Source organism: Pongo pygmaeus, chromosome 1 (genome assembly GCF_028885625.2).
Source record: "Pongo pygmaeus isolate AG05252 chromosome 1, NHGRI_mPonPyg2-v2.0_pri, whole genome shotgun sequence".
Taxonomy (NCBI): Eukaryota; Metazoa; Chordata; class Mammalia; order Primates; family Hominidae; genus Pongo; species Pongo pygmaeus.
In genome coordinates this window covers 187175487-187437217 of record NC_072373.2, presented here as the reverse complement: position 1 = coordinate 187437217, position 261731 = coordinate 187175487, and the positions used below count along the sequence as shown (strand labels likewise).

Genomic DNA, 261731 nt, shown 5'->3' with positions numbered 1-261731 from the left:
AGCTTGGAGAGAGGGCCTGCCCTCAGCTCTTCTGATGACTGGGTCACCTGCAGAATGACTCCCCCAAGTTGAACCCCAGCCTCTCCAAAGGAATCCTGAGTTGTTCCTGAGGTCCCTACCTGAGCTGCAAGGTGATGGAGGCTGAGAAGGAAATAGAGAATCCCGATTCTCAGTCCAGGGGTTGTTCCACTGTAGATACATTTACACCCAAGATAATCCCTGCTAGATTCCTGTCTGCTACTGAGTTACAAAAGTAATCCATATTCATCAAGAAAATTAACAAACACTGAAAAGTAGAACAAAGAAACAAAATCACACTTTAGTTCCATACAGTAAAGGACATTTTCATTTTGACTTCTTGATGTTTCTCTCTAATTTTTTTCTATGCCAGAATGATACTGTTTGTTTTTCTCTTGCCTGGTTGATATCACATTTTAGATTCAACTTTACTGTGACAGATTCTAGTTGGTTGGTCCCCTTCCTTGCCAACAGAACCATGTTCTTGCTAACATTTGTTTGGGACAGTCAATCCATCATAAACAATCTAAGCCCAAATGAAAACCCTGTTTCTCCCTTGCCCAGACCCCCAGTCAGCAAGGGCGATATTGAACCTGATCCCATCCAGTGAGACTTAAGAACTCCTCTAAGGAGTTTTTGTGAATGTAATTTGTTTTCCTGACATAAGAGATAGAGAGACTGTGATACAGTCCCATCCCTCAGACCATCTTTCTCCCACTGTGAATACAGATGTAATGTCTGGAGTTGGGCAAGCTCTCTTTACATCATGAGAAAGAGGCTGAGATTCACAGTGGTCTCCCACTAACATTATTCAACTGTGAACAAACACAACTAGTCATTTATCTCAAGACTTCTTGTTATGTGAAAAAAATAATTCCTGTATACATGAACCATGATTAGTTGGGTTTTCTGTTCTTTTTGCAGGCCAATTCTAATGGATCAATTGTTCTGCCTTTTTAAAGACTTAATATTATATAGTAAGCAATTTATCATCCACTTACATATCCTTTATAACCATTATTTTCAAGGAATTGTTAGCCTATTGTTGGACATGTAGCTTTGATACCATTTTTTTCTATTAAATATGGTACCTAATTGGATAGCACTACAATGTAGCAAGCTTTCCTGGTATAAAAAAATTACCAAGTTGAGTTAGAGTTATAAAATATAGAGGTAGCAGTTTCAGACTTTGTTACCAACCAGGATGAAGTAACAGGCATCAGAATTAACCCCACCCCCCCACACACATCTGTAATGACTACAAATCTTTAAAACAATGTGAAATAATATTATTTGAGACATTGGACATCAAGCAGCAAGAGACAGTGATCTATGAGACATCAGAAACCAGTGAGTTGAACGCCACCATTTCCCCAAGTTACTGCTTAGAAAGAGTGACCAGGCTGTGCCATGGGTACTGAGGACATGGAGGAGGCCAGTGATGTCCAGGGTTGAGGAGATAGAGTTGAGAGTTCAGGGAGGCCAAGGTGGCTCTCTGAAGAGTTCACAGAGCAGGGCACTGGGGAAATGAGAGCTCTACAAAGAAAGAGCTCCAGAGATCTGCACAGAGTCTCACCCGAGTCTTTAGCTGAGTATTGATCAGAGCATTTGTGTAAGGAAATGGCCAGAGGATGGGGAAGGGAGGAAGCAAATGAGTACAGGGGGAAATAACAAGTGACAGGATTAGAGGGAACAAACCTCAGAGCTCGTATAGGGCCATAGATAATTCCTGTTCCCACTAGCCAGACTAAATGCTGCTCTGGTCTCACATAACAAAACTTAATCAGATAGTTGTAGATATTCGGCATTATTTCTGAGGGCTCTGTTCTGTTCCATTGATCTATATCTCTATTTTGGTACCAGTACCATGCTGTTTTGGTTACTGTAGCCTTGTAGTATAGTTTGAAGTCAGGTAGCATGATGCCTCCAGCTTTGTTCTTTTGGCTTAAGATTGACTTGGTGATGCAGGCTCTTTTTTGGTTCCATATGAACTTTAAAGTAGTTTTTTCCAATTCTGTGAAGAAAGTCATTGGTAGCTTGATGGGGATGGCATTGAATCTATAAATTACCTTGGGCAGTATGGCCATTTTCATGATATTGATTCTTCCTACCCATGAGCATGGAATGTTCTTCCATTTGTTTGTATCCTTTCTTATTTCCTTGAGCAGTGGTTTGTAGTTCTCCTTGAAGAGGTCCTTCACGTCCCTTGTAAGTTGGATTCCTAGGTATTTTATTCTCTTTGAAGCAATTGTGAATGGGAGTTCACTCATGATTTGGCTCTCTGTCTGTTATTGGTGTATAAGAATGCTTGTGATTTTTGTACATTGATTTTGTATCCTGAGACTTTGCTGAAGTTGCTTATCAGCTTGAGGAGATTTTGGGCTGAGATGATGGGGTTTTCTAAATATACAATCATGTCATCTGCAAACGGGGACAATTTGACTTCCTCTTTTCCTAATTGAATGCCCTTTATTTCCTTCTCCTGCCTGATTGCCCTGGCCAGAACTTCCAACACTATGTTGAATAGGAGTGGTGAGAGAGGGCATCCCTGTCTTGTGCCAGTTTTCAAAGGGAATGCTTCCAGTTTTTGCCCATTCAGTATGATACTAGCTGTGGGTTTGTCATAGATAGCTCTTATTATTTTGAGATATGTCCCATCAATATCTAATTTATTGAGAGTTTTTAGCATAAAGCGTTGTTGAATTTTGTCAAAGGCCTTTTCTGCATCTATTGAGATAATCATGTAGTTTTTGTCTTTGGTTCTGTTTACATGCTGGATTACATTTATTGATTTGCGTATATTGAACCAGCCTTGCATCCCAAGGATGAAGCCCACTTGATCATGGTGGATAAGCTTTTTGATGTGCTGCTGGATTTGGTTTGCCAGTATTTTATTGAGAACTTTTGCATCAGTGTTCATCAAGGATATTGGTCTAAAATTCTCTGACAAACCTGAGAAAAACAAGCAATGGGGAAAGGATTCCCTATTTAATAAATGGTGCTGGGAAAACTGGCTAGCCATATGGAGAAGGCTGAAACTGGATCCCTTCCTTACACCTTATACAAAAATTAATTCAAGATGGATTAAAGACTTAAACGTTAGACCTAAAACCATAAAAACCCTAGAAGAAAACCTAGGCATTACCATGCAGGACATAGGCATGGGCAAGGACTTCATGTCTAAAACATCAAAAGCAGTGGCAACAAAAGCCAAAATTGACAAATGGGATCTAATTAAACTAAAGAGCTTCTGCACAGCAAAAGAAACTACCATCAGAGTGAACAGGCAACCTACAAAATGGGAGAAAATTTTCACAACCTACTCATCTGACAAAGGGCTAATATCCAGAATCTACAATGAACTCAAACAAATTTACAAGAAAAAAACAAACAACTCCATCAAAAAGTGGGCAAAGGATATGAACAGACACTTCTCAAAAGAAGACATTTATGCAGCCAAAAAACACATGAAAAAATGCTCATCATCACTGGCCATCAGAGAAATGCAAATCAAAACCACAATTAGATATCATCTCACACCAGTTAGAATGGCAATCATTAAAAAGTCAGGAAACAACAGGTGCTGGAGAGGATGTGGAGAAATAGGAACACTTTTACACTGTTGGTGGGACTGTAAACTAGTTCAACCCTTGTGGAAGTCAGTGTGGTGATTCCTCAGGGATCTAGAACTAGAAATACCATTTGACCCAGCCATCCCATTACTGGGTATATACCCAAAGGACTATAAATCATGCTGCTGTAAAGACACATGCACACGTATGTTTATTGCGGCACTATTCACAATAGCAAAGACTTGGAACCAACCCAAATGTCTAACAATGATAGACTGGATTAAGAAAATGTGGCACATGTACACCATGGAATACTATGCAGCCATAAAAAAGGATGAGTTCATGTTTTTTGTAGGGACATGGATGAAATTGGAAACCATCATTCTCAGTAAACTATCGCAAGAACAAAAAACCAAACACTGCATATTCTCACTCATAGGTGGGAATTGAACAATGAGAACACATGGACACAGGAAGGGGAACATCACACTCTGGGGACTGTTGTGGGGTGGGGGGAAGGGGGAGGGATAGCTTTAGGAGATACACCTAATGCTAAATGACGAGTTAATGGGTGCAGCACACCAGCATGGCACATGTATACATATGTAACTAACCTGCACATTGTGCACACGTACCCTAAAACTTAAAGTATAATAATAATAATAATAAAACAAAAAAAAAAAACAAAACTTAAACGCAAAACTCAAAAGGGTCAAAATGTTTACAAGTAACTGAACTGCATTCCAGAAAAATGCTCAAGAGTATTTATTAGGAATCAAAAATAAAATATCCAACACAGTTGGGTCAACAAAGTAAGATTCAAATGTCTGACACCCAATAAAAAATTACCAGGAATGCCATAAAACAAAATTATACAACTCATAATGAGGAGAAAAATAATTTGGTTAAAACTGACTCAGAAATACACAGATCAATAAGAATAAGTAGATAAGGACATTAAATGGTTATTATATCTATATTCCATATGTTTAAGAAGCTGCAGGAAAGATCAAGCACAATAACAAGAAACATGAAAAATATAAATCTAAGACTTAAATATAATTATAAAACTATATAGAGATGAAAACTATAATGTGTTATATGAAAAATACACTGGGTAAGATTAACAGTAGATTGGACATTACTGAAGAAAAGATTAACAAACATAATAATATAACAAAACCAACCAAAACAAAACACACAGAAAAAAGACTTTTGAAAAGTGAATAGAGCATCAGTGAGATGTGGGACAATTTCAAATGGCCTAAAATGTTTAATAAAAGTTATCAAAATAAAATATACAAAAAACCAGAAAAATATTTGAAAAAATAAAGGCTAAAAATTGTCCAAATATGATTAAAACTATAAGTCCATAGATCAAAGAAAAGTTCAATGAAAAATAAACATGAAGAAAATTCTAACAAGACCTGTCATAAGAAAATTGCTTGAAATCAGTGTTAGTCTTAAAAGAAGCCAGAAAAAGATACTACATATAGAGAATCAAAGATCAGAATAACAGCCAACTTCTCATCAATGACAAGGGAAGCAAAAAAACCATGGAACAATGTCTTTAAGGTTCTGAAAGGAAGAAAACAAACCTGTAAACAAAAAACAAACCTGTCAAACAAGAAGATTTTACCCAGAAAAAATATCTTTCAAATATCAAGGTGAAAAAAAGAATTTTTCAGACATTGAAAGCTGAAAAACAATGACAGAAATATATCTAGTTAATCTCCAAATATTGGAAACTAAAGCACACTTCTAAAAAACCTGTGAGGCAAAGGAAAACAAAAAATTAGAAATTATTTGGAGCCAATGAAAATGAAAACACAATATATCAAAATTTGTGAGATATATTAAAGCAGTACTTAGTGAGAAATTTATAGCACTAAAATGTCTATATTAAGAAAAGAAGCACTTTGGGAGGCCAAGGCGGGCAGATCACGAGGTCAGGAGATTGAGACTATGCTGGCTAACACGGTGAAACCCCATCTCTACTAAAAATACAAAAAATTAGCCAGGCGTGGTGGTGGGTGCCTGTAGTCCCAGCTACTCAGGAGGCTGAGGCAGGAGAATGGCGTGAACCCGGGAGGCGGAGCTTGCAGTGAGCCGAGATCACGCCACTGCACTCCAGCCTGGGCGAAAGTGCCAGAATCTGTCAAAAAAAAAAAAAAAGAAAAAGAAAAAAGATCTCATAGCAATTATCTCTGCTTCCGCCTTAAGAACTAGATAAAGGGCCCAATTAAACTCAAAGTAAGAAGAAAAAAGGAAATAGCAGATATTAGAAAATCAATGAAGTGGAACATAGAAAAACAATATAGAAAACCAATGAAACCAAAGGCTAATATTTTTGGAGGTTTTTAGAAGGTAAATAATATTGACAATGCTATAGCCCAACTGATCAGGAAAAAAAATAGAAGACACAAATTTCCAATAAGAAGGGTAAGATCAGTATAAATTCTATAGATATTTAAAGAATAAGGGAATGTTGTGAACAACTTTATTTCAATAAATTAGAAACAGATAAAATGGACAAATTCATTGAAAGGTGTTAGCTAACAAAGCTCATTTGAAAAGAAATAGATAAACTGAATAGACATATATCTATTTTAAAGATTGAATGTGTGGTTAAAACCCTTCCACAAGAGGAGCAGGCAGCAATCTTTGCTGTTCTGCAGCCTCCACTGGTGATACCCAGGCAAATAGGGTCTGGAGTGGACCTCTAGAAAACTCCAGCAGACCTGCAGAAGAGGGGCCTGACTGTTAGAAGGAAAACTAACAAACAGAAAGCCATAGCATCAACATCAGCAAAAAGGATGACCACACAAAAACCCCATCTGAAGGTCACCAACATCAAAGACCAAGGGTAGGTAAATCCATGAAGGTGAGGAAAAACCAGTGAAAAAAAGCCTGAAAATTCCCAAAACCAGAATCCCTCTTCTCCTCCAAAGGATCACAACTCCTCGCCAGCAAGGACACAAAACTGGATGGAAAATGAGTTTGACGAGTTGACAGAAGTAGGCTTCAGAAGATGGGTAATAACAAACTCCTCCAAGCTAAAGGAGCATGTTCTAACCCAATGCAAGAAAGCTAAGAACCTTGATAAAAGGTTATAGGAATTGCTAACTAGAATAGCCAGTTTAGAGAAGAATATAAATGACCTGATGGAGCTGAAAAACACAGCACGAGAACTTTATGAAGCATACACAAGTATCAATAGCCAAATTGATCAAGCAGAAGAAAGGATATCAGAGATCGACAATCAACTTACTGAAATAAAACGTGAAGACAAGATTAGAGAAAAAAGAATAAAAAGGAAAGAACAAAGCCAACAAGAAATATGGGTCTATGTGAAAAGACCAAACCTATATTTTATTAGTGTACCTGAAAGTGATGGGGAGAATGGAACCAAGTTGGAAAACACGCTTCAGGATATTATCCAGGAGAACTTCCCCAACCTAGCAAGATAGGCCAACATTCAAATTCAGGAAATACAGAGAACACCATAAAGATACTTCTTGAGAAGAGCAACCCCAAGACACATAATTGTCAGAGTCTCCAAGGTTGAAATGCAGAAAAAAATGTTAAGGGCAGCCAGAGAGAAAGGTTGGATTACCCACAAAGGGAAGCCCATTAGACTAATAGTGGATCTCTCTGCAGAAACCCTACAAGCCAGAAGAGAGTGGGGTCCAGTGGATATTCTTAAAGAAAAGAATTTTCAACCCAGAATTTCATATCCAGCCAAACTAAGCTTCATAAGTGAAGGAGAAATAAAATCCTTCACAGACAAGCAAATGCTGAGGGATTTTTTTCACCACCAGGCCTGCCTTACAAGAGCTCCTGAAGGAAGCACTAAATATTGAAATGAAAAACGAGTATGAGCCACTGTGAAAACATGCCAAAATGTAAAGACCATCGACACTATGAAGAAACTGCATCAACTAATGGGCAAAATATCCAGCTAGCATCATAATGATGGGATCGAACTCACAATAACAATATTAACCTTAAATGTAAATGGGTTAATGCCCCAGTTAAAAGATACAGACTGGCAAATTGGATAAAGAGTAAAGACCCATTGGTGTGCTGTATTCAGGAGACACATCTCACACGCAAAGACACATACACGCTCAAAATGAAGGGATGGAAGAATATTTACCAAGCAAATGGAAAGCAAAAACAAAAAAAAAAGCAGGGGTTGCAATCTTAGTCTCTGATGAAACAGACTTTAAACCAATAAAGATAAAAAAAGACAAAGAAGGGCATTACATAATGGTAATGGGATCAATGCAACAAAAAGAGCTAACTATCCTAAATATATATCTACCCAATACAGGAGCACCCAGATTCATAAAGCAAGTTCTTAGAGACCTACAAAGAGACTTAGACTCACACACAATAATAGTGGGAGAATTTAACACCCCACTGTCAATATTAGACAGGTCAATGGGACAGGGAATTAACAAGGATATTCAGGACTTGAACTCAGCTCTAGTCCAAGTGGACCTAATAGACATCTACAGAACTCTCCACCCCAAACCAACAGAATATACATTCTTACATAGCACTTCTTCTGAAATTGACCACATAATTGGAAGTAAAACACTCCTAAGCAAATGCAAAAAAAAAAAAAATGGAAATCATAACAGTCTGTCAGACCACAGTGCAATCAGATTAGAACTCAGGATTAAGGAACTCACTCAAAACCACACAACTACATGGAAACTGAACAACCTGCTCCTGAATTACTACTGGGTAAATAACGAAAATAAGGCAGAAATAAATAAGTTCTTTGAAACCAATGAGAACAAAGACACAATGTAACAGAATCTCTGGGACACAGCTAAAGCAGTGTTTAGTGGGCAATTAATAGCACTGAATGCCCACAGAAGAAAGCAGGAAAGATCTAAAATTGACACCCTAACCTCACAATGAAAAGAACTAGAGAACCAAGAGCAAATAAATTCAAAAGCTAGCAGAAGACAAGAAATAACTGAGATCAGAGCAGAACTGAAGGACATAGACACACACAAAACCCTTAAAAAAAATCAATGAATGCAGGAGCTGGTTTTTTGAAAAGATTAACAAAATAGACCACTAGCCAGACTAATAAAGAAGAAAAGAGAGAAGAATCAAATAGACACAATAAAAAATGATAAAGAGGAGATCACCACTGATCCCACAGAAATACAAACTACATCAGAGAATACTGTAAACACTTCTATGAAAATAAACTAGAAAATCAAGAAGAAATGGATAAATTCTTGGACACATAGACTCTCCCAAGACTAAGCCAAGAAGAAGTCAATCCCTGAATAGACCAATAACAAGTTCTGAAATTGAGGCAGTAATTAGAAGCCTATCAACCAAAAAAAAAAAAAAAAAAAAAAAAGCCCAGAACCAGAGGGATTCAAAGCTAAATTCTACCAGAGGTACAAAGAGGAGATGTTAACATTCCTTCTGAATCTATTCCAAACAATAGAAAAAGTGGGACTCCTCCCTAACTCATTTTATGAGACCAGCATCATCCTGATACCAAAACCTGGCAGAGACACAACAAAAAAAGAAAATTTCAGGCCAATATCCCTGATAAACATCAATGCGAAAATCTTCAATAAAATACTGGCAAACCAAATCCACCAGCACATCAAAAAGCTTATCTACCATGATCAAGTCGGCTTCATCCCTGGGATGCAAGGATTGTTCAACATATGCAAATCAATAAATGTAATCTATCACATAAGCAGAACCAATGACAAAAACAACAAGATTATCTCAAAAGATGCAGAAAAGGCCTTTGATAAAATTCAACACTCCTTCCTGCTAAAAAACACTCAATAAACTAGGTATTGATGGAACATATCTCAAAATAATAATAGATATTTATGACAAACCCACAGCAAATATCATACTGAATGGGAAAAAGCTGGAAGCATTCCTTTTGAAAACCAGCACAACACAAGGATGCCCTCTCTCACCATTCCTGCTCAACATAGTATTAGAAGTTCTGGCCAGGGCAATCAGGCAAGAGAAAGAAATAAAGTGTATTCAAATAGGAAGGGAGGAAGTCAAATTATCTCTGTTTGCAGGTGACATGATTGCGTATTTAGAAAACCCCACTGTCTCAGCCCAAAAACTCCTTAAGGTGATAAGCAACTTCAGCAAAATCTCAGGATACAAAATCAATGTGAAAAAATCACAAGCATTCCTATACAGCAATAATAGGCAAACAGAGAGCCAAATCATGAGTGAACTCCCATTCAAAATTGCTACAAAGAGAATAAAATACTTAGGAATACAACTTACAAGGAATGTGAAGGACCTTTTCAAGGAGAACTACAAACCACTGCTCAAGGAAATAAGAAAGGATGCAAACAAATGGAAAAGCATTCCATGCTCATGGATAGGAAGAACCAATATCGTGAAAATGGCCATGCTGCCCAAAGTTATTTATAGATTCAATACTATTCCCATCAAGCTACCATTGACTTTCTTCACAGAATTATAAAAAACTACTTTAAATTTCATATGGAACCAAAAAAGAGCTTGCATAGCCAAAACAATACTAAGCAAAAAGAACAAAGCTGGAGGCATCATGCTACCTGACTTCAAACTATACCACAAGAGTACAGTAACAAAACAGTATGGTACTCATACCAAAACACATATATAGACCAATGGAACAGAACAGAGTCCTCAGAAATAACACCACACATCTACAACCATCTGATCTTTGACAAACCTAACAAAAATAAGCAATGGGGAAAGGATTCCCTATTTAATAAATGGTGTTTGGAAAATTGGCTAGCCATATGCAGAAAACTGAAACTGGACCCCTTCCCTACACCTTACACAAAAATTAATTCAAGATGAATTAAAGATTTAAACATAAGACCTAACACCATAAAAGCCCTAGAAGAAAACCTAGGCAATACCATTCAGGACATAGGCATGGGCAAAGACTTCATGACTAAAACACCAAAAGCAATGGCAACAAAAGCCAAAATTCACAAATGGGATCTAATTAAACTAAAGATCTTCTGCATAGCAAAAGAAACTATCATCAGAATGAACAGGCAACCTACAGAATGGGAGAAAATTTTTGCAATCTATATATCTGACAAAGGGCTAATATCCAGAATCTACAAGGAACTTAAACAAATTTACAAGAAAAAAAAAAACCCCATCAAAAAGTGGCAAAGGATATGAACAGACACTTTTCAAAAGAAGACACTTATGTGGCCAAGAAACATATGAAAAAGAGCTCATCAACACTGGTCATTAGAGAAATGCAAATCAAAACCATAATGAGATACCATCTCATGCCAGTTAGAATGGCGATCACTAAAAAGTCAGGAAACAACAGATGCTGGTGAGGATGTGGAGAAATAGAAATGCTTTTACACTGTTGGTGGGAGTGTAAATTAGTTCAACCATTGTGGAAGACAGTGTGGCGATTCCTCAAGGACCTACAACCAGAAATACCATTTGACCCAGCCATCCCATTACTAGTATACCCAAAGGATTATAAATCATTCTACATAAAGACACATGCACACGTATGTTTATTGCAACACTATTCACAACAGCAAAGACTTGAAATCAACCCAAATGCCCATCAATGACAGACTGGATAAAGAAAATGTGACACATATACACCGTGGAATACTATGCAGCAATAAAAAAGGATGAGTTTATGTCCTTTGCAGGGGCATGGATGAAGCTGGAAACCATCATTCTCAGCGAACTAACACGAACAGAAAACCAAAGACTGCATGTTCTCACTCATAAGTGGAAGCTGAACAATGAGAACATACGGGCACAGAGAGGCGAACATCACACACTGGGGCCTGTCAGGGGTTGGGGGGCAAGGGGAGGGATAGCATTAGGAGAAATGCCTAATGTAGATGATGGGTTGATGGGTTCAGCAAACCACCGTGGTACATGTACACCTATGGACATGTACCATGTCCATACATGGTTCGCGTCCGAACGTACAAACCTGCACGTTCGGCACATGTATCCCAGAACTTAAAGTATAATAAAATAAGATAAAAAACCTTTCCACAAGGGACGATCTAGTACAGATGGATTAACTTGTGAATTCTACCAATCATTTAAGGAAGACATACTCAAAGTCTGCACAAAGTTTTCTAGAAAATGTAAGTTGCAGGAATAGTTCCTAACTCATTTTGTGAGCACCACCACTCTGATACCAAAAAAACCCCCATAAGATATTACAAGAAAAGAAAACTATAGGTCCATATCCCTCATGAACACAGACGCACACATTCTTTACATAATTTTAACAAATTGAGTCCCACTACAACCTGGCCAAGTGTTAGATGAAGAGAAACTAAGTTGAGAGGCAGAGAAGTATGCCGTAATAGCAGATCTAGGTTTCAGCCTCATCTGGACCATTCCCTAGAAATGTAACCTCAGAGAATCAGGATGATGATGATGATTATTATTACTATTATTTCTCTCATTTGTTGAGCGCATACTATGTTCATAGTTTTTGATGCATCTCACTTAATACTCAGATCATGTAAAGTTTATACTATTGTCCTAATTTTACAGTTTAAGAAACTGAGACTTAGGAAGATTAAGTAACTCACCTGAGTAACTAGTAGAGCTCTCATGAAAATTGAACCCAAATCAGGATAAAAAGAGCTAACAACTACTGAATGCCTGCCCTAGTTCTGCCTGGCGTATTAGACATGTACCATCTTTTAAAACTCTTTACCTGCTTACCAAAAAAAAAAAAAAAACTCTACCTGCTTACTTATTTATGGATATGCAGCCCATAAACAAACATTAAATCTCTGTTTGGACATTAAATCTGTGTTTCAGATCACAGGCATGCCAGATTCAAGAATCTTATCTTTTAGAAAGGAAGGCAATTACCACCACACATGCACAGCTGTCTCTTCCCACTTGCCTGAGATGTGAGTGTCCTGGACAGGGAACCTCTGCTGGGGATCCAGGTATCAGACTCTGGCCCCTACTCCAGGTGTCCCAGCTTCCCACTGGGGAAGAACTGGGCTGACCTTCAATACCTGCTCACCTATGACTGTTTGGATAGAACCTGTCATTGACTGAGTCATTTTATTTACCAGAACCCGTGCTAAGCACCATACACACATCTTCTTAACCCTCATAGCATTGTTTTTGGTTCTAAACATGGTGAGTGAGGCTCAAGGAGGGAAGGTGATTTGTCCAACATCATATGGGTGGGAAGTGGTGAAGTCAGCATTCAATTCCCAATCTGTCTGACGTTTTTTCTCTTTGTCTCATAACAAAGAATGGCTCTGTGTCTTCTGGAGTTTAAGAAGCTAAGTCTAGGGAAGGGAATGATGTATGGAACAGATAAATAGTTAAGAGAGAAAACATATTAAAGCACAAACTATATCGTGCAATATCTACTGTAAGTGCCCATGGATAGGCCCATCCATGTCAGATAGCTACCAGCTTATGGAGACCATATAATGGAGAGCATATAGGAGACCACATAACGTCCAAACTCAGACACATTTTGAGAGTGAAGGGAAATGTTTAAAATAATCACAGGTGTTAATTGACCTATAGCAGGACTGGGTCATAAAAACTAAAATAAGAGATCACCCTACCCAAATCCTGTTCTTGACTTCATATTCTAGAGACACAGGCCCTGTCCTGCTGTCTTTCCACAGCTGGGGCCAGGGACAAAAGTCCGTGTTGCCTGGATATAAGCGTTACATCTCTGGGGACCTAAGTACTAAGCAGTCTCAAGCCCATACTCTAAGATAGCATCCAGTCCTGCTAGGCTGCACGCATGTCCTACTTTTTGCTCCAATTATATTCACAGGTCTGCCTTGGCCTTTGCCTTGGGGATGTCCATCAAGATGATTTGCTCTTGCCGGGACCCATCCCAGTTACCAGGACCCATCCAATTCTGCCCCTCAGTTTCCATCCAGTGACCCAGGTCCCACTACTGCACAGACACCTTTGACCCAGATTCCTCATCACTGACCTCTACCAGGATAAAAGTACTTCTCGTTGGCTTTAAGTCCCCAGTACCCAAATTGGATTTCACCTTGCCCCAAACTTCACTTTCATCACCACATTCTTCAGAATTTAAATCCTATGGTTATTATCAAAAAGAAGCAAGATAACAAGTATTGGCAAGGATATGGAGAAGGCAACACTTGTGTACGGTTGCCTTAAAAAGGAAGCAGATCCTGTTATTTGCAACAACACAGATGAACCTGGAGGACATTATGTTAAGTAAGCCATGCACAGAAAGACAAATTCCACATGATCTCACTTATATGTGAAATCCAAAAAGGTTGAACTCATAGAAGTAGAGAGTAGAATGCCAGGGCTGTTTGGGTAAGGGGTGAGGAGGGCAGAATGGGGCAGATATTGGTCAAAGGATACAAAGTTTTAGTTAGACAGGAAGAATAAGTTCAAGAGATCAATTGCATGCCATGGTGAGGATAGGTTAATAACAATGTATTGTATATTTGAAAATTACTAACAGAGTACTTTTTAGTGTTCTTGCCACAAAGAAATGTGAGTTAATACATATGTTAATTAGCTCAATTTAACCATTCAACAATGTATACATATTTCAAAACATCATGTTGTACACCATAAAATAATTTTTATTTGTGAATTAAAAATTAATGTTTAAAAATAAATTTTAAAAAATAATTTGAATTTTACCTTGCTGCAATGGGTCGTCTGTCACAGTTGATCAATGCCTCCCATCCATGAGGCAGGTTCTTTTCCAATAAGCCCTGTCTTGCAGCAGTTAATGAGACGAAGCCAGTCTCTTGCCTTTCTCTCTTGGAATTCTAGAAAGACTCAACAGAGCACTCAGTTGGGGAGAGTGTCCTCCAAGTGGATCAGAGGTAGGCTGCATAGCTGCCCTGGACCTTTGACCATCTGGCTCCTACACTTAGTTGTATAATAATTCTACAGCCTGACTATACGCACCCTCTGAACCAGCATTACACCTCTGTCATAGAAATACTGCAGTGGAATCATTTGGAATCTGACAGATCTAAGTTCAAATTTTGGATATACAGTTTATCTGCTGCTTGTTGTGTGCAGCATCAATTAAGTATGAACCACTTAATTCTCTTAACCTCTCTGAGCCTTCTGTTCTATCAGATGACATATTGACTGTGTCGTGAGGTTTAATAACATTGCGTGTAGTACCCAGTGTGTCATCTGATAAGAGAGGGTGTTCGATAGTAGGTAGCCATTGTTATTGTAATAGATTTGGTAGCATTTATACCACAGTGAGATGTGTGGACTTGAGTAGACATCTAAGGAAAATAGTCAGTCTTCAATAAATGGTAGTTACAGGACACTAGTAAACATGAGTAGCATTTGTATAACAATAGCTCCCCCTTACCAGTGGTTTTAGTACCTGTAGTCAACCATGGCCCAAAAATATTAAATGGAAAATTCCAGAAATAAACAATTCATAAGTTTTAAATTGCACGCCATTCTGAGATTTCATTTCAGCAGGAAATCTCGTGCTGTCCTGCTCCGTCCCACCCAGGACACAAATCATCCTTTGTCCAACGTATCTGCACTGTCTGCACTACCTGGCTGTTAGTCACTCAGTAGGCATCTTGGCTACAGATCGACTGTGGTGGTATCGCTGTGCTTATATTCAAGGTCAGTAGCAGCCTAAAGCTATGCTATAATGTCTACATCATCCACCTCATTTCCTCTCATCACATAGGCATTTTATCGTCTCACATGGTCACAAGAAGATGAGTACAGTGTAGTAAGATATTTAGAGGGAGACCACATTCACGTTATGTTTACTACAGCATATTGTTATAATTATTCTCTTTTATTATTATTAGTTGCTGTTAATCTCTTACTGTGCCTAATTTAGAAATTAAACTTCATCATAGGTGTGTGTGTGTAGGAAAAAGTGTGGTGTATATAGAGTTTTTTACTGTCTGTGGTTTCAGGCATCCACTGGGTGTCTCGGAACATATCTGCCATGGATAAGGGGGCCCTACTGTATCTGTATCCAAGCCTTAGTTTTCTCTCTATTGGGTGTGTGGCCTTGGATAAGATGCTGAGGATGTAAAAGGCACACAAAACTGGGAGGAAACAAAGCACGTCTTATTGTGATAGTGTTATCACCGTGTCACACAGGGATGTGGCCACTCAACCACAGGACCCGTCCCTCTTCTAAGTCTCAGTGGGAAAAAATTTCACTCCCCAGTGAGAACTTCAGAAAGATACCCAGCTCACCAGCTACAAGCCCGAAATGTCCTGGGAGCATTAAACTTTCTGGCTGTTTATTGCATCCAGCTCAGGGGTTCTGTGCTGCATTTACCACATGGACAGGGAATCCCCAGGGCTTTTCAGGGGCTAGAAATCTACTCTCCAACCCCATTCTGATACAAAGAGGACCCCTTGATCTGCCAGCTGCTGCAAACTAATATGGAGAGATATGAAAGAGACATGGCCTCTGCCTTCAGCTAGGCGGGGAAGACAATATGCACATAAAATAAACAAGGCTGGACCGGTCAGGTAAGGAGGAAGCAAAGCCAAGCTGGACCTGGAAGGGTGGGAGCTGAGGCAGCAGAAAGGATTAGAGAAGGCATTGCCAACAGAGGAACAGCTAGAGCAGGAGTCGGTGGCTTGCATGGCAAGCACTGAGGAAGCCAGCTGGCATGGAGGATCTGTGGCTCCGAGATGGGGGATCCCAGCTGCCCAGCTAGCATGGATTATCTGTGGCTCTGAGATGGGGGATCCCAGCTGCCCAGATGAGGATCCCTTTGGTGGTCATGTGTTAGCATGATGGCTCAGAACTCTCACAGAGATAAATGGAGAGTTGCACAGACTTGAAAATTGGTTAGAACCAGATTGGGAAAGGCCTGGAGTTCCAGTCTAAGGCGATGTGAGATGAGGAATGATAGCTGAGACAGTATCTGCTGGTGGAGGTGATGAAGGGAGGCCCGCAGAAGGCCTCTGCATGAGTCCAGGTCTGGGGTGTGGATTGGGGGAAAGGAGGAGGTGGGCACCTCCTAGTTCTCAGCCCTCATCATCCTGGTGCCAGGGTTTGCTATCCTCACTGCTGACCAGTTCTTATCTCTTGAAAAGTTTTCCCTCCCAATGTCCAAGACCCTGAGCTGCCCTAGGTCTCCTCTAACCTTCACAGACATTCCATATCTGGAACATTTTTCTCTTTCATCCAGTTATTGGTGCTCCTTAAAGCACAGAACATGCATCTGACACTGTCATCTTTTGCCCATTCAGCCTCAGTCAATTTTTCCAGCTTCCTCACCTTCACTGTCACTCGTGGCTGTCAGCCCTAATGATCATGTTTTCAGCCCTGTCATTTGGAAGCTCAGACGCTTGACAATGCAACTGTACCTACTCTCTCCTCTCTCCACTCCTCCTTCCACCCAGCTTCCCAGGATCTAAATTGCTTCCACTTATTGAGCACTTCCTATAAACCAGGTATATTTCATGGAATCTTCACTATGGAGGAGATACTACCCCCATTTTACACACGAAGGACCTGGGAGGCTAAATGACTTGGGAGTAGGTGAAGAGGCTTAAGTGAGAGGCTGTGTGACTTGGGAATAGGAGAAGAGGCCACTAGACTCCAGAGTGCTGATGCCTGAGAGTAGGCTCTAGGCATTCTCCAATGCTTTGGACATATCTCTAGCTCCCACAGTAAGTCTCCTGCCAACACAATCCTGCTGAGCTCAGCCCACCTCTTGGTGCTCAGGCACTGATGCAATCATGAATCTCTAGCCTGGTGTTCCTGGTATCAAAGAACATCAGAGCTGGAAGGACCCTCTGGAATCCAACAGCTTCATTTTTCTAAATGAGACTCTGAAGCTCAGAGAAGGATATGGAGTTACCCAAGATCCCACAGAAAATCAGAGGCAGAGGCAAGATTAGTCCTGAGTTCTGATTTCCAGACTCTTCCCACTTATACTAAGCCCTTTTATTTGCCAAGTGATTTATATTTTGCAAAATGTCTTGACATACAGTATATCATAAGTTTCTTGCCATAATCCTGTGCCTAGATGTTCCATCTCTGTTTAACAGATGGGGAGACTGAGGCCAATGGAAGTGAAGGGACTTGCCCAGGGTCAAGCAGCTGGGTGAGTGACAACCATGGACACCCAGGAAGAGCTGAGTTAAAAATGTGGTCATGAAGTGGCAGTTGTAAGGATTCAACATAAAATTTCAGTTATATCCAAGTACAAGAAACAAAGCCCAGATAGGCCTCAGGGAAAGTGGGAATAGCAAGCCAGGAACCAGGGTCCCTGTCTTGGGTGCTCAGGGCTGTGAGAGCTCTCCCCTCTGCTGCCCAGCACGTCTTTTTTTTTTTTTTTTTTTTTTTTTTTTACTTAAAGAATTATATTATTTTATTCTTTAATACTTACTTTCACTCTCAAAGCAGTCCCTAATTTATACCTTATTTTATTTTATTTTTTATTATTTTTTTTTCTTTTATTATTATTATTATTATTATTATTATACTTTAGGTTTTATGGTACATGTGCGCAATGTGCAGGTAAGTTACATATGTATACATGTGCCATGCTGGTGCGCTGCACCCACCAACTCGTCATCTAGCATTAGGTATATCTCCCAATGCTATCCCTCCCCCCTCCCCCCACCCCACAACAGTCCCCAGAGTGTGATGTTCCCCTTCCTGTGTCCATGCAGCACGTCTTTTATAATCTCTGGAAGACCTTCATTTTCTTCTCCTCCATCACCTCAGCCGCCCTGTGACCTTGGGTTGCCACCACACTACCTCTGGTTGACAGTACCCTAAGCCCCCACAGTCATAATTAGATTTTCAGCAGAGGCATCTACTCACTCCAGGTTGGGACACGTGTGCACTCATGGTAGAACTCAGGAGTGGCTGGGTTACCTGCCACAAACACGGCTACCTAATGCCTTATTTTCTATGATGAGGGTGGTTCCCAGAGAAGGCCCTGTGGGTAGTTGGGCATCCTGTACTGCATTACAGGCATGAATCCAGATCTGATATGTTACCCAGTGCCACAGCTGCCCTGGTTTCCTTGTCCTTTTCATCCAACTCAACAAAAGTTTGACCTAATCTGTGCAAGTTACTGTGCATGGTGCTGTGTGTAGCTCAGCTTCTGTCAATCCTGGCCTTCCTTTCCCAAGGCTAGGGACAGAACGGGGAAGTCCTTGTCTCTCCTTAATAGGCAGATCACCATGCAGAGCCTTGGCAAGAAAAACCACAGCTCTGTGTCTGAGTTCATCCTCCTTGGCTTCTCCAGTGAGGCACAGGTCGGAATGGCCCTGTTTGCCTTCTTCCTCCTCCTCTACCTCATCACTCTTCTGGGCAATGGACTCATTGTCATGCTGATCTACCTGGACTCACACCTCCACATGCCCATGTACTTTTTTCTCAGTGTCCTTTCTCTGGTGGACATGAGCTATGTCACTACCACTGTGTCCCAGATGTTGGTTAATATGGTGTGTCCAAGGAGGACTATCTCCTGGGGAGCTTGTGAAGCCCAGAAGTTCATCTTCTTGGTCCTGGGCATTGCTGAGTGTGTCCTCTATGCCATTATGGCCTATGACAGGTATGTTGCCATTTGCTTCCCCCTTCACTATACCCTACTCATGAGCCATTCCATTTGTATCAAGATGGTCATTGTCTGTTGGTCCATTGGCATCACTGGGGCCCTGATCTACACTGTCTTCACCATGCATCTACCTTATTGTGGCCCCTACAAGATAAACCACTTCTTCTGTGAGGTCCCTGCTGTCCTGAAGTTGGCCTGTGCAGACACATCTGTTAATGACAAGCTGGACTTCATCTTGGATTTCATCTGCTTTTGGTCCCACTGTCCCTCATCCTAGCCTCTTACGTCCACATCTTTATCTCCATCTTCAGAATCCGCTCAGCACAGGGGAGGCTCAAGTCCTTCTCCACATGTGCTTCCCACGTCACCATGGTCACCATGTTCTATGGGCCAGCCATCATCATGTACATGAGGCCCGGTTCCTGGTATGACCCGGAGCTGGACAAGAAGCTAGCTCTGTTCTACAATGTTGTCTCTGCCGTCCTCAATCCCATCATCTACAGCCTTAGGAACAAGGATGTAAAGGAGGCCTTTCTGAAAATACTTAGAGTCAGAAGGACAGCTTAATGACTCCGGATGTTTCAGAGTTGTCCATAGTCATGGGCAGACTGGATGGGCTCATTTGGTATCATACAGGTACCCCAGTTCTGACCAACCTGAGTCTTCCTGCAGCTGTGAGCAGCCAGAAGAGGGTGTGGCCACACCTAACCTGGAAGTCCTCTATCATTGGTTGAAAAATTTTCAGCTCCCACCACCCAAAGACTCAGTTGAGCATTGAAGGCAAAGGATTTCTTTACAGAGACTATGTCCTTGCGGTTCATGGCCATTGTTTTTCCTGGGTTCTTTCCTTACCTCTGGAAGTTTATGTCAGTTCAGCCTGATGGCACTCACGTGTTTAACATGCACACGTGCTCTTTCACAGTGTGAAAATGACATAAAGAGTCATTTGGGGTGAAAACTACATAAAGAGCAGGCAGATTATGCAGGGACATAGTCTTGCATTACTGTCCAAAAAACACAAGTAATATTTAGCATTGCTTTTTGCACTAGGTGCTTATAAAATCAGAGCTAGAGTTATTTTAGACATATATGTATAACAATATGGCTAATAACTAGTCTAGTCTGCTCTGGGCTTAGCTTGTAGAACTGACTCTTACCTGATCCGTTTAAAATTTACATTTTAAATCTCATTTTGGGGGGCAAAAGATTTGCATAGACATTTCTCAAAAGAAGGCATACAGATGACAAACAGGCATATGAAAAGGTGCTCAACATCACGGATCTTCAGAGAAATGCACATCAAAGCTACAATGAGATATCATCTCACCCCAGTTCAAATGGCTTTTATCCAAAAGATAGGCAATAACAAATGCTGGTGAGGATGTGGAGAAAAGGAAACCCTCAAACACTGTTGGTGGGAATGTAAATTAGTGCAACCACTATGGAGAACAGTTTGGAGGTTTCTGAAAAAATTAAAAATAGGGCTACCATATGGTCCAGCAAGCAACCCCACTGCTGGGTCTATACCCCAAAGAAAAGAAATCAGTGTATTGAAGAGATATCTGAACTCCCATGTTTGTTGCTGCACTATTCACAATGGCCAAGATTTGGAAGCAACCTAAATGTCCACCAACAGATGAATGGATAAAGAAAATGTGGTACCTATATGCAATGGAGTACTATTCAGCCATAAAAAAAGAATGAGGTTCTGTCATTTGCAACAACGTGGATGGAACTGGAGCTTATTATGTTAAGCGAAATAAGGCAGGCACAGAAAGACAAACTTTACATGTTCTCACTTATCTATGGGATCTAAAAAATCAAAACAATTGAACTCATGGAAGTAGAGAATAGAAGGATGGTTACCAGAGGTTAGGAAAGGTAGGGGGATGGGAGGGAGTAGGAGAGGAGGTGGGAGTGGTTAATGATTACAAAAAAAATAGAAAGAATAAATAAGACACAGTGTTTGATAGCACAATAGGGAGACTATAATTAATAATAATTAATTATACATTTAAAAATAACTAAAAGAATATAATTGGATTGTTTACAAAACAAAGGACAAATGCTTGAGAGGATAGATACCCCATTTTCCATGATGTGATTATTATGGATTGCTTGCCTGTACCAAAATATGTCATGTACCCCATAAATATATCCCCCTACTATGTACCCATAAAAACTAAAAATTAAAAAATCTAAAAATTAAATAAATAAATGTCATTTTTATTTGAGAAAACAGATACAGGTTGATTATCCCTTATCAGATATACCTGGAGCCAGAAGCATTTCAGATTTTGATTTTTTTCAGATTTTGGAATATTTGTATTACACTTACTGGTTCAGCATCCCTAATCCGAAAATCTGAAATCTGAATACTCCAATGAGGATTCCTTAGATCATCAAGTCGGCACTCAAAAGATTTCAGATTTTGGAGGATTTCAGATTTTGGATTTTTGGATTAGGGATACTCAATCTGTATATACATTTCATAAAAGAAAAATATATGTGTGCATTATGCATATCTATATGCATATATCAATAGATAGATACAGAGATAAATAAGAGATACAGAAACAGAGGTTATAGAAAATTATATGACAAAGATTTCATTTTCCTCCACCTAAAAGAAACACTTGTTAATATTTTGCCATGTTTAGCCTGTCTTTTTTGCTTTATTTTTAAAAAAGGATTAAATAATAACAGATAAAGTTGAAGGGCCCTTTGAACATCTCGAACTCCCCCGAATTAACCACAATTACATCCATGAGTAATGCACAGAATTGTTCCTGTGTGTGTTTAAATTTTTTAAGTGGTAGCATGATGTCAGTATAACTCAGAAAAATTTTTTACTCAACTTCATGTTTCTGACATCTACTCATTTGATAATTATAGGGGTAGCTCATTCTCTTTAATAAGCATTTGAGCTTATTTCATTTATCCAATTTCCTATTGTTGAATATTTGTTTTTTCCAGGTTTTCACTATTTAAATAATTCTACAACAAATGTCTTTGGGCATTTCTCCATATGTACATGTTTTTTTAAAATCATAGAAGTAGACTTTGCAGACTTCAGAATCAAAGAAATTTCTAATTTATTAGATACTCCCAAATGATGTTTCCATGTAGTTATACCAACTACACCTCTCATCCTCACCAATGCTTGACATTGTTTATCTATCTCAAGCATTCTAATCTGTCTACCCATCTCATAGATGAAACCTGGCACCATTATTTATTGTTTCATTTGCAATTCCCTTGTTGCTAGAGAGTTTAACATCTTTTCATGAGATGTTGTTAGTATTGTGTAGTGCAGCGGGCTCTGGAGTCAGACTGCAGGGTTTCAATTACAGTTCTATTCTTTATCAACTCAGTGACGATGGGCAAGTAGCCTAACTTCTGTGAGTCTCAGCTTCCTCATCTGTAAATGGAAAGAAAATAGTGTATACATGAGACGGTTGTTAGAAGGAGTAAATGATATAATACATGTAAAGCACTTTCTGTATTGAATAACAAATACTAAGTGCTCAATGAATAAGATATTGTCTTTTCTTAATCTGTAGTTTGTTATACATTTTGGACATTAATTTTTTGTCTATTATATACATTGAAAATATCTTTTATAAGTCTATTACCGCTTTTCTTTATGCAAAAGTAATACATGTTTTAAAACATCTTTATGTTTTAAAATTTTATAAAACAGAAATGAACAAAAAGAAGAAAATAAAAATCATCCATTACCTTAGACCTGGAGATAATTACTAACATTCCAGTGTTGGCCGGGTGCTGTGGCTCCCGCCTGTAATCCTAACATTTTGGGAGACTGAGGCTGGCAGGTTGCTTGAGCCCAGGAGTTTGAAACCAGCCTGAGACACATGATGAAACCCCATCTCTACAAAAAATGAAAAATTAGTTGTACGTAGTGACATGCTCCCAGCTACTAGGAGGGCTGAGGTGGGAGGATCATCTGAGCTTGGGGAGGTTGAGGCTACAGTGAGCTGTGATCATGCCACTGCATTCCAGCCTCGGTGACAGAGCAAAACCTCATCTCAAAAAACAAAAAAACCCCCACATATTCCAGTGTCTGTTCTAGGGTTTAAGTTTTTAAAATCCTTTTATTGACATTTTTGAAGAAATGTACATAACATTCTTAAACAATTTATTTGTTTTCAAGAATTTTGAACTGAATTATACAGTATGTATTCTTCTATAACTTGCAATAGTCACCCATCAATAGGTTTTTTAACATTTATTTATGTTTATTTATTTTCACCACTGAAGAGTATTCTTTACACTTACTAAAGGTGAATAGAATATAATAGAATAGACTAGACAAGAATAGAATAGACTAGAATAGAATAGAATAATGACTTTTGATTAATAGAATTCTTAATTTAATGCAGATGAACTTATGAATCTTTTCCTTTATCATTATTAAGTGAACAAATGCCAAAGACTTTACTGAGCTCATCAATTCATGAAGGAGCCAACAAGGTGTTAGGACTGGTTTCAAGCAAGAATCTAAATTATAGAGATTTATATTCTCTGCTGAACAAACTTCATTTGCATTGTGATTAGTAGGAATCATTTGCATTGCTATTAGCATATTCCATTGCATTGCATATGCTATTATAGAGTTCCATAGCTATTCTATAACTTAACAGCTATACCTGCAGAGTTGTAAAATGTCTTAGTCCTTAGACAGTCAATCAAAGGCACGCACTTTGGCTGCCTATCAGATAATCCCCAGAGTATTTGCTAGACCACACCCAGCACTACACTGAGAGGGCACTAAGTAATTAATCCCTTTTGCTTTTTCCGCAAGTCATAGCTGCTCTTTTTCTGACAATAGTCCCTCTTGTGATCTTAATCTTCAAAGATTATTTTTGATCACAGAAAGACTGGTATCATTATGTTTGGCCTTATTGTTTATATAGGTGTAACAAGAATGTTAACCATATAGGCTTTTATGAGCTTGCTTTGCCAATCTAGAGACATGCAGTATTGAGCAACTTCTAAAGCCAAAGAATTAACCTCTGGTCTGAGAGTTTTCATGAAGAATCTCAAATTAGACTCTGAAAATCCACTGTTATTTGCTATATCCCCAAATTCACTAAGGTTCTCACTGGCCAAGAAGTGATTCTCTTTTTTCTTTTCTTTCCTTTTTTTTTTTTTTTTTTTTTTTTTTAACCTTGAAGCTCTAGCTCAAAGAAAGGAAGTGGTTTTCTTTACCACCTCTAAGTTCGGGATCTTGCAAGCCAAATAAAAGGCCAGTTTTCCTGGGAAGGCTTTTTAGAGATTGGCCTACAAGTACACTTAACCCTGATTAAAAGATGTTAATTCTCAAATACGACCTTGGCCATATATTTCATTTGACCAATATATCTGGGGTAAAAAGAAAACTGTTTCTATTGAACATGTGCTAATAACTATGTTGCTATAAAAAGTAAGGAGACTAACGAGCTTCTGAATGCTGATGGGTTAATAAGAATCAGATACAAGTTTAAAATGTTTCATTTTAGTTACAAAAATAGGATCTACTTAATTAGTGTTAGAGATAGCTTGAGAGAAGAAAGGGATTTTTCATATATTCATAAAAAATAGAACATTAAAATAATAGCAACAACGATCTAAACAAATAACCTCATTGTTTCATTCAACTCCACATAATTAACTCTGGCTCTGCTAAGTCTGGGTCAGCAGTCAATATCATGGAATCTGCATGATATTAGGCCGAAAAAGAGTCACGGGAATCCTGACTCAGTCCACTCAGCACATCTGGAAATTTGCCTAAGAGATACCAGCTTGGAATCCTGTAATCAAGCATCTATTTTTGAAAGAGCAAATGTTCAGAGTACCTTGTAAGTCCTTTCTATGAGGCTCTGAGACTATTGTTCTTTGTTGAAGACACAAATTCTGGCCTGTAGCTTATAACCAAGCCTCTAGGCAAGCATCAGAGAGAACAGATGCTATCTGTAAATGACAAAGACTGAATGGATGTCGTTAATTTACTACAGTAGCATATTATATCAGAATGGAGGGGAGTAAAGTTCTCTTTTGCAGTACAGTGCATAATTATTTCATAAAGGTTTGATCAATGTTTCCTTCATGGCTAAAAACAATATTATGGGCAGTAAGGGCACAGACAAATCCTAGGGGCCTTCTCATGCAGCATACAATTTCTGGAATATTTACATTAATTACGCTTTATTTGTACAAACTTAATGTAGGGAAAGCTAGAAGTTTCTTCTGATTGGATGATCATTATAGTTCTTATAATAGTGTTGAACCAAATAAGAAATATAGAACACACCAATCAGATCTAATTATTTCTGCCATCTCTATTTTTATGATGTGAAAAAATAAATCTTTATGATTTTCCAGGGACATTCTGGGAAATCTCAGATAGTTTTTGGTGAAGAGATACCCTGAGATTATTTCATTTTTCTAAGTTTAAGATCTGATCTTGGGAAGGTAAAAATCAACATTTTATCATGTGCATATGAGAGGCTCAAAGGTACCTGAGAATTAGTACTTGGTGACCTATTCTAATCAAAGTGTCAATAAAATGTTTCAGAATGGACATAGAAGAAGGCAACATGATTATAAATTACCTTAGCTCTTTAACAGTGAATCTTTGTTCCATGTTGGTTTGTTTTTAATGTTCAAAGACATGAGCAAGATAACATACCACACAGCAAATTATTCTGGTAAGATGCAGAATCACTGCTCTTTGGGCAGCTTAGATGGAAAGTAAACTGTAACCTTTACTACCCTTGTTAGAATGGCGATCATTAAAAAGTCAGGAAACAACAGATGACTGAAAATGTGGCACATATACACCATGGAATACTATGCAGCCATAAAAAAGGATGAGTTCATGTCCTTTGCAGGGACATAGATGAAGCTGGAAACCATCATTCTCAGCAAACTAACACAGGAGCAGAAAACCAAACACTGCATGTTCTCACTCATAAGTGGAAGTTGAACAATGAGAACACATGGACACAGGGAGGGGAACATCACACACCAGGGCCGGTCAGGGGGTGGCGGCTAAGGGAGGGATAGCATTAGGAGAAATACCTAATGTAGATGGCAGGTTGATGTGTGCAGCAAACCACCATGGCACGTGTATATCTATGTAACAAACCTGCACATTCTGCACATGTATCCCAGAACTTAAAGTATAATAATAATTTTTAAAAGTCATAATAAAAGCAAAAAACAATACAAAAATTAGCTGGGCGTGCTGGCACACATCTGTAATCCCAGCTACTTGGGAGGCTGAGGCAGGGGAATTGCATGTACCCAGGAAGGGGAGGTTGCAGTGAGCCAAGATCACCTCATTGCACTCCAGCCTGGCCAACAGAGCAAGACTGCATTTCAAAAAAAAAAAAAAGAAGAAGAAATGTGGATGTTTATCTTCAAGGCTCAATTTAATGTTCAAATTGCCTTAAAACTCTATTTTACATATCAATCTCACCATTAATTAAATAGTGTTAATTGTTAATGCAAAAAAAAATAAAAACAAACATAACTACCTCTCCTGGATTTCCCAGGGCAGCATTGATTTGGGTAATTATATTCTTTTACATAACAGTAAGATATTTTGTTACATGTACATTAGAATGAATTTAATTTTTATGCTTTCATAAACTCATATTTTTATTTGTTCTTTCATACTCTGCCTTCTTCCAGAAAAGAGTCGAAGCAGCTATTTTTTCATATGAATGAATTTGCTGATCAGAAAAAAAGTCCTTCATCAAACCATTTATCTGGATCTTTAGCTAGGGAGTTATATTTGCCACCTTTATGGGATTTGGAAGAGTGTGACCCTTAGGGAGCAAGTTGCAGGGCTGGGAATGGGCTATGGACATAAGCCAGCAGCCAGCCTACCATGGGGCCTCTGCACAGCTGCAGGGAGCTTTCGGGGACTGGAGATTTAGCTGAGAGCCCCTGACCTAGCCGAACCTAGAATTCCATACCTGTTCTCCTTGAATCCTATCCTCTCTGGGATGCTATGCCCCAGGTATAACTTCTCTCAAGCTCTGTTCACATTAGACTTCCTTCATATCCTTCAAATGCACCATTTGTTCATTTATTCCCTCAATATTGATTGAATGCTTTCTCTTTGTCAAGCCCTGTGCTGGACACTAGAAACATGACATAAATGACACCATCACTGTCCTCACGCAGCATAAAGGGGGAAATTCAGGGCCATCTTCTTTCCTTCCTCTGCTTCTTTGCATACTCTCTTTCCTGTACAAGGATTGCCTTTCTGTCTTCATCTATCAAACTTCTATTCATCTTTCAAAACCCAGCTCAAATAACCCCTCTTCCCAGAACCCTCAGGGAAGAAGCATCAGTGGGACTGTTCTCTGTGTCACTACAGAATCTTGTGTGTGCCCTTACCCAGTCCTGTAGGCCACTTGCACCCATCTTCATCCCCCCAGTCAGTCCTCAAGCTCATCATGGGCAGAGCCAGGGACCAAGTCTTATTCAACTTTTGTCTCCAGTGACCCATAATGTCTGATACAACATTGGCAGTTATGAGTGTTTACAGAGCAATTGATCAGTTGGTGAAACCATGGCACAAACAGAGGGGAAAAGGACGAACAATTGTGGGGGGTTGTCATGAAGGAAAAGCTGGTAGGTCAGCATGGAGTACCAGGGAGGAGTTGTGCGGGGCATGAGAGCAGCTGACTGCAGAGGAAGGCACACCCAGGTTATCAAGGTTATCGAGGGAAGGCTTCACAGATTAGGGAACACTGAGGTGCTGCGGTCAGGATTAGGTGAGGGTTTTGAGCATAGTTTTGAGCATACATAAATGTTTTCCAGGCTGCATACTGTGCAGGGCGTCCTGGGCTGAGGAAGCAGCATGAGGCAGAGCATCTACAAGTGGTTCTGGCTGCGTGGTGTCAAAGAACTGCAGGAAGGGAGTCTGGAGAGCCGGGCACAAGTCAGCTCAGGGAGGGCTTGGGTGTGCCCTTCCCCAGTCCTGTAGGTCACTTGCTCCCATCTTCATCCCCCCAGCCAGGCCTCAAGCTCATCTACACTGAATATAATTAACATATCACATACTATTTAACTGGGAGAGTTGGAGTTGCAGTTGACTGATAAAATATTATAGTTAATATAGTCATTTAAACATTTACTAATTTTCATTTTGTAGAGGTCCTATTTTTGAGCCTATCATCTTTTTTCAGGTCTCCAACATGTCTGTAGACTATGGAAGCTCAAGGACTCCGGACACTTTGTCTTCAGTGCCTAATAGATCGAACAGTCCCGGGGATGCCACCTGGCAGGGGGAGAGGACAATTTCATGACCATTGTCACCCAAGACCTGCCAAGGAGTCTCATTTTTATCCCCCTGGGAAAGGAGGAGCAGCTGAGGAAAGATCTGCCCTGGGGCCCTCTCTGAGCCTCTGCCCCAGCTGAGCCTCACGCTCCCCAGCCTGACCTGGGCCCTGGGGGAGGGCATGGCCTGAGTGTCCCTGGGGAGTGAGCCGAGGCTGCTGCAGGAACTGTCCTGGCAGGGGCATGGGGCTAACTGCCACTTAGGAGTGCCTTCTGAGTCTGAGGGGACTGTGACCCCCCTTCCCTGCAGGGTTATAAGCTCATGACAGCAGTGTCCCCTGGCATTCTGGGGAGCAAGTAAGGCTGCTGGCTGCCCCTAGGCACCAACATTGCCATTGGGAGCTCTGAGAAGGAGCCCAGGCTGGTCTGCTGTTTCCGCTTGCTGCCAGCCCTCTGCCTCTCTGCCTCCATCTCTTTCCCACATCCATGTGAGTGTGTGCCTGGCTGCCTGTGTCTACTTCTCTTCCTTTCTCTGTGTTCTCCTATTTCTTTCTCTTTCTCTGGGCCTATTATTATCTGTCTGTCTCTCTTTTCCTTGCTTTCCATCTCTCCATCTGTCTCTTTCTGCCTCTGTTTCTGTTGACTGTCTCTGTGTGTCTCTGTTTCCAAAGTCTTGTCCCATCTCTCCCTCCTCTTCCTGTATCTCCGGCTCTGAGGTTCTTCTGCTAGGTCTTCAGTTCATTCCTTTCACCTTTCTTTCTTCCTTGACCTCTCTGTTTTTTGCGTCTCTCAACCTCTGGATTTGCCCTCAGCACTGTCCTTCTCTAGCCATCCCTAATCTCTCCTCTTCCCCTTATCCTCTATTATCTACAAGGCTTTTCCCCTTGCAGCATTGCTCTGGGTCTCCTGCTGGAGCCTCCCCCACCGTCGTGTCTTGGTTTCCCCCTCTCTGCCCAGCTCCCCCCTAATCCAACCTCCCATCCGCCTGCTCTTGGGCTCCTCTTCCAGCCCTCTCTCCCTGGAAGACTGGGTTGGCACTGCCTGTCCCCACTGCCCCATGTCTGATCACTCAGGTCTGATCACTCCGGCCTCTCTGGTCTCTACTGGGCTGTTTGCTGGTCCACCTGCTCTTTTTTTTTCTTTGAGACAGAGTCTCATTCTGTCACCAGGCTGCAGTGCAGTGGTGCAATCTTGGATCATTGCAACCTCCACCTCCTCGGTTCAAGTGATTCTCCTGCCTCAGCCTCCTGAGTAGCTGTGACTACAGGCACACACCACCACTCCCAGCTAGTTTTTTGTATTTTAGTATAGACGGGGTTTCACCATGTTGGCCGGAATGGTTTCGATCTCTTGACTTTGTGATCCACCCACCTCGGCCTCCCAAAGTGCTGGGATTACAGGCGTGAGCCACCACGCCCGGCCCCGCCTGCCCTTTTTGCAGCTCCACCTCTCCTCCTCGTCCCTCTCATAGGCCTCACACCTGCATCTCAGCATCGCAGACATGCTTCCCTGCCTCCTGGCTCCTGGCCTCCTCTCCTCTTGCTCCCTTGCCTGGTTTGATTCCTCTGACAGCCTCCCAGGAGGTCTCAATGTCTCTATGCCTGCTTCCTTTGTCTTTTCCCCTCTTCTAGGATTCTTAGAATGAACATTCTCCCATCGTCTGCCAGTCCTGGGCTCCCGGGTACTTCTCTTCCTGTTCCTCAGGTGTTTTCAGCATCTCCTTCTCTCTCTCCTGTCTGTGCCCTCAGGGTCTGGTTCTCTGTGCCTCTCTCTGACTCGTCTTCTTGGGTATGTCTCTCTTCCTGAAGAGACCCCTCCATCTTTTTTTCATCAATCATATCAATCATTCTCTGCCTTTTGTTTTTTCTTTCTAGTTTTACTTGTTTCTTCTCTGGCCATTCTTGGCCTTGCAGGTCTGTGCTGATACTGGGGGATGGTGTGTGTGTGTTGCAGGGGGTGGAGGGGGTGGGGAAGAAGGGCTGGCAAAAGGGGAAGTGAAGAGAAACATACATCTTCAGAACCTGACAGAATCAGATATTATTGCAACCAGTCTCCTGTTTTTGCAGATAAGGAATGACTAACTGGCTCAGAGTCATGGCCAGTAAATAGCAGAAGTGAGAATTCAAAACCAGCTGCCTTTAGTCTTTTATCTCCTGGTCAGTGCTGCTGGAGAAGAGATATGACAGGAGGAGAGAAATATAAGGATTCAAAGTAAGAAAAAAAAACATTTTTCTCTGATTTCCATTACACCCTAGCAATGGACCAAGGCTGGCAACCCCAACCCACACCAACCCTGGCCAACCAGGAGCTAGAGGCTCACCCACTACCAGGACCTTGCACACATAATCTGTTTCTGTTTTCTCATCGCCAACAGGTCATCATCAAACCCAGCTGTGACGGAGTCAGAACCTGAAGCTCAGAGAGGCCAAGCAACTGGCCCTAAGACATACAGCAAGGAAAGTGAGAGTAGAAACCTGTTTCTAGGCTCTGCTCTGGAGGACAGTGCAAACCCACCAAAGGGCAAGGAGTCCTGGGGGCCAGGGACCTGACACCCACATCTTCTCTGCTTCCTCTGCCCTCAGCCTGCAGGCACAAGCTGGAGGTAAGAACTGGGTGGCTTCTCATTATCCTTGCTTAAGGACCCCACAACTTGGGAGCTGATGTGGTTTGCAGCATCAGACTCTTCTGTCCCTAGCTCCATGTCTGGGCTCTCGGCTCATCTGGGAGCAGCACTTGGCACTGCAGACCCTGGGCTGGAGGTCAATCCACTTGGACGCTCTCCCTGCTCAGACACTCTCAGGCTGGACGACCTTAAGCCAATTGCTTCGCCTCTCTGGGCTTTGGTAAAAAGAAAGGTTTGCATTATTGGTTATCAAATTAAGTCTTTTAACTCATAAGAGGAGTTCCAGGGAACCATGTTTTTCTGCATGAGGGTGAGTAGGTGGGTTTTTCTGCTCCTGCAGAACTTTGTCTTTGACAAAAAAGTTCAAGGGCTTTAAAAAGGTTGAAAATGTATAACTCTGAAATTGTTAAGACTACAGGCCCCGCTCCCCAATGCCCACCCTTCCCACTGTGCAGGTCTGTTCTCAAGGAGTGGCCACTCTAGAGGACAGGATCCCCTCAGCCAGGCACGCCTCCTGGCTGTTCTTTATTTTTTATTACAAGTAACTCATGTTTATTATGAAAAATTCAGAAAGTCTTGTGAATTTTAACAAACAAATATCATCTATAAATCTAATCCTCCAGAAATGACCATTGTTAAAATTTTGATATATTTATTTCCAATTTTTTGTCTATGCACGTAAATCTTTACAGTATTAGGATCGGGTTATATATTATTTCATTTCCTGCTTTCTAAACTTAATAGTCTATTAGAGCATTTCCTCACAGTAGGGATTCTTAGAGCAAAGTGACCAGAAGGAACCCTTAGAAATACTGGGGAAAACATTGAACTCCTTAGAGCAGATCAGACGAGGGCCTATATTACTTCAAATCTGCATGTTAAAGAGACAAGAGTTATCCCCGTGAGACTGAAAGGCTTGGAAACCTTAGGTTATGCTTGAGAGTTCTGTGAATCACCAAAAAATAAACATTCACCTACAGTTTCTCCTCAGTGGTTTGATAGCTTTTTTTTTTTAACTCTTTAACATATTTAGAATTTGTCTTGATACACTACGTGAAATAATAACCCAAATCGTTAATTAATTGTCTGAGTAACATTTGTTGACTAACTCTTTCTTGCCCCTCTGACTTACAATAGCATCTTCATCCTAGGGTAAGGTCTACTGCTGAGTTCTCTATTCTGTCCCATTGTTCTATCTGTCTAGTTCTTGCCTCATACTACATTTTTATTTTGTGGTTTTATTTATATGTTTAAACCTTTGGAAGGCTGTCTACCTTTAGAGTTATCAGATAAAATACAGATGCCCAGTTAAATTTTAATTCATTTCCTTGGCTATAGTCACCCCATTATTCTCTCATGAGCTTTTGAATTGCATTATCAAGGTCTCACAAGTTGAGAGAAATCTGTGAAGCCAGAGTACCAAAGAGGGTACCTGTCAGAAATGGGTAAGGAGGTAGCTAAGATATTCCATCCCAGTGGAGTACATGCACTTAGTCATGCATTGCCAACTCTTCCCAATCAATTGCCCTTTCACAAAACTCTAGACTTTGTGGATTTACTTTTGCACAGTTTCCCATCATCCCTAGAATTTTGAATATATTAGGAGTAAAACATAAATTTTTCTGAGTCATAAAATCAGAAAAACAATGAATATTGAAAGGTAAACCCAGTCATAGGGAAAATTTTAAATTCTCAGTATGTTCATTGTCTCCAACAAGGCAAAACCAATTTATTGGCACCACATCAACAGTGTGAAGGAGAGAGTCTTTGAAGTATTTCTAATTAAGAATGTATGAAAAATTAACATTAATTGTACAATTTATGCATTCTTAATTTAAGATTTTGTCCTCTTTGTATGGTGTACTGGGATTATTATTTTTATTTTGGTAGTTCTGAATATTGTTTACAGGACTATCCTCAATGTATCCAAGATCTTTCTTTGACTACAAAATATCTTGCCCCTATATTTTAGAAAAATAACCTTCTCAGTTGAGGAGATAATGTTATAGTGATCATTTTGGTTAAAATTGTTGAATGAATGGCATAATTAATGAACAACATTTACGTTCACTCACCAAAAAAAGCTAAATCTTAAATATCAACTCTAATCATTTGCCTGCACAGCATTGACTGGAATGCCCAAGATTATCCTTAGCCCTAATGCTAACACTGAGAGCAAATGATGACTATAATAGTCTGAACTCTGATCCTAATCTTAATTCACACAAGACTTAGGAAACTCTGAAGTCCCAAAGGAACAGAATATGGGATGAGTACAGTACAGAGAAAACAAGGCTGTATCAGGAGAGAAAAAACAGATGCCTACAGGCCGGAATAGAACACAGCCTCTATGCTGCCCTGACCTGGCTCTCACCCCTTTAATCAATATGACCCTCCACCAAATCCTGAACCAAATCCCAACATCACTCAAACTCCAATTGGAACAGAGCTCTTGGCACCTCCACCTGCCAATCCAAAGCTTCCTGATACTGTTAAGAAATGTAAATGAAATAATGAGTGTGACAATTCCTTACACACCCTTGGCACAGACACTCAATCAATGATATATCCTAAAAACTCTTTAAACAGGCAGATCACAATGCAGGAGCTCAACCAGTCCACTGTAACAGAATTCATTCTAGTGGGCTTCACCCCTAACCCCAGGACCAGTCCTCTGCTCTTCACCTTCTTCTTCATCTTTTACCTGCTGATTCTCATGAGCAACAGCCTCCTCATCACCCTCATTTACCAGGACTTACACCTGCACACACCCATGTACTTTTTCATCAGTGTCCTCTCCCTGCTGGACATGTGCTATACCACCACCACCATGCCCCAGATGCTGGTGCACATTCTCAGCAAGAAGAGGGCCATCTCTTTTGCTAGATGTGTGGCCCAGATGTACATCTTCCTCCTCTTTGGGGTCACTGAGTCCTGGCTTTTCTCCATCATGTCCGTGGACAGGTACATGGCCATCTGCCACCCTCTCAGGTACAACGTCATCATGAGCCACTGGGTGTGTCTCCTCATGGTGGGTATCTGTGCAGCCTATGGTGTGCTGGGTAGCCTGTGCTATACTTTCTTTGCTATGCGCCTGCCCTATTGTGGGCCTAATGAGATTGACCACTACTTTTGCGAGGTTCCTGCAGTTCTGAAGCTGGCCTGTGCAGACACATCCCTCAATGACCTGGTGGACTTCATTACAGGCTTCAATGTCATTGTGGTCCCGCTCTCCCTGGTTGTCATAGTCTATGCCAATATCTTTGCCACCATAATGAAGATCTGCTCAGCCCAGGGACGAATCAAAGCCTTTTCCACCTGTGCCTCCCACATCACCGTGGTCACCATGTTTGCCATTCCATGTATCATCATGTACATGGGCCCTGGCTATGGCTCCTTATCAAGCAGTGGCAAGAAAATGGCCCTTTTCTATAACATTGCCACATCCTTCCTCAATCCTGTCATTTACAGTCTAAGGAACAAAGATGTGAAAAAATCTTTTTCCAAATGGATGGGATGGAGCAGGTCCCCAGAGTAAGACTTTAAAGCTAAATATCTTGGAAGCTGAGCAAAGCAGTACTTGCAGTCACCAATTCCCCAGGGACTCTTCCATGAGACCTAGTAGAGCTGGACTCTTCATCCTTGCCCAAGTGAGAGATGAACAAGGTGCTTGGACATTTGCAATAACTATGATGATGTTGTTCGAGACAGAGATAATTGTGAAAGTAAAGTGCAGTGGTTAAGAACCTGGACTTTAGTGCCAGACAGACCAGGATGGCAGACTCAGTTTCACCAATTAGTAGGTATGTGAATTTCTGCAAGTCATTTAACTATTCTGAGGTCTGTGATTCTTTTTTACAGGGAAGTTGTAATGAATACATGAAATAATATGTAAAATGTGCTTAGTACAGAGCCTGACATGTAGTAACCTTTCAACAAATGTTAGTTTTAATTTTTAAAATTTACTACTCAGGAATGAATCATCAACCAGTCATCAACCATGATCCTCCAGGGCTGTGTAAGTGACTGGAGACCTAGACAGTAAAGGAAAAAGAGGGAAAAGTGGAAGAAAGGGAAACTCAAAAACTGAAAAGTAGAGAATCTTAGGATAAGAAGGAGACTTGAGAAGGAGGAAAGGAACCTTTATCTACCCACTTACCAACTATGCCTTTTAGAGCATCTGAAGTTGATTGAAATCACCTTGGGGAAGGGGTGTTTTGTAACAGTGTTTTATTTCTGTGCTTTTGAAAAACAATTTATACCTCTTGATTTTCCTTTTTCTCTTATTTTTAATAAAGTCTCTTCTGGAAAACTAGAGCCTTTCTTGGGTGACATCAAGGAAAAGGGATCCTGTCCACGTAAGGATGAGGAAAATTAGAGAGAGGAGAGTGGGCATAGTGTTACCACCAGACGCAAAGTCTAGAGAGAGGTAAAAACTTAATAGGAAGTTTTAGCTCCATTCTCCCTTGTTTGGAAGGCCCTTCCCTCCAAACTCTGCTTATTCCTCATAGAATCTTTAAAAACCCCATGAGAACCAGGGTCCATGCCAAGGGTACAGTTTCCCAGTGTTCTCAAAAGTATTACCCTACCTGCATGCCTAGGAGCCTCAGTGTTGCCTATATAATAAAGCAAAACTAAAATGCAGGTGACAAAACAGGGCATAAAATTGCAACATACTTAACAGACATACGGTAAACATCATCAACATAGAAAAGGCTCTTCCAAGTTGGTGAGAAAAATACAAGCATCTCAGAAAATCGACAATAGATAAGAACAGTTTGTTTTAAAAAATCCAGATCATTAATAGGCATATGGGGAAATTGCACGAAAGCAGTCATCAAGAAATGCAAATTAAAATATCAACATCATCTTTTTACCTTTGAAACTGTCAGAGTTTTTAAACAGAGGTGTCAGAGGTGGCCAGAATACAATGAAATATGAACTTTATAGATTGTTAGTGGGAGTACAAATCATCTTTTTGTAAGACAATTTGTCTTTATGTATTAAGAACCTTAAATATTTTTATGCCCTTCAACCGAATAATACCACTTTTAGGATATTTTTGGAAATAGATATCAGAAGCTCAGAAAAAGTAACACAGTGATTTTTTTTTTTTTTTGAGACGGAGTGTCACTCTTGTTGCCCAGGCTGGAGTACAATGGCAAATCTTGGCTCACTGCAACCTCCGCCTCCTGAGTTCAGGCAATTCTCCTACCTCAGCTTCCTGAGTAGCTGGGATTACAGTCAAGCAGCACGACGCCTGGCTAATTTTGTATTTGTAGTAGAGACGGGATTTCTCCATGTTGGTCAGGCTGGTCTCGAACTCCCGACCTCAGGTGATCCACCCCACTCAGCCTCCCAAAGTGCTGGGATTACAGGCATGAGCCACTGCACCTGGTCCAACACGATGATTTTTATTGTTATTTTTGATAGGGAAAACTTGGAACCAATTGAAAACACTTCTATAATAGTGATTCATTTAAATATGTTATAGTATGATCACATAATAGTATACTATGTAGCCATTGAAAATATATTTTATAAACATATTTAATAATGAAAATGCTCATAACATGATGTTCAGTGAATAAAAGCGGGAAACAGCTGGTGAACAGCAGATTGTGATCACACCATTAACAGCTGCAAATGCCTTTTCACCCTTGGAATCAGACATCAAAGTTTTTAACTGGGAGAGAGGGCCACTAAGTCAACACATCACTGCACACGCATGCGCGCGTGCACACACACACACATACACACACACTACTCAAACTATGAAACTTAGTTAATAATAATGTATCAATATTGCTTTATCAATTATAACAAACTTACCACACTAAAGCAAGATATTAACAACAGGGGAAACTATGTGTGAGATGGTGGGGCGGGCTTGAGGAGGAGGAATATTTGGGAAGTCTGTACTTTACATGCAATTTTTCTGTAAACCTAACACTACTGTAAAAAAATTAATTAATTTAAAAGAGGTCAAACGAAAATACTAGAAATAAAAACCATAGTATTAGAAGTGAAAAATATCCAGAATTTACAAGGAACCTAAATAAATTTACAAGAAAAGAACCCCATCAAAAAGCAGGCAAAGGATATGAACAGACACTTCTCAAAAGAAGACATTTACGTGGCCAGCAAACATATGAAAAAAGCTAACATCACTGATCATTAGAGAAATGCAAATCAAAACCACAATGAGATACCATCTCATGCCAGTCAGAATGGTGATTATTAAGAAGCCAAGAAACAACAGATGCTGGCGAAGCTGTGGAGAAATAGGAACGCTTTTACATTGTTGGTGGGAATGTAAATTAATTTAACCATTGTGGAAGACAGTATGGCGATTCCTCAAGGATCTAGAACCAGAAATACCATTAGACCCAGCAATCCTATTACTGGGTATATACCCAAAGGAATATAAATCATTCTACTATAAAGACACTGCACACATAAGTTTATTGCAAAACTATTTACAATAGCAACGTCATGGAAACAACTCAAATGCCCATCAATGATAGACTGGATTAAAAAAATGTGGTATATATACACACCATGGAATACTATGCAGCCATAAAAAGGAATGAGGTCATGTCCTTTGCAGGGACATGAGTGAAGCTAGAAGCCATCATCCTCAGCAAACTAACACAGGAACAGAAAACCAAACACCACATGTTCTAACTCATAAGTGGGAGTTGAACAATGAGAACACATGGACACAGGGAGTGGGACAACACATACCAGGGCCTGTTGGGGGGTGGGGGTTGAGTGGGGGGTACTTAGAGGACAGGTCAATAGGTGCAGCAAACCACCATGGCACACGTATACCTATGGAACAAACCTGCACGTTCTGCACATGGATCCCAGAACTTAAAGTAAAATAAATAAATAAGAATAATTTATTTTACTGACCTATCAGCAAAAGAATACAACAGAGGAAAGACTCAAACTCTAAGATAGGTCAGTAGAAATCATTCACTGAAACACTTAAGGAAAAAAGGAAGGAAAAAGAGAAGAGAACATTCAAGAGTGTGGGACAATGTCAATTGATCTAACATGCATGTAATTGGAGTCAGAGAAGGAAAACTGAGGGAAAAAACAAGGTGGAAAAAATATTTGAAGAAATGATGACTAAAAATGTTCCAAAATTAATAAAAGATTATAAGCCACACATCAAAGAAGCCAAGAGAACGCTAAGCATAGCAAACAAATAAAAACACACTTAGGCCCATTATAGTCAAAATGCTGAAAACCTCAGGTAAAAAAATTCATTTTGATGGTAGCCAAAGTGAGGGGTGGGGAATCTTACTTATAAAGCAATAAAAAATGACAGTGGATAGATCAAAAAATTACACAAGCCTGAAGACAATAGAGCTTCATCTTTAAAGTGCCATACAAGAGGGGGAAAAGAAAACCTTGGAAGTCCAGAATTCTACACACAACAAAGATATCTTTCAAAAATGCAGGAGAAATGACTTTTTCAGAAAAGAAAAACAAGCTGAGATTGACTGTCAGCAGAATTGCACTGTGAGAAACGTTAGAGGAAGTTATTCAAGGGAAGGCTTATGTATAAGACAACATAGAAGCCTGAATCTACACAAGAAATGAACAGCCATGACATATAAAATAGTTCTTATGTTTAATCTCTTTAGATAAAACTAAGTGACTGCCTACAGCAAAATTGTAACAATATATTGTGAAATTTATAATTATGTAGAAGTAAAATCTATGACCTGATGTACGGCAGAGACAAAGGATAAGAGGGAAGAAATGAAAGTATACTGTGTAGGAATCTTGCTCTATACATGAAGTGCTACGACATTTGTTGAGGGAGACTGTGATGAGCTAAAGGGGTATATTGTCAACCTTAGAGTAACCACTAAAAGAAAAAAGGTGCAGCTAATAAGCTAATGTTGGAGATAAAATGGAATCATAAAAATGCTCAATCTAAAAGGAGGCAGAATGGCTTCTCAGTCTTTTGGCTAAGCTCAAGTAGAAGAGGAGGCAGAAAAGGTGGAGGGAGGGACAAAAGGAAAGAAAACAGATGAGACAAATAGCAAACAAGTAGCAAGATGACAGAGATTTAAACCAAATTATATCAATAATTGCACTATAGGAAAATGGACCAAACACTTCAGTTAGAGGCAGAAATTGTCAGATTGGGTGTTTTTTAAAAAGCAGGGTCCAACTATATTCTATCTATAATAAACTCACTTAAAATATAACTGGCTAAAAGTAAAAGGATGGACAATGAAACATCATGTAAGCACTAATCAAAAGAAAATTGGAGTTGCTTTATTAATATCAGACATAGCCAACTTCAGGATGAGGACTATTAGCAGGAATAGAGAGGGACATTATGCAATGATGAAGAAGTAAATTTATCAACAAGAAATAATAGTCCTGAATTTTAATGCACCTAAAACAGAGCTTCAGAATGCATGAAGAAAAAAAAAAACTGATACAATTAAAAGGAGAAACAGAAATAGCCACAATTATTGCAGGATACTTCAACACTCCTCTCTCAGGAGCCAGTAGAACAAGCAGACAAATTTGGGGAATTCACAAATATTTGGAAGTTAACACACTCCTTAATAACTAACAGGTCAAAGAAGAAATCACAAGAAAAATTAGAAAATATTTGGAAATGAATGAAGCACAACACACCAAAATTAATGAAATATGGAAAAAGCATTCTCAGGCCGGGTGCGGTGGCTCACGCCTATAATCCCAGCACTTTGGGAGGCCAAGGTGGGCAGATCACCCGAGGTCAGGAGTTCGAGATGAGCCTGACCAACATGGAGATACCCCATCTCTACTAAAAATACAAAATTAGCCGAGTGTGGTGGCACATGCCTATAATCCCAGCTACTAGGGAGGGTGAGGCAAGAAAATCGCTTGAACCTGGGAGGCGAAGGTTGCAGTGAGCCAAGATCGTGCCATTGCACTCCAGCCTGGGCAACAAGAGCAAAACTCCGTCTCAAAAAAAAAAAAAAAAAGAAAAAAAGAAAAAGCAATTCTCAGCAGAAAATATAGCTGCAAATGCCTATTTTTTTTATAAAACACTCAAATCTGGAACCAAATATTCTGCCTAAAGAAACCATAGCAAAAGGGAAAACTAAACCCAAAGTAAGATTAAGGAAGGAAATACAATACAGAATAGAATGAGCTTAAATGAAGTAAAGAATTGAAAAAAATTAAGAAAATCTGTAAAACCAAAAATTGTTTCTTGAAAAAAAATCTTCAAAATTCACAATCCTTAAACTAAAAGAAAAGACTCAAATTACTAGAATAAAAGGACATTACTACTTACCTTACAGATAAAAAGGATTATAAGGGAATACTTTTAATAACTGTATGCCAAAAAAACTATATGAAATAGACAAATTCCTAGAAAGATATAAACTACTGAAACTGACTAAAGAAGAAATGGGAAATCTAAGTAGACCAATAACAAGTAAAGATATTTAATCCGTAATTTTTAGAAACTTCCCACAAAGAAAAGCCAGATATCTTCACTGATGAATTTTACCAAACATTTAAAGAAGAATTAATACCAATTATTCTCAAGCTCTTCAAAAAAAAAAAAAAAAATGGAAGAGGTAGAAGACTTCCCAACTCATTTGATGAGGCCAAGATTTTTCTAACACCAAATATATCACAAGGAAAGAAATCTACAACAATATTTCTTTTGAATATAGATGTAAAATTATCAACAAAATATAATCCAACAACATATAAAAAGAATTATGTACCATGACCAAGTGGGATTTATCCCATAATGCAAGGTTGATTCAACACAGAAAAATCAATCAATGTAATACACCATATTAACAGAATAAAGGACAGAAACCACAAGGTCATCTCAACACATTTAGAAAAGCATTTGGCAAAATCCAACTGTGATGATTACTTTTAGGTATCAACTTGACTCAATTAAGGATATTTAGATGTCTGGTAAAGCATTATTTTGGGGTGTGTTTGTAAGGGTGTTTCCAGAGGAGATTGGCATGTGAGTCAGTGGACTCAGTGGGGAAGATTCATTTTCAATGTGGGCAATAGACTTGAGGGTCCAGATAGAACAGAGGCAGAGAAAAGTCAAATTTGCTTTCTTTCCTGGAGCTGAGGACCCCTTCTTCTCCTAACTTTGGACATCAGAGTGTCAGGTTACCTGGCCTTTGAGCTCCAGGATTTGCATCAGTGTACCTCTGGGTTCTCAGGCCTTCAGTCTCAGACTGAGTTGCACCATTGGCTTCCCTAGTTCTAAGGCTTTCAGACTTGGACCGAGTCATGCTGACAGCATCCCTGGGTCTGTAGCTCTCAGATGACCTATCGCAGGACTTCTCAGCCTCTACAATTGCACAAGTCAACTTCCCTAATAAATTCCCTCTCACCTATCTATCTGTGTATGCATGTATCTATCCATCCATCCATCCATCCTATTGGGTTTGTTTCTCTGGATTCTGGAGAACCCTAGTACACCAGCCCCCCTCATGATGAAAACACTTGGCAAACTAGAAGTAGAAGGAAATGTCCTCAACTTAATAAAGCACATTTACAAAAACCCCACTGCTAACTTCATACTTAATGGTGAAAGACTGGATGCTTTCCTTATAAGGAAATATCTTATCAGTAATAAGATAAAGATGTGCATGCTTGCCACATTTATTCAAAATTGTATCAGAAGTTCTAGCCTTGGCAATTAAGCAAGAAAAAACATAAAAGACATCAGATCATAACAAAAAAATAAAACTAAATCTATTTGTAGCTGACAATATACAGTATATAGAATCCTAAGGAATTTTCACATACAAACAGCTATTAGTGCCACACTAAATGAGTTCAGCAAGGTTGCAGGCTACAAGACCAATACACAAAAATCGATAATATTTATATACACTAGCAATGAATAGTCTGAAAATGAAATTAACAAAACAGTTCCATTTTATTATAGCACCAAAAACAATAAAACCTTAGGAAAATTTTTAACAAAAGTAGTGTCAAAATTGTACATTTAAAACTGTAAAACATCATTGAAAGAAATTAGAGAAGACCTAAATAAATAGAGACATCCCATGTTCATGGATTGAAAAGCATAATATTATTAAGATAACAATACTCCCAAATCAATCTGCAAATTCAACCTATCAAAATCCTAGGTGGCTTCTTTGAAGAAATTGACAAAGTTTTCCTAAAACTCATCTGGAAATGCAAGGGACTAAGATTAGTCAAAATAACTTTAAAAAGGAAGAACAAAGTTGGGGGATTCACACCTCCCGCTTTCAAAACTTTCTACAAAGCTACAGTAATTAAAACTGTCTGGTATTAGCATAAAGGCAGACAAAAAATAAAGGGAATAGAATTGAGAGTACATAAGTGAACCATTTTATTTTGGTCAATTGATTTTTGACAAGGGTGTCAAGACAATTAAATAGGGAAACAATAATTTTTTCAATAAATCAAATAGTGCTAGGACAACTGGATGCCCACAAGCAAAAGCATGAGTTTGGACCCCTAATTCTAACCACATACAAAAATAGATCAAAGACCCAAGTGTAAGAGCCAAAAAATATGTAACTCTTAGAAGATAACACATGTGTATATGTTCATGATCATGGATTAGGCAATGATACCTAAATCCCAAGCAACAAATAAAAAAATAGATAAATTAGACTTCAAAATTAAAAACTTCTGTACTTCAAAGAATACTTTTAATAAAATGGTGAGACATTCTACAGAATGGGAGAGAATATTTGCAAATCATATATCTGATGAGGGAGTTGTATCTAAAATATTTAAGAAAAATTACAGCACAACAATAAAAAGACAACTCAATTTTTTAAATGGGCTAATTATTTGAACAGAAATGTCTCCAAAGAAGGTATACAAAGGGCCAATATGCACATAAAAGATGCTTAACATTGCAGATCCTCAACGTAATAGTCATTAAGGAAATGTCAATCAAAACTACCGTGAGCTATCACTTCATACCCACTAGGATGGCTATAACAAAAAGACAGACAATATCATGTTGTATACCTTGAATATATGAAATATTTATTTGTCAATATTCCTCAATAAAGCTGGATTAAATAAATATATAAGACAACAACAAATGTTAGTGAGGCTGTGGAGAAACCAGAAGACTTACAGTTTGCTTGTTGGAATGTAAAATTGTGCTGTCACTTTGGAAAACAGTTTGGCAATTTCTCAAAAATTAAATATAGGTTTTCATGTGCCCCAACAATTTCACTGCTAGGTATATACTCAAGAGAGAAAAAACATATGTTTACACAAAAGAATTGTACATGATGTTTATAGCAGCGGTATTTATAATAGCCAAAAATTACAAATCTAATTGTTTATCAACTAATAAATGAATAAATAAAATGTGATATATCCATACAATGTAATGTGATTCAGCTATGAAAAGGAATGAAGGCTACGTACATGCTACAACATGAAACACTTTGAAAACATCATGCAAGGTGAAACAAGCCAGACACAAATAGTCACATGTTGTATGATTCTATTTCTATGAAATCTACAAAATAGGTAAGCCATAGAGACAGCGTATACACTGGTAGTTCCAAGAATCAGGGAAGGAGGGAATGAGGAACTAATGGGTAAGGATTTCCTTCTGCAGCAATAAAAATATTCTGGAATAAGATAGTGATAATTGTGCACAACCTTGTGAATATATTTAAAAAGCCACTGGATTGTGCATTTCAAAAGGGCAAATTTTATTGTTTGAAGATTATACCGAAAAAATGGTTACAAATCTTTCAGATAAAAACATTTATGAAAAAACAAACATGGATAAGCAAGAGAAACACTAAAAACTTAAAGCTTATCATAACATGCAACAGAATCAAGAAGAACTATATTAGTTATACCAATTAAGGTAATTAGACAAAAAATACACATAAATGTTTCTCGAATTGAGTCACAGAACAAGTAGTAGTGAAATTAGACCATTAAGGTTCACTCTTAAACTGAAATCAGTTTCTCAATCTTTATTGCCATGACTCAATGGGCGAAGTTTGTATGAATATTGGAGAGTCAACCAAAATATCTATTACATTAGTAGATATCCCAAAAAAATCAAAGAAAAACTATCATACATGCAAGATTGCTTGATGAGGTGGACAGCAAAATAAAATGTTGAATGGTGTAGTCACTTTGGAAAACAGTTTGGCAGTTTCTCAAAAAGTTAAACAGGTGGTGGGCAAGCTGGCCACATAGGAAGAACTCCAGTCAGTAGCTCCCAATGATTTCAACACAGAAGGCAGGTGATGTCTGCATTTCCAACTGAGGTACCTGGCTCATCTCATTGGGACTGGTTAGACAGTGGGTGCAGACCACAGAGGGTGAGCCGAAGCACAGTGGGGCATCGCCTCAACCAGGAAGCACAAGGGATTAGGGAACTCCCTCCCCTAGCCAAGTTAAGCCATGAGGGACTGTGCCGTGAGGAATGGTGCATTCCAGCCAAGATACTGTGCTTTTCATATGGTTTTCACAACCCGAAAACCAGGAGATTCCTTCGGGTGCCTACACCACCAGGGCCCTGGGTTAAAAGCACAAAGCAGGGTGGCCATTTGGGCAGACACTGAGCTAGCTGCAGGATTTTTCCATACCCCAGTGGTGCCTGGAATGCCAGTGAAACAGAACCACTCACTCCCCTGGAAAGGGGTATGAAGCCAGGGAGCCAAGTAATCTAGCTCAGTGGATCCCACCCCCATGGAGCCCAGCAAGCTAAGATCCACTGGCTTGAAATTCTCGCTGCCAGCCCAGCAGTCTGAAGCTGACCTGGGATGCTTGAGCTTGGTGCAGGTAGCGGCGGCCGCCATTACTGAGGCTTGAGTAGGTGGTTTTTCCCTAAAAGTGTAAACAAAGCATCCAGGAATTTCAAACTGGGCGGAGTCAACCACAGCTCAGCAAAGCTGCTGTAGCCAGACTGCCTCTCTAGATTCCTCCTTTCTGGGCAGGGCATCTCTGAAATAAAGGCAGCAGCCACAGTCAGGGGCTTATAGATAAAACTCCCATCTCTCTGGGACAGAGCACCTGGGGGAAGGGGCAGCTGTGGGCACAGCTTCAGCAGACTTAACGTTCCTGCCTGCTGGCTCTGAAGAGAGCAGTGGCTCTCCCAGCACTGCGCTCAAGTTCTGCTAAGGGACAGACTGCCTCCTCAAGTGGGTCCCTGACCCCCATGCCTCCTGACTGGGAGACACCTCCAAGTGGAGTTGACAAACACCTCATACAGGAGAGCTCCAGCTGGCATCTGTCAGGTACCCATCTGGGATGAAGCTTCCAGAGAAAGAAACAGGCAAAAATCTTTGCTGTTCTGCAGCCTCCACTGGTGATACTCAGGCAAACATGGTCTGAAGTGGACCTCCAGCAAACTCCAGCAGACCTGCAGTAGAGGGGCCTGACTGTTAGAAGAAAAACTAACAAACAGAAAGGAATTGCATCAACACCAACAAAAAGGATATCCACACAAAAACCCCATCCGAAGGTCACCAACATCAAAGACCAAAGATAGATAAATCCAGGAAGATGAGGAAAAACCAGCACAAAAAGGCTGAAAATTCCAAAAACCAGAAGGCCTCTTCTCCTCCAAAGGATCACAATTCCTCGCCAGCAAGGGAAGAAAACTGGACAGAGAATGAGTTTAATGAATTGACAGAAGTAGGCTTCAGAAGCTGGGTAATAAAAAACTCCTCTAAACTAAAAAAAAGCATGTTCTAACCCAACGCAAGGAAGCTAAGAACCTAGAAAAATGGTTAGAGGAAATGCTAACTAGAATAACTGTTTAGAAAAGAACATAAATGACATGATGGAGCTGAAAAACACAGCACGAGAACTTTGTGAAGCATACACAAGTATCAACAGCTGAATAAATCAAGTGGAAGAAAGGATATCAGAGATTGAAGATCAACTCATTGAAATAAAGTGTGAAGACAAGAATAGAGAAAAAAGAATGAAAAGGAATGAACAAAGCCTGCAAGAAATATGGGACTATGTGAAAAGACCAAACCTACGTTTGATTGGTGTGTCTGAAAGTGATGGGGAGAATGGAACCAAGCTGGAAAACACTCTTCAGGATGTTATCCAGGAGAACTTCCCCAACCTAGCAAGACAGGCCAACATTCAAATTTAGGAAATACAGAGAACACCACAAGGATACTCCTTGAGAAGAGCAACCCCAAGACACATAATCGTCAGATTCACCAAGGTTGAAATGAAGCAAAAAATGTTAAGGGCAACAAGAGAGAAAGGTCAAGTTACCCACAAAAGGAAGCCCATTAGACTAACAGTGGACCTCTCTGCAGAAACCCTATAAGCCAGAAGAGAGTGGGGGCCAATATTCAATATTGTTAAGGAAAATAATTTTCAACCCAGAATTTCATATCCAGTCAAACTGAGCTTCATAAGCAAAGGAGAAATAAATTCCTTTACAGACAAGCAAATGCTGAGAGATTTTGTCACCACCAGGCCTGCCTTACAAGAGCTCCTGAAGGAAGCACTAAATATGGAAAGGAAACACCAGTACCAGCCACTGCAAAAACATGCCAAATTGTAAAGCCCATTGACACTATGAAGAACCTGCATCGACTAATGGGCAAAATAACCAGCTAGCATCATAATGACAAGATCAAATTCACACATAAGAATATTAACCTTAAATGTAAATGAGCTAAATGCCCCAATTAAAAGATATAAACTGGCAAATTGGATAAAGAGTCAAGACTCATCAGTGTGCTATATTCAGGAGACCCATCTCATGTGCAAAGACACACATAGGTTCAAAATAAAAGGATGGAAGAGTATTTACTAAGTAAATGGAAAGCGAAAAAAAAGCAGGGGTTGCACTCCTAGTCTCTGATAAAACAAACTTTAAACCAGCAAAGATCAGAAAAGACAAAGAAGGGCATTACATAATGACAAAGGGATCAATGCAACAAGATGAGCCAATTATCCTAAATATATATGCACCCAACACAGAAGCACCCAGACTCATAAAGCAAGTCCCTAGAGACCTACAAAGAGACTTAGACTCCTACACAATAATAGTGTGACACTTTAACACCCCACTGTGAATATTAGACAGATCAACGAGACAGAAAATGAAAAAGGATATCAAGGACTTGAACTCAGCTCTGGACCAAGCAGAACTAATAGACATCTACAGAACTCTCCACCTCAAATCAACAGAATATACATTCTTCTCAGCACCACAATGCACTTATTCAAAAATTGACCACATAATTGGAAGTAAAACACCCCTCAGCAAATGCAAAAGAACAGAAATCATAACAAAGAGTTTCCTCAGACCACAGTGCAGTCAAATTAGAACTCAGGATTAAGAAACTCACTCAAAACCACACAACTACATGGAAACTGAACAACCTGCTCCTGAATGACTACTGGGTACATAACAGTTAAGGCAGAAATAAATAAGTTATTTGAAACCAATGAGAACAAAGACACAATGTACCAGAATCTCTGGGACACAGCCAAAGCAGTGTTTAGAGGGAAATTTAAAGCACTAAATGCCCACAAGAGAAAGCAGGAAAGATCTAAAATCAACACCCTAACATTACAATTAAAAGAACTAGAGAAGCAAGAGCAAACAAATTCAAAGGCTAGCAGAAGACAAGAAATAACTAAGATCACAGAAGAAACGAAGGAGCTAGAGATACAAAAGCCCCTTCAAAAAAATCAATGAATCCAGGAGCTGGTTTTTTTGAAAACATTAACAAAATAGATAGACTGCTAGCCAGACTAATAAGAAAAGAGAGATAAATCAGATAGAAACATTAAAAAATGATAAAGAGGAGATCACCACTGATCCCACAGAAATACAAACTACCATCAGAGAATACTATAAACACCTCTATGCAAATAGACTAGAAAATCTAGAAGAAATGGGTAAATTCCTGAACACATATACCCACCCAAGACTAAACCAGGAAGAAGTTGAATCCCTGAATAGACCAATAACAAGTTCTGAAATTGAGGCAGTAATTAATAGCCTATCAACCAAAAAAAAAAAAAAAGCCCAGGACCAGATGGATTCACAGCCAAATTCTACCAGAGGTACAAAGAGGAGCTGGTACCATTCCTTCTAAAACTATTCCAAACAATGGAAAAAGAGAAACTCCCTCCTAACTCATTTTATGAGGCCAGCGTCATCCTGATACCAAAACCTGGCAGAGACACAACAAAAAAAGAAAATTTCAGGCCAATATCCCTGATGAACATGATGCAAAAATCCTCAATAAAATACTGGCAAACTGAATCCAGCAGCATATCAAAAAGCTTATCCACCATGATCAATTCGGCTTCATCCCTGGGATGAAAGGCAGGTTTAGCATATGCAAATCAATAAATGTAATCCATCACATAAACAGAACCAATGACAAAAACCACATGATCATCTCAAAAGATGCAGAAAAGGCCTTCTGTAAAATTCAACACCTCTTCATGCTAAAAACTCTCAATAAACTAGGTATTGATGGAACTTTTATCAATATAATAAGAGCTATTTATGACAAACCCACAGCCAATATCATACTGAATGGGCAAAAACTGGAAGCATTCCTTTTGAAAACTGGCACAAGACAAGAATGCCGTCTCTCACCACTCCTATTCAACATACTATTGGAAGTTCTGGCCGGGGCAATCAGGCAAGAGAAAGAAATAAAGCATATTCAAACAGGAAGAGAGGAAGTCAAATTGTCTCTGTTTGCAGTTGACATGATTGTATATTTAGAAAACCCCATCGTCTCAGCCCAAAATCTCCTTCAGCTGATAAGCAACTCCAGCAAAGTCTCAGGATACAAAATCAATATGCAAAAATCACAAGCATTCCTATACAGCAATAATAGACAAACAGAGAGCCAACTCATGAGTAACCTCCCATTGAAAATTGCTATAAAGAGAATAAAATACCTAGGAATACAACTTACAAGGAATGTGAAGGACATCTTCAAGGAGAACTACAAACCACTGCTCAAGGAAACAAGAGAGGACACAAACAAATGGAAAAACATTCCATGCTCCTGGATAGGAAGAATCAATATTGTGAAAATGGTCATACTGCCCAAAGTAATTGATAGATTGAATACTATCCCCATCAAGCTACCATTGACTTTCTTCACAGAATTAGAAAAAACTGGCAAGGCACAGTGTCACGCCTGTAATCCCAGCACTTTGGGAGGCCAAGGCGGGCAGATCATGAGGTCAGGAGATTCAGACCATCCTGGCTAATATGGTGAAACCCCATCTCTATTAAAAATACAAAAAATTAGCCGGGCGTGGTGGTGGGCACCTGCAATCCCAGCTACTCGGAAGGCTGGGGCAGGAGAATGGCATGAACCTGGGAGGCAGAGCTTGCAGTGAGCCAAGTTTGTGCCACCGCACTCCAGCCTGGGTGACAGAGTGAGACTCTGTCTCACAAAAAAAAAGAAAAAACTACTTTAAATTTCATATGGAACCAGAAAAAAGCCCGTATAGCCAAGACAATCCTAAGCAAAAGGAACAAAGCTGGAGGCATCACACTACCTGACTTCAACTATACTACAAGTCTACAGTAACCAAAACAGCATGGTACTGGTACCAAAACAGAGATATAGAGCAATGGAACAGAACAGATGCCTCAGAAATAACACCACACATCTACAACCATCTGATCTTTGACAAACCTGACAAAAACAAGAAATGGGGAACGGATTCCCTGTTTAATAAATGGTATTGGGAAAACTGGCTAGCCATATGCAGAAAACTGAAACTGGACCCCTTCCTTACACCTTATACAAAAATTAACTCAAGATGGATTAAAGACTTAAACATAAGATCTAAAACCATAAAAACCCTAGAAGAAAACCTAGGCAATACCATTCAGGACATAGGATGGGTAAAGACTTCATGACTAAACCACCAAAAGCAATGGCAACAAAAGCCAAAATTGACAAATGGGATCTAATTAAACTAAAGAGCTTCTATACAGCAAAAGAAACTATCATCAGAGTGAACAGGCAACCTACAGAATGGGAGAAAATTTTTGCAATCTATCCATCTGACAAAGGGCTAATATCCAGAATCTACAAGGAACTTAAACAAATTTGCAAGAAAAAAACAAACAACCCCATCAAAAAGTGGGCAAAGGATATGAACAGACACTTCTCAAAAGAAGACATTCATGTGGCCAACGAACATATGAAAAAAGCTCATCATCACTGGTCATTACAGAAATGCAAATCAAAACCACAGTGAGATAGCATCTCACACCAGTTAGAATGGCAATCATTAAAAAGTCAGGAAACAACAGATGCTGGAGAGGATGTGGAGAAATAGGGACGCTTTTACATTGTTGGCAGGATTGTAAATTAGTTTAACCATTGTGGAAGACAGTGTGGTGATTCCTCAAGGTTCTAGAACTAGAAATACCATTTGACCCAACAATCCTATTACTGGGTATATACCCAAAGGAATATAAATCATTCTACTGTTAAGACACATGCACACATATGATTATTGCAGCACTATTCACAATAGCAAAGACACGGAACCAACCCAAATGCCCATCAATGATAGACTGGATAAAGAAAATGTGGCACATATACACCATGGAATACTATGCAGCCATAAAAAGGATGAGTTCATGTCCTTTGCAGGGACATGGATGAGCTGGAAACCATCATTCTCAGCAAACTAACATAGGAACAGAAAACCAAACACCGCATGTTCTCACTCATAAGTGGGAGTTGAACAATGAGAACACATGGACACAGGGAGAGGAACATCACACACCGGGGCCTGTCTGGGGATTGGGGGCTAGGGGAGGGATAGCATTAGGAGAAATACCTAATGCAGAGGACTGGCTGATGGGTGCAGCAAACCACCATGGTATGTGTATACCTAGGTAACAAACCTGCACGTTCTGCACATGTATCCCAGAACTTAAAATATAATAATAATAATAAAAAGTTAAACATAGGCTTCTGTGTGCCCCAATAATTCCACTGCTAGGTATGTAGTAGTAATATATAATAACTACAAATACTAACAAGTAAAAATTCTCATACCTGAAAGACAGATTATCAGTATATAAGTGTGTAGATTGAGATAATTTCCTTTCAGCACATTGAAGATATTACTTTATTCTCTACTGGATTCTACCATTGGTGCTGTGAAGATAGCAGTTAGTTCTATTTGCCATTCCTTTATAGGTAAAATGCCTTTTCTCTCTGGCTGCTTATAAGATCTTGTGTTTTTCTTTTTTGATCTGAAATTACAATTATGATATCTAGGTATGGATTTTATTTTCATCTTGCTTGGTATTTATTGAAATTCCTGGGAGTTTATCATAATCCCAAAATACACAATCCCAAACACCATTATCCCGAATGCTGAAACCCGGAAAGATCAAAATCCTAAAGCCTAAAACCCTGAAAATCACAATCCTGAAATATCAAAATCTTGAAAATATAATACTTATTTAAAAGATGCAATAACATTTTTTAAAGGGGATTTATTTGCAAAACATAGAAACACAACAGAACACTTCATAGACCACTTTACACGATAAAATAGGCAATAATATAACCTACATATTTTTGTAAGCATAAACATTCAGATATAGCAACGATGGTCACACAGTATAAAAGTTATGAGCAGAGAATCGTATTTATAAAGAAATAGGTCAAAAGGAAAAGTGTATAAATGCGTATCACTATGTTTGGTAATTGTGTGTGCCCAGCTTTACAACTGCAATCATCTGAAACACCTTGATGAACAACCTAAGCTGTTTGGTTTAGAGATGGGGTCTTACTTGGTTGCCCCAGGCTGGAGTGCAGTGGCATTAATAGTTCACTGTAGCCTCAAACTCCTGGGCTCAAGTGATTCTCTCACCTCAGCCTCCTGAGTAGCTGGGACTACAGCACACACCACCATGCCCAGCTATTTTTTCCCTATTTTTTTAGAGGTGAATCTAGCTACAACAACCTAAGTTTTTTTATGAGATCAATCAAAACCACCACCATGGGTCACCATCACATATGCAGTTGTCCAAAGAGCCAAGATCTTGAGAAATTTTATCTTTCAAAAATGCAGATGCACAAAAAGAACGTCCCTTCATTTATTAAGTTTCAATGTTTTTACATTTGTGCACAATGCTTATACACAAAGTCAACCTTGTGATGATGCACTTTTGTGGAATCAAATTTACAAAGAAGCTGGGTGTGGTGGCTCACACCTGCAATCCCAGCACTTTGGGAAGCCAAGGCAGGTGGATTGCTTGAGCTCAGAAGTTCAAGACCAGCCTGGGCAACATAATGAAACTTCATCTCTACAAAAAATGTAAAAATTAGCTGGGCATGGTGGTGCGCACCTATAGTCCCAGCTACTCAGAAGGCTGAGATGGCAGGATCGTATGAGGCTGGGACATCAAGGCTGCAGTGAGCCAAGATTGCACCACTGACTCCAGCCTAGGCAATAGAGTGAGACCCTGTATTGAAAAAAAAAAAAAAAAAAAAGTAAAAAGAGAAAAAAATTTGCAAAGAATGCATAAAACAAATTAGCTCTAAGTTTCTATACAATTTATGCCTTTTGTATTGGAAATAATGCAAAGAAAATTCTACAAATGAAAAAAGCGTATTATGGGAATAGATTGTGGGCAACTGTACAGAGATAGTTCACTGGAGCTGGCTACTTTTTACAATCATTAACTATTTCGAAGTCTTGCATCATGATGAATAGATGGGATTTTTTTTATTCTTTTAGAACATACCTTGCCTCAGACAGTAAGTTCACATTCATTTTCTACATGGTGCTATTTTTTGAAATTCTTCTATGATTTGATATATACTGACATGAGCATTTCCTATAAAATTTTCAAATCTTCTGTTTAGGAATTTTGCTCTTTCAAGATTTCAGCATTTCAACCTTTGGGATTGTGTCTTTCGGGATTATGATCCAAACCCGAAATGCTATTCCCAAATAATAATATCATCAATATGGCTAGACTATTCTGAGCCATATATCTTCAAATATTACCCCTTTTCCATTCCATTTATTCTTATCTTCTGGATCTCCAATTAGCTATGTGTTAGATCTTCTCAAATCTTTTCTATTTTCTACCTCTTTGTTCTTCTACATAATTTGAAGTTCATTAAATATATCTTCAAGTTTGTCAGTCTTTATTCAACCACATCTAATTGTTGCTTAATCTATCTATTTAGTTTATTTTGATTATTTTCTACCTGGTTCTTTAAAAAATCTTCTTGATCACTTATTATAGGGTCTCATTCCTTATGCATATTTTAAAGCTTCTATTTCCTATTCTGTATTAGATATTTTCAGTGTCTAAAATCTGTAATATGTTTCAACTATCTCATGTTTCTGGTTTTTCTTCACATATGGTGTGTTGTTTCTTGTATGTTTCGTAATTTTTTTTTACTCTGAGCTGCTCATTTTTACTTGACCTTGAGCTGTGAAAATTCTTTAAGGTCAGGATTGAAAGCTGAATTTCTCCAGAGAGAGTTTGCATTTGTTTCAACCAGTTGCCTGGAGAGGGAGGTACTACCAATCTGTTACCACTTTACTTTATTGAGACTGTCTTAATTCATGCAGGTGGTAAAAATTTGGACTTCAAACCCTCTTAAGGCTGAGATTTTGCAAAAACAAACATGTCAGGGAGATATGTTTGTCTTCCTAGTGCCACTTCAAATGGGCAAGATTTTCTGTTGTCTCCTATATAGAAGGGTTTGTTTCTTGTTCACTCTTAAAATGTAAGTGTAGTTCTTCAGGGTTGAAGTTTTGCATGCAGATCTTCCATTGCATTTCCCATATTTAACAAGCCCTGATTTTGTCTCCTGTCCTCCGCACTCCACGCAGTTATAGAAGCAGCATTTCAAGGTCTCCTGGGTTTGGCAGGCACTCCATGGTGAAAGCCAGCTTTGGCATTTTGTTGTCTCTCAGGGATCCTTCTTACATAGTATGTACAGGCCCTCTCTAGGTACTTGGGATACAGAAATAAATGACATTGTTTCTGCACTGGCGAGCTCACAGTCTAAAGGGAGAGGTGGCCGTATAAGCAAAAAATTAAAATAATTCATTAGTGGAGGATTGCACAGGGTACTGTAGAAAGCCAGAGGGAGGAATTGTGCCTGAGAAAGGTCAGGAAGGGTTTCCTGGAAGAAGAGACATTCAGTTGGGTCTTGAAGGATAAATAGGAGTTGTTTACATGAAGAAAGGAAGAGAGAATATCTCATTAGCAGGAGCAGTATCTGCAGAACTGAGGTAGCCTAGCCTGATCACAAACCACTTGCCTACCTGCTCACTGTTATGTGGTGTTTATGACTATTGTCCAGTCCCCTCCCAATTTGTTCCCCACCTATCTTGCCCAGATCCCATCCTCATCCAGCCTTTGGGTCTTGCCTTTGTGGTTTCTATCTGTGTTTAGCTCTCCTCTGAACTCCATGTGTGTGCTCTAGACTTCTCTGGTGCTGGAACTGTGGTCTTTCCCTATGATGTGCAAATTGGCTTGGTCCTCAGGTGCCTGGCATCTGTGTTGCTGAGGGAAAGAAAGTCCACACTAGATGCTTCAGCAATCCCTCAACCAAGCCAGTACTGATCATACTAACGCATGAAAGAAAACAGAATGTTCTGAGGAGAATTATTACCCCAGTATATTCAAAAAGTGGCATGCAGCGAGGGGTAAGAGACATGTCTGGAATGTCTGGAGAAGGCTTCCAATCACTTCCAGGGCCTTGCTAACTAACCAAGGTGACGGATCATGCAGTACAGAGCGAAGAGACCTGTGATTAGACTTAGGAAACCTGAGTAAAGTCTTGGCTCCAACACTGGGCTTTCATCACTTATAGGATAAAGTCTGAACTCCTTAGCCTGATATTGCAGCTTTTTGTTATTTGATAATAATGTATCTATCCTATTTTTTTCTTCTCATACTTCAACCCGCACACTTTTGCTCCAGCTACTTTGGACAACTTGACCATCTGCAGATATATTTTCTTCTTTCACATTTCTGGGTCTTGGAATCTTTCTGTGCATGTGTCCCCAGGATTTCCTCCTCCTAGCCTTGTAAGTCCAATTTTAATGCCCACTAAAAGATCACCTTGCTAGTGAAGACTTTCTGAATTCCCCTGCTTTTTTCCCCTCAACAAGGTGAGCTGCCCCCTGTTAACCACTTCTATGGTAATTTACATATCTTTTGTCTTACCCATGAAGCTGTGAATTCTTTAAAAATGGGAGACATAGGTTTTTCATTTTAATATTCAGCTCCTAGTGCTAGCTTATACATAGAGGACTCTCAATAAATGTTCATTGAATACTATGCATGCTGTCATATATGTGAATATAAATTTAAAACATTTTCAGATGTTGTGGGGACACAGATAATTCACTTCCCATATAAAGCCTCTGGGTAAAAAAATACTACGAGGTAAAATATAGCCGACCAAAACTGAATGCAAGAGGAGGCCATTCACCAAAAATTGACCATGAATTAAGCCATAATAAAACCATTTTTAATTTTCCCCCCAAAAAGACACATGCAGGCTGCATTCATTGAATACAATGCAATAAAATTAGACATTAACAACTAAGATGTAATCAAAGTATATGCTTGGAAATTTAAAAGCAATATTAGAAATTACTTGGGTCAAATAGAAAATCAAAATGGAAATTACAAACCGTGTATCAATGAATAACAATGAATGACCATTTCATACAAAGACAGGTAGATTGAAGCTAAAGACACACTCAGGGGAAATTTTATAGACTTCAATGCACCTACCAGAAAAAATAACTTTTTTAAAAAACTAAAAATAAATGCAGTACGCTTAAATGTAATAACAACTATTTAAAAACAATTAAATACTGACAAAATAAAATAGAATAAAAGTAAATGCATAAATTAATGAAATAGAAAAAAGAGGCCTGGTACAGTGGCTCATGCCTGTAGTCCCAGCACTTTGGGAGTCCAAGGTGGGCAGATTATTTGCGGTCAGAAGTTTAACACTAGCCTGGCCAACATGGTGAAACCCCATCTCTACTAACAATACAAAAGTTAGCCGGGAGTGGTAGCAGCGCCTGTGATCCTGGCTACTCGAGAGGCTGAGGCACGAGAATCGCTTGAACCCGGGAGGCAGAGGTTGTAGTGAGCCCAGACTGTGCCACTTCACTCCAGCCTAGACAACAGAGCAAGACTGTGTCTCAAAAAATAAAAAATTAACAAATAAAGACCTGGAGTCAATAGAAAGGAAGGTCTGGGTTACGACGATAAGGGGCTGTGGAGACCAAATTTTTTTTTATCATGCAGATGAAGTTTCCAGGTAACAGACTTCAGACAGAATGGATTGTAAATATTTCTCATCAACTTAAAGAGTCTGTTCTATCAGTAATTCCAAAGGGAGGAGGATATAATAAGGCATGGCTGACACCCGTCCCCCCTCACAGCCTGAATCAATCTTTCAGGTTAGCCTTGGAATGCCTTTGCTGAGTGGAGAGGTCCATTCAGATGGTTAGGGGAGGAGCTTAGAATCTTATTTTTGGTTTACAATACATGATACACAAAAGAGATTTATATACACTCATATACACTTTATATATCGTATATATGTAAATATATACGATATATACTGCATAAATGATACATTCAGAACATATAAATAATTAAAAAAACAAAACTGATAGAAAAAGTGGAAAAGTGATGTGAACAGGTAATTCACAAAAAATAAAAAATTATTATGACCAATATAAGTTTGAAAAAATGCCCAACTTCATTAGTAATCAGTGAAATTCAAATTAAAGATGTTAATTCACCCATTAGACTGGCCAAAAAAATTTTAAATGATTGCAGTGATATGAGAAAATGAATATCTTCATAGTTTTTTAAAAGTATACTTTAAGTTCTGGGGTACATGTGCACAACGTGCAGGTTTGTTACATAGGTATACATGTGACATATTGGTTTGCTGCACCCATCAACTCGTCATTTACATTAAGTATTTCTCCTAATGCTATCCCTCCCCCACCCCCGAACAGACCCCAGTGTGTGATGTTCCCCGCCCTGTGTCCATGTGTTCTCATTGTTCACCTCCCACTTATGAATGAGAACATGCAGTGTTTGGTTTTCTCTTCCTGCGTTACTTTGCTGAGAATGATGGTTTCCAGTTTCATCCATGTCCCTGAAAAGGACATGAACTCATCCTTTTTATGGCTGCATAGTATTCCATGGTGTATATGTGCCACATTTTCTTTATCCAGTCTATCACTAATGGGCATTTGGGTTGGTTCCAAGTCTTTGCTATTGTAAATAGTGTTGCAATAAACATATGTGTGCATGTGTCTTTATAGTAGCATGATTTATAATCCTTTGGGTGTATACTCAGTAATGGGATTGCTGGGTCAAATGGTATTTCTAGTTCTAGATCCTTGAGGAATTGCCACACTGTGTTCCACAGTGGTTGAACTAATTTACACTCCCACCAACAGTGGAAAGGCTTTCCTATTTCTCCACATCCTCTCCAGCGTCTGTTGCTTCCTGACTTTTTAATGATTGCCATTTTAACTGGCATGAGATGGTATCTCATTGTGGTTTTGATTTGCATTTCTCTAATGACCATTCTTTTTTTTTTTTTTTTTTTTTTTTTGAGACGGAGTCTCCCTCTGTCGCCCAGGCTGGAGTGCAGTGGCACAATCTCGGCTCACTGCAAGCTCTGCCTCCCAGGTTCACGCCATTCTATACTGCCTCAGCCTCCTGAGTAGCTGGGACTACAGGTGCCCGCCACAATGCCCGGCTAATTTTTTGTATTTTTAGTAGAGATGGTGTTTCACTGTTTTAGCCAGGCTGGTCTCAATCTCCTGACCTTGTGATCCTCCTGCCTCAGCCTCCCAAAGTGCTGGGGTTACAGGTGTGAACCACCGTACCTGGCCTCTAATGACCATTCTTGATGGGACTTTAAATTGAATAGTGCCGTTTTGGAAGCATCCATTAAAAGTTAGTGCATATATATATATATGTTTGACCTAGCAATAAAAATTTGTATTATTGTTATGTTATGTTATGATGTCATTATATCCTCTACCTTAGAAAAAAGAAACAGAAAAAATCATATTTCTTTATATTCACACAAGTAATGTTAAAGCATATTTTTTTAAAGTGTGGAAGCAGACTTAACCTCTGGTGTGAGGACTAGTGTTGAAGAGAGGATCAAGGAAAACCTTTACTTATTTGTATTTGAATGTTTATAATGAGCATATTAATGGCTACTCGTGTAATTAGAAAAAAAATAAAAGAAATCACAAATAAAAGCACTTAAAACTTGAGAGGTTTCTGATGCAGCCAGGATGTACTAGCCCTTGCACTGTCACTTAAAAACCAGAAAAGCCAACCTTGAAGGCTCCTAATAGCACTGATCTTCAGTGACTGGTTTGCATGTCAAGGATAGCTGAAGGTGGATTAAAAACTTCTCAGGCAGACACATAATCACCTGAATTCAGGGACCTGCCTTAGAATTGTGTATGTCACTTTGCAGTCATAATCACAGGCCCCAGGCTTTGAGCTGCTGAGAATCTCCCACAAGCTCTGCATTAGGCTGACACTTCCCAGGAGGATGTAAGAACTGCCAATTATACAGAGAGCTACGCTCTGTAATACCTTGACAGTCTCCACTGCTTCTCTTTCCTCCTCCTGCTATGAGGTTCTAAGTTTATTTCCCAGTTACTGGGGGCCACTTCTGGGTCCGTCTGCCTCAGGAGTCTTCCCTCCTGGCTGTGGCCCAATTAAGCCACAGTTGAGTTGCTCAGAAGTGAGAATTCCTGGGAGGCTTGTTAAGTTCAGTGCTTCAGAAAATGGAAGAAACATCATTAAGAATTTCGGCTTAATAGGCAGCTGGGCCAACGCCAGCTGCAAAGCAGAAAAAGTATAAGTGACTCAGTGTCCCTCAGAGGCATCCAAAAAAACTTGTTTTAACTTTTACCTAATTCTATCCCAAGTGTGTACACTAGCTACGAAGCACATACCCAAGACACCTTCACTTTCCCCACCACTATCACTCTGTTATTTTCATCATGTATCATTACAACCTCATCACCCATCAGTATTCTCATCATCGCTTTGATTCACCGTCATCCCAGAACTATCATCCTTTTCCTATTACATTATCATTCTCAGTATTATCACCAACTCATCATTTAACCATTATTATCATCATCAGTATTATAATCACCCCCATTATCATTGCAAACACCATCATTCAGCTGCACCATTTCACCACTCCCACGGCCACAACCATAATATACGTCTGTAGTTCCTGAGAACAGAAAAACGTTCTGAAGATTCTAAGAAAAAGCCCTTATTTGAAAGGCAGACAACAAAAGTATTTTTAAATAGATTTTCTTTTATTTCAATCAGGTGCAAGAGTAAGAAGGTAATAGACTGAGATAAGAAATTAAATGAAGAAATACAATGAAATAAAATTTGACAAAATGGTCAATATATAAACTAAACTGGAGAGAATAAACAGAAAAATGGACCTTGCATAAACATTAAAATCTTCTCAGAATGCAAGGGAAAAGAAGGAAAATTTTGATAATTACAGAATGGAGGATGAGTTACATAGATCCAACCTGTAAGTATTAAAGAATGTCTAAAGAAGAAAACAGTAAATGGATCAGAGGGTCAGAGTAAGTGGATCCAGAGGTATAATATATAGGAAAATGCTTTCTGAATTTCCAAAGAAATACTCTGAAGATTGAAACGCCCCACTATATTCCAGGCAAAATTAGTAAAAAGATCTACACCTGCATGCATTCTCTTCTGATACTCTCTTAACCACACTTCCGCTAGAATAATCCATTCAAATCACAAGTCTTAGAACATCATTCCCAGGTTCAAATGCTTTAATCTCTTTCCAGAGCTGTTAATATAAAGGACTAAATTCCTACGTGGCCCACAAGGCCCATGGTTGGCCTTGCATTTCTGCACCTGCTCTCCCTTGCTTTCTGCCCGACTGGACCTTCTTTCTGTTCCTTGCACAGGCATGCTCCTTCTAGCAACAGGAACTTGGCATATGTTGTTGCCTCCCCCCAGGAATGCTGTCATCCTCCCCCACGAATTTCCTCTGGTCAACTCCTATTTTAGAATCTCATACAACACTTCCACAAGGAAACCCTCCCAGACCTCTCTAACGAGGCTAAGCATACCTACTATATGCTCGTGTAGCACCATGCACCTTTCTACTTTAGTACTTCCAACAAGTAGGTTTATGTTTATTTATAGGACTCTTTGATTACTATCTGCCTCCCACTCAGAGTATAACCCCCACAGGGGTAGGGACCAAGGAGCCAAGTTAAGTTTCCAAGCAGGTCACACACTGCCAAATCCCGTATTAAACACATACATCCTTGCAACACCAAATCAGGAAGTTCTACTGCTGGCTGTCCACTGTTGCCCTTTCTCCTCTTTCTTCTTTCACGGGCCTCTCCAGTCAGCCTTTGCCTTAAGAATTCTCCAGGTGTGTGGGAGACATCAGACTCATTTATCCCCAAAATTCCAAAGGACACATCAAAACGTCCCAAGCCCTCCTGGTGCACCTGTCCAATGTCATCATGGGGCAAAGGTGGGGAGGAGACCTAGAGGACAGCCCAGGAGGGAAAAAGCCACTTTACTCTCTCCCTACAATAAGACTACATTTTCCTGTTTAAAGAACCTCCCTTTCACATTTCAAGTCTTTTCTTGTAGTCTATAGGTATGTGATAATGGAGTCATGGTCACAGTGTTGGTTTGTGTCTAGCAACGTGTTGAGGCTCTTTTAAAAAGTAAAGATGTAAAGATCTCAAGGTCTTTTGAGATAACAGGAAAAGTCCCAGTCAACATCCTGTGTGATCATATTCCTGAAAGACTGGAAGATAGGAATATGAAAAGGGGATCAACCACGATTCCACTTCCCTAAAACCAATGGCTTTTTCTTTTCAGTGTATTTTCTTCCACTATTTTATCAAGTACTGCTTTTCTCCACTTCATTTTACATCACATGCATTGTTCCAAGTTACTCCACACTGAATACACCTATCTTAAATGGATGCATAATATGATGCATGGTTTCACAAAACTTTATTGTGTAATCAATACTGAAATGAACTTCTTCGCAGATGTAGGATTTTCCATTTTTGTACAAATTCCTAAGGGGTGATTTCTAAAATTGATGTTATAGACTATGTTGGCAACTGATTTTGCTAGCCAACATCCATTCTCACTGCTTCTAGTAACAGGACTCTGAAGCTTTCCTCTGCTGAAGTTTCCTCTGCTGAAGCTTAGAAAAGCCCAGAAATTCCAACACACTATTTTGTGTGGTTAAAATAAAAGGATGATCAAAGTATGAAGCACATAGTTTATTGCCATACAAAAATTTCCTTTGTTCACAATGCTTAAAGATGGGGAGAATAATTAGAACAAATTTCACTGGGAATACACTTGACAGATGAAGTACATTAACCACATAGTGAATGAGTTCCAATTTTGTTACAGTCTAATTATTAAAGTCTAGTTGGTCAATTAGGATGACAACAGGCTTCTGTGGAAAGAAAACTCTAATTGAAGTTTAGGGAGTGCCTTTATATGGCTTGAGCAACACAGTGGAAATCTGTGACATTTATATTCCCTAGACATGAGAGGGCAGTGCCAGTGTTGACTGGTGAGGCTTCAGAGATTAACTCAAAGGCTAACATGGTTTGGCCCTGTTGCAGCCTGAGCTGTAGGTCTTTGCAGAAGCAGCCGACAGAGTGTAGCCCTGCCACGGCCTAAATTCTCAAAGTGTCTGTCAAACTCTTAGGTTATATGTACTTTGGAACCCAGCAGCTGAAGTCTGTAACTCACCTATGAGGTCTCATAGGTGTGATGTGTTATGTAACATTCTCAGAGGGAAGGGAAGTACACTCCAAGTTCTTACCACAGTAAAACATATATCACTCATGTAGCAAACTATGTGTTTGAAATCATTTCAAAGCTACATAACACACATCGAATACTTCTGTCAAATGTCCACATAGACTATCATGTCATCAAAGAAGAGACTCCTTTTTTCCCCAACAGATGCCTCTTTTTCCTTTTTCTTGCCTTATAGAACTGGCTAGATTCTCCAGCACAACATTGAATAAAAATGGTGAGTGCAGATATTCTTGTCTTGTTCTTGATCTTAGGACAAAATCATTCATGCCTTTCACCATTAAATGTAATTTTAGCTGTATAATTTTCATAGATACCCTTTATCAGGTTCAGGAAGTTCCTTCTATTCCCTCTTAGCTGAGAGTTTTTATCAGGAATGGTTGTTGGATTTTGTCAATGCTTCTCCTTCATCTATTGAGATCAATCATGTGGTTTTTAGTTTGTTAATATGGTCAAATACAGTAATTGATTTTGGGATGTCAAATGAACTTTGTGTTCCTGCAATAAATCCTACTTGGTCATGATGTATTATTTTAAAAATATATTGTTAGATTTGATTTGCTGATTTTTAAAGAATTTGTGCATCTATGTTCTTAAGGAACATTGGTCTATAGTTTTCTCTTCTCGTAATGTCTGTTTGGTTTTGCTATCAGGGTAGTGCTAGCCTTGTAGAATGGGTAGAGAAGTATTCTCTTCAATATTCTGGAACAGTCTGTGTAGAACTGAAATTGTTTTCTCATTAAATGTTTGGTAGAATTCACCAGTGAAGCTATCTGGGCTGGAGTTTTCTTTGTGAGAAGGTCTCTTTAAAAATTTAATTTATTTAATAAATAAAGAACTGTTCAAGTTATCTATTTCTTCTTGAGTGAACTTTGGTTCTTTGAGAACTATTCATTGATCTTTTTTCCTTGTTTACTGTTTACTGCTTTATTGATTTGCACTCTAATTTTTATTATTTCATTTCTTCTGCTTATTTTTCATTTCATCTGCTCTTCTTTTTCCAGTTTCTTAAAGTGGTTAAGAATGTTGCTTAAGTACTGCTTGAGCAACATTCCACAAATTTTGATATGTTATGTTTTCAATTTTTATTCAGCTCAAAATACTTTCTAATTTTCTACTTTTTAGAAGTCTGTTATTTAGTTTCCAAATATTTGGGGATTCCTGTTAGCCTTTGTTATTGATTCCCAATTTAATTTGCAGTCAGAGAACATACTCTTCTGAAAGGAAAATAAAATCTTGGCACCTCAAATTCACTATGCCAAAAGGGAAAAATTAACCTTGGAAGCTGAGTCATGAAAGAAAGCAAAATGCTTGCTTTTTCTTTTGTTCCTAAACTGATAGCTACAGCTAGAAGGCCACATGTGGGAGCCTCCCTCACCCCCACAATGTAGATTAACAGCTTATCTTCACAGGCAAAGGACAAAAAGAAATCATCTTCCACTCACCCCAGGAATGCAAGTTTGACTGCTTCCTCTACTCTATGTTTATTTTATGTAAAGTGCAGATTTACTGAGCAGAAGACAAATACATAACTGACTGTTCCCTCTACCCCTCCTTTTGTAGTGCAACATGTGGATTCAGTGAGCCTAAGCAAAGCCTTGAAAGAATGTGACCATACCCTCCCTCTTTTTTTTTATTTTTCCCCTTTCCCCTCCTGCCTACTTTTCCCCATTTAAATATTTAACCCTTCAAAATCCTATTTGGAAAAAAGTACAGGTCACAGATCCTACAATCCTACTGTGGCTTGTGTCTCTTTTTCTGAGGCACATCTTCAACCTTGGAAAAATAAACTTTTAAATTGATTGAGACTTGCCTCAGTGATTTTCTTTGGTCTATACTCTGTATCACTTGAATACTTTTCAATTGAAGACATGCTTTATAATCCAGAGTATGGACTATTTTGGCCAGATGTTTTCTATATACTGGAAAGAAATGTTTATTCTGCTGTTGTTGAATGGCATGTTCTATAAATCTCAATTACATCAAGTTGGTTGATAGTGTTGATGTCTTCTATATCTCTGTGGATTTTCCATTTGTTCTAGTGATTATTGAGAGAAAGGTATTGATATATCTGCCTATAATTCTGGATTTATCTACTTCTCTTTGGAGATTTCTCCATTTTTGCTTCATGTATTTTGAAGCCCCTACTCACCAGCATGGTCTTCCTGAGCCCCTCCAAGAGTGATCTCACCACCAGCCCATCCACCCCTACCCCAAGGTCAACAACAGTGTCAGTAGTTGGCCTACAGGGGACCCATTGTGTGCATGTCATTAGGGAAACTCTGGGACCACCTGCCTAACTCCTTGCGCATTTCCAACCACCCTTACTCCGTGTCTCCCAGACAACCAGACTGGGGCAAGTGTTGGGAAGATGGAGACACAGGAATGATCAGGGTGGGAAAGAGACTCCTCCCCCTCCTCCAGTAGGCGCTGCTTCCAGCCCAGACTGGTGTGTGTGGTTGTAGGGCAGAAGGGGGTGTAGGGCCAGACCTGAATCCATCTATGAGGAAAAGTAAGCCTGTAGGCTCAGGTTTCCACTCCACCCTGAAGTTTGGCAGGGTAAGGCAGATGGAACTCCTCTAGCTTCTCCAGTGCTATGAGCTGCCTCATTTCTGAGAGAGAGGTAGGACTTGTGAGTCAGTGCTTCAGGTGTCCCCATGTCACTACCAGACTGCTCATGGCCACCAAATTCTTCCAGCAGCCTTAGGCTGGGAGAAGAGGCAGTCAGGGTGACTACTGAAGGCATTAAGTGTTGGAGGGCTGTGCAACTCCCCGCCCCTTGACCCACTCTCTTCCCTTTGGCTTTGCAAAGGAAAACCTCCTTGTTTCTCACCTTTTCTTACCTTCTGGTGAGGGAGAGAGGCCTTACATTTCTTCTCACTGCTTCTCACAAGTTATCCAAGCCCAGAAGTGTTACTAGAAAGGGGACCGGATCCAGACCCCAAGAGAGGATTCTTGGATCTCATGCAAAAAAAGAATTCAGGGCAAGTCCACAGAGTAAAGTGAAAGTAAGTCTATAATGAAAGTGAAGGAATAGAAGGATGGCCTCTCCTCCATAGACAGAGCAGCCCTGCAGGTTGCTGGTTGCCCATTTGTATGGTTATTTCTTGATTATATGCTAAACAAGGGGTAAATAATTCTGGCCTGCCTTTTTTAGATCATATCGGGTAACTTCCTGTCGTTGCCATGGCATTTGTAAACTGTCATGGCACTGGTGGGAGTGTAGTAGTGAGGATGACCAGAGGTCATTATCATTGCCATCGTGGTTTTGGTGGGTTTTAGACGGCTTCTTTACTGCAACCTGTTTTATCAGCAAGGTCTTTATGACCTGTGCCTTGTGCCGACCTCCTGTCTCATCCTGTGACTAAGAATGCCTTAACCTTCTGGGAATGCAGCCCAGCAGGTCTCTGCCTTATTTTACCCATCCCCTACACAAGATGGAGTTGCTCTGGTTCAAACATCTCTGACAAAAGCACTCTCAATATCTGACTACCCCCTCCATTAACAAGAACAAATAAATAAACTAAAACCATAATAAAACATCAATAATCTGGTGTCTAGGAGAAATTTAGCTGTTGTACACCATTTGTTATGATGAAACTCCTCCAGCTTCTCCAAATGCTGTGAGCCATCTCACGTCTGAAGGTCAGATAGAACCTGTGACTCAGGTACCTCAGGTGTCCAAGTGTCACTACCAGATTGCCCTTGACCACCAGATTCTTTTAGCAGCCTTGGGGTGGGGGAGTGGACAGTGAAGGTGACTGTTGCAAGCATTAAGTGTTGGAGTGCTATACCGCTTCCATCCTCTCCAGCCCCTCTGTTCCCCATGATTTGTTTCTCCTGGAGTGAATGCACTCAGAGGACCTTAAGAGCAAGGTCTTAAAATATGTGCAACACATACAAGCTTTTCGAAGAACAATTATTCAGAATACATACAGAACTCTTACAAATCAGCAAGCTAGTAGAAAATAATTTAGAGATAGAAACAGGCACTTAGTACAAAAGGACACACAAGTCACCAATAAATAGGCAATGGTCCTGGGACTTCCTGCTCACTGTACCTGCACCAACAGCCTGACTGGGCCAGGCTTTCCACTGGTGCAGTTCTCATACCTGTCACTGCCAAGAATGGCTCTTTTCGAAGTAAGGCTGCTGAGTCTGGGAGCATCAAGAGTGGAAGGGAAAGCACGGGCTTGCTATAGCCATGTTTCAGAGCAAAGAGCACAGACTGGGGTTTGGGCACTGATGAGTCTGTCAGAGTTTATTATGGTTTTGCCAATTACTTTTCCCCTTGGGCTTTAGCGTCCCTATTTATCTGATGGAAGAGTGGGATGAAATCAGAGTTGTTACCTGATATTCAACACATGGATTCTATTTAATTTGGCCAGCACCGTCACTCTCCTTCTCACTCTCACTGTCTCAAATAGGATTGGCTGTCAACATTTAAATATCAAGATTTCGGAGCCAGGCACGGTGGCTCACGCCTGTGATCCCAGCACTTTGGCAAGCCGAGGTGGGTGGATCACGAGGTCAGGAGATCGAAACACAGTGAAACCCCGTCTCTACTAAAAATACAAAAAAAAAAAAAAATTAAATTAAATATCAAGCTTTCTGGCTTCTCTTGAAGAATTAGGTGATGGGCCCACATTTCCACACTAAAACAACTGTCCAGAACTGCGTAGGAGGCCGTGTCTATTAGGCTGGATCAGAAATCTTGCCCAAGCAACACCCCTGCTGCCTCCCTCAGCATGAACCTCGGTATGAAGACAGAGACAATGTTATGTGTTCATCCCATAGGTTCTTCCCAGGCATTTCCCGACCCCGTAGGGTTAGCATTGGTTGGCAAAAACCATGTGACAGAGATTTGCCGATGGCAATGTGAGGCAGTAAAGAGATGGTGTAAATTCTCTGTGTATTCTTACATTGTGTGGTTGGAAGCTAGAAACCTCTGAGAGGACAGACTGGCAAGAAAGAACCAGCTGACATCCCCAAGTGATCACTACAGGACAGCTGCCAAGAAAAGCTCGCTGACTCCTCTGAGCCCCAAATAGAAGCAAAAAACAAAGCTTGGTTGCGTTAAGCCACTGATATGCAGGGGTTATCTGTTACCATGGTAGAGCTTGTCCTCTACCGATGACTGATGAAATGGATCATAACAATAGTAGCAAATATTCATTGAGCACTTCCTGATTTGAATGCCTAGTCATTGGGCTAAATACTTTACATATAATACCTTAGTTAGTCTTAATAATTATTCTATCTGATAGGTACTATTATTTTACCCTTTTTAGATAAGAGGTTTAGAGATGTTAAGTCATATACTTGAGTTCATAGTAAGTGAGAGTTAGGCAGTCTGATGCCAAAACTTTCGCTACACCCCTCTCTTTTTTCTATTGTATATTGTCTTGTTGAGTCTGTCTTTCTCTGTAAAAAAAGGCAATGATAACCTCAACTTTAACAGTCAGATATTAGTTGTGCAAAGAGATAGTCTGGGTTAATTTTAAATTATTTGGATCAGTTTGAAGTTACGTGGAGAAATTGGCAATGGTTTAATCTACTTGAACCAGTCTATACCAGATAAGTATAGTTAGAATTAATTTGAGCTGGATTCTGCTAGTGTAGACATTCTGGAACACCCTTGGATTTTTGCTAATCCTTTAACAGAGATATTATTGCCTGTTAGATAGTAATTATTATGTTAAGAAAATGTAATTATATTCTTAGGTTACTGAAGAATTTAATCAGAAATAATTAAATGTTTCAAAAATCATGTGGGCATCTCTAACACCGCTAGCATAGCAAAACCTCCTGCCCAAAACCTCCTTCCAGTCACTACCTCCTCCATCTTTTCCAAAGGAAAGACTTATCCTGACTTAACATGCCATAGTGTGGGCAAAGGATTACCCAGGTGCCGAGGCAAGAGACTGAAGGCACAAACTGTTGCAGTATAATAAGGAAAATAGTTAGAATAAGAACAGTTATAATACAAATTAGACATAGAGATGATCATAGACATTATCAATCATTAGTATCAACATTATTAGTCATTAGCTTTTAATATTACTCTTTGTTGTATTACTAATACAACCAAGGAATAACCAGCGGGTATAGGGTCAGGTGCCAACGGGACATTTTGAGAAGTGACCTAGAAGGCAAGAGGTGAGCCCTCTGTCACGCCTGCATAAGGGCCGTTTGAGGGTTCCTTGGTCAAGCAGTAATGCCAGTGCCTGGGAAGGCACTCGTTACTTAGCAGACCATGAAAGGGAGTCTCCCTTTCCTTGGAGAAGTCAGGGAACACTCTGCTCTACCAGCTTCTTGTGGGAGGCTGGATATTATCCAGGCCTGCCCGCAGTCATCCGGAGGCCTAAACCCCTCCCTGTGGTGCTGTGCTTCAGTAGTCATGCTCCTTGTCCACTTTCATGTTCCTCCCATACTCCCGGTTCCTCTTTGAAGTTCTTAGTAGACAGTGGCAGAAGAAATAGTGAAAGTCTTAAAATCTTTGATCTTTCTTATAAGTGCATAGAAGAAAATGCTGACATATACTGCCTTCCCTCTCTGCTTTGGCTACCTAAAAGCGAAGGGCCCCCTGTCCCATGATCACGTGACTTGCTTGACCTTATCAATCACCTGGACGACTCACCCTCCTTACCCTGCCCCCTTGTCTTGTATGCAATAAATATCAGCACACCCAGCTATTTGGGGCCACTACCAGTCTCCACGTCTTGGTGGTAGTGGTCCCCCGGGCCCAGCTGTTTTCTCTTTATCTCTTTGTCTTGTGTCTTTATTTCTTACAATCTCTCATCTCTGCACACGGGGAGAACACCCGCAAAGCCCTGTAGGGCTGGACCCTACACCATAGATTAGTTTTGCTTAGCTTTAAACGTTTTATAAATGGAATTACACAGGATGCATTATTGTGCCTGAATTCATTCAACACTATGTATGCCAGATTTACCCATATTATTGTATGTAGCTGTATTATTCATATATTTGTATTGCTGTATAATATTCCAGTGTATGAATATGCCATAATTTATTTATCCATTACATTGTCATTGAATATTTGGTTGTTTCCAGTTTGGGTTTATTACAAATAATGCTGCCATGAACCTCTTTCATATCTTTAATTATACTTGTGTAACCATTTCTTTAATACATATAGATAGGCATGAAATTACTGGATTATACAATACATGCATACTCTTCTTTAGTACATAATGTTAAACATTTTCCAAAGTGGTTCTACCAATCTACATACCCAGCATCAGGGTATAAGAGCTCCAGTTTCTCCATAATCTTGCCAGTATTTGGTATTGACCATCTTTTTAATTTTAGCCATTCTGATGTGTCTGTAGTATTAACTCATTGTGGTTTTAATGTGTATTTTCCTGAACATCCATGAGGCTGAGCACCTTTTTGTATATTATTGGTCATTTTGCTCTCCTCTTTCATGAAGTACCTTTTCAAGTCTCTTACTATTTTTCTACTGGAGTGTGTATTTTTGTATTTATTTATAGGAGTTCTTTTATATATTACTGATAAGATCCCTTTTTATATTTGTGGATTTTCTTTTTACATTGTATGGTGTGGCTCTATCATAATTTACCTATTTTTATTTATAATTATTTAGATTGCTTTCAATGTTTTTATTCCAACAACTTCTATGAATTGAGTATTGTGGGTATTGTTTAGGATAGAGTATTTAGTATCAATCTGTTAGGTTTTATGAAATATTTTTTCAACAGCATTCAGCACCATATGAAAGGCAAATGGCTGGGATCAGCCAGGTTGAGTTTTTCTTTCCAGGAAAGTGAGATTAAAAAATATAATACCACAAGATAATTGATAATATTGGTTTTCAAAAAGTCATTGAAATTATAAAATTGATAAGGTCAATCACATGACTTGCTTGACCTTATCAATCACCTGGGCTACTCACCATCCTTACCCTACCCCTTGTCTTGTATGCAATAAATATCAGTGCGCCTAGCTATTCCGGGCCGCTACCAGAATAGCGCACCCAGCTATTCAGCACTATTGACTCTGAACTATGTAAGGAGGGAAGTAAAGACAGCATGGGAATTAGAGTTACTAGATATAGAGAAAGAAAGGATGGTGGGCTGGAGGCCAAGTGAATTGGGAGGAATAGAGTGATTACACTGTAAGGACAGGAAGTCATGGTCAGAGAACAGTATATCTGAATATGTGGTTTCAGAAGTGGGACAATTCTTCAGTAATGAGAAGGACCAGATATGCCCATAAGTGGCTGAAGTAGAAGGGAAGTGGTGAATTTTGGTGAAAATTTGCAAACCATGCATCTGACAACAGGTTATATCCAAAATATACAAGGAAATCAAACAACTCAATAGCAACAAAACAAAACAAACACCAAATAATTTAATTTAAAAGTGGGCAAAAGACCAAAATAGACATTTCTCAAAAGAACACATATATATGGCCAACAGGTATATGAAAAAAGTGCTCAACATCACTAATCATCACGGAAATGTGAATCAAAACTACAGTGTGATATCACCTCACCCCAAATAGAATGAGTATTATCAAAAAGGTGAAAATGACAAATGCTTGTGTGGATATGGAGAAAACGGAATGCTTACACACTGTTTTGGTGGGAGTGTAAACTAGTACAACCATTATGGAAGACAGTATAGAGTTTCCACAAATACATTAAAAGTAGAAGTATCATATGATTCAGAAATCCCACTACTGGGTATTGATCCAAAGAAAATCAATATGTCAAAGGGAAATCTGCACTCCCATGTTTCCTGGAGCCTTATTCACAATAGCCAAGCTATGAAATTATCCTAAAAGTCCATCAATGCATGAATGAATAAAGAAAAGGTAGTACATATGCACAATAGAATAAAATTTAGTCATTAAAAAAAGCATGACACCTTGTTATTTGCAGCAATGTAGATGAACCTATAGGGCATTACGTTAAGTGAACTTAGAGGACATCACATTAAGTGAAAAAGCCAGGAACAGAAAGACAAATACCACATGATCTCACTCATTTGTGGGCTCTAAAAAAAGTCAATCTCATAAAAGTACAGAACGGAATAGTGGTTGCTAGAGGAGAAATGGGGAGAGATTGGTGAAAGAGTACAAAATTACAGATAGAAGAAATAAGTTGTGGTGTTCTAGTCCACGTTAGAGGGACTATTGTATATTTCAAGACAACTAAAAGAGTCTTTTTGATATTTGCACCAAGAAGAAATAAGTGAGGTGATGTATTTGTTACATATACTGATTTGATCATTACACAATGTACACAAGTATTAAAATATCACACTGTACCCCATAAATATGTGCAATTCTTATGTGTCAAAAATCAAACTTTTACAAAATACAGAATGTGTTATAAGTAAAACACACACACACACACACACACACAAGAGAGACCAGAAAATTGAATCAGGCCATCTAAATGGACACTGAAGTCACTCAGTGTGATGAACTCAAGAATAAGACTTCGAGACAATTGTAACAATGTTAATAGGAAAAGAGAGAAAGAGAGTGTCCAGGAGATGTTAGGGGACAGTGCAGGGAAATGGTGATGTATAGCACAAGCTTTAAGGAGCAAGAGGTTTTCTTTTTTTTTCTTTAAACATTCCTCCACTGGGAGTTCAGACCCACTGCCCATCTCCCTAGCACCTGCTGCTCTGTGTTCCTCCACAGGCCCCTCAGGTCACTCAGCATCCTCAGCATTGGGCAGGTCACTGCTTGGCTCAGCAGGGACATGGGGAAGGGTCCTGAGCTTTATAACCCTTGGGCACTGTAGTGGGGAAGTGGCCATGGGCTGGGGCACCATTGCTGGTTTTCAGTGTTCATGCTGAATTTATCAAAGTTTAACAACATACCTTATACCAGCAATTCAAGTCTATTTATATGTAAATATGCATATTATATTTATTCATCATATATTGCTGCATCGTTTATACAAATAACAATACAACTGACATCTAAAATATTATATATTTAATAAATAAATTCGATATTACAAATACATATATACATATACACATAATGTTGTATTTTTTTTTTAACTTTTAGGCTCTGGAGTGCATGTGCAGGTTTGTTATATAGGTAAACTGCATGTCACAGGGGTTTAGTGTACTAATTATTTGCCACCCAGCTAATAAGCACAGTACACCATAGGTAGTGTTTCAATCCTCTCTCTCCTCTCACGACCCTCAAGTACACATGTAGGAGCAAGAGATTTCTAGTAAGAAGAGAGGAATAATGGTTTGAAAGGAATCAAAAGGAGCAAAGAGAACCTATACACCACATTCCCACCCTGAAGTACTTAGAGTTTCAGAGAATAAGTAGAGTCTCTACCTGAAATACACAGGAAGCAATGTCCTCAAGGGAAATCCAAGTTACATTGAAAGCCAGGAGAAGCACGGAACTGTCCATAAAGAAGCAGTCTAAGGAAATAGGGAAGTTTGCTAATCATGCAGCTGAACTTCCATAGAGTACAACTGAAAGTAAGGGAGGAAAAGGGTGTTGGGTCAAGAAAGAACAATCAGAATATTATGGTGATAAAAATACCAGAGAGAATAAGTGAGCAAAGGGACTTATGATTTGGATGGTGATCAAAGAAACCAGGAACCGTCAGCAGAGGGAGTTGCTTCATCAGACTAAAGAAAGGGGGAGGGTGCACTCTCCTTAGTCATCTGACATGAAGACAGGCATCTCAGGTAGTGAGCAAGGAACTCCAAATCTAGTCGTTAGTCACTCAGGAGTGGGCAGTCATCCTGCCAGTTTCAGCCCTACGTTTATGGTTCCAGTTAAGAGTAAGTCATCAAACCAAGGGAACACAGGAACCAAGATGGTACGCTCCAAAAAGTTCAGTTCTGCTCTGAAGCGCCCCCTACAGGATCCTGTTCAGAGACGCAGGAGGAGGGAAAGCTGCTGGTCTGGGCTTTGCGCCATTCTGTGCTCCCTCCTACCTGCCCTCTTCTTTTGGCCCAAGTTCTAGTCCCATCTGCTTTGTCACCCCCTGCCCACCTAAGGGAATTCCTTCTCTGGTCTTCGCCGTCCTCATGGTAAAATGAACATGACATCTCTAATCACACATATCTATCCAGTGATGTAAATCTATCCAGTGACGTAAATATCTATCCAGTGATTTCTTCCCATTTTCCCAATTCCTGCTTCAGCACTGCTCACCTAGGCTCCAGCCCTCTAAATCTATCCTAGCCCTTTGGTCGATCTTTGCCTACTGAGGGCAAAACTACATAGCATCCCAACAACAAGGATTAATACTACAGCCCCATTTCTTCTCTTTGCCATTTCCTATGACAACTCTTAAACCTAAAAAATGGTACCATTTCCCTGATTGGTGGGACCTGCTCACTAGACCAAAAGGGATGTGTATGTACATTTCATAATGGGCATTCAGTTATGGGATGATGTGAGGGCTGTGTGTGAGATAAATCCTGGAGTTGATCTGGCCACATCCCAATGACTCATTTGGACTCATTTGGACAAGCAACTAGAGCTCGCATTTGAAAGAACAACAAGCAAGCTACCTCAAATTTCTCTTTCTCAACCCATGAGTTCACCTTTTCTGTTCCTTAATGCTCTCATCATCCAGCCCTCCTTTCTGCCGTTTTTCCTCAGTGTTCAAGCCTGCATCCTAGTCTCCTGTGCCGTCCCACTTTTTCAGGGTTCTGCCCTATCTGTTACCCCTCTCCGAATAAAGTCAGCCCCACCCACTACCCTACTGTAAGGATCTGCCCAGCTCTTCCTCTGTCGGTTTTAAACCGTGCATCTGCTGCCACCATGCTCATCAGGGTCCCAATTTCCATTACTCCCCTGCCTTTCCCCCTGCTCCTCCTCCTAGCCCTTGTTTCTAATCCCCTGTACTCTAGCTCCCACTCCCAGTCGAGCCACCCCCAACCAGCCATGACAATTCACAACTGTCATCCTGGAGAGATGGTTTCCCTCCTGCTGGGACAGTTCTGGGGCAGTTCAGAATTGCCAGGACTGTGGATTCCCAGCAGCTTGGCCTGGTGGACACATGGAATGCAAGACAACAGCAAACCCACCTTCAGCCTTGGTAAGTGACAGGACCCCTTTTCCATGACCAGATCCTGGTTACCTTGCTACTATTTCTATTTTGTTTCCATTCCCATCTGGGCAATCCTCTTCAGATGCCAGAGATTTCCTTTTTTTTTGACAGTTTGCTCCTTTCCTCTCATGCCTGGTCAGCCAGCCTGCATGAGGTTCTTTACGCTTGAGACTGGCTTCTCCATGGAACTTTGTCTGTAGTCACAGAGCAAACTGCAGGGCCAGTGACAGAGAATGAAGGGGAGAGTGAAGAGTGGAACACATCTAATGTGTTCTCTGGAGGGTAAGTCTTGTCTATCTGCCCTGAGTTCAAGTGAGTGCAACCCCTGAGAATCACACATAGGGCACAAGGTCCCTGCTTTATATAGACGGGGACTCAGGTTTCTTTCTGTTTCTCTTGGTCTGGTTCCTCCCAGATGCCATTTTCTTCATCCTAGGATTCCAGGACCATCCCAAGGACTTTCTGCCCTTGAGAAATGTCTCCTGCAAAAAGGGGAGGGTCCCTCCATTGTGCTGTCATCAAAGCTCTGAGGGTTGAGCCTCATGCTCAGTCAGTGCTTCTACTTCAGAATGGGAAAGGTAGCAGTCTAGAAGGCAAGAATGTGTCCAGATCCTGAGCAGATGATAGCATCAGATGAACACATGACATTAAGAAGTGCTCTCCTCAAACTGAGGTCTAGATTCAATATAATCTCAATAAAAATCCAAAAAGATATTTTTAGGGAACTTGACAAGCTCATTATAATTTATATGGACATACAAAGGGCCAAGAAGAGGCAAGACTCTCTTGAGAAGACATCCTTCCCTACCAGATATTACAATTTGTTACATAAATTATGGTAATTAAGATAGTGTAGTGCTGTTGCAAGCTTAGACAACCAGACCAATGGCACAAAATAGAGTCCAGAAATGGACTTGCACATATGGGGACACTTTCTTTATGGCCACAGTAGCATAGCAGACCAGTGAGGAAGGACTATCTCTTCAATAAGTTGGTGGTGGGTCAACTGGATACAAGTTTGGAAAGAAAAAATTAAGCTGGAGTCCTACCTCACACTGCACTCGAAAACCAATTTCAGATGGAATACAGATCTCACTGAGAAAGGGTAAAACAACAAATCCTCTTAAATATTAATAGCTCTGCCCACATATGGCCATGGAGCTCTTGAGATGTGTTATGAAGTATAAAATCTGCACTGGATTTTAAACATTAGTAGGACAAAACAATGTAAAATATCTCAATAATTTTTATATTCAAACATTGAATCATTGACAAATTGGATATACTGAGTTAAATATCACATTATTAAAATTAGCTTTATCTAATTCTTGCTCGCTTAATGCAGATACTAGAATATTTTAAACTACATGAGTGGCTCAGCTCATACTTTTATTGAACAGCACTGCTCTAAAAAGTAATATAAAAATAACCTCAGGTCATCAAATTAGAAAAAGATGTCTTAAATGAAAATTAAGAAGCAATAATCATAAAGGAAAAGACTAATATATTTGACTACGTTTAACTTTTGGTGTCCAGAAGACACCATTAACAGACTAAAATGGCAAGCCACACAGAGGGAAAATAAATTTGCAGCATGTACAGCCCTCAAAGTAATATATTAATAACTCCAACAAATTGATAAAGATAAACGATCCAATTAAAAATTTTGTTCAACACTGTGTCCCAGACTAAACCCATTCTGCAATTCACATTGGGTCCTGAGCGGATGAATGGATGGATGAATGAATGAAGTACTGAGTGAAGAAGAGCACAGTCTTCAGTCAGTATTTAGGTGCTTACTAAAACTAGGGGTGGCTTCTTTCTTTATGCTAGACCTACTTTTGATTCTTTTTTTATTTTATTTTTTTAGACGGAGTCTCACTCTGTCCCCCAGGCTGGAGTGCAGTGGTGCAATCTTGGCTCACTGCAACCTCCGCCTCCCAGGTTCAAGCGATTCTCCTGCCTCAGCCTCCCGAGTAGCTGGGATTACAGGCATGTGCCATCACGCCTGGCTAATTTTGTATTTTTGGTAGAGATGGAGTTTCACCATGTTGGTCAAGCTGGTCTCGAACTCCTGACCTCAGGTGATCCACCTGCCTCAGCCTCCCAAAGTGCTGGGATTACAGGCGTGAGCCACTGTGCCCGGCGATTCTTTTAAAATAAACTACATTATTTAAGGTATCTAGCAGACTCAAATTCATAGAAACAAAAGTGAAATGTCAGCGGCTGGAGAGAAGGGAAAAGGGAAACTTGTTGTTTAATGGGTGTGAAAAAGTTCTGGAGATTGGTTTCACATAGTTTGCATATACTTAATACTACTGTACTGTAATACTTAAAAATGGCTAAGATGGTAAAATTATATTATGTGCATTTTAAACACAAACATTAAAAATAAACAAACTATAAAGTCAACAATTTCCTTAATTAGGAAAGGTTTATTCTGTCAATATTATCACATTGGTAATCTTGGCCACACTGGCCAGAACGTTTTCTCAGAGAGGAAACCTCCGGTTTTTTGGTGAGGTTTTGATTCTGGGCATCTGCTTTAAGGTGGGAGAGGTTTCCGACTCCTTCCAAAAGTTTTTTTAGGAAATGATTGGCCAAGGTGAGGTCCAATCATCTGTCCCTTACCTCCTGGGTCTGCCCCTTGCCAGGAAGCCCTTTCCTGGCGGTATCCAGGGGACCTTCTAGTAACCAGCCGGGCCTGAGAAGCTGGGGCAGGTGAGTACAGTGCCAGAAAAGGGCGGGGCGCTAAATAAGATCCCGACCGGCGAGCGCGGGGCGGGGCGATGCAGGCAGGGGAAGGGGCTGGCGGAGTGAGACCCGCCCCGACCGGGCAGCACTACCCGAGCGCTGCTGCCTGGAGACCGCGGGACGCCGTTGCCTGGAGACAGCGGGACGCCGTTGCCTGGAGACAGCGGGGACGCGCTGCCTGGAGACTGCGGAAGGCCCAGGCAAGAGGGCGCGGGGCAGCCCAAGGCCATGGCGGGACACCCAAGAGAGAAGGTGATTCCAGATGAGGTCCATCAGAACCAGATCTTGCGGGAACTGTACCTCAAGGAGCTACGAACCCAGAAACTCTACACGCAGTATCACGTGAATCCCCTCCGCAAGAGTGAGAGGCATGGCGGGGTGGGGGAAGGGCGAGACCGGGAGGGCGCCGGGGAAGGAGGAGCCCTCTGGGCTGCGGGGGTGGGAACGCGGTCCCAGCAAAAACTCTTTCCCCAGCACCCGCCCCCTTTTCTAGATTTCAGGAACCATGACTTTGGAGAGGCCACATCATATCAGATTATTCGCTGTATTAAAGTTCATGCGCAACACGATTAAATCTTTTCTTTGTAGAAGAAAAAAGTTGTATGGCTTTTTATGATTTTACTTTTGAAATAATTATATTTTGCAGGCTGTTTGTGTTTTGTTTTTGTTTGTATTTTGGGTTGTTTTTAACAAGTGAAAGGTTTTTCTTCAGGCTTCTGATATTGTCATTCGGAAAGTTCTGGGGTGCCCCCTGATAAAACATCCCTACCCTTCAATCTTGTCACTGTGCACTCTCCTTGGGCAGTTTGTTCTGTCCTGTCACACCACCTTCCCCTGAATGCCACTGGGCCTGAAATGGAGCTTCAGATCCACACGCCCAACCACCTCACAGCTCCCCTCCCTGGACAACCCACAGGCACCTCACACCCAGCAGAAGGAAAGCCAGGCTCATTCCCACCTTACCCACTCTCTGCTGCTCCAGAATACCCTGTCTCTGCAAAAGGCCACGGATGATTCACTCTCATGATCAGAATCATTCACTGTCATCATCTAATGATCTCGTGATCATTAAAAGCCTCGGAGTCCTCCTCAAGGTCTCTCTCCCTCCCTCCACACACTTAAAAAAAGGCACAAGTCCTGTTTATTAACATTCCTCTCCCCTGACCCACTTGTTCCTGCTTCAGTGAAAGACACCATCATGCATATGGATTCCTCTCTGCCTCTGCTCAGGTACTCTCATGCTCTAAGTAGCACCTCAAACAGCCTCTGCCTGCACCCTCACTCCTGAAGCCTCTGCAGGGCCCTAGTCCTTGCTGCCTGGATTGGTCTGATGGGCTCCCAATTCCTTATTCTCTTTCCCTCCAAGCTAGCCCCTCCGACCAAACCCCTACACCTTTGCTAGCTTAGCACTATGCTAGGAGGACAATTAGATCACATCATTCCCACCTAAAATCCTTCTCATAGCCTCTGAGGTAAAGTTTAAATCAATCAGGACATAAGGCGCATTGGATCTGGCTCTGGTTCCTGCCAGCTTCATCCCATACTCCTCTCCCCCACTTTACCCTGCTCCTTTAAGAAATACTTTGGTGCCTACTCTGCACCAGCCATTGCTGACGAATCCCCCACACACTCCTTTCCCCCCTGCCATTTCTAAATGAATGGATTTCCTAAATGCGTCATGTCATTTCCCACTTTACCTGCATAAACATTGTTGCTTCTTCCTGAATGCCTCTCCCAGCTCTGTGCCTAATAAGTAAAGTCCACTTTGTTGCCTGGGTCTATAGAGAAAATGTACTGTCTTCACTTTCCTTCGAACTAACTTGGTTTTCTTCTGGAGTCCCCAACAACTAGTTTCAGGAAAGCAAATTAGTGTCCAAAGCCGTTCAAACTGGGTCCATTCCAACAATGGAAATAATCTCTTCAGGCAACCTTCAAGCTCTCTAGGGAAAATGCTGCCTCCCAGCTCATGTCCCTTGAGCATGTGAGCCATTGGAATAAAGTTAGAAAATATTACAACTTGTATTGATTACTTTTATTTATAAAGATAGAAATGTTATTTGCTACTATACTGATAATAGTCCATAAAAACTATATAATTATACATATTTTAAGGGCGCATGCTCTAAAGTTCTTTTACTGATAGGAGTTTGAGACAAGCAGCTTGGAGACCACTGGTTTCTACTGGTGTCTGCTCATTTTCCACTAGTCTCCATCCAGCTCACTCCACTGGAGCCCCTCTGGCTCTCTTGACGTTTCTCAAACTCTCCAGGCTCACGCTCATATGCTTCCCACACACACAGCACACTCCCTCACTTCATTCAAAACTCTGCTCATGTGTATCTCCCTAGAGATACATCACCCACACCCCAGCCCTAACGCCAACTCTCCATCCACGTAACCTGCTTTACTGTTCTCCATCACACTTACATTTGCCGGGTGATATATGTATGTTTATTGTCTGTCACCATAAATAGAGTAAAAGCTCAGGGGGCGCAGGAGCCAGCTCTGTCTTGTTTACAGCCTGTTCTTCAGTGCACAGTAATTATGAGCTGAGTGGATGAATGTGGGTGCTGCTCCTCTGTTACCATGTGCCCTCCTGGGCATAGATCACTGCCTGGCAAACCTCTTTGGCCTTCCCCATAAGCCAGCACTGTCCAAGAGAATTCATCAGTGATGAAAATGTTCTCTGTCTTGGTTGTAGTCAAAACTGTAGCCATCAACCGCATGCAGCTATTGAGCACTCGAAGTGTGACTAACGTGGCTAAGGAACTGAAGTGTTCATTGTAATTAATTTTAGTTATTCAAATTCAAGGAGCCACATGTGGCTGATGACCACCATTCTGGGCAGTGCCACTCTAGATTGTGAGGTTCTTGAGGGCCTTATCCAATCGTGTATTATCCTAGCACCCAGGATAATACCTGGCATGTACCAGATACTCAGTGAGTGCCAAATGGGTGCCCTGTTTAAGGTGGACCTTAGAGAGGGCAGGGAACTCATGTTTTAATCTGAACTTGTGATGCTGTTTTTTTTTTTTCTAGTTCATACAGTCACCATGAAGCCCATGTCTTGGCATGATAACCTGGAGGAACCTGCAGATGGTAAGTCCTGGGCTTTGAAATGCCATTGAGATAGAGCCCAGAGAGGCAGGCTGGCTGGAGAGACCTCTCAGGGTCGTGATATCTCGGAGCAAGCATCAGAGTCCTCTGCTTTGATCCTGGAAATGGGACTCATACAAACCAAGCTCAAAAAAGATGGATACTCAGATAGTCTGTGGCAGATAGAATAAAAAAAATAAAAATTTGTTTTAAATAAAATTTTTAAAAGATGGACATATTCAATTATAACTGTCAAGCCAATTAATGTTCCTACTGGCTTAACATTGCCTTCACTCATTCGTCAAACATGTAGATGTTATAAGCACAAGTTCTGAAGCTGTACTAACTCAGTTCAAATCCTGGTTCTGCTACTCATTGACTGTAACATTGGGCAAGTTGTTTTTTTTTTACCTCTCTTAGCCTATTTCTCAGGATTGATGTGAGGATTAAACAAAACAATGCCAGTGCATAGAACAGTAGCTGGTACATGGTCCTCAGGAAATATTAGTCCCATGATTATTTTCATTATTAGGTAATCTCTATGGTGGGGCTGGGTGGAGGGATCTCAGAGCATAATGAAGAAGAAGAGAAGTAGACTTGGAAATAAGCAGACAAGTAAAGAGGGACCATGACTGATGTGAGAACAGCATAGGAAACAGGTGCCTCCGTCAGGCAGTGGAGTTCTGGGAAAACCTCTTGGAGGAGGTGACCACAGGGTGAGGTGGAGAAGATTGTGGAAGGACATTCCGAGTTCTATAGAAAGTTACAGAAATGAGAAACATGACTACAATTAGTTTGGCATGGCCACAACATACAGGTGGAGAAAGGGCCCTATTTGGGAGTGAGTGAGGAGAGATATTTGGTGGAAAACCTGATCCCTCTTAGAAAGCTTTTCTTCTTCCCCTCTACCTTCCATGAGCAAAATTTGGTGGACAGATGACCGTGGCTGGGATGGGAAGTGGGGGAGCAGAGACTCTCAGAGCATTATGAAGGAGGCAGATAAGTCAATAGACTAATAGAGAGGGCATCATCACAGGCAGTAAGGTGTTATCTGTAGTGCACTCTCCTGACTAGGGTAAAGGGTGCAAGCTGAGAACCTGTAGCATAAGGAATAGAATAGGAAATGAGGGTCCTGAAAGCCAGGCAGGAGTTAGTTGCTCTCTCTCTTATATTAAGGATTTGCCAGCCCAGTGTCAGTCCTTTGAATCACCTTCTTTGATTTCATTCCCAGCCATCTTGCTGAGATAGACATTTTCCTCCCGTTTCACAGATGAGTACAGTGTGGCCCAGAGAAGTGATGCCACCCAACAAGCCAGTAGTAGCACTGACTCCAAAGCCCAGGTTCATTCCATTGTCCGCCTGCCTCTCTCCAGTGGAGACTTGATAGGGCAGAAGAACTATGGAGCTGCAAATCCTTCTGGTGTCGGCAGCCATACTTATTTCAATATACAAAGATTTGACCTCACTTCTTACAACCTTGCTCCTCACTCTCTGTTGTGCTACACTGGCTGAACTCGCTCATGCCTCGGGGCCTTTGCTCTTGCTGCCTGCGGTGTGCTCTTCCTCTGCCTCTTCCCAGGGCTGGCTCCTACTTGGCAACCAGAGAGGCCTTCTCTCGCCGCCCCATCTACAGCAGCTGCCCTTGCCTGCACATGACCCTTCACCTATTCCTTTCTTCACAGCGCGTATCCCTGTCTGCCACCATCACGTCATTTTGTAAACCTGAATACTGTGTCCTCTGCCCCATCTAGACCATGAGCTCTAGGAGAGCAGGGACCATGCTGTCCCTCAGCACTCTGCCCAGCACCCGGAAGCATGCCTGGCACAGAGTTTGAGCTCACCACATATTTGTTGAAAGATGAGTGGAGAGACCAGACACCCTGGTCTTGAGACTGAGGCAAACCTCCGAGGCCCAGATGCTCTGCCTGAAAGGAACAATGTGGATGCAGGAAAGGGCACAGGACCAACCTCTGGTCCCAAAGCCTGACTCCTTCATAACTCATACCTCATCTCCCAGCCAGGTTTCTGAATCTCATTCACCATGCTGCCGAGGGACCAAGGAAGAGGTACCCAGAGACACAGACTGAAAACCAGGAAGTTGGATGGGACTTAGAGCCCTTGGTAAGCGTGGCTCCTTCCTCAGGAAACACGAGGAAACACAGCGGCAATGTAGGTGGTGACCGTAGAATAGAGCAGGGGGCCAGACATGCCTGGGCTTGAACCTGGCTACCTCTTACCAGCTGGGTAAGTTACTAAGCTCTCTTATGACTCAGTTTAATCGTTGTAAAATGGAGCTAATACAATACCTATCTCATAAGCTTGTTATGAGGATGAAACGAGGTGATATTTGTGCAGTACCTGGAACAGTGCCTGGCACATGGTAAACACTGTGTTATAAAGGTACTGACAACAGATACCTGAGTCAGCTCCATCAGCTATCAGCAAGGTGGTCTTGGGTGTGCCACTCAATATCTCTGAGTTCTGCTTCCTTATCCATAAAAAATGGACATGTGGCTGAGCATAGTGGCTCACGCCTGTAATCCCAGCACTTTGGGAGGCCAAGGCAGGCGGATCACCTGAGGTCAGGAGTTTGAGACCAGCCTGGCCAACATGGCGAAACCCCATCTCTACTACAAATACAAAAATTAGCTGGGCATGGTGTCGCACGTTTGTAGTCCCAGCTACTGGGGAGGCTGAGGCAGGAGAATCACTTGAACCCAGGAGGCGGAGTTTGCAGTGGGCCGAGATCACACCATTGCACTCCAGCTTTGGTGACAGAGTGAGACTCTGTCTCAAAAAAAATATTAATTTTAAAAATATACAAATAAATAACATTTTTTAAAATTAAAAAAATAAAAATTTAAAAAATTAAAACAACATAAAACATGGACATGTGAGTAAGGGTCCTCTCCTTGTTTGATTGGAAGGGCACAACTAGCCACTTTAGCACACAATCACCCTAAGGAAGACAGCGCTTCTGTTTTTAAGGGAGAAATGTGCAATATGGAATAAACAAGTCAAAGAAATTTCTGCCACACGAGTCTTTAAATCTGCTTATGTCTTTGGTCATGCAGAAGGTTTTCATTTTTAAGTCATCAAATATGCCACCAATTTTCATTATGGTTTCTGGGTTTTGTGCCTTGCTTAGGAAAACCTTCAACACCTACATTACCAAGCAACTATTCTATATTTTTCTCTAACTTTTTTTCTTACTTCTTCTTCTCTTTTTTTGTATGTGTATATATATACACAAAATATGTACACATATATACAAAATATGTACATATATGTACATATACACACACGTATATGTACATATATACACACCTACAAGGAGGGACTTGGGACAAAGGGACAGGTATGGTTAGAGAGCTGGAGAAGATAACCACTCAAAGAGAAAGAGGAGGTGCGGAGGTAACATCATGAATAAGAGAAAAGTGTTAAAATATGTATTCAATGACAGTTATTGAATATAAATATGAATAATGGGCCAATATTCAATGACTGTTAAAATCCAGAAGGAATGGTACTGGAAGTGCTAGTGGAAAAAAATAAATTTAAAATTTAAAAACCAGAAAGAAGACTTTTCCAAGTGGGGAAACTACTGTGAAAGGCATAGGCACCACTATGGGGTTTTGCAGTGAGGGAGGGAAAGAGTCTGGCCTCAACTCTGATTACAGCATGGGCAAGTGCAACTGTGTAGCCAAGGAGCGAGGTGGGGGTGAGTGATGGAAAAATACTAGGAGGAAACATCAGGGATGGGGCAGATTCTGGCTAATTTCCACCTAACAGGGTGCTTGCTGAAGGCAGGCTAGCAGGATCAGACATCACCTGGAGAGTGGTGGAGGATGAGGAACCCAATCGGATATCAAGGGTGATCAGATATTAAAGGTGGGGGGTTCTGGTTAAATCACCTTAGCAGGATTTTTGCTAGAATTGGACAATGCAGAGGAAATGGAAATCCCAAAATCAGACCTAGTTGAAAAGTAATTCAGGATGCCTGAGTAGAGTTCATTCAAGGAAAGAATCTTTGCCGGGGAGAAGAAAGGTTGTGAAGAATGGGGTGTTCGTGTGAAGATAGAAATCAGCCAAGATAGATCATGAAGCAACTTAGAAGAACAGTACAATGCACAAGTAAATTAATTCACCATTCTTCATTTTGTTAAAGAGTAAAGACCTGGCTCACACAAGTACAAAGTGTGCATGTGGAGATGTTGCATCTTTGACCCTCCAGGACATCTCATGCGGGCTTACGATAACAGGAAGGACAAGTGTGGCCTGCCCTGCTCAGACCTTCGTAGGCTCTGCAGATCACAGAGTGCATGTGTCTCCAGATCAGTGAGCACTCTGGAGTTGCAGAGGGTCTGCAAATATTCCATGCTGTTCATCATATAAACCTGGGGACAATGCCATCACAAGGGCACTGCTAGCATAGTAAGAAAGTATATCCCAAAAACCATGAGATGCAGGTGTTGTGCAACCAGAAGAGGTAATTAAGTTGGAGCTTCAGAGTGAAGTAGCTGGGGCAGAAGAGGCTTGATCAGCTGCAACTTGAAGCTCCCTGCCCCCTGGCAGGGCCTCACCTTGGATAGACAAGATACCTCCAGTCTCAGTACTGGGACACTGGCAAAGCCAGACTCAATGACCATCACTCAGCCACTCATCTCCTGGTAACATTTTCTGGAAATACGTTTTTTAAATTATTTGCACGGTGTAACTTCTATAAGATCGATGTGTCAGAGTGCTGACTTTTACTCAGATTCTATGTGACTCTTTCAACAAATTCATTCTTTCAGCAAATATGCATTGAATACCTAGCATGCGCTGGGTCTTGCTCTAGGTGCTGAGGATACTGTGGCTTCCAAGTCAGGCAGTGTGACAGGGAGAACCACAACTGTGTGTAGGTTATTCTCCTCTGACCTCACAACCTTTTTGATGTACATGTGGTCATCTCCATTCCGCAATGCAGCCACAGGTTGGGAGGGTGGAGCCTGATATAAGCCAGGCCCATTGACTCCAAACCCAGGTCCTCCTGCATCCTCACAGGCTTCTTTCTGATTCTGCATCCTCCTTTCTAGATCAACCCAGAACGCCATGACCACAGGCTGAATCACTTCAGGGTCTGCAGTGACATCACTCTTCAGGGTCTGCAGTGACATCACTCTGTACAAGGCTAAAATGTGGGGCTTAGGAGATGATCACCACAAGTAGCATCCCAGCGGAGGAGCCCATCTATGGATCTAATGCCCTAAGTGTGCACAGCCCAGAGAAATAAAATACTACTTTAAAACGAAGTCTCAGTTTTCTCATTTCTGGTCAAGTCCACTGGTTGAAATCCTTGTGTGGTAAAGCAATGTGAGAAATCAGATAAAGATGGTGGGCTAACTGCATGCAATCATCTGCTTTGCCTTCCTAATACTAATAAAGGATCACAAAGGGATACAAAACCCACCACTGAGAGAATGGAAGGAAAATGTTACCAACAGAAAAAAACTGGAAGTGTGTTCAAGAGATAGAAAGCTGATGGAGGAGGATGGCAGGAACTACAAAATGCAAGCTGATGGAATGCCTCTGAGCACAGGGTTTCCAGAACTCTAGATAGAGGTTCAGGACTCTGAGACAGAGTGAGGTGTGAAGCAGAGATCTGAAATCGGATGTGGGTAGGGGTAATCCCACCCCTACACCAGGAGCCAGGTTTATAACATCTCCTCCGTGCTGGAGGCTGGGGGTTTATTCTTGGGGGAAGAAGAGAAGCCCAGGGCTCAAGGATACTAAAACACAAGGCACAAGCCAGGTATGGAGCTGAAAATAATCTGTGAAAATCTACAAAAAGAAGGCTGAACCCCTAGCCCAGGTGCCCACCCACACATATACTACATTTTTACCCTAGGTTTGAAGATGGAGTGTTCCCCTCTGGAAAAATAATGAAACTTCTCTAGAGACCCCCACATAGTACCGTTTGAGAGACCTTTAAGGAAAGAACCAGGGAAGTCAGTTTCCATTTCCCCTTCCTGCTACGAACCATTCCTCCTGGACCTCATCCTGTTGAGCTAGCACCTGCTTCAGAGTTGCAGCCATCTCAGCTTCTGCTCAGCCTCTGCAGCCAGTGTGCCACCTCTGCATGACCATGTAGGCCACGGATCTCTGCAGAGTGAGCAAATGACTGGGTGGGGCTGTATTAGCAGAAATCTGGTCTCCTGCACCCCTGGGTGCTGCACGTCCCTGAGGAAAGGGTGGAGGGCACAAGGGATCCAATACCATCTCTTCCTCATGGAGCCTTAGCTTCTTAAAGAGGATGCCAAGGAGGGGAGGGGAAAGAAGGAAGGAAGTCAAAGGAATCTTTACAAAAGGGCCAGCAGGTAAGGAAAGTAATCTAGGAACTAATCATAAAGATGTCATTGAGCCAGGCACTGAGGCTCAAAAAAAAAAAAAAAAAAGGAGAAATGAAATCAAAGAGGCAACTCACGAGATAATGGAGGAGGCAAATGAAAAGAAGTGTGCTGAGGCCGGGCGCAGTGGCTCACACCTGTAATCCCAGCACTTTGGGAGGCCAAGGCAGGCGGATCACGAGGTCAGGAGATTGACACCATCCTGGCTAACATGGTGAAACCCTGTCTCTACTAAAAATACAAAAAATTAGCCGGGCGTGACAGTGGGCACCTGTAGTCCCAGCTACTCGGGAGGCTGAGGCAGGAGAATGGCCTGAACCTTGGAGGCGGAGCTTGCAGTGAGCTGAGATCGGGCCACTGCACTCCAGCCTGGGCGACAGAGCAAGACTCCATCTCAAAAAAAAAAAAAGAAAAGAAAAGAAAAGAAAAGAAGTGTGCTGCCGCTGAACCCTCAAATGATGAGTTCCAGGAAGTTAGATTTTGTTCCCAGCTGCCATCAAGCTAGATCCTTTGTTGGCCATTCTGTATGCCAAGGGAGTTGTCTTTGTAAAACCGCAGAAGCCAATGTTGCCATCCTATGTTGCTATTTAAACCATAGAAAACCAGAACATGAGCATTTTGGCATTTTTTTAAAACTAGGAAGTATAAAAACTTAGAGAAAATAAAATTAATATCTAAATTTTAATATATATTGATCACTTTGGCTTTTTCTTTGGCCTAAGCGGATAAAGAAGAAACTGTTAAAGATCTCTTATTCCTGAGTGAGGCGGAATGCATCTAATGACAAGAAATCATTGCTCATTATTTAGAAAGAGCTAGGTATATTTTGTCTTAGGATCTTGATTTTTATTTTAATTATTTGTTTTGAGAAGAAGGCCATGGACCCTCCAATATATAATAGGGTTTGGTTAAGGATGGAAACCCTGAGGGCAAGTCTCAGCAGATTCGCCCCATTTTATATCACAGAAGCTCATATACAGAAATTCAGAGTACATTGATGGGGAGCAGTGGAATCCTGCATTGTGATACAAGGTAAGATACTTGTAAATGCTGCGTATAATCTCCGTTCTGTTTTGTAAAATGCAAATGAAATACTGTGCATCGTTTTTATATCAGAATAGAACAGGTTCATTTTCCTCTACACGTCTGTTTGCATATTTGTTATGTATCCACTCTGCTTGTTTTCAATGTTCTTTTAAAATTTTTGTTGGGCTAAAAAGAGCCTTTTTGGTATCATCACAGCTACCATCATCTACAGCAGAACTGCATATCTAGTACTGGAAGTAATTCAACCAGCAATGTAGTAGGTAATATACAGGATAATGATCAGATATCATTTCTGATTGGCCAGAATAGTGAGTTTACAATGCATGCAGTTGAGGTCCAATGACTTCCAATGAAAGATCTTAGAAGCCTGGCATGGTGGCTCACACCTGTAATCCCAGCACTTTGGGTGGCCAAGGCGGGTGGATCATCTGAGGTCAGGAGTTCGAGACCAGCCTGGCCTACATGGTGAAACCCCATCTCTACACTACAAAAATTAGCCAGGCGTGATGGTGGGCGCCTGTAATCCCAGCTACTTGGGAGGTTGAAGCAGGAGAATCACTTGAATCCAGGAGGCGGAGGTTGCAGTGAGCCAAGATCACGCCATTGCACTCCAGCCTGGGTGACAAAGCGAAACTCCATCTCAAAAAATAAAAAACAAACAACAGAAAAATCTTATACCAAAAGATTCTGGAACATTATTGGACATCTAGTCTTCAATGTGAAAAAGGTACCTATTATAATTACACTTGAATTCATCATCATGAATATTTAAATTTTCAGGACAGCATAAAAAGTGGATTTGTTGATATGCAGAAAGGTGAATCTAGTTTTATAATCTAGTGTAAATTATAAAATAGATTAAATGCCTGAATGTTTTCATCACAAGGTTGCACTCTGAAAGCAATCAGTATGTTTCTGCAGCTCTGCTCCTGCAAAGAGAGCAACCACATTTTCTGCCTTCGTCTCCTTCCCAACTCTGCCCAAAAAACAGAAAGCTGTTACTTTGTATACTCATCTAAAAAAGCATATAAAGTCAGTCTTCACTTCGCACAATAGTGCAGGACTACAAAAATGTACTTATTGCTGAAACTATGCAAAGTGATCTTAATTATCATTGGGGGAAAATTACAATTGTTCTGTGACCTTTAAAAAAAATTGTCCAAAAGTCCTTGAGGTGGGCGGATCACAAGGTCAGGAGATCGAGACCATCCTGGCTAACACGGTGAAACCCGGTCTCTACTAAAAATACAAAAAATTAGCCGGGGGCAGTGGCGGGCGCCTGTGGTCCCAGCTACTTGGGAGGCGGAGGCAGGAGAATGGCGTGAACCCGGCAGGCGGAGCTTGCAGTGAGCCGAGATCGCGCACTGCACTCCAGCCTGGGCGACAGAGCGAGACTCCGCCTCAAAAAAAAAAAAAAAAAAAAAAAAAGTACTAATCTGGCCGGGCGCGGTGGCTCACGCCTGTAATCCCGGCACTTTGGAAGGCCGAGGCGGGCGGATCACAAGGTAGGGAGATCGAAACCATCCTGGCTAACATGGTGAAACCCCGTCACTACTAAAAATACAAAAAATTAGCCAGGCGTGGTGGCGGGCGCCTGTAGTCCCAGCTACTCGGGAGGCTGAGGCAGGAGAATGGTGAAAACCCAGGAGGCGGGGCTTGCAGTGAGCCAAGATGGCACCACTGCACTCCAGCCTGGGCAAAGGAGCGAGACTCTGTCTCAAAAAAAAAAAAAGTATGAATCTTTAAGTCTTAGAAACAAAACTAAACAATGAAAAAAAAAATTCTTGTGAAAGTATTAAAAACTCTGTTCAATGCATAACAAAATTAAAATACTAAAATTTAGTAGACTCACTTTAAAACAGTACAAATATTGAGAATCAAGTGTTTTATTTCTGTATGAAAAACCATGCTTGTCTTCTTTTTTCCCTTCTATAACTTATGATGAAGAACAAGCATCTTTTCCGTGCCTTGGCAAATTGTCTTTACTCCTTTCTAAGTTTGGATTTAGTTCCAACATTTTATCACTTGATCTTCCAATGTCATTAGATAGCTCCAAGAGTCCCTTTAATGTGAAGTTTTTCACTGGTGTCACTCCCTGGAGACATCTTCATCCTTTCCATCTCTTTCCTCATTTGTAAGTTTGCCTTCACAAGGTTTCTCTGGCTGTATATCTAGTCTCTAGAAGGGCAACAGCACTCACAGTCCAATATCAGCTATTTCATCTACAATTCCATTTGCATTGCACTCAAATTTTACTTCCAGCCCCACCATTTAAAAAAAAAATTTTTTTTCTTTTGAGACAGGTTCTCACTCTATCACCCAGGCTGGTGTGCAGTGGCACAAACATGGCTCACTGCAGCCTCAAACTCCCAGGCTCAAGAGATTCTCCCACCTCAGCCTCCTCAGTAGCTGGGACAAGTGCATACCACCAATGCCTGGCCAATCTAAAAAAAAAATTTATTTTATTTTTTTGAGACGGAGTCTCGCTCTGTCGCCCAGGCTGGAGTGCAGTGGCATGATCTCGGCTCACTGCAAGCTCCGCCTCCTGGGTTCATGCCATTCTCCTGCTTCAGCCTCCCAAGTAGCTGGGACTACAGGCGCCCGCCACCACACCAGGCTAATTTTTTGTATTTTTAGTAGAGACAGGGTTTCACCGTGTTAGCCGGGATGGTCTCGATCTCCTGACCTCATGATCCGCCCACCTCGGCCTCCCAAAGTGCTGGGATTACAGGCGTGAGCCACAGCGCCTGGCCAAAAATTTTTTGTAGAGAGGTCTCACTATGTTGCCTAGGCTGGTCTCAAACTCCTGGGCTCAAATGGCCTCCCAAAGTGCTGGGATTACAGGCGTGAGTCACTGTGCCCTATCATTTTTTGTTTCTTTGGTGTACATTAATCCTTGGTGGTCAATTCCCTCTCAGGTATCTACTTCTATAAAATGCTTGAGTTTATTGCTAAAGACAGAGGCAACACAACTACACACTTTGCTGTGTGTGTGTGAAATGAATAACTGATGCAGTGACTGATCTTGGACAGACTTTGAAAGAAGTAATGGTCACTAGTCTTCATGCATCTGTCATTTATGGAGTGATCTGTGGACTAAAGAGCTAGCAGCGACTGTTTCTACTTTACGCATCTACTCACAGTTATTACTTTGGTAACTGAAATGTGAACATTGTTGAGAAACTTGATTACATCGTGGTAACTGAAATGTGAACATTGTTGAGAAACTTAATTACATCGTGATAATTGAATTCATGCATATTAGAATCTGTATTGGGGACTCCTAGGTTCCTACTTATTTTTCAATTAATGGGATTGTATTTATTTTAAAGCAATATGAAGGAGGCTGAGTGCAGTGGCTCATACCTGTAGTCCCAGCACTTTGTGAGGCCAAGGCAGGATTGCTTAAGCCCAGGAGTTTGAGACCAGCCTAGGCAATAGAGCAAGACCCTGTCCCTACAATAAATAAACAAACAAAAAAAACACCTAGCCAGGCATAGTGGCATGCACTTGTAGTCCCAGCTACTTGGGAGGCTGAGGCAGGAGGATTGCTTGAGCCGAGTTTGAGGCTACAGTGAGCTATGATCACATCACTGTAATCCAGCATGGGCAACAGAGTGAGACCCTGTCTTTACAAAAAGAAAAAGAAGGCATAATGCTACCTGCACCTTGATCACCCTTTATTTTGAGGGTTGGAATGATAGAAGTGATGTAAATGAGTTCTACAAAGGATATTTCTAAAACTAACGAAAGTGAGTCCATATGTAAATCTTTGCTCTGTAATAAAAAAGAGAAAAAAACTGAGGAAGTAAAAGAGGGGGGACATAGTTTTCAAAGCCTTTAGAAGTATGTTGTATTAATAACTTACTTTTGGCTTTATCAATGTGAAATATTGTTAACCTGTGCTTTCTTTTGTGAAACTCTCAATATGTTACTTGCATAATTCAAAGTCTCGAACTGCTTCTGAGCCTGTTATACATTATCCCCATTCAATAATATGGCATGAATTATGAAAGAGGACAGAGTAAATATTTTTGCCTTCTTGATATGACCTGTGTGACCAGTTTTGTTAGCTGAAATTAGTTTACAAAAACTAAACTCTCTTTGTTCTACATTACAATCTTAGTATTATATGAATCCAGAAATATCCTTTTCATGTGCCAATAATGCTATAAGAAAATGTGAAAATAAGTTATTCTTTCTGCTAAAGATACTATATAGCTCTCAGGCATTTCTAACTTCCTTAAAAATAAATTTTGGTTTCTAAACTGGAATGGAGAGAGAAGGGGCAGGTAAAATGGCTTACCACCCTATCAACACAGAGTAAAGCCCAACAATTAATGTGGCCTGCCTACTCAACGTATCGCCTACGCAGAGCTTCCGCCTATGTATGAACAACCAAGGCTTGCCAGATATTAAGGAAAGAAACCCCAGCAAAATATTCCTAATCAAAGGAACATGAGAGGATTATCAGATTATCAGATTATATTAGGATAATGTTCTAATTATATGGCAGGCAATGTTCTAAGTGTTTTACATTGATTAACCCAATACTGACGGGAACCCAATGAGGTAGATACATCTATATTATGCTAGAGATGACAAGGCAAATAAAAATTAAATTCCCTACGGTCAAACAGCAAGTAAGCAACAGAGCCAGGCCCCAGAATCCACGCCTCTTAGCTTCTACAATACTCTACTGCTCAAACATGGGAAAGGGGAGATCAAAATGCATGTGCTGCAGAAACAGAATGAAGGGAACAGAGGGAAACTTTATCAAAAAAATTAAAACTATAATCATATTCTGAGAGATATAAGATACTGCATCTAGAGGATAAGAGTAAAATGATATGAAAAATGACCAATTAGAGAATAAGAAACTCTTGGGGGATAAATGAAATGAAAGCTAAACTTCATATTCAATAAAATGATTTTAGGCCAGGCACGGTGGCTCACGCCTGTAATCCCAGCACTTTGGGAGGCAGAGGCAGGTGGATCACTTGACGCCAGGAGTTCGAGACCAGCCTGGCCAACATGGCGAAACCCTGTCTCTACTAAAAATACAAAAATTAGCTGGGTGTGGTGGTGCACACCTGTAATCCCAGCTACTTAGGAGGCTTAGGCAGAATCGCTTGAACCCGGGAAGTGGAGGTTGCAGTGAGCCAAGATTGTGTCACTGCACTCCAGCCTGGGCAATGGAGCGAGACTGTGTCTCAAAAAAAAAAAAAAAAAGATTTTAAAAAACAAAGATGTATCTCCCCCAAAAGTAGAACTGAAATAAAACTTAGAAACAGTGCCTGCGAAATTCTAAAATTCTAAGGAGGAAATTCCTATCAGCCCAAATTAAAGGCAATTTCAGAAATGCAAGGAGATAAAAAGTTTACCTCTCATCTTCCCTTTCTTAGTAAGATACCAAAAAATGGTACACAGCAAAAGAAGGCATATGCTAAGATGGGAAAACATGGGATTCTGGAAATAATGGCGCCAACTTAAACGGTCTAGAAAAAAGGTGACAGTTGTGTGGCATAACTAGGTTGTAGGAGAAAAATTATAAAGTGGGTAAAATGACAAAGTATCTGGAAAGAACTAAGAATACAGAAGGAAAATTAGGCAAGCAGAAGAATGTAAGGTGAAGGTTAACTGGAGGAAAAACCAAAAGCTGTACCACAGAGAAAATCATGGTGGCTCACGCCTGTAAAATATGGGCATTGAGCTTTACAGGGATTGATTGTAATATAACTATTTAGAAGGATGAGACAAAGGAAATGAGGAAGGTGTCAGTTAAATCATCATTTATCATAAAATGAAGGCAATTTGAACTCAATGTCTAAATTATCAATAGATAGCGATGGAAAGTAACTTCTCAATCTTTTAGTCTATTTAACCAAAGGTATGTGTTCCTTTAATAATTTTTCTTTAGTTTATTGAAAGAAATGTTTACAACATGACACCAACAGAAGGGATCAAAGTGTGTTGTGAAATTGTGAGTCTTCATTCCTTTTTCTTGGTTCTTTGTATTCAAAGATGCCATTTAGTGTGTTCTGTTCTTCATCTTCTCTCTTGTTCGTTTTCCAGGTCTCTTCTACAGAAAAAGACATACCACATCTGGTCACATAGCAGCTTGCCTTCTGCCCCAGGGTGAGGACGAACAGAACTGAAGGGAGAGGGAAGGGTTGGGAGTGGGAGGGGAAGCTGAGCCTGCTCCTCACCCAGGCACCTGGGCTCACTTACATTTGATCCTTTCTTGCCAGGTCTCTTGAGGCCTCTGCCATGAGCTGTCTTGGCCCGGAAGCTAGATACATCATCATAGCTCTCCCGAGTGTTCCACTTTGAGCCTTTCTTCTTTCCACCAAAACCAAACTTCTGGTTTTTATACCGTCGTTTAGCACTGGGCCTGGAAAAGAATGGTCCTAGACATCACCACAGCACTGTAAAGCCTGATGAATCTGATGGCCCAGCAATGCTCTTGATTTCCTTTCTATAAACAAAGCCCCTTAGGCACGTCTGTAACCCAGAATCTCATCCTTGGCCCCACAGTCCTATGCTACAGCCTCTCTAGACAAACTCATCTAGCTCACCTATTTACAGTTCTGACCACCAGGGTAGGAAAATAAAATAAGAAGCAGGGAAGGCTCTACATATATCCCGTGGCTTCCTGCTGTCTTTAGAAAGCTTTCTATTTTAACCAAATCTTATTAAATCACCCTCAGTTGTGTCTATTCCTCTCAAGGGTAAATACATGCAGTTAACATCCAAATGTAATACGTTACATTTGTAACATTCAAATGTAATGTAATGAATACGTTCAAATGTAAACATTCAAATGTAATTATAGGCATTCAAATAACATTCAAATAGAATAACATTCAAATGTAAAACTGGTCATCCAATAGGAATCTTGAATTCAGCATCTCCAAATTCACGTCATCTCCTAGACTGGCTCTACTTCCTGTACATATGCCCTCACTTGAGGCTGGCGCTGCTCCCACCAACCCAGACACACAGGCTAAATATGTGGGAGTCAGCCTTGGTTCTCCTCTCACTCTTTATACCCAATTCAATTACTAAGTCCTGCTCATTTCACCTCTTAAATGTTTCTTCAATCCATCTTCTCTTCTCCCTCAGTTGCCACTTTCAGGTTATTATCATTGCTTATCTCGACTTTTGCAATAGTACCCTTGTCAATTTCCCAGCTTCCCTCAAGTCTGTCACTTATACAAAACCCACTGTAATCTTTTTAAAAACATGAATATAACTTGCTCATTATTGTTAGTACAACCTACAACCTAGTCTCTCCACTGCCTTCTGGACAAAGCCCAAGCTCCTCAACAAGGCAAACCCACAGCCCAGGTCCCCCCAACCACATTGCACCCCTCCTTGCTTTGCCCTGTATTCCCAGTGACACCAAGGGCTTACTGTTCCTCACAAAACCCTGAGGTTTCACATCTCGATGGCTTTGCTCGTTCAAGCTCTTACTTCTTCCCAAACCCAGCTTCTCTTCTATTCTCGTGGTTAATTCCTACTCATGCTTCAAGCAATGCTCAAGTCGAACACTCCTCCAGAAATCCATCCCCAGACCCTGTCAGGTATTTATAAAAGCTGACTCAGTACTAATCCCCAAATGCCTCTATCATAGCACTTACTATCTTACATGGAAATTATCATTTCCTCTAGGCCTGGTATCCAGGTATGCAAAAAAGTAGACTAGAAAGAACAATGAGAGCCCACATTCTCTCTTTCGGTCTTCATACTATGAGGCAGACACTATTTCCTCAACTTAGCAGATGAGGCAATCAGCATTTCGAAAGGTATGGTAACTTGTTCAAAACTGCCCTCCTACTGAGTGGTAGAGTTGGGATCTGAACCCTAGGTCTGAACTCTCAGCCATCACACTGTGTGATGGGGAATCAACTTTTACTCAGCATTCACTTAAAGGGTGCCACATACTTAAAAGTACCTTCTTAGGATGGGTGCAGTGGTTCACACCTATAATCCCAGCACTTTGGGAGGCTGAGGTGGGTGAATCACTTGAGGCCAGGAGTTCAAGACCAGTCTGGCCAACATGATGAAACCCTGTCTCTACTAAAAATACAAAAATTAGCTGGGTGTGGTGGCGGGCACCTGTAGTCCCAGCTACTCAGGAGGCTGAGGCACAAGAATTACTTGAACCCAGGCGGCAGAGGTTGCAGTGAGCCAAGACCGTACCACTGCACTGTAGCCTGAGTGATAGAGTGAGACTGTCCAAAAAAAAAGGAAGTTTAAAAAGTGCCTTCTTTTACTCTTCAAAGACTGACATAGCTAAAAGGGCCCATCACACAGTGCTAGGGGTCCCGGCCCCAGGCAGCAGCTGCACTCTCTGGACTCTATGGCTGCGCCGGTGGAGGTGCTATGTCTGCCATCCTTGTGACCTGTGGCCCCATCGCACCTCACAGAACCAAAGAAACCATGCCAAAACCCTTCTCACCCCTTCCTCATCTGCTGGCCTTTGGCTCCTGCCTTCTTGAGCTGCGCCAGAGGTTTCTGATCTCCCTCAAGGAAGTCCAGTTTATCAGAGAAGCCTGTAAGTGAAGAAGTAGTTTTGATCAGCACCATTGTATTTTAAGAATAAAAGTTTAAACCACCATATGAGGCTGTTATTTGCTACACTGATTTTAAGAGTCACATCCTGCTCTCCAACACCATTCCCAAAACTTAGATCCAATAGGTCCACATCAACCAAGAAGGCTCCAAAGCACTAAGTGTTCAAATCAACTCTAAAGTACCTGCTACCCTCGTTCCCCTAGCAGAGAGATGTACCGACCTTTCTGATACTTCTTAATAGCATTCATCATATGTGCTTTCTCCTGCTGCCTCTTCTGAAGAACCTCCGTTTGCACCTGTGATATGAACACAAGGACCGTTACAGCCATTCCATACCATTACTCCAGTGTCTACATTGCCTTAATAGCAACACCATGATTAATACCGCTACCCTCTGACATTTACTATGTGCCAAAAACTGTGTTAGGGACTCTAAGTATATTCTCAGATCTAGGTATATTCTTCATAGATGAAGATGTATCTGTCTCATAACAATCCAGTGAAGTTGAAATTTGTGTTATCCCCTAAACTGAAGCACAGAGAAGTTAACTTCCCCAAGTTGCACAGTGAAAAAGTGCACAGCTGAGATGACCCAGGCTGTTTGACTCCAAAGCCAGCACTCACCCTATTATACAATCCTGCCTACAAAACTGAAGTAAATCATGTTTAAGACTACATCGATTTTTCACATCACATTTGGACAGATTAATTATCTAACTCACTGTTACTAGGCATGAAAGTACCAAAAGGAAGAGAAAAAAACAATGTCCCCAGGTAAAGAAAAGAAAAAAGTTTGAAGGATAAAAGGAGACACTTTATAATACTCTAACAGAGGGTTTCTCAATCTTGATACTGCTGCAGTGTGGAGAGAATAATTCTTTGCTGGGGTGTAGGGGCCTGTCCTACACTGTAGGATATTTAGCACACCCCCTGCCCTCTACCTACTACATGCCAGTAGTACCCTCCCTCTCAAATTTGACAACTAAAAATATCTCCAGGCAATCACAGAAAACTCTTGGGGAGCAAATTCACCCCCAGTTAACAACCTCTTCCCCAATGTTTCCTTAAACTAGGAACAGTGAACTAATAGGCCCAAGTGAGTTTGTCTTTGCTTTTGGTAACTTTGGTTATGTTAAATTAATTACTGATGTCTTTGAGAGAATCTCAGCCATCCCCCTCCAGATCAAAGAAATAATAAATCCGCAGCAGGCCTTTTGTAGAGGACAGGATCCTAGCCTATTCCTACTTTGCTGAGAATGTATCAGTGAAATGACCCCAAATGTGGACAAGAGTTCTGCAGCCCAGATCACAAGTGCTTATGTCCAAATGTTGACAAAGTCTTAACACCCACGCCAATCTTCCTCACATTCATTTCTTCCCACAATCCTAACTTTAAAACCCGTCATCTTCTTTCTTAGAAGACCATGAAATAAAAAAGGAAAACCAAGAAAAGTTTTAGGGTATGCCTGATCTGGTGTTACATTAGAACTCAGACATTCATAGTTCAAACACACAGGCAATCTTTCAGACTGGATGACAATCATTACTATAATTTCTTCAGGAACGTGATTATCACATAGGTCAGTGAATCCCAAACCAGGATGCATTTCAGAATCACCTGGAAAGCTTTTGGGGAAGAGGGGAAAACAGGCACAGATTCCCGGGGATTCTGAAGTCTAGAATTCTGTTTTGAAAAATTTCCCCTGGTGATTTTGCTGTAAGGTCAGGTTTGGAAACCACTCATCTGGACCCAGTGTACAGATGTGAAAACTAACACCCAGAGAGGTGATTGGCTCGCCTGCAGTCACCATAGTACTCCTGGGGAACCACTCATGTCCAGGCAAGATTGTGCTCATGAATACCAGCACATACACTGAGAGACGGTAAATACGTATCAACACACAGTTCCGTTCAGTTCAGGGGACCAAGTCAGACCACGGCAATCTCATCTAACACACACACACTCCGCCTTTTCCTGTTCCCTGCACACTTTCCTTCTCACCTTCTTCCCGTATTTCCTAAGTGCTCGCAGTTGCTTAGCCTTTTCAGACCTCTCCATGGCAGCCTGTTTAGTCTGCAGCTTCTGTCGAATCTACAACACAAAATGCTGTCAGTTCATGTTATTTGAATCTGGAATGACCACTACTTAGGATGCACTACAGCAGGGAACAGATATTCCCTGTTCTTTAAACTGTGGAACTTATAAATCACCAATTCCAACCCCTGAGGACAATGGGGCCCACAGGCTGAGCACTTTACTAAAAGTGTCAGAGTGAAGCCAGAGATTGAAAGTCACCTTCCCGCTCCCAGTGTGCTGTCTGTTTCATTATACAAACTGCCTATTTGAAGCCCAGGAAAGAAGACAAACTTCTCCCCATTTCTACTGTCAGTAAACTGAGGCTGGAAACCAGTATGCAGCCTCAGTGTCCTTTTCTAGTATACCACATACACAATAAAAACCCAGGCAGATACCAGGTGCCTAGCCTTTTCAGTCAAACATACACATTTTAGTTAAAGGATGAGAAGTTGTCAGTGATAACTCGTACAGAGTTCACAGTAAGAAGGTGAACTACTACCACGACAAAAGCTCCCTAAAATCCAGCTTGAGACCCCAAGGTACTATTTAAATATACTCATCCCTCAGTATCCATAGAGGATTAGTTCTAGGACCCACTACAGACAACAAAATCCACAGATGCTCAAGTCTTTTATATAAAAATGGTGTAGCATTTGCATATAACCTACACTCGCCTCCAGTATACTTTAAAGTCAGGGGACCTCAACTCCCGGGCCACAGACTCCTACGAACCCGCTATGAATCTGTGGCCTGTTAGGAACAAGGCCACACAGCAGGAAGTGAGTGGCAGGCAAGCAAGCATTACCACCTGAGCTCCACCTCCTGTCAGATTGGTGGCGGCATTAAATTCTCATAGAAGTGGGAACTCTACTGTGAACTATGCATGCAAAGGATCTAGGCTGCGTGCTCCTTTTGAGAATCTAATGCCCGATGATCTGAGGTAGAACGGTTTCATCCCAAGATTATCCCCTCCCCAAGTTCATGAAAAAATTGTCATCCACGAAACTAGTCTCTAGTGCCAGATCGCTGCTTTAAATAGTCTCTAGATTACTTATAATACTGAATACAATGCTATGCATCACCTCATTCTCATGGATTCAATGTAGTTCTCAGCACATGGAAAATTCAGCTTTCCTTTTGCAACATTTTCAAATTTTTTTCCCAAATATTTTTGATCCGAGGTTGGTTGAATCCACAGATGCTGAACCCATGGCTATAGAGGGCTGAATACATGTTGGATCACATGCTGGCAATCCCCTCCTCCAAAGTTAAATGAGGTCCAAGTTCTACCCAACTCTAAATTGTACTATATCTGAACCACCTAAGAATCCCTCATTTTATAGAGGAGAAAACTGAGGCCCAGAGAAAAGTAATTGTCTACAAGTTCTAGCACTGACAGTGGCAACGGCACAAGAATGCTGTCCTCTCTGCACACCATGTCATGACCATCCAGCTAGGAAACGCACTGGGCCATCTTCACCTCGGGGACCACACTTCACACAGCACTGTTCCTCTCCTTAATTGCTGATTTTAGAAAAAAATGTCATTCTTATATGCATCTAATTGGTGGTAACTGGCATGACTCTGAAGTAGCCAATCTATGGAAGAGGTAATAATTGTCCTCTGACAACGGGCTCCCCATTATTGGGCTCATAGCTATCTTTCTAAGCCAGCTGAATATGTTTAAGTACAAAGTTTTAACTTTCCAGAGGAAAACTTCTATTTCTTACCTTCTGCATCTGCAGATCAGATTTGGCCATTTCCGCAAAATAATCAGTGGGTCGCTTGGTAGGGACTTTGAGCTGATGGAGGCGGGGTAAGACTGCAAGCACTGCGGCCTGGGCTTGGCGATAGCTGAGAATCGTAGGACAAAATGTGTAATGAGGTGAAGGAGAGAGGTCTTACGTTCCTTTTCACCGCCTCTCATGAGTTATCCAAGCTCAGAAGGATTCTCAAAATTTGACCTCCATTAGCGAGAACAAACAAACAAAAACTGTCTCACTGATTTAGTATCTAAAAGAAACGTAGCCATATACTAGTTTTTAAAAAGGGGAGGGGTGTTGCTAAAAATAGTTTAAGAGAATGACTACTCTAAAAGTACCCATTAACACAAACTAATGTCGATTATGGATTCTTATGTAATTACTAAAGCAATTCCACACAAGAACATCCCATAAGCAATGTTTGTTTGTTTTTTTCCTAATAACTGAAGCATGCATAAAAAGCTTTAACATGAATATTTCAAATTAGCCCATAAACTGGATTTTGGATCGTGACCGTGGACCAAGGACCTCTTCTCTCAAACAGGGAGAATCTCCTAGCTATTCTTAGTCAAAAGAAGCCGCTCTCCCTACGCCTAGGCTTATTCTGAGTGCAGGCTTACTAATTTCCCCTCTTTCCCACTCTCCTGCACAAGGATCCTCAACTTCTCCAACATTTGAAAACAAACATACAAACTCATCTCTCGCTGGAAGTCGTCTTCTGGATCAACAGCTTTCTGGTCCTTGTTCTGAGGTGCTGGCGCCTCAGATCCACCGATCTCTGGCACCGGACCCAGTGTCACATCGAGCCTTTCAACCCAGTCCAGATCCCGCTTGAATTCTGCCAAACATTGCTTCAGGCCATTCTAGGAAATCCAGATACTGAGCTCACAAGAAGGGAACTCTGAGTTTGTCTTTCCCAAGCACAGGCTGTTAGGCGAAGGGACAAAGTGCTAATCCCCAATACCCAGACAGGTAATTGACCCTCTTGGCGAGGCGCAGGGTCCATCTTTCCTGGGACAAGAATCGGTCTCCCAAGCCCAACAGCGCCTGATGCGCATCCCATGTCCAAGTACCCCCGACCCTGTGCCCGCGCTCACCACGTCGTTCACGGCCTTCTTCGGCCCCTCTAGCACGACATTGAGGCCTGGCTTCAGAAGCCCTCGGGAAAACGCATCCTGCAACTGCAGGACACAATCACGGTCACTCCCAGGGAATAAGGCCTCCTCTCCTACGCCCAGCCCCACGAGCTCGGCTGACACCTACCTCTCTGTCTGTGACAAGGGATTCATCGGATTCCGATTCCGAATCCGAGAGCGGGGGAGTGTCCATCTCGCCGCACGCACGTCCCACACCTACAGGAAGAAGCGGGGTATCCCGAGACCCAAGCGGCTAGCAGAGGGCGGCCCTGGCCGCTGCTGCCTGCCTTCAGCCCCCTACTCCCACGCCGTGGCTCCACGTGCCACCGAACCGCTCCAGCGCCAGCAACTCACAGCTACTGCTCAACTTTTGATTGGGACTTCCGCTTCCGGCGGCAAACTATACTTCCGGTTTGTCGTTGCTATAGGAACCGCTACGGCGTTTGAAAGTGCCCGGGTTGCTTAGCATCCGTACAGGTAGCGCCTCTGGATACATGCGTGGTCTGCTGACCCACAGAGAAGAGAAAGGTGGGAGGGGGTACCTGGGGGTCGCCAGAAGGAGCTGGTAGCGGTGAGGGTACAAACGAAAAGGCAGAAAAAGGAGCCGCGGGGGTGGGGTGGCGCGGAGGAGGACCCCGGGGGAGGGGCAAGGGGAGGGGGTAAGGGGAGGAGCAAAGGGCGGGGAGGGCGTGTCCTGGAGGCCGGGCGGGGCGTGTCCGGGCCGGGGGCGGGGTCGGAGCGGGGCGGTGCTCTCCACTCTGAAGCGCTGCCTTGGTCTTCAGCAGAACTCTTTGGCGGGAGATCATGTCAGCCGTGGTAGCTCAGACGCTGCATGTTTTTGGTCTTCGATCCCACGTGGCCAACAATATCTTCTACTTCGATGAACAGATCATTATATTTCCTTCAGGAAATCACTGTGTGAAGTACAATGTGGATCAAAAATGGCAAAAATTCATTCCAGGTAAAACTTTTTCCATCCTGACATATACAGGAATGGTATGTGCCACATATAACCCCATAATCCCAGCATGATGATTGGAAAGAAAGATTTTGGCCAATTTGAATATATATGCAATATTATAAATGTAGAGGAAATAAATGGCGACTTGTATTATGAAACTAGATTAATCAGTCACACATATGTAGTTAAAATCACATATAAAATGTTAATTTAAAAGTACTTTTTTCACTGTAATTTCATGAAAATATGTTAAGAATCCCTCTTTTGGTGTCTTCAATATCACTGCCTTTGTCATCACCAGAGCCACTTTTTGAGTTGTCTAACAGTTTTCCTGAGCACACCACCTTCATTATATCACCGTTTGAATCCATGTATGATGAAGACACTGTAAACTTTATCCCAAGTCGCAAATAACCATTTGTATAGCATTACAGCCCTTGTTTTTGTTCACAGTGGTCCTGTTGATGATATTCATTATTTCAACAACCGAATCCATTTTCCCATTCTTTGTTGCATTGACACCTTTTATTGTGACATATACATACAGAAGAATGTACCCTACATATATGTAATATTTAAAGAATTACGATAGAATATAGATCTGTGAACCCAGCCACCCAGCATAGGAAACAGAATATTACGAGTTCTAGTGCTTCTCCCTGTATTCTGTGTCTTGCTGCATCAGTTCAATATTATGCTTTTGAGATTCATGCATCCTGATACATATAGCCAAGTTCATTTTATTGCTATGCAGTGTTCCATCATATGAATATAATGTCTCAAATATATATATTCACTCTAGTATTGAGGGACATTTGGGAAATAATAATCATTTGCTATTACAAACTATACTACTATAAACATTCTTGCATGCATATACATTCATCTATTTGTGCAGATTCTCTAGGGCACACAGCCAGGACTAAAATTACTGAGTAATATGATAGTACCAATTTACACTCCCACTAGAAGTGCATAAGAGTTCTCATTCCTCAGCAACCCTGCCAACCCTTGGTATTGTCCAACTTTAATTTTTTGCTAATCCAATGGTTGAGAAAAGGAATTGTGGTTTTCGTTTGCATTTCGCTATCATTAATGATGATGAGTATCTGTTTATGGGCTATTCCTATTTAGTCGTATGTTAAATGCCTTGTTCAAGTCTTTTACTTGTTTTTTACAGTTTGTTGTGCAGGATATTTTTGGGCAATTTTATTGATTTACATGCACAATTTATATATTCTGTATATCAATAATTTGTCAGATATATATATATATATATATATATATGTCTTGCAAATAATTTCTTCCAGTTTGCGGCATTTTTCTCCCATCTTACAAGTATCTTTTGATGGACAAAAATTATTAGTTTTAATAAAGTCAAATTTATCAACCACATAATATTCTATTGGAATAAGCTGTATTAAATACAGTTGACTTTAATGATGTTTATTTCCAGCATATTTGCTAAATTATTATAAATTCTAATGATTTGTCTATAGATTATGCAGAGATTTCTACATAGACTATCATATTATCTACAAATAACGATGACTTTCTTCCTTTTTCTTGTGTTACCTGTGCTGATAAGCACCTCCAGACAGTGTTGAATAGGGGCAATAAAAATAGACATCTGGCCAGGTGCAGTGGCTCACGCCTGTAATTCCAGCACTTTGGGAGGCCGAGGTGGGCAGATCACGAGGTCAAGAGATCAAGACCATCCTGGCCAACATAGTGAATCCCTGTCTCTACTAAAAATACAAAAATCAGCTGGGCATGGTGGCATGTGCCTGTAATCCCAGCTACTCGGGAGGCTGAAGCAGGAGAATTGCTTGAACCCGGGAGGCAGAGGTTGCGGTGAGCCAAGATCGTGCCACTGCACTCCAGCCTGGGAAACCAAGCAAGACCCTGTCTCAAAAACAAAAATAAAAAAGATCATATGACTTTCCAATATTAATTAAATTGTGGTTTTATACAGACAACATTAATTTATATTTGCTCTCATACTTACCAAACTTTTTCCCACCGTTACTCTTTACAAATCAGATATTCCAGCTGGGATCATTTTCCTTCTGCATTTACTGATAGTGTATTAATAAATTCTCCCAGTTTTTGTCTGAAAATGACTTTATTTTATCCTCACTTCTGAAAGATAGTTTCAACAGGTGTGAAATTTTTATCAGCATATTATAGATCATATTCCATTGTGTTTTTTTGGCTTCTGTTTTGTTGCTGTGGTTAAGAAATTGGCTATCAGCATCGTCTTTCTGTAGATGATTTTTTTTTCTGGATGTTTAATATCTTCTCTGTCTATGGTGTATGTGTATATATACACATACACCATATACATATATATGTATAAAATACACGCCATATATACACACACCATATACTATATGTACATGTATATACATTGTATATATACATACATATAGATACACACACATACACACACATCAGTATAGTTTTTATTTTCATTTTTTATCCTCCTAGGAATTCTTTGAGATTCCTGGATCTAAGGACAGGTTTCTTTTTTGTTCTGTTATCTCCTTCTGGAACTCCAAACCATCTCAACTCCATCCTTCACAGTTTTATTTTATTGTATTTTTGTTTAAGAAACCAGGTCTCACTCTGTTGCCCAGGCTGGAGTGCACTGGCACAATCATAGCTCACAGCAGTCTCAAACTCCTGGGCTCAAGCCATCCTCCCCACCTTAACCTCCTGAATAGCTGGGAATACAGGCATGCACCACCTTGACCAGCTAATTGTTTTTATGGAGATGGGGTCCGGCTATGTTGCCGAGGCTGGTCTTGAACTCCTGAACTCAACTCGTCCTCCCACCTCAGCCTCCCAAGTAGCTGGGATTACAGGTGCAAGCCACCACACCTGATGTTCATGTTTTTGGGTTTTTTTTTTTTTTTGAACTCTTATTTGGATTTTTTATATCTTACTCTCTCTGTGTTGCATTCCAGATAATTACTTTAGATTTATCTCATAGTTCATTGCATCTCTTTTCTGCTGCATCTAACTTAATGTTTAATGTATCCATTGAGATTTTAATTTCAGTTATTGTGCTCATATTCTTACACTTCTTACTGTATCACTTCTCTTCTGCTCCTAACTCCGTCTTATATCACCAGGGGCCTTGTACACATGTGGGTGGATCCTTGCAGCCCATATGTTCAAATTCTACCCATATATTCTATAAGCAACCACCCTGTGCCCATCCTTCAGGCCCAGCTTGAGTAGAGACAGCCTGGGAAGAAACCAATGTTGGTCTTGTCTGCAGGCTCAAGACCATCTGAGCAGGGAACTTCAGAGTCCTGTGTACCTGCAACATGATCTAGAAGAGGCAGTACAAACTCCAGGCAGCCACTGTATCCCACTTAATGGTAAGGGGTACAGCCAGAGAAAGACTCCGGGATGCTCTAAAATGTGAGGCCCAAGGGAGGATCTCCACTGACCAAGTCTAAGGGTATTACCGGTGAAGGGAAAAATATAAAGATCATGACATTGGGAGATCTGGATTTGATCTGGCTCCCCATTTTATAAGCTCACAGAGCCTCAGTCTCCTCATCTGTAAGATGGAGATGATGCTCAGCTTGCTCAGCTCAGAGTCATGATGAGGCTCAACATATTCATTTGTTCATTCAACAAAAATGTATTAAGTACCCCCTGTGTTCCAGGCACAAAATAGACACACACATATGCACATAAAATGCTGTCCTCACAGTGCTTCCATTCTAGGAGGGGAGAGTGACAAACAAAATAAAAAGAAGTACAGTCTACATGCTAGATAGTGATGGATGCTAATAAGAACAAATGAAGTATGGAAAGTGAAGCCGTTGGGGGAGTAAGAAGTTGTAGATAGGGAGGCTGGGGAGGGCTCACTGAGCAGTGATTTTTGAGTGAAGACTGAAGGAAAGGAAGGAGCTGGCCGTGCTGATGTGGGAGGGCAGGGGGAGTAGCTGAGAGACTAGCAAAAGCTCAGAGTTAGGAGGGTGTTTATTGTGTTGGAGGAATAGTTGGGAGGCCAGTGTGGCTGGAGTGGTAAGAACCAGGGGGTGAGGAGCAAGAGGGGAGGCAAAGAAAGAATGGGGAGCAACACCACAGAGGGCCTTGCAGTTCATGAGCTCTTACTCAGAGTCAAATGAGAAGCCATGAAGGGGTGCGGTCTGAGCAGCAACATGGTCTGTGTTTCCTCAGGTTCATTCTGGCTGCTGTACAGAGGACAGATTTAAGGAGGGGAAAGAAAGGAAGCAGGGAGAACAGCTGAGGGATGATTGCTGTAATTCAAGTGAGAGATAATGGCACTTGGAGCAGGTAGAGGCAGGCGACAGGGTGGTGTGAAGAGATCAATAATGGATATGCTTTGAAGGTAGAGGTGACAGATTTCTTCATAGACACCATGTGGGGTGGAAGCAGGAAGAAGCAAGGTTTTGGGCCTGAGCATGGAAAGCATGGAGTTGCTGTTGATTGTGATAGAAAGGGCTAAAGAAGGAGCAGGTTGGTTTTGGACCTGTTAAGATTGATGTGCCTGCTAGATATTTACATGGAGATGCTCAGTAAGCAGGTTGATTTCAGGTCTGGATTTAAGGGAGGGAAGTCCAGGCTAGGAAAGGAATTTGAGGGTCATCAGCCTAGAGGTGAAATGTAAAGCCCTTAGAGTAGATGAGACTTCCCTAGGGCAGTGGTCCCCAACCTTTTTTGGCATTGGGGTAGGTTTCATGAAAAACAATTTTTCCGTGGACAGGATGGAGAGGGTATGGGGGATGGTTTCAGGATGAAACTGTTCTGCCCCAGATCATCAGGCATTAGTTAAGATTCTCACAGAGAGCACACAATCTAGATCCCTCGCATGCATAGTTCACAACAGGGTTTGTGCTGCTATAAGAATCTAATGCCGCCACTGATCTGAGCTCAGGAGGTAATGCTTGCTCACCTCCTGCTGTGTAGCCCAGCACCGTGGGTTGGGGACCCCTGCCCTAGGGCATGAATATATTTACAAAAGAGAAGAAGCTGAAAGAGTGAGCTCTGAGCACTCCTGCATTTAGTGCTGGGGAAATGGGGAAGAACCAGCAAAAGAGGCTTTGGAGGAGTGGCCAAAAAGATCACAGAATATCTATGTGAGAGGTGAAGGATTCCCTATTTAATAAATGGTGCTGGGAAAACTGGCTAGCCATATGTAGAAAGCTGAAACCGGATCCCTTCCTTACACCTTATACAAAAATTAATTCAAGATGGATTAAAGACTTAAATGTTAGACGTAAAACCATAAAAACCCTAGAAGAAAACCTAGGCAATACCATTCAGGACATAGGCATGGGCAAGGACTTCATGTCTAAAACACCAAAAGCAATGGCAACAAAAGCCAAAATTGACAAATGGGATCTAATTAAACTAAAGAGCTTGTGCACAGCAAAAGAAACTACCATCAGAGTGAACAGGCAACCTACAGAATGGGAGAAAATTTTTGCAATCTACTCATCTGACAAAGGGCTAATATCCAGAATCTACAAAGAACTCAAACAAATTTACAAGAAAAAAACAAACAACCCCATCAAAAAGTGGGCGAAGGATATGAACAGACACTTCTCAAAAGAAGACATTTATGCAGCCAACAGACACATGAAAAAATGCTCATCATCACTGGCCATCAGAGAAATGCAAATCAAAACCACAATGAGATACCATCTCACACCAGTTAGAATGGCGATCATTAAAAAGTCAGGAAACAACAGGTGCTGGAGAGGATGTGGAGAAATAAGACCACTTTTACACTGTTGGTGGGACTATAAACTAGTTCAACCATTGTGGAAGACAGTGTGGTGATTCCTCAGGGATCTAGAACTAGAAATACCGTTTGACCCAGCCATCCCATTACTGGCTATATACCCAAAGGATTATAATTCATGATGCTATAAAGACACATGCACAGGGATATTTATTGTGGCACTATTCACAATAGCAAAGACTTGGAACCAACCAAATGTCCATCAATGATAAACTGGATTAAGAAAATGTGGCACATATACACCATGGAATACTATGCAGCCATAAAAAAGGATGAGTTCATGCCCTTTGTAGGGATACGGATGAAGCTGGAAACCATCATTCTGAGCAAACTATCACAAGGACAAAAAACCAAACACCACATGTTCTCACTCATAGGGGAGAATTGAACAATGAGAACACTTGGACACAAGAAAGCGAACATCACATACCCGGGCCTGTTATGGGGTGGGGGGAGGTGGGAGGGATAGCATTAGGAGATATACCTAATGTAAATGACGGGTTAATGGGTGCAGCACACCAACATGGCACATGTATACATATGTAACAAACCTGTACATTGTGCACCTGTACCCTAGAACTTAAAGTATAATAATAATAAAAAAAAGGATATCTATGTGAGAGGTGAAAATATTTTAAGGAGGAGAGGCAAGGCATCAGCTGAGTCGAAACAATGCAAAAGCATTTTACAAACTCTAAAATCAGTCAACATATATCAAGAACATACTAAGTTCCAGACACTGGTGATTGAACAAATGAATGAATGAGCAAGAATGGCCTCTACCCTCCAGGAGCTCTCAGTATTGTAGTGGAGGCAGGTTGTATAATTCAAATGAGTAGGACTGTGCAAATGAGCTGGACAAATGCTATGCCAGGTAGGAACCTGGCACAAAAGCACAATAGGAGGGAGTGAGCAGTGTTCCTTTGCCTCCTCTAGGCTATTACATTCTCCTAGTTTTAACTTTTCCTTATGCTTTTTACCTCAAATCTGTATTTCCAGCCTCAACCCCTCCCGCTGGCTTTAGAACCATATCCAACTGCTGGACCTCCATACCCAACTGTTCCACAGTGTGTACCTCACACGCAACATATCTGAGATTGAGTTTATCTTTTCCTTTCTTCTCCCTCTCTTTCCTTAAGACAGTACCTTGCTAGATATTCAAGCACATGATAAAGATATGATTTTACAAAAACAATGTGGTCCTGCCTGGCATGGTGGCTCATACCTGTAATCCCAACAGTTTGGGAGTCAGAGGCGGGAGGATCACTTGAGCCCAGGAGTTGAAGACAAGCATGGGCAACATAGTGAGACCCCATATCTACAAAAAACTTAAAATGTTGGCTGGGTGTGGTGGTGTGTGCCTATAGTCTTAGCTACTTGGGAGGCTGAGGCAGGAGGATCACTTGAACCTGGGAGTTCAAGGCTGCAATGAGCCATGATTGCACCACTGCACTCCAACCTGGGTGACACAGCGAGACCCAGTCTCTAAAAAAAACCAAAAGTGGCTCTAATATAAATATCCTAGAAACCCAATATATATAATATGTCTATAAATATGTAACTTCAATATCTATTTTTTATTTATTTATTTTTGAGACGGATTCTCGCCCTGTCACCCAGGTTGGAGTGCAGTGGCACAATCTCAGTTCACTGCAACCTCTACCTCTGGGTTCAAATGATTCTCCTGCCTCAGGCTCCTGAGTAGCTGGAATTACAGGCACCTGCCACCATGCCTGGCTAATTTTTGTATTTTTATTAGAGATGGGGTTTCACCACCTTGGCCAGGCTGGTCTCCTACTCCTGACCTCAAGTGATCTGCCCACCTCAGCCTCCCAAAGTGCTGGGATTACAGGTGTGAGCCACCATGCCCGGCCTAGTAACTTTGATATCATAAAGGTGGCATTCGTCATTAGTCCTGGGACAACCAGTTAGGTATTTGGGACATGGAAATCAATTTAGATCCTCACTTCATGCTTCATACCTTTTACCATCATAAACCCTAGATGGATTAAAGTTGGAAGTATAAAGATTTCATAAGCAAATGTCAAATGCTTGGATGGGCTATTTTAAGCAAAAGATGATGGACATACTTTCCCCCATAACCCCTAACTTCCTGAGCCTATATTCCCTCAGAGGTGTCCCAGTACTCACAGTCACCTAAACCAGCATCCTAAATGTCATTCATTCCTCATTTCTCCCCCTCACCCAGGCAGTCCACTAAGTTCTACTGGTGTTACCTCTTAGCATCTCTCTAATCTCCGCTCGTCCCCATTCCTCCCCATTCCTATTGCCACTACTGCCTTCTCATTGCATCTTGCTGCCGTCACCTTTCAGTTTTGAAATAATCTGCTGACCAGTTTCCTTCCCTCCAAGATTGTCTTCCATACAGCCACCAGAGGGATCTACAACACACTCACCCTTCCTAAAATTTTTCAGCGGCCTCCCAGGTAAAGTCCAAACTTTTGTGCAAGGCTCTCAGTGACCTAGAATCTGGGATCTTCTCTGAGCTGCAGCTACTGTCTGCATCCCTTCTAGAGAATTCCCATGGGCTGGGCATGCAAGCCTGCTGAGCAACTTGCTGCATCTCTCCTTGGCGTGTTGTGAAGCAGCAGCATGAGGGCCCATCACATGGGGACCCATCACATCGCTCTCTAGCTCATCCTCCCTTGCCTCACTCACACTCCCTGCCCTGGGCCTGTATCCACCATCCACTTATCCACTAGACACAGTGCCCAGGACCCACAATACTTTTGAAGACCTAGGAAAATGTTTTAGTATTTATTTGAAAATCAGAAAAAACATGAATATATAATAGTGAATCCAGCCTAGATTATATTCCTCTTTATACCAATACAGTCATAAAGTATATTACTGCATACATTTTAAAATAATATATGTGTGTGTGTGTATATATATGTATGTATATAAAAATATATATGTATATATACGTATATATATAAAACATATACGTATATATATAAAATATATATGTATATATAAAATATACGTATATATAATATATGTATATATAAAATATATATATATAAAATATATATACGTATATATTATATATAGTATATATAAAATATATACACATATATTATATATACATATATAAAATATATATGTATATATAAAAAATATATATAATATATGTATATATAAAAAATATATATATTTTTTGAGATGGAGTTTCACTCTTGTCACCCAGGCTGGAGTGCAATGGCTCAATCTCGGCTCACCGCATCCTCCACCTCCCGGGTTCAAGTGATTCTCCTGCCTCAGCCTCCCAAGTAGCTGGGATTACAGGCATGTGCCACCATGCCCGGCTAATTTTGTATTTTTAGTAGAGACAGAGTTTCTCCATGTTGGTCAGGCTGGTCTCGAACTCCCAACTTCAGGTGATCTGCCCACCTTGGCCTCCCAGAGTGTTGGGATTACAGGCATGAGCCACCGCGCCCAGCCTATAAATATATTTTTAAACATTTTTTAATGAAGGAGGGGGCCATGAAATCAAAAGTACCTAGAGCCCTCGAAAACCATAATGTGACCCTGATTGCATTTCCCAAATAAAGTATTTGCACTTTAATCTTTGCCTGAGGCTCTGTTTTCTACAGGATCACAGCCTTCATTTTCATTCTTATTACTTCATGGTTGCGAGATGAGTGCTCTATCTCCAGATATCACCTCTAGATTTCAGGGAAAAGAGGATAGAATGCATCTGTCTAGCTTTCAAGGAAGCACCAGCTTTATCATAAAGCCACTCCAGAAGACTTCTGCCTCCGTCTCATGGCCAGAATGTCACACACGTCAGCTAACTGCAAGGGAGGCTGAGGAATCCAGTAGTTGGCATCCCAACCTCTGGAGTAGAGAAGGAGTGATGAGCTAGCCACTCAGGGGAATAAAGGCCTCTATGGTCTGACCCTATTCCACCCCTTTAGGCCCATCTTTGGTTACCCCATCTCACATGCAATGCTGCAGCAACACCCACTGCTTGCAGTTCTCGCACTATGCTGTACCCTTCATCACATCCACCCGGTGGCTCAAGCTCTTCCTGCCATCTACCACCCAGCCCCCATCTCACCTCGCCCCCTGCCCTCCTTCAGGAAGGTTTCCCTGACTTCTCCTCCCACCTCATCCTCCAAGGTGCCTGCCCTAGTCATTTTCTTTTGGGGACAGAGTCTCGCTCTGTCTCCCGGGCTGGAGTGCAGTGGCATGATCTCAGCTCACTGCAATCTCCGCCTCCCAGGTTCAAGTGATTCTCCTGCCTCAGCCTCCCGAGTAGCTGGGATTACAGGTGCCTGCCACCACACCCGGCTAATTTTTTTATTTTTAGTAGAGATGGGGTTTCACCATGTTGGCCAGGCTGGTCTTGAACTCCCGATCTCAAGTCATCTGCCCACCTCGGCCCCCTGAAGTGCCGGGATTACAGGCATGAGCCACTATGCCTGGCCCCTAGTCATCTTCATAATACCCAAACACAGCTATGCCAAGGCCGCCTTTCTTCTTTGTGTCCACCACTGTCCACTCCAGTGCCCACTACTGTGCCTGGTTCCTGTTGAACCCTGGTGAAAGTGTGATCTACCCTGATTATTTCCTTTTTCCTCTGTTTGCAGGCTCAGACAAGAGTCAGGGCATGTTGGCCTTGTCCATCAGTCCCAATCGGCGGTACCTCGCTATCTCTGAGACTGTGCAAGAAAAACCTGCCATCACCATTTATGAATTGTCATCCATCCCTTGCCGGAAGCGCAAAGTTCTTAATAATTTTGACTTCCAAGTTCAGAAATTTATTAGCATGGCTTTTTCTCCAGACTCCAAATACCTATTGGCTCAGACATCACCTCCAGAGTCAAATCTTGTCTATTGGCTGTGGGAAAAACAGAAAGTAATGGCCATTGTTAGAATTGACACTCAGAACAACCCTGTCTACCAGGTACCTAGTAGTGTGACAAGTATCATGAAAATTATAAAAAATAGAACTACTCTTTATTGAATGTTTTCTAGGTACCACAGTTCTAATTTCCTCCATGCATTTTAAAATTTATTCTTACAACAACCATATAAGGTATGCACAATCATTATCCCCATTTTACAGATGAGAGAACTGAGGCTCCAAGAGGTTAAGTCACTCACTCAAGATCACAGAGGTAGTGAATAGCAGAGCTAGGAGTTCTCCAACTCCAGCTCCTGTCTTCTTTACTCTGGCCCAGAACTGCTTTCTGGTCACAGGTTTGTCCCAGAAGTGGATTAATAAAACTTGCTTTCTCTCCCCGGTCCTAGCCTCTTTTTCCAGCAGCAATTGCCGGGCAGTAGGAAGATTTCCGAAATGTGATGTAACATGGTAGGTAGGTCTTTAGGAAGCTGTTGCTGAATTTGCAGTTATGTAAGGAGCAGAACCTTCTATTGTGTCTTGAGGGTAAAAGGAAGAAGACCCCTCAGGAACCTGATTGATGGTTTAGGCAGGGGGTCCCAAGGAGGTTTGATCTTGGTTCACTCACCCTAGTCTAGGATCTAGCACTCCATTCCACAAGTTCAACAACTCAGTTCTGTTCATGTTCAGGGATTCTAGCTAATCAGTGTCTCCAGCATAGACTCAATTATTCAACTCACAAGATACTGATGTGTAAACCAGCATATCACAACCAGAATGCTCACATCATTTATCCAGTATATTCCCTTCCTAGTAATAGAGAAGTTGAGCGGTGAAATTATAATAGTAATCAGAAAGCTGCTGGGTGATTATTCCAGAATCAGACCAAAGGCAGGTAGAACCAGAAGGGTATTTCAACCAGGCCACAGTGAGGCCTGATGAAGCACCTCCTGCTCTGACTAAGTAGATTCACCAACCATTTATTGGATGCCCATGATGAATCCAGCACTGGGAAAACAGAGATGAAAAAGTCACAGCCCCTCAGGTTGCTCACTATATAGTCAGGACAGCAGGTTGACTGCCTATTACTGTACAGGTAGTCCCCAACTTACTATGGTTCAACTTAAAATATTCATCTTTACAATGGTACAAAAGTGATATGCACTCAGGAGAAAGAGACCAAGTAATACGCTTTCATGATGCAGGGCAGCAGCTGCAGCTACAGCCCCCGGTCAGCTGCTCAATCACGAGGGTAACAACCAAGATACTCTACAGTGTGGTGCTGTGTGGCCACATGGCTTTGCCCATTTTCAACTTGTGGTGTTTTCAACTTATGATGGGTTTATCAGGACATGATCCCATTGTAAGTAGAGGAGCAGGTGTACATTGGGATAAGAGCTGTAATTGAAGGATGTTCAGTTGGTAGGAGACCACATAGCATCCCCTGACATGTGGTTTCTTTCCTCCTGGACAGGGCTATGAAAACCTATCAGACCCTCTTTTTCTGTGTTTCCAGCTGAGCTTTATTCCATTTTGTTGGCACTGGGTGTGGCTCTTGTCAAAAGCTGCTCATTCTGCTCTTTGGCCTTTGTCGATTTCCTAGTTTGACTCCTAGTTTCACACATATCCTTGTAAATATAATAGATTATAGATGTGTGCCCTTATCAAATGCAGCATAAAACTACAGATTTTGTGATGTTTAGGAGATATTCTGAGCAGCCTGAAATAAATATTAATTTGTAAAATGGGAAATAATTCCATCAAGAATAGTTTCATAAATTTTTTTCTTCAATTCTCTCACATTTTACAGGTGAGCTTCAGTCCGCAGGATAACACTCAGGTGTGTGTCACTGGACATGGGATGTTTAAGCTTCTCCGTTTTGCTGAGGGAACCCTGAAGCAAACCAACTTTCAGAGGGGAGAACCCCAAAACTATCTAGCCCACACCTGGGTGGCTGATGACAAGATTGTCGTTGGCACTGACACAGGCAAACTCTTCCTCTTTGAATCTGGAGATCAGCGTTGGGAGACCAGCATAATGGTCAAGGAACCTACCGATGGTTCAAAGAGCCTGGATGTCATCCAGGAATCAGAGAGGTAATGGTGCTTCTTGGGCTGGTGCTCCCACATTCATTGTACTGACAGCATTATACAGAAGACAGCACTCTTTAGAAACCACTCATAACCCCTCTACCGTAAAAGTCAACTATGCCCATTTTCCCTCTTCCTCTCTAGTTTTCGTCTATATTTAAGCACAAATTTAACAGTTATAACCATAGACTAGATACAATTCTTTTTATTTGTTATACCTAACCTCATTTTATAAACATTATAGTATTACTGGTCTTCAAAACTATAGTTTTTAGAAAATATATTTTCCAATGGCTAATTTAATGAATTGATCCATGTCTACCAAGCCCTTGTAGTATACAAAAGGCATCTCTTGCTAGATGCTGGGGACACAAGTCCTCAAGGAACTTACAACTGAGCAGGAGGAGACAGACCAACAAGTGCAAGGAAATGTTTTAGGTAAATCTGACAGAGGATGGGGTAAAGTGCAATCTCAGGAAGGAGTGGTTATTGACCACTGTAATAGAGATGCCACGTTGTCTCTATGACAACCAGTAAAAATCATATCTCCTGTGTATTGGAATGTACCGTTACATGCACCAGACACTGCTTTAAACATTTTATAAACCCATTTGATTCTTACCCTGTATAGTTCATACTATTATCGTGCCCATTTTGTAGACAAGGAAACTGAGGATCAAAGAGGTAAGTGAACTACCCAAGATCATTCCGCTGATAAGTGGCAGGCTCAGGATTCAAACCCAGATCTCTCTGATGCCAGAGCCTGGGCCCACAACCCCAATGACATCCTGTAGATTCTTCTTCCTCAGTAACCTTCAATCCACCCATTTTCACTGCCATCCCCCCATGCCAATGGCATATCCTTTTTTTTTTTTTTTTTTTTTTTGGTGAGTATGTAGGAGCTTCCTAAAAAGTCTCCATAACCTTCTCCAGGAGCTGTGTTCACAGTCCTTCAGCTCTGGGGTCCAGGCCTCCCAGAACAAAGCCCAGACTCCTTGGCTTGGCCCAAGCATATCTGCGACTCTTTTCCTCTACAACTCTCGCCTCTGTCTACTCCACACGCCCCAAGCACTCTCTTGCTTCTAGGCTTGGCCATGTGCAGTTTGTGTACAGTTCCCAGGCCAAAGGGTAGTATTTGGCTGTGGAAAAGGGGATCATTGGGTGGTTTCTGTCACACCCAGTGACAGCCTTCTTTCTCCTCCCCAGCAGAATTCATCTCCTCAAGATTGTCTCTATAAATTGTGTATGCTGTTTTTTTGTTTCCAGTCTGATTGAATTTCCACCAGTCAGTTCTCCACTCCCTTCCTATGAACAGATGGTGGCGGCCAGTAGCCACAGCCAGACGTCCATGCCCCAGGTGTTTGCCATTGCAGCCTATTCAAAGGGATTTGCCTGTTCTGCTGGGCCAGGGAGAGTTCTGCTGTTTGAGAAGATGGAAGAAAAGGATTTTTACCGTGAGAGCAGAGAAATCAGGGTAAGGAGGGAAGAAAAAAAAGAAGCAAAACGGGGGTCCTATTGGCATTTGTTCCCCAGCAGCAGTTCTCTGAGAAGGCATCTGATGGGGAGGGATAGGGCAGGATTGCTGAGCAGAAATGGTGAAATGGTGACTCGAGATGTCTGTCCTGAGAGAGGTTTTAGGATGAGGTGAACAGAATTAGAGTTTAAAAATAGGAAAATCAACCAGCATATTGGCTTATGCCTGTAATCCCAGCACTTTGGGAGGCCGAGGTGGGTGGGTCTCTTGAACTCAGGAGTTCTAGACCAGCCTGGGCAACATGGTGAAACCCCATCTCTACAAAAAAAAAAAAAAAAGTTATGAGGTCAGGAGTTTGAGACCAGCCTGGCCAACATGGTGAAACCCCGTCTGTACTAAAAATACAAAATTAGCCAGGCGTGGCAGTGTGTGCCTGTAGTCCCAGCTACTTGAGAGGCTGAGGCAGGAGAATAGCTTGAACCCAGGAAGCAGAGGTTGCAGTGAGCCAAGATCGCTCCACTGCACTCCAGCCTGGGCGACAGATTGAGACTCTGTCTCAAAAAAAGAAAAAAAAATACAACATACAAAAAGTAGCCAGGTATGGTGGCACGTGTCTGTAATCCCAGCTAGAATTGCTTGAACCCGGGCAGCAGAGGTTGTAGAAAGCCAAGATCACACCACTGCACTCCAGCCTGGGCGACAGAGCAAGACTGTCTCAAAAAAAAAAAAAAAAAAAAAATTAGCCAGGTGTGGTGGTGTGCACCTGTAGTCCCAGTTACTTGGGAGGCTGAGGTGAGAGGATGGCTTGAGCCTGGCAGGTGGAAGTTGCATTGAGTGAAGATCATGCCACTGTATTCCAGTCTGGGTGACAGAGCCAGACCCTCTCTCAGAAAAACAAAGAATAGGAGGATCCCAGGAAGCAGCCTGGTCTGGGAGTCTGTAAGCTAAAGTTATCCAAGAAAACTCTGAAAGCCTAGGCCGGGCGCAGTTGCTCACGCCTGTAATCCCAGTACTTTGGAAGGCCGAGGCAGGTGGATCATGAGGTCAGGAGATCAAGACCATCCTGGCTAACACGGTGAAACCCCATCACTACTAAAAATACAAAAAATTAGCCGAGCACGGTGGTGGGCGCCTGTTGTCCCAGCTACTCGGGAGGCTGAGGCAGGAGAATGGCGTGAACCCGGGAGGCGGAGCTTGCAGTGAGCTGAGATAGCGCCACTGCGCTCTGGCCTGGGCAAAAGAGCGAGACTCCGTCTCAAAAAAAAAAAAAAAAAAGAAAACTCTGAAAGCCTAAGGCCACACTGACAACGTGGGGACATTACTGATAGCTGTTTTGCATCTTGGGCAGATTCCTGTGGACTCACAGAGCAATGATCCAAGTCAGTCTGACAAACAGGACGTTCTCTGCCTGTGCTTCAGCCCCTCAGAGGAAACTCTGGTTGCCAGCACCAGTAAGAACCAACTCTACAGCATCACCATGTCCCTGACAGAGATCAGCAAGGTGAGTCTTTCCAGCAATGGTCCTTCCAGACCAGGGCCCATCTGCCTGGCTGGGGGACTAGTCACCATGTGGGCAAATTTTAATCCAAATAAGTTAGCATAAACGCATGCATCCCCTTAATACAGAGCAAAACAAAATTCTAATTTTAAGATATTCACATAGAAGCATGCTGATAGACTCAGTGGGACTGTGATTGCTACAGTAACTTTGGAGGACAGACATATTGGCATTGTCCATCAAATTTAAATCCCACATATCCTTTTACCCAGAAATTGCATTTTAAGGCATTTAATCTATTGCTATATTTTCTCATGTTTACAAATATGTATATATAAAAATGTTTCTTTTTCCTTTTTACTGTTTGGAATAACAAAGAAAGCTAGTATAAATACACTGCAGACATTACAACAAAAAAGCACTATTAAAGATAGAGGTCATATTGTACTTAAAATGGCTCAGTACCAATAAGATATTACAATTTTAAGTCTGCATGTACCTAATACCATAGATTCAAAATATATAAACCAAATCTGGACAGAACAACAAGGAAAATAGACCATCTACAATCATAGTAGAAGATTTAACATATCTTTCTCAGTAATGGTCCTTCTTTTTATAACAACTTAATTGAGTTATGATTCACATACAAATTGCCTATTCAAAGTATACAATTCAGTGGTTTTTAGTATATTCAAAGAGTTATGCAACCATTTATCATAGACATCCTTAGGACATTTTTATCACCTCAAAAAAAAAAAAAAAAAAGCCCATACCCTTTAGCTATTATTATTCCTCCATCCTCCCAATTATCACCCCTCCCCACCCCAGCCCTAGGCCACTACTTACCTACTTCATGTCTCTATATATAGATTTGCCTATTCTGGACATTTCATACAAATGGAATCATAAAACGTGGACTTTTATGACTGGCTTCTTTGACTTAGCATAATGGGTTTTGTTGTTGTTTTGAGACAGGGTCTTGCTCTGTCACCCAGGTGGGAGTGCAGTGGTGTGATCATGGCTCACTGCAGCCTTGACCTCCTGGGCTCAAGCAATCTTCCCACCTCAGCCTCCCAAGTAGTTAGGACTACAGGTGCACGCCACCACACCCAGCTAGCTTTTGTATTTTTAGTAGAGACAGGGTTTTGCCATATTTCCCAGGCTGGTCTTGAGCTCCTGAGCTCAAGCAGTCCACCTGCCGCGTCCTCTCAAAGTGTTGGGATTACAAGCATGAGCCACCACACCTGGCCAGCATGTTTTCAATGTTCATCCATGTTATAGCAGGTATCAGTACTTCATTCCTTTTTTATGGCCAAATAATATTAAATTATATGGATATACTATATTTTATTCACCAAATTTGTATATTTGGGTTGTTTCTACCTTTTGGCTTTTATGAATAATGCAACTAGTTTTTATGTGGATGGGTTTTCATTTCTCTTCCTAGAAGTGGAATTGCTGAGTCATATGGTAACTTCATGTTCAATTATTTGAGGAACTGCCATACTGTTTTCCAAAGTTGCTGGACCATTTTATATTCCCATAAGCAGTATATGAGCATTCTGATTTCTCTATATTCTTGCCAAAACTTGTTATTATCTTTTTTATTATAGCCATCTTACTGGGTAAGAAGTGGTATCTCATTGTGGTTTTGATTTGCATTTACCTGGTGATTAATGATGAACGTCTTTTCAAGAATTTCTAATTCTTCTTTGAAGAAATGTCTATTCAGATTTTTTGCCCATTTAAAAAATTGAGTCATATGTCTTTTTATTATTGAGTTGTAACAGTTATTTATAATTCTAGATATAAGTCCTTTATCAGATATGTGATTTGCAAATACTATATCCCATTCTGTGGGTTGTCTTTTCGCTTTTTTGATGTTGTCTTTTGATGAACAGTTTTCAATTTTGATGAAACTGAATTTATCTATTTTTCTTTTGTTGGTTGTGCTTTTCGTGTTATATTTAAGAAGCCAATGCCTGAGGCCATGAAGATTTACCTCTGTATTTCTTCTAAGAGTTTCATAGTGCTAGCTCTTACATCTAGGTCTTTAATCCATTTTGAATTCATTTGAGTATATGGGATGGTATAGGGGTCCAACTTCATTCTTTGGCATGTAGATATCCAGTCGTCACAGCCTCATTTGTTGAAAAGGCTAGTCTTTCTCCATTGACTAGTCTTGGCATCTTGTTGGAAATCAGTTGACACATGGGTTTGTTTCAGGACTTCCAATTCTGTTCCATTGATCTGTCTATCTTTATGCCAGTACCACACTGTCTTGATAACTGCTGCTTTGTAGCAAACTTTAAAATTGGGAATTGTGAATCTTGCAAATTTGGTCTACTTTATCAAGATTGTTTTGGGTAGTCTGTGTCCCTTGCAATTCCATATGGATTTTACAGTCAGCTTTTCAATTTCTACAAGAAGCCATCTGGGATCCTTATAGGGATTGCATTGAATTTATAGATCAATGTGGGGACTGTTGCCATCTTAACAATATTAAGCCTTCCAATTCTTGAGCATGAGATATTTTCCATTTATTTAGATTGTCTTTAATTTGTTTCAAGAATGTTTTGTAGTTTTCAGAGTATAACTTTTGCACTTCTTTTGTTAATGTATTCTGAAAAATTTTCTTCTTTATGATGCTATTGTAAATTGAATTATTTTCCTAATTTCATTTTTGGATTGTTCATTCTAAGTGTATAGAAATACAATTAATTTTTGCATACTGATCTTGTCTCCTGCAGCCTTGCTAAACTCATTTATTAGTTCCAATAGTTTTTGTATTAGGTTATTCTGGCTTTGCTGTAAACGAATACCTGAGACTGAGTAATTTATAAAGAAAGGAAGTTTAATTAGCTCATGGTTCTGCAGGGTGTACAGGAAGCGTGGTGCTGGCATCTGCTTCTGGTAAGGGTTCAGGAAGTTTACAATGATGGTGGAAGATGAAGGGGTAGTATGCACATCACATGGTGAGAGCAGGAGCAAGAGAGGGAGGTGAGAGATGCCACACACTGTTAAACAAACAGATCTCTCACGAACTCACTCATCACCAAGGGGATGTCACTAAACCATTCATGAGGGATATGCCCCCAATGATCCAAGCACCTCCCACCAGGTCCCACCTTCAACACTGGGGATTACATTTCAACATGAGATTTGGAGGAGACAAATATCCAAATTTTATCAGTGTTTTTAGTGAATTCCTTAGGATTTTCTATATATAAGATCATGACATCTGCAATAGAGGTAGTTTTAGTCTTCCTTTCCAATCTGTGAATGCCTGTTACTTATTTTCCTTGCCTAGTTGCCATGGCTAGAACCTCTAGTATCATGTCAAATATCAGTGATGAGAGCAGATCCTTGTCTTGTTCCTAATCTTAGGGAAAAAGCATCCAGTCTTTTTTTTTTTTTTTTTTTTTTTTTTGAGACGGAGTCTTGCTCTGTCACCCAGGCTGGAGTGCAGTGCCGCAATCTCGGCTCGCTGCAAGCTTTGCCTCCCGGGTTCACGCCATTCTCCTGCCCTCAGCCTCCCGAGTAGCTGGAGCTACAGGCACCTGCCACCACGCCCGGCTAATTTTTTGTATTTTTAGTAGAGACAGGGTTTCACCGTGTTAGCCAGGATGGTCTCGATCTCCTGATCTCGTGATCTGCCTGCCTCGGCCTCCTAAAGTGCTGGGATTACAGGCATGAGCCACTGTGCCCGGCTGCATCCAGTCTTTAACGATTAAGTTTGATGCTGTCTGCAGGTTTTTTTGAAGATACTGTTTATCAGGCTGAAAAAGTTCCCTTCTGTTCCTAGTTTGTTGAATGTTTTTATCATGAACGGCTGTTGGATTTTGTCAAATTTTTTTTTCTGTGTCTATTGAAATGATTGTGTGAGTTTTCGTTTTGACTTTATTAATATAGTATATTATACTAAGTGATTTTCAGATGTTAAACCACCCTTGCATTCCTGGGATAAAATCCACTTGGCCATAGTATATAATCATTTTCGTATTAGTATATTCAATTTACTAGTATTTTGTTGAGGATTTTTGTATCTATATTTATAAGAAATAGTGATCTGTAGTTTTCTTGTGATGTCTTTGACTGCTTTTGCATCAGGGCCTCATAGAATGAGTTGGGAAGTGTTCCAGCCACTTCTGATCTTTTGAAGTGTTTGTGAAGAATTGGTATTAATTCTTCTTTAAGTGTTTGGTAGAATTCACCAGTCAAGTCATCTGGGCCTGGGCTTTTCTTTGTGGAAAGTTTCTTTTTCTAATTAATCTCTTTACCTATTTTCATCTATTTAGATTGTCTATTTCTTCTTGAGCCAGTTTCAGTTTTTGTGTCATTCTAGGAATTTGTCTATTTGTCTAATTTAGTGGCATGCAATTGTTCATAGTATTCCTTTATGATCCTTTTTATTTCTGTAAGCTTAATAGTAATATTCCCTCTTTCAGCCAGGCGCGGTGGCCCACGCCTGTAATCCCAGCACTTTGGGAGGCCGAGGTGGGCGGATCACGAGGTCAGGAGATCGAGACCATCCTGGCTAACACGGTGAAACCCCGTCTCTACTAAAAATACAAAAAATTAGCCAGGCGTGGTGGCGGGCACCTGTGGTTCCAGCTACTTGGGAGGCTGAGGCAGGAGAATGGTGTGAACCTGGGAGGCGGGGCTTGCAGTGAGCCAAGATCGTGCCACTGCACTCCAGCCTGGGTGACAGAGCAAGACTCTGTCTCAAAAAAAAAAAAAAAAAAAAAAGTAATATTCCCTCTTTCAGTTGTGATTATATTAATATGATTTTCCTCCCCCCACCTTTTTTTTGGTCTCTTTAAAGAATCAGCTTTCGGTTTCATTGATTTTTCTCTATTGCTTTGCTATTCTCTATTTCATTAATGTTCACTCTAATCTTTACTGTTTCCTTCCTTTGGCTTGCTTTAGGTTTAGGTTACTCTTTTTTTTTTTTTCCAGTGTCTTAAGGTAGAAGATTAGGTTATTTATTTAAGATCTTTCTTTTTTGAAAATGTAGGTATTTGCAGCCAGAAAAAAATTCCTCTTAATATTGCTTACCATAAATTTTGCTATGTCTTTATTTTCATTAATCTCAAATATTTTGGAATTTCTCTTTTGATTTCTTTCTGACCCATTGGTTTTAGGAGTGTGTTGTTAAATTTCTGCTTATTTGTGAGTTTTCCAGTTTCTTTCTGTTTGTTATTAATTATTAATTTAATTACACTGTGCTTAGAGAATATATTTTGTATTATTTCTATTCTTTTAAATTTATTAAGGTTTGTTTTTGGCCTGGCATATAATCTGTTCTGGAGACTGCTCTATATGCACTTGAGAAGAATGTATATTCTGTTATTATTGAGTTGGATGTTCTATATACGTCTGTTAGGTCTGGTTGGTTTTTAGTGTTGTTCAAATCTTCTGTTTCTTGTCATCTTCTGCCTACTTGTCTTGATTGTTTTTGAAAGTGGTGTATTGCATGGCCTGGTGTGGTGGTTCATGCCTGTAATCCCAGCACTTCGGGAGGCCGAGGTGGGCAGATCACCTGAGGTCAGGAGTTCGTGACCAGCCTGACCAACATGGAGAAACTCCGTGTCTACTAAAAAAATACAAAATTAGCCAGGCGTGGTGGCGCATGCCTATAATCCCAGCTACTTGGGAGGCTGAGGCAGGAGAATCACTTGAACCCAGGAGGCAGAGGTTGTGTTGAGCCAAGCTTGTGCTGTTGCACTCCAGCCTGGGCAATGAGAGTGAAACTCCATCTCAAAAAAATAAATAAATAAAAAAGCCGGGTGTGGTGGCTCACACCTGTAATCCTAGCACTTTGGGAGGCCGAGGTGGGTGGATCATCTAAGGTTGAGAGGTCGAGACCAGCCTGACCAACATGGTGAAACCCAGTCTCTACTAAAAATACAAAAAAATTAGCTGGGCGTGGTGGCGCATGCCTGCAATCCCAGCTACTCGGGAGGCTGAGGCAGGAGAATTGCTAGAACCCGGGAGGTGGAGGTTGCGGTGAGCCGAGATCGTGCCATTGCACTCCAGCCTGGGCAACAAGAGTAAAAACTCCATCTCAAAAAATAAAATAAAAAGAAAGAAAGTGGTATATTGCAATCTTCAACTCCTATTGTTGAGCTGTCTATTTTCCCCTCCATTCTTGACAATTTTTACTTTATACATTTGGGTGCTCTATTTTTAGGTGCACATATCTTTACAATTAATATATTTTCCTGATGGGTTGACCATTTTGCATTATAAAATATGTCTGTATTTCTAGTAACATTTTCTATTTTGAAGCTTATTTTGCCTGATCTTACTATAACCACACCAGCATTTTTGTTGTTGCTGTTTGTATGGTATACCTTTTTTCATCCTTTTACTCTCAATATATTTGTATCTTCGATTCCAAACTGTGTCTCTTATACACATCATATAATTTAATCTTTTTTTATCCAGTCTGACAATCTCTTTTGATTGGATTGTTTAATCAATTCACATTTAATGTTATTACTGGTATAGTTGAATTTATGTCTACCATTTTACCTTTTTGTGTGTGTGTATCATGGGGTTTTTGTTCTTCTGTTCCTCTCTATGCCTTCTTTCACATTAAATAAAATTTTAAGGTAGTGTTTTAATATCTTTAATTGTTTTTCCCTATATATTTTTAATTATTTCTTAGGGCTTACCATACACACTTTCACTCGATATAATCAGATTCAGTTTGATTCAATTTCATACTAACTTAATACTAGTAACATATAGAAATGTTATTGCCACATAGCTACCTTCCCTTTCCCCTTTTTAATGGTATTATTGTTATACATATTACATCTATGAGTGTTACAAACCCCAATAACATATTCTTATGATTATTACCTTATATAATTTTATATATTTTAAAGAAGCTGAGGTTAGAATGGGGAGCAATTATATATTTATAGTCTTTTTATGTTAACCTTTACTATCATTTCTGGTTCTCTTCATTTGTTCCTTGAGTTTGAGTTACCATTGAAGTCATTTCTTTAATCTGGTACACATTTGTTCCCACCCACCATTTGTGTGCTATTACTGGGAAATATATTACATTTCTATATGTTATAGCAACAACAGTATATTATATGCATATTGTTTCATACAATTGCTTTTTAAATCAGCTAAAAGATGATGAAATATATATTTATATTGTCTTTTATAATTACCTTTACCAGTGCTCTTTGTTTTGTGTGGATTTGAATTACTATCTGGAGTAACTTGCTTTCAACCTAAAGGATTTCCTTTAGTATTTTCTGTAAGTCAAATCTGCTAGCAACATATTTTTTCAGTTTTTTTTGTAATGTTTTTTTCACCTTTAGTTCTAAAAGATAGCTTTGCTGGATTTTCGTTTGACAGCTTTTTCTTTAAGCACTTTGAACATGTTATCCCATTCTCTTCTGGCTTCCATTGTTGTTGCTGAGATATCTGCTGTTAATCTTATTGGGGCTCTTTTGTAAGTGATCAGTCATTTTTCTATTGATGCTTTCAAAATTTTCTTCTCATCTTTAGCTTTCATTATTTTTACCAAAATGTGTCTGTTTTTGGAACTCTTTGCGTTTTTCCTACTTGGAGTTCATTGAGCTTCCTATATGTGTACATTGATGTTTCCCAATAAATTTATAATATTTTCAGCAATTATTTATGAAAATGTTTTTTCTGTTCCTTTCTCTTTCTCCTCTCCTTCTAGCATTCATTTTATGCATTAGTTGGTGTGCTTAATGGTGTCCCACATTTTTCTGAGGCTCTGTAAATTTCTAATTCTTTTTCCTCTCTGTTCTTCAAATTGCTTTATCTTTACTGATCTATAAAGTTCACTAATTCTTCTGCCAGTTCAGATCTATTCTTGAGCACCTCTAGTGGATTTTTCATTTCAGTTATTGTACTTTTTAACTCTAGAATTTCTATTTTCTTACAGTTCTATCCCTATATTGATGGATCCTTTTATTCTTCTCTATTTGATGCATATCATTTCTACCTTTACTTGTTTAATCATGGTTTCCTTTAGTTTTTTGGACACACTTGGAATGGCTAATTTCAAGCCTTTGGGTGCTGCCGTAGGGAATTTTGTTGCCTGTGAACAGAAAAATGCAAATTAATACAACTCTGAGATGCTTCTTTATAAGAAGTTTCATTACTATATTGTCAAAAATTAAAAATCCACTTATTACCAGAGATTTCTGAGGACAGGGGAGAATAATAACCCTAATATGGTGATGATGGGAGTGTAAACTGATACAGCCATTCTAGCAAGGAATCTGATAGTTCTTGGTCAAATAGAGAATGCATGTACCTTGTTATCCAGTAGTCTGCACTGGATACATACTAGGAATTTGATCCTACAGAGCCATTAAAGAACATGGACAGGCCAGGCGTGGCGGCTGACGCCTATAATCCCAGCACTTTGGGAGGCTGAGGCGGGTGGATCACAAGGTCAAGAGATCGAGACTACCTTGGCCAACATGGTGAAACCCCGTCTCTACTAAAAATACAAAAATTAGCTGGGCATGGTGGCATGTGCCTGCAGTCCCAGCTACTAGGGAGGTTGAGGCAGGAGAATCGCTTGAACCTGGGAGGCAGAGGTTGCAGTGAGCCGAGATCACGCCACTGTACTCCAGCCTGGCATCAGAGTGAGACTCCGTCTCAAAAGAAAAAAAGAAAAAAAAAAAAAACATGGACAAAGATATTCACCATAGTGTTTGTAGCAATGGAGGGTTGAAGACGATCCACATGTTCATCCCTAGTGGTAATGAAGAAGTAACGTAGCTAGATGCATACTGTAGAATATCAAACATCAGTTAGAAGCAAATTGTACATACTGCAACATAGATGATTCCTTAAAAATTTCGTGTTGAGAAAAAAGTAAAAGTACAGAAAGAGATCTGAAGAACAATATCATTTATAGAAATATAAAACACATATGTATATAGTCAGTGACATACATAAAATCCTTTTGTTGGTGCCTACTTATCATAGGGAGGAACGGAAGTAAAAATTGAGAAAGAAAGGAGCGAAATAAAATAAAATTTGTCTTATATGAATTTATGATGAATCTCTGCAAGTCTGCTTCTGAGATGCAAAATGAAAACAAAGATACAGAAAGCAAGGAAATATGAGATAATGTCATCAGATGAGATTTAGAATTGGAAGAAAAAGGTTGGAATGTTTGAAAAGGAGAATAAATAGTATGACATACTTATCTGGGATATTTAGAATGTGAATTTATTGAAAAATATGGTAGAGTTACCAGGCAGGGTTAAATGCCCACTGGAGGTTTGTGGTCATGCATTTGCAGTGAAACTGGTAAGCCCACTTGTGTGATTCCCCATCATTACATGACTCCTCAGGCAGAGGGGGAAGAGAGAGCATTGCTTTTGTTTTTAAGACAAGAGAGATTTGAGTGTGTAAAAGCTAATAGGAATGTGCTCATAGAGACAGGCAGGTTGAAGATATTGGAGAAAGAAAGGGTAACAGATGGAGAAGAATAACAATAACCTGTGCCTGCCTACCCAGCATAGCATGTCTTTCTCTGAGATAGTAGGGTCTACAGCCATAACACCCTGAATGCACCTGATCTTGTCTGATCTCAGAAGCTAAGCAGGGCCAGGCCTGGTTAGTACTTGGATGGGAGATACTAGCGTAGGATAGAGTGGATGCAGATAAATTTATAAGTGGCAGAGGGGCAGAATTTGAAAAAAAAAAATCCATTTCAGCCTTTGTCTTGGCTTGTGAACAGTCCTAAATATGTACATCTCGTTAAATTTCCCAACGATCACTGCTCATTCAGGTGTTCCAGAAACAATGCCTCTGATGACAGATATCTGTAACCTACATAACCAGTGCAGTAGGATGCATTTCAATTTAAAATCATCCATCCAACTCTCATTTGCTACTGGTGATAATTAGTGCAGTCTCTCCAGAGAGAAACTTGGCATTATTTATCCAGATCCTTAAAAATCATTCATACAATTTTTCCCAGTATTCCACTTCTAGAAATGTATGCTAAGGAAATAATCAGAGAGATACAAAGACTTGTGCAAGCATATTTAGTCTAGTGTTATTCCTATAATAAATAACAAAAATTGGAAGCCACTTAAATGTTCCTACAGCAGAGGAAGGGTTAAATTAAATTCTAAGATATCCATTGAAGAAAATATTTTATTGCCAATAAAATAATGTTTAAAAATAATATTGGCTCAGCCGAGCCCGGTGGCTCATGCCTGTAATCCCAGCACTTTGGGAGGCCAAGGTGGGCAGATCACGAAGTCAGGAGATCGAGACCATCCTGGGCTAACACAGTGAAACCCTGTCTCTACTAAAAATACAAAAAAAAATTAGCCGGGCATGGTGGTAGGCACCTGCAGTCCCAGCTACTTGGGAGGCTGAGGCAGGAGAATGGCGTGAACCCGTGAGGCGGAGCTTGCAGTGAGCTGAGATCACGCCACGGCACTCCAGCCTAGGGGACAGAGCAAGACTCCGTCTCAAACATAAAATAAAATAAAAATGAAAATAATAATAATATTGGCTCAGGAAAATATGCATAATATTCAAACAGTTTAGCCACAGCCTGATTTCTGTGCACCCAGGCTAATTAATGTTCATGGGAACTAATTAGAGCTGACATGTACAGCCAGGCTTTTGCTTACTCTGCAGGATCTTGTTCTGTATGATTTCTCTAGGGGGAGCCTGCTCACTTTGAGTATTTGATGTATCCATTGCACTCAGCACCCATCACCGGTCTAGCTACCTGCATCCGCAAACCCCTTATAGCCACCTGTTCTCTGGATCGATCCATCCGCCTTTGGAATTATGAAACAAAGTAAGGAATGAAAGGCTTGCCTACTTTATTATGCAAGACTCCAGTTGTTAATTTATGTGAATTATTTTAATTACAGTGTTCCAAACTTTAATTATTTGGAAGCTTTCAGTTGGAAAAGATTTTTAAAAAATCAAGTCAGTCAGCCTACCTGTTTCTCACTCTTGCATGGGCTAGAAAACTACTTTGTGGTTTATTTAATGCTTACCACATGCTAGACACTGGGGACATGAAGAGATGAAGATAACACCCCAGTCTCTCACCTTCTTACATAAACTCCTGGGTCCCTCCAGCTCTCCTATCCCCTTGTTTCCCACAGGAACTGCTCTTTGCTTCAGGGAGCTCTCCAGACGCTTTCTTCCTCGTCTTTCTCCCAGGACATCACTATCTCAACCACCCCCAACTCCCTCCTGACTTTACCTTCCAGCACAGCTTCCCTGGGAAGCTCCAACCCTAGGTGGACCCCCACCCCCTACTGTTTTCTTTGTTCTTATGTACAACTTCTGGGGCTTCTGGGGGAAAAATACTTGGACAATACTCATGAATTTTGGAATCTAAACAGAGCTATGTCTTCAGCATCGCTAGACCACACCTTGACCAGTCTCCCTATCTACCATGCTCCATGCTGGACATTATCCCCTAATAACCAAGATCTAGAAAAGAGAGGAACCAACAATTGCAAATAGTAGTGTGTCTCAAATACTATGATAACAATATATATCAGATACAGTAGATGACTGGAGGGATTTAGTGAGCTAGGCTTACAATTCAGTAATTGATCTTTTTCACAGCACCCTGGAACTATTTAAGGAATACCAAGAAGAGGCATATTCCATCAGCCTTCATCCATCTGGACACTTCATTGTAGTAGGGTTTGCTGACAAACTACGCCTCATGAATCTACTCATTGATGATATACGTTCTTTCAAAGAATACTCTGTTAGAGGATGCAGAGAGGTAAAAAAACTGCTGAAGACAAAAGTCCAGTTTCTTAGAAAGCCATGGCTGAAATATCAGGAACTAACATGGTCTGGGGAGGTGGGACCAAAATCTGTCTTGGAGAACTACAGCAGCTTAAGAAAAGGGGGAAGGAGGAAATCCAGTTATTTTCCCAGCAACCTTATTGAGTATAGGGTTCCATCCCCATTTTCTTATGTCCACCACACTATTTCATTGAACCTAAAACCTTGTGAGATCCCCGCTATGATAAGTCCTTTCTGTAATTGTGGAATATTAACAAATATTTTAAAAGAAAAGTAATCTCAGAATCAGAGTCACAGCTAAGAAGGTGAGGTTGGAGACGGAGAAGCCAGGGAAAAATAAGCATCAATGGTGAGAGGTGATAAAGAGCTCATCAGCTTTCCCTGAGGTGACTTGCAGAAACAAGGCAATGATTTCAGGAATTACTTCCCTCGTTCTGAAACGTGCTTCTACAGGCAAAATGATTGCTGGTGGTCCCAACGGCTTAATGATTTGTGGGCCTGGCAGTGTCAGCATCTGGCCACTATGAGTTACAGGAATAATGAAAGTGTCTGACAATGTCAGCCACTCCTCAGTCTCATTTGCACCTTCCCCCCCACTCCCACCCTCACACGTAGTTTCAGTCTGAACTCGTTGGGAAAAGCACCTCTTGACTGTAACCTCTTATTAGACTGCTCACTTCCTGCTTGCTTTCTCTCTTGCTGTCTTTCCCTATAGTGTTCCTTTAGCAACGGAGGTCACCTGTTTGCTGCAGTCAATGGAAATGTGATTCACGTTTACACCACCACGAGCCTAGAGAACATCTCAAGCCTGAAAGGACACACAGGGAAGGTAAGTGAGTGAACAGTCTCCGGGGAAACAAGGGGCACGGAGCCAAGCATGCCGCCAGCCAGTGGGATACGGGTGAACAAAAGAGAGGTGGTTCCTTTCCTCATGGGTTCACTGTCTACTTGGGGAAAGAGACAATAAAACAAATGCACAGAAAAATGTAGTTACTAATTGCAGTTCCACTGAAAGAAAAACATGGTGTTGTTGTGAGAGAAATAATGAAGGGGGCGGCATAATTTAAGTGGCTGTATTTGCAAAGGCTTGGTCGTATAAGAGTGAGTAGGAGTTAATCAGACACAACTGGTGGGGATAATCATTGCAGATAGGGATCCAAAGGCCAGAGATGGGAGACTCATAGGGTGTCAGAGGACATGAAAGTCTGTGGGCCTGGAATGTGGTGCCAGGATAAACCATGGGGTAAAGATGGGCTGAGATTGGAGAGGTCACAGGAGCCCAAATGCATGGAAACTTGTAGGCCTTGTAAGGATTTATCCTTCTTATTCCTTGAAATCATGGAAGACTTTCAGGGCAGAGAATGATATGACCAGATTTGCATTTTGAAGGATTACTTTGGCTGCAGAGTGAAGACTACTGAAGGGGGAGAGGGTAGAAATGGTAAGGAGGCTATTGTGGATATCTGCACCGTAGATAATAGTGGTGGTGATACAGTTAGGGAGAAGTGGATGGATTCAAATGATTTTAGAAAGTAAAGTCGTGGTGGCTTATGCCTATAAGCTAAGCACTTTGGGAAGCCGATGTAGGAGGATCGCTTGTACTCAGGAGTTCGAGACCAGCCTGGGCAACATAAGGAGACCCTGTTTCTACAAAAAGTAAAAAATATTAGCCAGGTGTGGTGGCACACACCTGTGGTCCCAGTTACTTGGGAGGCTGTGGTAGGAGGATCACTTGGGCCCAGGAGGTCAAGGCTGCAATAAGCCATGATCACACCACTGCACTCCAGCCTGGGTGACAGAGTAAGACCCTGTCTGAAAAAAAAAAAAAAGAAAGAAAGAAAGAAAAGGAAAAGAAAAAAAGAAAGTAAAATCACTAGGTCCTAGAGTAGTAGATTAGATGTGAGGCATGATTAAGAGGGAGAGGCGTAGAAAGCGTAAGAAGTCCGCAGATGAATTTGGAGAGAAGAGGCCATTGGAAAAGAGAGGCATTCTAGGCAGAAGGACTTGTTGGAGATGATGAAATGGAGGTCTGAAATAGGACAGTGCTTGTTGGTTCATATGGCTGGAACACTGGACACATTTCAGCGATGATAAAGAGGGAGTAGGAAAGGTTGGCTGCATCGTAGAAGGTAGTGTATGCCATGCCAAGGAATTGGACTTTAGTCTCTAGGTGACGAGAAACAACGGAAAGGATTTAAGCAAGAAAGTAATGGGATCAGAAAGGTAACTCTCCGAACAGTATTGAGGAAGGATTAGAGTGGAAGGAAATTGGAGTGATGGAGAGCAGTTAGGATGTGAAGGTGAAAGCTGGTTTAGGAACTAAACCATGACTTTAGTAGCGGAGGCAGAGAGAAGAAAGAGATGAAGTTCCATTTTGGCCATGTTATATCTGATGTGCACAGAAGTGTGATGTGTGTGTGTGGAGGTCAGGAAAGAAGTCAGGGCTGAGTGTGAAGATTTGGGGAATTAGAAAGTAGAGGAAGTCAGAGGCATAGATTAGATCACCAAGGGCCTATGTGGAATCTGAGAAGAATATTGGACAGCAGAGGGAAGACCAACATTTAAGAGACTGGTGAAAGAAGAGGAGCCAATGAAAGACTGAAAATAAAGATACAAAGAGAACTCGGAATCAGATAGTTGTCTCAAAGAAGCCAAGGAACTAAACAATTTCTGAAAGGTTGAAGTGGTCAGTGGTACTAGATGTCAGAGGGAGGTCATGTAAAGTCCAAAACTGACCATTGACTTTAGCAAATAACAGGTCATTGGAAGGAAAAGTAAAAATGTGTGGAAAGTGAAAGTGCTATGTAAACACAAGCATTTTTGTTTGTTTTTGAGACGGTCACCCAGGCTGGAGTGCAGAGGCGCGATCTCGGCTCACTGCAACCTCCACCTCCTGAGTTCAAGCGATTCTCCTGCCTCAGCCTCCCAAGTAACACAAACTCTTTTTTTGAGACAGAGTTTCGCTCTTGTTGCCCAGGCTGGAGTGCAGTGGCACAATCTCGGCTCACTGCAACCTCCGCCTCCCGGGTTCGAGTGATTCTCCTGCCTCAGCCTCCTGAGTAGCTGGGATTACAGGCGTGCAACACCACGCCCGGGTAATTTTGTATTTTTAATAGAGACAGGGTTTCTCCATGTTGGTCAGGCTGGTCTTGAACTACTGACCTCAGGTGATCCGCCCACCTTGGCCTCCCAAAGTCCTGGGATTACAGGAATGAGCCACTGCGCCTGGCCCACAAACATTATTAATGAGAGCTGCTGAGCCTCCTCAGCTTCAACAATATAATTAGTGACTGTGGAGATGCAGATGAAAGTACAGAAAGTGATTCTGATGCCCAAGCTCACCAGTCCAGGAAAAGAGCCATTTGTTTCATCACTTTACAAGTACTTAAAACACTGGTCTCTAATTAGGGATATATGTTAGAATTACATGTGTAACATTTTTTACAAATACAGATACAGGATGTAGCTAAAGCTATACATACAGGGAAATGTATAACCTTAAATACATATACTGTGTTAGAAATGAAAAAAGATACATAAGCATCCATCTCAAGAAGTTAGAAAAAGAACAGCAAATTAAATTCAAATAAAAGGCAGGAAATAAAGATAAGAGCAGAAGTTAATAAAATAGAAAACAGACAAAAGATCATCAAAGCCAAAATTTGCTTTGAAGACACGAAATAGACAAACCCTTGGCATGACTGATCAAGAAAAAATTAAGAGTGTGGAGATACCAACAACCAATATGAGGATTAAAAAGGGGATATCACTAAAGGTCCTATGGACATTAAAAAGATCTGAAAGGGGGCCAGGCGCAGTCACTCACTCCTGTAATCTCAGCACTTTGGGAGGCTGAGGCAGGCGGATCCCTTGAGATCGGGAGTTCAAGACCCGCCTGGCCAACATGGTGAAACTTCATCTCTACTAAAACTACAAAAATCAGCTGGGTGTGGTGGCACACACCTGTAATCCCAGCTACTCAGGAGGCTGAGACAAGAGGATCGCTTGAACCTGGGAGGCGGAGGTTGCAGTGAGCCAAGATTACGCCACTGCACTCTACCTTGGGTGACAGAGTGAGACCCTACCTCAAAAAAAAACAAAATGAAAAAAATTGAAAGGATATCATGAACTTTAAGCAAATAAATTTTAATATATAGATGAAACTGACAAATTCCTATAAAAATTGAATCTGTAGGCCAGGCGCAGTGGCTCACACCTGTAATCCCAGCACTTTGGGAGGCTGAGGTGGGCGGATCACGAGGTCAGGAGATGGAGATCATCCTGGATAACACGGTGAAACTCTGTCTCTACTAAAAATACGAAATATTAGCCGAGCATGGTGGCGGGCACCTGTAGTCCCAGCTACTCGGGAGGCTGAGGCAGGAGAATGGCATGAACCCGGGGGATGGAGCTTGCAGTGAGCGAGATTGCGCCACTGCAGTCCAGCCTGGGCAACAGAGTGAGACTCTGTCTCAAAACAAAACAAAACAAGAAGAATCTGTAACTTAAAACCTTTCTACAAAGAAAACTCTAGGCCCAGATCTTAATCACTGGGGAATTTTATCAACATTTAAGGAAAAAAAAATAACACTATCACTAATCTTGAAAAAAACTCTTCTAGAGAACTGGAAAAAGAAGGAATACTTTCCAGTTATGTTCTATGAGACCAAAATAATTGTGATACCAAAGTCTGTCAAAGACACCACAAGGAAAAAAAAATAAGCTAGTCTTTTTCATGAACACAGATAGAAAAGTCCTAAACAAAATATTATCAGACCAATCCAGCAACATATTAAAAAGATAATACAACATGACCAAGTTTGGCTTATTCCAGGAATGCAAAGTTGTTTTCAGTTTTGAAGTCAGTTAATGTACTTTACCACATTAACATAATAATGAAGAATAATCATATGCTTACCTCTATAAATGCAGATACAATAAAAATTGACAAAAATTTAACATTTATTCATAATTTAAAAAAATTTTTAAGAACAAAGTCTAGTCATATTCATGATGTTTTTAAAAAGCATTTAACAAATTAGAGATAATGGGGAACTTCCTAAATCTTATATGAGATATTTACAGAAAACCTACAACAAATAGTATACTTAATCATGAAATTATGAAAGGATCCCTCTGAGGTAAAAACAAGCATGATGCCTTCTGTGAGCCTTTTACTGAGTCCTAACCAGTGCAATAAAGCAAGAAAAGGAAATAAAAGGTATAAAGTTTAGAAATGAAGAAATAAAACTATTACAGACAACATTATTGGGTATGCAGAAAATTCAAAGAATGTTCAGATAAACTAATAAAATTAGGAATCTAGGAATATTGTTGGAAATAAGTTCACTATATTTTTTAAAGTGCATTTTTATGGAATAATAACAAACAATTAGAAAATGCCATTTAAGAGGTGGGGATGGGGCTGACAAAGGAGCTAAAGATATGGCTGACAGGGTAGGAGTCATGGAGATATACAAAGAGGTGTCCAGTGGGTTGGGAGGTTGGTTATTCATAGGGAGAGTGAAAAAATAAGCAAACATATCAAACATAATGGGAGGTAGGTCTTTCACAATTGGAGAAGGGAGTTACAAATATGGAAAGGGGCAGAGGCAACAGTGAACCTTGTGGTTGAATTGAAATTGGAGGTGTCAATGTGAATTTATGGTTTTTGATACACAGAGATAGATATAGAAATAGATAATAGGTGTAGTGTATACACATATATTTAGAAAGGAATCAAAACCAATGCTATACAGACTCTTCCAGAAAATGGAAGAGGAAATATCCCAACTCATTTTATGTGGCCAGTATGACTCTGATACCAAAACCAGTACAAAAAAATAAAACTACACATCAATATTCCTCACAAACATAGACTTGAAAATCCTCAACAAAGTATTAACATATTGAATCCAGCAATATATGAAAATAAATACACATCACTGCCAAATGGGGCTTATTCTGGTAATCCAAGGCTGGTTTGTCATTTGAAAATTATTATAATCCACTATATTAACAGGTTAAAGAAGAAAAACCAACTCCAAAAAAATTGACTTCAAAGGCCTGTAATCCCAGCACTTTGGGAGGCTGAGGTGGGCGGATCACGAGGTCAGGAGTTCAAGACCAGCCTGGCCAACATGGTGAAACCTCGTCTCTACTAAAAATACAAAAATTAGCCAGGTGTGGTGGCACTCACCTGTAATCCCAGCTACTCAAGAGGCTGAGGCAGGAGAATTGCCTGAACCTGGGGAGGTGGAGGTTGCAGTGAGCTGAGATCGCACCACTGTACTCCAGCCTGGGCGGCAGAGTGAGACTACGTCTCAAAAAAAAAAAAAAAAAAAAAGAAAGAAAGAAAATGGATTTCAAATATTTACTGACTTAGTTCCAGTGAAATATAGAAACTTTACTCTTACATAGCTCCATTCAGTCCTACCCTTTGTTGTACTGTTGTTATCCACATTACATCTTTATATGTTACAAGCCCAACAACACATTGTTTGTAATTATTACTTTATATAATCTTATTATGTCTTTTAAAGAAGCTGAGAGAAAAGACTGAGAGCAAGCATAAATTTCGAAACCTTCTTATTTACCCTTTTGGTTCTTTTCATTTCTTTTTGTGGATTTGAGTTACCATGTCATTTTCTTAACCCAATAAAGCTTTATTCCTACTCATCACCTTTGTACTGTTATTGTCAAATACATTATTTATTACATTTCTACATGTTATAAGCCAAACAATAGTCTCTCTTCTAAATATATATAGTAATTTTGCATATATATGCAGTTGCTTTTTAAATCAGCTTAGAGAATAAAGAAGGTACAATATGCAGTTATACTATCTCTTGATTACCTACATAATTACCTCTACCAGTGCTTTTGTTTGTTTGATTTTCCTTTTTCGTATGAATTCACATTACTGTTTGTGGTTATCTGCTTTCAGCATGAAGGACTTTCTTTACTATTTCCTGGAAGGCAGATCTTCTAGTAAAAAAAAAATTTATAAGTTTTTATTTATCTGAGAATATCTTTATGTTCATGTTTATCTTCATATTTAAAATATAAAAATACAGTTTTGCTGGATGTAAGGTTTTTTTTCTTACTTCCAGTACTTTGCATGTGTCTCCTACTGCTTCTGGCCTCCTTTGTTTCTGAGAGAAGTTAGATATTATGTGATTAATCATTTTTGTCTTATGGCTTTATATATATATATATTATTATTTTTTTTTTTTTTTTTTGAACGGAGTCTTGCTCTGTCACCAGGCTGGAGTGCAGTGGCACCATCTCAGCGCACTGCAACCTCTGCCTCCTGGGTTCAAACAATTCTCCTGCCTCAGCCTCCTGAGTAGCTGAGACTACAGGTGTGTGCCACGATGCCCAGCTAATTTTTGTATTTTTAGTAGAGACGGGGTTTCACCATTTTGGCCAGGATGGTCTTGATCTCTTGACCTCATGATCCACCTGCCTCGGCCTCCCAAAGTGCTGGGATTACAGGTGTGAGCCACTGTGCCCGGCCAGCTTTCAAGATTTTCTTATCTTTGGCTTTCAACATTTTGTTCTTGATGTGTCTGGATCTAGATTTCTTTGCATTTATCCTACTTGGAGTTTATTGTACTTCTTGGATGTGCAGGTTAATGTTTTTCAACAAATTTGAGATTTTTCAGCATTATTTATTTGAATATTTGTTGTTTTTCTCTCTTCTCCTAGTGCTCTCATTACAGTATACATATGTGGGTGCATTTAATGGATGCCCACATTTCTCTGAAACTCTGTTAATGTTAATTTTTCTTGATTAGTGTTTCTCTCTGTTCTTGCAATTGCACAATCTCTATTGAGCTATTTCAAGTTTGCCAGCTCAAATCTACTGTTGAGCCTTCTAGTGAATTTTTCGTTTTGGTTATTGTATTTTTCAACTCCAGAATTTCCATTTGATTTTTAAACTAATTTCTGTTTTCTTATTATATTCTTTATTTGATGAGGCTTGTCATCCTACCTTCCTTTAATTATTTAAGCATAGTTTCCTTTAGTTAATTGAATTTATTTGTGTTAGCTACTTTGAAGTCTTTGTCTGCAAAATCTACCATCTGGGCCCCTTCAAAGGTAATTTCTATTGCCTGAATGCTTTCTTTCTTTCTTTTTCTTATTGGTTATACTCTTTTTGTTTGTTTGTTTATGTTTCAATTTTTTGTTGGCTGAATATTTTAGACAATATTTTGTAGCAATTCTGGATATGTGTCCCCCCAGGGCGTTGTTGTTGGTTGGTTGGCTGATTATCTGTTTCGTGACTTGGCTGAGCTAATTCTGTAAAGTCTGTTTCCCCTATAGTGTGCAGTGTCTTATATCACTACTCAGATATTTTTCATCTTTTCTTTTAGCCTGGCTACCTAGGGTTGCCCATGAGTTGCCTAAGCTGCTTATTAGTTATAGATTGTGCATAAACCCCCTTAGACAATTAGGTTTTTACCTTTTACTACCAGATTTATGTGTGGCTTGGAAAATGCTATCACAATTCAGAGAGTGACGGCTTTTGCATCATGTTCGGCCAGAGACTGGTAGTTTGGATGTCCCCTCTCTGATTGTACATAAGAGGGTACAGCCTTGGGTATGCACAGAGTCTTCCAGGCTGCAAGGGATGAATATGATTTCATTTTTAAGCCTGGCTTTCTAGGAGATGCCCCTGGGTCGGGAGAGGTTAATGTTCAGCATTTGGTAGACTGTTTTGTTTGGTAGGCCGATTGTGCCAGAGACTCTGCCCTATGTTAACGGGTCTTTGTGTAGCTTAGGAGATGCTTTCAAGTTTTCCCCATATCCCACTCTGACTGCACCTGAATCAGTACAGCCTAGCACATACACAAGACCTTCCAGACCCTAGAGTTGTCTGTTATCCCTGAAGGACTCTTCTTCACTGTCCCTTTCCCTTGTTCTATCAAAATTCCACTCCTCTATATCATTTTGCTTACATCCTGGAGTTATCAGCCTCCTCTTAATCACTTTCCACCAAGATCTCCACTGTTTTAGACAATGCCCATAGGCATGGACTTTTCCGTGTTCTATTCCAAATAAAGTCAGCCCCCTCAAGCAGAGCTGTAGAGCTCCCTGTCTTAGCACCTGACTTTCCCACGGACAGAACCTTTGCTCCACTGCACCAGAGCTGGGGCGGGGACCTGCTTTTCCAGGAGTAACATCCTCACTTCTGTGAGTGACACTTGAGGTGTGTGCATGTGTGTGCGTGCACGTGTGTATGTGTGTACATGTGTAAGCCCCTCGTCTTTTTGGCTTGCCCTTCATGGCTTGGAACTTTCACTCTATGAGCAAACTGGGTCAGGAATCATTAGGGCACAGTTATTCTCAGTATGCTGAGCTTGGAGTGGAGTTTCTTCCACTCCAAGTGAGAATGGGCCGGGGGGAAGAGAGTCTGAGCCCTCTTGGCCACACCTGCTTGGAATAGAGCTTCTGCAACATAGATCTGGGGTAAGAATAAGAAATCCCAGCAGTTTCCCTTTCCAGACTGAAACCATAGCCCATGACCGGGAGCTATGGGGAGAGGGAGTCCTTATCTTGGCCACACCTGCCCAGAGTGCACAGCAGTGAAGTTTCTGGAGCTGAGGCCGTAACAGAGAGAGTCATGGCTTAAATGCAGCAGACTCTGTTCTTACTGGGATTGAGTAGATTTTCTTGAATGAATGTTTTTCCATTTGCTGTATTCCCTGAGGACAATTTCCAGAGACATTTTATTTATTTTATTTTAGACAGGGTCTCACTCTGTCACTGAGGCAGAGTACAGTGCAGTGGTACACTCACAGCTCACTGCAGCCTCAGCATCCCCAGTTCAAACCATCTTCCTGCCTCAAGCACATGCCACCATGCCCAGCTTATTATTTTTATTTTTATAAAGACAGGGTTTCACTATGTTACCCAGGCTATTCTCAAACTGCTGGGCTCAAGTGATCCTCCCACCTCAGCCTCCCAAAGTGTTGGGACTACAGATGTGATCCACTGCACCCAGCCTTCTAAAGACTTTAAATGATTATTTTTATCATATTTACCAGTTAACCTACATTGTCAGAGAGAAGGTCAAGTTGAGGTCCTTACCATGCCATTCCAGAAGTCCACTCTCTGTGCTATTTTTGCAAGTTTCTGTGAATATATAATTACGTCAAAAATGTTTTGAAAAAACAGCAATAATTGGTTGGTTCTAGCCTTAAGAAACCTGTACGATTCAGTCTTTACGTTCATAAAGTGAAAAAGAAATGGGAGTGTTTCACCTTCAGTAATTTGCAAGCGTCATAGAAAACAGAATGTGAATGTTCACAAGAAGCTATGTTTTGTGCTAACAGAAGGGCCTACGGCAGGAAAGGACGTTCTGCTCAGTCTAGTGGAGCACCTGAGGAGTTTGCACCCTTTTCTGTGTTAGGGTGTAAGTGTGTGTACACTCTTCACTGGATATGTCTTCCTCTCCTGCAGATTCGCTCAATTGTGTGGAACGCAGATGATAGCAAACTGATTTCTGGTGGCACAGATGGTGCTGTGTATGAATGGAATCTGTCCACAGGAAAAAGAGAGACAGAATGTGTGCTCAAGTCTTGCAGCTACAACTGTGTTACTGTCTCCCCCGATGCCAAAATTATCTTTGCTGTTGGATCAGACCACACCCTCAAGGAGATTGCGGATTCCTTGGTGAGTCTGCCCCTGCCCCGCCTCTGGGCTGGTGCACGGATCTGCAGGGACAGCCTCCCGTGCTTACAGCACAAAGTATGCACGGAATGAGGGCCTCTGCATACAGGGCCCCTTCTTCCCAAGATAACATCAGGCTCCTCATTCCTTTTGGATTAGCTCAGTTATCGTCACTTCCTGAATTTTCTGCCCAGTTTCCTTCCTGACTGGGTGAAATTGTAAATTGCGGAGCTCTTTTTTCATTTCTGTTTTACTTGCTGTCTGTAACTTCTCTCCCACCTTCCAGGCATGGAGGTCATGTCATCTCTAAACTGTACTCTTATCCTTGGTCTGCACTTACGTTCCTGGGGTAAAAACCTAACTACAGTATGCACTGAGTAACACCAGTGATGGACCACATGGGCTGCAAGATTGTAATGCCATAAGATTATAATGCCAAATGTTCACTGTACCTTTTCTGTTTAGATACACAGATATTTTCCATTGTGTCACAGTTGCCTACAGTATTCAGCATAGTCACATGCTGTTCAGGTTTGTAGCCTCGGAGCAGTAGGCTCTACCACATAGCCTAGGTGTATAGTAGGCTGTCGCAGCTAGGTTTGTGTAAATACATTCCGTGATGTTTGCGTGACAAAATAGCCTAACCATGTATCCCATATCAAGCGATGCATGACTGTGCAGTTAGCTGCTCTCACCTAGGCTTGCCACTGTATTCTTTTGAAATCCCCAAACTCTGAAACTGTACAGTTACATTGGGCTCCAAATAGTGAAGGGAAAACAGAGGAGCTCAGCAAGGATGAGTCATACAAACATGGCCTGTGCGCTCCTCCAGCTGGCTCCTCCCACTTTTCCTGTGACTGATGCCTGGGAAAGTGCGTAGATACCACGGCAGCAAGCTAGCCCAAGGCAGGTCTCCCCGTGGCTGGAACACAGCTGACAGTATGGTGACTCTCCTGTGTACCCCCGAGTAGCCCGGTCCTAATTCAATGGCAGCTATCAGTGCTGTGCCAGAATAAAGCCCCTTTAGGGCAGGGCCATGTTTTGCTCCTCTTGGCAGCCCTACTAGCTGGCACATTGTGTGGTGCACAGCATTCAATAAATGTGTGTGTAGGCATGAAAAAATGCTCATCATCACTGGCCATCAGAGAAATGCAAATCAAAACCACAATGAGGTACCATCTCACACCACACCAGTTAGAATGGCGATCATTAAAAAGTCAGGAAACAACAGGTGCTGGAGAGGATGTGGAGAAACAGGAACAGTTTTACACTGTTGGTGGGACTGTAAACTAGTTCAACCATTGTGGAAGACAGTGTGGTGATTCCTCAAGGATCTAGAACTAGAAATACCATTTGACCCAGCCATCCCATTACTGGGTATATACCCAAAGGATTATAAATCATGCTGCAATAAAGACATATGCACACATATGTTTACTGTGGCACTATTCACAATAGCAAAGACTTGGAACCAACCCAAATCAATGATAGACTGGATTAAGAAAATGTGGTGCATATACACCATGGAATACTATGCAGCCATAAAAAAGGATGAGTTCATGTCCTTTGTAGGGATATGGATGAAGCTGGAAACCATCATTCTGAGCAAACTATCGCAAGGACAGAAAACCAAACACCGCATGTTCTCACTCACTGGTGGGAATTGAACAATGAGAGCACTTGGACACAGGGTGGGGAACACCACACAACGGGGCCTGTCGTGGGATGGGGGGAGCAGGGAGGGATAGCATTAGGAGATATACCTAATGTAAATGACAAGTTAATGGGTACAGCACACCAACATGGCACATGTATACGTATGTAACAAACCTGCATGTTGTGCACATGTACCCTAGAACTTAAAGTATAATAATAATAATAAAAGAAAAAAAATATGTGTGTAGGTGGGTGGGTAGATGAATGCATGAATGAGTGATGGAATGAAGGGGCGCTCTGATAGTACAGTAGTCCCACCTTATCCACAGTTTCAGTTACCTGTGGTCAACCAAGGTCCAAAAACAGGTGAGTACCATACTGTGAGTAAGATATTTTGAGAGAGAGAAACCACATTCACACAGCTTTTATGCAGTATTCTTATAACTATTCTATTTTATTATTAGGTATTTTTATCTCTTACTGGACCTAATTTATAAATTAAACCATATCGTAGTTATGTACGTATAGGAGAAAACCATAGTATATATAGGGTTCAGTACTATCTGTGGTTTCAGGCACCACTGGGGATCTTGGAACATATCCCTCAAGGATAAGGGGAGACTAATATATGGTTTTGCTTATGTAATGAGCATTAATAAATGCTTGCTGAATGCATTTATGAGCAATAGCCCATTCTCATTTTGAAATGCACCCATGCATAGCAGTCAAAGCAGAGACTGGAGCCCGCCCAGGTACATGAGTTGAAGCAAGTGCCTTTCACACAGATGGACCGTCATCTGTAGACTAGGGATAACAGTAACTGCCTCAGAGGGTTTCGTGAGGATTGAATGAGTTGCAACATGGAGAAGACACAGAACAGTGCTTGGCACATAGTAAGTGCTATATGAATATCTCTCTCTATTAGTATTATTCCTAACTCATGAAACTGGTTATTTACCAGCAACACAACAAGGAATATCTAGTTTGCGCCTTTTTTTGTGCTAGGCACTCTTCCAGATGCCAAAAGGGATAGAAAAAGCATTTTTTAAAGACAAGCCCCTAGGGATCTGTTAGAGCAGAGGGTAAGAGAGAATGGCACTGGGACGTGGGGGCCACAGCTCAACCCCTCACACTGAGCAGAGCTGCCTGTGTCCCAGATCCTTCGAGAGATATCGGCGTTTGACGTCACCTACACTGCCATTGTCATCTCGCATTCTGGACGCATGATGTTTGTGGGCACCTCGGTGGGAACCATTCGTGCCATGAAGTACCCTCTGCCTCTGCAGAAGGAATTCAATGAGTACCAGGCCCATGCTGGTCCTATCACCAAGGTGAGCGGGGCCCTCTCCCCAGGAACCCAGTCCCACACCTGCCTGCCACATGCCTTGTTCATCCCTTCAACCTCCCAATGTCTTTTCTCTCTCCTTCTTCTCTCGTATTTATTCATCCATCATTCATTGAGTCACCATCTATTGACTATGAATATACTCTTTGTTTAAACTACTTCCAGGAATTTAGCCTAGGAAATCATCAGAGATACACCTAAAAATGTATGTACAACGTTTTCACCATAATATTATGCATAATAAGGGGCCGTTTGGTGGATGCCATAGCTGCCGTGAGTGTGGGCTGCACTTGACCACAGCTGCCTCCTCCTCCAGAGAATGCCCCAGACTGAAAGGAGCCATAGCCCTGAAGATTGGCCCCTACCTCTCCCTGAGGGTACAAAAGGCCACCCCAGGGGCAATACCATGAGTACACATTTGTAAATTGTCCTTCCATCCACCCTTCTCATAAAGTAGTATCTATGTTCAACAGTCAAAATGTGGAAGCAACCAAGTGTCCATCGACAGACGAATGCATAAGCAAAAGATGGTATATCTATACAACGGAACAATATCCTGCCTAAAAAGGAAGGGAGTTCTGCAATGTGCTACCACATGGATGAACCTTGAGGATGTTATGCTAAATTAAATAAGGCCAACCACAAAAAGATAAGTACAGTGTGATCCCACTTTTAGGAGATACTTAGAGCAGTCAGAATCGTAAAGACAGAGTGGTGGTTGGCAGGGGCTGCAGGAAGGGGGAATGAGGAATGATTGTTTCATAGGTATAGAGTTTTGGTTTTACAAGACAAAAGGGTTATGGGGGTAGTTGGTGGCAATGGCTGCACAACATTACAAATGTATTTAGTAACATGAACTGTACACTTGAAAATTGTTAAGATAGCAAATTTTACAGAATATGTATTTTACCACAATTTTAAAAATGAAATAAAAAATAATTATCTTGCATGTGAAATGAGTGCCAAGAAATCATAGCCAATAGTAAATTAAAGGTTATTCATAGTGCAAAAAAAAAAAGTAATGTCTATACCTACACTGGACCCCCTGAAAAACAGGCACTGGGAAGGTATGTGTCTCCTCTTCCTTACTCTCTCTTTCTGCAGATTGAATGACACAGCACCTGAGGTTTTGAATTATGTCCCAAACTCCTTAGTGACTTACCTGCAACACTAGCTGTATTAAGAAAAGGTTTCTCATTATAAAACAGAACATTTCTGTACCAAGCTTGGGCCTTGGGTCCAAAGTAAATTACTACAACATATTCCACCTCTTCCCTTCAGATCTGCTAAGTTTTGTGGATAAGGTATTTATTTTTCTGATTATAGAAGCAATACATGTTTATTTTAAAAATAAAAATCCTTGCCAGGCGCAGTGGCTCACGCCTGTAATCCTAGCACTTTGGAAGCCCAAGGCGGGCAGATCATGAGGTCAGGAGATAGAGACCATCCTGGCTAACACAGTGAAACCCTGTCTCTACTAAAAATACAAAAAATTAGCCGGGCGTGGTGGCACGCACCTGTAGTCCCAGTTACTGGGGAGACTGAGGCAGGAGAATCGCTTGAACCTGGGAGGCGGAGGTTGCAGTGAGCCAAGATGGCGCCACTACACTCCAGCCTGGGCAACAGAGCGAGGTTCTGTCTCAAAAAAAAAAAAAAAAAAAAAAAAAAAAAAAAAATCCTCGTAATAGTATCATTTCTTTGATGCATTTCCTTCTACATTTCCACGTGTGTGTGTTTTAAATAAAATTAAGATCATACTATGAGGCCAGTCTCATGGCCTGCTAGTTTTTAACTTCACACTACTGTAAGAATTAAATATTCCTCAGAAGCATGATTTTAGTAGCTACACAAATATCCTATCCTACGATGGACTGTAACTTACTAACTCTTCTCTTGCAATTAGGCATTTAAATTATCTTATGATCTATAGTGAACAGCCCAGTTTACAAATTTATATGCGCATCTCTGATTCTCTCCTAACACTAAATTCCTAGAGAGAGAATTCCTGAATTCAAGAGTATTGCCATTCTCAAGACTCTTGACACATACTGCTGATTGTGAGAAGACATTTTTCACAGTTAATCCTTTTGTTTTAACTTTTTATCTTGAAATACTTATAGGGTTAGAGGAAATTTTAAAGATGGCACAGAGTTCCCATGTATCCCTCAATCAGTTTCCCCCAGTAATTACATTTTCTAGAACTGTAGCAAAATATCAAACCAGAAAATTGACATGGTCCACAGTGTATATGTAGTTCCGAATTATTTCTCACATGCACAGTTTGTGTAACCACCACTACAATCACAATATAGAACCATTCCATTCCCACAAAGATCTCCATCTGCCCTTCAGAGTCATACCACTCCTCCTGACTATCATCTTTAATCCCTGGCAACCGCTAATTTGTTCTTATTTCCATAACCTTTGTCATTTTGAGAACTGTATATGGAATTATACTGTATGTGGCCTTCTGGAAATGGCTTTTTTATTGATACATAGTATTTGTACATATTATGAAGTACCTGTGATATTTTGTTACAGTCATAGAGTGCGTAATGATCAGGTCAGGATATTTAGGGTTTCCATCCATCTCGCATATTTATGATTTCTGTGTGTTAGGAGCATTTCAAGTCCTCTCTTCTAGCAATTTTAAAATATACAATACATTGTTGTTAACTATAGTCACCTTACTCTGCTATCAAACATTAGAACTTATTTCTTCTTTGACTCAGCACGTGGGTCATGCCTGTAATCCCAACACTTTGGGAGGCCAAGGCAGCCAGATCACTTGAGGTCAGGAGTTTGAGACCAGCCTGGCCAACATGGTGAAACCCCCGTCTCTACTAAAAATATAAAAAATTAGCCAGGCATGGTGGTGCATGCCTGTAATCCCAGTTACTCGACAGGCTGAGGCAGGAGAATTGCTTGAACCTGAGAAGCAGAGATTGCAGTGAGCCGGGAGATCGTGCCACTGCACTCTTAGCCTGGGCAACACAGCAGACTCTTTCTCAAAAAAAAAAAAAAGGAAAGAAAAGAAAAGAAAACTGATTTCTTCTATCTAATGTTGGTATCTGTTAACCAATCCTCTCTTTAGCACCCCACCCACCCATACACTCTTCCCTAGTATCTATCATGCCACTCTCTACCTCTATGAGGTCAACATTTTTTTTTTTTTTTTGAGACAGAGTCTCACTCTGTCGTCCAGGCTTGAGTGCAATGGCATGATCTCTGGGTTCAAGCGATTTTTCCACCTCAGCCTCCTAAGTAGCTGGGATTATAGGCACATGCCATCATGCCAGACTAGGGTCAACATTTTTTAGCTCTCACATATGAATGAGAATATACAATATTTGTTTTTCTGTACCTGACATATTTCACTCAACTTCACGACCTCCAGTTCCATCCATGTTGCTGCAAAAACATTATTTCATTCATTTTTATGGTCAAATAGTATTTCAGTGGGTATATATACCACATTTTCTTTATTCATTCATCCACTGATGGATGCTTAGGTTGATTCCATATCTTTACTATTGGTGGTACAATAAATATGGGGGGTGGGGTGCAGGTATCCTTTCAATATACTGATTTCCTTTGCTTTAGATAAATACCCAGTAATGAGATTGCAGGATTGTATGGTAGTTCTATTTTTAGCTTTTTTGAGAAGTCTACATACTGTTTTCCATAGTGGTTGTACTAATTTAACCTTCCCACCAACAGTGTATAAGAGTTCTCTCTTCTCTGCGTTCTTGCCAGAATCTGTTATTTGTTGTCTTTTTAATAATACCTACTGTAACTGGGGTAAGATGGCATCTCATGGTGGTTTTGATTTGCATTTCCCTGATGATTAGTGATGTTGAGCATTTTTTCATATACCTGTTGGCCATTTGTATGTCTTCTTTTGAGAAATGTCTATTCATGTCCTTAGCCCACTTTTGTTTTGTTTTATTTTGTTTTTTTTGAGATACAGTTTTGCTCTTGTCACCCAGGCTGGAGTGCAATGCTCAATCTCGGCTCACTGCAACCTCCCCCTCCCGGGTTCAAGGGATTCTCCTGCCTCAGCCTCCCAAGTAGCTGGGATTACAGTGCCTGCCACCACGCCCAGCTAATTTTTGTATTTTTAGTAGGGACGAGGTTTCCCCATGTTGTCCAGGCTGGTCTCAAACTCCTGACCTCAGGTGATTAACCCTCCTCAGCCTCCCAATGTGCTGGGATTACAGGCGTAAGCCACCACGCCCATCCCTTAGCCCACTTTTTAATGAGATTTTTAGATTTTTTTGTTTGCTTAATGTTGAGTTGTTTGAGTTCTTTGTGTGTTCTGGATATTGGTCTTTTGTCAGAGTAATAGTTTGCAAATATTTTCTCCCATTCGACAGGTTGTCTCTTCACTCTGTTGATTGTTTCCTTTGCTGTGCAGAAGCTTTTTAGCTTAATGTCCTGATTGTGGCTTTTTCCACTCAGCTTAATCTCCTTCAGATCCATCCAAGTTGTGTTGTGTATCAATCATAGTTTATTCCCTTTTATTGCTGAGTAGTATTCCATGAAAAACAAATCACAGTTTGTGTAGCCATTCACCTATCATAGGATATTTTTAATTTTTTCCAGTTTTCAGCTACTATAAATAAAGCTGCTGTGACCAATCATATACAGGCTTTTGTGTGGAAATAAGTTTTCATTTCTCTGGGATAAATGCCCAGGAGTATAATTGCTGAATCATATGGTAAGTGTATATTCAGTTTTTTTTTTTTTTAACTGCCAAGCTATTTTTCAGAGTGGCTGTACCATTTTACATTGCTACCAAGAATGTATGAGACCCAGTTTCTCTGCATCATTGCCAGCACTTGGTGTTGTCACTGTTTTTTATTTTAGCTGTTCTAATGGGTGTGTAGTGATATCTCATCATGGTCCTAATTTTGCATTTTCCTAAATGGCTAATAATATGGAGCATCTCCTCATGTGCTTACTTGCTGTCTGTATATTTTCCCTGGTGAAATGTCTCCGTATCTTTTGTCTACTTTCTGATTGGATTGTTTGGCTTTTTTACTGTTGAGTTTTGAGAGTTTCTTGTATGTTCTAGATAATAGCTGACTCTTCAGATTCCAAATCCACAGGGAATGTAGACATAACCTTACTTCTTCTATTCATTAACAGATGCCTGTGAGGGCTCCTGTCTCATTCTTACCTGGGATCAAGTTTACCTCCCTGTGAGGCTGTGCCCAGGATTGCATGGGGGGAAGCCCTGCGCAACAGCTGGCTCAGCCCTGGTCATCTGTGACCTTGAAAGCTTCCTGGCCATGACATTTTTCTCTTCAGATGTTGCTTACCTTTGATGATCAGTTCCTGCTGACTGCTGCTGAGGATGGCTGCCTGTTCACCTGGAAGGTCTTTGATAAGGATGGCCGGGGAATCAAGCGAGAGAGGGAGGTGGGCTTTGCCGAAGAGGTGCTTGTGACTAAAACAGACATGGAAGAAAAGGTAAGAACTGGATCTAATGAAGAGGGACATGGAATTCCTTACCAGACTGCATTCAGATGTGGGTCCAGCACTGGGGCCCTCTACAGCCTGACTACACCCTATGCCCAGTGCAGACCCCCACGGCTCCCTGCACATCCGCTGTCCACACAACCAAGCTCTCCTCCTCACTGCCACTGTTCACCCTACTCTGCCTGTCTTTCTGCCATGTGATTGTCTTGACTTACACTGTGCTTTGCTTTTATTCTGTGATCTGGTTTTCTCTTCCTACTCTTTGAAACCAAGAATAATGAAGCATACAGTTCTCTTATGACCAACAGTTCCTAGCACATGCTGGGCACATGGAAGACAATCAATAAATATTTACAAAAGTAAAGTATGTTCTCATTTAAATCTCACAACATCTCTATGAAGAAGATAGTCATTCTCCCCATGTTTCAAAAAACAAGTTAGGAGAGCTTGAGGGATGTGTCCAAAGTCAGTGTGCTAATAATTAATAGGATTAGAGTTCTAATCCAGATTTAATCCAGAGCCCCCCTCCCTTAATCACTATACCAAAGGGACATCCCTTCCTTCCTGTTGATGCAGTAAACATTCCATAAAGGTGTGTTTTGCAGAGATATGAGTGCATAGCTCTGTGCTACGCTCCCTAAGGTAGAAGCTGAATGGATGATAAACGCACAAGGCTCATGGAGGATCGCAAAGCTACACAGTCATTGCTGTTTGTCCAGAATCTTAAGTGTGTTTATTGAACACCTACCATTTGCTAGGCACTGGGGATGCACGTGTGAAAAGACAGTTGTGGGCCCTGTGACATGACCAGGAAGCTTACAGTCAAGTGAGGGATAGAAACAAGTAAAGCCATCAGAGCAGCAATACAACACTGCCACAAAGCAGGGTGACAAGCCCCTGGCATTTGCTGGAGATCCCTTCCAGAGCTCCCTAGAATTTTCTGCAGGAAAAGCAGAGGGAGAAGAGGATAAGGGAGGGCCCCGTGAGAGTGGGGGCCTGATCTGCTGCAGAAGGAACATTTCCTTTTCTCTGTTATCTTTTCTGTTCTTCCCAGAGGGTAGGGGAAGAGGCCAAATAGGAGACAGCAGGCTGAACCAAAGGCCTGAAGGTGCCCAAGCTGACTTCTGACCACAGCCCCCAGATGGGCCTGACAGTACTGCTGCCAGGCTGGAAATGACTCGTGCATATACCGCTCCTTCTTGAAACTCCCGTCTGTCTTACCATCCTTGTGACCACACTCTGTTCCCTGTAAACCTTTCTGACTCCTCCTCCCCGCTTCTGTCCTGGCTCTTCCTCCGCCTGCCCCTTAAAAAGCATGTTCCCAGAATTCCCAACTCTCTTTATATTCTGTTATAGTCTATGTAACTCTCAGGCCATGATTTACCTTCTCTGCCTAGGATTTACAGAGGGGTCTGCTGTGTACCTGACACTATACTAAGGTCTGGGATTACAGAGATAAAAGACATAAAGCATCCTTTAGCTGATAGCCTGGGAAAAGGGCAGAGTATCACAAAGAAGGGAATTAAACGTGCAGTGGAAGGAAGTGTCATGAAAGAACGATGCTGTGGGAGCACAGGGGAAGGAACTTGGCTCAGACCAGGTGGTGCCAGAGGACATGAGCCTTGCTCAGAGCCTTCCAAAACAAATGGACAAGGGCCAGTGAGCAATGAGCAGTGAGTGTGTGCAGAGGGATGAGGGAGTGGTGGTCTGCAAAGCTGCTCCTAGTTAGGGTGTGCCAGAGAGAAGGGCTGAAGATGAAGCTGGAGAGAAACAGGTCAGGGGGTCCTTTTACACCCTGCATTAGGCTGGACATTGTTCATAAGGACCATTCATAAATTTAGGCTAGGGAATGACTTAATATGATTTGCATCTCGGAGAGACTACTCTGCAGCAACATGAAGAATAAGATGGAGGAAGGACACTGAACAAGGACCTCAAACAGAGCATGTCAAAGGCCGGGTCGTTCCCATGGATAAATATATCCCACTAGCCAGGGCAGACCCCTGGGGTCATTGATAAGTATTCATTCAGTGCTGACCATGTTGCTAGTTTTATGCTAGGTTCTGGGGATAAAGCAGTGAAGCAAGACAGGCCAAGCCCCACCCTCAGGTACCGGTCCTTCTACCTAGGAGACAGCCTTCATCCATGATCCTTACCTCTCCACCCCACACCCAACCAGGCACTACCCTCTCTAAACTCACTCTCTCCAACCTCTCCATTCTTCTCCGGTCCCCTCCCCTACCTCAGTTCAAACGCTGTCCGTCTCTCACCTGGTCTATGCAGTTGCCCCCGACCCACCCCAGTAACTCATCATTCTGCCTTTGGTCCTTCCTTAATCTAGTCCGTGCTGCGTACCGCCATTGGAGAGATCTTATAACACCAAAGTCAGCCTGTTCGGGTTCGATGAGCACCTTTGGAAGCCATCTAGGATAAAATCCAAACTTCCTAGCATGGCCTGCTGGGCCCCTGATGGTCTGACGCAGTCTCGGCGGCCCCTTCCTATGCATCCAACCTGTGCCATATCACATGCAGTGAGTGCCCTAGCCAGGCATTCCTGCTCCATCCTCTCTGACTTTGCACGTGCAATTTGTGCTTATCCTTCATCTCAGTACTTCCTGTGCACCAGATCCTCACTAGTCTGCTGGCCAGGAATGCAGAAATGTGCATAATCCATTCCTGTCAAGTCGTTCACAGGTGGTAGAGGAGACAGACCAGAAATGATGAGACAGGGATGCACGGGGTGTCCCCATAGGTAAGCAAGAAGAAAACACTGCATTCTGACCCACTCTGTCATCAACATTAACTTTTTAAGGAAATGAAGGGTGTGTGTATTATAGTATTTTTAGAAAACGTTGGCATCAGTGAGTACAATGGGAGAAGACACTAGGCCGGGTGCAGTGGCTCAGCCTGTAATCCCAGTACTTTCGGAGGCTGAGGCAGGAGGACCGCTTGAGCCCAAGAGTTCGAGACCAGCCTGGGCAACATAGTGAGACCCCCATCTCTACAAAAAATATAAAATATAAAAATTAGCCAGGTGTGGTGGGGCATGCCTGTAGTCCCAGCTACTTGTCAGGCTGAGGTGGGAGGATCACTTGAGCCCAGGAGGTCAAGGCTACAGTGAGCCATGATCACACCACCGCACTCCAGCCTGGGTGACAGAGTGAAACCATGTCTCAAAAAAAAAAAATTAAAAAAGAAAAGAAAAAAAGGAAGAATAAGAAGATACTAGGCATAAAAACCAGCAAGACAGAAGAGTTAGGACCTATATTAAAGTAATAAAAGTGAATCTAAGAAGACATCAAGAGGGACAGATTGGCAGTACTGAGAACCACCCAGCTTTGGGCACTTACCACAATTTGTAATAATGTGTTTATCTGGCTGCCTCAGTAGACTCTAAGTTCCATGGGGACAGCCATCATGCTTCAGTAAATATCTTCTGAGATCTTACTCTGTGTTAGACATTGTTCCAGTACTTGGGATATATCAGCAAATAAACCCTACAAAGATTCTGGTCTACGTGGAGCTCAAGTTCTGATGGGGAAAGAAGAATAAAAACAATAAACAAAATAATAAGTAAATTATAGAAGTGCAAGATCTAAGGAAATAAGAAGTAGAGCAAAGTAAGAGAGGTGATGGGTCTTGGGAATGGGAAGGGGTTGCAGAATTAAACAGTGTGGTCCAAGTCAGCCTCGTCAAGCAGGAGACGTTTAAGCCGACTTGAATGAGATGAGCGCATTACTGGCACAATGTAGTAAGGATTTTTTGAGGATAGAGGAGGAAGGTCATATGTCTCCTCGTTTTTAGCCAGTGTGCCTTCTGGGGAAAAGATGACAAGTTCTAGCTGAGACACATTGAATTTGAAGCTAGGCAGAGCTGCAGGTCTCAGGTCAAGGCCGCAGGTTTAAATATTCTGAGTCACCCTCACTGTCAGTGTTCTTGATTCTCTGTCCTTGTCCCAAAGGCTCAGGTTATGTTGGAGCTAAAGACTCGTGTGGAGGAATTAAAAATGGAGAATGAGTATCAACTCCGACTAAAGGACATGAACTATTCTGAGAAGATTAAGGAGCTAACAGAGAAGTTCATCCAGGAAATGGAGTCCTTGAAAACAAAAAACCAGGTCTGTTTAAGAGACTGACCAACAAGCACAAATAACAAGAAATTTCCACTTTCAAGACAGGACTGGCATATACTGCCCAAGCTATGCTCAAACAGTAAGATATGTGAAAATGTCCAATTTTAAAGCATATTTGTTGATATCAGAAATGCTTACAACTGGCCAGGCACAGTGGCTCACGCCTGTAATCCCAGCATTTTGGGAGGCCAAGACGGGCGGATCACTTGAGGTCAGGAGTTCAAGACCAGCCTGGCCAACGTGGTGAAATCCCATCTCTAGCCAGGCATGGTGGCGCGTGCCCATAGTCCCAGCTACTCAGGAGGTTGAGGCATGAGAATCAGTTGAACCTGAGAGGTGGAGGTTGCAGTGAGCTGAGATCACTCCACAGCACTCCAGCCTGGGCAACAGAGACTCTGTCTAAAAATCAATCAATCAATCAATAAAAATAAATGCTTACAATCAATTGCTAAGTGAAAAAAAGCAGAATATAAGCCACTTTATGGTGAATGGTATTAATCAGTATTAGTAGTGGTATTAACAGATTAATTAATCTAATCTATAGTAGTAAAATACATATAGAAAATAGATAACAGTATAATTATCTCTGTAAGTTGAGATTACAGATAATTTAAATTTTGTTTTTCATACTTTTTGTAATTTCTAAATTCTCTACAATGAGAATTATGATTAGGAGAAACTTATTTAAAAACAAAGTGAAAAGATAAGAAAAAGCGAAAAGATAAGAAAAACAAAAAGATAAGAAAATCAAAGCATAGATAGAGAATAACTAGCAGAATACTGATTCCTGGATTGTCAGGAAGTTAAATAAAATTAGTCTACATGGCCTTTACATAGTTAGATTTGGTCTGGGACTCTCCCAGATTCTTTTCTTTGTTCTACACAAATCCGGACTCCTATCTGAAATCCCCACTGGGCAAGGTGGCTCACCTCTATAATCCTAACACTTTGGAAGGCCTAGGCAGGAGGATCGCTTGTATCCGAGAGCTTGAGACCAGCATGGGCAACATAGTGAGACCGTGTCTCTACGTAAAATAAAAAATGAGTCTGCCATGGTGGCATGTGCCTATAGTTCTAGCTACTTGGGAGGCTGGGATGGGAGGATTGCTTGAGCCTGGGAGGTGGGGGCTGCAATGAGTCATGATCTCAGCACTGCACTCCAGCCTGGATGACAGAGCAAGGCCCTGTCCCTCACCCCCTAAAAAAATTCCCAATTGTGTGCTTGAGGGATATTTGTTTCTTTAATGTCTATGGGTCATAAAGTTTGGCTAAAAAAAAAGAAAGAAAGAAAAACCTTTGCTATTAATTGTATTAATTAATTCACTTTATAATTTTATTCATTTAGCCAACAAACATTTATTTGGTGTTCTATATAAGCCAGGCGCAAAGTTAGGTCCTGAAGATGGCACACCACCTCCAATTCGCCCCCGAAGCCTGAAAGCTTTCCTGCTCAGTTAAAGAAAACACTTCCTCAGAAGCTTACCCATGAGCACACCCAAGGATTTTGTTGACAGCAATGTGCCGGCAACAGAGAATTCAAATAAATCCCTACTTTTTCACCCAGAAGTCCTTTTGACACGTGTCCAAAACTGAACTCATCATTGACAAACCCATTTAGTAGCAAGAATAGAAACAGGAACAGTATAGAGCTTTTAGAGCAGAATATAACATAAATAAAAAGTGACAATGTGGTTGTTGCTTCATAGAACAGTGCTTGGTGCAAAATAAGGGCTTGAGAAATGTTTGTGAGTGAAGGAGGGTGTTACTTGTAAAATCAGTTCCTGCCCTAGTAGTGCTTTCAGCAGATGTGTGTAAATGAGGAAATGTGACTCTGTTTTAGGTCTTAAGAACAGAAAAAGAGAAGCAGGATGTTTATCACCGTGAGCACATAGAAGACCTCCTAGACAAGCAAAGCCGGGAACTGCAAGACCTGGGTGAGCCCACAAGTAGAGGCCTCGTTGGTTAGGGTTGGAAGAGCTAGGTTATGGGGAAACACTCAAGAGTCCCCCAGACACAGTAGAGGTCTCAGGGAATATGGCCTTGTCTAAAAACAGGCTACATGTATCCCCTGGAACTCACCGTGGTTTTCAATTCTGTGTTTTTACTCATTCACTAAGCACATTAAACACCTATTGCATGAAAGTAGGAGACATGGAAAAGGTCAAGTTTGGAACCTGATAGTCTTGCCTTGGGTCCCAGGCTCACCACGTACTTGCCAGGTGCTCTGGGGAGTCACCTAAACTTACCGACCCTCACTTTACTCTGCTATAAAGCGGGAGTCCTAATACTTATTTTTCACACTCAGGATATTCTTCTTGGCCCTGAGTCCCCAAATACCACTCTGTGCTTTCCTGGAAACTTTTCTTCCCAGAGCAGGCAGGCAGGGAGTTTGGCTACCTGATGAGATGATGGGATGAGGGGTTGGCGTCGAGGAAGCCAGGCAGGCATTTGAATCTTGGCTCTGGAGGCAGCTGCTCCAGCTGGTGCTGGAAGGGCCGGGAGAGCGCCCAAGGCTCCTGGGTGTCCCTGAAGCAAGTGCTGCTCTCCCACCTTAAATACCTTCCTTGCTTCTCTCCAGAATGTTGCAACAACCAAAAGTTGCTTCTAGAATATGAGAAGTACCAGGAGCTGCAGCTCAAGTCTCAGAGGATGCAGGAGGAGTATGAAAAACAGCTCCGGGATAACGATGAGACCAAGAGCCAGGCCCTGGAGGAGCTGACTGAGTTTTATGAGGCAAAACTGCAGGAGAAAACCACACTTCTGGAAGAGGTACTCACAGGAAGCCATGCTGTGCCTCCCTTTCACAGAGAAAAGCCACCCATTCACTCAGATCTCCATGGCATAGCCACTGTATGCCAGGATGTGTTGTACACTGGGTCAGACATGGTTTCTACCCCCAAGGAACTTATATCTAATGGGAGAGACAGCCAAACAACATCGCAAGTAAATATAACATTATGACTGTCACAAGTTCTGTGACAGAAAAATATAGGAAGGCTGGGTGTCCAGTGAACAAGACCAAAGGAGAACAGGGATGGGGTGTTGGTAACATTGGGGTTGAAGTGGTGGACATGAGGCCTGATTTGGTAGGAAAAGAGGGGTGGCAGGAAGACAGGACAGACGGGAAGAAGGTGGACAGGTCAAGGGCCCTGTGGCCATGGTCTCTGTTTCTGGAATGACACTCGCCTCCGACTCCCTGGGACAGGTCCCCATGCTCATCTCACCTCAAGCCCTGTTGGCACAAAGGTGCGTGAGTCCCTTCTCCCCTGACCACACGCCCACTCTCTCTGAGCCAGGCACAGGAAGACGTCAGGCAGCAGCTGCGGGAGTTTGAAGAGACCAAGAAGCAGATTGAGGAAGATGAAGACCGAGAAATCCAAGATATCAAAACCAAGTATGAGAAAAAGCTTCGGGATGAAAAGGAATCAAACCTGCGGCTCAAGGGAGAAACAGGCATCATGAGGAAGAAGGTAGCAGGCTGTTCTCTGAGAGACCTGGGGTGGGCGAGGGTGTTGCAGAGAAAGCTGGGGTGGGTGGACTGACCAGCCTGGGGGTGCTGGCCAGGGTCCTGCCTGTCCCCATCTTCAGCGAGCAGGCTGGGAGAAGAGCACCAGCCAGTGCACCCTCACGCAGACGGACCCCCCCCACCATGTCCTCGGAAAGGCAGCCGCACGGGCTTCCCTGCTCTCCTTTTCACAGGATATTGGGGTTCCCCGTGTGCAGACAGAGGCTTTCTAGTTTTCACTTACTGGCAAGTAGGATTCGGTCAATGTTTTCTGAGATAACCCTCCGATGAAAATGGAAATGGAAATAAGGTCTTCTGGGGATGAATAGATGAAGTCTTGGCCTGGAGGCATCCTCAGGCTCTTGGTCCAGGGAGTCGTGGGTGGCTCCTGTTCAGCACCGCGGGTGGGAGAGGGAATGAGGGTGTAGGATGCTTAGTTTACAAAGTGGGGAAGATGTTTTTAGTTCACTCACCATCAGGGGTGAGGGAGGATTCAACTCAGCTTCCCCAAAACATTTAGCCCTGGAGAAGCTAAGTTCAAAGCAAGCTGAAGTTTCTTCCTATTAGAAAGCACACTAGTAAATCCAGGGGACAATCAGTCTTCCCTTCGTGGTCATGGCTAAGATGGCTCATCAGTTAGGGCCCACTTTCTGTGACCTTGATACAGTGTGGATCCCAGCTTTTCAAGATCAGTGTGGTCACAGAAGTCTCTGGTCCACTTGGTGTACCGGTCTCCGGAGCCTCTTGTGAAGACAGTCAGTCCTCTCATATGGGGAATGGGCCTGGATGTTATGGGACAGAATACTACATCATCCATTAGGCCTGGGAAATTCCTGAACTGTCCCAAATGCTCCAGATATTCACTCCTAAAATCCCAGAAATGTTGAGTGCTAAGTGTTTTCAGTCCACAGAAGGTGGCCGGTGGTGGGGAGCCCCTTACATTGAGACAGTGGGAGGGACGGAGATGAGTTCTGACTTTAGTGGTCTTTGTTGTTGCTGTTCGCTTTTCTAGTTCAGCAGCCTACAGAAGGAGATTGAAGAACGAACCAATGACATCGAGACCCTAAAAGGAGAGCAGATGAAGCTGCAAGGAGTCATTAAGTCTCTGGAGAAGGACATCCAAGGCCTCAAGCGAGAGATCCAGGAAAGAGACGAGACTATTCAAGACAAGGTGACAGCTCTCCTTCTGTCCTCCCTCAGCTACGGCCGGATGGGCCAAGGCGAGGAAGGCAAAGCTCAGGGGAGAGAGGGTCCCTAGCTTCTCAGGATGCATTTCTTTAACTTGATGGGGGAAGCAGCCATCAGTGAAGTGCCCGTTGTGTGCTTGGCACTGGGCTAATCGCTGTCAACACATCACATTCAGTTCTGCCAACAACCCAGGGGGCTTGAGAACCCAGAGTTATGGTTCGGGAAGCTGAACTCCAAGAGGCTGGGTATCTTGCCCAGGGTCACACACTTCAATAGGTGACAGGCTGCAATAAGAACCTGAGTCAGCTGACTCCACTGCTCCAGGCATCCTCGGAGGCACTTCCCCACGGGCTGGGGGCAGCTCACTTGCCGCACTGCCCACATGGTCCCCCTGTCGCAGAGGGACTGTCCTGGGGTTGACCCTGTCCAGGAGGCTGCTTCCACTTTTGGGATGCCTTTCTTACAAAACACTCAGAGGGCAGAGACATCACATTCTGTGGGGCAGATACCTTAATACCCAGTATGTAGTATCATCCTCCTGAGCACATCCAGATTCCGTGCCCTCCTCTCCATCCCCTCTGCCACCGCAGCCCAAGGCAGGTGGAATTCTCCAAGGCCCGAGGACGTGGGCTTCAGTGTTAGGGAACTAGGTCTGGCACAGGTTCCATTTACTGGCCATTGCACCTCGAGGAACTTCTCTAAGCCTTCATTTTCTCACCTATAAAATGGGTATGATAACCACCTCAAGGGGTCTTGTAAGGATTACATGGGATCATGGGATCATGCCTGGATGTCATTTCTGCATGTGAGTGTCGGTGTACATATCCGGGGTTTTGTTTGTTTGTTTGTTTGTTTGTTTGTTTTTAGGGAGGATCCAAAGTTCTGTTCAGATTCTCAAAGGGGGCTTTGACAAGAAAGAGACGAAGTCCTCCTCACGTAGAAAATGGCAACAGCCTCCTAAGCAGTCTAATGGCCTCACTTCCCACCTCCCACCACCGTGGACTGGCAGGGTACAGGTGCAATGCTGCCACTCTCCTGCTCAAAGCCCTCACAGCTCCCCATTGCTACAGCAGGGGTCAGCATGTTCTTTCTGTAAAGGCCTAGGTAGTAAATATTTTTGGCTTTGGAGGCCATGTGGTCTGTCTCAACGAATCAACACTGCTGCCGTAGTGTGAAACCACCCATAAACAAACATTAATCAATTAACTTGGCTGTGTTCCAATAAAGTTTTACAGAAATAGACAGCAGGCCCAATGTGGCCCACAGGCTGTAGTTTGCCAACCCCTGGCCTAGGAGATAAATTCTGAACTCTTTCCCCCAACATGAAGACCCTCACCTCCCTCTTGTATTTCCCCAGCCTCACCTCTCACTTCCCCCGTGAACCACCACTTGGCTCTCAAGCCAGTCGTTCTCAGCACCCTCAATATATACTTTGCCTTCTGTGCTTTACAACATTTATCACATTTTAGGCTTAGATTTGCTTCTGTGTCTTCTTTCCCAACGAGTGTTTTCTTTTAAGGGCAAGGGACTGTGTTGTATTTATATTTGGAAACCCAATACTTGACAAAAGATCTTCATTCAGTAAATGTTTGATGGATGGATATAGTTGTGTTCTGATTACCATCGCCATGTAACAAATTAACCATAAAACTTACTAATTGAGGCCAGGTGTGGTGGCTCACACCAGCACTTTGGGAGGCAGAGGCAGGTGGATCACTTGAGGTCAGGAGTTCGAGACCAGCCTGGCCAACATGGTGAAACCCCGTCTCTACTAAAAATATAAAAATTAGCCGGGAGTGGTGGCACATACCTGTAATCCCAGCTACTCTGGAGGCTGAGGCAGGAGAATCGCTTGAACTTGAGAAGCAGAGGTTGCAGTGAGCCGAGATCATGCCACTGCGATCTAGCCTGGGTGACAGAGTGAGACCCTGTCTCAAAAAGAAAAACTTAGTGATTGAAAGCAACTATTTTATTCTGCTTACAGGTTCTACAGATATGGAATCTGGACAGGGTACAAAAGGATGGCTTATCTCTGTCCCCGATGTCTGGGGCCTTAGCTGGGAATATGGGGGGTGACTCAAAACAGCTGGAGGCTAGAAGATCAACATCCAAAATGTGGCTTCTTCAGTCACATGTCTGGCACCTTGGCAGGGGTGTCTGAGAGGCTAGGCTCAGCTGGGTCTTTTTATCAGAGCCCCTAATGTGCCCACCAGCCTGGATGTCTCAGTGTAGTTGGACTTCTTACATAGCAGATGCCCTCCCCCAATGCAGGTGTCCCAAGAGAGCCAGATAAAAGCTGCTTGGCCTTTTTTGGCCTAGCCTTGGAAGCCACACAGTCTCCTTCTGCTGCATTATTTGGGTTTCGAACAAGTCACAAGTCAAGGCAAATGCAAGGGAAGGGGATTCACTTCCACCTCCTGATGGAGAAGCAGCAAGGTCGCACTGTAGAACAGCTGGATTGTGGGGCGGGAGATGCTGTGGGGGCCACCGTTGGAAAATACCGCTGTTCACAACCTCATATGAATGAGTGAGTGAATGCATGAGAGTCCTGGTACAGAGGCTGAGGGGTCTGTGCTGTAGCCCCATGGGGGGAGTGCCAGCCTCTGTACTGACGAAGGGAGGAGAGGAGTCTCCTGGTTGAACCTCTTCAGCCAGGAGAGTCACAGTCTTCGTGCTCTTTGCCCTAAAAGGCTGCAGTATACCAGGGCCTTACGATATCTCTCACTTCTCTCTCATCTCACCCCCAGGAGAAGCGAATTTATGATCTGAAAAAGAAAAATCAAGAACTAGGGAAATTCAAGTTTGTGCTTGACTACAAAATAAAGGAGTTGAAGAAGCAAATAGAACCTCGAGAGAATGAGATCAGAGTGATGAAGGAACAGATTCAGGAGGTAAGAAGCCATTTGCAACACTCTGGCCTCTCAGACCCTCTTCTCTTCTTCCACAATTGGCTAGCTGGCCTCAGGGACTGAGGAGAAGCTCTCCTCACAGTCCTCTCTGCTCCCAAGGTATGTGCAGCCTCCAGTCCACAGGGGTGCAACAGGGAAGACCGTGGCCCTGCTGCAGGCTCAGCTGTCCAAAAGCAAATCGCTTGGGAGTTAACTTGCCACAGGACCTGGAGATGGCCCTACCCGTGCCTCAGTGTGCAGTGTTCTGTGCCCTCCTAAGGGAGATGCAGCTATTGGGAATTTGGCCACCAGAGGGCAGTGTGTACTCAGCCAACAGGCTATCCTAGTTCATTTTTTCTCAAACTGGAAATGTTGGTTGAGACCCTAGGCGAGCCCATGGTGTTTGGACTTCATCTGATAAGGAATGAGAAGTCATCAGAGGCTCTTGAGCAGAAGAGTGGCATAATTAAGAATATGTTCTGGGAAGCAAACAGGATGAAGGTAGAGAGGCGAGATTAGAAGCAAGATCAATTGGACAAGGGTTTCTGAGAATCCTGCGAGGTTCCCCGTGCCCCCCACCACACACCACCTTTCCCTGCAACGTGTGTTTCCCCATCAGCCTCCCCTGCTGAGCTGACAGTGAAGTCCATGTTGATCTAAAACCGAATTCTTGATTTTTCTCTCCCCCTTCCTCCAATTTTCCCTTTCTCAGTTAGTGGTCCATGATCCACCCAGTTACTTAATGCAGAAATGCAGAAGTCTTTCTTGATTCTTCACTTCTCTTAACTCCTTATCCAAATCATCACCAACATCTATCTGATCAATTGCCAAAACATATCTCACATCAAACCCTCCTTTCCCGCTGCTGCTATCACCCTGGTACAAGCAGCCACCATCTCTTATCTGGACTGGACTCCAGCCTCCAGTCTGGTCTCCACATAGAGGCCTGAGTGAACTCCCCAGTGGGGTCCCATCCCACCTACAATAAAATCCAAAGTCCCAGTCAGGCCCACAAGGTCCTGTGTGATCCAGCCTCTTCCTGCCTCTCCCTGCCTCTCCAGCCTCCTCTCGCAGCTCCCCCTCCCTGCTCCAGCCCACTGGCTTTCTGACAGTTCCTGTAAGTCACGCTTTTCCATCTCAGGATCTCTGCAGTGCTGCTGCCTCTGCCTGGAAGGCTTTTCCCCCAGATCGCCACATGGCTGGCTTCTTTGCATCTTTCAGGTCTCAGCCTATAATGCCTTCCCTGACCGCCCTAGACAAAATAGGCTTCTGCTCCCCCTCCATCTTCTCTAATTGTGCTGAGCCAGGATAACAGATACAAAGGTGTCAGAGAGCACTGATGACCCAACTAGAAGTGCCAGAGCCATGGGGGTGCCGGTCTGTCCGATGACGCCTTTGCTCTGGTAGGCCCAGTAAAGAAGCTAGGTGGAGATCAGTCCAGGGCCGGGGGCCCAGAGAGGGTATGTCCTTGTGACAATGACTTTTTCCCTGGCTTCTGGGAAGAAAAAGGATGCCCCCAGCTGACCACAGACCTGCCTCCACGGGGCCTCCTACCATTCTTGAGTGATTTCAGGGCCCCAAAGTGGCAGCTGTCAGTCCATTTGGGGTGCTATAATAAAATACTTTAGAAGGGGTAATTTATGGCCAACAGAAATGTATTGCTGAAAGTACTGGAAGCTGGGAAGTCTAAGACCAAGGCTCCAGCAGATTTGGTGTCCAGGCCTATTCCTCTTGGATGGCACCTGCTATGTGTCCTCATGTGATGGAAGGGCAAAAGGGGGCAAACAAGCTCCCTCCAGCCTCTCGTACAAGGGCACAAATCCCATTTGTGAGTGCTCTGCCCTTGTGACCTGATCACCTCCCAAAGACCTGACCTCCTAATCCCATCACTTTGGGAGTTAGGTTTCACCATAGGAATTTGGGGTGGAGGGCAGCAATATTCATCAGACCATAGCAGCCTGAGAAGATGACAGGAAGAGCAGAGGCCCCACCCACCTGGAGGGCCAGCACACCACGGGCCCCTGGAAATCACTGCCCCCTTTCTCCCTCCTCATTTGACACATTTGTCAGCTGCATTTCAGGTCGGGTCCGTTGTTTGCTAATGGTCAGCTTACTTCCCCCACCAACACACCTGGGGGGACCATTCACCTTCTTTGGCAGTAACAGGGGCCAACCATGGCCTTGATGCTCAGCAGGGAATACACTTGCACCTTGGGAGTGATTCCAGCAGGATCCCTCCTACCTCCTTTCGCTGGTGCCAGTTGCTGTCAGGGCTGATATCTGGGCCTGGGTGCCTCCGGGAGCCTCTGACCTTGGGGCTTCCCTCTGGGGGTCATAGACACCTTTGGTTCATGCACTGTGGATCTCCTGTAAAGGTCTTTTTCTCCCAGGAAGGAAGCCTCAAGCCCTCGGCTCATTTGTAGAGCTGCAACCTCTAATAACACTTCCTGATTCAGGTACCTCCCCTCACATACTCTTTTTCCAACTTGGTTCTGATGATCCAAGGGTCCCTTTGCCCTGCCTAGGGGAGAGGTTTCCCGAGGCTTGTCGTTTTCGTTGACACTCATTTACTAGGGCAGGGTTTCTCAAGCTCAGCACTACTACTATTTTGAGGTAGGTAATTCTCTGTCGTGGAGGGTCTGTCCTGTATATTGTAGGATGTTTAGCAGCATCCCTGGTCTCTACGTGCTAGATCCCAAAAGCACTCCCTATCCAGGGTGTTAAAACTAAAAAATGCCTTCAGATCTTGCCAGAGGTCCCCTGGGGGGGCACAATGCTTTCTACCCTGCTGCGTGAGCCCCATTGAGAATCTCTGAGTGTGATGAAAAACACATGGAAAAGTAGATGGAATTTCCACACTGGGAAAAGATGCTTGTTTCCACATAAGGGGCTAGGCTTCTGGCTGTCCAGCCAGCTACTCAGATTTGACATATTTCCCAATTTTTCTATAAACAGATTATTTTTATTCTCAGAGTAGTATGAGTCTTTGCCTGGGGGAAAAATGAACAGAAGTAAACAATATACTCCTGTATGCCCTCCCTGCTAACCTCATCTGTCACTGCTGGCCTGAGATTTAGAGAATGAGGCACTCAGACATGATCTTCAGGAGCCCCGCAAACAGAAGCCCCCTTTCTCTCTTCCAGCTGCCATTGCCTTGGCCTAGGACGCTATCATCTGTCTCCTCAGCCAAACTGGCAGCCTCCTGACTGGTCTGCCTGGCCCCCATCTTGCTCTTTTCAGCAGAACCTCTGCATCAGGCCCTCTAAGATGCAAATTACATCATTCCACTCCTAGTCTAAGCCTTCAGCAGCTCTCCGAGCTTTCAGGATAAAGGCAGACTTCTCACCATTTGAGCTTCTGCCCTTGGGTCCTGCATGACCTAGCTCAGCCAGCCTCTCCTGTCCCTCCCCTCTCCCCCTTCTTCAAATCCCTGCTCCTGCAGCCACCCTAAGCCACTTGTAGCCTGCAGAGATGCGCCAGGCTGCCCATGCCTCTGGTCCTCTCTGTGTGCAGGCTGTTCTGTCTGCCTGGAATTCTTTCCCCTTTTGTCCTCTAATACTTATTCTTCCTCCCAAATCCAGTGGACGCATCCCATCTTTTTGGGTGCTGCCTGCTCACCTCCTCTGTGTACACATAGTGCTTTCTGCCTTGACTGCAGTGTTTATCCTACTCCACCTGAATTTCTGATTTACTTCTTTCTTATCCTTGCAGACCTGAGGCCTCTTGAAGGCAGAAACTACTTCTTAATCAGCCTTGGATCTCTAAGTCTACAACAAGCTGCATGACCCTTTCTAATGGGCACATTCTTTAGCTGTGCAAATACCCACACTCAATGTGTGTCCCCTACAAGGTGGTTCTATATAACTCTGCCAACACTGCCTTCTTATCTTATCATTCCTCTTCCAGAAGCAGGGTGTTTCAGGCTCTTCTCGTGTCCCTCACTATTGCTCTCCTTTGCCCACCACACTTGCCATTATTCGTTCATTCATCAAATATTTGAGTGCCACCTTTATGCCAGGCTTTGGGTCAGAGGGCTATTCTGTCTATACAAAATGCTTCCAATAAGGAGGAAAACCTTCTTCTAAAAGCTGCCCCTTTGTGTCTAGAGCATGGATGTGGTTCATTAGGGCCTCCTGGCACCCTCCAGAAGGTTACCAAGAGCCTTGAAATTTGACCAAAGGGCCTGGGATAGACTAGAGGGGGAGGGTCTACTCTACCTAGCCGTGAAAAAACCCAGTGAATGATCCCAAAACAGTCAGCAAACCTCCCTCTTATCAGAAATACTAGTGTCCACCAGATTTAGTCCATAAGTCATTAGGAATTAGGTCAATGAAAGCTCATGCACAGCTAGTCTCATCCTAATTGGACACTCCAGTTGTCATTCCCATGACTTTGGTTAATATAAATGCAACAGTGAATTTTTAAAAAATCTTTCAGCCCGGGCACAGTGGCTCATGCCTGTAATCCCAGCACTTTGGGAAGCCGAGGTGGGCAGATCACTTGAGGTCAGGAGTTCAAGACCAGCCTGGGCAACATGGTGAAACCCTGTCTCTCCTAAAAATACAAAAAAAAAAAAAAAAAAAAAAATTAGTTGGGCATGGTGGCAGTTGCCTGTAATCCCAGCTACTCAGGAGGCTAAGGCTAGAAAATTCTTGAACCCGGAGGCGGAGGTTGCAGTGAGCCGAGAAAGAGATCGCACCACTGCACTCCAGCCTCGGCAACAGAGCAAGACTCCATCTAAAAAAAATGTATTTCAGAAGCTCACTGGTGGTTTCTTATTTTTCTTGTGAAGACAGGACACTTCTCAGTTGTACTTTTTAAGACCTTTCAACAGAATGATGAGGCTGAGGCCCCTTCTCAGCTTCCCCTTTCCTGTTTTATGCCTTAGATGGGTGGTGCCCACATGTTGGTCCCTCCAAACTTTCTGCTTTAGAATGACCCCATTCTAAAGTGGCCCCAGAGGGTCGAGATTCACTCATACAACTTCACAAAGCAAGCGAGGAAGGTGCTTTTCTGGGGAACCCTGCCTCAGGTGAGAGTTGAGGTTCCAGTGCTCGGGTGTCACCAATTTATAAGGAATTCAAGAAAATAAAATAATCAGCATTGTTGAAGGAAAGGGAAAGAGACTCAGAGGGAAAACTTCCCAGCCTGGCCGTGGAAACACGTGATGCTGGTTTAGCATATCAGTCCAGGGGTGGGGAGCTGTTAGGAAAGCAAGTAGAAGAAAGGTTTTGATCCAGAGGACACAGAAGGGGATGAGAAAAGAAATGCCCAGGTAACAGGGGCGGCGTCCCCACTGAAAGACTACAGTTCTCAAATACAGTTTTCATTACCTAACTTTCTTCTTCTTGACTCTTTTCCCTTGTTCTCTACAGATGGAAGCCGAACTGGAGAATTTCCATAAGCAGAACACTCAACTGGAGCTGAACATCACAGAATTGTGGCAGAAACTGAGAGCCACCGATCAGGAGATGCGCAGAGAGAGACAGAAGGTGTGAGGGTTTCAGAGTCTGGCAGTTCTTGGATTTGGGATCTGGCACCTATCTGCAATGGGCAGCTGGCTTCCAAGAGGCAGAGCCAGCCCACTGCGAGGATATGTTTCCCATTTTAACTCACATTCTTTACTTGCTCCCAGCCCTGCCTGATTTCAGGCCCATGTAGATTTACATCACTGAACTCATCTGAGACTATAAAATGACTTTGGGTAAGTGATCAAGGAGGTGGGAAGCCAGCATGGCAGGAATATTTGTAGCATTTGGCTTCTTTGGAGGAGGAAAGTACGTGCTCAGAGAGGCAATTTGTTGCCGCTGGTTTAAGGCTTTGATGACCAAAAAATTGCCGAGGCCAAAGGAACCTGAAAGGTCATCGATTCCCGTTTCTCTATGTTATAAATAAGAAAAATTAGGCCCCAAAAATTGGGAGGTTAAGAAACTTCACCCAGCACCCACAGCTAGGTAATACACACAGAGCTAATAATGGAATCTAGGTTTTCTGGACGTGGGCCAGGACACAGTTGTGCCCTCCTCCCTAGCACAGGCCACTCCTTAACATTTGTTGAATAAGATTGGAACTTTCCGTCCAGGCACATGCCTGTAATCCCAGCACTTTGGGAGGCCGAGGCAGGCGGATCATGAGGTCAGGAGTTCAAGACTAGCCTGGCCAACATAGTGAAACCCTGTCTCTACTAAAAATACAAAAATTAGCCAGGCATGGTGGCACGTGCCTGTAGTCCTAGCTAACTGGGAGACTGAGGCAGGAGAATTGCTTGAACCTGGGAGGCGGAGGTTGCAGTGAGCCAAGATTGCACCATTGCACTCCAGCCTGGGTGACAAAGCAAGACTCCGTCTAAAAAAAAAAAAAAAAAAAAAGATTGGAAATTTCCATCCTCTGCAGTAAGCATTAACTAACTCTGCACTAGGTAACACTAGCAGCTGCAGAGCTATAAACGTGAACTGATACAGATCCTGCCCTTTCCATGCTGAAGAGGATGATTGGGGATTTGTGGCATGTGCTTAATAGTTATATTGAGAGGTAGAAAACGATGGAACATGTAGAAAGGGCCATGGGGGCAAGGAGAAAGGAGAGACTTTCTCCAGGTCAAGGTTGGGGAAGACAGGTAAAAGCATGATGAAGAGGGGACGCTAGCCCAACTGTGTAGATGAACCAACCTGCCCACTCACAGCAGCGCTCCTGACTATCGGGAAGGGTAAGCACTGGTTGAGCTAACCTGGGAGACGTGGAAGCCCTGGCCAGGAATCTGCAAGAGAGAAATGATGCCATCTATCTTGGCTCTAAAGGGATATGGGTGACCACATGAGCTTCCTTTCATCTTTTAAGGCCTGTGGTCCTGAATGGAAATCAGAGTCAATAAAGGAGCCCATCTGTGTGGGCTCTTAAGGATGAAGCCCATGTAGGCTGTTCAGGCCGGGTGCCCAGCCGAGGGCAGGTGCACGAGACTTTTCGTGCCTCCACCTGTTGGCTGTGTGCCCATCTAAGTTTCTATGCCCAGTGTGGCCCCTGGCGGTCAGCTGTAAGTCCCAGATGAGGCATCTCTTTTCCCTTTCTGTGCCATTAACCTCTGCCTGCAGCCCCTGCCCCTCCAACCTGGAGAGCACCCTACAGCACCAGAAGGAAATGTCTCTGATTGCAGGAGCGAGACTTGGAAGCGCTGGTTAAAAGGTTTAAAACAGACCTCCACAACTGCGTAGCCTATATTCAGGAGCCGCGGCTGCTGAAGGAGAAGGTTCGAGGTCTCTTTGAGAAGTACGTGCAGCGAGCAGACATGGTAAGCTCAGCCTCCCCTCCTGCCACGCCCTGACCTCCGGGGTCTCCTTTCCCTCGCTGAGAATCTCTTGGGCCCCGTCAGGTGGAGATCGTAGGGCTGAACACAGACCTGCAGCAGGAGTACGCCCGGCAGCGGGAGCACCTGGAGAGGAACCTGGCCACTCTGAAGAAGAAGGTGGTCAAGGAGGGCGAGCTGCACCGCACAGACTACGTCCGCATCATGCAGGTACCTGCACGCTCCCCTTGGCCCCTGTGGAGGCCAAGCCATCCAAGATGAGAGATCCCATCAAGGGTCCCTCTGAGACCACCTGTCTTCAGGGCTCCCCAGGTGTCTGAGGGCCCAGTAGCTCCCCCTAAAGTCTTATTTTGGCTCCTCTCCTCTGAGCTCGTTTTGGCTGTGACTGTGGCTGAGAGCTCACCTAGGAGGTTTTCTAGGCACTTCCATGCTGCACCCCAGCCTCCACCCCACCAATGCCCGCCTCCCTTCCCCACATACCCGGTTCCTCTTTTCTACCCCATCTTTATCCAGACCACACCGGTGTCCTGCCTCACTCCTCTGATCAGCCCCTTGGCCCTCTAGACCTTCATCCACGTCATCTTAGCTCTCCTGAGCCACTCTCCCCTCTCTCTTCTATTCCCAACTCTCATTTCACCTGACTTTGTTTTGCTCCTTTGTATTCTGCTACCCATATCTCGTGGCCACACCTCACCTGATTTTTCTGGTGCCTGAGGTCCCTGCCCTTATCTCTTGTGTCCCAAGTTAGCCACACCCTCCCAGAGCTGGCTTCACTCTGGTTTAATAAGCGCCTCACACCCACCTCCCTGGATCCTTCATAGGCCGTTCAGAGAGCCTGACACCATTATTGCCGCCTCCACACAGGCATGTTATCAGGACTGCCAGTCGGGATTCTTCTGCCAGATTTCTGTTTGGGTCTCAGTATCATCGGAGGCAATTAATGTGAATTAGTATCAAAAGGGAACATCAGAATCACATTTATAAAGCACGTTCCTTTTTATGTTCACATTTCTTTAATGCCGTAATTAAAATACTGGAATGAGAACAGGTTGCAGTTAGATTGAAACAAACCAATTCCCAGCTTGGCCAGTTCATACACAGCTGGGCAGAGCGCACTGTGATTCAGGCCAGACCCAGGCAGGCTGGTCTCATGCCATCTTACGACCAGTCCCTGCTGAAAAGCAGCCAAGTCCATCTACCCTTTGCCCTACTCCTTGGCCATGAAAGCCATCGGAGGCCCAGAGATGGAAGTGCCTCCAGCTGGTGGAGCCCTGAGACACCAGCAGCCGCACACCGAGCCACTGCTTAGGGCCTGGAGTGCCTAGAGCGTGGAGAGCCCCCTGGGGCTCTGGAGTGCAGCGAGCAGGGAAGGGAAACCAGGATGACAGCAGGACCAGTTGTCAGCTGCTGACATCACTGAGCACCCTCTGTGCCCTGTCACCAGAGCACAGGCCTGAGGAACTGGGTCCTTCTCTCCATGCCAAGCAGCCAAAGCAAACATCGATGTAGGAGAAGGAAGATCAAGGCTAGCCAGAGGGTGTGAGTGTCAGCATGAGGCTGCTGGGGCGGGCATCCTGTCCTCTTCTGCTTCCCCATGCCCCGGAGGGTGCTGGGCCAGGGTGGGGTAGAAAGCAGAAGAGACCCAAGCGGGCCTCCTGCCCGGCCCTGCCACTCCCTGATGACTGGCAGAGGGAGCCATCAACAAGTGAGGTCCCTGGAACAACATTTTCTCCAGCAGCATTGTAACCTATGTGCTAGGGAGTCCTGTGGATCCAAATAAGTAACTCCAGCAACTGCAGGGAGTAAGGGGCCCAGGGTGGGGGGGGTGTGGCAGGGGGTGCAGGTCTCCGGGTCCCCACCCCTTCAACCGGAAAGAGACTGCTTGCTGCTAACAGTGGCGCTCTTTTTGTTGGAAAAAAGTCTGGAAGATTTAAAAAAAAGAAAAGTTTTCAAAACCACTGTGCCGACCCTGGTTTACCCTGCTCTGCCACTCCTCTGCCAGGAGACCTTGGGTAAATTCCTTAACTCAAGGAGCCACCTTGCCTATATGTAAAACAGGGAAGAAAACACCAACCTAAGAGTGGGGGGTTCCTGCAAGATTGAATGGGACAACCATATGAGGCACTAGGCACTGGCCTGGTACAGAATAAGTGCTCAAAATAAAGGCAATTTCCAGCCGGGCGCGGTGGCTCATACCAGTAATCCCAGCACTTTGGGAGGCCAAGGCAGGTGGATCGCGAGGTCAGGAAATCAAGATCATCCTGGCTAACATGGTGAAACCCCGTATCTACTAAAAATACAAAAAATTAGCCGGGCGTGTGGTGGGCACCTGTAGTCCCAGCTACTCTGGAGGCTGAGGCAGGAGAATGGCATGAACGTGGGAGGCAGAGCTTGCAGTGAGCCGAGATCGCACCACTGCACTCCAGCCTGGGCAACAGAGCAAGACTTCGTCTCAAAAAAAAAAAAAAAAGGCAATTTCCATCCTCTTCATCCAAGCAAAGGACCTATCCAAGAACCAAGGTAGAAATCCAGTGGGAAAGTCTAGAAGCCCATCACAGGATAGGCCACGGGTGCCTGTGGACTGCAGGTGGCAGGGGTGGAGGGTGGAGGGTGGATGGCGCAACTGATTCCAGACCCTCAGTTGGTGGCCTTGGTGTGTGCTGGTTAGGAACTAGCTGGACCTCATCATCAGTTGCCATGGCCCTGGCACTTCAATCCAAAAAGGCTGAGGAAGGCCGCGGCAAACATGGCATCTAAGAGTAACTCATTAGAAAATAACAGAAAATGAGGTCACCATCTCATTTGTATATTCAGACAGGAGCTCAGCCTCCCCACTCCATTCCTCAGCACACTGGCAGATATGAAAATAAGAGTTGCTATGAGATACAAACATCTAGGACATGCATTTTATTCATTCAGTACACATTTTTTGAGGGCTTCTTGTACAGCAAGCTCTGTGTCAGTCACTGAGGATTCCAAGATGAACATGATGGTGTTTCTATTCTCAAGGAGTTCATCATTGGGAACCTGGACCAGATACAAATAATTACTCCTCAACTCATTGTATGCAGTGCTGTGGGCTCATCCTGGAAATGGGGTTCAGTGATGCCTTCATGACTTGTGGAAGGTTTCTGGGGCAAGGGGCATTTGAGCTGAGCCTTGAAGGGTGAGTAGAGGTTGATCATGGAACAAGTCAGGGAAGAGACTTCCAGGCCGTGGGAACAATCTGAGAAAAAGCAGAGAAAAGTGAGGCCTGTGAGGTGCTTGGAGACCCAAGAGTCCACGAGAAGAGAGTCCAAGTGGAGAAGAACCCACTGAAATGGTTGGTGGCTGAGGGTCATGTTGAAAAGGGCCTCCATGCCATGCCAAAAAGTACAGTTTGTCCTGTAAACAGGCTCCACCCAAGGTTTCTTAGGTAGGGGTGTCTTTGTTTTGAAAAGACAAAACACTCCATTGGCAAGGTGGGAAGACTGGTGGGGAAAGAGGCAGGTGGCAGAAAAACCCGTTAGGAAATGACTATCATGTTAAGGGTAGATGAGAAGGACTTGGAAAGGGGAAAGTTGTGGTGTCAAAAGGCATTTCAGAGTAGAAATGACAAATAGAAATGTCAGGTTAGACATGGGAGGAAGGTTGAAAGAACGGAGAAGGATTCCAGGATGGCTCATTTGTGCAGTTAGGCAGATGGTGAGCCCACTAACTGTGGGTTCCAGAAAGATGTCACCGATGCAAGGATTCCAAGTCCATGGAATAAATCTGTTGCCTGCTTTTTCCAGGCTGTGAGGTACTGCCATATTCTAAAGGCATCGACTCAGGCCATGCCATTAGGGGGTGCTGTAGGCATTCCCTTCTCTTCTCTGCTCAATACGGAGGTCGGAAAGACCTGCCAGGGTCATCAGTCAGTTCCAAAGGCCAAAGGCAGTCCTGGACAGCTTGGCAGAGCCCCTTTGCTTAGAAAGCTTTTTCCATAAACAGTTTCACATCCCCCAAGACTTGGCACATTGGTGGACCCCCGGTCAGATTTCCTCTGCAGCTGTGTAGACCTGGGTGGGGGTTTGGAGGACTGGAGGGGATTTTGGAGGTCAAACTGATCAGGGAGAGATCACGAAGAGAAGGCTCAGCAAACCCATTGAATTCACATTTTTAATTCACAAGGCCATCCAAAGCATAAATGGTTGACCTCAATGTGACCTCGGGACCCCTCAGAACACAGGCCATCCCAGAAAACATTTTGCAGGTAGCCCAACTTATACTTATTGGAAGTGTCCTTGGCCATCATACTATGTAAGGTATTGGAATGGAGGTGACATAAATGTGAGGGGGGACAGCAGAGCCTGGAAAGCAGTAGTCACGGAGGAACAGGGCACTCTGGATGGAGGCACAACAGGGTTCAGACCCCAGCTCTACCACTGAGGTATGGCCTCAGTTTCCTCACAAGGTTGGTGTAAGGATGAACTGAGGGACTGTATGCATGCTGTTTGATACATTTGCAGTGATCCAATCAACCCTTGGAATTGTGGTTACTCTTATTATCATTATCATCAAGCTCTTCCTGCCTTAGGTTCTGCTTGCCGCCTCCTGGCTCTGGGCCTGGAACACTCTTCTCCTCTGTCTCCCCTGGGGAGATACACTGTCACACTGGGTTGGGCCCCTGCTTCAGCCTCTCATGGCAGCTCTGCAGTGGAGCCAAGCGGGACCTCCCACGTCTGGCACAGTGACCAGTGTAAGCTTTCAGGAACTGGTTCTTAGATTACTTTTCTTAAACGAACAAGTGAATGAATGAGTGAATGAATGAATGAATGAATGAACAGAACAAGAGAGTCAGGCTGCACTGAGTGATGGGCCTCAATCATACTCCAACAAGGATCAAGCTCTGGAGACCCATTTAGGTAAGGGAGCATCATGAAGATGTCAGAGGTTGGCAGGGGGGTCAGGAACAGGCATTCACAGCAACAGGTACCAGGAGCCGGAAATCCCAATCACAGTGACAGGGCTGTAGAGGGTGGAGGGGGTGGGGAGAAACCAGGGCAGGGCTCCACTTGCCGGGGGACCTTTACATCAGAACAAGGGAGAGCACTGAGAGCTGGTGACAAACCAGCAGGAAGGATGAACATCGGAATCAACTCAGACACAAAATCAATAGGACTCAGTGACAGAATGGATGGAGATGACCAAAAAGAGGAAGCAACTAAAGATGCAAACTGTGAGAGAACTCGAATTGTGCTTTCAGTTTCTAGTGCTTATTCTGATGATTATTATTGAGTTATTTAATGAGGATCAGGAGAAGTGAAGCTTAGCGAAGCCTACTGAAAGGAGAAATGGAGAGAGACCTCAAGCAAGAAAGCTTCCCCCTGTGGCTCTAAGACCTTCCCTTCTGTTCTGGTCTCTTTCACCTGTCCCTTATCCCTTGGTTTGTAACTTCCTTATTAGTAAGAATCTCATCTTATTCGGTTTGGTATCCACTGCATTAGTTATTCATTTTCTCATCCATTTCACAAATACTTATTGAGCACCTCTGACATGCAAGGCAGGGTCAAAGGTCCATAACCCAATAAATATGTATTGAATTGATCATGTCATTATATAAAGTCTGCAAGGAGAAGGTCCATGGGAGGATCTAGCAGAGTTTTACCAGGCAGCATCTGGAAAGGAAATGCAGGAAACCTATCACTGTTATGAGACAATTTGGAACTGTAATGTTCCCCACCCTCCCTCCCAAACTGGGGAGACCAAAGAATGACAAGTCCAGCTTAGTGAGTAGATGAGTTTATTTAGGTCTTCCAAGTGGGACACTCCTGGGCAGTAGCAGGACAGCTCTAGAGACCTGCTTTGCCTCACATCTCTACGCTGCTTTTAAGCTAATTTTCTGGCTCTTCACCTACTGTGTATGTGCCATGGGACTGTTTTCCTTAGTAGGTTTTCAGATATCTTCTAGGATATTTGGATTCTCAGGGACACCTGCTCCACAGCTGGGCAGCATGGCCTTGACTAACTGCCTGGCCTCGAGGGGTCAGACAGTGAACATACACCCTTAAGTAACCTGTTGGGGAACCCATCACACTACGATCACCAAGGCCTGGGTTGGTTAAAAGGGTAAAGCATTCAATGGAGAAAACATCCGACTCAGAAACACAAGTACAAATCCTAGCATGAAGAACGAGGGGTTGACAATGAGGACTGGGCATTTCATCCGAGACAGAGAGAATTTCATTACTATAAAGGAACACTTGAGGCTGGGTAATTTATAAAGAAGAGAGGTTTATTTGGCTCACAGTTCTGAGGGCTGTACAGGAAGCATGGCACCAGCATTGCTTCTGGTCAAGACCTCAGGAAGCTTTTACTCATGATAGAAGGCGCAAGAGGGGCAGGTGTGTCACATGGCGAAAGAGGGAATAGGAGAGGAGAAGGGGCCAGTCCCGCTCTGTCGCCCAGGCTGGAGCGCAGTGGCACGATCTCAGCTCGCTGTAAGCTCCGCCTCCTGGGTTCATGCCATTCTCCTGCCTCAGCCTCCCGAGTAGCTCGGACTACAGGCGCCCGCCACCACGCCCAGCTAATTGTTTGTATTTTAGGTAGACGGGGTTTCACCATGTTAGCCAGGATGGTCTTGACCTCCTGACCTCGTGATCCGCCTGCCTTGGCCTCCCAAAGTGCTGGGATTACAGGTGTGAGCCACCGTGCCTAGCCGGGGCCAGGTTCTTTTAAAACAAGTAGTTCTTGCAGGAATGACTAGAACAAGCACTCACTCATTACTGCGAGGATAGCACCAAGCCCTTCATGAGGAATCTGCTCCCATGACCCAAATACCTCCCTCTATGCCCCACCTCCAACACTGGGGATCAGTTTTCAACAGGAGATTTCGAGGAGACAAACATCCAAATTATATTGTAAGGAATACTGAAATTAAGTAATATACTGGAAGTCTAAAGGTGTAGATCTGTGCTTTAGATGAAGCATTTCTGGAGGAAAAAAATCGTTGCGGTGTCTCTAGCCCGACCCCTGCTCCCTCTTGGGCTCCACAGGTACCTCCCCACAGCAGAGGACCGTCTGTCACAGCTCAGGGAGAACAGTGCTTAAGACCATCCTGTTCTCTGGGCTCTGACTCTGTAGCCACCACTCGTGAGATAATGTCCCAAGTAGAAGCACAGTTTGTTCCTGGCACAGGTCCATTTTATGTAGATTTGGCCTGCAACTGCCTTTTCTGGTATGTAGACCCTCAGGTGCTTTGCAACTGAAAGTGTGGTCTGGCCTGCAGACCAGCAGCAGCATCTCTTGGAAGCCCAGTGCAGGATTTCAGGGCCCATTCCAGACCTATGAGTCAGAGGGGCATCTAACAAGGTGGTCAGGTGATGTATTTGTATGGTCATACACGAGGTACTGCTGTAGACAAGCTGACTACTGTGGCTGTGGGCTCTAAGAGCAAAGTGGCCAGTCTCTTTGGGCCCTTGGGGATGGGGCTCCTCCTTGGGGTACTTGTGCTGGGCATGAAATGGAAGGCAGAGATTTGAGGTATGGGAAAAGAGGAAAGAGACTGTTTGGTCCCAGCGTGCAGCGGCTGCACCACCTGGCCCCCAGCAAGCTTCATCCTCACTCCTGTCAACTCCCCTCCTTTCACTCTGCATTCCAGTGATGCAGGACTGCTGCAGGTCTCCCCCACCCCCATCAGCTGTGTCACATTCTGTGCCTTTGCTTCTGCTGTTCTAGTTGTCTGGGACACCCTTTACCCTCTCCTTGGTGACTCCTTCAAGCCTCAGCCCATGGGTCAATTCCTAGGGATCCAACCTAGTCATTCAGGCAGAAGTAAGCGTCTTTCCTCTAGGCCCACTCCTCCATCACAGCAAGGTGGCCACCATGCTAAACTGTACCCACACCCCCCACTAAACTGTAAACTCCTCAAGAGTAGAAGCTAAGATTTACTCTCTATACTCTAGGATTCACATAGTATCTCCATAATATTGGATGACTACATTATAGGTACTCAATAAACATTTATTAGATGAATGGTTGGATGGATGGATGGATGGATGGATGGATGGATGGATGGATGGATGGATGGATATTTGTCAAACACAAATAAGAGAAGTGAGCTTCCAATGGATGTCGCAGATGTTAATTATCCATTTACTTTTCTGTTTTACTCACTAAATAGCATGCTGCTAAGGGCAGACCATATCCTATTTCTGTTTGCATTTTATGGACTTACCAGATAGCCTATAAATGTGGGTTCAGCAAATGAATGAAAAATGAATGAAGTATAGCACAGTGCTTACGAACTCTGGAGCCAGACTGTTGGGGTTGGAATCCTGACTCTACCGCTTGCTAGCTGTGTAATTGAGCAAGTCATATACCTTTCTGTGCCTCACTTTTCTCTTCTATAAAATTGTGATTATAATAACAACCCAGCCATAGGGTTATTATGATGCATTTAAACTCATATAAAAAGTACGTGGAAAAGCATTGTTGTTGCTGTTGATGTTGCAACAAGCATGGGTGGATGTGAATGGTGCTGAGTCCACCTGAAAGTAAGTTAGCTGGTTCCTTAAGAGGCTGAGCAATAGGCTGGAATAAAGGCTCAGGCTCCAGTAGAGGATCCAGAGTTCTGGATCCAGAACTAACCCTGCCCATTCCCCATACACTCAGCCCAGGAGGGTATGCCCTGTGCCCACTGACCACTCATCCATCCACACTCCCTCTCTCTTCCCCCTTTTCTGCAGGAAAATGTCTCTCTGATCAAGGAAATTAATGAGCTCCGCAGGGAGCTGAAGTTCACTCGGTCCCAAGTCTATGACCTTGAAGCAGCTCTGAAACTGACCAAGAAAGTCCGACCTCAAGAAGTTTCAGAGACAGGTAATATCACCAGTGGCCAGGGGACATGGGCACTGGGACGAAGGGATTGATGGCAGCTGCAGGCAGGTCTCCCTTTGGCTTCCTTCTATATCAGGTCACATCTACACATGGCCTTCTGGGATCCTGTCCGGGGCACATGCCTGCTCTTTGAGGAATCCATGAGAGCCTTCCCACACTCAGACACACACACAGGTCCACAGTCCCCTGGCTGACATCCTTGAGGTTAGCTACGGTTCAGAATGCAGACTCTTTCAGATTTTAGAAAGCGAATACTTTATATAACATTCCCAGAGGGGTCTGGGGCAGTGCCCTAAAATCAAACACTTTAGTATTTCTGTAGTGACATATGAATATTCACACTAAGCTTCCTGAATTTAAAAAAGCACTCTGTTTTTAGATCTTCTTGCATTTTAGAATAGTGAATAAGGGATTGTGAACCTGTACAATTAAAATGAAGACAAAAAGCAAGATGAGGAGCTATTTAAAGGAAGAGGGGAAATAATTACATAAATATTAAATGAGTCAGTTACTGCAATTATATCCTAAAGTTCCTTTGAATTTCTGATGGCCAAGGCAAAAAAAGAAACAAAGAAATATGATCGTTTATATCGTGCTCATTGTATGGCAAAAGGGAGCTTTTTTCTGGAGAAACAAACGTTTCCCTGGCAATAAATTCTCTGAGAAACTTACCACATGGATCCTTACAAAAGGAATGTGGAGTAACAATGAACAGCCTTTAATTACATATGCCGCTTTCAGGCCCCAAAGAAGCATTTTTGAAGTATCCACTCCTTATCTGGAAAATCAATAAAAACCAAGGGATTAAGGCATCTCTATGGCAAATTAAGCCAACATGGTTCGAGTTTTTGTTTTCTGGTGGTTTACATTAAGGAATAGAGATTAGAGGCTTGAACTGAAACATCCCATAGCTATAGATTGGGTCTCTGAAGTGTCAGTTGTCTCTTGTACCATGGTCACACAAGATCATGATGGGGAAAGGTGGCTGAAAGGTACACAGGAACCTCGTACTATTTTTGCAACTTCTTGTTAGTCTTCAACTATATAACTATATATATTTAATTACAAAATTAAATATATATATAAGATTTTATATATATGTATATAATTTTGTTATCTTGTGCACTTTTGGCTAGGGTTGAAGTTGAAACAAGAGTAAACCCTGAGTAGTACCTGAAGTGGCAATACCAGGCCTATAGGGTTGATGTGAGAGCACAGCGTGTGTCATAAAGACTGAGATACTTGGGGCCGGGTGCGGTGGCTCACATCTGTAATCCCAGCACTTTGGGAGGCCGAGGCAGGTGGATCACAAGGTCAAGAGTTCGAGACCATCCTGGCCAACACAGTGAAACCCTGTCTCTACTAAACATACAAAAATTAGCTGGGAGTGGTTGCCCGGGCCTGTAGTCCCAGCTACTCGGGAGGCTGAGGCAGGAGAGTCACTTGAACCTGGGAGGCGGAGGTTGCAGTGAGCCAAGATCGCGCCACCACACTCCAGCTTGGACAACAGAGTGAGACTTCATCTCAAAAAACAAAAAACAAAAAAACAAAAAACCTGACATATTTGACTTCTCAGAGGTGAAACCATCTTCTCTTGAAAATAAAGCACAGATGTGAACAATTGCAAAACTTCTCTTAAAAAATGTTTCAGGCCGGGCGCCGTGGCTCACACCTGTAATCCCAGCACTTTGGGAGGCCAAGGCGAGAGGAACGCTTGTGCCCAGAGTTCAAGACTAGCCTGGGCAACATGGTGAAACCACATCTCTACAAAAAATTCAAAAATTAGCCGGGCATGATGGCACATGCCTGTAGTCCCAGCTACTCAGGAGGTTGAGGTGTGAGGATTTTAGAGTAAAATTGATCACCTGAGCCTCAGAGGTTCAAGGCTGCTGTGAGCCATGATCACGCCACTATACTCCAGTCTAGGTGACAGAGCAAGACACTGTCTCAAAAGAATATATATAAAAAAGTTTTAAATATGTCCAAGTATCCTAACAAATACTCAGTTGAGACCTCCTCAGGATGCCATGTGATATAGCCAGATTCTTCATATTACTATCATGGAGATTTCCAGACATATACAAAACTTGAGAGAGAAGTCTAATGAATTCCTGTGACCCCAGTCCCCTACTTCAACAAATATCAACTCCTGTCACTTGTGGTTCATCAACATACCCCCACACCCACCCAGAAGCCAGAGTGGTGAACCTAGAAGAAATCTAATGTATGCTACAAAAGGCTCAGGAATGATCAGGAGCAGATATCTCTGGAGGTGGAAGTGAAGGTAGGGCTGAAAACAGAAAAAAATCTGTTTAAGAAGCTGTTAGATCCACCTACTATCCAACACAGTGGCTAAAAACAGACCCACATCAAGTCCATCATCTTGAAATTTCAGAACACCAGAGTATAAGGAAAAAAAATCCTCCAGACTTCCAAAGGAGTTAAGGAAAATTTTTATACAAAGGATCAAAAATCACAGTTACAGGATACAAAATCAATGCACACAAAAAAAGTTGCAATTTTTATATACTAACAATGTACTATCCAAAACGGAAATTAAGAAAACAGTTGCATTTACAATTACATCAAAAAGAATAAAATACTTGGGAATAAATTTAACTGAAGAGGCAAAAGACTGAACACTACAAAACATTGCTGAAAGAAATTAAATACCAGTAAGTGGTGGATTGGAAGACTTGTTGTTAAGATGTCAGTACTGCCCAAAATGATCTGCAAAGTCATTGCAATCCCTGTAAAAACCTCAATGACATTTTTGCAGAAACAGAAAAATCCATTCCAAAATTCATATGGATTCTCAAGGTACCCTGAATAGCCAAAACAATCTTGAAAAAGAACAACAAGGTTGGAGGTCTCATGCTTTCTGATTTCACAACCTGCAACAAAGCTATAGCAATCAAAACAGTGTGATACTGAGAGGTGACACCGTGCTGGCAGTCCTCACAGCCCTCGCTCGCTCTCGGTGCCTCCTCTGCCTGGGTTCCCACTTTGGCGGCACTTGAGGAGCCCTTCAGCCCACCGCTGCACTGTGGGAGCCCCTTTCTGGGCTGGCCAAGGCCGGAGCCCACTCCCTCAGCTTGCAGGGGGGTGTGGAGGGAGAGGCACGAGCGGGAACCGGGGCTGCATGCGGCGCTTGCGGGCCAGCTGGAGTTCCGGGTGGGCGTGGGCATGGCGGGCCCTGCACTTGGAGCAGCCGGCCGGCCTTGCCGGCCAGGACAATGAGGGGCTTAGCACCCGGGCCAGCGGTTGCGGAGGGTGTACTGGGTCCCCCAGCAGTGCCAGCCACCGGCACTGCGCTCGATTTCTCGCTGGGCCTTAGCTGCCTTCCCGTGGGGTAGGGCTCTGGACCTGTAGCCTGCTGTGCCTGAGCCTCCCACCCCCTCCGTGGGCTCCTGTGCCGCCCAAGCCTCCTCAACGAGCGCCACCCCCTGCTCCAGGGCGCCCAGTCCCATCAACCACCCAAGGTCTGAGGAGTGCAGGCGCACGGGGCAGGTCTGGCAGGCAGCTCCACCTGCAGCCCCCGTGCAGGATCCACTGGGTGAAGCCAGCTGGGCTCCTGAGTCTAGTGGGGCCTTGGAGAACCTTTATGTCTAGCTCAGGGATTGTAAATACACCAATCAGCACTCTGTCTCTAGCTCAAGGTTTGTAAACACACCAATCAGCACCCTGTGTCTAGCTCAGGGTTTGTGAGTGCACCAATTGACACTCTGTATCTAGCTACTCTGGTGGGGCCTTGGAGAATATTTGTGTCTAGCTCAGGGTTTGTGAATGCACCAATCGACACTCTGTATCTAGCTACTCTGGTGGGGACGTGGAGAACCTCTATGTCTAGCTCAGGGATTGTAAATGCACCAATCGGCACTCTGTATCTAGCTCAAGGTTTGTAAACACACCAATCAGCACCCTGTGTCTAGCTCAGGGTTTGTGAGTGCACCCATCGACACTCTGTATCTAGCTGCTCTGGTGGGGCCTTGGAGAACCTTTGTGTCGATACTCTGTATCTAACTAATCTGATGGGGACGTAGAGAACCTTTGTATCTAGCTCAGGGATTGTAAACGCACCAATCAGCGCCCTGTCAAAACAGACCACTGGGCTCTACCAACCAGCAGGACGTGAGTGGGGCCAGATAAGAGAATAAAAGCAGGCTGCCTGAGCCAGCAGTGGCAACCCGCTCGGGTCCCCTTCCACACTGTGGAAGCTTTGTTCTTTCGCTCCTTGCAATAAATCTTGCTACTGCTCACTCTTTGGGTCCACACTGCTTTTGTGAGCTGTAACACTCACCGTGAAGATCTGCAGCTTCACTCCTGAAGCCAGCGAGACCACAAGCCCACCGGGAGGAACGAACAACTCCAGACGCACCGCCTTAAGAGCTGTAACACTCACGGCGAAGGTCTGCAGCTTCACTCCTGAGCCAGCGAGACCACGAACCCACCAGAAGGAAGAAACTCCAAACACATCCGAACCTCAGAAGGAACAAACTCCAGACGCACCCCCTTAAGAGCTGTAACACTCACCGCGAGGGTCCGCAGCTTCATTCTTGAAGTCAGTGAGACCAAGAACCCACCAATTCCGGACACAATACTGGCATAAAAACAGACGTACAGACCAATGGAATAGAATATAGAGGCCAGATATAAACCCTCAAATATATGGTCAAGTGATTGTCAACAAGGGTACCAAGATCATTTAGTAGGGAAAGGACAGTCTTCTCAACAAGTAGTGTTGGGAAAACTGGATATACACATACAAAAGAATTAAAGTAGACACTTACCTTACACCATATACAACAATTAACTCAAAATGAATCAAAGATCTAAACAGAAGAGCTAAAACTATAAAACTCTTAGAAGAAAGCGTAGAGGAAAAGCTTCATAACATTGGATTTGGCAATTATTTGGTGAATGACACAAAAAGCACAGGAAACAAAACAAAAAATAGATAAGTTGTTTGTGAGATTTGCAGCAATGTAAGCAATGCAGGCATGTATGTGAGATTTGGCTCCATACTAAATCTGTCATCATGCTTAATTGTATTAAAAACCTGAACATATTTTGTTTTCGAGTACACACATGAAGGCCCATCAGTGATAAACAACTTGAGATTAAAAATTACTAGAAAGTCTCACTTTTTTTATTACTACTTAATTCAAGTGAATGTCACTTTAAATTAGTTTGAGAGAAATTCTAATCAATATAATTTCCTTAAGGACAAGGCCAATGTTTCCTGAACATTAAAACTTTGTACCCATATCACAGTTCTTCTTCATTAAAGGAAAAGATCTAAAACCAACACAAACTATTGATTCAAGTGACTCACACTAGAAACAAACACCACTCAAACAGTTCCACTTTCATCCACCTCTCCAAACAACAATATATAATGTACTATTTCTGTTTAGAACTTATAAAACCCTTCCACTAGAAACTAAAGAACATGGATGATTTTATACATATGCATACACAAGCAAAACACAAAGGAGAACAAACAGCAAACAAATAAAAATTAGAAGCAAAACGAACAGGAAACCAACCCCAACTTTTCCCCACTCAGTCTACCCTGGAGACTACCATGTTACCCAGAGCCCAAAAAACCACATGATGAATATTTTATTCTTCATACACAATTCAATATCCTTAAGTCCACCAATATCACCATACATCCTGTGCAATCAAATTCACTCTAGGTACATGATCTACTAGTAAGTACTCCAGTGCCAGTACTATTCACGCAAAACAGCAAACATAGTGTGAAGCAATACAGGCATGTATGTGAGATTTGGCTTCACACTAAATCTGGCTTCATGCTTAACTGTATTAAAAAAGAATTGCCAAACTGCCAATTCATTTGTTTAAAATATTTCTTATTTTACCTTCATCAAGACTAAGAATTTTAACTATGAAAGTGTTAATTATCCAAATTTCTCCAATTCCTTATAAGGTTTTAAAGAATATTTTATTATCTAAACTTTCTAATTTCTCTGTATGTGCAAAGAAACAAACAAAAAAAAACTACATGTGTCTTACACAGACCATGTGTGACATACCTGAGCTTTCCATCCAGTCCCAGATTTTATTCTTCATTTTTCTTTAAAGAACCAGTCATTTGGCCAGGTGCGGTGGCTCATGCCTGTAATCCCAGCACTTTGGGAGGCCAAGGAGGGTGGATCACGAGGTCAGGAGATCGAGACCATCCTGGCTAACATGGTGAAACCCTGTCTCTACTAAAAATACAAAAAATTAGCTGGGCGTGGTGGCAGGCGCCTGTAGTCCCAGCTACTCCGGGAGGTAGCTACTCAGCTACTGAAGCAGGAGAATGGCGTGAACCCGGGAGGCAGAGCTTGCAGTGAGCCAAGATTGCACCGCTGCACTCCAACCTGGGTGACAGAGCAAAACTCTGTCTCAAAAAAAAAAAAAAAAACCAGTTATTTTGCTCCAGGACAAAAATTCATCATACAAAATTCTTTCTCATACAAACTTACTGTCTTCTCTTTATAACCTTCCTTACCAAAAAATATATCTTCATATCCATAACTTTCTTCACATCTCTCTCCCCTACCTTGTTTTATAAAAAAATTTTCTTTCTTTTTTTTTTTTTTTGAGACAGAGTCTCGCACTGTCACCCAGGCTGGAGTGCAGTGGTGCAATCTCGGCTCACTGCAAGCCCCGCCTCCCAGGTTGACACCATTCTCCTGCCTCAGCCTCCCTGGTAGCTGGGACTACAGGCACGTGCCACCAGGCCTGGCTAATTTTTTTTTGTATTTTTAGTAGAGATAGGGTTTCACCGTGTTAGCCAGGATGGTCTTGATCTCCTGACTTCGTAATCTGCCCACCTCGGCCTCCCAAAGTGCTGGGATTACAGACGTGAGCCACTGCGCCCGGCCATAAAAAAACTTTTCATGTCCATAATTTGAATTAACTTTTAATAACTTCTAAATTAGACAAAATTATTTTTTTCTCACTAATAACATCTTTTAGCCCATTTCATATACAGAATTATATATTAACTATAATTCTTATCCTTAATAACCTTAAATTTTAGTGAAACCCTAAAAAGCAAGAAATCCTGAACTATCAGATATGAGCATTTTATAGATGAGAACAATTCCACAACTTTTAGAAACATACTTCTCCATATCATAACCTTTTTTTTAATTTTATTTTTTGAGATGGAGTCTCACTCTGTCACCCAGGCTGGAGTGCAGTGGCGCAATCTTGGCTCACTGCAAGCTCCGCCTCCTGGGTTCACGCCATTCTCCTGCCTCAGCCTCCCGAGCAGCTGGGACTACAGGCACCCACCACCACTCCTGGCTAATTTTTTGTTTTTTTGTATTTTTAGTAGAGACGAGGTTTCACCGTGTTAGCCAGGATGGTCTCGATCTCCTGACCTCATGATCCACCCGCCTCGGCCTCGGCCTCCCAAAGTGCTGGGATTACAGGCATGAGCTGCCGTGCCCAGCCCATAACCCTTTCTTATTTGGAAATGACCCAGATACCCAGATAGCCAATGAGCATCAGAAATAATTTTAAGATTTTAAGTTACATAAAAAGTTTACCTAAAACATTTATCCCATTGACATGTATTTGGTTTCTTCATTTTTAACAGTTTATCTAGATTACTTCTGAAAACTGAGGTATTAGACAAAATTATACAAAGTTAGTTATTTCCTTGTTAACCATTTCTTTTTTTTTTTTTTTTTTTTTTTTTTTGAGATGGAGTCTTGCTCTGTCGCCCAGGCTGGAGTGCAGTGGCGCAATCTTTGCTCACTGCAACCTCTGCCTCCTGGGTTCAAGCAATTTTCCTGCCTCAGCCTCCCGAGTAGCTGGGACTACAGGTGCACGCCACCACACCCAGCTAATTTTCTTTTTTTTTTGTATTTTAGTAGAAATGGGGTTTCACCGTGTTTGCCCAGGCTGGTCTCGAACTCCTGAGCTCAGCCAATCCGCCCACCTCGGCCTCCCAAAGTGCTGGGATTACAGGTGTGAGCCACTGCGCCCGGCCCAACCATTTTCTTAATAGCCAGTGAAATCAGGTGCTCACCTAAATAAGAGCCTCAAAGTTAAATACATAGGTATTTTTGCCAATAACTCAGAAGATTCACCTAACAACATTAAATTAGTCTCATCTGTCAAAGAAGGCATGCCAAGATCATTTTGTTTTGGCTAGATTAACAGCTTTATAACCTATTCCAAACACTGAAACCTCAAAATATCTAGCAGAGACGTATATAAAACCCAAACAAAAATGTATGCTGACACTTTCATTCTACCAATAATTTTAAAGCCAGTTTGTTTAGTAAAGATTTACATAAGTCACGTGAACTTGAAAATTGCTTGGACTTTTTCACTTAATGTATGAGTGCTCTTTTACTTATAAGCCAATTTGGTAGACACAACATGTAACAATAAGTGTACATACAAATAAACACATACAAGTAGACACACACACAAATGAAAATCCAATAATTTTACCTTAGAACTCTAGCCATGAAATGCCAATACAAGCTTACTGGTTTTACATGGTTATACGTTGTTTGCCCCAATAGTTAATCCAGTGAAGAATGTGAACCAAAATTTTGGGTAAAGCAGTGTCCATGGCAGTTTGATTTTTAAAGGCCAAACTTCCCCAGACTCCAAAGAACACTGGGGCTAAACAGCACCGAAGGAAAACATCACATATTAACCAGGCCCAACTCTGCTTAGAACAGCAGCACAAAAGCCTGGATCCATGCAACTCCATCCCACTTTTCCATTCAACAGCAAAGTCCAGATTCCAAACAAGATTGGGGCCAAATAGCATTGCAAAAGAATATCAAGTTGGCTAAATTCTGATTTCCCATGACTATATCAAACACACACAATCACCAAAACACTATCCAACTGCTGCAGCAACAAACAAGCCCCTAGTGTCCAAACTGAAACAGCCAGGGTGCTCCCTTTCTCTACTGGTTGGGTTTGATTGACCTGCACATGGAAATTCCATAAAGAATTTCCCAAAGTGAGAGGAGCTGATCCCACTGTCTGGTACCCAAAAGAGACACTCACTTGCTGGGACACAACACACAATTACAAACAAGTCCTCAAGAGTGTCCATATTGAAACAGTCAGGGTGCTTCCCTCTCAGTCAGTTGGGCTTGTTCCACCTACAAATGGAAATTTCTTTAAAATTTTCCCAAATTGAGAGAAGCAGATGGTGCTCACCTATCTGGGTACAGATGTCAAATTTCAAAGGCAGTTCTTCCAAGGCAATCAGGAACAAAGTTGGGGCTGGCTGTGGCATGGCCAGAGAGAGACAGAAATTCACCTCCAGCCAAAATTAGGTGGGCAGCTGCTTAGGAGGGCTTCTGAGACTCCCAGCCCACAGCAACCGAGCTGCCATGAGCAAGACATTCCCGGTCAAGGAAACAAAATATATTGCTGAAACACCAGGAGTTTGGTCAAGGTCCTGCTGCTTGCAGCATAGAGAGCCAATCACTGGGAGGACAAGTATTACCAAGGAAGAAGACTTTAATCAGGTGCTGCAGCCAAGGACATGGGAGCTCAGTCTCAAATCCATATCTCTGACTGACTAAAACTGGGGGGTTTATATACCAGGGAAGAAATGTTATAGGGGTAAGAAAACAAGAAATAGGGAGGGGCCAAGGGCCACCCAGCGCAGTGATCTGGTGAGTTTCAGTTCTTTGACATTTCCTTTTTAAGGAGCCTGAAGGTCCTTTCCTGAAGAACAAACTCAGATAAAACAAATACAGGTTTCAGGCTTTAAGAGCAGAAGGGTCAATTTCTATGTTTATTCAAAAACAACTGTCTATGGAACTATTGAGACAGTTTCATTAGCAATATGGACATATAAAATTTCACAAATGAAAAAACAAAGCAATTATTAACTTTAGAAAACACAAATTATTGTATAGAAAAGAGAAATGAATCATTGTATACTACATGGCTCAACTGTGACCAGCAGTTATATAAATCATAATTAAATTCTGACTATTGATCTACTCAAAATTAGGAGGATGAAAGGATGGGAATTTGCGGGGGCAGGGGAGGGTGCTGAAGGAAAGCTAAATCCTCGTCTTTCGTAGAGAGAAGTCAATAGAGAATACCTAAAAATGATAAGTCAAAGAAGCAATGTAAGTACATTAATCAAAGCAGAGTATAGAAGTAGATATCAAAGGAATTAGCTAAACTAATTGAAATTGTTGCCTCTGAGGATTGAGAAATTGAATGGAATGTAGAATAAGAGATACTGTTATTTGTAATAAGCCTTATAGGGTTATTTGACTATAAGCATATATAACTTTCATAAATAAATTAATAAAATATTAGGAAAACCTTGCTTTCCTTCCAGTTTACTATTGCAGGCACATTTTTATTTTTCTCCCCTTATGCATATGGGAAAACTGACAAGGATATCTGTTTTAAAAACAAAGAAAAAAAAAGAGTCAAAGCAAAATAGAACGAATTAAGAAACCAAAGGTTGACTAGAGGAGAAAACTTATCTTGCATAAGAAGATGGGTTAGAAACTGTTTGTGTCAATCTTGGCTCTGGATGAAGGAAAGAAAAAACTTCAGACAAGGTCTCTGCATGACAATTTCTAACCAAAAGTCCCTACTCAGACAAGTTTTAGTCTAGAATTTGCATTCAATTTGTGGCTCAAGGCGATCTTGGCTGAAAATTTACCTTAAAAGGACCCCACAGTAGTAGTGTCCCTAGGCCCCAAGCAGAAGCAAATGCAAATTTTCTCTGGAGGAGTACCTTTTAAATACAGGCTTCAAAGAATTCCCATAAATAGTGTTCTGAGGAACATAAGCTCACAATCAAAAGTCATTAAATACTTGAAAAAATAAACGACCAGAAGTGAAAATCAACAAAAAAAATCAAACTACAGAATAAAACCAACAAAGACTCATAGCTAGTATGATTATTAAAATAAGAAAAATTCATGTCTGAAAAAATAAAAAAGGAATTTGAAAATAAGACAAAAAAGCAAAAGTCTTCCAAAATTGCATAGGCAGATTTGAAAAGGAACCAAGTAATACTTCTAGAAATGAAAACTATTATAATTAGAAGCTCAATGGACAGATTGAACAGTAGATTAGACACATCTGAACGGGGAATTTGTGAGCTAAAAGAATAAATTGCCCAGATTGCAGCCCAGAGAGATAAAGATACAGTAAAAGACAAAGAGGAGAGAGTGGGATAATGCAGTGTATGTCTAATTGAAGTCTGAGAAAGAAAGAATGAGGAGAGGCAACATTACAATAAGGCACAGCCAAGAGTTTTTCCAGAATTGATGAAGGATGCCAATCATCAAATCCAGGAAGCCCAATGGATCCCAAGCAGGGCGCAAGGGACAGGAGGACAGGGCAACTAGAACACTGAGGGCACTGTTGGGAAGATGGAGGAAGAAACTCACTGGGGTCTAGCTGGCCAGAAAAGGGAGTAAATCTAAAAGGAGCCAATTTGGTAGGCAAGAAATTGAGTTGTCCAGGAAGAGAGGATTCTCAGTTCAGTCCAAGATCACGTGTGTCATGCATAGAGCAGTTACAGCAGTTGTGGTCAGAGAACAGTGCTAGAGTGAAAGACCTAAAGCATGGCATCAGGGGAAGCCACAGGAGTGGGTGCTGGCATGGCGTGGAGGCCAAGGTCACTAATGCTGCAAGTTCAGCCTTGTGGGGCAGGGGTGAGCCGTGGACCCTGGTGGACACTGCCATTGCCCAGGATGATGCCAGCATCTGAGACAGGGAGGATGACTCAGGGGAGAAAGTCCTCAAGGAACAAGGTATGAGTGGACACACCTGGAGAGGCACGAAGGGGTCTGTCTCCAGGAGCAGGGGTTTTGCACAAGGAGAAAGACTGGCAGTTCAGAAGCCAACATAGGTCAGGAGAAGAGTGCCATCCTGCTAGGATGTGGAGAATGGGAGAAGGGGCAGCCTCCATGGGTGGGGGCCTCTGTGCAGGTGGATCTGGGGGCTCAGGAGAGGGGCTGGGCTGGGGTTGTTCTCAGTATTCACCTCATCATTCTGAAGTATGCTGCTTCACTTCGCCATCTCTCTGCGAGACAGCAAAATGGCTTATCGCTGTACCTCCAGCATCTGGGATTGAGTGCTCCACAGTAGGTGCCCAATAAATGTTTGAGGAAGCAGGGAGGGAGGAGGGGAGAATCGGCTCTGCAGCAGTGCAATGGACAGGCCCACGTGAGTCCTATTGTCCCTTACAGAGCCCAGCAGGGACATGCTCAGCACGGCTCCCACCACAAGGTTGAATGAGCAAGAAGAAACTGGGAGGATCATCGAAATGCAGCGCCTAGAAATCCAGCGCCTCAGAGACCAGATCCAAGAGCAAGAGCAGGTCACAGGGTTCCACACCCTCGCTGGAGTTCGACTTCCTTCCCTCTCCAACTCCGAGGTAGACTTAGAGGTGAAGACCAACTGACCGCCTCTGGTGAGCCATCTCCAGCCACAGCCAGAAGAAACACAGCATGTCTGTCCCCAAGCCAGACTTGCTGTTGGAGTCTGTATGGTCCCTGCAGCACTGACCCCAGCAACCTCTTTCTCTTGCCCTGGGGAATTTGGCACACAGAATAAAGGTGTTTGCCCACACCTTGTCTAACTTCTGCTTAGCTGGGGGGCCAAGGCCAGAAGAGGGAAAGAGGGGAGGCTGAGGACTGGGGGCTCCAGCTCATCTGAAGCCACCTTTGCTTGTCCCTGTCTGGGCACAGGACTGCCTGGCACTGAGAGATCACACTGGACTTGGGCTCTCCTCTGCCAGCTCAGGCAGGACCAAAGCCTACTCATTCCTATCTCCTTCAGGAAATGCAGCGAGGCTTTCTAAGGACTTTTTTTTTTTTTTTTTTTTTTTGAGACGAGTCTCACTCTGTCGCCCAGGCTGGAGTGCAATAGCGCGATCTCGGCTCACTGCAAGCTCCACCTCCCAGGTTCACGCCATTCTCCTGCCTCAGCCTCCTGAGTAGCTGTGACTACAGGCGCCCACCACCACATTGGGCTAATTTTTTGTATTTTTAGTGGAGACGGGATTTCACCATGTTAGCCAGAATGGTCTCCATCTCCTGACCTCATGATCCGCTGGGATTATAGGCGTGAGCCACCGCACCCAGCCACACTCAGCTAATTTTTGTATTTTTAGTAGAGACGGGGTTTCACCATGTTGGCTAGGTTAGTCTCGAACTCCTGACCTCAAGTGATCCACCTGCCTTGGCCTCCCAAAGTGCTGGCATCACAGGCGTGAGCCACCGTGCCCAGACTCTAAGGGTTTTTTTTTTTTTTAATCTGTGTAAAGAAGAAGGAAAAGATGACAGTAAAATAACAGACATGGAAGTGTTGGAAAAATTCCCCAAAGTCTTACATTATCTGCTGACCCTGTTCTTGGAACTGTAAGTAGAGCCCTGCCCTCATTTCCCTTGCCTCCATGTCATTCTAGACTTGTCATCTTTGTTCTGCAGGGTCCTGCTCTGCTCCTCCATTTCTGGGGTGAGAGAGGATGCACTTCTCCCTCTGGTTATTCCTCTCAGGCCCCATCCTGGGAGACCCAGCCACACACAGGTACCAGGAGAGATAGTTCTTCATGCATGAAAGAGCAAAAGAATATAATCCAATGTCCCTCTCTTCTCCCACCTGCAGAAGCCAGATGCCCCTCTAATACCCAAATAAGAAATATTTAAGCCCACAGTCCCTGCTGGTCCCTGCTGGTCACCTCTGGCTGTCTTAAACCCGGCATTGTCCCATCTTTCCCTAATCACTTTACTGAAACTCTGGGCACTGCTCATCGGTTGACTTTCACAGAGAGCTGAGGCTTGGCAGTCACATTTGGCAAGGTCTCCCAAAGGCTGGGGTAGCAGAAGGAGCATGCAGGCAAAGGCCTTGGAGCAAAGGGCTCCACAGGGTCTGCAGGAGACTCTGTCTGCTGAGCAACAACCCCCACCCAGCCTGCATCCTGTCACAGCAGCCAGCACCTTCCCCCCTGCTGGCATGTTCTTCACATGTACTCGCCCCACTGGGAAGCCAGATCCAGAGAGCAGGGAAGGATCCAGGCACCCCCAGAGAGGTTCAGCTGCAAAGGTGACAGCCCATTACATTATTATGATGGGTAGGTGGGATCTTCCAGGACCCAGATTCCTCCACTCCAAGCTAGCATGTTGGCTTCACCTTTGAAGAAGAAACGGACTTGAAATGAGACTGGGGATGAGGGGCCAGCAGGGGCAGATTGTGCAAGACCTTGAAGGCACACAGAAGCTATGGGCCACCCAGAGGCCAATGCTAAGCCGCTGGGAGTCACCGCCACTGCTCACCAAGCTCTTGCCACATTGGCGTCCTTTCAGTTCGTACAAGAGGCCAAGGTCTTTCCTGCCTTCAGCTCTTTCCACATACAGTTTCCTCTGCCCCCTCTGCTCTTGCCCCCACACCTCACTTTGTGAACTTCTATTTATCCTTTAGATCTCACCTTAAAGGTCACTTCCTCAGAAGGCAGTCCTTGACTCTCTCCCATCTAAACTGCACCCACCGCATCGTTTTTCTTCATAATCATCACTGTAACATGTCTGTCTAGTTGCTTAATACCTGTCTGTCCTGCTAGGAGAGTTCTACAGGGTAAGGGATGCAGTAGCGGACACAAGGGATGTTGTGGTTGCCCAGGTGAAACAGGACAGTGGCTTGGACCAGGATGATGGCAGTGGGGAGGAAGACACGTGAACTCTTCGGACTTAAGGACTGGTGAGGGTTAGCCAAACCAAGGTGCATGGAGCAGGGGCCTGGGAAGAAGAAAAATGCACTAGAAACTGGAGCTTTCCTGAAGACCAGAAGGAAATTCTTAATGGCTAGAACATATCAATATTCAAGTGACAGATTTTTTAACTGCAAAATGTCTTAGAATCGAGATGTCACATTTCACATACAAGATGGACCTTGGTTCGCAGACAAGGAAATGCAAACCAAAGAGGAGTAAAGTGACTGGCACGAAGTCACACAGGCAGGGGTGGGGCTGCAGGCCAGTCGGCCCAGTGACTCCAAAGGTGCTGCTCTTATGCACTGCACTGGAGAGATGCCCAAACAAAACACTATAGGCCAAGTGAAGGTTATAGGAACTTGAAACCCTGAGAGTCTAAATCAGAAGTTAAAGGAGTGGAAATTCCCAGGCTAAGCTAACCTAAGCCTAACCTAAACCTGGATGCTGTCCAGCTGGTAAGGAGGAAGTATGGGCCAAGGGAGGGCCCCACCCTAGCAGAACCTGGCACCTTGGCCAGCAGGTCAACAAGGTCTTTTCTTGGCTGCACAGGGGTGCACACAGCTTCTTGTTGGTAAATGTAGGGCCAGAGGTTCAATCTTGCTTATGTCTCCATGTTCTGTCTTCACTGCTTGCTCCTAATCCACCCATCGGGAGGTATTGGTTCTCTAGTATCCGAGACCTCCCTCTACTTTGTCTATCCAGACTCCGTGGGGAAACTGAAGGCACTCACCCCATTGGTGCCCCCTTTTCCTTCACGAGTCTCTTCATCCAGTTTACTGCTTCAGCCCCGACAGTGCTGGAGCGGGCCGAGCAGTCACCTCCTCCTATAAGCAGCCTTAGGGCCCCTGCTGGTCACTCAAGTGACTAGGCATTGGCACACAGACTCCACTCTTGCTCTCCTGGTTGCAGTCCATCATTGAGCTCTAGGTACTCATTCAATTCTGGTGTGATGACTGGTGCCTTTGGGGAGTGCTGTGCCTCTTTGGTATAATAGCCTCCAGCATTCCTCACTGGGCCCTCTCACCTTCTTCTAGAGTTTTGGCATCAGCTGTGGCCAAGCAGTGTGAGCTACCTAGCTGAGACTCCCCTGGTGTCCTGTTATCTCAACACTGAAAAGCCTGACCTACAGAAGGTTCTAGCATCACTGTCCTGCTTCTTATACAAAATATGGCCAGCCATTGCTGGTCCCAGGAGGTACCTGAGGGCCTGGGAACATCTGTGTGCCCAGGCAGGACCCCCTTATAATCATTCCTCTGGATTCGGAGTAAGAAGTGAAAGGGAAGGCATCTTAGGGCCAGGAACGGGGGTTCACTCTTTCTGAACTCCAATGGGGTGAGCTCTTCTAGACCACTGGGGTTCAAGGGCCTACTTAGGCTTCAAGCATGTCTAAGATGTGCCCAGACTGCCCTGAGCTGAGGTAGTAGACTGGGGAGCAGATTTCCAAGAAAATAAGCCTGCTCTGTGCACCTGGAAGCAGGAGGGACTATCATGACTAATCACCTACTATGACCAGTAGAATACAAGAATTTGTATATGTTGCTCATCTACTATGTGTCACATGGTGGGATTTGGCAGGGGCTACAAATAGGAATTAGTGCTAACCACCTACTGCATGTATTAATATATTAAGTGTATTATAAGTGGAACTATGAGAATGTTAGGGAAACACCCGAGGTTTGGTCCAGGTCCTGCTGCTCACCACACAGAAAGCGAATCACTGAGAGGACAAGTATTGCCAAGGAAGAAGGCTTTAATCAGGTGCTGCAGCCAAGGAGATGAGAGCTCAGCCTCAAATCTATCTCCCTGACTAAAAACTAGGGGTTTATATACCAGGGAAGAAATGTAACAATGTGTAAGAAAACAAGGACTACAGAGGGGCAAGGAGGCATCTGGTGCAGTGATCTGGTGAGTTTCAGTTCTCTGATACTTTTTTTGAAGATCCTTTCCTGAGGAAGGAACTCAGATAAAACTAGTACAAGTTTCAAGCTTTAACAGCAGAAGGATCAATTTCTATGTTCCTCCAAAAGAACAGTCTGTGGGAGTCTTGGGCCAGTTTAGTGCTCACTTTCTATTTATCAATTGCTCAATCATGAGGAATCTGGCTGTCGATCTTTCTGGCTGCTTCATGCTGAGGAGGGGTGTCGTAGGCAGCTCCATACCATGAGTGACCATGCGGCCACTGAGGAATCAAAGATTAAGCTAATATAAAGTTTTCTTCTGAAACACAATCTTTCTGTCTCCAGTCTGCCACTTCCACCAAAGACGAATCACAGCAGGACCAATCTACCTGCAAAATAGGCTTCAGTCCCATATGCTTGACCTGATTATCTACACAAAGTGCAGCAAGAATCATTGCCAACATAAGCTCTCCAAAATTGGCTTTGTTGGAACCTATCATAAGGCTATTTCAGTCAAAGCACTGGGAAAATAACCAGTTCCTCCAAGTGTGTCCCATTACAAAAGAAAACAGGTTCTTATTAAATGTATGAAAACAAACACATTGCCATGAATTAAGAATATTCGGCTGGGCACAGTGGCTCACGCCTGTAATCCCAGCACTTTGGGAGGCCAAGGCAGGCAGATGACGAGGTCAGGAGATCAAGACCATTCTGGCTAACACGGTGAAACCCCGTCTCTACTAAAAATACAAAAAATTAGCTGGATGTGGTGGCAGGCGCCTGTAGTCCCAGCTACTCAGGAGGCTGAGGCAGGAGAATGGCATGAACCCAGGAGGCGGAGCTTGCAGTGAGCCGAGATCACGCCACTGCAGTCCAGCCTGGGTGACAGAGTGAGACTCTGTCTCCAAAAAAAAAAAAAAAAGTACAAAGAAAGCCGAGCACAGTGGCTCACGCCTGTAATCCCAGCACTTTGGGAGGCAGAGGCAGGTGGATCATAAGGTCAGGAGATCGAGACCATCCTGGCTAACATGGTGAAACCCCATCTCTACCAAAAATTAAAAAAACAAAATCGGCCAGGCGTGGTGGTGGGCCCCTGTAGTCCCAGCTACTTGGGAGGCTGAAGCAGGAGAATGGCGTGAACCCAGGAGGCAGAGCTTGCAGTGAGCCGAGATCGCGCCACTGCACTCCAGCCTGGGCAACAGAGCAAGACTCCATCTCAAGGACAAAAAAAAAGAATATTCACAAATAGTTTCCAAATTCTGGAGAAATTAGGCAGTGAGAGAAACATGTTTCAAATTCTGTTTACAAAAGTATACTCAATACACTTAAAAGTATATTTCAAGGATATAAATAGCTCAAAAGAAAAAAATTCTCCAGACTCTGAAAAACAAAAGGAATCAGCAATATTTCAAACAACAAAAGCCATTAAAAAATTATTTCAGTCCCTTATTAGTTCAGTCCATGCAATCAACTTCTGCTCTGCCTCATATTGGGATATGAACACATTAGCCTTTCAATAAGGGCCCTGAAAGTTTTCTCTCTAATCCAATGGCACAATCTCCAAAGTTATCAGAAACCTGCATTCAGGAGTGCAATGTGGCACCATCTTGGCTCACTGCAACCTCCACCTGCTGGGTTCAAGAGATTCTCGTGTCTCAGCCTCCCAAGTAGCTGGGAGGCATACACCACCACACCCACCTAATTTTTGTATTTTTAGTAGAGACAGGGTTTCGCCATGTTGGCCAGTGTGATCTTGAACTCCTGGCCTCAAGTGATCCACCACTTCAGTCTCCCAAAGTGCTGAGATTACAGGCATGAGCCCCCATGCCTGGTCCCAATGTTCTATTAAAGAGCAGATCAATACTCCAAGACAACCCGGTTATTCCAAAACATGGGCCCAGACGCTGGCCTTGCATCACTGTCCTGAGGATTCGACTGGTATCAATGTTGAAAATTTATCAGGTGGGTGCCTTCTTGAGGCTCAAGAGTCAAAGCCCTGTAACTTAACAGCACAAATATTAGTTAATAGGATATTTATACTACAGAAAGTCGTGTCGTTTTCTCTAACATGTTACAAATTACAACACTGTGATTTGGTGTTTAGGAATAACTGCCTGCAGTATTTCAAACCAGGGTATTAAAGTAGTTAGGTTACTCATCGCATATGTCTAATTGCTAGTATTCTAGTGACAGAACTGTGACCCAAAGTATCAAAAATGTGATAAGCCCTATGCCAAACTTATCAAACTAAGACAACTTTTTCCTCTATCATTGAAATATGGTAAATGCAAATATCAGTTTTGGAAATTCAATATGAGAAATAATCACCTTTCACTCAAATACTGAGAGGTGAAGCCGGCTGGGCTTCTGGGTGGGGTGGGGACTTGGAGAACTTTTCCCTCTAGCTAGAGGATTATAAACACACCAATCAGTACTCTGTGTCTAGATAAAGGTTTGTAAACACACCAATCAGCACTCTGTAAAAACGCACCAATCAGCACTCTGTGTCTAGCTAAAGGTTTGTAAATGCATCAATCAGCACTCTGTAAAAATGTACCAATCAGCACTCTGTCAAAACACACCAGTCAGTGTTCGTGTCTAGCTAAAGGTTTGTAAATGCACCAATCAGCACTCTGTAAAAATGGACCAGTCAGTGCTCTGTAAAATGGACCAATCAGCAGGATGTGGGCGGGGCCAAATAAGGGAATAAACGCTGGCCACCCAAGCCAGCACTGGCAACCCACTCCGGTCCCCTTCCACACTGTGGAAACTATGTTCTTTTGCTCTTCACAATAAATCACTGCTGCTCACTCTTTGGGTCCGTACTACCTTTAAGCGCCGTAACACTCACTGCGAAGGTCTGCGACTTCACTCCTGAAGTCAGCAAGATGACAAACCCACCGGAAGGAAGAAACAACTCTGGACATGCCACCTTTAAGTGGTGTAACGCTCACTGCAAAGGTCTGCAGCTTCACTCCTGAAGTCAAGCGAGAACACGAACCCATCAGAAGGAAGAAACTCCGGACACATCTGAACATTGGAAGGAACAAACTCCAGACACACCATCTTTAAGAACTGTAGGCCAGGTGTGGTGGCTCATGCCTGTAATCCCAGCACTTTGGGAGGCCGAGGTGGGTGGATCATGAGGTCAGGAGATTGAGACCATCCTGGCTAACACAATGAAACTGCGTCTCTACTAAAAATACAAGAAATTAGCCGGGCGTGGTGGTGGGTGCCTGTGGTCCCAGCTGCTCGGGAGGCTGAGGCAGGAGAATGGCATGAACCCGGGAGGCGGAGCTTGTAGTGAGCTGAGATTGCACCACTGCACTCCAGCCTGGGTGACAGAGCGAGATTCCGTCAAAAAAAAAAAAAAAAAACAGAACTGTAACACTCACCGCGAGGGTCCGTGGCTTCATTCTTGAAGTCAGCGAGACCAAGAACCCACCGGAAGGAACCAATTCTGGACACAATACTATACAACAAAACAAGGACAAAGTAAGAACAAGTACAAAACAATTTCTTTTCAGCTATTTTAAAAGCACATCATCACACTTCCAAGACTGGTTTCCAGACACAGTACTGACAACTGATTAGGTAACTTTTACTGCCAAAATCTTCAAACCAGTGCAACACTTGCACATATTTTGTTTTCAAGTTACACACATGAAGGTCAATAAGTGATAAACTACTTGAGATAAAAAAAATCACTAGAAAATATCACCTTTTTTTATTACTACTTAATCCAAGTGAATGTCACTTTAAATTCATTTGAGAGAAATTCTAATCAATATAATTTCCTTAAGGACAAGGCCAATCTTTCCTGAACATTAAAACTTTGTATCCATATCACAGTTTTTCTTCATTAAAGGAAATGATCTGAAACCAACCCAAACTATTGATTCAGTTGACTCACCCTGGAAACAAACACCACGCAAACAGTTCCACTCTCATCCACCTCTCCAAACAACAAAATATATAATGTATTATTTCTGTTCAGAACTTAAAAAAAAAAAGTCTTGTTTTTTAGCTCTAGATCATCAGAGGCAAGCAAAACCAACCAAATTCCAAATGGCTGGTGTGCTCCATCAATTCCTGCAGGCCCAACAAAGGTAGCCTAGGAATTCCAGATAAACAGAACAAATGATGACTTCCTAGAAATGCACAGAAAACAAAATAACTATTCACAGAACAAAATAAAAGCCTTCCACTAGAAACTAAAAACCATAAATTGTTTTATATATATACATACACAAGCAAAACCCAAAGCAGAACAAACAGCAAACAAATGAAAATTAGAAGCAAAAACAAACAGGAAACCAACCCCAACCTTTCCCCAACTTAGTCTACCCTGGAGGCTACCATGCTATCCAGAGCCCAAAAAAAAAAAACACGTGATGAATATTTTATTCCTCATACACAATTCAATATCCTTAAGTCCACCAATATCACCATACATCCTGTGCAATCAATCAAGAAATTCACTCCAGGCACATGACCAATAAGTACTCTAGCACCAGCACTATTCATGCAAAACAGCAAACTTAGTGTGAAGCAATGCAGGCAGGTATGTGAGATTTGGTGCAACACTAAATCTGGCTTCATGCTTAACTGTATTAAAAAAGAATTGTCAAACTGCTAATGTATTTCCTTGCAATATTTATTATTTTACCTTCATCAAGACTAAGAGCTTTAACTATGAAAATGTTAAGTATCCAAATTTCTCCAATTCTCTATCAGGTTTTAAAGAACATTTTATTATCTAAATTTCTTCAACTTATTATTATTATTATTATTTTTTTTTTTTTGAGAGAGTCTCGCTCTTGTCACCCAGGCTGGAGTGCAATGGTGCAATCTTGGCTTACTGCAACCTCTGCCTCCCGGGTGCAAGCAATTCTCCTGCCTCAGCCTCCTGAGTAGCTGGGATTACAGGCACTCACCACCAGGCCTGGCTAATTTTTGTATTTTTAGTAGAGACAGGGTTTCACCATGCTGGCCAGGCTGGTCTCAAACTCCTGACCTCAGGTGATCCGCCCATGTCAGCCTCCCAAAGAGCTAGGATTACAGGCGTGAGCCAATGCACCCAGCCAGAACTTTTTCAACTTTCTATTTTTCTCTGCATGTGCAGAGAAACAAGAAAAACTACATACAACTTACACAGACTATGCACAACATGCCTGGGCTTTCCATCCAGTCCCAGATTTTTTTCTTCTTGTTTTTTCTTTAAATAACCAGTCATTTTACTCCAACACAAAAAATTCACCACACAAGATCCTTTCTCATACAAAATTATTATCTTTTCTTTACAATCTTCTTTGCCAAAAATACATCTTCATATTCATGACTTTCTTCACACCTCTCTCCCTTACTGGTTCCTTACTACTTTGTTTTATAAATAATCATTTTCAAGTCCATAATTTGAATTAACTTTACTTTTAGATAACTTCTGAATTAGACATAATTATTCTTTTTCTCACTAATAGCACATTTGTGGCACATTTTATAGACATAATTATATATTAACTATAATTCTTATCCTTGGTAACCTTAAATTTTAGTGAAACCCTAGGAAGCAATAAATCCTGAACTATCAGATATGAGCATTTTATAGCTGAGAACAGTTCCACAATTTCTAGAAACATATTTCCCCATATCATAACCCTTTCTTAACTGGAAATGACCCAGATGTTAATGAGCATCAAACATTATGTTAAGATTTAAAATTACACAAAAAGTTACCTAAAACATTTATCCCACTTACATATACTCAATTCTTTCATTTTTAACAGTTTATCTAGATTACTTCTGAAGACAGTTATTAAACACCATCATTTAAAGTTGGTTATTTCCTTGTTAACCAGTTTTTTTCTTTTTTCTTTTTCTTCCTTTTTTTTTTTTTTTGTTTGTTTGTTTGAGACGGGGTCTCACCCTGTCACCCAGGCGGGAGTGCAGTGGTGCAATCTCAACTCACTGCAACCTTTGCCTCCTGGGTTCAAGCAATTCTCCTGCCTCAGCTTCCCAAGTAGCTGGGATTACAGGCATGCACCAGCGCACCCAGCTAATTTGTATTTTTAGTAGAGATGAGATTTCACCACGTTGGCCAGGCTGGTCTCAAACTCCTGACCTCAAGTGATCTGCCCGCTTCAGCCTCCCAAAGTGCTGGGATTACAGGCATGAGCCACCACACCCGGCCTAACCAGTTTTTTCATAGCCAGTGAACTTCAGGTGCTCACTTAAGAGCCTCCAAGTTAAGGGCTGGGCGCGGTGGCTCACGCCTGTAATCCCAGCACTTTGGGAGGCTGAGGCAGGTGGATCACGAGGTCAGGAGATCGAGACCATCCTGGCTAACACAGTGAAACTCCATCTCTACTAAAAATACAAAAAATTAGCCTAGCGTGGTGGCGGGCACCTGTGATCCCAGCTACTCAGGAGGCTGAGGCAGGAGAATGGTGTGAACCCGGGAGGTAGAGTTTGCAGTGAGCCGAGATCACGCCACTGCACTCCAGCCTGGGCGACAGAGCGAGACTCTGTCTCAAAAAAAAAAAAAAATAGCCTCCAAGTTAAAAACATAGGTATTTTAACCAATAACTCAGAAATTCAGCTGTTTTCATTAAACCAACAACATTCATTAGTCTTACTTATCAAAAAATTTGCACAAAGATCATTTGGTTTGGGCTGGGTTTATAGTTTTATAACCTTCTATGCCAAACCCTGACACCTCAAACTATCTAACAGAAACAAATATAAAATCCAGACAGAAATGTATGCTGACAATTCTGAAGACATTTATATCTTCATTTTACCAATAATTTTAAAACCAGTTTGTTTAGTAAAGATTTACTTAAGTCATGTGAACTTGAAAATTGCTTAGACTTATTTACTTAATTTATGAGCGCTATTATAAGCCAACTCAACATATAACAGTAAGTGTACATACAAATAAACACATCTAGATACTTAGACACATACACAAGCGAAAATCCAATAGCTTTTACCTTGGAACTTTACCCATGCCATAGCAATACAAACTCACCAGCTTTACATGGTTACACTTTGTTTGCCTGATAGGTAATCCAACAAAGGCTATGAGCCAAAATTTTGGGTAAAGCAGTTTTCATGGCAGTTTGATTTTTAAGGGCCAAACCTCCCCAGACTCCAAAGAACTCTGGGGCTAAACAGCACCAAAGGAAAACATCACATATTAACCAGGCCCGACTCTGCTTAAAACAGAAGCGCAAAAGCCTGGATACATGCAACTCCATCCCACTTTCCCATTCAACAGCAAACTCCAGATTCCAAACAATATTGGGGCCAAACAGTATTGCAAAGATTACCAAATTGAATTCTAATTCCTCATGCCTATATCAAATACACACAATCACCAAGAACACTATCCAACTACTGCAGCAACAGACAAGCCCCTAGTGTCCAAACAAACAGTCAGGGTGCTTCCTCTCTCTTCTGTGTTTGGGCTTGATCAACCAGCAAATTGGGGATTCCTTAAGGAATTTCCCAAATTGAGAGGAGCTGACCCTACCATCTGGTACCCAAAAAAGACGCTCACTTGCCGGGACATAACACGCAAGTACAAACAAGTCCCCAAGAGTGTCCATACTGAAACAGTCAAGGTGCTTCCCTCTCAGTCAGTTGGGCTTGTTCCGTCTACAGTTGGAAATTCCTTTAAAAGTTTCCCAGATTGAGAGGAGCAGATCCTGCTGTCTGGACCCACAAAGGATACTCACCTATCTGGGTGCCTAGCTTGAGTCTGAGGCTCTATCTAATCAACTATAGCTGCAGTGGTGGGTCAAAAAACAATCTGGTCGTTGGGATTCTTCCTTGCAGTGAGGATGGTCGTGGTGAATGGGACCAATACTCCAAAAGATGTCTGTCTCGGGGAACTATCACTCACTGAGAAGGGAGTGGGTGCCTGGAGGCACTGGAAGCCTGTAGTTGCTATGCCTTATGCCCATTGTTCCCTGAGACTGCCCTCAGGATGGCAAGAACAGTGCCTCTCCACTTACCCCTATATCTCCAGCACCTGCACAACACCTGGTCCACAGGAGGGATATGATCGATGGATGCTGAATGGATTCATTCTTTTTTTTTTTTTTTTTTTTTTTGAGATGGAGTCTTGCTCTGTTGCCCAGGCTGGAGTGCAGTGGCACGATGTCGGCTTACTGCAACCTCCACCTCCCAGGTTCAAGCGATTATCCTGTCTCAGCCGCCTGAGTAGCTGGGATTACAGGCACGTGCCACCACACCTGGCAAATTTTTTGTATTTTTAGTAGAGATGAAGTTTCACCATGTTGCCCAGGCTGGTCTTGAACTCCTGACCTCAAGTGATCTGCCCACAGCCTCCCAAAGTGCTGGGATTATAGTTGTGAGCCACCGTGCCCGGCCTAATTATATTATTTAATCCCCCTACAACTATATAAACTAAGTTCTGTCATCTCCATCTTACAAATGAAAGAGACTGAGACACATGGAGGTTAAGCAATTTTTCTCCCGTTACACAGCTAGAGCTGGGGCTTGAACCTTCAAGATCAATCTAGCTCCAAATCCAGTGTTCTTTCCACTATTCATTCATTCATTCAACAAATGTTTATTGAGCACCTACTCTATGCTAGTCCTATTCCAGGAGGTAGGGATAGGACAGTAAACAGACACAAATCCTTTCCTTCACGAAGCTTACAATCTAGGAGACAAAATTCCAGATTGATAAGAAAGACATATAGCATGTCAGAGTGATAGTGCTAAGGAGAAACATAAGGAAATAAAAGACATAAGGGCAGGGGATAGGAAGTACTGGGAGGTTGCAATTTGAGACAAGATAGCCAAGAGGTCTCCCTGAGAAGATGCCATTTGAGAAGATTCCTGAAGGAGGGAAGAAGGGGGGAGGGAGGGAGGGAGGGAGCCATGTGGGTCAGAAGCATTCCAGGCAGATGGAGCTGCTGGTGCAGAAGTTCTGACACAATAGGAATGAAGCCAGAGAGGGCCTTAAGGCGGTGGGAGGACTCTGTTCCTCTGAGGAAGGCGGGCTGCTGGAGGGACTCTGCACCTCCTAACTGGATCACTCGGGCCACTGGGTTGAGAACAGCCTGTGGTGGGAACATGGCAGAAGCTGGGAGACAGCCCCACAGCCTCTGTGTTCTCCCCACAGTACTCCCATTCACCACCTTCTTGTGGATCTGCGGGTGATTCATCCGCACCTTCCGCTCTGTGCCCGCGGCCGCCTCCTCCTCCTGACCTTCACCGTCACCAATCTGAATTACCCCAATAACCTCTGCTTTGGGGACGGAGTTCAACAGACCTGTGAAGAGCCTGCCTTTCCACTTGACTCCAAGTTACTTGATAAGACCCCTAACTAGAATAGAGACTTGCCCAATCAATGTTTAAACCAACGAAGCTTTTAGGCTTTGTTTCTCCCATCCAAAAAGTTCCCTTCAAACCCCTAAGGGAAGGGGTAAAGGAAGGAAAATTTCATGGGTCCCCCGCTGCAGCTCTGCCTGGGACAGCTGGCCCATGGGTCTGGCTGGGACTGGACCTGGGTACCAGGGTGAGTAAATAAATGTCAGATGGGTGCAAGAGGAATCTGCAGCCAGCAAGCCCTGTTGGGCCCCTGGCTCCCCTGCTCCGAGTCAAGCCCCTTTATTATAAAGGGGATACCTTTATAATGCTTTGCAAATTGGCAGGACGAACACCTGCAATGCCACACCACTGTCTCCCCACCCCACTCCACCCAACCATCTTCCTGATCCAGCCTGCACTGACCTTTTTCTGAGGGGAAGGACATCTAAAGCCATGCCATCCAGTAAGGACACAGCCACATGACAGATGTGGTGCCTGGGCATTTGCAATGTGGCTGGGATAAATGAGATGCTCTGTAAGTATAAAATAATACCTACCAAATTTTCAAGACTTTTGGTTCATGCCTGTAATCTCAGCATTTTGGGAAGCCAAGGCAGGAGGATCGCTTGAACCCAGGAGTTTGAGAACAGCCTGGACAACATAGCGAGACCCCCATCTCGATTTTTAAAAATAAAAATAAAATACCTTGTACAAAATAAAACTGTAAAATAGTTCATCAATAACATATATAAAAATGTGTTTTGGAATTAAAATATATTAATTTAAATGTATTAATCTCATGGATTTCTTTTTCATTTTTGAATGCAGCTATTAGAAAAGTTTAAATTATATATGTGGCTCATGCTGTATTTCTTTTTTCTTCCCCGTGCCCCACCCCCCAGCCCCCAGACGGAGCCTTGCTCTGTCACCCAGGTTGGAGTGCAATGGCACAATCTCGCCTCACTGCAACCTCTGCCTCCCAAGTTCAAGCAATTTTCCTGCCTCAGCCTCCTGAGTAGCTGGGATTACAGGGGTCTGCCACCATGCCTGGCTAATTTTTGTATTTTTAGTAGAGATGAGGTTTCACCATGTTGGCCAGGCTGGTCTTGAACTCCTGACCTCGTGATCCGCCCACCTCAGCCTCCCAAAGTGCTGGGATTACAGGCGTGAGCCACCATGCCCGGCGGCTCAGGCTATATTTCTAGTGGACAGGGCTGTTCTAGAATTATGACTGGCCTCCAGTCATCTCTGCAGAACAAAGCAAAGAGATGTGAAAGCAGGTCGAGCACCATTATTTTGTGAACTGATAATGACAAGATAAAGGTTATCTTGTTTTTCTTTTCTAGTTCATACACATCAGGAGGAGAAAGCAAGAGACATCACAGGGGCTGATCCAGGAGATGAGGGACAGCCTACAACAGCTCCAGCCAGCCTGCCCTTCACCAGTCCGGAGGGTGGTGTGTGTGTGGTGCCAGATTTGCCTATTAGAAGCTCCCACCATGTCCCTATTAAACTTCAGAACCCTCCATGGGCCCCTTACACAGCCCAAGTGCCTCACTATGGGCTGTCAAGACCCTGAACAGCCTGAGCCAAACTTGTCTTTCCAACTTCCTCTCACATGCTTCCTGCTCAAAACCCCCACAGCTATCAGTTCACACTATGGTTTAGTCTGCTAATCAATCATTCAACAAATATGTATTGATTACATCCTACATACTAGCTACTGAGGTCATGATGATTAGCAAAAGAGGCACTGTCCATCTGCTTGCTGGGGACCACACATCTAGCAGGGAATGACAAGTAAATACATAATAGGCAATTAAGCACATTGCAGTAAGAGTAGTTGTTGGGGAAGCACAGGGGCCATGAGTGCACCAAAGAGGCACCTAAACCAGCCTGCAAGTCAGGGAAGGCTTCCTGGAGGAGGTGGCATCTCAGTTGAAGAATGCAAGTTGCCCAGACTAAGGCTGGGGAGTGGCAAATATCCCAGGCAAGGGAGAACTCTTGAGTTCAAAAACTGGAAGGGCAGAGAGGAGGGCAGGGTGCCAGTGGCAAATGACTGGCCTGGTGTATATGGCAGGGGCTTTATGAGCCTTGTGAAGGAGTGTGGCATTTCTTCTGAAGTGTTTATTCTGGGAGCTCCTGTCTCCCGCCTGAAAGGCCTTCACCCCTCCTCCTTGTTCACTCAAATCCTGCTTCCCCAGTAGGATCCAGTCTGTGGGGCAAGCCAGGCATTTGAGGGAGAATGAGCACAGGGCTTTTGGAGGCTGCAGCCTAGGGCCAAGGGATGGAGGTACTGGGGCTGTGCCTGGGGGTCCGCTGGTGTTGGAATTTGGGGCTAAAGCTGGGTTTGAGGTTGGCGTTGGGTTTGGGGCCTGGATTCAGGAACAGGAGTCGAGGTTGGGGCTGAGCGTGAGGTTGGGATCTAGGACCTTAGTCCAGAATTTGAGTTGGAGTTAGGAGTTGGGGGCTGAGGTTTCTAGCCAGATTAGGGGTTGGATTTGGAGTTGGGACTGGAATTGAATTTGGAAATGGGGCTGGGGGTTGGGGCTGAGATGTGAGGCAGGAGCTGGGGCAGGGGTGAAAGCTGGGAGTTCTAGCTAGGGTTTGCAGCTGCAGCTGGAGTTAGGGGTTGGTTTTGAAGCTGGAGCTAAAGCTAAATCGGGGTCGGAGCTGTGGAATGGGTTGGCGCCCAGGCTCTGGGGCAGATAGACGACATTCCTCCTGCTGCCCAGGTCTGCGAATTGTGTTCTGAGCCCTAACTGCAGCGGACAGAAGCCCCTCCCTTCCCAGGAATGCCTCAGCCTAGCAGAAGGAGCAGTGCCACGTCAGCCAATCGGCTCAGGCCCTGCCCTGGAAACGACACCTGTTCATCCTCCTCCCCGCAGGCTCACCTGTGTGCAGGTTAGGCAGGTGAAGTGTCTCCCCGGAAACCAAGCTAGAGTGCCCCACCTGCTCGGCCTTGCCTTCTCAGATCGGATCCAGCACATCCAGGCTTCTCGTGAGTTCCCCCATTGTCCCCCAACGCCCCACCACCCCCACGTTCTCCCACTCGCTTCTCCCCTGAGAACCTCCACCCCGCCCCCAGCCTGGCACCCGTTGTCTCAGCACGCCTGTGCAAGCACTTTCAGACCAACTAAGTCACAGTCCAGGGGAATGCTGGGACTGACTCCACGGCCACGCCCACCTCCCCCACTTCCTTGAGGGCATCGGCACCAGCCCCCGCCCACCTGGGGGGTAGGGGTCAGCCTCTGCAGAAGAGTCTCTGGGAGGACAGATACCTCGTCAGGATGTAACCTGTGCACTGCGGCCACATAGTAATATTCCCAGAATGACCCAGGACCTACGTCTTCTGCCCTGTCCTGCCTTGGAGGGGTAACATTGTTTTCATGTATTCAAAAAGCACGCTTTGAGCATCTATGCAGGCTCTAGGCCCCACTGGAATTCTGAAACAAAGATGTCAGGTGACTCATCCCCACCCCTCAAGATAAATGTTACTGTCCTCATTTTTCAGACAAGGAGACTGAGGCTCTAAGAGACGAACCATTCAGGCTTCCTGGGCCCTTCCCCAGACCCCTCTCCTGGGCTCTGCAGGGCTCTGGGCTGACTAACCCACACCCACACTTAGCACAGGCACTGGCCTGCTTGCTTCTGTCTCTGTCTTCTGCTGCAAACTGGGGCTCCTTGAGGGCAGGGACCTCATGTGCTTTATTTTTGCCCAATGTGAGACATGCTTTCCTCTGGAGGACAGGTTAAATCAGCAGCCACTGTTAGGTGCCTGGCCATGTTCCTACTGGTGGGAAGGACTGGAGCTGGGGTTCAAATCCAGAGCCCTCCTTTTTCCTTGCTCCACTTTAGAGAAATCGTGGAGGAGGATGGCATGGGGGAATGGCAAGTGTGGAGAAGAGCAAGGGGAGCAGAAAGACCAGTGAGGAGGTGGAGGCGGGAGCCAAGGATACGAGAGCAGGGAACTGGCTAGAGAAATGTTTAGAGGTGGAGCCCCGGGGACAGGATGTGGATTAGATACAGCAGAGGGAGGAGGAGCTGGCTGAGAGGGCGGTGATGCCATGCCTGAAGTGAGGAACGCAGGAGGAACAGGTTGGAGTAAGATAACGAGCTTGGGTTGGGACCTGTTGCATCACAGGGACATCAAGGTGACAATTGACTCAGGAGGGAGATGCAGGTTGGAGAGAGGAATTTGGGAACTGGCAGCTTATATCACCAAACTCATGGCTGTGAGATTGGATGGGATGTTAGGGGAGGGAGGGTGTTAGGGGTCTGGTCCTAACCCACAGAGAAGGAGACACAGCCCTAAAAGAGAAGTGTCAAGGTCAGTCAGGCTTCTGGTTCCAGAAGGGTTAAGTCATAAGCGCCCCCTCCGTCCCCACAGCTCCCCCCAGGAACCAGTGGTGACAGCTGAGGCCATGTGAGTGGGATCCTGAATGAGGCTTTATCTCTGGCTGTTCGTCCCATCATCCACCGTGGCACCAGCTCCCTCAGCCAGCCGGGATGAGACCAGCGACTGAGAGAGCCAGAGACAGAGAGGTCAGGGCCTGGGTGAGGGGATTCCCTGGAGGGTTTTAGGGGGTACCCTATGGGCAGAGTACTCCCCTGGGGTCATTGGAGAGCCATTCTCAAGGGACAGTGCTGCAGAGGGGGCTATCCCAAGGGAGATTTGGGTGGAACACTGGGATGGATTCTCAGGGATCATCCCCAAGGCTCCCAGGTGGGACCATGGGGGACAGGTGGGCTGGGAAGGTAAGACTGCGATCCTTCCCCTACAGGTGAGGGTGACCATATCCTGGACTGTGAGAGGAATGGGACTCTGGGCCTGTAGCTGCCAAGCAGGTGGCAGGTGCTCCAGGCTGTGATCTGCACCCTCTGACCCCTGACATTGACCTCCTACCCTGACCCCTGCCTGACCAAGCCATGTCTGAACAGGAGGCTCAAGCCCCAGGGGGCCGGGGGCTGCCCCCAGACATGCTGGCAGAGCAGGTGGAGCTGTGGTGGTCCCAGCAGCCACGGCGCTCGGCGCTCTGCTTTGTCGTGGCCGTGGGCCTTGTGGCAGGCTGTGGCGCGGGCGGCGTGGCACTGCTGTCAACCACCAGCAGCCGCTCAGGCGAATGGCGGCTAGCAACGGGCACTGTGCTCTGTCTGCTGGCTCTGCTGGTTCTGGTGAAACAGCTGATGAGCTCGGCTGTGCAGGACATGAACTGCATCCGCCAGGCCCACCATGTGGCCCTGCTGCGCAGTGGTGGAGGGGCCGATGCCCTCGTGGTGCTGCTCAGTGGCCTCGTGCTGCTGGTCACCGGCCTGACCCTGGCCGGGCTGGCCGCCGCCCCTGCCCCTGCTCGGCCGCTGGCCGCCATGCTGTCTGTGGGCATTGCTCTGGCTGCCTTGGGCTCGCTTTTGCTGCTGGGCCTGCTGCTGTATCAAGTGGGTGTGAGCGGACACTGCCCCTCCATCTGTATGGCCACTCCCTCCACCCACAGTGGCCATGGCGGCCATGGCAGCATCTTCAGCATCTCAGGACAGTTGTCTGCTGGCCGGCGTCACGAGACCACATCCAGCATCGCCAGCCTCATCTGACGGAGCCAGAGCCGCCCTTCTTCCCACACCGGCCTCAGCGTCCCCAGAGCCGAGCCAGGGTGTGAGTGCATGTGAACGTTGAGTATACATGAGTGCGTGTATACTCTTCTGTGTATACACAGGCTGGGTCAGCTCTTCTGTGGATTGCATGGCGTGTGATTAAGAGCCCATGTGTTCCCACACATCCACATCATGGGAAGGTTATGTGTGCCTCTTTGGAACTGGGTGTTTGTGTCCATGGAATTTCCTCTCTATATCTCAGGTCAGTAGGCGCAGAAACACCTCATGATGAAGATCCTTGAGCCCCATTTCCAAAACCCCTCACATCCAATCCTGTCCTGTAACATCCATCAAGGATTTCCATAGGGGTGACTGGTGCCCACCCAAGACGGCACCAGTGCCTGCTCATTGAGGAGAGTAACTGCTGGCCAGGCAGAAAGAATACGGGCTCTGCAATGAGACAGACCTGGAGGAGACTCTCCTGTTGAGCACTAGCAGCTGGAGGAGTTGGGAGTTCGTGGCTATCATGGTTGTGTTCATCGATTGTGGGGATGAAATGTCATTGTGTATGGAAGGCGGGGCTCGTGGCTGATGTGCAATAAAATGGCGGCTGCTGTTGTCATTGTCTCCATCTCAGGATCTCACCTCAGAGACTCTTCCTCCCCTACCCCAAGCCCCGCCCCATCCAAAGCAAACTCCCCACTCCTATCTCAGCCTCATAAACCGTGCCTTGAGGGTCTCCTCAGTCAGGCCTGTGGTTTCTCCTCTTAGGTAGGGAGAGGACGGAGTGGATGCCAGCCTTGGGAAGGTGGTCGGTTTCCAGTCCCAGGGAGAGGTGAGGGACCTGAGTCCTTCGCATTTGCTCACATGCTAGTTCAATATGAGGCCTTAAGTGTTTGGTGTTATCAGCTGGTTTCTCTGGCAACTGCACCTCCCTTCAGTTGTACCTCTTCAGCGGATTCCCTGAGGGTGGCTGGGAGGCTACAGCTCCCTGCCCCACCTCTGAAACTAGAACATCCCGTGTCTGGGCAGTGGCTGCACCAGCTGGCCTGCTCTAGGTTCCTGGGCATGGGAGAGGTGTTTCAAATCCCCTAGGGTGGTGAGAGTCACTTCCTGCTTGGAGTCAGCCCTGGGAGGATCTCCCCTCTGTAGCATGCAGTGCCATTTCCTGGTGATGGAGATCCACGGGAAGCAGCACTCAAGTGTTTCATCACTTCCTGCTTCTCGAGGTACAGACTGCATGAAGCCCGTGGAAGATGCCCAGAAAAGCAGGGAAATGAGACCTGTCTCCAAAGAGACGTTACAGTAGAGCTACAGAGGCTCTGACAACAAAAAGTTGGCTTTCAGCAGAAAAGGTCAAGGATGTCTCCTGGAGAAAACACGGGGCTGACAGACGAGGGGAAGAGTGTTGCCAACGGAGGGAGGGAACAGCATGAACAGACCCAGGAGAGAAAGACAAGGCGTGTCCCAGAACACCAAGGACAACAGAAACGGCTCCCCTGGGTGCTCCAGGGGTGCCTCATACCCACCATTTTCAAAACTGACCCCGCCCATCTCATCTGGAATGAGCTCCTCTCTCTCACCCAGAGGTGCCACGCTCAGGGGGCATCTAGGGTAGAGACTCGGTGCAGTGCTAGTCGGCACCGTCACTGTCTCCTCACCCAAGTCCACTGACAAATCACTGACTCCTCTGGTTTCCCTCAGACAGATTTGTCTGACAATCCTTATCTTCATGCTCACTGCCCAGAAGGGACCTTCTTCATTCCTGCCTGAGTGGCACATCAGCCTCCTCGTCTCTCCCTGCTTCTGCCCTTTTCTCTTCATTCCCCTTCCCCCTGCCATGCACACACACATCCCTTGAGCCAGAGTGATCATCCTAAAGCTAAAACGAAAATCTGCCTCAGAGCCTGTCTGTGGCTGCCCGTACCTCAGCCTTCCCAAGTGCTGGGATTATAGGCGTGAGCCACCGCACTCAGCCAACATAGAGTAGGTTCTTTATTGGATGGATGAAGGACTCTGGCATGGCCAGATGGCAATGAGTGTGCAAGGAGAGACCCACCTATAACTGGGAGGGGATAGGAAAGGTAGGCCACTGTCCCTGTTGGCCCTGAATCTGTCCCTCCCAAAGCCCCCTGCTCTCTACCGCAGTTCTCACTCTTCCTGAGTTCCCAAGAGCAATCTATCACTATGACCCACTTCTGGCCTGATATGGGACTACAGAATGTCCTGCTTTCCTGTAATATGGGGAGAAATACCCTTTCCTTTCATCTGAGACAGGGTTAGACTCTTTTGCAATTCTCACATTATTTCTTTTCTTTTCTTTTCTTTTTTTTTTGAGATCAAGTCTCACTCTGTCACCCAGGCTGGAGTGCAGTGGCGTGATCTCTGCTCACTGCAACCTCTGCCTCGCAGGTTCAAGTGATTCTCGTGCCTTGCCCTCCCGAGTAGCTGGGACTACAGGCGCATGCCACTTTGCCCGGCTATTTACAATATTTCTTTTAAGAAACTAAAGAAAAAACAGACGCCCAGAGGCTTAGAAAATGGGGAAAGAGAGGGTTACCTGGCATAAGCATCTGAGTGAGCAGCTGCCGTGGGTGAGTCCAGCACCAGGCTCTCCTGGGAAGGACGGGAGATGGAGACTAGGGCTCATGGCCCCAGAGCACTGATCCCATAGGGTAATGGACACCCAACTGTAACAGGAGATAGGTGATGGTACCAGCTAGGTGAGGCACGGGCAGGGAAGAAATGTGTCTACCTCCTCAATCACTAAAGTAGGCTTCCCACAACCTCTTGCCTGCAGCCTCCTCAAATCATTTCACTGAATACTTTCTCTGCCTCCATTGCAACCAGAAGCCCACTAGCATCTCTGTTCTCCCTCTGTAAAGCTGCTGCCTCCTGACTTCACTGCCGCCTCCTGCCCACCCGCTTACCATCTAGTTAAGGTTCTGTGGCCATCATTTCACCTGCTCTTTGACAGACTTGTCAAGTCCTTAGCCCTCTGCCCCTGGGTCCCACCCTCCCAGCCAAACCCCCTCCATAGACAAATCCATCCATCTGCCTTGGATGCGCCTGCCCCACTGTGAGTGGCCATTAGAGAAATCTGCACAGCCAGACAGCCTGCTGTCACTGCGAACTCCTCTATCAAGTTCTCAGCTGAGGCCAGGCACGGTGGCTCACGCCTGTAATCCCCGCGCTTTGGGAAGCTGAGGCGGGTGGATTGCTTGAGCCCAGGAGCTCAAGACCAGCCTAGGTAACGTGGCAAAAACCCTGTCTCTACTAAAAATACAAAAAAGAAAAGTTCTCAGCTGAATCTGCACTGCGGCTCCTCAGTGACACTGCCTTTTCCTGGTTGGCTGCTGCTCCTATAGTGACTCTGAAGTTTTCTCCACCCTCTTCGCCACCCCCAACCCCCACATCCTCCCACCCCCAACACCACCCTCAGCAGAAGACAGCCTCCTCTCTTCATGAGAAGGCGAGAGCCCGTGACAGGAGCCCTTCACCACGGCTCCCACCAAATCTATCCTCCCTTACTCCTACTTGTCCAATGGCCTTGGCAGCCCAGCAGAGGAATTTGGACTTCGTCCTCAGGACACTGGAAAACATGGAAAGACTTTCGCCAGGGGAGTAGGGTATGTGGCCAGAATAGGATTTGGGACTTGCTAGCTGCGGTGTGGAGCCAGGGATTGGCCTTAGAAGAAAAAGAATGGAAGAAATGGCCAAACGGCCCATCTCGGCTGGCCACTGAGGGACGAGAAGCAGCTGGCCCAGCTAGAGAGGTTAGGAAGAGTATCCCAGAAAGAAGGAATAGCACAAAGAAGGGTCCAGACCTGGAAATCTAAACTGGTATTGGATGAAGGAAAAATCCAAAACAAGGGCTGATGGAGAGACAGCACAGCCTTGTCCGGACTTAGAGGCTCCCATCGGTAGCAGTGAAGTAGAGAGAGGAGCTTGACACATGTCCCTCCTGGGTTTAACAGTCAAACTCTAGGTTCTCAGCCATGTCCCTTCATATCTGAGACTGGAAGAACATGCTCTAGAAACTGCCAAATCTGGTCCAGTCCAGGTGGTCCTCACATCACATCCAGTCACATCTCACAGGAGACCTCGGGCCTCTGGACACTCAGGTCTCAGACCTTGGAGGAGCTTCCTCCAGGCCCCAAGGGACCCGCACATGCCCCGTCATACTCAGCTCATGCAGGAGCACAAGGACAGGGGCTGCCTTCCTGCCTTTTGCAGGTGACCTGTGAGACTCCCCTGGGCATAGCCCTGGCAGCCACCCCAGATACCTGGAGGGCAACAGAAGCTGAAGGCCAGGCCTGGCCAGGGACAGGACACACCAGCTCTACCCTCATGACCTGCTCTCCCAAAACTGGACCTTGTACCCTGAGACTTCTCAGCCTCTATTCACTGTAGAGGGTAAAGGTGGGAGGACCCAGCCCAGGCAAGATGAGAGTCTAACAGCCGAGACAGTCCTTCTCTGAGTCTATTTCATCATTACTTCAAGGTGAGATAATGGTGTTATTGCAGAGTGAGGTGGGCAAATTGCAGTGAACTTGTTTGAGCCTCATCTCAATCTATAACATGGATTAAGCAGGGCTGTTGTAAGAAAATGCTAGAACAACCTGGTGTGATGGCTCACGCCTGTAATCCCAGCACTTTGGGAGGTCGAGGTGGGCGGATCACTTGAGGTCAGAAGGTCAAGACCAGCCTGGCCAACATGGTGAAACCCCGTCTCTACTAAAAATACAAAAAACTTAGCTGGGCGTGATGGCACACGCCTGTAGTCCCAGCTACTCAGGAGGCTGAGGCAGGAGAATCACTTGAATCCAGAGGTGTGGAGGTTGCAGTGAGCCGAGATCGCACCATTGCAGTCCAGCCTGGGTGACAGAGCAAGACCTCCGTCTCAAAAAAAAGTGCTAGAACAACATCAGTACTATTATTCTACAGCATCAGAGATTCTATTTCAAACCCTTTGCTGTCCTGACCAGATCTTCCAACCTAAGTCCTGAGAAAGAGACAGTCAAATCCCCAGTGGGAAGGGAATGAGGAGGAAGGAGACAGGGCAAGCCCCTCCCTCAGGATGAACATAGGTTACCTCTTATGAGGAGCTGTTGCCCTCGGGGTGCCCACAAGGCATAGACTCATTTAATCCTGCTAACAACCTTATGAGGTAAGTACTGTTATAATCCCCATTTCACTGAGAAGTTGGGGCACTGAGAGGCTAAGTAACTTGCCCAAGGTCTCCCAGCATACATGGCTGAGCCAGGATTTAAATTTAAATTCAGGTAACATGTGCCCTCAACTCACCTTGCCAGTCTGCTAGGATACTGCTGGAGTTTTGTTTTTGTTTTTTTTTTTGAGACAGAGTCTTGTTCTGTCACCCAGGCTGGAGTGCAGTGGCGCGATCTTGGCTCACTGCAAGCTCCGCCTCCCGGGTTCCCGCCATTCTCCTGCCTCAGCCTCCCGAGTAGCTGGGACTACAGGCACCCACCACCATGCCTGGCTCATTTTTTGTATTTTCAGTAGAGACAGGGTTTCTCCGTGTTAGCCAGGATGGTCTCGATCTCCTGACCTTGTGATCCTCCCGCCTCAGCCTCCCAAAGTGCTGGGATTACAGGCGTGAGCCACTGCACCCGGCTTCCTGCTGGAGTTTCTTAAACGTCATGTTGGTGTCTTTGTGTGACTCCATCTTTGGCCTCCACACAGTGCAAGGGATGTGGCCTTGCCTTTGAGGCAGCAGGATGAGACAGTGGGTAGCTGGGTTGGGATTCCCAAGGCAGAGTAGGTAATGGCAGCTGCCAAGGAGTGGAGGACAAGGTGCAGGGCCGGGGGCAGAGGCAGGCGGGGCCAGGACCCGAAGCCAGAATAGGCCAAACCAGAGACGGCCTGGCTGAATCCCAAGCTCCCAACACCCCCAGCCCTTTGCACCTGTGGGCTCAGGTCATGCTCCCTCTTTGCACTTGGGACCAGGCATGCAAATCACAGTGGGAAGAAATTCCTCCAAGGAATCAAGGCCTTGAAGGACAGGGTCCAAGATTCTTGTGACTACAGGGCCCTGCTCAGCCAGGCTTGCCACCCACAGCAGGTTCTGAGAGGAAGCCCCGGCTCGGGCACCCTGTGGAGCATAGGCTCAGCAAAATCAACTGCGAGTCTGGGATCAGGCCCTTACCTTCTTCTCCTGGGTCCATCAGAGGTTCTGACTGAGGCCCCAAAGAGTATAGGAGAACAGGGACAGCCAAGCATAGAACTGCACGCAGGGCAGCTCCTCTGTGGTGGGAATCGAAGGAGCCCAGGGGCAGGGGGCAGGCCCAGCTGCCTGGGCAGCAGCTTTTCCTGGTAGGTCAGGATATGCCCCTTAGGTCAGCCTCTGGGGTCCTCCTCCAGGATCTCAGGCTGAGGCAGCCTCTGCTCTCCCCAGGCCTGTGAGGGGCAGACCATCTCTGGACTCAGGAACCATGGCCAGGTTGGGGGGTCACGTGAGCTGGGCTTCCTTCCTCTCTGCTACCTCCAACTCCCCTGCCAGGCCTTGGTCCGCTGACAGTCTTGAGATGTGTTTCCCGCTCCACTCCTCTCTGGCGATCTCATCCATTCCTGCTCTCAGTGACCCTGGTGCCAAGTGTTCCCAAGCCTGTGTCTGCAGACTAGACTTCTCCCTGTGAACCCAGCAGCCCCGAGGCATCTCCCCTGGAAATCCTGTATCCAACATTGAATCCCCATTGCCCCGACCTGCTCTTTGTCAATGTACCCAGTAACCAAGCCAGAAGCCAGGGTGGTTTTTTTCTGATACCTACCTACTCCCCATATCCAAAGTCAACAGATCCTATCAGCTCTTCCTCCCTCTTGTCTTGGAGTCTGTTCCTATGTCACACCTTAGTCAGGTCTTATTACCTTCTCTCAGTGTCTCCCCTCCAATCCATCTCTGCACAGCAGCCAGAATGACTTTTCTATCATGATTATGTCATGCCCTTGCACAAAAAAAGTCCACAGATGAGCTTCCATTGCTCTCAGGTTGAAGTGTGAGCTTGGCATCCAAGGCCCTAACAGATCCAGTCCACTCTTGGGCTTCCTCACTGCCATGGGCACCCCTCAGACACGACACTCAAGTCCTCTTCAATCTCCTGCCTCTTTCCCAAGCACCTCACTGCATTTGCCAGTGCCTCACTTTCCCTCTGTACCAGCTTATTCCTCAAAGGCTGACACTGTACTTGGGGAACACATGGGGGTGGCTGCCTGGCTCATGAGAACTGCCCCTTGTCTGAGAATGATCTGCAACAAACACATGGGCTCCCCAAACCATGCCCCCCACTCATAGCAGATTGTGCTTTAAGCCCATGTATACTTGACCCAAACTGGGCCAAATCGATTCTCTTGTCTGAGCACTTGAAACTTGGAATTGAGAGTTTGGAAGTCCTGGTTATAGAGAGTCCCATCAGTGCCCCTAAATGACAGGATGCTAGAGGTGAAATGCCTGACCTCTGGCTGCTGGGACCGCCTGCTTCCTGCTGTCCCTTTGATTCTATGCAACAGCCAGGATTCTCCCCCAAACTCCTTTCTATTTCTTGCAATTAAAAACAGCTTAACTCAAGTCTTTTCCATCTTAAAACTAGCTCCCTTGTGCAAGAATCTGAGGATACAGAATAAGACACAGTCTGGGGCCTCAGGGAGCTCCCAGTTTAGCTATGGGGGCAGGCATAGTAAGGGGCAAGTACGAACTGTCATAAAGATTAAAATAAGCCTGTAAATCCCAGCACTTTGGGAGCCAGAGGTGGGAGGATCACTAAAGTCTAGGAGTTTGAGACAAGCCTGGGTGATATAGTGAGGCCCCATCTCTACAAAAAATAATTAGCCATGTGCAGTGGCACATGCATGTATTCCCAGCTACTTGGGAGGCTGAGATGGGAGGATCACTTAAGCACAGGAGATCGAGGCTAAAATGAGCTGTGATAGCCCCACCATACTGCAGCTTGGGTGACAGAGAGAGACCCTGTGTCAAAAAAAAAAAAAAAAAAAGAAAAAAAAGATAGCCAGGTGCAGTGGCTCACACCTGTAATCCTAGCACTTTGGGAGGCCGAGGAGGGTGGATCACCTGAGGTCAGCAGTTTGAGACCAGCCTGGCCAGTATGGCAAAACCCCATCTCTACTAAAAATACAAAAATTAGCTGGGTGTGGTGGTGGGTGCCTGTAATCCCAGCTACTCGGGAGGCTGAGATGGGAGAATTGTTTGAACCCGGGAGGCGGAGATTGAAGTGAGCCGAGATTGCGCCATTGCACTCCAGCCTGGGCAACAAGAGCAAGACTCCGTCTCAAAACAAACAAAAAGATGAAAACAAAATGTGGGCAGGACAATAGTAGAGAAGGGCTCATGGAAGGTGTCCTGGAGGGGGGAGCATCTGAGCAGTGTCTTCTAGCTCTGAGTGATAAAGCCCAGCTCAAGAAAAATAAAAATGAGTGACAGCTTTTTATTTTTATTCAAAATGAAAATAGATTTATTTATTCCTGTGAAAAATATATTATAACCAGATTACCCACTTTATTTGTAGGAAAATATTTCATTAAGAAGCTGGCTGGGCACAGTGGCTCACGCCTGTAATCCCAGCACTTTGGGAGGCCGATGCAGGTGGATTACCTGAGGTCAAGAGTTCCAGACCATCCTGACCAACATGGCGAAACCTCGTCTCTACTAAAAATATAAAAATTAGCCAGGCGTGGTGGCGGATGCCTGTAATCCCTGCTACTCGGCAGGCTGAGGCAGGAGAATCGCTTGAACCCAGGAGGTGGAGTTTGCAGTGAGCCAAGATGTGCCATTGTACTCCAGCCTGGGCGACAGAGTGAGACTCCATCTCAGGAAAACAAAAAAAAGAAGCTTGGCACTGGTTTTTACCTGCACAAATGTTACCATCTGGGCATATTTGAAATGCTGGCAGGTAGGCAGGCCATTGCAGTCACAGAGGATTTAGGAGAAGAGTAGCGTAGGCAGGGGGACCAATGTGAGCAAAGGTGCCTGGGGAAACTGCGTGGGAAGTGGTGGGAGGGAGAATAACATTTATTTCGAGAGTAAAGTAGGGGAAGGCAAGAAAAGAAACCAAGAGGCTGAGAAGTATGATCACGGAGGGCCTTATGTTCACACTCAAGCCTTTGTTTGGCTTTATCCTGAGAACAGCAGGGAACAGTTGAGAGTTATTGAGCAAGAGAGGGTCATTGTCACTTTGCTGGCTAGTGTCAGGGAAGTGGGGTTTACTCCATCCCTGGCCAACCTTTAAGCCCCAGCCACCTCTGTCCCTGAGGTTCAAGGCCCCCATATCATAACCACTGTCCCTAAGCTGTCAGGCATGGAGGGAATGGGGAGGGTCCAAAGATGGGAGCTCAGAGGGAGAAGTGGTCCCTGCTACCCTCTGTCCCCAGCTCGCCAGTCCCAGGCTGAATGTAATTGTCCTCGATGAAGCCATCATCATCCTCATCTTCAGCCACCTGTGGGCAGCCTCCCCTTCCTGTCTCAGGCAGTGGGCGGTGCCGGTAGCTGGCACGGTATCGGCGGCAGAGGTGGCATTTGGCAGCAAGTGCGACGAGGAGCGAGAGGACCACAGCCCCCAGCACAAATCCTACCAGCACAGGCCATGCCCGAGCCCCAGTGCCTGGGCCAGGGGCCACAGCAGACGCTGTGGGGAGTTCCGAGGGCCCCACAAGTGCTGCAGAGAAAGGGACAGCATTATAGGTGAGCCCCAGAGGGGGCTCCCTGGAGAAACCAAGAGGAGTGCAGGTAGGGTCCTTCCCCCAACCCCAGCGTCTAAGGGGAAGCCCTCCACCCATCATCCTCCCACTGTCACTCACTTTTGTTTGTCTCATTCATGGAGGGGCCTGATGACACCAGTGAGTCTCAGCCTCAACCAGAAAGAGCCCTGGCTCTGAGGAGGCCCCCAGGTGCCAGGCAGCCCCAGGGCACAAGTCCTAGAAAATAACATAGGTATGGGTGTCAGGGACGGTCACAGGGTGCACTTTCCAGGTCACACTCACAGCCACGGTAGCACTGCACAAACTCTGGGGACTGGACAACTGATCACACCAGCTCTCCACAGAAGAGAAACAAGCTGAGCCTACAGAAACTGGCTATTTGTAAGGGACCATCACAGGGTTTGGCTCTGGAAGCTGCTAAAAAAAAATAAATTGTAGAACTTACTGAGCATTCCTTATAATCCAAGCACCAGGCATCATGCTCACAAAACCCAGTAAGGTAAGTATAAACATTATCCCCACTTTATAGATGAGGGCTCTGAGGCTGAAAAAGGTGAACTGACTCAACCAAAATCTTCAGATTCTAACCCAGAGCCCAGTCTATTGCACTGCTTGGTAAGCTGAGGATGGGAGACAGGGGCAGAGGTGGGTCCTGGCTCCCAAAGGTCAGAAAACAGCAATTGCTTGGAGCTACCCAGCCAAAGCGGAGACCACATATGGGGAGGGTGATGCAAGTTCCTACTGAGGACAGGGGCCCTGGACACCGCCAGAGCAGCCCTGGCCCTTCTAAGTTGAAAGCCGCTGCTGCCCACCTCTACCCTCAGCCCTTCAAGCAAACCCCTGTCCTTTCACGTCTACTCACAGGAGGCCCACACTCTGCCCCCAGAGGGAGGCTTAAGCCAGGGAGTATCCAAATGAGGATCACCTGAATCAGGAAATGATCACCCAGGGCTGGGGACACCTAGAGGAAGAACACTTCAATTAGGGGAGTAGCTGCAGGAAGATCATCCAGGCATGGAAACACCTGTAGGAGGAGCACCTGGATCAAAGGAGTGTCTGGAGGAGGCCTACCTGAATCTGGGGAGTATCTAGAGGAGGAGTATGAAAGTTAGAAGTACCTGGCAGACGAACAGCTAGGGCAGGAGCATATCCGCCAGTGGAGCACCTGAACCAGGGGAGTCCTTGGGGGCAGAGTAGCCGGGCTAGGGAAGTACTTAGGAGAGAAGTTGAGGGGAGTACCCCAGTATATTCTTTGATACAAGTGCCTTCAAAATGCCCCCCAACCTCCTCACGTCCAACCTGGCATCAAGCCCCATCATGTCTTCCACTAAACATCTCCGGAATGACAATACCCTCTTCTCCACCCCACTGCCACAGCTGAGTCCAAGCCACCTTCCTCTTGTACTCTAGCCATAATCTCCTAACTGGGCTCCCCACCTCTGGTCTCTTCCCCAGAGTGATGGGCCTACAACCCAAATCTGACCCCATCACTAGCCTGGTTAAAATCCCTTCAAAAGCTGCCCATGCCACACAGTGCTTTGCAATCCAGCACATGGCCCTCAAGCCAAATTCTTCTTCCTCTTCTCCACAGTTCCCTCCCCAGCACTTCAGACAGACACACACGCCCTCCTCGCACTCACCCACCCTCCTGCTCCCTGGCCACGCCCTCCTCAGTTTTTGGGGCGCCAGTCTGTCAAAGCCAAATCAGACCATACCTGCCTGTGAGGTTGTCCCTGGACTTACCCTGGGTGACCTGTCACCATCCTGCCCAGTCAGGTTCAACCACCAGTCAGAACCAGTCATTGCTGGCGGGCAGCTCCCCGTGGGCAAGGGCTGGCTGACGGATCTGTACCCTGGAGCTGCAGGGAGCTGGGCGCTCAGCCCCTCAGTGTGGTGCTTGTGAAATTAACGAGAGGAGTGTGAGAGTGAATATACAGGTGGGAGCGGGAGAGACATCCTGGGAAGGAGAGGTCAGCTGCTCATTCATTCCTCAGCCTGCTGTGGGCCTCATCCTAGCACCAGGTCCGCAAAACATGAGAATGTGTTACACTGGAATGAACTGAATTCAATCTGACGTTTCTAAGGTTGTACTCCTATTCCTTTCCTCCCTGCCTTGTGAATTCTTCCCAAGAAGACACACACACACACTAACCTTCCAAGGGTGCATATACGCTCCCCAACAGGCCTCTGAACTCACAGCCCACACTGACCTGCCCATCCCCCATACGCACAGCCCCTCCCCCCAGGTCACACTTTCCTCCACCGACAAACACACCCTCTGACATGCACAGACACCTACCCCAACTCTGATGTGTAGCTTCCTTCCTGCTGCCAGGAGCCCCTTAGGGATCTGTGCAGAGCCTGGGTACCCCCTCCCCGGCCCCCCCGGGCCTTCTCTTCTGTTCCCACCTTCAAGAACTGTGCACAATCCGCAGAGTAAGCTTCCGGCTGGGGCCGGCAGAACCTGGACAGGTGGGCGGGTCAAGGCCGAGTTTGACTCACCTGCGGAGGCAGTGGGCGGGGCTGAAGCTGCAGGTCGGGCAGAGGGCGGGCTGCGGCAGCGCCTCCAGTGGGGAGGGATCATTCTACCTCTCCCCCAAGTTTTGCCAAGAACTTTATGGGTGTAGACCTCACCCTCACCCCCCAATGCTGGGGGTTTGTACAGCTGGGATCCAGAGAAGGGTCCAGCGGGCCCTAGAGGGTCAGACACCTCAGCAGGCAGGTGCTCAGGCTGATAAACAACTGAACGTCCGGTGACTGGTACAAAGTCCAGAGTTGAAGAGGGAGCTTTGCAGGCCTGTAAGGGTGGTGGGCTGGAACCAGAGTGGGTGGAGAGGGCATTCTTTCCAGGCAAAGCCAGAAGGACCAAGAACACTCCCAAATTGCCTACAAATGTGTGTGTAACTGTGTAGGGGGTGAGAAGTGGATCTGGATGGGGGCTCAGCCTTCATCTGGATCTCAGGATCCTGTGACCCCACAAGCCAGGCTCTGAACCTCTCCCGGGTGCTCTCTGATTCCCTTTAGCTTTGCTCCTCGTCTCTGGGCCTGGTGCCCCCTATTCTTCAAGCTCCGGTTCAGGAATCACCTTCCCTGAGCGCTCCGTCTACCCTGCAAGTCCCCACTCTTCCATGCCCAGAGCACCCACTGTCACAGCATTCCTCATTATCTTGTGATTATTCGCTCTCCTGGGGTGGGGCCAGGCTTTGACAGCCTGTGGCTCCCAGCACAGTACTGACCCAGGGCAGGCTCCCCGTAACTACCTAAGGGAGGAAGGACCGCACGCGCCAAGGCCTGGAGGCCCCGAATTCACAAGGACAGGCAGGGCACAGTGGGAGCAAGGGCTGCAGAGAGGCCAAGCATGGTGGGTCATGCCTGTAATCCCAGCACTTTGGGAGGCCGAAGCGGGTTGATTGCTTGAGCCCGTGAGCAGAGATCAGCCTGGGCAACATAGGGAGACCCCATCTCTACTAGAAACACAAAAATTAGCTGGGCGTGGTAATGTTCACCTGTAGTCCTAGCTACTGGGGAAGCTGAGTGGGGAGGACTGCCTGAGCCCAGGAGTTTTAGGCTACAGTGAGCCATGATTGCGCCATCACACTCCAGCCTGGGCAACAGAGCAAGACCCTGTCTCAAAAATAAAAGGGGGATACAGAGAGGGGATGCAAACAAGGCATGGTAGAACAGTGGCTGGAAGGTGGGAGCCAGTTCACACTTGGCCTTGAAGATCTTAGGATGAAATCTGAACCCTCAGGGCCATCCCTTCCCACCTTTCCTGCCTCCTCTGCTGCAGCTACACCAAACTATCTTCTTTTTTTTTTTTTTTTTTTTTTTTTAGACAGAGTCACAGTGTCATCCAGGCTGGAGTACAGTGGTGCGATCTCAGCTCACTACAACCTCCAGCCCCTGGGTTCAAGCAATTCTCCTGCCTCAGCCTCCCGAGTAGCTAGATTACAGGCATGTGCCACCACACCCAGCTAATTTTTGTATTCTTAGTAGAGACGGGTTTTCGCCATGTTGGCCAGGCTGGTCTCGAACTCCTGACCTCAAGCGATCTGCCCTCCTTGGCCTCCCAAAGTGCTGGGATTACAGGCATGAGCCACTGCGCCCGGCCACCAAACTCTTTTCTATTCCCAGAACCCACCATGCCCTCTCATCTCCCTGGCTCTGCAGGCTCTGCTCCCTTCTCCTGGGACTCCTGCCTTCCCCGCTCTCCACTGCACCCCTGTAGATGGTGGCCCTTCTCTCCTATATCCCTGAACATATAGGGTGTGATTTTCTCTTTAGTTTCCCTGCCAGCCTGTAAACTCTGGGAATGGACTCTGCATCTGTCTTGGTTCCATCATATCCCCCATATCTAAAATGGCAACAGTATACCCTTCTGAAACAAATTTGAGGAAAGAAAGGATTATCCTGGATGGGGCAATGAGGTGCCAAGGAGGGCTTAGGGTTTTACTTTATTTTTGAAGCAAGGAAATCATGAGATTCAACTGATATTCATTGAGCACCTACCGCGTCCTAGACACTGTGCCAGGTTTTGTTAAATTGAGGTGTTCATATACCATAACCTAATTCATATAACACAAAACTCCCCATGTTAGCCATTTCCAGGTACACGATTCAGTAGTGTTTAGTATATTCATAATGTCATGCAACCATCACTCTAGTTCTAAAACATCTTCATCACCCCAAAGGGATACCCCCGACCAGTTAAGCAGTATTCCCCATGTCCCTTTCCCCCTGGCCTTTCAAGACCATTAATTTGCTTTCAGTCTCTATGGATTTGCCTGTTCTGGATATTTCATATAAATGGAATCATATTTGTGCCAGCTTTTTAATGAACGATTTCACTTAATCCTTGTAACCATGCTATGAGATAGATGTTAACTGTCCCCTTAACAGAAAAGGAAAATGAGGCTGTGAGAAGGTAATTGGTATGAAGTCCTACAGAGGAAAACAAGCAGAGGGTCTGCATATCCAACATTCAGTAATTTATTCAATGAATATTTTTTGAATGGCCACCAGAGTCACAGCCAGCCGATATGTCACACATTCCTAAATAGCAGATGGCTATCTGCTGAATGGCCCCACATCATGGAGAACAGAGGGCAGACTGGGTGTCAGCACGTGTGGCTCCTCAGCCAGGAGCTCTGATGCAGTGAACGACCTTTACAACCTTCTGTGGCAGCCCTGACAACCCATGCAGTAGGCTCTGTGCTAGCTTCTGGGACAATCTGTGCCACCATAAAGCTTCCATTCTGGTGGATAAGACGAACAATACACAAAGAAATAAATAAGATTATTTCAGATAACAGTAAGTGTTGGGAAGAAAACAGCTTCATGATAGCTCCATGTGAACATGAGAGGCGGGTGCTACTTTAGATAGTCAGAAGAGGGACTCACTGAAGAGGGCACATTTGAGCTGAGATCTGGCTAAGAGTGAGACAGCGATTATGCCAATATCTGGGGGCAGAGCATTCCAGGCAAAGGGAACCGCCAGCACAAATGCTGAGATGCGGGAGCACGGCTGGCTTGTTCAGCTACAGCAAGGCGGCCGCCTGATGGAGTGCAGAAAGAAGGGGGCAGATCCAAGGGGCTACACCAGGTGCATGTCAGGAGCTATTCCTGAGGGGCCTCACCGGATCTCTCCGGGAGATGGGAAGCCACTGGGGATTTGAGCAGAGGACTGCTGTTTGCATTATAAAGGAATCTGTCTGTCTTCTGCATGAAGTACGGACCAGGGGAGGCCAGGGTAGAAGCAGGAGGCCAGTTAGGAGGCTGCTGCGATCATCTAGGGGAAAGGACATGTGGCAGCCGGGAAGTCTGGTGGAGGTGGGGACAAGTGCTCAGACTCCAGATATATTTTGAAGGTAAAGTTGACATGACTGGCTGATTAAATGTGGGGCTTGAGAAAAAGAAAGGATTCAAGAATAACTCCAAAGTTTTGGCCTGAGCAACTGGAAGACTGGAGCTGTCGTTTAATGAGGTGGGAGGAGTCTGGGAGGGAAGCTTTGGGAGGGAAACTAGGACTTCAGTTCTGGACACGTTGGATGCCTGTGAGCTACCCGGTAGCATCCTAAGTAGAGTGTAGCATCAAGTGGCCTGGATGCAACAGGCAGTGGGGACTAGAAACATACACTTAGGAACCAACTAAATGTAAATGATTTTCAAAGCCAGGCATCTGGATAAGACCCTCAAGGATAAATATAGAGAGAGAAGAGCCCTGGGACGTGCCAGGAGTAGAAGTCAGGGGAGAGAGGAAAAGCAGGAAAGGAGACCAGGGAGGGGCCCACGTGGTAGGAGGCAAATACGGGACAGTCCTGGCCAGGGAAGAAAGCGTTTCAAGGGCAAGGGCTTAGCTAGCTTGGTTAGTCAAATGCTGCAGGAAGGTTTGTGAAGATAAGGAATGAGAATTGACCTTTGAAATTGGCAAAGTGGAGATCACCAGTGACCTTGACAAGAGTAGGGTTTTTTTTGTTTTTGTTTTTGTTTTTGTTTTTGTTTTTTGAGACAGAGTCTTGCTCTGTAGCCCAGGCTGGAGTGCAGTGGCATGATCTCAGTTCACTGCAACCTCTGCCTTCCAGGTTCAAGCGATTCTCCTGTCTCAGCCTCCCAAGTAGCTGGGAGTACAGGCATGTGCTGCTACACCTGGCTAATTTCTGTAGTAGAGACGGGTTTTCACCATGTTGGCCAGGCTGGTCTTGAACTCCTGACCTCAAGCAATCCGCCCACCTCGACCTCCCAAAGTGCTGGTATTATAGGCGCGAGCCACCATGCCTAGCAAGGAGAGCAGCTTTTTTTGTTTTGTTTTGTTTTGTTTTTGAGATGGAGTCTTGCTCTGTTGCCCAGGCTGGAGTGCGGTGGCGTGATCTCAGCTCACGGCAAGCTCTGCCTCCCAGGTTCACGCCATTCTCCTGCCTCAGCCTCCCAAGTAGCTGAGACTCCAGGCACCCACCACCACGCCCGGCTAATTTTTTTGTATTTTTAGTAGAGATGGGGTTTCACCATGTTAGCCAGGATGGTCTTGATCTCCTGACTTCGTGATCTGCCCATCTCGGCCTCCCAGAGTGCTTGAATTACAGGTGTGAGCCACTGCACCCAGCCAAGAGCAGTTTTAAGAGACAAGAGAGCATTCTGGGGACAACTGCCTGATTGGAGTGAAGCATAAGTATGGGACCAGAAGTGGAGACCACACCTCCAAGGAATTTTGCTATAAAAGGAGCAGAGACATGGGACTGACACTGGAGAGGGGTGTGGGACTAAGGGAGGATTTTGCTTTAAGGGGAGGAGCTGTTAGACCATGTGTGTAATGCTGGCCAGAATAAGCCAAGAGAGACTGGAAATTGATGATGCAGAAGGAAGAGAAGGGACAAGGCAAGTGTGGAGTCCCTGAGGAATCGAGAGGGCAGGGTCAAGTGCACGGGGAGGGTTGGCCTTGGACAGGAGCAGCAGCGTCCCTCTGAGTCACTGGAGGAAGGTGGCTTAGACAGGTAAAATGCACTAGGTCTGTGATGGGAGCCTTAGGAAGCTTTCCCCGATGGCTTCTGTTTTTCCAGAGAAATAAGAAGCAGTGTCCTCAGCTGAGTGAACAGCAGGAAGGGGATGCTGAGGCTGAAGAAGAGAAGAGAAGGTGTGAATTCACCACCCCAGAGCATGGCAGAGAGAATGGGCCCAGCCGTGTAATGGGCTTGCCAGACAGCCTCAGGCCTCCTTTAAAGTAGATGGGCACGGTCAGTTAGGGTGTCTGAGTTTTCTCCTTTTCTAGTCCCGCCAAGTGCAGGTGGAGAGAAGATGGAAAGAGGGATTTCACCAAGATTAGGGATTTGCTGGGCAAATATGATAAAGCAAGAAGGGAGTGGGCAAGGGAGCTGAGCTGTAGGCAAGGGAGTGGTTGTAACGATGGCCCACAGCATCTGGTCAGGTTAAAGGGGGAAGTGGGTACAGAGGGGTGCAGAGAACCCAAAAAGGTGGTAGGATCGATGGATTTTAGGATGGGTTGCTGGTGTACTAGACAGAGTGAGTAGAAAAAATAGATAAACAGGAGGTGGTGGGCAGATGGCGGCAGAAGGAGATTGAAGTTACACGAGGGATGCAGTTTTGTTTTGTTTTTCGGGTCTTTTTTTTTTTTTTTTTTTTTTTTTTTTTTTGAGACAGAGTCTCACTCTGTCACCAGGCTGGAGTGCAGTGGCGTGATCTCGGCTCACTGCAACCTCCGACTCCCTGGTTCAAGCAATTCTCCTGCCTCGGCCTCCCGAGTAGCTGGGATTACAGGCACGCACCACCATGCCCAGCTAATTTTTGTATTTTTAATAGAGACAGTGTTTCACCATATTGGCCAGGATGGTCTCTATCTCCTGACCTCGTGATCCACCCACCTTGCCCTCCAAAGTGCTGAGATCACAGGCATGAGCCACTGTGCCTGGCCTGCAGGTTTTGTTTGTTTGTTTCAAGAGACAGAGTCTCACCTTAACCCAGGCTAGAGTGCAGTTGTGCAATCATAGCTTACTGCAGCCTCTGTCTCCTGGGCCCAAGCGATCCTCCCGGGTAGCTGGGACTACAGGCATGTGCCACCACGCCCAGCTAATTATTTTATTTTTTGGAGACAGGGTCTCGCTTTATTGCCCAGGATGATCTCAAACTCCTGGCCTCAAGCTATCCTCTCACCTCAGCCTCCCAAAGTGCTGGGATTACAGGCCTGAGTCACTGCGCCTGGGTGCATGCAGTTGTTGACAAAGACAAGTCCTAGATATGAACGATGGAGTGGTCCCAAGGTGCAGTCTACAGACCAGCGATGGTTTTGCTCTTATCCAAAGCACATGATTAACTCAACCTTCAAAATCAGAGGTCTATAGATAACATCTGAAAAACTCTGTTAATCAGTGGCAGAGCTAGAATCCAAACTCGGGCTTCTGACTCTCAGTCCAGCACCTTTTCAGTGGCACAGCAGCTAAGTTCCTCTGCTCCTATGAGTAAAACTGACCATCCAGGTGTTGGACTCCTCAAAATCTTTGGAGTGACAGATTGCAATCACTTCGTTTAAAAAAAATGTGATTATATTTCCTAAGAAAACTCAGGGTGCTGCCACCAGAAGATCAGGGAATGGGTGCTAAGAAAGCAAAAAACTGAGGTGCCCTAGCCCCTCCCCACACCTGCTCCCTTCTGCATCAGACACAAGCCCTCCCTGCAGCAGACGGGACTTCTAGCCTGAGGGCCTTCGCCTTAGGGTAGCTGCAGAGCCCTTCAGAGAAGCCAATGAATGCAGGAAAATGCATGTGTGCAAACAATCACAGATATGCTCACAGGCCGGATGCTAATAAGATGCTCCATAAAAACTTATTGGATGAATGAATGGTTAGAATTCCAGGCAACTCATTTGCTCACTCCAGATTAAGAACTGGTGTTACGGGCTGGGCGCGGTGACGCACGCCTGTAATCCCAGCACTTTGAGAGGTTGAGGCAGGCCAATCACTTGAGCTCAGGAGCTGGAGATCAGCCTGGATAACATGGCGAAACCCCGTATCTACAAAAATAAAAAATTTAAAAAAACTTAGCCAGGCATGGTGGTATGCGCCTGTAGTCCCAGCTATCAAGGGGGCTGAGGTAGGAGGATCGCTTGAGCCTTGGAGGTTGAGGCTGTAGTGAGCTGTGATCGCACCACTGCACTCCAGCCTGGAAATGAGATTCTGTCTCATAAAAAAAGGAAGTGGTGTTAACACTTTCCACTCTGTGTACAGGGACCTCTGTTCTGTTGTAAGCAGATGCCCCTTTTGAATCGGTAGAGGACACCTTCCTTCTCTTTGTAAGCCTCTGGAGGAAGGCTGCCCATTTCCCAGGCTTCCGGCCTCTTCCAGCCCCAGCCTCCCAGAGAGGAATTAGCCCCTTCTTGGGACTTAGGACTGTCCTTAGAGACACCACACTCTTCCTCCTTCATTCAAACTCCACCTTCCCAGAAGGCTGCCTTTCCCTATTCCTAGTCTGCCCTCCCTGACCTCCTAGACATGCCCTGGCATTGGAAGTCCCACTGAGGGCTGTGCTTGAAGCTTTGTGAAAACGAGCCCTCTGACCCAATTATCCCTAAGAAGTCACAGATCCCTGAGTCAGCTCAAAGGATCTATCCTCAGTGGAGCTTACCAGGAGACTGAGACTAGGGAATGTTTCGAGACACAACTTCTAGGGTTTCCTCACTTCTTCAGGGGGAGACCAGCCTATCCAGGGCCACGTATGCCATGAAACCCTGAGGGGGAGAGCTCACCAAGCCTCATGGATCACCAACCACACCACCCTGAAACTCCAGTGTGATTACGTCATGGAGCTGCCACATTGGATCTAACCTCGGGTTCATGGGACAATTTCTTCCCAAGCCACCAGCTCCACCTCACCACATCTGACCTGGGAAGATAATTAGATATCACACATGCATGGCGTAACGATGGCAGTCTATGAATCCCCTTGGTTATTATCTCTGGGGTAGCCAGGTCTCGCAAGAACAGAGCTCAGCAGGCCTGCCAGAGACTACCACACCCTCTCCTGAGGATGTCATGTCCATGCAGCTGGCCAGAGGCTGTAGACCCACTGGACAGAGCTGCCCCACCACGCTGCCCCTCCCAGCCCTGCCTCCCTGGGCCCCAGCAATACCAACAGTCATCTCTGCCACATTCTTGCTTTCTCATGGGGGCCCTGTTAGAAACGGGAAAGGTGGAAAGCTGGTGCCCACCTGAGACCCCAGCTCTGAGACTCCAGGGGTGTTGGAGCAGTTCCCATAGAGAAATCCTCTGGGGGCAGGCAACACTTAAGCCTGTAGGAGAGGTCTCTCCCCAGGGGAGCAGGAAGCCCACACCTGTGTGCTGGTGCCATAGTTCGCTCCGACTCCCCAGTGGGAGCCAGTGTCCCTTCCTTAGGGTGCGGGCAAGGGTGGAGCTGGCAAAGCACCAATATGCCTTCAGGGAGAAAGGGCTAGGGAAAGAGGAGTTGAGACACTGCCTTCAAGCCTTTCCTTGTCATCCCTGTGTCACCACGAAATAAATCATGCATCATGAGCACTAATGGACTTGTGTTGTCACTACCTCTTATCCTCAAAGTAAGATTGAAGCCAGGTGGTAGCACACACCTATAGTGCCAGCTACTCAGGAAGCTGAGGTGGGAGCATTGCTTGAGCCCAGGAGTTCGAGGCTGCAGTGAGCTATGATTGCGCCACTGCACTCCAGCCTGGGTAATAGAGCGAGACTCTGTCTCTAAAGTAATAGTAATAATAATAATAATAAATAAACAAAGTAAGATTGAACAACCAGAAAGCAGCCCCCATGTGCGGCTCCTGCAAAGAATGCGTGGCTGTGGCCCGAGCCAGCTTTGTCTCATAGAATGTGTTTTGTATGCTAAGTAGGCTGCTGTTGTTTGAGGCAGAAGGACAATGAGTCACTTGTGTCATGTGCTATTGGGTGTGCTATTCTTCTAGGATTTCAGAGTGACCTGAGGTAAAGCAAGGACCTGATGGAACTTAAAGGCAAGACATCCTTAAAATTCATGCCTGCCCATCTCTCTTGGTCAGCCCTTGCCTTTTAAAAGGCACCACTCCATCACCACACAGCACAGAGTTGAGCTCATTGTTTTCCAGAATAAAATCTCAGATGCATGCTGGATACAAAAGGATTGTTTTTCTTCAATCATTTTTAAGAGTTTGAGGGATGACATGCAGATGAAAGCAGCCTCCCTGGGTGTGCTGGCCTTCCTCCTGTCTAGGTAGTATAGTCTAACAGGCCTTGGACATAGTTAAGCTCTCTGGCTGTGGATCAAACTGTCTGGGGTCAAAGCTGAACACCACCACTTAACTAACCTGAGGATACATCTGTTTCCTCATCTGCAAAATGGGGATAATAATAATGACACCCAGCTGGGTGCGGTGGCTCACGCCTGTCATCCCAGCACTTTGGGAGGCCAAGGAGGGCAGATCACCTGAGGTCGGGAGTTTGAGACGAGCCTGAGCCCGACCAACATGGAGAAACCCCGTATCTACTAAAAAAAATACAAAATTAGCCTGTAATCCCAGCTACTCAGGAGGCTGACGCAGAAGAATGGCTTAGACCTGGGAGGTGGTGGTTGCAGTGAGCCGAGATTGTGCCATTGCACTCCAGCCTGGGAGACAGAGCGAGACTCCATCTCAAAATAATAATAATAATAATAATAATAATAATAATAATAATAATAGTGACACCCATCTCAAAAGGCTGAGAGTCCATGGGGTGTAGCCAACACCTTTTCCCAGCACCTATAAACCTGTAGCAACTGTTAGCCATTATAATTGAGGTTTGTTGGTGTTCTAGCATAAGACTCTGCATTGCTGGGTAAATTCCATTCTGACCAAAGTGGGTAAAAGTTTGTTATGCTTTACTAAGTACGCTGAGCTTCTAACTGCCTGAACCCTATGTGGGGGTTGATTTCAGTTTCTGACCTCACAGGACTCCTCTGGGCCAAATGGCCTTTGTCAAGCAGTTTCTATAAAAGGGACTTCTTTCAGAGCCTTGTTGAATTAACTGGGGCTTCCTTTAAATAAGGGCTTGTTTTTAGAAGCTTTCTTTCTCCAACAAGGAAAAGAACACAATGGATTCCAAGTAATCTCCAGTCCTCATCACAGCTTGTCACAAACACCTGGCATGTCTTTTCTGACTAGAGTGAAAACACACACACACACACACACACACACACACACACTAGCTTCAGGGACACAGCCTCAGCCTGATGCTCCAAAAGCATTTACTGCAAACTTCCTCTCACTACACAGTTATTTCCTGGAAGAACAACAAAAATTGTTTTTGAATTGACAATATGGCTTTAGCTGCTGCTGAAGTTAAGTGAAAGTACCAACCATTGTTACTATTAACCTAAACAAAATCTTAAAAGAATTACTTTCTTTTTCTTTTTTTGGACAACAACAACAACAAAAAGATATTTTTCCTTTCTTTGCTGATCAGTATGAAGAACGATTTATCAGTAAAGTCAATTTCAGGCAAAGGCAGAACTTAGGAATTGGGTTAAAGTGTTGCTTATTTCAACCAAAAGAAAACTTTATAATTTGTTTGGGCAGCATTTACTTGGTTCTTCGAAAAGCAATTGTGACAAACAGTACAGAGAGTTAAGGCACTTATGGCATATAAAAAGATGCCAGCGTTTGGAGTTGCACATAACAAAGAAATATCTTAAATACTTTTCAAAATATTCTAGGAGCCAAGACACAAGGGCGTGCTTCAGGAGAACACAGGAATGTAATTTGGGAGGAAAATTGCAACTACTCCTTCCCTTTAAAATCACTGAGCAAAACAAAGCAGCATTCTACTTCACATACTGACTTTACATATATATAATAGTTTGACTTTAAGAAGCAAAGATGGGACTCTCACTGTTTATTTTTTATTTATTGTTTTTTATTTTTTGAGACAAAGTCTCACTCTGTCACCCAGGCTGGAGTGCAGTGGCATGATCTCAGCTCACTGCAACCTCTGCCTCCTTGGTTCAAGCAATTCTTGTGCCTCAGCCTCCCAAGTAGCTGGGACTACAGGCATGTGCTACCACATCCGGTTAATCTTTTTGTATTTTTAGTAGACATGGGGTTTCACTATGTTGGCCAGGGTGGTCTTGAACTCCTGGCCTCAGGCGATCTGCCTGCCTTGACCTCCCAAAGTGCTGGGATTACAGGCATGAGCCACCGTGCCGGGCCTCTCACTGTTTATTTTGAAAAATAATTGCATGGTCACCCATGTAACCCACCCCAGTCTGGCAAGTTTAATTGGGAGAGGTCTCTGTTACTTAGAAGAGTACCAATTTGACACTTTAATTCAGATAGCCCTGACTTCATTTTTGGGGAGCAACTTGGAGAGGTTCATTCTTTCCCCCCAACTCATCCTCTCTTGATCCAGTCCCAAATTTCACCAGCTTTTTTATGCACAATTTGCACAACAATTTCACCCAAATGGATCTCAACTGAGCCATCATTTCTGCTAGAAGACTATGGAGTTTGTCTATAGAGAAAATTAAATCAAATTCATAGACATTTTTAAGAGTCTGTCAAATGTTTCCACATGTATTTACATGTGGTCTAAAACCCTAAGGGCATTGTAAGAAGCCACACAAAAGACCCAAATGAATGTTCTAAGGGGCATAAAGTAGTTTGTTGTCTGAGCCACCTGTTAAGGGAAATGAGTGGAACTTGGAGAGTCAGGCTCTCCTGTCCCTCTTGATCATGACGGTCACTTGGAGAACAGTGAGTCCAACCCGCTGGGGTGGCCACAGGGGATAGACCTTTACTTTCCTAACATAAAAGAAAAATTTAAAAAAAATTCTTTGAATGGTTTCCAAATGAGCACTCCCTCCAAAGTGGAACTTAATACCATAACAGATATTCACCCTGTGCAAATACAGGTTGAGCACCCCAATCCGAAAATGTGAAATCCGAAATGCTCCCAAATTTGAAACTTTTTGAACACTTTGTGATGCCACTAGTGAAAAATCCACACCTGACCTCATGGGATGGGTCATATATATCATATGAAATATTGTTTAAAATTACCTTCAGGCTATGTGTATAAGGTATGCATGAAACATACATGAATTTCATATTTAGACTTGGGTCTTATCCCCAAGATATTTCATTATGTATATGCAAACATCCAAAAATTCAGAAAATCTGAAATCTGAACACTTCTTGTCCCTAGCATTTTGGATAAGGGATACTCAACCTGTACAAGTAGTATGAATATATATTCCCATTTTTTTCTTTTTTAGGCAAACGCTAACATACGAGATACACTTCTGTACCTTCTTTTTATCACTTACTAATTAGTATGTCTTGGAGAGCTTTTAAAAACCAGTACATAGACTTGGAGAGTTTCTTCAACTAATTTCACAGCTGTTATATTTTACTGTATAGCTACATCAAAATTTATTTAACCATTTCCCCATTGATTGACACAGGAATTGGTCCCAATTTTCTGCCATTACATATAATGCTACAATGAATAACCATGACATTTTGTACTGTGGGAGTATATCTGCAGGATAAATTCCCAAGAATGCAATTGTGAGTCAAGGATACATGTGTTCATGAATTTGACATATTGCCAAGTTGCCCTCCATCAGAGTTACATCAACATGCCTATATAGAGCATGCCTATTTCCCCACAACCTTGCCAAGACAGTGTTGTAAAACTCCCAGACTTCTGCCAAACTGATAGGTGAGTATGGTAGTGAGGAAGAGTTTTTTTATTTTTATTTTTATTTTTGAGAGAGAGTCTAGCTCTGTCACCCAGGCTGGAGTGCAGTGGCGTGATCTCGGCTCCACTGCAACTTCCACCTCCCAGGTTCAGGCGATTCTCTTACCTCAGCCTCCTGAGTAGCTGGGATTACAGGCACGCGCCACCACACCCGGCTAATTTTTGTATTTTTGGTAGAGACAGGGTTTCACCACATTGGTCAGGCTGGTCTCGAACTCCTGGCCTCAAGTGATCTGCCCGCCTCAGCCTCCCAAAGTGCTGGGATTACAGGTGTGAGCCACTGAGCCCGGCTGTTAAAAAATAAATTACCTTGAGTTGACCGGGTGCCTTGAGTTTAACTCTACCATTATCAATTGAGTTCGTTTTGGGTTCGGAGGTTAATCCTCCAATGTGTAGAACTTCATATTTGCATTATTTTTGGCCTATAACTTTCCAGTGACTGAGACTTCAAGATGTGCATTATGGCTTAAGTCTTCTTATACATCTGCAACAGCAGATGTATACACAACCCACTCAAAATTTGTTTGTGCAGTAATATTTCATTTGGGACATATTGTTTGTAAACTGATGCTATTTAAATTACTTGCAGCATAATCTTAACACATGTAAAAATACTTTTACACTTGTAGAATATTGTTTTATAATACAAATTCTTGTGTACAAACTCCATTAACATTTTATTTATGTACAGATCATTATTACCAGTTTTTGTTTCCCAGTTGAGAGTGGGGAGGGCAGATGGGCTCAGAGTCTTTGCATGTGCCAGCATCCTGCAGTCTCAAACTTTTCCATTCAAAGCAAATACCTGTGCCAATATCTGTGTCACTTCCAAGAAGAATGAATGCTGCCTAAGTGCTCTCCATACATTTGCAAAATGACATCAGGCCCCCCAGGTCTTCCAAGAACCAAAGGAAAAGTTCCACAAAAGTGAATCCTGCCACACAAACAGTCCCAGCACTTTCCAGCTCCTTTTTCGTTCCAGATTCAAAGGTCAGGCACCAGGAGGAGCTGAAGTCTAAGGCATCCACCACTCTCCCCCTGCTCCTACTCCCAACCCACCCAAAGCCTTGTCCAGAGAAAGCTCCTCCCATCCTCAGGCCCAGGAATGGGAGTCTCTGTGGGTCACACATCGGTGGGGAGGTCTTTCCTGATCCTTTTCTATGCTACTCCAGGAGTCAAAGCGTCTCCTGGGACTTTTCAGGGAGCTTCAGAAGAGCCCTGGGCCTAAACCAGCTCAACCAAGCTGCAGGGACCCAGCCTCCTGAGAAAAGTGAATGTGAGCCTGGTGCCTTCAGAGGAGAATGAAGCCTTCACCCAGAACAGACTCTGGGAAGATGTCCCAGGCCCAGGGGGAGGGTTTGTACTTCCAGACCTAAGTCACCTAAACTGACACCAGGTCTCATCCATCCCAACCATTCCATTCCGGGTCAGAGGGGTCATCGATTTAACCAGCAAGGCTGCCCATCCGATGGTTGCTCCCTCTGCTTCCTGGAAGGGCCTCCTCGTGGGCGTTCTGTACCTACAGATCTTGTTCTGTTCTGGGATCTGCCAGTGGTGGCAAGAGGTGGAGCAACGGGTGCCAGGGCAGGGAGAGGTGAGTTTGGGAGGGAAGCAGAGGCAAGATCCATGGGGCTTTAGAGACTTTGCCAAGGCAGTGGGACTGCTCCCAGGTTGTTGTCAGCCTGCAAGAGTGAGTGCATCTCCCTGGGCAGACTTCTGCTGCTCCAGTGCCCAGGGATAGGCAGGGGTTTGCTGCAAAATGAATGACACCTGGCAGCCAATAAGCTGAAGCTTTCATTAGCAGCTTAAACTGAGGACTATCTATGCAACCGACACTCCCTGTGTGCTCCCCTGGGTCTGCTTAATGTGAGCCCTTGTGGAGCGTTTGGCACCAAGAAAGCAAGGACTAAGTCAGAAGTTCAAGTCCCAGCCTTGCCACAGCCTCAGGGTGCCCTCGAGCACAGCAAGCCTCAGTTTTCCCGTCTGTACAATGAGAGAGGTACACAAGGTACACTCAAAGGCTCTTTGTTGCCAGAGCCCTGTGTTCGTTTGAGTGTATGTGCTTCTCAGGCCCACAGAGGTCCTTTGTGTTTCGTATGGGAACTGCTCTCTAGGAAACCCATGTAACTGTCTGTGTCCTGGGGCACATACATGAGGATTCACGTGGGCCGTATTGTATGTTTGCGCTGGGGGGAGGGGAGACCCCAGAACAAAGTCCCCCACCCCACCCCCCTCCTCAATAGGCGGAAGCCACTGGCTTCCTCCCTTTCCTGCCTCCTGCCTCCTTTGTGCCAGCAAGACTGAGGATTGGAGGGAGACAGGGGATGGAAAAAATCAGTCCAACTGTCCCCAGGTCTGCCCTTACCATAACCTTCCCCCCACCTCAAGTGACTCCTCCCAGGCCACACCCATCCCCAGCCTTGTGGGGGCCAGACTGGGGGGCCTAGAGGCTCAAAGGCAGAATAAGTCCTCCCACCCCCTACCCTGCCACCCCTCCCACCGAAGCCACCTCATTTCCTCTTCCTCCCCAGCACCGACCCACACTGACCAACACAGGCTGAGCAGTCAGGCCCACAGCATCTGACCCCAGGCCCAGCTCGTCCTGGCTGGCCTGGGTCGGCCTCTGGAGTATGGTCTGGCGGGTGCCCCCTTTCTTGCTCCCCATCCTCTTCTTGGCTTCTCATGTGGGTAAGTCTCCCCTGAGTCCCTCACCCCATTTCTAGGCTCCGAGGCCCTGATTTCTACCCAAGAAACCCTATTTTATCGTAGAGACAGGAAGTAGGATGGTGGTCGCCACGGGCTGCGGGAAGGAAGAAATGGGGAGTTTTGTTTAAAGGGTACAGAGTTTTTACAAGATTTTTACTCGGTTTTACAAGATTAAAAGAGTTATAAAGATGGGGCCGGGTGTGGTGGCTCATACCTGTAATCCCAGCACTTTTGATGGCTGAGATGGGAGGATCACTTGAGGCCAGGAGTTCAAGACCAGACTGGTCAACATAGTGAGACCCCATCTCCATTTTGTTTAAACTTTTTTCTTTTTCAAAAAAAAAAAAAAGGATGGATGGTGGTGATGGTGGGACAACACTAGGAATGTATTTAATCACATTGGGTTATATGCTGCTTACAAATGGTTAAGATGGTAAAATTTGCCGGGTGTGGTGGCTTGCGCCTGTAATCCTGGCACTTTGGGAGGCCGAGTGGGCGGATCACAGGTTCAGGAGATTGACACCAGCCTGGCAAACATGGTGAAACCCCGTCTCTACTAAAAATACAAAAATTAGCCAGGTGTGGTGGCAGGAGCCTGTAATCCCAGCTACTTGGGAGGCTGAGGCAAAAGAATTGCCTGAATCCGGGAGGCAGAGGTTGCAGGGAGCTGAGATCACGCCACTGCACTCCAGCCTGGGCGACAGAGCGAGACTCCGTCTCAAAAAAAAAAAAAAAGATGGTAAAATTTATGTTATATGCATTTCACCACAATAAAAAACTTTGGAAAACAAGCCCTATCATCACTGCCATCACTCTGATCCACTAGAAAGTGAGATCAAGCTCAGGAAAACACAGGCAAGTGCTAGAAATCACCGCAACCTGGGATCAGCGGAGGAGTGAGGAGTAGCCGCTGACTGTGTTGGATCTGAGGATCCATGGAGGGCCATTTTCAGGGGGTGTTCATAGGGTCATTGTGTTGGATTCATTCAATTGTTCACTGGACAAACATTTATTGAGCACCAACAATATTCCAGGAGTTGTGCTAAGTGCTGGGCCATTAGTTGAGAGGCTGGCAACACCTAGTCTATACAATGAGATTAAATGATGCCAGCCTCCTATGGTTGTTATGGGGTTTAAATGAGAAAATGATGCAGAGCAGTTGGCATAGAGCAACTGCGCTTGGTAAGGATTTCTGAGTAGGTGGCAGCTGATTCCTTCAGTTTGCTGGTCAGAGGATTAGAACACAGAGGCTGCCTTTGAGTGGTTCACGGTCTAGTACAGAACACAGGACAGGGGAAGAGGGCTAAACAGGGACAGACACAGGAGCTCTAGAGGAGCACTGAGGAGGAGTCAGCTTACACTGCCTCAGGTAGGAGACAAAAAGGGAATCAAGGAAGATTTCACTAAGAGGGGTGGTCTTCATTCCAGGCAGCCAGAACATAAAAAATGCAAGTCTCAGATGCATGGAGGTGCATGGGAGAGAAGATGCCTGTTAGGAACACAACAGGAGGGATAGCATGGGAGCAGCACAGGGCTTAGGAGCACGAACATAATCCTGAGGGCAATAGGGAGTCATGGGAGGTCACAGGCAAGAAAGTCACAAGGTCAGATTTGGTCTTAGATCACTGTGGAGGATGAGTTGCAGAAGGAGGGGCTGTGGCTGTTGGGATGGTCCAGGTGAGTAAGGATGAGGGCTGAACAAAGGCAGGCTGGTGGGGTGGGGATGAAGTCAAGAAGCGTTCAGGAAACAATATGCAGAATTCTGTGATTGATGGGGCAGGCAGCACAGTGCTCAGAGATGTGGACTTTAGAATCAGACAACCTGGCCCTGCCACTCACTAATTGTATGACCTTGGGCAAGTTACTTAACTTCTCTGAGCCTCCCTTTCCTGGCTATAAAACAGGGATAATAACATCCACCTCCCAGGATAGCTGGGATGGTAAAATGAAACAACATCAGTAAAGTGCCTGGTGCATAACTGGCAGCCAATAAACATTCATTATTATGACAATGGGAGTAGAGATGACTCCATAGTTTGTGTCTCAAGTGGCGGGTGCTGTCCAGTGAGTCAGGGAGCACTGGAGAGGAGCAGGTTTGGGAAAAGCTGATGGAAATGCAGGTCCAAGCTGAAAGACCATTCCCGAGTTCCTGACTCAGAGGTGATGGTTAAAACCCGGGGAGTGGGCGAGCTTGCTCAAAGAAGCCAGTAGAATAATTACCATGAGCCTGCTCTGTAAATGGAAAGAATATCCACTTCACTGGTTGTGAGGATCCAGTGGAAAATGGGGGCTTGGTATGTGGTGGGCGGTCAGTAAATGCCAGCTTCGTTTGCTCATGGTAGCCTTTCAAACACTGATAAGCTAGGTGGCATTTAAACTAATGAACTGCTTGACAGTCAGCTAGCAGAGACAGAGAAGGAAGGGCTTGGCTGGTGGAGGGGCTCCGGGTCCTGGAGCTAAGGCAGGCTCGCAGGCTCTCCACTGTCCAGCCTGGACTCTGACTCCATCTGGTCTCTCCTGCCTCAGCCTCACATTTTGTACTCCAGTCACACAAACCTGGAGAGCCTCCTCCACCTGCCATAATGTTGCCACTGCAGGCCTTTGTCCAGGCTGTTCCCTCTGTCTGTGATGCCTTCTCCCTGCCCTTGACTTCTCTCCCTCCCCATTGTCCTCACGCCAATGTGCCCTGCTCCAACTTTACCTCCCAGGAAGCATCTCTTCATCTCCCTGAGCTCCCCCAGGCTGGATCAGGGGTCCCTTCTCTGTGCTCAAAAGCACAGCGCCCTACATTTGGCAGCTGTGTTCATGCCTGTTCCTCCAACTAGCGCGTGAGCTCTTTGGAAGGCAAACACAGACCAAGACCCACCTCATGTCTGTGTCTGTCTGGGCTCCAGGCCTTGCCCTGGGGCTGCCCTCCCTGGCTCTGGGCCCAGCCCCAAGCTTAGCTCCATTTCTTTTTGTTTTTCTTTTTCTGGAGAATGGGGTCTTGCTATGTTGCCCAGGCTGATCTCAAATTCCTGTGCTCAAAGGATCCTCCCACCTCTGCCTCCTTAAGTGCTGGGATTCCAGGCGTGAGCCACGGCACCCAGCCCTAGCTCCATTTCTGCGCCACAACCTTCTGGCTGCAAAACTCAGCCTCTCCCACCTCAAATCCCAGCCCACCATATATTTCTAGATCTCCATTGTGACAGAGAGGGTGACCCATGGGATACTTCTGTTCTGGCTGGCTCTCCTGGCCTGCACTCTCGTGGTGGAGGCAGGGAGAAGTGGCTCACAGCAACCTTTGCAGGGCAGTTTTAGAGACGAGTGGGGAAACAGGACTGATAGAAATAAAGTGAGGAAACGGAGACAGGGAGCATAGATCATTCTTTCCGAAAGCTGGGGCGAAAGGGAAGCCATCTGGCAGGAGAAGGGAGGGGACACGGCCAGAGAAGGATTCGTGGTTTTGTTTTTGTTCTTTTAGAATGAAGAGAGTTGAAGGAAAGAGGCCAGTGCGCATGGAAGGGGAAAGGAGGGGGATGGGAATGCCTGATAAAGTGAGGCCTGTGGGGTCTGAAGAACCAGGCAGGGGAAGGAAGAGGGGTGAATGTTGGAGACCCTCTTCTGAGTGGACGGTGGATCAGTAAGACCAGAGGGCTGGGGCTGGGGGCTCTGGGGCACTAGGGTTGGCTGGGACTACAATAGAGTCACTGGTGTCCTGGCCCCAGGAGCGGCGGTGGACCTGACGCTGCTGGCCCACCTGCGGCTCACGGACCCCCAGCGCTTCTTCCTGACTTGCGTGTCTGGGGAGGCCGGGGCGGGGAGGGGCTCGGACGCCTGGGGCCCGCCCCTGCTGCTGGAGAAGGACGACCGTATCGTGCGCACCCCTCCCGGGCCGCCCCTGCGCCTGGCGCGCAACGGTTCGCACCAGGTCACGCTTCGCGGCTTCTCAAAGCCCTCGGACCTCGTGGGCGTCTTCTCCTGCGTGGGTGGCGCCGGGGCGAGGCGCACGCGCGTCATCTACGTTCACAACAGCCCTGGAGGTGAGTCTGGTAGGCGGGGGGATGGCGCGGGGAAAACCAGGCCGCTGACCCACCTTCCACCCCGCAGCCCACCTGCTTCCAGACAAGGTCACACACACTGTGAACAAAGGCGACACCGCTGTACTTTCTGCACGTGTGCACAAGGAGAAGCAGACAGACGTGATCTGGAAGAGCAACGGTGAGAGGGGCATTTGAACTGGTGGGGCGGGTAGACCCATCGTTCTGAGGCCCCAACACTTTCATCACCCATGGAACCCTCAGCTTTGGCCTCTGACACACCGGACCTCCAGGGCCTCTCCTCTGTAGTGGACCAGGTCCCATGGGATGCACCTGCACCCATCTTATCTGTAGTTCTGAGCTGCCCTCCTACTGTACACAGAGGGCCAGGAGCCTGTGGTCAGCTGCCCCTTCCCTCTTAGCCCCAAATGAGCATGATGTTAAACCCTCATCTTTGACTCTCCCCTGGGAGTTAGCAGGTGCTGTCACATAGCCCACCTGGCAGACCGCAGCAGTCCCTCTGAGGAAGAAGAGAACTGGTAACATCATGCCCAACACAGGCAGGGCAGAGTCTAGCCTCTCCCAAAGATCTGTCCAGCCCAGATCCTTGATGCCCAAGACAGCCTTATGCTGAGGCCTGGGTAGACCTGTGGGATCTCAGTCCCAGGCCTGTCCTCCACCCTGACCCTTTGGCCACCCCATAGAAGGAAGCTGTTTTCCTATGTGGCCCCAGAATTCCTGCCTCAGTCCTCAGATTCACAACCCCTTGGCTGACTCTTGCATACCTGGTCTCCTGAGGGAGGAAGACCCTTCCCTTTGGCCAAGGGGGCTGCCTCCTGAGCTCTGGACCCCGTGAATTGACAGGAGATGTGAAGAGGCACAGGCAGACCTGGGTCTCTAGGCTCTCTGTTCAGCCCTGAACAAAGAGGCAAGAAGCGGGTGGGGCAGCGACTGGGGCACTCTTCTAAGAGGGAGAGGCTCAGGGGAGAGACCCCAGAGTAGATGACACTTGAATTGTGCTCAGAGGAGAAGTGGGAAGACAAAGAAGGCAGAAAAGGAAGGAAGGGCATTCCAGGAGGAGGGACTGAGAAGAGCAGTAGGGTCTGAAACACAAGGGTGTTTCTAGAAGAGAAACAATCCATTCAGGAATTCAGGAATGTTAGGAGTCAAGAAGGGTGTGAAGACGAATGGGGCTGGATGGCTTGGCCACGGCCAAATTGGTGAAAATGATGTCTAAGGAGCTGGATTTTTGTCCTGAGGTCACTGGAGAACTAGGAGAGTTTCAGCAGAGGAGTTCGAGAGGAGTCTGTTGTAAAAAATCCCCCTGGCTGCTGGGTGGAGGAAGGACAAGAAAGGGTGATGCTGGAGGCAGAGGAGCCTTGTGAGGCCCTGGAGGCTAGGACCAGGGCAGTGGCAGTGGGTGTGGGGAGAAGCGGACTGGGTTAGGGGATGAGGAGGAGGTGGACTGAGCAGGACTTGGTGATTTACTGGGTGGTTGATGGAGCTTGAAGAAGAGGGCACTTCTGAGCTTTTTGGCGTGGGCATAGGCTCTCGTGGTGCCAGCCCCAGGTCTCATCACTGTACATGGGGCCCATTGATGTGACCTGAGCAGAGGTGGACAGAGAGAGGTGACACAACCCTCATGTAGTGCTGAGGCCCCTGACCCATTCATGTCCCCCAGGATCCTACTTCTACACCCTGGACTGGCATGAAGCCCAGGATGGGCGGTTCCTGCTGCAGCTCCCAAATGTGCAGCCACTATCAAGCGGCATCTACAGTGCCACTTACCTGGAAGCCAGCCCCCTGGGCAGCGCCTTCTTCCGGCTCGTCGTGCGGGGTCAGAGGCAGAGGGCAGAGGTTGTGGGTAGAGTGGGAGGCTGGGAGCCCTATGGGTACTTCCTGTGGGTCCCCTGGAGCCCCTGGATCTCCAGTCCTCAGTGGTCAGGTGGGTGAGGGTCAGCTGCTGAAGACACCTTCCTCCAGGTTGTGGGGCTGGGCGCTGGGGGCCAAGCTGTACCAAGGAGTGCCCAGGTTGCCTACATGGAGGTGTCTGCCACGACCATGACGGCGAATGTGTATGCCCCCCTGGCTTCACTGGCACCCGCTGTGAACAGGGTAAGGAGCAGGGGAGCTAGGACCCAGGCCGGAGAGGATCCCTGACTGGAAGAAGACCCTAGAACCATGTGGGTGGAGCTTGGAGGGTGAGGGTGACAGGCAGGTCCTGGGCCCAGGGGCCCACAGAGGCCCATGCACCCCACACACTCTTTCTAGCCTGCAGAGAGGGCCGTTTTGGGCAGAGCTGCCAGGAGCAGTGCCCAGGCATATCAGGCTGCCGGGGCCTCATGTTCTGCCTCCCAGACCCCTATGGCTGCTCTTGTGGATCTGGCTGGAGAGGAAGCCAGTGCCAGGAAGGTATGCCTAACCTACCCTCATGGTCCCTGACCAAGACAGCTGGCCAGGAGCTTGACCCGGACCCTTCACTCTGCCTCTGACTTATGCAGCAAGCCCCCCTGCTCACTTGACCAGTCCTTCTACCCTCAGCCTGTTGTATAACCTGTACCCCATCTGCACCCTCATCTGTGCCCTCATTGCCCCCTGTCCCGTGCCCCTCTAATCATACCTCCTCTATTCCCAGCTTGTGCCCCTGGTCATTTTGGGGCTGATTGCCGACTCCAGTGCCAGTGTCAGAATGGTGGCACTTGTGACCGGTTCAGTGGCTGTGTCTGCCCCTCTGGGTGGCATGGAGTGCACTGTGAGAAGTCAGGTATAAGCACTATGACCCCTGAGAGCCCCCCAAGATAAGTCGGCCTTTACCAAACACATCTCCCTGGTGGAAGAGACTGGTCCCTCCTTTCCCTACAAGGGTCGAAGTCCTGCCCTCAGGGAGCTTAGAGTCTGGTGGACAGGGAGCTCTGGCAGGGAGTCAGTCTGGTAGGGAGTCAGTCCAGCAGGGAGCTCACTGCCAGCCAGCCATAGCAGAAAGGGCAGCAGCCCAGAGAATGTGGGAGCCCAGAGGATGCCCCTGGGCAGACTGAGCAGGTCAGAGAAGGGTCTGGAAGCAGGTGTAATCTGAGATTAGATATGAAGGACAAAAGAGAGACAACTGAGGAAAGAACAAGAGCAAAGACCCAGGGATTGGGGACCCAGGTTTGGGTGCCAGGACAGTGGAGTAGGGGACCCAGGGATTGGGGACTCAGGTTTGGGTGCCAGGACAGGGGAGTAGGGGACCCAGGGATTGGGGACTCAGGTTTGGGTACTAGGACAGTGGAGTGGGGGATTGGGGAAATGGTCAGAAGAGGTCAAATCGTGGGGCCTTTGAATGAAGGCCAAAGAGTTTGCACTTCATATGATGGGGCAAGAGGGAATTGTTAAAAAGGAACAAGGTGGTCAGATCTGTGTTGGAGAAAGGACCCCTAGCTGCTGGCCGGGGAGTGGGAGCAGGAGACCCTGGAGGAGTCTGTAGCTAGGGACCAGAAATGATGAGGCCTGAGCTAGTGTGCTGGCTGGGAGGATGGTGAGGGGCCTGCTGGCAGGTATTAGACGGTATCGGGAAGTGGGGAGGTGGTTAGGAAGTAGACTTTGCGGCTGATGGGATGTGGGGCTGGGACGCTGGAGGAGTCATGTGGGCCTTTGCTGGTTTTCAGGCTGGAGGGACTGGGTAGATATCTCCACTGAGAAACAGGACATGGATGAGGGGCGCTTTGGTGGTCACGTGTCTGCCCCTGTGGGAGCTCCAGGATGAGTGTCCTTTCTCCCCAGACCGGATCCCCCAGATCCTCAACATGGCCTCAGAACTGGAGTTCAACTTAGAGACGATGCCCCGGATCAACTGTGCAGCTGCAGGGAACCCGTTCCCAGTGCGGGGCAGCATAGAGCTACGCAAGCCAGATGGCACTGTGCTCCTGGTAAGCCCCAATCACCCCAACCCACCAGCCCCGCAGGCCGCCTGCTTCACAGCTGATCCCTAAGACCCCCTAGTCCCTCAGAACTTTCTGCAGGGCCCACCTATTGGCCTGACCATTGCTCACGTGAGGTCAGGCTGATTGGTGAGGGGCTGCCACTGGGCCTCTGTCCTGCCATCAGTCCAGACGGACACCTGGGTGCCTGCCACAGGGGTGCTCATTCTCTGTGACCTGTCCCCTTCCCCCATCTCTTTTAGTCCACCAAGGCCATTGTGGAGCCAGACAAGACCACAGCTGAGTTTGAGGTGCCCCGCTTGGTTCTTGCGGACAGTGGGTTCTGGGAGTGCCGTGTGTCCACATCTGGTGGCCAAGACAGCTGGCGCTTCAAGGTCAATGTGAAAGGTCAGTGATGTCCTAGGTCCACAGGGGATGGACAGTGAGCAGAGTAGGCTCTAGATGATGCTGCTCAGGCTGGAGATACTAGTAGGAAGGACAAGGACATCTAAGATCATAGCCTAGCACCAGAAAAAAAAAGAGGGGTTGTGGTCAACCAGAGGTCCGGGCTGGGCAGTGTCAAGGCTGGAGTATAGCTTAGACCCATCTGGAAAGGACATCCCGTGCCCCAGAAACTGGGGACACTCTCCAGGCCCGACTTTCCTCCTGCCCAGCCATCCTGTCCCCCACCAACCATCACACACAGACAAGTATACCTTTAACTCTGCTCTGGGTTGCTGCCTCCCATCTCTGAGTCACCTCACAGACGCTCAGTGCTAGCCCAGGGGAGCATATGGGGCTGTGGAGCTCAGAGGGTGACCAGCTTGGCTTCCTAGAAGTGGTGCATGCCTAGAAATCTGCCAGGTAAATAAGGAGGGACCTCCCAGTGCCCAAGATTACTCAGACCAGAGCACCCCCACCCTGTTCTAAGGCTTCCTTCGCCTTCTCCAGCTTCTCCAGCACCCTAAGCCTTAACCATTCACACCCCTGCCACCCCCTGACCCTGCTGTCCCTCTGTTCCTGCTACCCCATGTAAGCCCCCTCTCTCACCTTCTGCTTTCTCGTTGCCACACTCTGCCTCCCAGGTCCTCGTCATCTCCCCATCCCGTGACTATGCATACCTCTCTGCCATCAAGCCTCACCTTCTGCCTTTCTCTTCTCACTCTGCCCAGGCTCAGGAGCCAGACAACCTGGAATTGAATCCTCTCTCCACAAAATCCTTGCCCCATCACCTTAAGCAAAGTACTTAACCTCTCTTACTTTGTTTCTCTCTCTGTGAAATGGGGATAGTTAGCACTTGATGGGGTTATTACGAAGATTAAATTAGATGATGTCTTTAAGCATTTAGCACAGTGCCCGATACAGGGTGTGTGCTCGATGTATGTCGATAATTATTGTCGTTATTATTTAAAATGTCACCTAGTCCCTAGATTTTGATTGTTCTCTGGCAGCTCTCACATGATCTGCAGCTGGGACCCCTCTTCTGACTCCAGATCATTTGGTGGGGCCTCCATGAAGTGGGGCATCTTCTCTGGAAGTCTGGTTTTGAAGTTGGTGTGGAAAGTAGCTGCTGTTATGATTCAGAGGCCCATTTTATATCCAGCCACTTCCTGGACATCTAATCCCCTGCATGAGCCAAAGGCACCAAGGGCTTCTCTGCACCCAAAATGGACCTTCATCTTCTCCCAAATCAGCACCACCCTCCTGCCATGCTCATTGCTGCCTGACGCTCCCTCAGCTTACAGCGCGGCATCCTTTTCCTCCCTCGCTCCCTCCCTCTTTCCTTCCTTCCTTTCCTCTCAAAAAGCCAATCTGGTAAACATTTGTAAGAGTCAAGGGAACCTGTTAAAAGCACTAGTGCAATAATGTGGAGAGAAAAAGTTGAGGCCAGAATAGGAGCAGCGATCATGGGGTGAGGAAGTGGGGCAGGAGCAAGGGCTGTTTTGGAGTAGAATGGATAGATCTGAGGCGGCCTGCGCAGACAGACCTAGTTCAACACATGGCTGTATCTCCTCCTAGTTGTGTGTCCTTAGGCAAGTTATTCGGTGTCTCTGAGTCTCAGTGTTTTCATAAGGTAGGGTAATGAGCCCTGACAGAAAGGTGGCTGTGAGAATTAGAGGTCATGCTATGAAGCATGTGGCAGGGAGCAGGTGCTTCAGTGCCAGTGCCCTTTTTTTTTTTTTAATAAGAGAGTGGTGAATGAGGGCAGGAGCAGAGAGCAGGATGATGCCCAGGTAGCCTCCCCGCCCTGGGTTTCAGCCCCTTCTGTCTACCCCCACGCTGCATGGGAAGAGTGCACCCCCAAACCATGTCTGGCCATGTCACTTCCTCATCTACCATCTTTTGGGACACCCTCATGCCTTTACTGCTTAATCCTTGTGCCCCAAGCTACCCAGGGGCCTGAACTCTGTCCTCCCTGGGCCCCGACCACTATGGTCAGCTGTTGAACTTGGTGTCCCTCAAGCCCAGAGGGTCCCCAGCTTGAAACAAAGATGCAGAAGTGGACTGGATAAGCTGTGTGCCCGTGCCTTACCCCGAGTCTCCTGGCAGTGCCCCCCGTGCCCCTGGCTGCACCTCGGCTCCTGACCAAGCAGAGCCGCCAGCTTGTGGTCTCCCCGCTGGTCTCGTTCTCTGGGGATGGACCCATCTCCACTGTCCGCCTGCACTACCGGCCCCAGGACAGTACCATGGACTGGTCGACCATTGTGGGTAAGTAGGGAGAGAGCTGGGGCAGGACAGAGGTGTTGGATAATAGTGAAGGGATACAGTGAGCAGGAGAGGGAGGGCAAATGGTGCAAGGGGGCTGAAGGGAGCACGGCAGCTTCTAGAAGAGGTGGGGGCTGAATGATGTGTGCTTTACACCCCACGCCCAGTGGACCCCAGTGAGAATGTGACGTTAATGAACCTGAGGCCAAAGACAGGATACAGTGTTTGTGTGCAGCTGAGCCGGCCAGGGGAAGGAGGAGAGGGGGCCTGGGGGCCTCCCAGCCTCATGACCACAGACTGTCCTGGTGAGAGGCCAAGAGTCATCCCTTCCTGTCCCCCCAGGGGTTACTTTCCTGTCGACCCCAGGGACCCCTGCCTTTCCCACTGGAGGTTGTTCTTCCTTGTTCACTGGGGATCATTGTCCTGTCCAGCCCCAAGTACCTACTGGACAGTTCTGACCCCTGACCTCTGGCCCCAGAGCCTTTGTTGCAGCCGTGGTTGGAGGGCTGGCATGTGGAAGGCCCTGACCGGCTGCGAGTGAGCTGGTCCTTGCCCTTGGTGCCTGGGCCACTGGTGGGCGACGGTTTCCTGCTGCGCCTGTGGGATGGGGCACGGGGGCAGGAGCGGCGGGAGAACGTCTCATCCCCCCAGGCCCGCACCGCCCTCCTGACGGGACTCACGCCTGGCACCCACTACCAGCTGGATGTGCAGCTCTACCACTGCACCCTCCTGGGCCCGGCCTCGCCCCCTGCACACGTGCTTCTGCCCCCCAGTGGTATGTGCAAGGCGCAGGGATAGCTGGGGGTGGGGGAGGACGTGGGATGCAGGGACACATGAGACCTAGGAGACATGGGAGGCTGTAGGAAATTAATGGACATGGAGAGGACACAGGACACACATAGGGTATTAGGCAGATGTGACCCCAGCGGGGACATGGGACGTGGGGAAGATCCAGCGTACCAGGAGGACACAGATCACCAGGAGCACGTGGGGAGAGCATGGGGAGGTCAGGGTTCATGGCGAGAACCATGAGACTTGGGGAGCACAGGGCATGGGTGAATGTGGAGAGGACTTGGGATACAAGAAGTACAAGGAGAAGCAGAAGCTTGAGGGTGAAAGTGGCCTGGGGGAATGGAGAGGAATTCAGTCTGGTGGGGAGGAGGAAGTTGGCAGGGTGGCTCCTGTGCTTGGACCCAGAGAGGAGGGAGCACAGCTAGAGCAGATGTGTCCAGCCCCACAGCCTTGTCCTATCTGAGCCTTGCCTTCCCCCCACCATCTCCCCAGGGCCTCCAGCCCCCCGACACCTCCACGCCCAGGCCCTCTCAGACTCCGAGATCCAGCTGACATGGCAGCACCCGGAGGCTCTGCCTGGGCCGATATCCAAGTATGTTGTGGAGGTGCAGGTGGCTGGGGGTGCAGGAGACCCACTGTGGATAGACGTGGACAGGCCTGAGGAGACGAGCACCATCATCCGTGGCCTCAATGCCAGCACGCGCTACCTCTTCCGCGTGCGGGCCAGCGTTCAGGGGCTCGGGGACTGGAGCAACACAGTAGAAGAGTCCACCCTGGGCAACGGTGAGAGGGCAGGGCCCACAGGACCCCCGGGCTCTGAGCAGGGAGAGCTCAGCACGCTCTCCTTCTACATCACGCCCTACTGCGGAGCTAGCGCATCCCAGGCCCCACCCGACAAAGACTCAGCCCCGGTCCTGGGGACTCAGCCTTCCCTTCTAATGATCCACTGTCCCAGGGCTGGGAAAATCATGTTGCCCCTCTGACACCCCTCATCCCTTCCTTCATGTGGCCCAAGTGATTTCCTGACAGTCCTGGCACTGGGATCTTTCACCTCTCCCTCTGTGTAACCCCATGGTGGCCTCTGGGTTCCCTGACCCAGGTGTCCCCACAATCTGCCCCTCTCACTGTGTCCAGGGCTGCAGGCTGAGGGCCCAGTCCAAGAGAGCCGGGCAGCTGAAGAGGGCCTGGATCAGCAGCTGATCCTGGCGGTGGTGGGCTCCGTGTCTGCCACCTGCCTCACCATCCTGGCCGCCCTTTTAACCCTGGTGTGCATCCGCAGAAGCTGCCTGCATCGGAGACGCACCTTCACCTACCAGTCAGGCTCGGTCAGTGACCCGCCCCACCCCCGGATGCATGCTCGTAGCCCGTGTTTATGTTTCTACCTGTGTACACACAAGACCTTGTACACCTTGTGTGTGTGTGCGTGTGTTTGTGTTGCAGGTATAAGATTACACTCAACAATGTTCAAGGGTCCAAAATATAATTTTCTTTATTTCTCTAAAACTGAACTCAGCCCATGAGCCCATTTATATTAGTGGTGAAATATTTAATATTCCCATTTCAGAAGAATTCCGTGATGACCATATTTCACAATGGACATTCCAGTTTTGGGCTCCGTCAATTGGAGATTTTCCTCTCCCCTCTTTTATTTCCCCCTAGCGGTTATCTAGGCCTAGATAACAAGGTGATCAAATGGAAGGGCACTTGGGGTTCATGCTGGCCTCTGTCCTTGCAGGCCTTCCTGGGCTTGGGAGCCAGCCTCTGTCTGCACACATCTTTGGCTGATATCCTTAGCCCTGCTGTGGCCACCTGCCAGTAGGCCAGTCATGCTGTGAGCTCCTCATCCTAACCTCCATTCTTGCATATCCCAGGGCCTCCTTTTGGAGACTTAAGAAAGGGGCCGGGCACAGTGACTTGCACCTGTAATCCTAGCATTTTGGGAGGCTGAGGCGGGTGGATCGCCTGAGGTCAGGAGTTTGAGACCAGCCTGGCCAACATGGTGAAACCTTGTCTCTACTAAAAATACAAAAATTAGCCAGGCGTGGTGGTGCATGCCTGTAATCCCAGCTACTCACGAGGCTGAGGCAGGAGAATTGCTTAAACCCGGGAGGTGGAGGTTGCAGTGAGCTGAGATGTTGCCACTGCACTCCAGCCTGGGCAATAGAGCAAGACCCCGTCTCAAAAAATTAAAAAAGAAAAAGAAACAGAACTAAAGAACTGTAGGGGCTTCCTTATACCTTATGGAGGAAGGCATATTTTGTGGCCCTCAGACCACTGCCACAACCCCGTCCCACTTAGACAACTGTTTCTACCACTCTAGAATTGTGCTGGCCTGCAACCTCACCCATCGCTCCTTGAAAGAGGAAGCACAAACCTCCACTCCTCCTGGCTTCCCTGTAATCCTGCCTGAGTTGTCTGTCCTCCTGTAGCCCACACCCTTCCATCCCTCAGACCCCTGCTTAGAGGTGGGGTGTGGGAGGGGACCCACTGTCACTTCATCCTGTCACATTCTAGCCGCCCATCCGCAGGTCCTGTCTCCTCTGAGGGCTTCTTCATTGTCGTCACTTAGGATCTGAACTCTGTCCTTGGCCTTCCAGGCCTGGACTCTTGATATTTAGAGCTAAGCTTTGGCATTTCAAATAAAAAATAAAAAAAGAAAGAAAACCCTCTTCTCTCTCAAGGGCTGATTCTTGTGATAGAAAGGCTAGTGTCTCTGCTATGCCTTTAAAAAATCCATTCAGAGGCCAGGTGCGGTGGCTCCTGCTTGTAATCCCAGCACTTTGGGAGGCTGAGGGGGGTGGATCATGAGGTCAGGAGTTCAAGACCAGCCTGCCCAATTGGTGAAACCCCATCTCTACTAAAACTACAAAAATTAGCCAGGCACAGTGGCAGGCACCTGTAATGCCAGCTACTAGGGAGGCTGAGGCAGGAGAATTGCTTGAACCCGGATGGCAGAGGTTGCAGTGAGCCAAGATCATGCCACTGCACTCTAGCCTGGACGACAGAGTGAGTGAGACTCCATCTCAAAAAAAAAAAAAAAAAAAAAAAATGCATTCAGAGATTCCATTGGCTTCTTTGTTCCAAGCTGTGTCGGCTCTTCCTCTGAGGTCAGTGCACACAGAAAGCCCTCACTGCTGTGCGGGGGGAGGGTAATGGGTACAGATGTTGAGGGCAGGAGGTGGGAAAGCAGTCTTTAACATACATGGTGTCATACTATATATCAAGATATATCCCCCCAGCCTGGGCACCATGGCAAAACCCCATCTCTCCAATAAAAGAAAATATGAAAATTAGATGGGTGTGGAGGTGTGCACCTGTGGGCCCAGCTACTCGGGAGGCTGAGGTGGGAGGATTGCTTGCGCCCAAAAGCTCGAGGTTACAATGAGCTGAGATCATGCCATTGTGCTTCCGCCTGGGCAACAGGGCAAGACCTTGTCTTAAAACAAAAAGATATATCCCTGGTACATGTGCCTGCATATGGATAGGAAATGTGTGTGCAGAAATGTGTGTGCTCCATGTATGAGTGCACACGTGCATCCCCTGTGAGTGCCGCATGTTTAAATGCATGTGTCCCAGATGCACGTGTCCCTATGCCTGTGCACCTTCAGGCCTGCGTGTGTGTATGGACCTATACATGATGCACCTACATATGGTGCTGCCCAAGAACATCACGTGCATTTGCTATGTGCCGTCAGCACCAGTGCTTCATGCAAATCCCTGGGCCCCAGGTCCTCAGCCTTTGCCCATCAAGCTGGGCTTCATTGCACTTAGGAAGCCCCACCAGAAGGTCTGTCTTAACCCTGCTTCCAGTTCTCATATTGGCAGCTTCTTTGGTCCTGTTCACTTATCTCCTTTTCTCGCCATCAGCCCCGCCCAGATGGCCTCCTCCTACTGAGTTAGGGAACTGGACATTCCTCTTTGTTATTGTGTTGCTATTTTCAGGTCCTGGCCTGATTTTAGAGCTATGGAGAGAAGCCAAGTGTGTGGACAGGATAATGTCTGCTTCTGCTACTGTGGAGAAAACCCCTCCACTGGCTCCCAGCAGCTCAGGGCTGAGCATGTAGTAGGTGCTCAATAAATGTACCCTGGCCTACTCCCTAAGGCTGGAATCTTCTCCAGAGCTTCCCTGGTGACCCCCCGCAAAAAAAAAAAAAAAAAAAAGCCTAGTTGTGGGATTAGCACAGTCATAGGAAGCTCATTCCGATCCTTTTCTGTTTTAAATGTTAGAAATATCCTCCTTCCATTGACTCACACTGTGGCTTCTAGCAACTTTACCCACAAGCCCTAGTTCTGCCTTCCAGAGTCCCGTACACTAGATCCCCTGGCTGCAGCCTCTGCATTTCTCTCCTTGGACATCTGTCCACCCAGCAGCCTACCTGTGGCTCTGTTACCTATGATTCTGTCTCAGTTATGTCCTCTGTCTGCCTGTCTGTCCCTGGCTGACCACCAGAGTGCCCTCCATCTGGGTCTGTGCCCACTTGTCTGACACTGAAACCTCCTCGTGTGCCTGTCTGTGCCTCCTTCTGCCCCCTTTGACTCTTGCGTGGACCGTCTACCCTCTTGTCTCATCCTGTGAAGGGTGAGGAGACCATCCTGCAGTTCAGCTCAGGGACCTTGACACTGACCCGGCGGCCAAAACTGCAGCCCGAGCCCCTGAGCTACCCAGTGCTGGAGTGGGAGGACATCACCTTTGAGGACCTCATCGGGGAGGGGAACTTCGGCCAGGTCATCCGGGCCATGATCAAGAAGGACGGGCTGAAGATGAATGCAGCCATCAAGATGCTGAAAGGTCCACTGGGGCGACCCCTGGCCCAGCCCTGATGCTCTCCTTTGTCCCACAAATCCCAGGCCCCACCTGGCTTCCTCCAGCAATTGACCCCAGCCCTTGCCAGCCCTTTCTCCAGAGTTATTTCTGGCAAAAGTAATATTGGATTCTTTACACAGAGTATGCCTCTGAAAATGACCATCGTGACTTTGCGGGAGAACTGGAAGTTCTGTGCAAATTGGGGCATCACCCCAACATCATCAACCTCCTGGGGGCCTGTAAGAACCGAGGTGAGCCCCCAGCTCATCACCTACCCCTTCTTCCAAACCCCCATCCTCAGCCATCACCTCCACCACATGAGTAGCTTGCCAGGGGCTGCTGGTGACCTGTGCAAAACCCTTAATCCTCCTTCATCCCTGTCTGTTACTATCGGGTGCCTGCTCCAACCCTAGGTTGCCTGTGTCTAAATCACCACTGTCTGTCTCTTTGCCTCTCAGGTTACTTGTATATCGCTATTGAATATGCCCCCTACGGGAACCTGCTAGATTTTCTGCGGAAAAGCCGGGTCCTAGAGACTGACCCAGCTTTTGCTCGAGAGCATGGGACAGCCTCTACCCTCAGCTCCCGGCAGCTGCTGCGTTTCGCCAGTGATGCGGCCAATGGCATGCAGTACCTGAGTGAGAAGCAGGTGTGTGTGAGTGGGGGAGGGTGGAGGCCAGAGTGGGAAGCCACTGGGCCGGTGTCAGGGGAAGAAGTCAGCCGGCCCTGATTGTATGTGGGGATTGAGGTTCCTGGCCCAAGTGGGTGGGTGGGTGCAAGCACAGCGAGGAGGCAGGGCCAAGGGGCAGGTCTGGAGGAGGTGGGGACTTCCAGTATGGAGGGTGCAGGTGTTGAGTGAGTAGGTCTAGATGCTAGCCTGGAACTCAGGAGAGAGGCCCAGGCTGGAGACAGCATCTGTGTGTGAGCTGTCACCCCACAGATGGTGCCTAATGGCAATGGGCCTGGTGTGATCTGCCGGGGAAGGGCAGAGATCCAAGCCCAAGTCAACTCAGGCCTGAATGAAAGGACAGGGGGATGACCGTCCAGGGGAATGTGAGACTGAGGGAAGGCATTTTATCTTTTTTTTTTTTTGAGACTGAGTCTCACTTTTTTGCCCAGACTGGAGTGCAGTGGCGCGATTTCGGCTCACTACAACCTCTGCCTCCCGGGTTCAAGCAATTCTCCTGCCTCAGCCTCCTGAGTAGCTGGGATTACAGGCATGCACCACCACACCCAGCTAATTTTTGTATTTTTAGTAGAGTCGAGGTTTCACCATGCTGGCCAGGCTGGTCTCGAACTCCTGTCCTCGAGTGATCCACCCGCCTCAGCCTCCCAAAGTGCTGGGATTACAGGCATGAGCCACTGCACCTGGCCAGCATTTTAAAGACAGTAAAGTTTTGAGTATGTTTGAAAGCAGAGGGGCAGCGGAAGGGGCCAGTGCAGAGGGAGGGGCTGGTGGAGAGAGGTCTCTGGGGAAGCTGGAGGGCTAAGGGAGAGAAACTGGAACCCAGGGGATGGGAAGAGGGAGGGGGAGAAGCACGGAAAGAGGAGAAGGTGCAGTATGGCCACCACTGTCTCAGGAAAAGGGATCCAGCCTGAACTTGGCCATGGCCCAGGAAGGAGCAGGTGAGAGCCAACACTGATCTTTCTCAGATATGAGTCAGCCGACGAGATTGCAGCCAGGAGAGTAGGCGTATGGGGTATTGAAGGTAACGAGGGTGCCCACGAAGACTGACTCCTTACTGGCCTGACTGTCCTGGGCTCCCTCATCCCCAGTCTCTCCTGACTTCTGACCCTGCCTACAGTTCATCCATAGGGACCTGGCTGCCCGGAATGTGCTGGTCGGAGAGAACCTGGCCTCCAAGATTGCAGACTTCGGCCTTTCTCGGGGAGAGGAGGTTTATGTGAAGAAAACGATGGTGAGTCTCATTCAACCCTCACCCTTAGGGCTTGTGTCTGGCCCTGCCCCACAGGAGCCTCAAACAGGCCCTTCTTCCACACTCAGCCCCTCAAACCCATTCTCTCCTAGGGGCGTCTCCCCGTGCGCTGGATGGCCATTGAGTCCCTGAACTACAGTGTCTATACCACCAAGAGTGATGTGTGAGTGTGAGATGAGAGGGCACAGGAGGGCTTGGCCCCCAAGAATCACCCAGGCCTGACCTAGACATATCTCAGAAATGTCATGGGTGGTCTAAGGCATGACCTGCGCTGTGTTCCAGGTGTGACACAGGTGTGTCTTGGGTATAAAGTACCCAGCCAAGTTGGGGCTTGCTGGAAGGAGTCTTGGAAGGTGTTTCAGGAATAGGACTGGGGTAAAGGTAGTTTCGGATTACATTTGTGTAAGTGACGGGGGATGCCTTGGAGAGGTTTGGGAATGCTGGCGGATGCTTCCTGAGGTAGATGGAGAGGCCACTCAGGAATTGCTCTCATCTTCCTCCCTGAAGGGCAAGGTCATGCCCACCTGAGGATCTTACCAGAGCATGACCCCCAAGACTCCCTCTCTGTGCCCCCTCCCCTGCAGACAGCCCTCTTGGCATACTCCTCCTGTCTCTCCAGGGATGTGCATCTTGGTCTGAACCTACCCCTTGCCCCAAGCCCTTTGGCCTTGCCTGCATGGCTTACTGCTTACCACACTGATTGCTCCTCTGACCACTACAAGCCTACTTCTTGCTTCTGCCCCAACACTCCCTAGATTCCCTCCACCCCTTTGAACTCTCTTCCCTGGTCTCAGGGCTGAAGCACACTACACAGAGGCTGTTAAAGTGTGAGATGCAGTCAAGAGTAAGAGCTTTGGAGCCAGACTGCCTGAGTTTGAATGCTTGCTCTGCCACTAACTAGCTGTATGGCCTTGGGCAATCTAGCTAACCTCTCAGTGCCTCAGTGTCTTCATCTGTAAAATGGCAAGACTAATAGAACCTGTATCATAGGATTGGTGTGAGGGTTAAATGAATTAACATGTCTGTTAAATGACCAGTGCCTGGACCACAGTAAGTGCTCAATAAAAATGTTAACTCAGCTGGCTGTGGTGGCCCACGTATGTAATCCCAGCACTTTGGGAGGCCAGGCAGGCAAATCACTGGAGACCAGGAGTTTGAGACCAGCCTGGGCAAGATGGCAAGACCCTGTCTCTACTAAAAATACAAAACATGGCTGGGCATGGTGGCTCACGCCTGTAATCCCAGCACTTTGGGAGGCCGAGGCGGGCAGATCACAAGGTCAGGAGATCGAGACCATCCTGGCTAACACAGTGAAACCCCATCTCTACTAAAAATACAAAAAGAAATTAGCCTGGTGTGGTGGCGGGCACCTGTAGTCCCAGCTACTTGGGAGGCTGAGGCAGGAGAATGGCGTGAATCCGGGAGGTGGAGCTTGCAGTGAGCCGAGATCTCGCCACCGCACTCCAGCCTGGGCGACAGAGCGAGACTCTGTCTCAAATAAATAAATAAGTAAATAAATAAATAAATAAATACACAAAACATTAGCTGAGCAGGGTGGCACACACCAGCTACAAGGGAGACTGAGGCGGGAGGACCACCTGATCCTGGGAGGTCAAGGCTGCATGCAGTAAGCCACTGCACTCCAGCCTGGGTGACAGAGTGAGACCCTGTCTCAAAAACAAAAGAGAGTTAGCTCTAATTGTGTTGAGTCCAGAGATGGGGGCAGTATGAAGGAGCTTCACTGGCGCAGAGACAACAGCTGGCCAAGGCCAGATGCTTACAGAGTAGACACATACAGGGGGGCTGGGAGGCACTGCACATCTTGTGCAGGTAGAAGCTAAACTGCTAGGGGCCAGGGCCTAGAAGGTAACTAAGTGCATCCTTCTTATTTCAGCTGGTCCTTTGGAGTCCTTCTCTGGGAGATAGTGAGCCTTGGTGAGTTCCTGATCCCCGTCCCCCAGAGTGCCCCACCTTACCCCATGTGGAGCCCTGGACCGAGAGCGCTTTGTCCCCTCCTGCAGGAGGTACACCCTACTGTGGGATGACCTGTGCCGAGCTCTATGAAAAGCTGCCCCAAGGCTACCGCATGGAGCAGCCTCGAAACTGTGACGATGAAGTGTGAGTCACCCCATTCTTGAGCTCCATGATCCTATCTCTGTGATGAGTGACCTCAGCTTTGATCCCTGTGACCCCATCACCCCAGCTGGCCTGACTGCTCATCTCATCAATGCCCCCTCGCAGGTACGAGCTGATGCGTCAGTGCTGGCGGGACCGTCCCTATGAGCGACCCCCCTTTGCCCAGATTGCGCTACAGCTAGGCCGCATGCTGGAAGCCAGGAAGGTGAGGAGACTGGGGCTGAGGTGGCGGGCTGGGCTCACAGAGTGCCCTCTCAGAGGTGCCATGACCCCTGTCCCAACCACACTGCCTGCCCAAACTCCCTCAGTGGGGGCTGTCACCACGGCTAGGCTGGGCCCCAGGATGCAGCCTGCCTTTCCAGCCCTCACTGGGTTAGACACCAGGCCCTTCCAAAACTCTTCCAAGGCCACTGCTCAGCCCCAACAGCAAATCCCTCCCTTAAGCCCCAAGTCCCAGACTGCTTGCCTGTCCTCTGCTGAGGCCATCAGCCCATCCTCATCTGGGACACCTCTCCCCACCTGCCAGAGCCAGAGCAGAGTGCATGAATGGTCACTAACCAAATGGATGGATGGGTGAATGAGTGATACAGTAACTGTATGAATGAATGAATGGAATTAGTGGATAGATGATACAATAATCATATGAACATGTAATTCAATAACTGAATCTACTAACCATGTGAATAAATGAATTATCAAATAATGAAAAATATATCAAAATTAGTAAATATGAAGAGTTCTTCAAGTAAATTAATGATTAAATAACCAGCTTAAGAATGAAGGAATGATCAAATAACCATATAAATAGATGAGTCATCTAAAATGGCTTTTGAACAGATAAGTTACTGAATGAATGAATGCATAAGCCAAGAATTCATTGAAACAGTGCATGTAAAAACCCTCCTCTAACAATGGCATTGAGAGCCTCTCACCTGAGACCCCAGCTGTGGCCTGATGCCTTCACTGCCCTGGGCTGGTAAAGGCCACTCTTGGCCATGGGGCCATCTTAGGTCTCCAGAACAAATCAATGTCAGTTCAAATGCCCCCACCACATGGAAGTCAAGGAGCTTGAGGCCAGATGCACCCCCATTCCTGGCCCCCACTAAAGCTTGCTCTGCCCCCAGGCCTATGTGAACATGTCGCTGTTTGAGAACTTCACTTACGCAGGCATTGATGCCACAGCTGAGGAGGCCTGAGCTGCCATCCAGCCAGAACCTGGCTCTGCTGGCCGGAGCAAACTCTGCTGTCTAACCTGTGACCAGTCTGACCCTTACAGCCTCTGACTTAAGCTGCCTCAAGGAATTTTTTTAACTTAAGGGAGAAAAAAAGGGATCCGGGGATGGGGTGGGCTTAGGGGAACTGGGTCCTCATGCTTTGTAGGTGTCTCATAGCTATCCTGGGCATCCTTCCTTCTAGTTCAGCTGCCCCACAGGTGTGTTTCCCATCCCGCTGCTCCCCCAACACAAACCCCCACTCCAGCTCCTTCGCTCAAGCCAGCACTCACACCACTAACATGCCCTGTTCAGCTACTCCCACTCCCGGCCTGTCATTCAGAAAAAAATAAATGTTCTAATAAGCTCCATTCAATGTCTACCTTTTACTGCTGGTCAATCTTGGGGTGAGGGGCGTAGTTAAACCCAAGAGACAGAAACTGGCCGGGCACGGTGGCTCACTCCTGTAATCCCAGCACTTTGGGAGGCCGAGGCAGGCGGATCACGAGGTCAGGAGCTTGAGACCATCCTGGCTAACATGGTGAAACCCTGTTAGCCAGGGTGAAACCCTGTCTCTACTAAAAATGCAAAAAATTAGCTGGGAGTGGTGGCGGGCACCTGTAGTCCCAGCTACTCAGGAGGCTAAGGCAGGAGAATGGCCTGAACCTGGGAGGCGGAGCTTGCAGTGAGCTGAGATCACACCACTGCACTCCAGCCTGGGCGACAGAGTGAGATTCCATCTCAAAAAAAGAGAGATGGAGTCTCTCAAAAAAAAAAAAGAGACAGAAACTGGGCTTTCTAGGAAACTGGGCTTTCCAGAAACTGGGCTTTCTAGGAAAAGAAACACTGTTTCAGGCCTCATCCCTCAGCACTCTGTCCAGGATGGGAGGTGCTCTGGATGGGAGGACAGGCCTCAGCCCTCAGGATGGGAGGACAGGCCTCAGCCCTCTGTCCAGCTCCCCTGTCCAGGATGGGAGGTGCTCTGGAGGACCCATTTTACACAAACCACCAGCCCCTACCTCTGTCCTGATCAGAAGGCCAGTTTTCCCTGGTCCTTTCCCTGCTCTCCAGCTTCCATCACTAATGTGTCTCCCTGTGTATCTCTAGGTAGCAGCCAGCCTAGGATTCTTTGTTCTGTCCAAACAGTCCATGCCAGGATCAGCTATAGCCAGCCTCAACTCTGCCTGGCATCTCAGCGCCAGACGGATCCTGGCCTGTCTAGAGTTTCCTTAGGTGCCTTCTCCTTTTCCTTATGCCTCCAGGCAGCCTTCCCTGGCTTAGCAGCCACTTCACTGCCCAATGTATGAGCCCAAAAGGAGGAGGGCAGAGGCCACTCCCAACTTCAGCCAGCCGTGGTAGGATTCCTTTGCCGTCTTCAGGGTCTCATAGTGCTGTGAGAGGTGCTTCTCTCCTGGTCCTGAAAGTGAGTCCCACACTACTCCATGCTGTGCAGCCTCTGGGCTTGCCTACTCTTTGGATTGCTCATGGCTGGCCTTAGATTTCTCTCCTATTGGTCCTTAAGAAACAAGATTGATTGTGTTTTACACATTTTTTCAGTGAATCAGAAGACATCAAAGAAGGCATAACATGGTGTGGCACTGTGATGAAGAGCACAGGTTCTAGGATCACACCGACCTGTGTTCAAGTCCCTGCTATGTCACTTACCATCTGTGTGGCCTTGGTCAAGTCAATGAGCTTCAGTTTTCTCATCTAATTAATGGGGTTAGTAATAGCTACCTCGTTGTTTGTGTTAAATGAGACCACACAGGCCCATTTTTCACAGCACTGGGCCTGGGCCATAGTAAGTACACAGTGTCAGCTGATATCATTATATACAAATGCAGGAAGCTGCAGGGAGGTAATGATTAGGATCTGTATTCTGAAAATACTTGGATGGTTGGAGGAGGATGAATTTAAGAGCAAGTAATTAATTGGAGTAAATGGGAGGCTACATAGGATGAAGGAGATGGGAACTGCTAGAATAAAACTTCATTTCAGATCCACATTCACTGCAGGGATATTGCCAGGTCCAGGCTGTGGAGATTAAACCGTTGTCTTTGATGGAGACCAATATGTAAACCAGTGCCTCTGTGAGGTGACAGCTATGTTAACAAGCAATAAAATACAGCAGTGTATGCTCTAAGAGTGCGGGGGAAGCTGGGGAAGGCTTGAACAGGAACTGGAGTCAGAACAGTTTCCCAGAGAAAGTGACATTTTAATCTGGACCATGAAGAGGAAGCAGGGTTTCACCAAAGGAAGAGACCCTGGCACAGGAAACAACACCTGTGATATGTGGCATGTTCAGGAGCTGCAAATAGTTCTCTGTGGCTGGAGCAAAGGGAGAACAGGGTAATGAACCCAGAGAGGTGACGGATGCCAGGCTGTGCTGAGCCTTATAGGATATGAATCTTTATCCTAAGAGCAGAGGAGCCACAGAAGAGCTATAAGCAGGGGTGAGACATAATGAGATTTGCATTTTTTTAAAGTCACTCTGGCTACCCTGTGGAGAACAGATTATATAGGAAAAACAGTAAAGGTGAGGAGCATGGCTATAAATTAGAAACCTTAGATGAGATTAATAAATTCCTAAAAATACACAAAACTACTGAAACTGACTCCAGAAGGAATTCACCAATCTAAATAGACTTGAACAAATAAAGAGATTGAATTAGTAATAATAATTTTAAAAAAAACAACCCACAAAGAAAAAGCCCAGGCCCAAATGCTTCAATGGTGAATTTTACCAAACATTTAAAGAATAAATACAAAAACTCTATACAAACTTTTCCAAAAAATAAAAAAGGAGAGAAGGCTTCCCAATTTATTCTGTGAGGCCAGTATTACCCTGATACCCAGAACAGACAAAGATTGCACAAGAAAACTACAGACCAATATCTCTTATGAATATGGATGCAAAAATTCTCAACAAAACACTAGTAGGAAGAATCCAGAAACATAAAAAAAAGATTATACATCATAATCAAGTGGAATTTATCCCAAGAATGCAAGGTTGGTTTAACATCTGAAAATCCATACACCATATCAATAGACTAAAAACCAAAAACTACATGATCATTTCGGTAGACACAGAAAAAGCATCTGACAAAATATAACACCCTTTGTGATTAAAAAAAAAAAAGCTTTAACAAATTGCAAATGGAATCTTTGTTAACCTGATAAAAGATGTTTACCAAAAAAAAATACAGTAAGCATCATATTTAATAGTAAAAGACTGAATGCTTTCTCCCTAAGATCAGGAAGAAGACAAGGATACATGCTCCCCTCACTTTTATTCAACATCATACTGGAGGTCCTAGCCAGAACAGTTGAGCAAGAAAAAGAAATAAACAACATCCAGACTGGAAAGGAAGAAATAAAACTCTATTTGCAGATAACATGATAGTATATATAGAAAATCCTAAGAAATCCACTAAAAAACTAGTAAATGAGTTCAGAACAGTTGCAAGATACAAGATCAAAATGAAAAAAACAATTTTCTTCTATACACTTGCAATAAACAATCTAAAAATGAAAATAAAACAATTCCATTTATGATTGCCTTAAAAAGAATAAAATAATAAAATTATCAAAGACTTATACTCTGAAAACTATAAAACATCATTGAAAGAAATTAAAAATCTAAATAAACAGAAAATGAAGCATCTCATGTCCATGAATTGGAAGGCTTAATATTGGTAAGATGATAATACTTCCCAAATTGGTCTATAGATTCAATGCAGTCCCTATCAGAATCTCAGCTGGCTTCTTTGTAGAAACTGGCAAACTATTGACTGGGCGCGGTGGCTCGCTCCTGTAATTCCAGCACTTTGGGAGGCCGAGGCGGGTAGATCACGAGGTCAAGAGATCAAGACCATCCTGGCCAACATGGTGAAACTCCATCTCTACTAAAAATACAAAAATTAGCTGGGCGTGGTGATGGGTGTCTGTGGTCTCAACTACTTGGGAAGCTGAGGCAGGGAGGTCGCTTGAACCTGGGAGGTGGAGGTTGCGGTGAGCCTAGGTTGTGCCACTGCACGCCAGCCTGGTGACAGAGTGAGACTCTGTCTCAAAAAAAAAAAAAAAAAAGAAATTGGCAAACTTTTTTTTTTTTTTGAGATGGAGTCTCGCTCTGTTGCCCAGGCTGGAGTGTAGTGGCGTGATCTCAGCTCACTGCAAGCTCCGTCTCCCGGGTTCACGCCATTTTCCTGCCACAGCCTCCCGAGTAGCTGGGACTACAGGCACCTGCCACCACGCTGGCTAATTTTTTGTATTTTTTTTTAGTAGAGATGGGGTTTCACCATGTTAGCCAGAATGGTCTCGATCTCCTGCCCTCGTGATCCGCCTGCCTCAGCCGGGATTACAGGTGTGAG

The 261731-nt window shown here is 44.5% G+C and overlaps 7 protein-coding genes, 1 long non-coding RNA gene and 1 pseudogene across 14 annotated transcripts; 6 read left to right on the top strand and 3 right to left on the bottom strand.

The window, feature by feature from the left end:
- Positions 1 to 18818: 18818 nt before the first annotated feature.
- On the top strand, positions 18819 to 19762 carry LOC129006017 (olfactory receptor 2A12-like; annotated as a pseudogene).
- A 13952-nt stretch (positions 19763 to 33714) lies between these two features.
- LOC129041569 (olfactory receptor 2D2-like) lies at positions 33715 to 34653 on the top strand. The gene has a single exon (XM_054497070.1). It carries the CDS (start codon positions 33715 to 33717, stop codon positions 34651 to 34653), a length of 939 nt encoding a protein of 312 aa, XP_054353045.1.
- Positions 34654 to 73517: 38864 nt separating this feature from the next.
- CFAP144 (cilia and flagella associated protein 144) lies at positions 73518 to 85327 on the top strand. 3 transcript variants are annotated; one of them, XM_063657085.1, is made up of 4 exons: positions 77124 to 77306; positions 79985 to 80044; positions 82059 to 82162; positions 85120 to 85314. In XM_063657085.1, the coding sequence occupies exons 1-4, from the start codon at positions 77174 to 77176 to the stop codon at positions 85195 to 85197; spliced, it is 375 nt and encodes a 124-aa protein (XP_063513155.1). In that variant the 5' UTR covers positions 77124 to 77173; the 3' UTR covers positions 85198 to 85314. The 3 variants fall into 3 exon arrangements, with proteins under 3 accessions (XP_054353050.1, XP_054353049.1, XP_063513155.1); XM_054497075.1 differs by lacking the exons at positions 77124 to 77306; positions 82059 to 82162 and adding an exon at positions 73518 to 74179 and having other exon boundaries at positions 85120 to 85327; XM_054497074.1 differs by lacking the exon at positions 85120 to 85314 and having other exon boundaries at positions 77106 to 77306; positions 81312 to 82162.
- An 8059-nt stretch (positions 85328 to 93386) lies between these two features.
- EBNA1BP2 (EBNA1 binding protein 2) lies at positions 93387 to 101836 on the bottom strand. The gene is made up of 9 exons (XM_054497064.2): positions 101161 to 101836; positions 100995 to 101078; positions 100588 to 100760; positions 99865 to 99988; positions 98060 to 98149; positions 96278 to 96353; positions 95942 to 96035; positions 93709 to 93871; positions 93387 to 93559 (listed from the first exon to the last, which is right to left on the bottom strand). Exons 1-9 carry the CDS (start codon positions 101224 to 101226, stop codon positions 93509 to 93511), a joined length of 921 nt encoding a protein of 306 aa, XP_054353039.1. The 5' UTR covers positions 101227 to 101836; the 3' UTR covers positions 93387 to 93508.
- On the top strand, positions 101481 to 189196 carry CFAP57 (cilia and flagella associated protein 57). 2 transcript variants are annotated; one of them, XM_054497056.2, is made up of 23 exons: positions 101481 to 101561; positions 101819 to 101994; positions 112402 to 112718; positions 114466 to 114752; positions 116013 to 116220; positions 117569 to 117721; positions 128425 to 128564; positions 129353 to 129518; positions 130260 to 130373; positions 140012 to 140224; positions 143035 to 143208; positions 148536 to 148697; positions 152668 to 152823; positions 154679 to 154772; positions 155417 to 155607; positions 156135 to 156308; positions 157356 to 157514; positions 160279 to 160422; positions 165795 to 165911; positions 167570 to 167704; positions 167786 to 167929; positions 176428 to 176560; positions 188815 to 189196. In XM_054497056.2, the coding sequence occupies exons 2-23, from the start codon at positions 101838 to 101840 to the stop codon at positions 189027 to 189029; spliced, it is 3753 nt and encodes a 1250-aa protein (XP_054353031.1). In that variant the 5' UTR covers positions 101481 to 101561; positions 101819 to 101837; the 3' UTR covers positions 189030 to 189196. The 2 variants fall into 2 exon arrangements, with proteins under 2 accessions (XP_054353031.1, XP_054353035.1); XM_054497060.1 differs by lacking the exon at positions 101481 to 101561 and adding an exon at positions 165353 to 165451 and having other exon boundaries at positions 101823 to 101994.
- On the bottom strand, positions 170621 to 182919 carry LOC129041561 (uncharacterized). The gene is made up of 4 exons (XR_008503889.1): positions 182641 to 182919; positions 181112 to 181178; positions 177251 to 177356; positions 170621 to 170945 (listed from the first exon to the last, which is right to left on the bottom strand). It is a non-coding gene; the product is annotated as an uncharacterized LOC129041561 (long non-coding RNA).
- Positions 189197 to 205372: 16176 nt separating the features above from the next.
- On the top strand, positions 205373 to 208799 carry TMEM125 (transmembrane protein 125). The gene is made up of 3 exons (XM_054497065.1): positions 205373 to 205580; positions 206970 to 207124; positions 207364 to 208799. Exon 3 carries the CDS (start codon positions 207509 to 207511, stop codon positions 208166 to 208168), a length of 660 nt encoding a protein of 219 aa, XP_054353040.1. The 5' UTR covers positions 205373 to 205580; positions 206970 to 207124; positions 207364 to 207508; the 3' UTR covers positions 208169 to 208799.
- A 7826-nt stretch (positions 208800 to 216625) lies between these two features.
- Positions 216626 to 220420, bottom strand: C1H1orf210 (chromosome 1 C1orf210 homolog). Of its 3 annotated transcripts, none has more exons than XM_054494485.1 (4): positions 220197 to 220336; positions 218760 to 218858; positions 217997 to 218113; positions 216626 to 217854 (listed from the first exon to the last, which is right to left on the bottom strand). In XM_054494485.1, the coding sequence occupies exons 3-4, from the start codon at positions 218013 to 218015 to the stop codon at positions 217532 to 217534; spliced, it is 342 nt and encodes a 113-aa protein (XP_054350460.1). In that variant the 5' UTR covers positions 218016 to 218113; positions 218760 to 218858; positions 220197 to 220336; the 3' UTR covers positions 216626 to 217531. The 3 variants fall into 3 exon arrangements, with proteins under 3 accessions (XP_054350460.1, XP_054350478.1, XP_054350469.1); XM_054494494.1 differs by lacking the exon at positions 220197 to 220336 and adding an exon at positions 220400 to 220420 and having other exon boundaries at positions 216668 to 217854; XM_054494503.1 differs by lacking the exon at positions 218760 to 218858.
- Positions 220421 to 235672: 15252 nt separating this feature from the next.
- On the top strand, positions 235673 to 257732 carry TIE1 (tyrosine kinase with immunoglobulin like and EGF like domains 1). 2 transcript variants are annotated; one of them, XM_054491699.1, is made up of 23 exons: positions 235673 to 235842; positions 239568 to 239882; positions 239950 to 240060; positions 241561 to 241716; positions 241863 to 241994; positions 242151 to 242291; positions 242515 to 242643; positions 243639 to 243784; positions 244039 to 244183; positions 246326 to 246484; positions 246649 to 246786; positions 246960 to 247256; positions 247766 to 248056; positions 248408 to 248598; positions 251852 to 252062; positions 252218 to 252328; positions 252536 to 252726; positions 253883 to 253996; positions 254107 to 254177; positions 255909 to 255949; positions 256036 to 256132; positions 256256 to 256355; positions 257275 to 257732. In XM_054491699.1, exons 1-23 carry the CDS (start codon positions 235785 to 235787, stop codon positions 257344 to 257346), a joined length of 3417 nt encoding a protein of 1138 aa, XP_054347674.1. In that variant the 5' UTR covers positions 235673 to 235784; the 3' UTR covers positions 257347 to 257732. The 2 variants fall into 2 exon arrangements, with proteins under 2 accessions (XP_054347674.1, XP_054347683.1); XM_054491708.1 differs by lacking the exon at positions 242151 to 242291 and having other exon boundaries at positions 257275 to 257726.
- The last annotated feature ends 3999 nt before the right edge of the window (positions 257733 to 261731 follow it).

Bases quoted from the DNA above. Each gene is read 5' to 3' on its own strand.
- CFAP57 (XM_054497060.1), top strand. From the start codon at position 101,838: ATGTCAGCCGTGGTAGCTCAGACGCTGCATGTTTTTGGTCTTCGATCC. The intron at 130,374-140,011 runs GTAAGTGAGTGA...CCTCTCCTGCAG, and splicing joins TGAAAGGACACACAGGGAAG to ATTCGCTCAATTGTGTGGAA. The intron at 152,824-154,678 runs GTCTGTTTAAGA...ACTCTGTTTTAG, and splicing joins CCTTGAAAACAAAAAACCAG to GTCTTAAGAACAGAAAAAGA.
- EBNA1BP2 (XM_054497064.2), bottom strand. From the start codon at position 101,226: ATGGACACTCCCCCGCTCTCGGATTCGGAATCGGAATCCGATGAATCC. The intron at 101,079-101,160 runs GTAGGTGTCAGC...TGTGTCCTGCAG, and splicing joins CCCTTGTCACAGACAGAGAG to TTGCAGGATGCGTTTTCCCG. The intron at 96,036-96,277 runs GTCGGTACATCT...CTTCACTTACAG, and splicing joins TATTAAGAAGTATCAGAAAG to GCTTCTCTGATAAACTGGAC.
- TIE1 (XM_054491699.1), top strand. From the start codon at position 235,785: ATGGTCTGGCGGGTGCCCCCTTTCTTGCTCCCCATCCTCTTCTTGGCT. The intron at 244,184-246,325 runs GTCAGTGATGTC...GTCTCCTGGCAG, and splicing joins CTTCAAGGTCAATGTGAAAG to TGCCCCCCGTGCCCCTGGCT. The intron at 248,599-251,851 runs GTCAGTGACCCG...CATCCTGTGAAG, and splicing joins TCACCTACCAGTCAGGCTCG to GGTGAGGAGACCATCCTGCA.
- CFAP144 (XM_054497074.1), top strand. From the start codon at position 77,174: ATGGCGGGACACCCAAGAGAGAAGGTGATTCCAGATGAGGTCCATCAG. The intron at 77,307-79,984 runs GTGAGAGGCATG...TTTTTTTTCTAG, and splicing joins CGTGAATCCCCTCCGCAAGA to TTCATACAGTCACCATGAAG. The intron at 80,045-81,311 runs GTAAGTCCTGGG...CCCGTTTCACAG, and splicing joins CCTGGAGGAACCTGCAGATG to ATGAGTACAGTGTGGCCCAG.
- TMEM125 (XM_054497065.1), top strand. From the start codon at position 207,509: ATGTCTGAACAGGAGGCTCAAGCCCCAGGGGGCCGGGGGCTGCCCCCA.
- LOC129041569 (XM_054497070.1), top strand. From the start codon at position 33,715: ATGCAGGAGCTCAACCAGTCCACTGTAACAGAATTCATTCTAGTGGGC.